We start from the raw sequence: 218024 nt of genomic DNA, 5'->3' as shown, positions 1-218024 counted from the left end.
TCACCGGTGACATATACAGGAGCTCTGTATATAGTGTCAGTGTACAGGTAATACAGGGATCATCAGTGACATTATGTACAGGTGCTGTGTATATAGTGTCTGTGTACAGGTAATACAATGATCACCAGTGGCAATATACACAGGAGCTCTGTATATAGTATATAGTGTCAGTGTACAGGTAACACACTGACTCACCGGTGACGTCGCTAGTTGAAGTCCTTCATCTTCGCTTTTCATCCTTATCCAGCGCACACCACCATCACTTCCAAGCAGGACTCAACTGTTATTTTTTGCAGAGATATCTAGAGCACATTATATACAGGAGCTCTGTATATAGTGTCAGTGTACAGGTAATACAGAGATCACCAGTGACAGGCACAGTAGATTTGTATATAGTGTTAGTGTACAGGTAGTACAGTGATTAGTGACATTATACATAGGAGCTCTGTATATAGTGTCAATGTACAGTTAATACAGCGATCACCTGTAACATACACAGGAGCTCTGTATATAGTGTACAGGTAATACAGTGAGCACCAGTGACATTATACACAGGAGCTCTGTATATAATGTGCAGGTAATAAAGTGATCACCGGTGACATACACAGGAGCTCTGTATATAGTGTCGGTGTACAGGTAATAGTGATCACCAGTGACATTATACACAGGAGCTCTGTTTATAGCGTCAGTGTACAGGTAATAGTGGTCACCAGTGACATTATACACAAACTCTATATAGCGGTGTACAGGTAATACAGGGATCACCAGTGATATACACATGAGCTTTGTATATAGTGTCAGTGTACAGGTAACACACTGACTCACCGGTGACGTCGCTAGTTGAAGTCCTTTATCTTTGCTTTTCATCATCCAGTGCACACCGCCATCACTTCTTCCAGGCAGGACTCATCTTTGCAAGAAATAACAGTTCTCTAGAGAAGATTCCCCAATTTTTCCCCAACCTCTACACTATGCTAGATGAAGAATAAAAAGCAACTGTCGCCCTGCACAGTAACAATACATCTCCCCCACACTGAAAACCGTATCCTCAAAAATATCCTTTAATTCGCCCCTACAGTAATAGTATCCCACATTCTGGACCCCATGTTTTCTCCCATTCTGCCTCATGTCTTAACATATTGCCCCCATAGTCATCCATTGCTTTTCAGCCATGCTTCCACAGAATTCTTTAAAAATAAAACTCATGAAATAGGCCTGGACAGAAATGATGGTACCCCTGAAAATAATGTGACAAAAGGGACATGTTAAATCAAGGTGTGTCCACTAATTAGCATCACAGGTGTCTACAATCTTGGAATCAGTGAGTGGGCCTGTATAGAGGGCTACAGATACTGTGCTGTTTGATGACATGGTGTGTATCACACTCAACATGGACCAGAGGAAGCAAAGGAAAGAGTTGTATCAGGAGATTGGAAAGAAAATTATAGACAAACAAGTTAAAAGTAAAAGTTATAAGACCATCTCCAAGCAGCTTGATGTTCCTGTGACTACAGTTGCACATATTCAGAAATTTAAGCTCCATGGGACTGTAGCCAACCTCCCTGGACGTGGCTGCAGGAGGAAAATTGATGACAAATCAGAGACGGATAATACGAATGGTAATAAAAGAGCCCAGAAAAACTTCTAAACAGATTAAAGGTGAACTTCAAGCTCAAGGAACATCAGTGTCAGATCGCACCATCCGTCGTTGTATGAGCCAAGGTGAACTTCATGGGAGTCGACCAAGGAGGACACCATTGAAAAAAAGTCATAAGCCAGACTAGAATTTGCCAAACTACATGTTGACAAGCCAAAAAGCTTCTGGGAGAATGACAGATGAGACAGAAATTGAACTTTTTGGCAAGGCACATCAGCTCTATGTTCACAGATAGAAAAGTGAAGCATATCAAGAAAAGAACACTGTCCCTAATGTGAAACATGGAGGAGGCTCTGTTATGCTTTGGGGCTGCTTTGCTGCATCTGACACAGGGTGTCTAGAATCTGTGCAGGGTACAATGAAATCTCAAGACTATCAAGGGATTCTAGAGAGAAATGTGCTGCCCAGTGTAAGAAAGCTTGGTCTCAGTCACAGGTCATGGGTCTTGCAACAGGATAATGACCCAAAACCCACAGCTAAGGCTAGGTTCACATTTGCAGTTGAGTCCACAGCGTATCGTCCGCAAACGCATGCAAAAACGCATGCATGCGGTTGCGGACAATAGGCAAGTGCTATTTTCCCGGCAAATTTTTGAATTTACACAAGCCACACCCATTGGTCGTGTCTTATGTAAATCCTTGTGTTCGCAAATGCAAAAAGTACGCATGTTGTTGCGTGCGCTTGCGTTTCCATAGCCAGTATGTGTTTTTTATGCACGTCATATTTGACGCCGCAAAAAATGCAACAAGATGCGTTCGGCGCGCCCCGCTGCATACCGCGAAAAGACACAACCGTACGGAAATGCACCCGAAGGCATACAAACGCATGTCCCTGCATACCCCATGCTGAAGATAGGTACGCAAATGCAGCGGACTAAACCGCAAATGTGAAACCGGCCTAAAAGCACCCAAGAATGGCTAAGTGGAAAACATTTGACTATTCTGAAGTGGCCTTCTATGAGCCCTGACCTAAATCCTGTTGATCTTTGGAAAGAGCTTGAGGAGTGGGCCAAAATACTTGTCGAGAGGTACAGAAGTCTCATTGGCAGTTACAGGAATCGTTTGATTGCACAACCTTTTGAGGCAATCGCTGCAACAAAATATTAAGTTAATGGTACCATCATTTCTGTCTAGGCCTAGTTTATGAGGTTTTTTTTTTTAAATTCTGTGGAAGCATGGTTGAAAAGCAATGTCTGACTTTCATTTGTTCATTTTCATAGATTTTTGATTTATTATTACTTTTGTCAGATTCAAGTTATTTCTGTGACTATTGTGGGTTTTTCTGTCATTAAACGAGGGGTGCCAACAATTTTGACCACGTGTGTAATGCACCCATAGAAGTATAATGCACCACATAGTATAATGCAGCAGCCCCATAGCACTATAATCGACCCTATAGTACTATAATGCAGCAGCCCCATAGCAGTATAATACATCCATAGTATAATGCAGCAGCCCCATAGCAGTATAATACACCCATAGTATAATTCAGCAACCCCATAGTATAATGCACCAACTGGAGTATAATGTACCCCATAGTATAATGCAGCAGCCCTATAGCTGTATAATACACCCATAGTGTAATGTAGCAGCCCCATAGTATAATGCATCCCCTTTTCCTTCCCCCATAGTAGTATAATGCCCCCCATACCGGTATAATATGCCCCATATGGCGGCTTTACAAAAAAAAAGTTTTTCCTTACCTGGCTGAGCTCCAGCGATGTCCTTACCTACGATTCGGCAGCATCGTTCTGGTGTATGACAGTGAAGTGGATTGTGGCCCTCACCAGCCTAAAAATAGCAGCCCGCAGCCTCCCCACAATTGGCACCAGTGACGTTATAGCGATATTGCTAGCGATATCGCTTAGTGTGACAGGCCCTTAACAGTGAGAGCAGGAGTGGCTGATAGTATTCATCACTCTAAATAAAAAAAAAAAACCATGGGTTCCTCTGTATTTTTGATAACCAGCCAGGTAAACCTCACAGCTCGGTGCTGCAACCCTCAGCTGTCAGCGTTAGCAAGGCAGGTTATAAATAAAATAATATAAAAAAAAAGTGTCCCATTTTTGACAACCAGCCTTGCTAAAGCAGACAGCTGGGGGCTGGTATTCTCAAGTTGGTTCACCGGTAGAATTTCACGGACGTGAATTTGAACTGCGGTGAACTCGCCTCTGCTCCTTGAAACTTTTTCTCAGCAGAGGGAGGTCAACGCAGCTCAGGAGCCTGGCTGGAAACAGTCTCAACGGCCAATGGTAACCTCGATGATGTCACTACTTCTGCGCTCGCATCAGTGGTTTTCAGCCTGGACGGTCGCATCCGGGTACCGTCCAGGTTGAAAACTATTAATCCTCAGACCTGGATTACGGCGTGGGACAAAACGACGGACGGGTGAGGGATATTGTATTTCATTTTTGTTTTACTACAGGAGATGAGGGATTCAAAGGAATGGGTATTAAGTGAGAATAACTGTATTTATTATTTTTAAATAAAAAAAGGAAAATTGTGGTTTGGTTTTATTTTGAATAAAATATTTTATTCTGGCTGTGTATTTATTTACAATATAACTGTAGGATTAGTATTTGATAGGCGTCTTATAAATGCCTCTCCATTACTAAGCTATGAGCTTGATGTCCCAAGACAATACAAAGGTGACATCAACCACACAAATATGAATCCCACTTGCCAGCGCTTCAGGACAAGTGGGAAGAGCCGAGCAAAGCACCAGAATTGGCACATTTAAAGGGAATCTGCCATCTACTTTTGACGGGCGATGAAAACTAGGTTGATCCAGTCCAATGGGCGGTGTTCCTGATGTGTGCCGCCTCCCCATCTTTGGTCACCGTCCGCAGTTTTTTGAGGAATAGGAGTAGGTCTCCACCATTTGTTGCGCGTGCGCTAAGCATTCTTGGCTAGCGCACGCGCAGTATGCTTTGCCCAACTGCGGGCAAAGCCGAAAAGCCTGACCGCATGCTTCGGTTAACTAAGCCCTGGAAGTATTTTGCTGTGTTCCGGGGAGTACTGTTCCCATTAACTGACGCCTGCTGCCGCTAATAAAGGTACTGTCACACTTAGCAATGCACCAGCGATCCCGACCAGCGATATGATGCTGTCAGGATCGCTGGTGCATCGCTAAGTGGTCGCTAGTGACATAGCAGGGGTCGGAGTTCGCTACTTACCTGTCAGACGAGGCGATCCTGACGTCCTCCCGCCCGTGTCCATGCGTCGCTCGTCTCCACAGCAGGAAGCTGACGACGAGAAACGGCCCAGGATGTTCTTGCGCGATCAGGGATAACCAGCGGGGGAGCGGTCAGAGGTAAGTATCGGACATAACGATATCGCTAGCAATATCGCTATAACCTCACAAAAACCAGTGACGTTACAGCGATATTGCTAGTGATATCACTTAGTGTGACAGGCCCTTTAGGGGAAATGTCAATCAAGGCCTTAAGATAATTCAGTTACAGTCCATTTTCACCAGAAGACATTCCCTCAAGAGATGAAAATTCCACAAGCCTCCTGGCACCTCCATAGTCAGTCCGGACAGTTCTGCTTTCAACTCTGAAGCATCAAGCCCTCCATATGATCGCATGCCTTTCGGGTGGTAGGATGGCTTTTCCCCTAAGATTCTGCTTCACCGCAGTTGAAGATGTCTCTTCGCTATCCTAGATAGAATTCTCCATGATCAAAACATCTTACTCTCACTAATAAGTCATTTTTCTTGTTCTGCCTCAAGGTCGGGTAAGGGAAATATACCCAGGTTTCTATTAAAGGAAACCTATCGCCTATAAAAAAAATGCTTTTCATCTGTATACGTAGTGGTAATTTGCAGGTAAATTACATTTAAATCGTGTATCAGGCATAACAGAAGCACGGCTACAGGGAGAAAATTAAGTTACATTCTCCCTGAAACCACTTGCTTCTTGTCATCAGGGTGGTGCAAGGTGCTGTTTGTCACTGCTCACTACACAGTGAGTGTACTATAATCACTCCCTTCAACATTGGTTGACAGCTTGTTTTGCGCGCACACCCAGAGCTGGTTGTCAATCAGTGTTCCGGGGAATTATTCCAGTGCGTTCATTGTATAGTGAGCAGCAGGCCTGATGACTGTCTGGAAGCGAGTTGCTGTAGTGAGAATACAACTTTACTTTTGCCTTGTAATCGCGCTTCAAGTAAAACTAGCAAACATGATTTACAGTAACCTCTTCAGGACCGCAGATGGTAAATATGCTTGGGCTTTGCATAGACCCATCGTAAATTTACAGTGGGCATTCATGCAGCGATCAGATAATGTATTCTGGTGCTAAACACTGCCTTGGACCAGAGACATCATTGGCATCTTAGTGGTGACGTTCTCACCATCCATGTCTGACCCTGTCTGTTTACCCCACTAAATACGGCAATAAATAGCATTCGCAGCATTAAGAAGGTAGTGAGTGGAAGTGGGCTGCCTATCACAAAATCGGCACTCCCGCGATCGTTGATAGTTGACATGGCAGCCTGATGTCAACTAATGACTTCCGGGTTTGCCAGCTGCAGTGGCCTGTTAGACAGTCTAATGGATTAAGCCAGTGACCAGCCAGATATAAGTTGAAATAAAAAAAAGTGTAAAAAAAAATGTTTCTTGACCTGCCGTTCAATTGTTCACTCTCTCCCAAAGATCGCAGTTCACATTTATCCTGCGCTCTACACTGGGCACTTACATTGAGGTTTCTGTGTAAATTTCTGAAATGTTATTTAGACAACACTCCAGATGAAGATCGAGACACTGTGGACGCCATTTGGCCTATGAGCTTGTGGTGTCCGTCTTTTCAGTGGTGCACAAAAGTGTGGGCAACCACAGTTTTGTGCACCTCTGAGATGACGTACACCACTGAACATAGGCCAAACAGTGTCCAGATTAATTCTGCTGCCTCATTATAGTGAATTAATCCATCGGGGTTTCATCTGAATCACGTATTCCAGAGCTGTAGATGAAAATCTGATGTAAGTGTTCAGCATAGAGCATGAGATAAATGTGAACCAAGCCTTAAGATTGATCCAAATACTCTCCTCCCCTTGCTAGCCGGTGCTCTGCTCCAGACACCTCTTCATCTTCTGGCTCTCTGCACTGTGACTGCTCAGGCATAGGGTGAACACTAATCACGTCATTGCTCCCTCTGATCTGAACGTCACAGTCAGAGGACAGAAGACTCCGCAGAGCAGGAACAGGGAGATGTGAGTATCGCAAGTACTGGTGCCTGGAGCAAGCGGGGGGGCACTCGTGGGCGCCGACACTGGGATAGGCAACCGGCCCCCATAGTGCACTGGTTTTCCCGATAACGAGAGAGACCCCTGACTGCTCAGGGCCCCAGCACTTGCCCAGGTGCTGATGCCGGCCCTGCCTGTGAGACAGAATTTTGATTTAAAAACGTCCACTACTTGCACTACTTCTCATACCCCTCACTTGGTCCCCATAAAATAATAATGCCTATGCTCACCTGCTGTACTGGTGCTGCTCCGTCTCCCGGGGCTCCCATGCTGTTGTGACACGTGACGCCAGCGCTCAATCAGCACTGCCTTCACTGTCCCTGCCTCCTGTCGAATTAGGCAGGAAGAGGAAGTCAGTGATCACCAGAAGCCTTGACTTCCTCATCATATTCGATTTGTCTGAAGGTGGAGACAGTGACACCGGCGCTGATTGGGCGCCGGCATCACAACAACTGCGCGCAATTACCGTGACCGCAAGAGCCGACACCGTGGGAACAGTGCTGGCACCGGAGAGGAGTATAGGCTTTATTATTCTTCGGTGCAAAACATTTTGGTCAAGAAGGGGTTGTCCTTGTAGTGGACAACCCCTTTAAATACTGCACACCTTTACATTGAGCCCTCTCTTATATTCATGGGGCCCCCATATATGCCTTTTATATCTATCTCTTAATTATAGCTTTTATTCTAAATCAGTTTGCCTTTTAGTCAAATCACCTATGTACATGGATGTTTTACTTGAAATACAGATTATCATACCAAGAGAGAAATGCAAAACTGTCATAGCGTGTGCATTTTTGCACAAATGTGGCTTGCAACAAAATTAACATGTTTTATTCTGGCATAAAAAACTCTTCCTTGAACTAAGTCAAAGATTACATGTAAGACACATTGAGGGGGAGAGGGGGCCACGAACGCAAAAAATCTTCGCTACAATATAAAGCTAGAGTGCTTTACCAGCCCCGCATCAAGGTATTTACGAAAGAGGCAGTTCCTTGAGTATAGATCTAAGGTTTGCTACTTTTCTACTGCTGTAGGCTGCTGTTGAAGGTAGCTACTATCTTCTCGCATCCTTTGGAATACTTTGAGTGCTGCCATCATGTGGGTGTAATCATGTTCTTTTACTGCATAGGCATGAGATGTCTTGTGATGTTTAGAGGTTTTCAACAAGACACTGTTGTTCATTTCCCAGACACTTGTCTCTGCTGGCAGAGAATCTGATTGTTGAGTCACCTCTACACCAAGCTGGTCAAAACAAGATTTCTCTTCATCAAATGATGATGACGCCAGGAACAAAGTCTGAAAAGTGCAGGAACAAAATGGGGGGGAAATTGATCAGTGACAATGTGAAAATCAAGTAAAGGGGTTTCCACCAATTATTCAAATCCCCAGACCTATATGCACAAGCAACATGCAGCCTGGTGATGTTGTGTTAAAATAGCTCCTGAGACACTGTAGGAATTGCTGTACAATGGTGGAATGAAGGCTAGAGTGGTCCAGCTTACCCCACGTTATGCCACACCATTATCCCGGGAGTAGGACTGATGTGATGATCGAGCACATCTGGGATGTAATTGGTCAGCAATTGCAAAAGTAGCTGGCAGCAGCGGATTTTGATGATTTGTGTGCCTAAGTGCGTTCAATGTGGCAGAACATTCCTTAGACAGCCAATAATGACATTATTGATAGCAGCCAAGATGTATAAGTGTGAGGTTTCTGCTCATGGCATTCATACTTCATATTGAATACAATGAAGTTTATTTTTTAATTATTTGCCATTATTTTTTCATTAACATGTCTATCAGTCCTGCAATTTTCATAATTTGAAGACTTTTCCTTCTTGGTAATGGGGTTTCAATAATGAGAAGTGTATATCAAACATAAATCTTCCCTTGAAGCAATGCTCACCTTGGTATTACACTATCAAGTAACTAATTTTTCCCGTGTTCTATACAAATCAAAATGTAATCCGAGAAATAGTAAACTACAGTTAGGTCCGTATATATTTGGACAGAGACAACATTTTTCTAATTTTGGTTCTAGACATTACCACAATGAATTTTAAACAAAACAATTCAGATGCAGTTGAAGTTCAGACTTTCAGCTTTCATTTGAGGGTATCCACATTAAAATTGGATTAAGGGTTTAGGTGTTTCAGCTCCTTAACATGTGCCACCCTGTTTTTAAAGGGACCAAAAGTAATTGGACAGATTAAATAATTGTAAATAAAATGTTAATTTCTAGCACTTGGTTGAAAACCCTTTGTAGGCAATGACTGCCTGAAGTCTTGAACTCATGGACATCACTAGACGCTGTGTTTCCGCTTTTTTTTTTTTAACCGTCTTTATTGAGTGTAATACAAAGTATACATATAATGTCCAATAACATAGCAGAAGAACATTTATGCAATATTATTAACATTAGATGGCATTTTTTCAACTATAACCCCCCCGCCCCTCCCCTTCCTCTCCCCCGGGCAAACTCCATAACTTCGTAACACAATTTCAATCCAGTCTAACAGGGATATTACCAGCAAGCTGCTCTCTTATATACCAGTTGGTGAGCTGGAAACAACTATGTATCTCCTGGAGTGTGGAAGATGTCTGAGTATTGATAAAAGAGGACCATGTGAAAAAAAAGCGTTCAGTGTCTTTTTCTTTATTAAGTAAGGCCTCTATCCAATCCGTTTTGAAGATATATGTTACTTTTGTAGTAATTAAGCTTAAAGAAGGTGTTACATCCTGTGCCCACAAATGGAGAATGCTTTTACGTGTGGCTGCCGCCCATTTGAACAAGATGCGGCGCTGCTGGACAGAAAGCCTCACCAACTGGTCTTGTGCGAGAATGTTAAATATGGCCCTCTCCGTAGAGAGATAGTTATAACAAAAGTGTTGATGAGATGTTGCAGAAGTGTATCCCACACCTCCCTTATTTTTGGGCAGTCCCAAAGGCAAAGGAAAATATCAGCTGGAGAGTGTAAGCATTTAGGGCACGGATAGCCCCCAGAGAGGGACATTTTAGACTTGACCTCCGGGGAGATGTATGCTCTATGAAATATCATAAGAGACATGGTTATGTAACTGTCATATGGTAATATAGAGTTAATACGCAGAGTGGCTTTCAAAAGGTCATTTACCCGACAGTTCGTTAATTGAGCAACCCATTGTCCAGGGCCTGGTGAAGAGTCAGACCAATGGATAGAAGGCTTTAATGATTTATATATAAGACTCATAGACTAAGTTCCCATTTGGGCTTTAATGGATATTAAATTTAGAGGGTGTGTTCTAGCATCATCCGGTATGTCTCGCAATATTGAGCTTACGTAGTGTCTAATTTGAGATAGTAAAATTGTCTTCTGTAAGGATTGGGAATTTGAAAACCATGTCCTCTAAGGTAAGAAGGCATTGATTATATGTTAACGTATCTCGGACCAGTCTACACCCATTGTTTCCAAGCACCTTGTAAATGGGAGGTGACTTGCCTTGTAGAAAAGAGGGGTTACCTTGAAAGGGAAGAAACATTGAGATGTGGGGGTCAAGACCGCTAACTCGTCTAGCTTGACGCCATCCCAAGATTACCGACCATAATAGAGGATTATCTCTAACCTCCACTGGAATTTCAGCATTTTGTAGGTGAAGCAATGCTGGGAGGCTGAAGGGTCTACACATGGCCTCATCTATTGGGGTATTAGTGAAGCAATTAAAGGCGTATATCCAATCAAGGGAATGGCGAAAAGCACCCGCTATACGGTAGAGGCGTAAATTTGGGAGATTAAGTCCACCCAAAGATTTGGTTTGCTGTAGCTTAAAAACACTAATGCTAGAGCCCCAAATAAATTGGCGGAAGGCTCGTGTCAGTAGCCTATCATCAGCTTTAGAAAGTAGAACCGTGAGCGTCTGTAAAGGAAAGAGTATTTTAGGGAAAGTGATCATTTTAATTAGATGGGCTTTAACTGCAAAGGATAATTTAAGGGATTTCCAGGACTTAATTTCTTGTATAACTACAGAAATAAGAGGCTGAACATTTAATTTATAGATATCATGAGGATTTGATGGTAGCTCCACGCCAAGAAAACGTAAAGAATTTCTCCCCCACTGAAAGGGAAAAAGGAACGGCCACCGTTTCTGAGCAATTTTAAAAATAGCTAAAGCATGAGATTTATTCAAGTTTGTACGAAATCCTGAAACTGCTCCAAATTCATTAAAGGCGTCCATTATAGAGGAAATGGATTCCTTAGGATTGGATATCATGAGTAAGATATCATCAGCAAATGCCAACGTTTTAAGTGTATGGTGACCGACCCCTATGCCCCCAAAGCAAGGGATCATCTCCAGATATCTTAGTAAGGGATCAAGGGCAATATTAAACAACAAATGTGACAGAGGACAGCCCTGCCTCGTGCCCCTGAAGATGGAAAAAGGGGTTGACTGGATACCATTAAGCCAAATCGATGATTGGGAGTTAGTGTAAATTGTGCTTATAAAATTAAAAAAGGTAAAGCCAAACAGTCTATACTTCAGAGTTCTGATAAGATGAGACTAGGACACACGGTCAAAAGCCTTATCAGCGTCGAGGCTGTCCAGTATATTCTGCTTGGCCTTAGCCTGATAGCTATGTGTGATGGCCGCTAACGCCGTCCTGATATTGTAAGTGATAGACCGACCATGGACAAAGCCTGTTTGAGATGAGGTAAGAATATCAGGAAGCATATACTGTAATCTATTAGCCATGATTTTGGTGAGCAATTTAAAATCAACATTTAAAGGGAAATCGGGCGGTACGAGGCAGGGAGAAGCGGATCTTTGCCCGGCTTTAGTAGTAACTAGCTGAAGAGCCCGGCGCTGCCCGGGCATAGTAGCTAACTGTGGTTAGTTATAGAAAATTATAATTATCCTCCATCCCATAGTCCCGTGCCCATATACATATCCGCCATCCCATAGTCCCGTGCCCATATACCCGTTATACATATCCTCCATCCCATAGTCCAGTGCCCATATACCCATCACACATCCTCCATCCCATAGTCCCGTGCCCATATACATATCCACCATCCCATAGTCCCGAGCCCATATAACCATCATACATATCCTCCATCCCATAGTCCCGTGCCCATATACATATCCTCCATCCCATAGTCCCATGCCCATATACCTGTCATACATATCCTCCATCCCATAGTCCGGTGCCCATATACTCATCACACATCCTCCAATCCATAGTCAACCATTATGATATCATAATGAGCGACGGCAGGGCTTGCAACCTTTGATGACATCAGCGTCGCCATGGCAACCATTGTGACATCATAATGAGGGGCGGGGCTTGATACACACACTGCTTCCCCAGTATGCAAATAGGGGCATTGTGACATCACAATGAGGGGTGGGGCTTGACGCGCACACACTTTTTCCCCCAGTATGTAGATGGGGAAACATTGTTTGGTGAATTGGAACGCGCGGGGTTAAAATTTCGCCTCACAACATAGCTTAGGACGCTCTCGGGGTCCAGACGTGTGGCTGTGCCAAATTTTGTGGCTGTAGTTGCGACGGTGCGGATGCCTATCCCAGACATACAAACAAACATACACACACACACATACATACACACTTTGAGCTTTATATATTAGATGACAGACAGGCTTCATTAAATCGATCCAGCAGAGAACCTGAGTCCAAAATATGGTTAAAAAGGTGAGGTGTGGAGTAATTAAGGGTTGTAACAGTGTAACAGTTTATAAAACTCTACCGAGAACCCATCCGGGCCAGGGGCTTTATGCAGTTTTGAAGATTTAATGACTGATCTTACCTCCTCAGAAGAAATTGGTTGGTTTAGGATTTTTCGCTGAGAGTCAGAAAGCCTTGGTGGACAAGCCTTGTGTAGGAATGCATATCCATCCTCCCGAGAGTCCAGAGATGGGCCATAAAGATCTGCATAAAAGTCTCTAAAAACCGCACAAATTTGGGTTGGGTCACGAGTGATAGAGCAATCGGGTAAGACAATATTGGGAACCCTAGTAGCCGCTTTGAATGGCTTCGTTAAAGATGCCAGGAGACGGCCTGGTTTGTTACCCCAATGGAAATAACGGTTACGTTGATGAACTAATTGGTTGTGTGCCTGTTCATGTAATAGGGTATTAAATTTTGTTTAGCTGTCAGGTAAGCCTCTCTGGAGGAGGGAGTATTATGTAATTTAAAGTCTGAGGAAGCCTACGCGAAACGCGTGTTGGGGTTGCTGTACACGTGGTACATTAAGACCTATTTGGGTAAGAGTTTCCCCTTTTTGTTTGTGCACTTTTATCATTTTTTGGTATATGTTACCTGGGGTTTTTGTTATTGGACTTTTTTATAGACCAATGGTACTTGTGCACATATTTCACTGAATTTGCACTTATTTTTAATACAGAAAAATTTTTTGGTGGTTATTTATTGTGTATTTGTGCACATTTTAGATTTTATATTTTATTTGCACTTATTTACACACAAAGAATTTTTTGGTGTTCACTTATTGTATATATTGGGCTTATGATGGACCCGGTCTTCTAATTGATATTCTGTACCATTTTATGTACCACTGTTTATTTCCTTTGCAACAATGTCCATTAAATAGTTTTAATGTGTATTTTATGGATAATAATTTTTATTGAATAAAATATCAATTTTCGGATACTTTGTAAACAGCTTTGCGTACTCTTTTCTTTTTTTTGGTTGCCGTTATAACAAAAGCAGTAGTCGCTGCTCAGCGCTGACCTCCGGAAGTTCATCTCAATAACTGGCTATGTAGCTGTAGTCAAATTTTCAGTTTTCATCCCTCGGGGTTATGATCAAGAGGATATGTAGTGTACAAACACCAAATAAAAATTTATAGTGTGTTTTCCTCTCTTGGCCACAAGATGCCGCCAAAGTTCCAGCTTGTGCTGGGGATTTTCCAGCTGTGTGTATCTGCCAGCACTCCCTGGCCTCCTGCCTCTCACCCCTCAGCGTTTATGGCCTCACTGGTTCTGCACTGCCCTGTCTCTCCCTAGTGCCTGCACATACCAGTCAAGTGCTGCTGTGGATCCACTGCCAGGCTGGGTGAGTCATATTCCCTCAGGATAGGTGGAGGGGAGGATGTTTCTAGTCCCATCTGCTGTAGGGTTCATCTGGTGGGATCATTGTCCAGGCTTTGTGCATCCAGTGGTGGGTTTGTGTGAGCTCACCCCGGGGGCTCCTTTCTACTGTCCAGCTTCTGTGGTGGCTGCAGGGATTCTGCTGTGGGTCAGCAATCACTTTTGGTCAGGCTCTCATCTGTCGGTGTAGGCCGCAGGCCTCACATCTGCTATGATGCCTTTCACTCCCCTGGGCAAGAATTTACAGTCCAGATCCCAATAAAATTGGCTTTCAGGGATCCTGAGTTTAGGTGTGTTCCAATTGTTGTTTGTGGGGGTCCTGATTGAGCTGGATGGAGTGGATTGATAAGTCCAGTCTTGGAGCTCCTCTATGTGTGTCTGTTCATGTCAGCAGCCATCTTGGATCTCCCTCTGTTTCCTCCTTTTTGATGCTCTGCCAGGCCTTCACTGCGGTGGTTTTCAGTTGCTGTTTGTGGGCCTTTCTGTCTGAAGTTTAGTCTTTAACAAGTGAAATGCATGCTCACTTGGGTTGGGATCAGGTGACTGACTTGGCCATTCAAGAATATTCCACTTCTTTGCTTTAATAAACTCCTGGGTTGCTTTGGCTTTATGTTTTGGGTCATTGTCCATCTGTAGTATGAAACGATGACCAATCAGTTTGGCTGCATTTGGCTGGATCTGAGCACACAGTGTGGCTCTGAATACCTCAGAATTCATTCGGCTGCTTCTGTCCTGTGTCACATCATCAATAAACACTAGTGACCCAGTGCCACTGGCAGCCATGCATGCCCAAGCCATCACACTGCCTCCACCGTGTTTTACAGATGATGTGGTATGCTTTGGATCATGAGCTGTACCATGCCTTCACCATACTTTTCTCTTCCATCATTCTGGTAGAGGTTGATCTTGGTTTCATCTGTCCAAAGAATGTTCTTCCAGAACTGTGCTGGCTTTTTTAGATGTTTTTTTTTAGCAAATCCAGTTTATTCTTGATGCTTATGAGTGGCTTGCACCGTGCAGTGAACCCTCTGTATTTACTTTCATGCAGTCTTCTCTTTATGGTAGATTTGGATATTGATACCTCCTGGAGAGTGTTGTTCACTTGGTTGGCTGTTGTGAAGGGGTTTCTCTTCACCATGGAGATTATTCTGCGATCATCCACCACTGTTGTCTTCCGTTGGCGCCCAGGTCTTTTTGTATTGATTAGTTCACCAGTGCTTTCTTTCTTTCTTTCTCAGGATGTACCAAACTGTAGATTTTGCCACTCCTAATGTTGTAGCAATTTCTCGGATGGGTTTTTCTGTTTTTGCAGCTTAAGGATGGCTTGTTTCACCTGCATGGAGAGCTCCTTTAACCGCATGTTTCCTTCACAGCAAAACCTTCCAAATGCAAGCACCACACCTCAAATCAACTCCAGGCCTTTTATCTGCTTAATTGAGAATGACATAACGAAGGGATTGCCCACACCTGTTCATGAAATAGCCTTGGAGTCAATTGTCCAATTACTTTTGGTCCCTTTAAAAACAGGATGACACATGTTAAGGAGCTGAAACTTCTAAACCCTTAATCCAATTTTAATGTGGATACCCTCAAATGAAAGCTGAAAGTCTGAATTTCAACTGCATCTGAATTGTTTGGTTTAAAATTCATTGTGGTAATGTCTAGAACCAAAATTAGAAAAATGTTGTCTGTCCAAATATATATGGACCTAACTGTACATTAGTGTGTCAGAGAATCTATAGGTGCGCTATACAACTCTTTAATAATGGAGCTGTAATATGAGGCCTGAATGTGTCTCTCCTTTCTTATTACTGATTTAATTATATCTCAATGACTTGTGTAAGAAGTAATGTATATGCAACTTGCTTTGTGCCTACCTTTCTGCTGGCTGCTTCATTGGTCTTGAAAATGTGGCTGTGTTTTGGATTCGGAATTTCTTGAATATACCGTTTCTTTGCTCTGGTAAAATTAAAGTGCAAGTATGACAACATTCCCAGCAAGTAACAGGCTTTGAATATTGCAGATATTGAGTTTATTATGACAATTCTGCTTTATGTGAGCCTTAACCTCATTGATTAAACAGTTGACATTGTAGCCATGGCATACGTACCTGTGAACTGTGTAAGCGAAGCCTCGGACTAGTAGGACAACGGTGATGACTAGTCCAGCACAAGTAACAATTACAATGATTCGTAATTCGGCTTCATCTGTTCAAAGAAAGAGAAAACAGAGGCGTCCAAGTATTTGGTCTGATTAGTGATCCAAATAAATGATGTGTTGAGCTACAATTATGGCTGGTAAACCTGGAGCTAACAGTGACCGTCGCTGACATTTAGTTTATATTAGATTATGGCCCGATGCTATCGCATCACACCTCTTGCCATGTTAACCCTCAACACACACTCCTCTCACCTTTCACCATCTCCACTCACTCTTTCACTCCACATGCGACCCCTTCTCTCACTCCGTCTCTCATACTCACGCCGTCATCGCCGCTGCTCCATGATCCCCGACATCTTCTTCCGCCGGCGCCATCCTGGATCCAGACGTTGTCCACGCCGGCGACATGTTCTTGCGGCGACGCCATCTTGAGTATCGTGAAATCCCGTGATACTCAAGATGGCGTCGCCGGAAGAACATGTCGCCGGCGTGGACGACGTCGGGATCCAAAATGGCGTCGGCGAAATCTCGCGAGTTTTCGCCGACGCCATTTTGGATCCCGACGTTGTCCTCGCCGGCGACATGTTCTTGCGGCGACGCCATCTTGAGTATCGCGGGATTTCACCGATCCAAAATAGCGTCGCCGCAGGAACATGTCGCCGGCGTGGATGCCGTCGGGATCCAAAATGGCGTCGGCGAAATCTCGCGAGATTTCGCCGACGCCATTTTGGATCCCGACGTCCTCCATGCCGGCGACATGTTCTTGCGGCGACGCCATCTTGACTATCGCGGGATTTCGCCGATCCAAAATGGCGTCGCCGCAAGAACATGTCGCCGGCGTGGAGGACGTCTGGATCCAGGATGGCGCCGGCGGAAGAAGATGTCGGGGATCGTGGATCAGCGGCGATGACGGCGTGAGTATGAGAGACGGAGTGAGAGAAAGGGTCTATGTGGAGTGAAGGAGTGAGTGGAGATGGTGAGAGGAGTGTGTGTGTTGAGGGTTAACATGGAAAGAGGTGTGCGGTGACGTCACCGGTTACAACTGGACGGAAGTTGTTACAACCGGAAGCTGCTTAGGGCATTTATTATTATAGATTGATTGATTTAAGTCACATGAGTAGTTGACAGAAACTGTCGAGAATGTGTAAAAAGAAAACTGTAAACTGGCAGTGGTGAAACTTGTGCAAAATCTTCAACAGAGCCTCCAATTATCACTAGTCTTTAATAGTATTGGCCTTCTCAGAGGGGGCCAGAAGGACCTTATGGGCCACCCTTGACTTAGGTGCGACTTGCACCCCAGGCCCTCACTAGAGTTATGTCCCTAAACTATGGTACTTTTCCATTATCCAGAGGCTGCTACTATTTCAGCTTAAATGGGTTGTCTGCCCTTCTAATAAATGTCTGCGGTCAGTGTATATGACTGAATCCTGACAGCGCAGGGAGCACACAGTGTCAGAATTCACTGGTATTGTAAGTGGAAACAGGCAGTCATGTCACCGCAAATATGTGACTTGCAGGCATGCAGTCACAGGCCGACTAGACGTGCTCATATTCTCTCAATTCACTTGAGTAGAGGGAAGCAAGGCACATCTAGTCTGAATGTGGCCGGAAGTATACAAATCGCATACTTGCAGTCATGCTCTCACCGGCAATACCAGTGGATCGTGACAGTGTGTGCACTCCAAGCTGTAAGGATTCAGAATTCGGCAGTCACAGAGTGATTGCAGACTTTTCAGAAGACCCGTTAATCTTCCATCGTACAGATTAACCATATGCCATTTTAGCCTAGCCTTATGTGATAAAAGGCTAAAGAATTACGTCTAGTTCACCAATGGCAGAACTGATACAAGGACTACCCAGAAGGATACAGGCTCACAGTTGCTTTCTTTATTGGCTGGAGATATGGATTGCTTTAATTCAGTTTGTATGTATTATAATATCTTTGAAAGAGCAGAAATTAAATATTCAATAATAGAAGACAAAATTTGAGTAATACCAGCCTAACGTCAGAGAGAGACTACATCTCTAATTGCTAAACTGAAATCACAAAATGATGAAACTTTTACATGATTCATGCAGCTTATTCCATTTTAGTAACACTAGAATAGTTGGGAAAAATGTTCTTTTCTGCAGTGATTGCACAATTAAGTCCGGCAAGAGTTCCAACTAAAAGCTGAACTCTTTACCTCTCTAAGCTTCACGAGTCCTATGTAAGGTAAAGCTCATTTCTACGGACGCATCTGTTAAATAATAAGTTATCCCATAGATTTGACTATTTGATAATGAAGAAATTGGCAATTGAGCAGACATGACTCCCAGTATCTACCAGTCTAAAAGGACACATTTAATTGAATATACAAATTTAAAGGGAACCTGACAGAAGTTTCATGCTGCCCAAACCATGGTCAGCATGAATCTGACACGTTTCTCCTTATACATTCACATAGGGAAGACCTGTCAGTCTAGGGGAGCAGAGAGGGGAAGTCTTCACACTAGTCATCTGAGATTCATGGTCCCCAGACGGCTTTACCAAGTATGTTTTCTCCGTTTCAGGGTAAAACATAGATGGCTGCAATTGCGTAGCCAGTGTCTGATTCATGCTACCTTGGTCCGGGAAACATGAGTCTCATGTCAGGTTCCCATTACTAAATATACCACAAATATTGTGAAATGACAGATTGCTCATACCATAGCTGAGAGTTTGGATGGTCTGAGGGGCACTGGGCGCTCCTGCACCTGTCACTGTCACTCCTGACACCGTCACCTCATATGTGTGCCCTCCTGTGAGCCCCTCAATCTGGTAATGTCTTTTGCTTGACGCATTCAGGAACGTATCTAGAAAGTAAACATGTTGGTGAATTAACTATCAGAGGTAAAAATAGCTATACGGAATTGAAGCTGAAAGCAATATAAAAACTGCATTAAAAAAAATTGGACATCTCCATCCCTGGATAAACAGGTTGGGAGAAACATGAAACCGCATATGATCACGTAGAGTTCTGGTGACAGTAATCACTGCAGGTGACCAAACGGGGACACTGCTGTCTGAAGACGCCACCCAACGTCATGAATTGTGGTTTCTTCTCTAATATGTTGATGTAAAGCATGTGAAACTAATGTGCTGGTGATTGCGGTTCTGCAATAGTGTGGGGAATGTCTTCTCTGTCTCTGAACAGCACAGATTACACCTATACTTATCCACTGACCGGATGATCCTTTTATGACTGCTGTTTGCCTGCACTTCATCCAGCTCTATGTCAGGACAGTTCTAGTAAATTAAATAGGAAGCTACCTTGTGTAAAATTGTGCATGTAGCTTTTTCCACTAGGGTTTTGGTGTAGACTACTCCTTGACTCGGATAGGGCCAAGTGTATTTGCACTGAAGAATATTTTCATTTTTTATTTATATTGAGGTGGGAGGAAAGGTAGGTTGTAAAGTAGCAGTGAGGTAATGGGGATAGACATTCACATAACAACAGGCATGAATTATACCCAATTTGTGAATCCTGACTGAAGATAGTGAGAGCTGAGCTAGAGTTAGAAACCAGGCCCAGAAGCCAAAGGATCCATTATATTCCGGTCTGTTACATACATACTTGAGCAGGGGCGTAACTAGAACTGATTGGGCCCCATAGCAAACTTTTAAACGGGGCACCCTCAAAGACACACCCCTCCAGGAACTACATTTCCCAGAGGTCCATGCGGCAGGCAGCTCTGCAGAGAGCTAATAGACAGCAAGGGCTCAGGGAAGGGGCGGGACTGAACTAGTTTGAAGCAATACACTCTGACTGGCTGCAGGCAGGGAGGCAGGCCCAATATGTGCTTCTCTCCGCACAGCAGGCACAGGAATGCAGCGTAGGCTGCAAAATCATAGTGTACATTTTTTTCCGCCGGGGCCCCGGATCCCATACACCAGTGGTCCCCAACCTTTTTTGCACCAGGGACCGGCTTCCAGCAAGACCATTCTTCCATGGCCCGGCAGGGCGGGGATGGAGGTGTGACAGGGGCGGGGCTATGGACACGGTTGTAGTTTAGCAGTGCATACTTCTCATTTAATTATAACATTTATAATGTGACTCAACTCACCATAGGTTTTGAATGAGTGGGAGCACCTGGCTTGTTTGTTTCTCTGTTTCAGTGGGAGCACCGGGCTACTTCTACTGATGACCGTCACTGCTAATGATGATTGGGACCTACAAGGAAATGGAGCATTGAGCACTTAAGAAAAATTGTACTGGAGTACTGTACATGCTGATTATTTTCTAATCATCAGAAAATGTATGTGTGGTTCCCACCGTCCTGTCCAGCTCTGTGTGGCTTCCCCTGTTGTATGCATGGCTCCCCTGTCCCATCCTTGTATACATGGCTCTGCTCCCACTCTCCCATCCTGTATACATGGCTCTGCTCCCACTCTCCCATCCTGTATACATGACTCTGCTCCCACTCTCCCATCCTGTATACATGGCTCTGCTCCCACTCTCCCGTCCTGTATACATGGCTCTGCTTCCACTCTCCCATCCTGTATACCTGGCTCTGCTCCCACTCTCCCATCCTGTATGCATGGCTCTGCTCCCACTCTCCCATCCTGCATACATGGCTCTGCTCCTACTCTCCCATCCTGTATACTTGGCTCTGCTCCCACTCTCCAGTCCTGTATACATGACTCTGCTCCCACTCTCCCATCCTGTATGCATGGCTCTGCTCCCACTCTCCCATCCTGTATACATGACTCTGCTCCCACTCTCCCGTCCTGTATACATGACTCTGCTCCCACTCTCCCATCCTGTATGCATGGGTCTGCTCCCACTCTCCCATCCTGTATACATGGCTCTGCTCCCACTCTCCCATCCTGTATACATGGCTCTGCTCCCACTCTCCCGTCCTGTATACATGACTCTGCTCCCACTCTCCCATCCTGTATACCTGGCTCTGCTCCCACTCTCCCATCCTGTATGCATGGCTCTGCTCCCACTCTCCCATCCTGCATACATGGCTCTGCTCCTACTCTCCCATCCTGTATACTTGGCTCTGCTCCCACCCTCCCATCCTGTATACATGGCTCCCCTGTCCCATCCTGTATGCATGGCTCCCCTGTCCCATCATGTATGCATGGCTCCGCTCTCACCCTCCCTCCCTTGTATATATGGCCCTGCTTCCACTCTCCCTCCCTTGTATATATGGCTCTGCTTCCACTCTCCCTCCCTTGTATATATGGCTCTGCTGCCACTGTCCCTCCCTTGTATTGTATATATGGCTCTGCTCCCACTCTCCCTCCCTTGTATATATGGCTCTGCTCCCACTCTCCCTCCCTTGTATATATGGCTCTGCTCCCACTCTCCCTCCCTTGTATATATGGCTCTGCTCCCACTCTCCCTCCCTTGTGTATATGGCTCTGCTCCCACTCTCCCTCCCTTGTGTATATGGCTCTGCTCCCACTCTCCCTCCCTTGTATAAATGGCTCCGCTTCCACTCTCCCTCCCTTGTATATATGGCTCTGCTCCCACTCTCCCTCCCTCGTATATATGGCTCTGCTTCCACTCTCCCTCCCTTGTATATATGGCTCCGCTCCCACTTTCCCTCCCTTGTATATATGGCTCTGCTTCTACTCTCCCGGCCTCCCTTGTATATATGAAAAATGAGGATGATTGACCTCATGGAGATCAACATCCAACACTGCGGAGACACCATCACGTGTTTCTCAACGCAGTGATTCTAGAGCACTGCCCACATCCCTTATGGGAAATATGCAGAAGCATGCAAAACAGAAGCCGCGGAGACACCATCACATGTTTCTCAACGCAAGCAATGACTAGCCAGGTCTTTCACCGGGAAGGAACAACCACGGGAAGGGCAGTCTCCAATGAAGGAAACCACCTATGCCAAAACATGGTATCCATCCACAGACAGCTGTTTCGGGGTATTTGCCCCTCATCAGTGTGTAGTAGGAAACTGGCTAGTAGGAGCAATGCCTAGTAGAAGACTATGAAAAATGAGAATGATTGACCTCATGGAGATCAACATCCAACACTGCGGAGACACCATCACGTGTTTCTCAACGCAGTGATTCTAGAGCACTGCCCCCATCCCTTATGGGAAATATGCAGAAGCATGCAAAGCAGAAGCCGCGGAGACACCATCACATATTTCTCAACGTAAGCAATGACTAGCCAGGTCTTTCACCGGGAAGGAACAACCACGGGAAGGGCAGTCTCCAATGAAGGAAACCACCTATGCCAAAACATGGTATCCATCCACAGACAGCTGTTTCGGGGTATTTGCCCCTCATCAGTGTGGAGTAGGAAACTGGCTAGTAGGAGCAAATACCCCTGATGAGGGGCAAATACCCCGAAACAGCTGTCTGTGGATGGATACCATGTTTTGGCATAGGTGGTTTCCTTCATTGGAGACTGCCCTTCCCGTGGTTGTTCCTTCCCGGTGAAAGACCTGGCTAGTCATTGCTTGCGTTGAGAAACATGTGATGGTGTCTCCGCGGCTTCTCCCTTGTATATAGGGCTCCGCTCCCACTCTCCCTCCCTTGTATATATGGCTCCGCTCGGCTCCCCCATCATACTTACCCTCACGTCGCTGAACTTCCCTCCCGTCGCTGAACTTTCCTCCCTGCATCTCGCGGCGCTTCAGCTTCTTCCTGTGCGGAGTGGTCGTTTGCTACCGCTCATTAAGGTGCATAAATATGGACGCCACGCCTATTGGAGAGGAGTGGCGTCCATATTCATGACCTTAAATCAGCGGTACACTTGACAGCTCAGCACTGGAATCTGGATGAAGCCGCCGCGCCGACAGGGACCGCTATGCAGGGTGAGTATCAGCTGCTACACAGCCGCCGGCTCCCCTTGTGTCTGCGGACCGGCAAGAGCACTGCAATGGCCCGGTGCTGGGCCGCGGACCGGTGGTTGGGGTAATTAAATTGCACTACCGGGTAGCGCCGATCGGAGCCAGGGACCCGGGCAGCGGGCCCCTATATGGGCCGGGCCCCAAAGCAACCGCTTCGGCTGCTACCCCGGTAGTTACGCCCCTGTACATGAGCAAAATTATTAGTATCCTGTTAAAGTAATAAAAATCCACAATGCTCACTGAAACAACTTGCAATGGTATGCTTCCACAGTCAGGATTTGCTGTGGATTGGATGCTGCGTACAGCCAAAGCGTCCAGATGTTACAGCACAGTGGAGGGGATTTTATGAAATTCCATCTCTACTATGTGTTCAAAGACGCAGGTGGCAGACCTGTGTATACGGACATGCGGTGCGTCTTTATAGACTGCAGCATGTCTATTTATCTTGCGGAGACTCATGGTCTCCGCAAGATAAATAGCAGTGTTCTATGGATAGGATGCGGGGATTCCAGATGTGTTCAATGAACACATACGGAATCGCCACGCGTACAACAGGGGGCGGCGCTTTGGGCAGAGCGGGTATCCACTGCGTCCAAAATGCAGCAATTCCTGAATGTGGAGACATACCCTAACACAAAAGTACTGTATATACTCATGTATAAGCTGAGTTTTGTGCTGAAAATGCCCCCCTTGGTTTACACACGAGTCAATTGTCCCAGAAAGTCTGCTAGGGAGGGGGAGCGGCCGGTGACAGAGGCAGGAGCCGGCCGGCTGTGGCTAAAGCCTGTGCCGCTGCTAGAGAATAAATGAATATTCATTTCTCTTACAGCGTGCACAGTGACACCTGCAGCCACCGGCTTCCAGAAGATATCCTACTCACCCTCCTGCACGCCCTTGCAGTATCTCATTGGTCTCGACACCCTCGCAGCATCTTGTTGGTCCCGGCGCTGGCAGCCCTTCCAAGTGATCATGTGGCCCCTCTCATTAAGGCACTTAAAAAAAAAACAACGAGATGCTGCGAGGGCGCCGGGACCAACGAGATTCTGTGAGGGCACGTGGAATGTGAGTAGGATGTTATTTTTTTATTTATTTATTTTTTTATAGGAACCATTCATACAAGGATAGGGGATAAGGAGTCATGCATACCAGGACAGGGATGAGGGGACAATGCATACCCGGCTTACACTCGAGTCAATAAGCTTACTCAGTTTTCTGTGGCAAAAATGAGTGATTCTGCTTATACTCGGGTCGGCTTATACTCGAGTATATACAGTACTTTGTTTTTCAGGTTATAAGATGCAAATGCAGCTTACCGGGGAGCGTGCCTTTGGTGGAGCAGGATCAGAGGAGGCAGGGTCGCTGCTGCAGGAAGCTGGTGTCCACAGTAGTGGTGCGACACTGCGGGGCCCGGGAAGAGGGGGTGTGTGGTGGAGTCTCATCACTTCCCATTGTTTTTACTGTGGTGAACTTTGGGAAAATGGCCACTGGACGTGGTGCATCGCTCCACTCCTGCCAACACTTCCTGCAGCAGTGAAGCTGCCTCCTGTGACCCACACCCGCCCACCCCCAGTAGGCTACTGTAAAATCAGACTTTAAGATGCACCACCATTTTGTTAACAAACATTGTTTTCCTATTTTCCTCCCCAAAATTTAGGGTGTGTCTTATGGTGCGGTGCGTCTTATAGTCCGCAAGATACAGTAATTTTCAATCTAAATGTACTCAATATTGACTAATGAAAATCATAGTTTCCTTTTATATTGCGGTTCTAAATAAAAATAATACAAAAATGCTAATAAAATATGGCCTGGACAGACATGATGATATTTCTATAAAATATTGAAAATAGTGGACCTTAGGGAGATGTTAAACTAAGGTGTGTCTTGTAATTAGCATAACAGGTGCCTACAAACTTGTAATCAGTCAGTTTGTGTATTTAAAGGGTTCAAAGTAGTCACTGTGCTGTTTGGTATCATAGTGTGTACCACACTGAAGATGGACCTAAAAAAGCTAAGAGAGTTGAAAATAATGTTAATGGTTAAGACGATAATATCATCTCCAAACTATATGTTCCTGTTAATATGTGCAACTAGTAAGTGTTTAAGCTATTGGTGAGCGAGTATACTCATTGCTCGGGTCTTCCTGAGCATGCTCAGGTGATCAAGTATTTAGTTGTGCTCGGAGATTTAGGTTGTGTCGACACAGCTGCATGATTTGCAGCTGCTAGACAGGCTGAATACATGGGGGGATTCCGTAACAAACAGGCATTCCACACAAGTATTCAGGCTGTCCAGCAGCCGCAAATCATGCAGCTGTGTCGACACAAACTAAATCTCGGAGAACGGCAAAATAGTCGGAGGACACCCGAGCAACGAGTATACGCGCTCATCACTATTTAAGACCTATGGGACTGTAGCCAACCTCCCTGGACATGGCTGCAAGAGGAAAATTGATGACAAATGGAAGAGACAGATAATACGAACGGTAACCAAAGAGCCAAGAACAACGTCTAAGGCGATAACAGGTGAACGCCAAGGAAAATCAGTGTCAGATCGCACCATCCATCACTGTCCTGGCCAAAATGAGTTGCTGGGAGAAGGGAAGTAGAGCTATAGACAATCCCCAAGGGCACTTGCTAACCTAATTTACATATCAATAAAAGTCAAGTTTCTAATTGTATGGACCAGTAATAAGCACCGTTTATAATATTTTACGCTGCCCTGTCCTGGACTAGGTCTGCCTGCGCAGGGTTGGTGTAACTGACCGGTTCCCTTCAAGTATGATGTACAATAAACAGTTATATTGTGGTCCTGTGTATACCAGATGAATGATTGTCTGACACTTATAATTCTGAATTTTCTTGGACTGGGCGTGTGACCTGGGTTATAAAGCCTCTTACCAATGTATCTGATGTTTAATCGAACTCTATCTTCAATCAAAATAGCCTGACATTTTGTATAAAGAGCAGCAAAATGTTCCTATGACAGACCACACCACGAATAAAGTGAAACATATATGGGAGCCTAGAATCTTCCACTGAGGATGCAGCCATTACTGCTGTTTTTTACTTTTCTGCCGCTTTAATGCTAGCTGTGCAGATGTTGTAGATGGCAGCTGATAAAGCGGAGAAAGAAATGTGTAACCGCAGTAAGGTATTTTTATTTAATCATTTCCTGTGCAGGGTCAGGTTTTCTGTTCTATAATGACATACAAAAGTGAATGTAATCCAGAGAAAAAGAGCAATTCTTGTGTTAGAGGAATCATATGAATCCACCTAGAGGAATTGCACAAAAACATTATAAAATGAATACTGGAGAGTTGTAAAGGGATCGGCCACTTCTTTACATGTCCCTTTCATGTGAACTGCCACAGATAAACACAGGGGCGTAAAGATTGTGGTCGCAGAGGGTGCGACCGAGCCCATGCAGGAGAGGGTCCGCCCACGCCAGCACCTACTTCAGCTGGATGTGCATCTGAGGACACACATTCAGCTGAAAGATATTGCAGGGCAGGAACCCTCTGGCTCCCTCCACTGCAATACACGCCGACGGCCAATCAGAAGCCAGCAGCTGACATCGGTTTGACAGTCACAAGTGGCGTATGAGGGTCATTATACCAAAATAGGGTCCAGGATAGAGATTATACAAGGAAGGGGCCCAGGATGGGGGTTATTCCACCAGGATGGGGGTCATTATACCAGAATGGGGTCCAGGATGGGGATCATTATACTAGGAAGTTGCCCAGGATGGGGGTCATTATACAAAGAAGTTGCCCAGGATGGGGGTCATTATACCAAGATGGAGGTCATTATAAAAGAATGGGGTCATTATACTTGAATGGGATCAAAGATGGGGGTCATTATACCAAGATGGTTCCCAAGTTGGGGTAGTCATTATACAAGAAAGAGGCCCAGGATGGGGGGCATTATGCCAGGAAGAAACCTAGGATGGGGGATATTGTTACAGGAAGGGCCCAGGATGGGGGATACTATCACAGGAAGGGGAATAGAATGAGAGACATTATTATAGGATGGGGGTCAGGACTGGAGAAATTCAGACTAGGAATGGGGACATTATTACAGAAAGAGGCCAGGACATTGGACGTTACAGAAAGGTTCTAGGACGGAACATTACAGAAAGGTGCCTTGAACTATTATTATGTCTATATAGGATCTAGAATAAAGGCCTTTACATTTGACCAGTATGGAAGTGGGGGCCCAGGCACATATTTTGCACTGGAGCCTAAGGGACTCTAGTTACACCATCACAGGATACGAACCTTACTAAATACTTTTCTTTCTCAAATCTTTCTATAATCTGATCACCTCTTCTGGTCACATGATCTCTGGCTGAGAATCCCCTGGCTTCCTCTGATGTCACGTCAAAATCTCCTTGAGATCCTGGCTCTGGAAACTGATTGATGGGCAAAGCTTGCTGCATGGGTGGGCAGGGCCCCATTGAGCAGAGCTCACACTGCTCCTGTGTAAGCTGCTGCAAAGACAGCTCTCCCTTGTATCTGTATCTATACAGAAGGGTATATCTGTATATTTATTTATACATGTACAGTAGGGGAAATAAGTATTTGATCCCTTGCTGATTTTGTAAACTTGCCCACTGATAGACATGAACAGTCTATAATTTTAAGGGTAGATTAATTTTAACATTGAGAGATATAATATCAAAAATAAAATCCAGGAAATCACATTGTCTAAATTCTATAAATTTATTTGCATTTTGCCATGAGAAATAAGTATTTGATCCCCTACCAACCATTGCTCCTACAGACCAGTTAGACGCTCCTAATCAACTCTACCTGCATTAAAGACAGCTGTCTTACATAGTCACCTTTATAAAAGACTCCTGTCTACAGACTCAATTAATCAGTCAGACTCTAACCTCTGCAACATGGGCAAGACCAAAGAGCTCTCTATAGATGTCAGGGACAAGATCATAGACCTGCACAAAACTGGAATGGGCTACAAAACCATAAGTAAGACGCTGGGTGAGAAGGAGACAACTGTTTGTGCAATAGTAGGAAAATGGAAGAAATACAAAATGAATGTCAATCGACATCGATCTGGGGCACCATGTAAAATCTCACCTTGTGGAGTATGGTTGATAATGAGGAAGGTGAGAGATCAGCCTACAACTAGATGGGGAACTTGTTAATGATCTCAAGGCAGCTGAGACCACAGTCACCAAGAAAACCACCTTTGCTCCGTAAAGGTTTAACCCCTTCATGACCCAGCCTATTTTGACCTTAATGACCTGGCCATTTTTTGCAATTCTGACCAATGTCCCTTTATGAGGTAATAACTCAGGAACGCTTCAACGCATCCTAGCGATTCTGAGATTGTTTTTTCGTGACATATTGGGCTTCATGATAGTGGTATATTTAGGTCAATAATTTTTGCGTTTATTTGTGAAAAAAATGGAAATTTGGCAAAAATTTTGAAAATTTTGCAATTTTCAAATTTTGAATTTTTATTCTGTTAAACCAGAGAGTTATGTGACACAAAATAGTTAATAAATAACATTTCCCACATGTCTACTTTACATCAGCACAATTTTGGAAACAACATTTTTTTTGCGTTAGGAAGTTATAAGGGTTAAAAGTTGACCAGCAATTTCTCATTTTTACAACAAAATTTACAAAACCATTTTTTTTAGGGACCACCTCACATTTGAAGTCACTTTGAGGGGTCTATATGGCAGAAAATACCCAAAATTGTCACCATTCTAAAAACTGCACCCCTCAAGCTACTCAAAACTATATTCAAGAAGATTATTAACCCTTCAGGTGCTTCACAGGAACTAAAGCAACATGGAATGAAAAAATGGACATTTTAATTTTTCCAACCAAAATTTTATTTTAGCATCAGTTTTTTCATTTTCACATGGGTAACAGGATAAAATGTATCCTAAAATTTGTTGGGCAATTTCTCCTGAGTACACTGATACCTCATATGTGGTCATAAACCACTGTTTGGGCGCACGGCAGGGCTCAGAAGGCAAGGAGCGCCATTTTACTTTTTGAATGTAAAATATGCTTGAATGTTTAGCGGTTGCCATGTCTTGTTTTAAGAGTACCTGTGTGCCTAAACATTGGAGCTCCCCCACAAGTGAGCCCATTTTGGAAACTAGACCCTCCAAAGAACTTATCTAGATGCATAGTATGCACTTTGAACCCCCAGGTGCTTCACAAATTGATCTGTAAAAAAAAAAAGTACTTTTTTTTTTCACAAAAATTTTATTTGGCCTCAGTTTTTTCATTTTCACATGGGCAACAGGATAAAATGGATCCTAAAATTTGTTGGGCAATTTCTCCTGAGTACATCAATATCTCATATGTGGTCATAAACCACTGTTTGGGCGCACCGCAAGGCCCGGAAGGGAAGGAGCGCCTTGTGACTTTTTGATTGGAAAATTAGCTCCAATCGTTAGCGGACACCATGTCGCATTTGGAGAGCCCCTGTGTGCCTAAACATTGGAGCTCCCCCACAAGTGACCCCATTTTGGAAACTAGACCCCCGAAGGAACTTATCTAGATGTGTGGTGAGCACTTTGAACCCCCAAGTGCTTCACAGAAGTTTATAACGCAGAGCAGTGAAAATAAAAAAATAATTTTTTTTCCTCAAAAATGATTTTTTAGCCTGCTATTTTTTATTTTCCCAAGGGTAACAGGATAAATTGGACCCCAAAAGTTGTTGTCCAGTTTGTCCTGAGTACACTGGTACCCCATATGTGGGGGAAAACCACTGTTTGAGCGCACGGCATGACTCAGAAGGGAAGGAGCGTCATTTGACTTTTTGAATGGAAAATTAGCTCCAATCGTTAGCGGACACCATGTTGTGTTTGCAGAGCCCCTGTGTGCGTAAACTTTGGAGCTCCCCCACAAATTACCCCATTTTGGAAACTAGACCCCCTAAGGAACTTATCTAGATGCATAGTGAGCACTTTGAACCCCCAGGTGCTACACAGAAGTTTATAACGCAGAGCCGTTAAAATAAAAATATTTTTTTTCCCACAAAAAATAAATTTTTAGCCTGCTATTTTTTATTTTCACAAAGGTAACAGGATAAATTGGACCCCAAAAGTTGTTGTCCAGCTTGTCCTGAGTACGCTGGTACCACATATGTGGGGGGGACCACTGTTTGGGCACACGTTGGGGCTCAGAAGGGAAGTAGTGACGTTTTGAAATGCCGACTTGATGGAATGGTCTGTGGGCGTCATGTTATGTTTGCAGAGCCCCTGATGTACCTAAACAGTGGAAACCCCCCACAAATGACCCCATTTTGGAAACTAGATCACCCAAGAAACTAATATAGATGTGTGGTGAGCACGTTGAACCCCCAAGTGCTTCACAGAAGTTTATAACGCATGGCCGTGAAAATAAAAAAATATTTTTTTTTTCCTCAAAAAATTATTTTAGTCCACTATTTTTTATTTTCACAAGGGTAACAGGATAAATTGGACCCCAAAAGTTGTTGTCCAGTGTGTCCTCAGTACGCTGGTACCCCATAAGTGTGGACCACTGTTTGGGCACACGTTGGGGCTCGGAAGGGAAGTAGTGACGCTTTGAAATGAAGACTTGATGGAATGGTCTGTGGGCGTCATGCTACATTTGCAGAGCCCCTGATGTACCTAAACAGTGGAAACCCCCACAAGTGACCCCATTTTGGAAACTATATCACCTAAGGAACTAATCTAGATGTGAGGTCAGCACTTTGAACCCCCAAGTGCTTCACAGAAGTTTATAACGCAGAGCTGTGAAAATAAAAAAATATTTTTTTTTCCTCAAAAAGTGATTTTTAGCCCACTATTTTTTATTTTCACAAGGGTAACAGGATAAATTGGACCCCAAAAGTTGTTGTCCAGGTTGTCCTGAGTACGCTGGTACCCCACATATGGGGGGGACCACTGTTTGGGCACACGTTGGGGCTCGGAAGGGAAGTAGTGACGCTTTGAAATGCCGACTTGATGGAATGGTCTGTGGGCGTCATGTTACGTTTGCAGAGCCCCTGATGTACCTAAACAGTGGAAACCCCCCACAAGTGACCCCATTTTGGAAACTAGACCCCCCAAGGAACTTATCTAGATGTGTGGTGAGCACGTTGAACCCCCAAGTGCTTCACAGAAGTTTATAACGCAGAGCTGTGAAAATAAAAAAATATTTTTTTTTCCTCAAAAAGTGATTTTTAGCCCACTATTTTTTATTTTCACAAGGGTAACAGGATAAATTGGACCCCAAAAGTTGTTGTCCAGTTTGTCCTGAGTACGCTGGTACCCCATATATGGGGGGGGACCACTGTTCGGGGACACGTTGGGGCTCGGAATGGAAGTAGTGACGTTTTGAAATGCCGACTTGATGGAATGGTCTGTGGGCGTCATGTTACGTTTGCAGAGCCCCTGATGTACCTAAACAGTGGAAACCCCCCACAAGTGACCCCATTTTGGAAACTAGACCCCCCAAGGAACTTATCTAGATGTGTGGTGAGCACGTTGAACCCCCAAGTGCTTCACAGAAGTTTATAACGCAGAACCGTGAAAATAAAAAATCTTTTTTTTCCACAAAAATAATTATTTTAGCCCCCATTTTTTTATTTTCCCAAGGGTAACAGGAGAAATTAGACCCCTAAAGTTGTTGTGCAATTTTTCCTGAGTACCCTGATACCCCATAAGTGGGGGTACACCACTGTTTGGGCACACGTCGGGGCTCGAAATGGAGGGAGCACCATTTGACATTTTGAACGCAAAATTGGCTGGAATAAATGGTGGCTCCATGTCGCGTTTGGAGAGCCCCTGATGTGCCTAAACAGTGGAAACCCCTCAATTCTATCTCCAACCCTAACGCCAACACACCCCTAACCCTAATCCCAACCCTAATCATAACCCTAACCACAACCCTAATCCCAACACACCCCTAACGAAATCCCAACTCTAACCCTAACCACAAGCCTAACCGTAATCCCAACCCCAACCCTAATCCCAATTCCAACCCTAACCCTAAATTCAACCCTAATCCTAAATTCAACCCTAACCCTTAGTCCAACCCTAACCCTTAGTCCAATCCTAACCCTTAGTCCAACCCTAACCCCTAGTCCAACCCTAACCCCTAGTCCAATCCTAACCCTTAGTCCAACCCTAACCCTAACCCTAGCCCTAACCCTAGCCCTAACCCTAGCCCTGGACCTAACCCTAATGGAAAAAAAAAATAAAAATATTTTATTATTTGTCCCTACCTATGGGGGTGATAAAGGGGGCGGTGATTTACTTTTTATTTATTTTGATCACTATGAAAGTTTATCATAGTGATCAAAATAAATGAATGAATCTGCAGCGTTGCAGATTCGATTCGGCGCACTGCGCATGCGCCCGCCATCTTGCAAGATGGCGGCGCCCATGACGCTGGACGGCAGGACACCGGGACGGATAGCGGGAGATCGGAGGCACAAAGGAGGGTGAGGGGGTGATCGGAGGGTGAGAGGGGATGATCGGAGGGCTGGGGGGGCGGAGAGAAGGCGGGGGGCAGATCATGACGGCGGCTGCCGATCGGTGCCGTCAGAAGGTGGCGGCAGCCGATCGGTGCCATCAGTCGGTGTGGGGGGGGTTGGGTCTCGGTGTCCAGCCATGTCCGATGCTATTTCAGCATCGGCCATGGCTGGATTGTAATATTTCACCAATTTTCATTGGTGAAATATTACAATCGCTCTGATTGGCAGTTTCACTTTTAACAGCCAATCAGAGCGATCGTAGGCACGTGGGGGCTAAGCCACACCCCCAGGTGTTAACTCTGAAGGGTCCTTTGTGTGCGGGTCGGGTGACCTTTCAGTGACCCCGGTCACCCGACCCGCAGGGGGGCTATTTATAGCATGACGCCTACGTAGGCGTCATAGGTCGTTTGGGCACTGCTTTTCATGACGCCTACGTAGGCGTCATAGGTCGTGAAGGGGTTAAAATCCTGCAGTGCCAGCAAGGTCCCCCTGATCAAGAAGGCACATGTGCAGGCCCATCTGAAGTTTTCCAATGAACACCTGGATGATTCTGAATTATTGGGAGAAAGTGGTGTGGTCAGATGAGACAAAAATTTAGGTCTTTAGCATTAACTCAACTCGCCGTGTTTGGAGGAAGAGAAATGCTGCCTATGACCAAAGAACACCTTCCCCACTGTCTAGCATGGAGGTGGAAACATTATGTTTTGGGGGTGTTTCTTTGCTAAGGGCACATGACTTCTTCACTGCATCAATGGGAGAATGTATGAATCCTGAGTGACAATCTCCTTCCCTCTGCCAGGACACTAAAAATGGGTCGTGGCTGGGTCTTCCAGCAAGACAATGACCCAAAACATACAGCCAAGGCAACAAAGGTGTGGCTCAAAAAGAAGCACATTAAGGTCATGGAGTGGCCTAACCAGTCTCCAGACCTTAATCCCATAGAAAACTTATGGAGGGAGTTGAAAATCCGAGTTGCCAAGCAACAGCCTCAAAATCTTAATTTACTGATCTGCAAAGAGGAGTGGACCAAAATTCCTCTTGACATGTGCGCAAACCTCATTATCAACTACAAAAAAGTCTGACTGCTGTGCTTGCCAACAAGGGTTTTGCCACCAAGTATTAAGTCTTGTTTGCCAGAGGGATCAAATACTTATTTCTCACTGCAAAATGCAAATAAATCTATATAAATTTATACAATGTGATTTTCTGGTTTTTATAGTGCTTTGAAGAAACCACTATATTGTAATCCGAACGCTGCTAACTTCTTCTGCTTCTTCTTCTTATTATTCAGTTGATTTCCGCAATTAATGCGGCCCGAACCGCTACACGCACATACTCCGTTGAGGTGTCGTTTCGAAGCCAGCGTCCACGAGAGGTGTGCTAAGTATTTTTCGTGTCAATCGGATTTGTAGCTTTCACGCAATTTGCGTTTGAAATTTTTTTTTCCCGTCATTGGAATGCACTGTCTCAATGCTTTTCAATGGGAAGGTAAAACATGCCCTGAGGCAATTCAAATAGCAGTTAAGCTCATTGATATGCGCAGGCAGACCCAGGAACTATGCCAACGCCTACGAACTTCACATGACGCCCCCAGGACACAGTTTCTGCCAGATAATATCAGCTCTTAAAGCGAAACCCACAGCACAAATGCAAATCTAGCTTCGTCACATGACGCATGCCCCTGAGAGAGAATGTGCGCCAAAGTGGATTTAGAAGCCCAGTGAGCCAAACTAGCTCTTAAAGGGCCAGCACACCAAAATGAGTCTAAAAGGGCCTGAGCGCCAAATCGAAAGCTGAGTGACCCCAGGCTCCAAATTGGAGGAGCCTCGCCCACCAAATCGGACCCTGAGGGACCCCGCCCACCAAATTGGACCCTGAGGGGCCCCACCCACAAAATCGGACCCTGAGGGGTCCCGCCCACCAAATCAGACCCAGAGTGGCCCCCGCCCACCAAATTGGACCCTGAGGGGCCCCACCCACCAAATCGGACCCTGAGGGGCCCCGCCCACCAAATCGGACCCTAATGGGCCCCGCCCACAAAATCAGACCCTGAGGGGCCCCACCCACAAAATTGGACCCTGAGGGGCCCCGCCCACCAAATCAGACCCAGAGTGGCCCCTGCCCACCAAATCAGACCCTGAGGGGACCCGCCCATCAAATCGGACCCAGAGGGGCTCCGCCCACAAAATCGGACCCTAAGGGGCCCCACTCACAAAATCAGACCGAGAGGCCCCGGCCACAAAATCTGACCCTGAGGGATCCCACCCACCATTTCAAGCCCTGAGGAGCCCAGGCCACCAAAACGGATCCTGAGGGGCCCCACCCACCAAATCGGACCCTGAGGGGCCCCACTCACCAAATCGGACCCTGAGGGTCCCGGTCCACCAAATCGGACCCTGAGGGGCTCAGCTCACCAAATCAGACCCTGAGGGGCCCCGCTCACAAGATCAAACCGTGAGGGGCCCCGCCCACCAAATCGGACCCAGAGGGGCCCCACCCACCAAATCGGACCCTGAGGGGCCCCGCCCACAAAATCAGACCGAGGGGCCCCGGCCACATAATCGGACCCTGAGGGATCCCGTCCACCAATTCAAGCCCTGAGGAGCCCAGGTCACCGAATCGGATCCTGAGGGGCCCCACCCACCAAATCAGACCCTGAGGGGCCCCACAGGCCAAAGTGGCCCCTGAGAGGCACCCACAGTTAAAACGGATCCTGAGCTGAAAGTCTTGCAGGGGCAGCAGGCAATTGTCTCTTAAAGGGGCAGCCCGGGCTCCATTTCAAAGCACTATCTGTATTTCCTTCAGGAAATACACATCTAGTTATAGTGGTTTGAAAAAAACACTATATTGTAATCCGAACGCTGCTAACTTATTCTTTTTCTTCTTCTTATTATTATTCAGTCGATTTTCCGCAATTAATGCGGCCAGAACCGCTACACAGACTCCGTTGAGGTGTCGTTTCGAAGCCAGAATCCACAAGTGGTGTGCTAAGTAATTTTTGTGTCGATCGAATTTGTAGTTTTTGCGCAATTTGAAAAAACATTTTCCTCAATGCTTTTCAATGGGAAAATGTTGCCACAGTCAAAACATGCCCTGAGGCGATTCAAATGGCAGTTAAGCTCATTGATATGCGCAGGCACAGCCAGTTATTATGCCAACGCCTACGAACTTCGCATGACGCCCCCAGGACACAGATTCTGCCAGATAATATCAGCTCTTGAAGCTAGATTTGCATTTGTGCTGTGGGTTTCGCTTTATCACATGACTCATGCCCCTGAGAGAGAATATGCGCCAAAGTGGATTTAGAAGCCCAGTGCGCCAAACTTGCTCTTAAACGGCCGATGCGCCTAAGTGATTCTTAAAGGGCCGACGCACCAAAATGAGTCTTAAAGGGCCGGCGCGCCAAATCGAAAGCTGAGTGACCCCCAGGCTCCAAATCGGAGGCAGATCGACCCTGGCCTACAAAAAGGAGGCTGAGCGACCCTGGCCTCCAAATCGGACCCAGAGTGGCCCCGCGCACCAAATCGGACCCAGAGTGGCCCTGCCCACCAAATCGGACCCAGTGTGGCCCACGCCCACCAAATCAGACCCTGAGGGGTCCCGTCCACCAAATCGGACCCTGAGGGGCCCCGCCCACCAAATCGGACCCTGAGGGGCCCCGCCCACCAAATCGGACCCTGAGGGGCCCCGCCCACCAAATCGGACCCTGAGGGGCCCCGCCCACCAAATCAAACCCTGAGGGGCCCGCCCACCAAATTGGACCCTGAGGGGCCCTGCCCACCAAATCGGACCCAGAGTGGCCTCGCCCACCAAATCAGACCCTGAGGGGCCCCGTCCACCAAATCGGACCCTGAGGGGCCCTGCCCACCAAATCGGACCCTGAGGGGCCCCACCCACCAAATTGGACCTTGAAGGGCCCGCCCACCAAATCGGACCCTGAGGGGCCCCACCCACCAAATCAGACTCTGAGAGGCCACGCCCACAAAATCGGACCCTGAGGGGCCCCGCCCACCAAATCAGACCCAGAGTGGCCCCCGCCCACCAAATCGGACCCTGAGGGGCCCCTCCCACCAAATCGGACCCTGAGGGGCCCCGCCCACCAAATCAGACCCAGAGTGGCCCCTGCCCACCAAATCAGACCCAGAGTGGGCCCCGCCCACCAAATCGGACACTGAGGGGCCCCGCCCACCAAATCAGACCCTGAGGGGCCCCGCTCACCAAATCGGACCCTGAGGGGACCCGCTCACCAAGTTGAACTGAGGGGCCCCGCTCACCAAATCGGACCCTGAGGGGACCCGCTCACCAAATTGAACTGAGGGGCCCCGCTCACCAAATCGGACCCTGAGGGGCCCCGCCCACCAAATCGGATTCTGAGGGGCCCCAACCACAAAATCGGACCCTGAGGGGCCCCGGACACAAAATCAGATCCTGAGGGGCCCCACCCACCATATCGGACCCTGAGGGGCTTCGCCCACAAAATCGGACCCTAAGGGGCCCCACTCACAAAATCGGACCGAGAGGCCCCGGCCACAAAATCTGACCCTGAGGGATCCCACCCACCATACAAGCCCTGAGGAGCCCAGGCAACCAAATCGGATCCTGAGGGGCCCCACCCACCAAATCGGACCCTGAGGGGCCCCACTCACCAAATCGGACCCTGAGGGGCTCAGCTCACCAAATCAGACCCTGAGGGGCCCCACTCACAAGATCAAACCCTGAGGGGCCCCGCCCACCAAATCGGACCCAGAGGGGCCCCACCCACAAAATCAGACTGAGGGGCCCCGGCCACATAATCGGGCCCTGAGGAGCCCAGGCCACCGAATCGGATCCTGAGGGGCCCCACCCACCAAATCAGACCCTGAGGGGCCCCACAGGCCAAAGTGGCCCCTGAGAGGCACCCACAGTTAAAACGGATCCTGAGCTGAAAGTCTTGCAGGGGCAGCAGGCAATTGTCTCTTAAAGGGGCAGCCCGGGCTCCATTTCAAAGCACTATCAGTACTTCCTTCAGGAAATACACATCTAGTTATAGTGGTTTGAAAAAAACACTATATTGTAATCCGAACGCTGCTAACTTATTCTTCTTTTTCTTCTTATTATTATTCAGTCGATTTTCCGCAATTAATGCGGCCAGAACCGCTACAAAGACTCCGTTGAGGTGTCGTTTCGAAGCCAGAATCCACAAGTGGTGTGCTAAGTAATTTTTGTGTCGATCGGATTTGTTGTTTTTGCGCAATTTGCGTTTGAAAAACATTTTCCTCAATGCTTTTCAATGGGAAAATGTTGCCACAGTCAAAACATGCCCTGAGGCGATTCAAATGGCAGTTAAGCTCATTGATATGCGCAGGCACAGCCAGTTATTATGCCAACGCCTACGAACTTCACATGACGCCCCCAGGACACAGATTCTGCCAGATAATATCAGCTCTTAAAGTGAAACCCACAGCACAAATGCAAATCTAGCTTCATCACATGACTAATGCCCCTGAGAGAGAATATGCGCCAAAGTGGATTTAGAAGCCCAGTGCGCCAAACTTGCTCTTAAACGGCCGATGCGCCTAAGTGATTCTTAAAGGGCCGACGCACCAAAATGAGTCTTAAAGGGCCGGCGCGCCAAATCGAAAGCTGAGTGACCCCCAGGCTCCAAATCGGAGGCAGATCGACCCTGGCCTGCAAAAAGGAGGCTGAGCGACCCTGGCCTCCAAATCAGACCCATAGTGGCCCTGCGCACCAAATCGGACCCAGAGTGGCCCTGCCCACCAAATCGGACCCAATGTGGCCCCGCCCACCAAATCGGACCCAGAGTGGCCCCGCCCACCAAATCGGACCCAGTGTGGCCCACGCCCACCAAATCAGACCCTGAGGGGCCCCGTCCACCAAATCGGACCCTGAGGGGCCCCGCCCACCAAATCAAACCCTGAGGGGCCCGCCTACCAAATCAAACCCTGAGGGTCCCGCCCACCAAATCGGACCCAAAGTGGCCTCGCCCACCAAATTGGACCCTGAGGGGCCCTGCCCACCAAATCGGACCCAGAGTGGCCTCGCCCACCAAATCAGACCCTGGGGGGCCCTGCCCACCAAATCGGACCCTGAGGGGCCCCGCCCACCAAATCGGACCTTGAAGGGCCCGCCCACCAAATCGGACCCTGAGAGGCCCCGTCCACCAAATCAGACTCTGAGAGGCCACGCCCACCAAATCAGACCCTGAGGGGCCCCGCCCACCAAATCGGACCTTGAGGGCCCCGCCCACCAAATCAAACCCTGAGGGGCCCCGCCCACCAAATCAGACTCTGAGGGGCCCCGCCCACCAAATCGGACCCTGAGGGGCCCCGCCTACCAAATCGGACCCTGAGGGGCCCCGCCCACCAAATCGGACCATGATGGGCCCCACTCAGCAATTCGAACTCTGAAGGGGCCCTGCCCACCAAATCAGACCCAGAGGGGCCCCACCCACCAAATCTGACCCTGAGGGGCCCCGCCCACCAATTTGGACCCTGAGGGGCCCCGCCCACCAATTTGGACCTTGAGGCGCCCCACCCACAAAATTGGACCCTGAGGGGCCCCACCCACAAAATCGGACCCTGAGTGATCCCGTCCACCAATTCAAGCCCTGAGGAGCCCAGGCCACCAAATCAGATCCTGAGGGGCCCACCCACCAAATCAGACCCTGAGGGGCCCCACAGGCCAAAGTGGCCCCTGAGAGGCACCCACAGTTAAAATGGATCCTGTGTTGAAAGTCTTGCACGGGCAGCAGGCAAGTCTCTCTTAAAGGGCAGCCCGGGCTCCATTTCAAAGCACTATCTGTACTTACTTCAGGAAATACACATCTAGTATTATTATTAAAATTTATTTTTTAAAAAACGCATACGTTTTTTGTGGGAAAATCTGAGGAATCCTTAGCTGATGCTAATGCACACACTAACATTTGACTGCGACGGAAAAATACCCTGATAAACGGGGTCTAAGTGACTTTTTCATCACAGATTTAATTTTAAGTGTGTGCATTAGGATCAGGGCACCCCCCAAAGGCTGACTGTGTAAAAAAATTACTTAAAAACATCCCCAAATCACTAGAATGGGGATGGGTAATGCGGGGGGGCGGGGTTAGCATGATTTGTAGTTTTTGCGCAATTTGCGTTTGAAATTTTTTTTTCCCATCATTGGAATGCATTGTCTCAATGCATTTCAATGGGAAAATTTTGCCATAGGAATACATGGGGCAATCGTGAGGTGATTCAAATTTGAGCAGCAGTTGCGGCAGTTAAGCTCGTTGATATGCGCAGGCAGACCCAGTTACTATGCCAAAGCCTACGAAATTTACATGACCCCACCAGGACACAGTTTCTGCCAGAAAATATCAGCTCTTAAAGCGAAACCCAAAGCACAAATGCAAATCTAGCTTCATCACATGACGCATACCCCTGAGAGAATGTCCGCCAAAATGGATTTAGAAGCCCAGTGCACCAAACTGGCTCTTAAAGGGCCGACGCGCCAAAGTGATTCTTAAACGGCCGGCGCACCAAAATGAGTCTTAAAGGGTCGGCGTGCCAAATCGAAAGCTGAGTGACTCCAGGCTCCAAATCGGAGGCTGATTGACCTCGCCCACCAAATCGGACCCAGAGTGGCCCCGCCCACCAAATTGGACCCAGAGTGGTCCCGCCCAACAAATCGGACCCAGAGTGGCCCCGCTCAGAAAATCGGACTCTGAGGGGCCCTGCCCACCAAATCGGACCCTGAGGGGCCCCACCCACCAAATTGGACCCAGAGGGGCTCCGCCCCAAAAATCAGACCCTAAGGGGCCCCACCCACAAAATTGGACCCTGAGGGGCCCCAGCCACAAAATCGGACCCTGAGAGATCCTATCCACCAATTCAAGCATCTTTATCAACGATTTAGATGAAGGAATTGAGTGTAAACTGATTAAATTTGCTGATGACACAAAGCTAGGAGGGATAGCTAATACTAGAGAAGAGAGAGAGAGGATTCAAAAAGATTTAAATAAACTGGAGAAGTGGGCAGCAACTAACAGAATGGTTTTTAACAGGGAGAAATGCAAAGTACTACATCTGGGCAATAAAAATGAAAAAAGCATATATAGAATGGGAGGAATAGGGCTAAGTGACAGCACATGTGAAAAAGACTTGGGTATACTAATAGATCACAGACTGAATATGAGTCAACAATGTGATGCAGCAGCAAAAAAGGCAAATGCAATTCTAGGATGTATTAACAGAAGCATACAGTCTAGATCACGTGAAGTAATTATTTCCCTCTACTCCTCTTTGGTCAGACCTCATCTGGAATATTGTGTCCAATTTTGGGCACCACATTTTAAAAAAGACATCAACAAACTGGAGCAAGTTCAGAAAAGAGCGACCAGAATGGTGACCGGTCTTCAAACCCTGTCTTATGAAGAAAGGTTGCAGGATTTGGGAATGTTTAGTTTGCAAAAGAGAAGACTGAGAGGAGACTTAATAGCTGTCTACAAATATCTAAAGGGCTGTCACATTGTAGAAGGATCAACTTTATTCTCATTTGCACAAGGAAAGACTAGAAGCAATGGGATGAAGCTGAATGGGAGGAGACACAGATTAGATATTAGAAAAAACTTTTTGACAGTTAGAGTGATCAATGAGTGGAACAGGCTGCCACGAGAAGTGGTGAGTTCTCCTTCAATGGAAGTCTTCAAACAGAGGCTGGACAGACATCTAACTGGGATGATTTAGCGAATCCTGCTTTGAGCAGGGGGTTGGACCAGATGGCCCAGGAGGTCCCTTCCAACTCTACGATTCTATGATTCTATGATTCTATGATTCTAAGCCCTGAGGGGCCCCGCCCACCGAATCGGACCCTGAGGGTCCCGCCCACAAAATCGGACCCTGAGGATCCACACCCACAAAATCGGACCCTGAGGGATCCCGACCACCAATTCAAGCCCTGAGCCCAGGCCACCGAATCCTGAGGCCAAAGTGGCCCCTGAGAGGCACCTACAGTTAAAACGGATCCTGAGTTGAAAGTCTTGCAGGGGCAGCAGGCAAGTCTCTCTTAAAGGGGCAGCCGGGGCACCATTTCAAAGCACTATCTGTACTTCCTTCAGGAAATACACATCTAGTTATTATTATTCATTTGATTTCTGCAATTAATGCGGCCCGAACCGCTACACGCACAGACTCCGTTGAGGCATCGTTTCGAAGCCAGCGTCCATGAGTGGTGTGCAAAATATTTTTCGTGTCATTCGGATTTGTAGTTTTTGCGCAATTTGCGTTTGAAAAAACATTTTCCCGTCATTGGAATGCATTGTCTCAATGCATTTCAATGGGAAAATTTTGCCATAGGGAAAACATGGGGCTGTCGTGAGGTGACAGTTAAGCTCATTGATATGCGCAGGCACACCCAGTTACTATGCCTACGCCTACGAACTTTACATGACCCCAGCAGGACAGCGTTTCTGACAGATAATATCAGCTTTTAAAATGAAACCCAAAGCACAAATGCAAATCTAATCGATCCTGGCCTACAAATCGGAGGCTGAGCCACCCAGGCCTCCAAATCAGACCCAGAGTGACCCGCCCACCAAATCGGACCCTGAGGAGCCCCGCCCACCAAATCAGACCCAGAGTGGCCCCGCCCACCAAATCGGACCCAGAGTGGCCGCGCCCACCAAATCGGACCCTGAGGGGCCCCGCCCACCAAATCAGAGTGTGACTTGGCTGTTGTTCTGTAGAGTCTCACCGGGAACAGAGGCAGATCCCCCTTTTATAATTCATAACTGTCCTTCCAGCAATCATCCACAGATCAGGGGGAAGGTGGGATGAGGTCAACTTTCATTGTTCGAGTATTCATTCAATTTGCATAGTTTATCCTTCAATGTTTGCAGGTCAACATATTAGCAAATATAATTTGTTCAATTACCCAGTGTCTCTGTCCTCAGAGGATAGCAACACAATCAATTCAAAAGTCAATGTTTAGGCTCATGTGAACAATGGCCTATGTATCTTAACCCACCGAAGAAAAACATATACATTCAAGAGTCATTGTTTAGGCTCATATGGACAATAGCCTATGTCTCTTGACTAGCTGAAGAAAGTCACATCAATTTAATCAACAGCAAGAGTCAATGTTCAGACTCTGTAACGGAGTCAGCTTTCGCTGAGTTGTTTTCTAGAGGACCCTCTGGGTCGTGGCACCCACCCACCGAGGGCGAGCTGACCTTGTGAGGAACCACCCCCTATACATGGAGTGTCAGGGTCAAGATCAAGGGGGTGAGCCACCATGACTGCTGGAACCAGACGGCCGGCTCAAGGAAGACACAATGTGTGAGTGTCTAAGGCCTGTTTCACACATCAGTTTTTCAGCTTCAGTCAAGATCCGCTGATTTGCAAAAAAACGGATCCACCATTTTTCTTGGTGGATCCGTTTTTTCCCCCATAGACTTGCATTATCAGCGGATCTTGTCGGATGGTCATCCGTTGGATCCGATATTTTGTGGATCCGCCAAGATTTTGGCGTCCGCTGACATCACTTGACGGACACTGCAACGTTTTTATCAACGTCAGATCCGCATTTTGGCTTTTCCAGGAGATTTAACCCTAAATCCCGGCAGAAGATTCATATTCTCTCTCTCTCTCATCCCACGATACCACTTGCCCGCTCCCAGGTCCCGCGATATCCACTTGCCCGCTCCCAGGTCCCGCGACATGCACATTCTCGACCCTGGATCCCGCGAGATGCAGCTGCCCACTCCCGGATACCGCGACATCGCCGGTATTATTTTTTTTCCTTTTCAGGTGTAGTTCCTTTAACATTACAATATCAGCGGATTCCACAGCACCAACGGTCCGGTGGCTCCCGTTGGTGTTTCGTCAGTCACAGATCCGTTTTCCGCCATTTTGGCGGATTTCAACTGACCTGAAAAACTGATGTGTGAAACAGGCCTAATGACAAGGGACATGCAGGAAACAAGACAAGACAAGGAGTGGTTTCAGGGTATCTTCATTAAAGCAAACTCAGGGTAACATCAGGTGCAAGACGTGATAACAGGGAAAACATAGCAAGGTGCGTGCGTGGGCACGCCAAGGTCCATGGCAAGGTACGTGCTAGGTGGCACGCCAGGATACAGGCATGGGCTCGATGGCATCGGACTCCGGACAGCTGGCAATGATCGACAGGATCAGGGCATCAGGCTGCGGACATCAGACCGCAGTTGTCAGGCTTAGTATCTCTGGCAGCGATCGGCAGGTACCGGGAATCCGGCAGGCAAACCAGGGTTCAGGCAAGGAGGCATGACAGAGCTCCAGACATGGTGCGTGTTAGGGAACATGCCAAGGTCCAAGGCAAAGTTCAAGGCAGGGTGCGTGCTAGGGGCACACCAGAGTCCAAGGCAAGGTGCAAGGCAAGGCATGTGCTTGGGACACGCCAGGGTCCAAGGCAAGGTGCAAAGCAGGGTTCAAGACACTAGGCATGGTGCATTTTTAGGGGACATGCCGGGGTTCAAGGTCCAAGGTCCTGGGCGCGCTAGTGAAGCCGCCAGGATACAAGGTTCAAGGTCCTGCGCGTGCTAGAGGCATGCCAAGGGCACGGTACAAAGAATGGTCCTGGCTGTGCTAGTGGGCACGCCAGGGTACATTGTTAACGGCAGGTCCCACACGTGCTAACGAACACGTCGGGCTTTGAGGTTCAGGACGAGGTCCTGCACGTGCCTAGGGGCAGGCCAAGGTAAGGGTTCTAGGTCCTGCGCGTGCCGAGGTACACGCCAGGGTCAGGGTTCAAGGCATAGAGCGGAACGTAGGCAGTAGCACAGAGACGGGTACATGAAAGAGAAGCGGAGGGTATGCTAGAGCCCAGAGCCGGGTACAGAAACTAGGTCATAGCACAGGACAAGACAGAGAGCCAAGGTTCAGGACAAAGCAAGGATAGCAAAAGACTTGTGCTAGAGTAGCAAGAAAACGCACAGTGCAAGCAACAGCATGAGAGCAAGGGAGCACGGAAAACACGACTGAGGCACCAGCAGGTGGTACCGGCAGAGGCACAGGCAGGCGGGCACGACTAGAGGCGGCACGGCTGAGGCACAGACAGGCGGAGAACACTAAAGCACTGACCAGCGGGCACGGCGGAGGCACAGACAGGCGGGAACGTATAGAGCGGCACGGCTGAGGCACAAACAGGCGGGCACAAGTACGACCAGGCGCATGCAAGGGGAACGCAGCCACAATGCAGGGCTAGGCAAAGGTACAGGACTAAGACGCGTGCAATACTGCACGGCGAAGCCTGGTACGAAAGGTGCAAGTGAGCACGAAAAAGCGGAACTAGACACAGAGTTCAAGACATGGGCCTGCGCGTGTAAAGGAACACGCCAGGGTAGGGTTCAAGGCAGAGAGATTATAGAGCTAGCAGTGGAACTTAGGCCGAAGCCCAGAGCCGGGTCAATGCAGGACCTTGAGACTAGCCAGGGAATGTGCTAGAGAGCACCATAGGACAGAGTAAGGAAAAACCAGGCAAAGACAGGGAACGTGGGAAGTACTACAAGGCAAAGAATAGCAAGGACAAGACATGGCATAACAGGCAAAGACAGAACATAGGAAGTACTACAAGGATAGCAGAGACAAAACATGGCACGGGACAAGAGGCAGAATACAAGCACAGAGCGTGTGCAGAGACGCACAACAAGGCAGAGTGCAGGGGCACAGAATACAGGGAGCGACCCAGCAGGACCAAACAGCCATGCAGGGAAGCAACACGATACTCAGGCCCTGACCATAGAAAAGGGCGGTCTGATATAGGGCATTAGCACCTGCACTTCCGGGTCAGGACCAGGAGAGGACTTCCGGGTCGAGTCCTCCAAGATCATAGAGAGGACCACATGGTAGAGTCCTCCAGGACCATAGAGAGGACCACAGCAGGCAGAGCAGAGACAGGCGCGCACACAGCAACGGCATGCAGCCATGAGGTGAGGTGCGCGTGCATACTACTCCGGGGATCAACAGTCATGAAGTGCGCATGCATACTGCTCCGGGGATCATGCAGCATAACAGTCAAGAGGTGCGTGTGCACACTGCTCCAGGGATCATGCAGCACAACAGTTATGACGTGCGTGTGCACACTACTCCAGGGATCACGCAGTATAACAGTCATGACGTGCGCGTGCACACTGCTCCAGGGGTCATGCAGCATAACAGACATGACGGGCATGACAGACTCATATCAACAATAATCTTTGTCTCCTGACCTACCGAAGAAAATTATGTCTGGCACATTAAGATTAAATGCTGCGTCGTCACACCTGTGTAACACCGGTGATCAAATAACACTGATGGGTTGGTAGTTTCACATTTCTAGTCACGCCCCTAAAGTTCTTATGGACTCATAATTCAGTGGAACTTTTCCGTCGTTTTTGACACTATTTAAAATGCCTGCATGTGCTAATAAAGCAAAAGTCCTGAGTACATCATACAAGGCTGTGCTGTAGTGATTCTGTGAGTGCTCCTTAAAGAAATCTTATTAATTTGGAGTTTGAAAAGGCATAGAAGAGAGTATATTTCACTCACAATATATATGTGTATTCTTCTCTATCCATCCTTCTATCCATTCATCCATTAGTTAAAGTAGTAGGAGAAAATCTTTATTGCCAGGACTGGTGATCTTGCACTTTGTGTATTACTTCTATTCCCTGTAACAGTGTCCTAGACAGGACATTATGCTGGTTCTGTGTGTGGCACTGGAGAGGTTTAGGCAGCGTTACAGGTCTGAGCTCACTGCTGGCTTGCAGCTCTGCACAAGGAATGACGGGAAATGCAATTGGACGAAAGCAGAGGATTCTGAAAAGGAAGTGATGGCTGTGACGGCAGAGCTGGTGCCAGGTCATAATAAATGAAGCAGAAATGCAGAAAATAGCATGATACTGGCAGAAAGGGTACAGTATATGGAATTATTTAGGTGCATTATCTTTAAGGATGTAGAACAAAAATAGTAACTCAGGGTGGTGGACAACCTCTTTAATGAAAAAACAGAGGATGGAAATCAATTCTGTAGACTCTCATCTTGACTTCTGTAAAGAATTTTGGCTTCAGAAGCTCCCTCCTTTTCTAAGAATATTTCTGGATAGTAAGGCTAGCAAACCAGTAGAGGTCCTTAAAGGGAATCTGTCACCCCTTTTTTGAGATATCATATAATGATATCATTCACTTGTGTGTCACATATGGATTCTCTTAGTACTTTTGCTTCCCCCTGACCCCGCACCTTTCATGCATAAATACCTTTTTTATATCGGTTCAGATGTATGTAAACTGCTGCTGTCCGGTCCGCTGGGCAGGGCTTATTCAACTGTTCCCCCCCTCCCTGTCTTGCTCTACGCATTTCTTCTTGTGTAGAGCAAGACAGGGAGGGGGGTGCAGTTGAATAAGCCCCGCCCATCGGACCGGACAGCAGCAGTTTACATACATCTGAACCGATATAAAAAAAGGTATTTATGCATGAAAGGTGCGGGGTCAGGGGGAAGCAAAAGTAAAAAAAGGGGTGACAGATTCCCTTTAAGATTGGTCCTTTTGACCAAAATGTTTAGACCAGCCAAAAGCAAATTGTGAGCCAGTCACTTATGTAATTGCTTTGCTATGTGTACAGAAAACAAAAAATGGGAGATCTGTTGGGAGACAGGAATAAATATTTAAAGGCTACGTACACCTTCACACAGAATTTGTTTTTACTGTTTATTTGCTTTTTAATTGCAAAGTTACTGAACTTTCAAATTGTCTTCATTAAATATTTTCTACAATTTTGCTGCTGCAGAGTGTCAGTAATATTTATTTAGATGGGTCAAGAATTGATGAATGAGTGTTACTTACTTTATTAAGATTATTAATCTAGCATCTTCATATTTCCAGAATTTTTTCTTGCTGCAGTTTTTTGCTTACTATCAGGGGCCAATGAACTTCAAAAGCAAGGCCTTCTAATTGGGTCAACTAGGACATAATTCAGAACCCGACTGTGGAGACATGAAGGCCAGTGGGTGCTCTCGTCTGCTGGCCCGAGAACACATGGACCAGGGCTCCTCTCACTGAAAGCCCACTCTCCTTTCACCATGGGCATAATACTACTCAGACAACACAGTGTGAGAGTAAAACAGTGTGGCACTACTTTGTTGAACCACCAAACAGACCATAACATATAGAACAAGTCTCACCCTCCCGCTGGTTCACCTGGATTAGAGCAGCTGCAACTTCGGGATGACTATTCTCTCCAGTGGCACCCCGCTGTCAGGAACACTGCACTGCACTTGCTCACTGAGCCAGTGCGCGTGTCCTGAGTACAAAAACTATGCACAAAGATACCTGTGGTGCAGGGCAGCAGTGGTGACAATGCGTGCTCCAGACTAACAGGACCTGAAGCACGTGACTGCTGAGGGCGTGGTCTAAACTCCAGAGAGCTAGGAGCTGAGGAAAACTCCTAAAAGGGTAACTACGGGACAATGTTACAAAGGGGTATAGACAGAGACGTAAACCAGATCAGGCCGGGGTCAAAGCACGAGATAGCATGACAGTACCAAAGGATTAGACAGAATGTTTAGTCAGGATGAAGCAATAGATCGGTAAACCAGAATGGGCAATAGACGGTACAATAGGGACAAATGGTAATGGAGTAACGATAGCCAAGCCAGGAGGTCAGAACCAGAGAAGACAATAGTACCAAAACATGAGACAGAGAACAGAGTGAGGGGACAGACCGGGTCATACACAGGAAGCAAACAAGCAATGCAGTATACACGCACACCAGGGGTCAGACACACAGCCAGAACAACAGTATAGCTGACAGGGAATCCTAGTCTGGAGTGGATATAAATACCCCTCCCAGATCCAAAGGGAGGCCAGCAAAAGTTAACCCTGCGAGAACAGGACATTAACCATGTCCTATACCATGACACCCGCTTTTGGCAGGCACCCACAGAGAGAAGGTAACAGTTAATTGAGGTACATGGCCAGGTGACCAGAGGGTCACAATCTGGTTTCTCTGAATGTCTCCATGCGGCCAGGTGACTGGAGGGTCCCAACCTGGCCTCTCTGAAGGTCTCTATAGGAGCAGGTGACTGGTGGGTCCCAATGCTAGCTTCCCCAAACGTATCCATAGGGCCAGGTGACCGAAGGGTCCCAATCATTGCTTCCCCAAATGTCTCAATGGGTTCAGTGATAGTCAATAGAGCAGATTTGTATTCTCCCAGCTACGGCCATGGTCCCATAAGCTGGTATCCTGTATGTCAAATCTGTGTTCCCCTTCATGGAGCCTTGACTGTTGTTCTGTAGACCTCTTTAATAAGCATATAGGTCTCTTTTTATATCCATATCTGTTATTCAGGCCATCATCCACATCTCGGGGGAAGGTGTGTTGAATTAAACTCATTGTTTGAGTATTCAATCAATCTGCATAGTTTGTCCTCCAATATTTTGCAGGCCAACAAGGCAACGTGAATGTATACAATGGTTAATCAACATATTAGAAAACATCGATTGTTCAATGACCCTGTGTCCCTGTCCTCCAAAGATAGTAACACAATAACTCTAGGAGATGATATAAGAGGTAAACAGCAGCCCTTCATCAATTTCAAGGGTCAACTTTAAGGCTTTTATGACAACAGTTTATGGTTCTTGACTCACCGAAAACCCCCCACATAAATTTAATAGTTGCCGTTCAGTGATGGTCGATGGAGCAGGTCTGCATTCCTTCAGTTGGAGCCATGATTACATTTTCCACAGGTTTGGGGGAAGGGAGAAGGAGGTAATTTCTCATTGCTCGTGTGTTCAAACAACATGCATAGTTTGTCCTTCATATTTGCAGAGCAGCAATGGGTAATTAACTTATTAACAAACATTTCTTGTTCAGATATCCTGTGCCTTTGTTTCCCAAGGATTGTAGAACAATACTACGACTGCAATACTAGGACAGATACAATAGCTAAACAGCAGCCATTCAATAAACATCAATTCAATTGACAATAAGAGTCATGAATGCTGTGTTGTCACACCATCAAATTTTGATTTTTGTTTAAAAATTTGCAATCAGTTGTACAGGGTAGAACATTGTTTTACAAGACCTACCTATTCTGCTGTTTCCTAAAATATCGTCAAAGGAAATTCTGTAGCCTAATAAAAATCCCTGGCAGTCATCTTCAGGGATCTCCCCCCACACAACAATAGCTGAGGTTTTGGTGACATTTTTCACAGTGACATTACGTGGACCTGTTCTTGGAACTGTGAAAAAGCGACCAAAAATGTCTGTTAGAAATTAGATAATGCACGTAAGAATGAAAACAATAAAAATGTTAAAAAGACCATTAGCAACATCTATATAATTAATTTGAGGTTAAGGGTCAAGTTATAGCTAGAGGTTGCTAGTAGTATTTATAGGGGATTTCCTGTCTAAACATACATTTCAGCAAGGTTAGAAATATCTGTTCATGGAATGGTTTTCCTTGTTCTTATTAGAATGTGCACCTTGAGGCTGAGTGCAGACGGAGTTTTGAGCCCTGCGGATTTTTCCGTGCAGAATGGAAGAAAACCGCAGGTCAAATGACCTGCATTTTTCCTGCGGATTTCTTCCATTTTTCACGCGGTTTTCATGCGGTTTTTGTGCGGTTTTCCATTGCGGTCTTCCCCCTGCGGATTTGGTAACAGGGGAGATAGAAAACCGCACAAAAGAAGTAACATGCTGCGGATTTTGTACCGCACGAAAACCGCGCGGAAAAATCCGCAGCGTCTGCACAGCGTTTTTTTTTTTTCATTCATTTTAAAGGTACTGTACATCACAATGCGGATATGAAACGTTTCTGCGCGGTAAAATCCGCTGCGGAAACGCTGCAAATCTGCATCGTGTGCACATGGCCTGAAGATTCAGACCGAAGGCAGCAAAACCTTTGCATTCACTCTGTGGTCCAACTTATCCCAAACTATCTCAATTGGGTTGAGGTTGCGTGATTGTGGAGGCCATGTCATTCGACACAACACTCCATCCCTCTCTTTCTTGGTCTTACCTAGCCTGGAGCTGTGTTTTGAGTTTTTGTCCTGTTGCGACACAAATGATTGTCCTTCTTGGTGCAAACCAGGTGGGGTGTCATAGCGGCAGAGTGCCGTGGTCGACATGCTGGGCAAGTGTGCCTTGAATTTTGAACAAATCAACATTGTCACGAGCAAAGCGCCCCAGCAACTTCATACCTACCCCTCCATACTTCATGGGGCAGTACATGAAGATATCATCCACTCGTTTTTTCTGCATCTCACAATGATATGGCAGCTGTACCAAAAATCTACAATTTTGACTCTTGAGACGACAGTACAGATTTCCACCGATCTAATGTCCAGTTTTTGTGTTGCTTGGCCTAAACAAGTGTCTTCCTGTTTGTGGTCTTCAGTAGTCACTTTTTTGCAGTAATTCGACCATAAATGCCTGCTTTTCAAAGTCTCCTCTGGACAGTTAATATTGACATACATTTGCTACTTTATGTTTGTGCATCATTTTTGAGTTTCTGAGGTTGATTACTCTGATGAACTTATCTTGCAGCAGAGAAAATTATTAGTTTTCTCAGTTTTACCACACCAATTGCTGGTTTTCATGACTGCATTTGAGCATATCTTCAAGGCTCTAGCAATTTTCCAAATTAACTGACCTCCATGTCTTAAAGTAATAATAGACTCTCATTTCTCTTTACTTAGTTGAGTGGTTCTTTCCATATTTTGGCTTAAAACAGTTATGGACTAGGGCTCACCACTGTATGGAACTGTGTACCAACACTGCCTCTGCAAAACAATCCTGATGATTGCAAGCACTTTCTGATGGCCGGTGATTCTACAAATGAACTGTTGACAAGGCATATTTGTTCAGTGGAAGCCATTCCTGGTAACTACTCAGAGAAGATGGTTTAGGGAATGCCAAGGGAGGATGTAAATCTGTGATGAGACTATGAGTGGGGGACTGGGGGTACTTTGAGGAATCTAAGGTTTAGCATATATTCTGATTTGTTTCACACATATTTATTTAGTTCTTGTTGCCACTATATATTCCATCATGGTTTTGATGTCATGAGTCTGAATCTACAATGTGAACATTCCAATAAGAAGGAAAACCATTATATGAAAAGTTGTGTCCAAAGTCTTGACTAGTACTGTGACTGCAGATTGCCAAATTCTGACAGCGTGAACCAGGACTCCCTCCATTTGCAGCTTGAGTAGGGGTCACTTGACTACAAGCATTGGAGGTCATGTGCCTATTAGCTTCTTTCAGTAGAATATTGAGAAACATAGATGAGAAGCGAGTCAGCCTGTGACTGAAAGTATGCAAATTATATACTTCCATATACTGCTGGAGCTTGAAATAGAGGAGATGTCTGACAATGTGCACTTTCCACACTGTCCCAATTCAGCAATCTGCAATGAAACAACAACTTCAGACAACACAACTCCAGGCCACATGATGCTTGTGCTACCGAGAGCGGCCTGTATTTATTTATTTTACTATCTTATATAGCACCATTAATTTTACACCACTTTACAGACATTATCGGCACTGTCCCCATTATGGCTCACAATCTACATTCCCTATCAGTATGTTTTTGGAGTGTGGAAACCGGAGTACCCGGAGGAAACCCACGCTAACACGGGGAGAACAAAGAAACGCCTTGCAGATGTTGTCATTGGTGGGCCTGTATGACCTAAATGTTCTACCAAGGCCTGCAGTGTCACCTCTGGGATGTCATTGATTTGTTATTGCAAAGGGAGCTGCCATCAACGGATCTTGATGATTTCCATGGTCAAGTGTATTCAGCATGGCAGAATATTCCTCATACGTCCATTAATAACCTCATTGATATCAGGCAAGGCCTATAAGCAGGGGCGGGCTGGGCCGGGTGGCAGGAGCGCATATGCCCCCCGGGCCGGTGCCTAAGGAGCTGCACAGGGCCGCTGGAGGACAGACAGGTCAGGGCTGGACTGAGCAATGTTCGTTGGGCATTTTTCTCAGTGTGTGTTTAGTGCCTCACTTCCGCCCTCACCCCTTCCCCACTTCCCTCCTGCACTATGAAGGCTCTCTGCCATATATCTGAATCACAGCATGACGTCATCTCCTGCAGCGGCGGCTTATTCAAACCACTGGCTTGCTGAGCCTGGCACCACCTGGATCTTCAGCAGCAGATGGCCGTCTGTCTCCCCTGCCTGGTGAGTGCTTGTGACGCCTCCTCCCCCTGTATTTGAGTTTTGCTATTCATTGCATTGCAGTCCTCATTTCTCCTTACACCTAGTTCCCTCCTGTTTGCCTTCATCTTCCATAATAATTGTTTGCTGCATTACATATTTTAGCCTGTGCTCTCCATTTTATTGCTGGCCTTTTTGTTGTCTTTTTTTCATTCTTACCTTTATTTACCCCTTCTGTTATATAATTATTATTTTATCATCCCCTGTTTTCTTTTTTTCCCCTCACTTTCTATACCTAGTCCCCTTCCTTGACTTTCTCACCTATGATTTCAGCTATGTGCACACGCTGCGGATTCACCTGCGGATTTTTCCGTGCGGATTTTGTAAAATCTGCAGGTCAAAAGACCTGCGGATTAGTCTGCGGTTTCGCCCAGCGGTTTCACACCTCTACAATGGAGAAGGTGTGAAACCGCTGTGGATTCCGCATAAAGAATTGACATGCTGCGGATTGTAACCCGCAGCAAATCCGCGCGGAAAAATCCGCAGCATGTGCACTGCGATTTTGGTTTTAACATTGCAAAGAATGGTACTGTACAACGCAGCAGAAACTGCTGAGGACCCGCATTGCCAGAAACGCTGCGGATCCGCAGCAGAATCCGCAAAGTGTGCACATAGCCTAAAGGTGAGGAGAAGATTTAGGCTATGTGCACACGCTGCGGATTCTGCTGCGGATCCGCAGACAGTGTACAGTACCATGTAAGTCTATGTGACTTACATTCCGCAGTGCACATGCTGCAGTTTTTTCACTGCAGAAAAGCTGCGGTTTTGAATCCGCAGAAAGAATTGACATGTCAGTTCTTTCTGCGGATTCCGCTGCAGTTTGCCACCTATTCCATTGTCTAGGTGTCAAACCGCAGGCCAATCCGCAGGTCATTTTAGCTGTGGTTTTACCTGTGGATCCGCACAGAAAAATACGCTGGTGAATCCGCAGCGTGTGCACATAGCCTTACTGACATTCCATGTTCATTGTAGTCCATATCTTATTTGTTCCCACCTCCAGGACATATTCCTGTTTTTTTTTTCCTTATCTTCTTTTTTTTCTGTATTTTTGGCTATGTGCCACATTGCAAAAATGCTGCGGAATTGTCCGCAGCATTCTGCAACCCCCCCCCCTGCAAAATACAAGCGTTTTTAGCTTGCAGAATGCTTGTGCTTTTCCAAGTGATTTGTAGCATTGCTTGGAAAAGTGATTGACAGGTTGGTCACACACAGCATAGCGCTTGACAAGTTTGACCAAATTTTACCATTGAGGCTGCCTATGCGGCATCAGTAGTAAAAGATAGAATTTAAAAAAATAAAATAATAATAAATATGGATATACGCCCTCATTCTCCTCAGTGGCACTCCTCAGCGGTGCTGCCGGCAAGTTCCGTTCCCAGTGATGCAGCATTGCGAGAATGACCTCTGATGACGTAGCAGTCACACAACCACGACATCACAAAGGTCATTTTGGCGCGAAGCACGCCTGGGAACAAAGCCGCCACGTGCACCGCTGAGGACTGGGAGGACTCTGGGGGCTGACAGAGGGTGAGTATATCTCTATTTTTTATTTTAATTCTACTTTTTACAGGGATATGGTACTCAGGGCATGGTGGAGAGTCTCCTGTCCTCCAGACCCTGAATACCATCCACACATGAAGCTCTCACTTCATGCATGGTGGGCATAGCCGCATGCGTAAAGTGAGCATTTCAATGCAATCCTATGGCGGCGGAATCGCCGCGATTCTGCCAAATTAATGGTCGTGCTGCGGATTTTTCCGCAATGCAATTCAGCAGTGGAAAAATCCGCAACATTGGCACAGCAACTGCTGAATCCCATTGGGATTGCATGGGATGTGCTTTAACTAGCATTTTTTAAGCATTTCCGCGGTGGCCTTGCCGCTGCGGAAACGCTTAAAAACCGCAACGTGGGCACACAGCATTTTACTTATTCTTTTTCTCTATTTCCATGTATTTACTGACCGTGCAGGACGCTTGGCATTTTCCACGAAACACCAGGATTGGCAAATTTGCCACTGGCGCCCTGTGCTCTTCACAGATGAAAGCAGGTTCACACTGAGCACATGTGACAGAGTCTGGAGACGCCGTGGAGAGTGATCTGCTGCCTGCAACATCCTTCAGCATGACCGGTTTGGCAGTGGGTCAGTAATGGTGTGGGGTGGCAATGGGGAGTGAGCACAACCCCCATCTGTGGACGTCGGGCCCTCAGAGCGTCCTCATGGAGTTGGTTTATAACAGTTTGTGCAGACACATACACACTTGTGGCCTGCTGGAGGTCATTTTGCAGGGCTCTGGCAGTGCTCCTCCTGTTCCTCCTTGCACAAAGGCTGAGGTAGTGGTCCTGCTTCTGGGTTGTTGCCATCCTACGGCCCCCTCCAGGTCTCTTGGTGTACTGGCCTGTCTCCTGGTATCGCCTCCAGCCTCTGGACACTACGCTGACAGACACAGCAAACCTTCTTGCCACAGCTCGCATTGATGTGCCATCCTGGATGAGCTGCACTACCTGAGCCACTTGTGTGGGTTGTAGACTCCGTCTCATGCTACCATGAGTGTGAAAGCACAACCAACATTCAAAAGTGACCAAAACATCAGCCAGAAAGCATTGGTACTGAGTTGTGGTCTGTGATTCCCATCTGCAGTACCACTCCTTTACTGAGGGTGTCTTGATAATTGCCAATAATTTCCATCTGTTGTCTATTCCATTTGCACAACAGCATGTGACATTGATTGTCAATCAGTGTTGCTTCCTAAGTGGACAGTTTGATTTCACATAAGTTTGATTTTGTTGGAGTTATATTCTGTTGTTTAAGTGGTTTAAGTGTTCCCTTTTTTTGTTGAGCAGTGTGTATATATATATATATATATATATATATATATTTTTTTTTTACAGACCAAAAGTTTGGACTGTGTAAGTTTGGCTGTGTATCCACCAGACTTCTGCACAACACACCTGATGGTCCCAACCCCATTTATAAAGCAAGAAATCCCGCTTATTAAACCTGACAGGGCACACCTGTGAAGTGAAAACCATTTCTGGTGACTACCTCTTGAAGCTCATCAAGAGAATGCCAAGAGTGTGCAAAGCAGTAATCAAAGCAAAAGGTGGCTACTTTGAAGAACCTAGAATATAAGACATATTTTCAGTTGTTTCATACTTTTTTGTTAATTATATAATTCCACATGTGTTAATTCATAGTTGTGATGCCTTCAGAGTGAATTTACAATTTTCATAGTCATGAAAACTCTTTGAATGAGAAGGTGTGTCCAAACTTTTGGTCTGTACTGTATATCATGATTGCGGCCACAAGACCACCTGTTCCCGGTGCCGGCACCAGAGTATCCTCACAGCGCACAGTATGCACGATGTGAGGATTCACACATAGTGACTGTAGACATGTAACTTAAAGGGATCCTGTCACCTGTTTTGGCCGGTATAACATGCGGCCACCGCCTTTCAGGGCTTATCTACAGCATTCTATAATGTTGTAGATAAGCCCCCGATACGACCTGAAAGATAAAGTAATAACGTTTTATTATACTCACCTGGGGGCCGGTCATATGCGGTTGAGTCCGATGGGTGTCGCGGTCCGGGTCCGACGCCACCCATCTTCATGCGATGTCGTCCTGCTTGCTTCGTGTCGCGCTCCTGCGCAGGTGTACTGATTTGCCCTGTTGAGGGCAGAGCAGATTCCTGCAGTGCACCGGCGCTGGGCCTCTCTGACCTTTCCCGGTGCCTGTGCACTGCAGTACTTTGCTCTACCCTCAACAGCAAGCAGGAGGACAGCATCACAAGAAGATGGGAGGCACTGGACCTGGACCTGCAGCACCCATCGGACCGTACCGCCCCCCTCGGGTGAGTATAATAAAACTTATTTTTCTTCTCTTGCAGGTTGGAGGGGGGCTTATTTACAGCATTATAGAATGCTGTAGATAAGCCCTGAAAGGCGGTGGCCGCATCTTATAGCGGCCCAAACTACTGAAAGGTTCGCTTTAAAATCCGACAACCCTTTTAAGGATGGGCCGCTACTCATGGGCCACTGCTGTGTGCTTGCCCCCAGGCTAAAATTTGCCAGCCAGCCCCTGCCTATAAGTGCGGTGATTTGTGCATTTGCTATTCATACTAAAAACAGAATAAATTGAGAGTTTTAGAAAATATTGTTTCTATATTTTCATCATTTGCATATCATTAATAAGTCTATCATTGTGCGATCATAACATTTCCTTCTTGGTGCTTCAATTTCATTGACGAGGAGTGGAATTTCTACAATGCAGTAAGGACTTTACAATTTTTTCAGCAATCACAACTTTATTTTTTTTATATTTTTAGTACTTAATTTTTGCATTGACTGAATAGTAGAGAAGACTATCAGGATTTACAGAATAGTCTTCACATAGGTATTCCACAGCAGCCAGATCAAGGACCTGTAAACTTCCTAGGCCGTCATTTCTATGCTAGCATCTAGGCACTTACACGGCCGTGTAACGTCATTGCATCTTTTTCTTGAAGTCATAGGGCCCGTGTAAATACCAGAGGAGCCCAGGATCTGGGCATTCAGGTGCCAACTGAGGAAGTTTGCAGGGCCCTGGTCTGACCGCCATGAAGTACTGATGTGGATCATGAACCAGGGTTCTGTACAACTTTGTGCTTATTACTAGTATCTATGAATGTAATATATAGCCCAGAAATAGGCTCAATTTCTCTGAGCCTGGTCTTACTGGAAAAAGGAACGTTTATGTTCCATGTACAGAATTTTTGGAAACATGTTGGGAAATCCCTTGAGTGTTTAGAACCATTGAAATAATTTTTGCATATCCTACTAAATGGGCTATTCTTGGCACAATCATTGTACCCGACAGTAGGGTCACCCCATGTCTTCTACCCTAGATTGTAATGTCCTCCTGGCCATATTTCAAGCTGATTTTTCACTTCTGTTCTTATTACGTTTGAGAACATGGCATTCTTTATGCTTTGAGTGATTTTAGGATGTCCATACCTCCTTCTTCTGTATATGTGTAAGTCAGTCCATAGGTTGTTTCTTCAGTTGAATCCTTACATTGACAAAGGTCATACAATACAATCATGACTGTGTAACGTTTCATTGCTACAAATGGCCCTGGAAATAAATAGAACACCAGAACTAGATTAATTAATATGGTGCATGTAATGTATAATAATTAGATCTGTCTCTTTAAGCAAGCCAGACTTATGGGACTTGGGGGGTGGAGACAAGAGGGATGAGAAGGGAAGTTTCAGTTTCACTTCTGGTAGCATGGGAATGCAAGTGTTATGCTGTGTGCTGGAGGACGAAGAATAAAACATATCTAAAGTTTAATACCTTGAATTCTTCATAACGTGTGGATATTACAACTGGCGACGAGGATGGGATATAATCACCTACTGCTGTGAGTACGGACTCTATTTTACCGCTTCACACGCCAGCACCACTGAGAGACTCTATCATGGCTGACTACTTGCACACATTCCCACAGTTTGATATGACTGATGTCATTAATCTCTCCCATAACTGGAGAAAATGGCTAAACAGATTTGAGAATTTCCTAGAAGCCATGGACATAAAGGAGGAGAAAAGAAAGAGAGCTTTGCTCCTGCATTGTGCAAGCACAGGAGTCTATACCGGACTCAAGTTAGTCTGCAGTTAGCTATTAGTTATTAGTTAGCTATTCGATTTTCATGTATGATGAGTTATTCATAGAGTGGATGGGTTAAATTATTATTCATAGAGTGGATGGGTAAAATTTTGTTCGGGACTGTGAGATGTTGGTCCTGGGTTATTCACGTAAATCACTTATTTATGTTGCGCAACCTACTCAATCGTACATAAGTTCAATTTGAATAGAGGTACCCTGGACCACTAGTACTCAAAATGACCAGCTCAATGTCCTGAATAATGTTTGCCAAAAAAATGATCAACTCTATGTGTAGTTCAGAAGTTATTCCCGTAAATCGCTAATGTCGCGAATAAACAAACGCACTCAATCGTACATAAGTTCAATTTGAAAAGAGGTACCCTGGACCACTAGTACTCAAAATGACCAGCTCAATGTCCTGAATAATGTTTGCCAAAAAAATGATCAACTCTATGTGTAGTTCAGAAGTTATTCACGTAAATCGCTAATGTCGCGAATAAACAAACGCACTCAATCGTACATAAGTTCAATTTGAAAAGAGGTACCCTGGACCACTAGTACTCAAAATGACCAGCTCAATGACCTGAATAATGTTTGCCAAAAAAATGATCAACTCTATGTGTAGTTCAGAAGTTATTCATGTAAATCGCTAATGTCGCGAATAAACAAACGCACTCAATCGTACATAAGTTCAATTTGAAAAGAGGTACCCTGGACTACTAGTACTCAAAATGACCAGCTCAATGACCTGAATAATATCTGCCAAAAAAATGATCAACTCTATGTGTAGTTCAGAAGTTATTCACGTAAATCGCTAATGTCGCAAATAATCAAACGCACTGAATCATACATAAGATTAATTTGAAAAGAGGTACCCTGGACCACTAGTACTCAAAATGACCAGCTCAATGTCCTGAATAATGTTTGCCAAAAAAATGATCAACTCTATGTGTAGTTCAGAAGTTATTCACGTAAATCGCTAATGTTGCGAATAAACAAACGCACTCAATCGTACATAAGTTCAATTTGAAAAGAGGTACCCTGGACCACTAGTACTCAAAATGACCAGCTCAATGTCCTGAATAATGTTTGCCAAAAAAATAATCAACTCTATGTGTAGTTCAGAAGTTATTCACGTAAATCGCTAATGTCGCGAATAATCAAACGCACTCAATCTAACCAATTTTGCCCAAAAAATTCACAACTCTATGTATAGTTGAAGAATTATACAAAATATACTAACTCCACATGTGAAACATTTTATAGGTACCTCACTGTTTGCTATCACAACTTACTTGAAGTTTCCATAAGGGCTTAACCCACTAATCTATGTTTAATTCAAGAGTTGTTGAACTGATGTTAAGTTTGTGTGTGAAATTACACTTAATAAAGTTTTATGTCATCAAATTATTTATATGTAATTGTAACATCATTATTAACCTTTATTTTAACTTTACATAGTGGTTCTTGTGTAGACACGGGGGTCAGTGGGTGCTCTCGTCCGCTTGCCCAGCCGCCTTTACAAAGACAGCATGGACCATGGCTGATCTCAACTGATCGCCCGACCTCCTTAACAGTGGGTGGCACACTACTCAGACAACACAGGGTGAGTGAATCACAATATTAGGACTTTCTTGGATCCCCAAACAATTAATGGCATATATCACACAACCAACAAAACACAAAATGTAACAGCAAACAGTTTATCACCCTTCCACTGGCTCACCAGGGATTATAATATCCGTTCCTCAGAGCTTCCAGGGCTACTTACTCCAAGCCAGCAGCACCCCGCTTTCGGTGTGCACCCACCGAGAAAGGAATAATGCCAGATTTAGGAAGCTGACTGACTACCGCAAATTCTGTAGTCAGGTGACTGGATTGTCCCAAGCTGGATACCATCCTTATGTAGTCTTTGATATCTCAGCCGAATCCTTGCATTTGATGCTGAAGTCCATGTAGTCTTATAATCCATGTGGGGTTATGGCCTGCCAATCGGATCCGCAGATCCAAAATTGGTACCATGCAGCAAGAGAGACTTGGTCACTGGACAGTCCTCCTTCTATACCCCTGAGCTCTCAATTCAGACCCTTGGGGCTTCATGATTGGTGGAATAAGAGTGTGCTAGATTCCAAGCCGCATACATAATATCCATAGTAGTAGAGTTGAGCGAAACGGGTCGAAAAATTTCAAAAGTTGCCGACTTTTGGTAAAGTCGGGTTTCATGAAATGAAACCCGACCCTAGGGTGAGGTCGGCCACGAGCTCAGCGACTTTAGCGCCAAAGTCGCGTTTCAAAAGTTTGTTTTCCGCCCTTTTTCAGCCAATCAGGATCCATGGACACTGTGGGCAACGTGATGACATAGGCAGGGGTCACCACCATCTTTGAGAAGGGCATGCAAGTGATTGACTTGCTTTGGGGGGCGTCACAGGGGGTATAAAAGGGCGTGCACGCCGACCGCCATGTTACTCCTGCTGATCTCAGAATAGGGAGAGCTGCTGCTGCTGATGATTCTGTAGGGAGAGCATTAGGCAGGGAAGAAGATACCAAAAACTGACTCTGCTGCTAACGATTTTGCCTGTATAACACACCAGTCACTGTGTGTGCAGTGCAAGTGGAGGCTATATTTTGCTGGATCAGCTGTGTTGGTTGTTAGGCTGCCTTATAAGGCTTCCTGATAGCTGCATTGCTGTTTTCCCACTGCTCTGCAAACTGCTTTTTTAAAAGCAACCCAAATTTTTTTTCTTGTCCTGGTGAGGTACTGAGCGTGCATTTTTTCACACCATACAGCGGTGTACGCTCCTCACACAGTACCGTGTAACGGCTGTTATCACGGCCACAGTGAAGCTATCTGTGTGTGACTCTGTAAGAATAAGTCGAGGACATGTTCCGTTCTTACAGACCTCCACCTTCTAGTTTTGTCTGGTTTTCAAACAGTTAAGTATATTTGCTGTTTGATCACATTCAAAACTATAGAGAGACAGCGTGTGTCAGTCCGTATACTTAAAAAACACGGAGCTTGACAATTTTACGGACACCGGACAGAGGTGTACGTGCACGCTCCTCTCTCAGTACCATATAACGGCTGTTATCATGGCCACAGTGAAGCTATCTGTGTGTGACTCTGTAAGAATAAGTCGAGGACATGTTCCGTTCTTACAGACCTACACTCTAGGGAGATTCCTATTCTGCCCAATTCTATATACACCTTGTAGTTTGTCATACACTAGCCAATTTCTGCTTGTGACATAGCAGTGTGATATTCACTGGGCCTCACACAATCCAAGAGTGTCCACAAGTGTGTTCAGAAATTCTACATCTCCCCTGTCCTATAGTGACATTTTTCACACCTACGACATTGAGCCTGTGACATAGCGGTGTGATATTCACTGGGCCTCACACAATCCAACAGTGTCCACAAGTGTGTTCAGAAATTCTACATCTCCCCTGTCCTATAGTGACATTTTTCACACCTGCGACATTGAGCCTGTGACATAGCGGTGTGATATTCACTGGGCCTCACACAATCCAACAGTGTCCACAAGTGTGTTCAGATATTCTACATCTCCCCTGTCTTATATACACCTTGTACCTTGTTTTACATTACTATATAGTTTGTGGGATTTTGTGTACATTTTTACCAAAAATGAGGAAGGCTGGTGGAAGAGGTCGTGGAATTGGGCGGGGGTTGCCAGCTGGTAATGATGGTGTTGGTGGTGGATCTGATGGTAGTGGCAAAAGCAAAATAGGACCGAATGCAGGAGGTGTTGAGCCTGCGTCATCGTCTGGCTCCACAAGGCCTCGAAGGCTTAGTTTTCTAGGAGTTGGCAAACCGCTTTTAAAGCCCGAGCTTCAGGAAAAAGTTTTGGCTTACATTGCTGACTCATCCTTCAGCTCTATCGCCTCCTCTTCTGAAGTTGTAAAAAATAAAAGCACTGAGTCGTCATTGGAGGCTCATGTTCATGAACCACACCTTTCCTTGTGTCCTTCACCCCAACCAAGATTGAAGGATGACGCAGGTCATACAACTGATTACTCCATGGAGCTGTTTTCACATACCATGCCTGGGTTATCAAGTGAAATGGTGAATTACCCAAGCTAAGATGAATCTGACATGGAGCGCACTGATGCACAGCCACTGATAGATGATTCTGCTGGTACATTCACTCAGAGCACTACATTGTCCTCGCAGTGTAATGAGCCAGATTCTGACCCTGATGAGACTCAGGTGCCCCTTCCTGCATACTATACCACCTTACACGGTGACACACAGGAAGGTGCACATGACATTGAAGAGGAGGTGATGGATGACCCAGTTGTTGACCCAGATTGGCATCCATTGGGGGAAGAGGGTGCTGCTTCCAATAGCTCAGATGAGGAGGAGGAGCATCCACAGCAGACATCGACATTGCAACAGCTGTTATCTGTCAGGTCCGGAGCACTCCAAAGACAGGTTCCAAAAATCAAAAGAGTTGCTGGACAGCTTGTCCAGACGGTCAAAATAGCACAGCGTGCTAGGCCGCAAAATGTCTTCCAAAGTAGGAAGAGTGCAGTGTGGCAGTTTTTTGAACAAAATCCTCATGATCAGGCCAAGGTTATCTGTAAGAAGTGCGCAAAGACCTTTAGCCGAGGGAAAAATCTGAAAAATTTGAATACCAGTTGCATGCTTAGACATTTAACCAGCATGCACTTGCAAGCGTGGACACAACACCAAACCTCAAGTACCACATGTGCAACTGATCATAAAGAAGGTAGTCAGCAATGCTACATTGTTTCCCCCACTGTAATCCCACCAGTTAGCACAGCAGCAAATGTTGAGGTGTCGTTGCAAGGCCAAAGCAGTCAGGGAATCCCACTGTTATATCAACGAAAGACTGAATCTAGGCCATCAGAAACAACACCAACTCCATCACCATCATCAACTCTCTCTCAGTCCGCCCTGACCTCCGCTAGTTCCACCATATGCAGCTCTCAAGTCCAGCTCACCCTCCCAGAGATTATGAGTAGGTCAAGAAAGTACTCAGTCTCTCATCCGCGTACACTGGGTTTGAACGCCCACATTGCCAAACTAATCTCGTTAGAGATGATGCCCCATCGGTTGGTGGAAAGCGCAGCTTTCCGCGAACTCATGGCCTATGCAGTACCACGCTATGACCTACCCAGTCGCCACTTCTTCTCTCGCAAAGCCATCCCAGCCCTCCACCATCATGTGAAAGACCGCATTGTCCATGCACTCAAGCAGTCAGTGACTGGAAAGGTGCACCTCACAACAGATGCATGGCCAGGGCCGTTACGTGTCCATCACTGCGCACTGGGTTAATGTGGTGGATGCAGGGTCCACAGGGGACAGCGGTGGTGGGACAGTGCTGCCTAGCCCACGGTATAGGAAACAGTTGGCTGTCGGCGTTCGACCCTCTTCCTCCTCCTCCTCCAGAAGCGAAAGCTCGTCCACAGAGCGCAGTCGTACGAGCACTCCATCTGCAGCTGCCACTGTTGCACACGAGGTGTCCCCCTATCGAGCAGCTAGTGGAAAGCGTCAGCAGGCTGTGTTGCAGATGATGTGTTTGGGCGACCTACACACCACGGAGGTGCTGGCCGAGTACTTTCAGCGACAAACTGAGTCATGGCTGGGCAGTATACATCTTGAGGCAGGCAAGGTAGTTAGTGATAACGGCCGTAATTTTGTGGCAGCCATAGCCCTTTCAAAACTCAGCCACATACCTTGCTTGGCTCACACCTTGAACCTGGTGGTGCAGTGCTTCCTCAACAATTATCCGGAGTTAACAACCCTGCTCCAGAAGGTGTGAAGACTGTGCGCGCACATCCGCCGGTCGCCTGTACACTCCATTCGTATGCAGAAGCTGCAGCGATTGCTCCACCTTCCCAACCACCGCCTCATTATCGACATTGCAACAAGGTGGAACTCCACCCTGCACATGGTTGAGCGGCTGTGCGAACAGAGGCAGGCCATAATGCATTTGTGGGAGCATACACAGCCAGGCACTTTGAGAGCAGACATGGAGTTGACAGGTGTGCAGTTGTCGAAGCTGAAAGACCTCTGTAAAGTCCTTCAGTGTTTTGAGGAATGCACACGGCTGGTAAGCGCAGACGACGCCATCCTAAGCATGAGCATCCCACTTAAGCGTCTGCTCATGCAAACTTTGACGCACCTTAAGGAGCAGGCGTCTGCAGCCAGTGTTGACGAGGAGGAAGAGGAGGAGGGAATCCTTGATGACATTCAGCCATTGGCTGCTCAGGGACCTCTCCTGGACCAGGTGGAGGAAGAAGAGGAGGAGGAGGATGATGATGGGGATGATTACTTAGGGGAGGAGGATGCATCTCGTGGGGCAAGTGAAAATGTTGGCGTGGCAAGGTCTGGTATAGGGTTTGTGCGTGACTGGAGGGATGTGGATTTGCCAGAAAGTGCTCCTCCAACCAGCACTCGCAGTGCATCATTGACTCCGGGAACATTGGCCCACATGTCAGATTATGCCTTGCAGATCCTAAAAAGGGACCCCCGCATTGCCAAAATGATCGATGACGACTACTGGTTGGCCAGCATCCTGGATCCACGCTATAAAGGCAAATTACAAAACATCATGCCACACGAGAACCTTGACCTAATATTGGCTAATAAACAAGCAACTCTGGTAAACCGGTTGGTTGAGGCATTCCCAGTACACAGCAGCGGTGATGGTTCTCACACGAGCCGTACGGGCCGGGGGCAGCTTGGCAGAGGTGTTCGTGGTGCACACAGCAGAAGTGGCGTTGGAGACAGGGGTTTCATGACAATGTTGTGGACTGATTTTTCAAGTACCGCTCACACAACTGGTAATACAGCATCGATGGAAAGTGACAGGAGACAGCAGTTGTCAACTATGGTTACAAACTACTTTTCCTCCCATATCGATGTTCTCCCGCACCGCATAGGTCATTCCCCTTTGACTATTGGGCCGCTAAACTGGACACCTGGCCTGAATTGGCACAATATGCCTTACAGGAGCTCGCTTGCCCAGCTGCAAGTGTGCTATCGGAAAGAGTCTTCAGTGCAGCTGGATCAATCCTGACAGAAAAAAGGACCCGTCTGTCAACCCAAAATGTGGATGATCTAACCTTCATTAAAATGAACCATGCATGGGTTTCCAAGGATTTTGTCCCACCTTCCCTTGATGACACATAGGTTTCCAGAAAAATGGCTTGCTTTGGTCCTCCTCCTATTCCGCGAACTTGACCTATTTCGCCTTTTGCAGCAGCTGAATGTCCCACATCAACATATGCCACTTTGTAAACCGCCCTAACTGGGCTGCCCCCCCCCATGGCCGGGGTCACCACCTAGCGCACGAAACCGTGCGAGTGCTGTTGCCCTGGACAGGTGGGTAGGCCGACTCTTGGGCGTGGGCACTGGCACAGGGTCCCTCATAGTGCAATCAAGTGTCTCTGACGGTGGTGGTGCACACCCACCGTCAGACACACCGCCGTACTATGAGGGGCCCAGTGCCAGTACTGACGCCCACGAGTGTGCCCCCCTTGCTTGGGCAGGGCCCCAGCATTTTCAATGTTTACCTCTCCCTGCTCCTCCGCTGTGTAGTCTGGGCTGTCAAATCCTTCACTGGGAGTGCCACTACAAATTGATTGAACTGAATGATGATGGTTAAGATGTAGCTATGCCCTGTCCTGCTGGCCGGGCTCTAGCTCCAGATGATCAATGGCTTCCATTTCTTATGGACGTCGACTCACAATGACATGCAGTGGTGGTTTATCATCAGCTTTCACAGTTTTCCTACTCACAAACGTGTGACATTCCGGCGCACATTTTAAAATGTGGCCTCTCATGCCAGTCAAATAGAATCGCCTACGGCCTGTGGCTTCTGTCTTTTGCACTCCAAAGTTACGTGACAGATCATGATAGCCAGTGAGCACCATGTTTACATCGCTCCCTGTGATAAAAATTGGATTGAGATGAGTAACAGTGATGGAATCAACGGAAGTGCGTTACAGCAAGACTTTATTCACAAAAAAATGTTTTCACTGTCTCAACACACAAATTAATTGAGGGTCAGCATCGCCTATGAGAATTGTGATGGAAGTTTTTCCCGTGAATAGTAATTCCTAGATTTCTGCAATCACTAGCCTTTATGTCAGAAATTGTATGCATCTCATTTCCTATTGCGGAGAGGCTGGACTGTATTACTGAGACAGAAATATATCTGAAGATTTAAAAATAACACCAAAAGTATATAGTTGTGTACGCCTCAAATGCATTTCCTTTTTTCCACTTTTTAGATTGCTGTGTAATCCATACTGAGAACACGGAGATTTTACATGTTTAAACTATGCTATATATACCTGCTATCCAGAGATAAAGTACCCTTTCTCAACTTTGTACAATCTGGTCAAATCCATACTGGGCCTGAGAACATCTGAGTCTGCCTCCTGATCTATAGACATATATTTTTAATGTGTAAACTAGGCTACATATATACTTGTTATCCGGTGAAACTGTACCCTTTATCAACTTTCTACAATGTTGTTGAATCCATACTGGGCCTGAGAACGGCTGCCGAGCTGTTAAGCAAGCTACAGCACCTATGGTTTGGACACGTAATTTTTTCAGGAATGACGGTTAGGCCTAACTCCGGAATTGCGGTTGACATGAACTTACTGGGAAATCATCGTTCGCGGGGAATAATCTGAATCCCAGATCCCCATCACTAACGGAGTTCAGCAGGTTATCTGCACCTGTAAGCGACAAAAGCTGGTCCTTTCAGTGTAGCGTGCATTCAGCCCTGGACATGTACGGGAATGCTATACCTGTTATTGCTCGATCTCACGTGCCGGAGCTTCGCTTATCCCTCTAGTAAGCTTGACGCGTACTGCGGTGGCATGCAGGAGTCTTGGTTGCTAACGGAATAAAGCTGAGAAATCGCTAGCACAACTACAAACACACATACCACACCACACACAAAATCGACAAAGCTTTCAAAGTGTGCATCTTTTCTTTAGGTGGCATGGTTGTGGTTTCCCGGGTGGAGTCCAATTAAGCCACAGGCTCCACTCCTGGTGGTGCCCTTTTGGACATTCCTTTAAGGTTCAACTTTGCAATCATACTGCCCCCGGAAACCAAAAACTTTGCCTTCATGGACGCTGTTTGGAGGTTCGTGGGAATACCGCTGCCCGATCAGCAGTCGGCATATGGGTCGCCCTCCCAGGGCTGTGGGATACTCGGTACCAGGCCGGTGTCAGTGGGATGTGTCACAGCAGCGGTGACCCGGACGGTGGCCCTGGGCGCCCATGTAAATGGCATGGTATAATGGTAAGGAGTTTATATAGATAGTTTGACGCCACCTGTGGTGTTCGGCAACATAGATGTTAGACCGACGCTGCATGCAGATCCTCTGGGACTGATGGTGTTGTGCAGCAAAGATGGTGAAGCTCCCCACAGGTGGAGCTGGAGTCCCAGAGAAGTGTAGATGTAGTGATGGGGGAAAGGCACAGGCGGTGTAGGTGCTGGTACCCAGATGTAGCGGTGCTGGAATAACTGTAGGACAAAAGAGCGTGCAGTTCCAAAGCTTTACTCACAGTCTGCAGGTTACACAGATGCCTGCCTCCGTGCTGTGTCCTCCGGGTCAGGACCTCAGCCAACCTCCAGGACCAAAATGGAAAGCTCCCTTCCAACACTCCGCCAACATGTACCTTCCTGAACGTCTCCTTTCTAGCGCTTGTGGGGGAAGCACTCACAGGACCGTGGTTCACTGAAGCGCCTCCTGTCTAACAGATGTTCCACAGACTTTACTTGTATGGCAGACAGCTGTAGCCTTTTCCTTCTGGCTCCCACACGTCAATGCTGGGGCCTCCGAGCCTTAGTTGGGTACAGAGCATTTATAGCTGCTACTTCCCCCGGTTTCTGCTGCAGGAACGTCAGTGTCCCTACAAACTCGGAGACCGGAATTGGGACCATGCGCTCCAGCTAGGAGTGAGCCTTAACTCTGCTCATCCTCCAGCTCCCCTTCTCACGTCCACACACTTCCCCTTCCCTGCACAGAGTGCCCTAACTTACCTCCTCCTGACCACAGAGAGCAGCTCCTCAGCAGTCAGGTTCAGAGGTCTCCCTGCTAGCCTGGAGTGGGAAATGTGTTGTGTGTTGGTTTCACTGCTAGAGAGATCCTTCGTTACTCCCAAGCTTGACAACACACTCCCTAGGAGGAAGGTAATGCCACAGTGGCGACCGTACTCTTGGGGAAGCCACAAGTGCACTGAGGCCCAGCCACTGCTGGATGATGCTGCTGGTACATTGACCTAGACCACTACATTCCCTGTTATGATTGAGTCACCGTAGGAGGCAGACACAAAAATAGAAGCTACGTCCAGAAAACCAGAGAAGTTGGCAACTATCAGATTGCAGACCCCTGAACCTATCAACACAACTAGCAGTAGCCGTGGGGGTTCCTACGATGCCCTAGACCCCTCGATCACAGCCAGAGCGCTAAATAGCCTAAAGACAGAAAAGGAAATCTAAACTGCCCCAGAGCAGACCCCAAAGCAAAAGGCAGCCCCCAACATATAATGACGGTGAAGCAAGATGAAAAAACACTCACACAGATAGAAAGATAGGCTGAGCAAACGATGGGGCCCAAGCTAGCTAAACAGAACAGGAAAGGAAGGTTGCTGTCTGCAATCTGCCAAAACCCTATCAAAGACATAAGCCAACAAGCTGATATAAAAAAGATCCTGAAGCAGCTAGGCTTCAAAAACTAAATCAGCACTCAGGTATTTTCAGAAGACAGAGCTAAAGGAATTCAGCACACCCCAGCAGGGAATGGCAGAAATCCAGAAAAACAAAGCAAAACAAAGTCTAAGCACAAATGCAAAAAGCCGAGCAGAAAACTTGGCTTTAGAGGAGCAGGAATTCAGACTGGTCTCCAAGGATCCCACAGAGAAATCACCCGCAGGGCAGAAGGGCGTCGGCAGCCTTATATCCAGTCAGTGACTCCACTCAGCCAGTCATCATCATCAGACTCAGGTGTTTGATAATCAGGCTCACTACCTTTCTTTACCAGAAGAGGGAGTTCCTCGGGCCTCAGTAGTTAAGGGGAAAATGAACTCACAACAATTCCCCTCGCATTCTACACTGCCAGAATCTGACCCAGAGGAAACTCAGGTTCCCCTTCCCACATACTATACCACCTTACACGGTGACAAAGAGGAAGGTGCAGATGAAAGTGCAGGTTCCTTGAGCAGGTGGGGGGGGCATACTCATGGGCGATGGCACTGGCACAGGGCACCGCATAGTACGCAAAAGTGTCTCTGCCGGTGGGAGGGCCTAAACAGCCAAGTGCAGTGAGATGGAAGATGAGGACGACAAGGAGTTCAGAGTAGTGCAGGGATTCCCTAGCAAGGAGACTTATGTAATTGTTTTCAATGTTGGGACAGCAATTTGTGGGGAGCACTATACTCTGGTGAATGATATATGGGGCCCACAATACACTGGAGCATTCCAAAGGTGGACATCAGACACTGGAGCAGCATTTACAGGGCCCGTTATACACTAGAGTAGTAGAAATGGGCCCATTATATATGGAGCATTATTTGGGCCCATAAGACAGTGGAGCTTCATCCATTGGGACCAACATATACTATAGCATTATGTGGAGCTCATCATATACGGTTTGAAACATTATATGGGATCAATGATTCCATATGGAGAAATATATGGGCCTCATTACTCTGTATAGCGCACTAAGCGCTGGCCATAATACTGTATGGAGTTATATACTGTCCATTTTTGGAGGTATTGGAGAATTTAAAATGGATATCAGTCATGAGATGTAAGAAGTGAAGTATTTTTCATTGTACTATACTGCTATTTCTCTGCCATATCGGAGCATCATGAGTTGTGGTATGTGTTAAAGGGGCGCTCTTTGACCCTGGGCCCACGAAAACCTGGAGCCAGCCCTACCCCCCCACAACTGTAGCCAAATAACCCCCATTTTTCAGTGCGTAACTTGTATTATCAAGTAAATTAAAGTTGACAAGCTTAAGTAATAAGAATTGATGCTTTTGGCATTCAAATGGGCACTGTAGGTGTGTTTCCTGTCCTCCTCTCACTGCCGACTTTAATTTCCCATTGACTTACATTGGGTTTCGTATTTCGGGATGACCCCGACTTTTCCCTATAGTCGGCCGATTTTGCTCGACCCGACTTTTGGAAAAGTCGGGTTTCATGAAACGAAACTCGACCCTAAAAAACCAAAAGTCGCTCAACTCTACATAGTAGTAATGGTGTCTAAAGGCCCCGTCACACTAAGCGACTTACCAGTGATCCCGACACCGATATCAAGGTGTCAGGATTGCTAGTAAGTCGCTATGTGATCGCTGGTGAGCTGTCACACAGACAGCTTCACCAGCGATCAGCACAGCGATGCCGAGCGCCCGGCATCGCTGGCCATCGCTGTAAAAAATAGAATTAAAATATTAAAATAAAAAATATAGTTATTCTCACCTTCCGACGTCCCGTTCAGCCATCCTGCCTCTCTCCACGCTCCGGTCCCAGTGATCCTTTGCACGAATGACCACGAGATGTCACGGTCTCGAGGGATAACAAAGTCTCGCGGTCATTCGTGCATAGGATCACTGGGACCGGAGCGTGGAGAGAGGCAGGATGGCTGAACAGGACATCGGAAGGTGAGAATAACTATATTTTTAATTTTTTTTATTATTTTTTACACCTGATCGCTGTTCTCCCGCCTGTCACACGCAGCGTTGCGTGCTGGCCAGCGGGAGACCAGCGACCAAAGAAATGTCCAGAGGTTTCTTCCAGCGATCAGCGATACCGGCAGGGGGGCCGCTCGCTGATCGCTGTCACACATAGCGATCTCGCTGGTGAGATCGCTGTTACGTCACAAAAGTTGTGACTCAGCAGCGATCTCGCTACCGAGAACGCTTGGTGAGACGGGGCCTTAACAGAGATGAGGAAGAGTCAGCTAATTTACATAGAATGGAGCAATACAATGAAAGGTTAGCATAATTGATTTGTCTGAGTCTGTGACCTTCCCTGGCAAAGGTAATTACATGAGTCAACAGTAACTGTAAACCTAGACTCCTTAAGGCCCCGTCAAACTAAGCGACTTACTAGCGATCCCGACACCGATCTCAAGGTGTCAGGATCGCTAGTAAGTCGCTATGTGATCGCTGGTGAGCTGTCACACAGACAGCTTCACCAGCGATCAGCACAGCGATGCCGAGCGCCCGGCATCGCTTGCCGTCCCTGTAAAAAATAGAATTAAAATAAAAAATATTGTTATTCTCACCCTCCGATGTCCCGCGCAGTCTTCCGGCCTCTCTCCACGCTCCGGTCCCAGTGATCCTTTGCGAGAATGACAGCGAGAATGTCACGGTCTCGCGGCAGCGACGTCTCGCGGTCATTCGTGCAAAGGATCACTGGGACCGGAGCGTGGAGAGAGGCAGGATGGCTGAACGCGACGTCGGAAGGTGAGAATAACTATATTTTTTATTTTTTTATTATTTTTTACACCTGATCGCTGGTCTCTCGCCTGTCACACACAGCGATGCGTGCTGGCCAGCGGGAGACCAGCGACCAAAGTAATGTCCAGAGATTTCTTGCAGTCATCAGCGATACCGGCAGGGGGGCCGCTCGCTGATCGCTGTCACACACAGCGATCTCGCTGGTGAGATCGCTGTTACGTCACAAAAGTTGTGACTCAGCAGCGATCTCGCTACCGAGATTGCTTAGTGAGACGGGGCCTTTAGAGTCTTGTAGAAACAATGAGGGGCTTATCACATGGTAATAAACAGAATACCTTCATGTGTGACCAAATTTTAAGAAACTCAACCCATGCTAGACATTGAAAGAGTCCATGTCATCACAGTTCTGGTCTGAAGTGATACACTCACTTGGAAGCCATTGAAGTATTCCATCCAGTGGCCCTACTTGGAGGATTGTCTGTTAACGTCATCTGTCCATGGTAAGGATTTGTGTTGAATTGGCATACTTGAGTTAACTTACACTGTAACCTCAAGTCTGAATTTCAGTGTTGTTGTGTTTGTCCTGTTTGAAAGCTATATTTATATTTGGGTATATAAAATATCTAATATGTTTAAGAATAAAAGTTAATGATGAGATCATTCTCAACATTTTAATTAAAAATTTACTTGCTTAATGTAAATTTTTTGAATGTTTTTGTTTTGATATCTCAAAAAGATTAGATGTTGGAGGTCTTGCTATAAATTTTTTGTCTTCATACGAAACTGCTCCAGTGTATGTATAAATATTGTTGACAAGTATCATTTTGTCAACTAGTGTGCAAGGAAGTCGTGCATCAAATAGATATTCATACTCTATGTATTATAGGCACAAATTATGTGAAATTAAATTAATTGATAATAATATTAGAAAGTTTACATATTATAAATGCTTATTATATTCATGTCACTGACAATAATTTCTAAATATGTGGATTATTAAGTTTTATGTACCTGATCAAGGTTGTTGATTTAGTAGTATGGTTTTAGTAAACTATGATAATTAGACATAAATTTTTGTTGCTACCAATCCTTGTAATATCTATGAAATGAAATTCGATTGAGTGCGTTTGATTATTTCCGACATTAGGGATTTACGTGAATACCTTCTGAACTACACATAGAGTTGATCATTTTTTTGGCAAACATTATTCAGGACATTGAGCTGGTCATTTTGAGTACTAGTGGTCCAGGGTACCTCTTTTCAAATTAATCTTATGTACGATTGAGTGCGTTTGATTATTCGCGACATTAGCGATTTACGTGAATAACTTCCGAACAACACATAGAGTTGATCAGTTTTTTGGCAAACATTATTCAGGACATTGAGCTGGTCATTTTGAGTACTAGTGGTCCAGGGTACCTCTTTTCAAATTAATCTTATGTACGATTGAGTGCGTTTGTTTATTCGCGACATTAGCGATTTACGGGAATAACTTCTGAACTACACATAGAGATGATCAGTTTTTTGGCAAACATTATTCAGGACATTGAGCTGGTCATTTTGAGTACTAGTGGTCCAGGGTACCTCTTTTCAAATTAATCTTATGTACGATTGAGTGCGTTTGTTTATTCGCGACATTAGCGATTTACGGGAATAACTTCTGAACTACACATAGAGATGATCAGTTTTTTGGCAAACATTATTCAGGACATTGAGCTGGTCATTTTGAGTACTAGTGGTCCAGGGTACCTCTTTTCAAATTAATCTTATGTACGATTGAGTGCGTTTGTTTATTCGCGACATTAGCGATTTACGTGAATAAATTCCGAACTACACATAGAGTTGATCATTTTTTTGGAAAACATTATTCAGGACATTGAGCTGGTCATTTTGAGTTCTAGTGGTCCAGGGTACCTCTTTTCAAATTGAACTTATGTACGATTGAGTGCGTTTGTTTATTCGCGACATTAGCGATTTACGGGAATAACTTCTGAACTACACATAGAGTTGATCATTTTTTTGGCAAACATTATTCAGGACATTGAGCTGGTCATTTTGAGTACTAGTGGTCCAGGGTACCTCTTTTCTAATCAATCTTATGTACGATTGAGTGCGTTTGTTTATTCGCGACATTAGCGATTTACGTGAATAACTTCTGAACTACACATAGAGTTGATCATTTTTTTGGCAAATATTATTCAGGTCATTGAGCTGGTCATTTTGAGTACTAGTGGTCCAGGGTACCTCTTTTCAAATTGAACTTATGTACGATTGAGTGCGTTTGTTTATTCGCGACATTAGCGATTTACGGGAATAACTTCTGAACTACACATAGAGATGATCAGTTTTTTGGCAAATATTATTCAGGTCATTGAGCTGGTCATTTTGAGTACTAGTGGTCCAGGGTACCTCTTTTCAAATTAATCTTATGTACGATTGAGTGCGATTGTTTATTCGCGACATTAGCGATTTACGTGAATAAATTCCGAACTACACATAGAGTTGATCATTTTTTTGCCAAACATTATTCAGGACATTGAGCTGGTCATTTTGAGTTCTAGTGGTCCAGGGTACCTCTTTTCTAATTAATCTTATGTACGATTGAGTGCGTTTGTTTATTCGTGACATTAGCGATTTACGTGAATAACTTCTGAACTACACATAGAGTTGATCATTTTTTTGGAAAACATTATTCAGGACATTGAGCTGGTCATTTTGAGTACTAGTGGTCCAGGGTACCTCTTTTCAAATTGAACTTATGTACGATTGAGTGCGTTTGTTTATTCGCGACATTAGCGATTTACGGGAATAACTTCTGAACTACACATAGAGTTGATCATTTTTTTGGCAAATATTTTTCAGGTCATTGAGCTGGTCATTTTGAGTACTAGTGGTCCAGGGTACCTCTTTTCAAATTGAACTTATGTACGATTGAGTGCGTTTGTTTATTCGCGACATTAGCGATTTACGGGAATAACTTCTGAACTACACATAGAGTTGATCATTTTTTTGGCAAACATTATTCAGGACATTGAGCTGGTCATTTTGAGTACTAGTGGTCCAGGGTACCTCTTTTCAAATTGAACTTATGTACGATTGAGTGCGTTTGTTTATTCGCGACATTAGCGATTTACGGGAATAACTTCTGAACTACACATAGAGGTGATCATTTTTTTGGCAAACATTATTCAGGACATTGAGCTGGTCATTTTGAGTACTAGTGGTCCAGGGTACCTCTTTTCTAATTGAACTTATGTACGATTGAGTGCGTTTGTTTATTCGCGACATTAGCGATTTACGTGAATAACTTCTGAACTACACATAGAGTTGATCATTTTTTTGGCAAATATTATTCAGGACATTGAGCTGGTCATTTTGAGTACTAGTGGTCCAGGGTACCTCTTTTCAAATTGAACTTATGTACGATTGAGTGCGTTTGTTTATTCGCGACATTAGCGATTTACAGGAATAACTTCTGAACTACACATAGAGTTGATCATTTTTTTGGCAAACATTATTCAGGACATTGAGCTGGTCATTTTGAGTACTAGTGGTCCAGGGTACCTCTTTTCTAATTAATCTTATGTACGATTGAGTGCGTTTGTTTATTCGCGACATTAGCGATTTACGGGAATAACTTCTTAACTACACATAGAGTTGATCATTTTTTTGGCAAACATTATTCAGGACATTGAGCTGGTCATTTTGAGTACTAGTGGTCCAGGGTACCTCTTTTCTAATTAATCTTATGTACGATTGAGTGCGTTTGATTATTCGCGACATTAGCGATTTACGTGAATAACTTCTGAACTACACATAGAGTTGATCAGTTTTTTGGCAAATATTATTCAGGACATTGAGCTGGTCATTTTGAGTACTAGTGGTCCAGGGTACCTCTTTTCTAATTAATCTTATGTACGATTGAGTGCGTTTGTTTATTCGCGACATTAGCGATTTATGTGAATAACTTCTGAACTACACATAGAGTTGATCATTTTTTTGGCAAACATTATTCACGACATTGAGCTGGTCATTTTGAGTACTAGTGGTCCAGGGTACCTCTTTTCAAATTGAACTTATGTACGATTGAGTGCGTTTGTTTATTCGCGACATTAGCGATTTACGGGAATAACTTCTGAACTACACATAGAGTTGATCATTTTTTTGGCAAACATTATTCAGGACATTGAGCTGGTCATTTTGAGTACTAGTGGTCCAGGGTACCTCTTTTCAAATTAATCTTATGTACGATTGAGTGCGTTTGATTATTCGCGACATTAGCGATTCACGTGAATAACTTCTGAACTACACATAGAGTTAATCATTTCTTTGGCAAATATTATTCAGGACATTGAGCTGGTCATTTTGAGTACTAGTGGTCCAGGGTTCCTCTTTTCAAATTAATCTTATGTACGATTGAGTGCGTTTGATTATTTGCGACATTAGCGATTTACGTGAATAACTTCCGAACTACACATAGAGTTGATCAGTTTTTTGCCAAACATTATTCAGGACATTGAGCTGGTCATTTTGAGTACTAGCGGTCCAGGGTACCTCTTTTCAAATTAATCTTATGTACGATTGAGTGCGTTTGATTATTCGCGACATTAGCGATTTACGTGAATAACTTCCGAACTACACATAGAGTTGATCATTTTTTTGGCAAATATTATTCAGGTCATTGAGCTGGTCATTTTGAGTACTAGTGGTCCAGGGTACCTCTTTTCAAATTGAACTTATGTACGATTGAGTGCGTTTGTTTATTCGCGACATTAGCGATTTCCGTGAATAACTTCTGAACTACACATAGAGTTGATCATTTTTTTGGCAAATATTATTCAGGACATTGAGCTGGTCATTTTGAGTACTAGTGGTCCAGGGTACCTCTTTTCAAATTAAACTTATGTGCGATTGAGTGCGTTTGTTTATTCGCGACATTAGCGATTTCCGTGAATAACTTCTGAACTACACATAGAGTTGATCATTTTTTTGCCAAACATTATTCAGGACATTGAGCTGGTCATTTTGAGTACTAGTGGTCCAGGGTACCTCTTTTCTAATTAATCTTATGTACGATTGAGTGCGTTTGTTTATTCGCGAAATTAGCGATTTACGTGAATAACTTCTGAACTACACATAGAGTTGATCATTTTTTTGGCAAATATTATTCAGGACATTGAGCTGGTCATTTTGAGTACTAGTGGTCCAGGGTACCTCTTTTCAAATTGAACTTATGTACGATTGAGTGCGTTTGTTTATTCGCGACATTAGCGATTTACGGGAATAACTTCTGAACTACACATAGAGTTGATCATTTTTTTGGCAAATATTATTCAGGACATTGAGCTGGTCATTTTGAGTACTAGTGGTCCAGGGTACCTCTTTTCAAATTAATCTTATGTACGATTGAGTGCGTTTGATTATTCGCGACATTAGCGATTTACGTGAATAACTTCCGAACTACACATAGAGTTGATCATTTTTTTGGCAAACATTATTCAGGACATTGAGCTGGTCATTTTGAGTACTAGTGGTCCAGGGTACCTCTTTTCTAATCAATCTTATGTACGATTGAGTGCGTTTGTTTATTCGCGACATTAGCGATTTACGGGAATAACTTCTGAACTACACATAGAGTTGATCATTTTTTTGGCAAATATTATTCAGGTCATTGAGCTGGTCATTTTGAGTACTAGTGGTCCAGGGTACCTCTTTTCAAATTGAACTTATGTACGATTGAGTGCGTTTGTTTATTCGCGACATTAGCGATTTACGGGAATAACTTCTGAACTACACATAGAGATGATCAGTTTTTTAGCAAACATTATTCAGGACATTGAGCTGGTCATTTTGAGTACTAGTGGTCCAGGGTACCTCTTTTCAAATTAATCTTATGTACGATTGAGTGCGTTTGTTTATTCGCGACATTAGCGATTTACGTGAATAAATTCCGAACTACACATAGAGTTGATCATTTTTTTGCCAAACATTATTCAGGACATTGAGCTGGTCATTTTGAGTTCTAGTGGTCCAGGGTACCTGTGATGTACAATGCCCGAAGATATGTTTTCTGTTGCAATGTGCTAACAAATCCTCCATCCTAGGACATTGTAAACTGTCAGTAGTAGGAATTCCTTCCCCCCAGGTTTTATCAACCCTGCCACTTCCTCTGGAAGAGCAGGAATGTTAATTAGCTAGACCATCTTCCTCACACCATTTGGCTTCTCTCAGCTGAAAGAGAAAAAAGTGCGGGAACTAAACTTCTTTGTTTGAAACGAATAAAACTATGAGAGACTATACCATAAGAACCAAATACCCTAGAGATATGAAAATCATATTTTTGTAACCTGAGCGGTCCCAGCTTCGAGACCGCGTATGTTTCGAAGTTCTACCCTGTCCAGAACATGAGATATGATTTGCGCCCAAATGGATGGTCATATCGCATAGATGTTTGATGTTTTCTTGATAGGCTCATTACGCTGGGAAACATGAAACCACTGATGAGTCCATACCAGCTTCTCCCATAAAGTTATAGCTAATCTAAGTTTTGTAGCCAAAACATAACTTGGATAAGAGAGGTGGGATCAACCCAGAATGCACCTCTGTGATGTCACATAGGAAAGTCTATAAGGCATTCCCTGGCAGAACCAGCTCAGAACAGCTGCAGAATCCGTGCTGACAAGAACTCAGATGAGCGGAGAAGTGCAGCTCCGCCTCCACCCACCATAGCCGCATGGTCTGCCTAAGGAACAATATGGAACTGTGAGTGTAATCTCTTTGTTTTCTCCACTTTTATTTTATACCTGTACTGTACATATTTTATGTCTCAATTTTATAGCAACTTTTATCTGTAATCACTGTCCTCTTTCGGAAAATAAATGAAATAATTATTCAGATCTGTCTCTATGCTCTAAGACTCGAACTATACGCCTTTGATAGATAATCGCTACTAATTCAAGGGGTTTGCCACGGACCCTCTTAATTTAACACTGTGAATTAAGTAACCGTGACTGGTGGCAGCGCGTTGTGTACGGCTATTATGGCTTGCTGGCAGTACAGAAGGGTCTTATATTGCTGAATAAGGGTCTGCGGCCACAGCATTGATAATTCCCTTACTGCAGAAGCCTAATTGCCGGTTCACAACAGGCAGCCCGTCCGGCGACCAATTATCCTAGGTGCAGTTCCCTGACTGACCTGAGGGTAAGGGGGGCGCCGGAGAGCTGCGAGTTCCAAGGTGGAACTGAGAAAGTGGGATATACACAAATCCCCGCAGTACTTGGAAGATTGATAGCAGTGGTGGGGCATCCAAATTAAACTCCCCCTGCGGCAAATTGTAGAGCGAGATTAGCTTGCTGGATATTTTTGTCACATGGTGCCAGTGGTGGGATAACTAAGATAAGCCCCACTGCGCCTGTGATAGCCGTGTGCCGGCATTGTGTCACGTCCCTCCGTCCGCTGATACACCGGTGTCAGTGGTGGGATTGTGACATAGTGGTGACACAGGGTCCGCTGTCCGTCGCGTTTTGGTGGAAGCGGGACCCCCGTTAGTCGTCGCCCGTAAGTGGACGAACGGCCGTGGGCTGTTCGTCACATATTGGTGGCAGAGCGGTGGGATAATCCTAGAGCATTAGTGATTTGGTTTGAGCAATCATTCCTCTCACTAAAGACCTGCACGGTTCCTGCGGGAATCCTGCATCATAGGTTTTGGAGAACAGACTCAGTGGTTACTAGTCCTGAGACATTAGTGTGTACTTGCAAGTATCCCCCTCCCGTTTCTTCGTTTTTCTTTTTCTATCTTTTATTTGGCAACCATGGCGGCGATGACAGTGGAGTGGTATCAGAAGCAGAAAAAGGACACCCTTGCTGGGTTATGCATGTACCGAGGCATAGACGCCGCAGGCGGAACCAAAGATCAAATGATCGCGGCTCTAGTGCAGCTGGACAACGACCAGAATCCAGCGAGCGCAGAAGTTGGCCCAAGTTGCCATGGGGCTGCAGCAGAGGCTCCACTCCTGAGCGCTGGCCCCACATTCAACCAGAACGGGGTGGACCCCTATCTGCAAATGGCCTTGGACGCACTCCCCGCCGAAGACAGGGATGGGCGGGTGAGGCTGATCCAGCAATATCGGCAGGAGGCCCAAGCCGAACGTGAGCGCCAAGCTGAGGCTGAGAGAGCCGAGCGCCAGGCGCAGAGGGCCCATGAACTGGAGGTACTCCAGCGGGGTGGGAATGCCCCCACAGCCCGAAGCAGTGAGCCCAGCAGCATCCAGACTCCTAAACCCCGGCCAGAGCATTTTCCCGTGATGGAAAAGGATGGGGACTTGGACACATTTCTGCGAGCCTTTGAGAAAGCCTGCAGACAGTACCAGCTGCCTAGAGACCAATGGGCAAGGTACTTGACCCCAGGGCTAAAAGGCAAAGCCCTGGAGGCATTTGCTTCTCTTCCGCCAGAAGCCGATGACGACTATGACGCCATAAAGCAGGCGCTGATCGCCAAATACCGGCTGACACCTGAGGTATACCGAAAGAAGTTCCGGCACCTCCAACATGGCCCACATGATAGCTACAGTGATGTGGTGCAAGGACTCAGGACCCACTTTGACCAGTGGATCCATGGACTGTCCGTTGAAACCTTTGAGCAGCTACGGGACCTGATGATCAAAGACCAGTTCCTGCATCTCTGCCCAGCTGAGGTCCGACAGTTCATCCTGGACCGCGAACCAACGAACGCGGACAAAGCGGCGCAGATCGCCGACAACCACGAGGCCAACCGGAAGCCCGAGACGCGGAGGCCAGTCGCCACCAGCTGGAAAGGGGGTAAGCCAGCAACCAACCCCAATGCCCCAGCTAGCCGTCCCTCCGGAGGCCCTGTCCCTGTTGCCAACAGCAGGCCGGCTACTGACAGTCGCCTGTGTCACCACTGCAAGCGGCCTGGTCACTTCTCTTACACCTGTCCGGATAGGCCGAAGAACCCCCCAGCCAAGGCCCCCGGGCCCAACGCCTCTGTTCTTTTGGTGGGAGGTGTGGTTGGGAGGGCTGACGACAACGTTCAACCTGTTCAGGTGGGGGCCCGTCTTGCTACAGGCCTCAAGGACACCGGGGCTGAACGAACCCTCATCCGTCCTGGACTGGCGGCCCCTGAAGAGTTTGTTGAGGGGAAAACCTTGACTGTCATCGGGATTGGAGGCACCCGTTGTCCCTTGCCAGTGGCACGAGTTTTTCTTGATTGGGGTGCCGGGAGCGGGTTGAGGGAGGTGGGAGTGTCTGAAAATTTGCCCACTGATGTTTTATTGGGGACTGACTTGGGGAGGATGGTTGCATACTATGTCCCTGACACCCTTCCCCAAACTGATAATAAGGGTAACGTTAACCCTGATGATGATGATGATGACGGGAAACTGAATGTGTTACCTGCTAATGCCTTGATGAGTAATGATGCAACTAACAACCATTCTTTCCCCAGGTACGATGCTGATGCTGATGTGAATGTACCAAAGCAAACTGATAACCATTCTTCTCCTAGGAAGGATGATGATGATGTTGATGTATCTGTGCCGACTGAACCCGTTAACCCTTTCTTTGAAGCGGTAGATGTGTCCACAGGTACCGAAGTGCTCAGCCCCATCACTCTGCGGAGTGAGACGGCTGAGGAACCCCTGGCAGGAGCAAGCAACGGTGCTCAAGAGAATGGGGAGGTGCATGGGGACCATGAGGAAGGTAATGCCATGCAGCTGACCAGTGCCACCGAGGAAGGTAACTGGCCCATAAGTAGCACTGCTCCTGAAGTGTTGGGGGTGGATGGGGAGGTAGAGCCCAGGGCAGCACCAGCTGGTGGGTCTGTAGAAATCCCCAGGGAGACAGCATACATAGCAGCTGTCACACGCAGTCAGAGTGCCCAGATCGCAGGTAACGCACTGTCTTCTGGACCCTCTGCTGCTACAAGAGAGACTGAACCAGAGGTGAACCCAGAGCCGGTTCCAGAGGGTCCCAGTAAAGAGGGGACCCTGACGTCACTTCTGGCAGCCTCCAGCATGGAGTTCCAGGCTGCACTGCACTCAGATGCCAGCCTGGAGAAATTGAGAGGTCTCGCCGAGACGCCCACCTCCAAGTCTGATAAGGAGAGGGTGTTCTGGGAACGAGGAAGGTTGTACCGGGAGACAGTACCCGGAGATCCTAAAAAGGAGTGGTTGAGGGAAAGACAGCTGGTCGTCCCCTATCAGTTCAGAACCGAGTTGTTGCGGATTGCCCATGAGATTCCACTCGCTGGACACTTGGGGATCAGCAAAACAAAGGCACGGCTGTCTCAACACTTCTATTGGCCCAAGATGGGGACAGATGTAACACACTACTGCCGCTCCTGTGCCACCTGTCAAAAAGTGGGTAAGGCGGGGCCTGCTCTTAAGGCTCCCCTTATTCCTTTGCCGGTGATAGAGGAGCCTTTCCAGAGAATCGCGGTGGACATTGTAGGACCGCTGTCCGTCCCCAGCAGCTCCGGAAAGCGATACATTCTCACCGTGGTAGACTACGCTACCCGGTACCCAGAGGCAGTAGCTCTGTCTTCAACCAGGGCAGATAAGGTGGCTGACGCACTGGTGACCATCTTTTCAAGGGTAGGATTTCCCAGGGAGATGCTTACCGATCAAGGGCCCCAATTCATGTCTCGCCTAATGGAGGCGCTCTGTGAGAAAATGCAGGTGACGCAGCTGGTATCAAGTCCGTATCACCCACAGACTAATGGTTTGTGTGAACGCTTCAACGGTACCCTCAAACAGATGCTCCGCATACTGGTTGAGACCCAAGGGCGCGACTGGGAGCGGTACCTCCCACACCTGCTGTTCGCTTACAGAGAAGTTCCGCAGGCCTCGACCGGGTTCTCCCCCTTCGAGCTCCTGTATGGCAGGCGAGTCCGGGGACCCCTTGGGTTGATAAGAGAATCCTGGGAAGATGAGCCAAACCCCACAGAAGTGCCCATCGTGGATTATGTCATGCGCTTCCGTGACAAGATGCAGACCTTGACGCAGTTGGTGCATGACAACATGACGCAGGCTCAGGCTGACCAGAAGCACTGGTACGACCAGAACGCCCGGGAGCGGACCTACCAGGTGGGTTAAAAGGTGTGGGTGTTGGTCCCTGTATCAACGGATAAGCTTCAGGCAGCCTGGGAAGGCCCGTACGTCGTCCACCAACAGCTCAACCCGGTCACCTACGTGGTCACGCTTGACCATGCTCGGGGTAGGCGCAAGGCCTTTCACGTCAACATGCTGAAGGCGCACTACGAACGTGAAGCTTGCGTCCTGCCGGTCTGCAATCTGCCAGAGGATGGGGAGGAAGATCCCCTCCTGGACATGCTGGCCCAGGCCAAGGCCGATGGGTCCATTGAGGACATGGAGATAAGTGGTTCGCTCACCGTGTCCCAGCGGTTGCAGTTGATGGCCACCCTGGAACTCTTCCGGCCCGTGTTCACCAACCGTCCTGGGAGGACGGAGTTAGCGGTTCATGAGGTGGACACCGGGAATCACGCCCCATTACGGCGAACACCCTATCGGATCTCTGAGACGGTGCAACAAGTCATGCGCCAAGAGGTCGATGAGATGTTAAGGCTGGGAGTGATTCGACGGTCAAAAGGTGCGTGGGCTTCACCTGTAGTCCTCGTGCCTAAAAAGGATCGAACCACCCGGTTCTGCGTGGACTACAGGGGGCTCAACGCCATCACAACCTCTGATGCCCACCCAATGCCGCGCATCGAGGATCTGCTCGAGCGGTTGACAAACGCCAACTACATATCCATCATGGATTTGAGTCGGGGATACTGGCACATTCCCCTGAGCCCTGAGGCGCAGGAGAAATCCGCCTTTATCACCCCCTTTGGACTGTACGAGTCCACGGTCATGCCCTTCGGCATGAAGAATGCCCCTGCCACTTTCCAGCGGATGGTCAACCACCTGCTTCGGGGACTGGAGGAGTACGCGGTGGCGTACTTAGACGATATTGCCGTCTTCAGTTCCACCTGGGAGGAACACCTTCAGCACCTCCAGGAGGTGCTCAAGCGTCTTCACCAGGCAGGCCTGACCATCAAGCCGGGGAAGTGCCAGATAGGCATGCGCAAGGTCCACTACCTGGGGCACCGGGTAGGCGGGGGTTCCATGAGTCCGGAGCCAGGAAAAGTGGACGCAATCGTGTCCTGGCCCACCCCCAGGACCAAGAAACAGGTGAAGTCCTTCTTGGGCACTGCAGGGTACTATAGGCGGTTCGTACAGGACTATAGCGCCCTTGCCAAACCCTTGACTGACCTCACCAAGCAGAGGCTACCCCAAACAGTCAACTGGACAGATGACTGTGAGGCGGCTTTCCAAGCTTTGAAAGCAGCCCTGTGCAACTCTCCAGTGTTGAGAGCAGTCGACAGCAGTCGCCCGTTTCTGGTACAGACCGACGCCAGCGAGTTTGGCCTCGGTGCTGTGCTTAGCCAGGTCGACTCGGGGGACCAAGAGCACCCCGTGTTGTACCTGAGCCGGAAACTTTTGCCGAGGGAAGTGGCATACTCGACCATCGAGAAGGAGTGTCTGGCCATGGTGTGGGCACTGCAGCGTTTGCAGCCCTACCTGTACGGGCGCGCCTTCACGGTGGTAACTGACCACAACCCTCTGAGCTGGTTGCACACAGTGTCCGGAACCAATGGAAGATTGCTCCGCTGGAGCCTTGCCCTTCAACAGTACGATTTTACTGTAAAACACAGGAAGGGCAGTGAAAACGGCAATGCCGATGGGTTGTCCCGCCGGGGCGAACCCGCTGAGGTGCGCATGGCAGATTACCGAGAGGTAATGCCTCCTTAGCGCCCTCTTAAGGGGGGAGGTGTGATGTACAATGCCCGAAGATATGTTTTCTGTTGCAATGTGCTAACAAATCCTCCATCCTAGGACATTGTAAACTGTCAGTAGTAGGAATTCCTTCCCCCCAGGTTTTATCAACCCTGCCACTTCCTCTGGAAGAGCAGGAATGTTAATTAGCTAGACCATCTTCCTCACACCATTTGGCTTCTCTCAGCTGAAAGAGAAAAAAGTGCGGGAACTAAACTTCTTTGTTTGAAACGAATAAAACTATGAGAGACTATACCATAAGAACCAAATACCCTAGAGATATGAAAATCATATTTTTGTAACCTGAGCGGTCCCAGCTTCGAGACCGCGTATGTTTCGAAGTTCTACCCTGTCCAGAACATGAGATATGATTTGCGCCCAAATGGATGGTCATATCGCATAGATGTTTGATGTTTTCTTGATAGGCTCATTACGCTGGGAAACATGAAACCACTGATGAGTCCATACCAGCTTCTCCCATAAAGTTATAGCTAATCTAAGTTTTGTAGCCAAAACATAACTTGGATAAGAGAGGTGGGATCAACCCAGAATGCACCTCTGTGATGTCACATAGGAAAGTCTATAAGGCATTCCCTGGCAGAACCAGCTCAGAACAGCTGCAGAATCCGTGCTGACAAGAACTCAGATGAGCGGAGAAGTGCAGCTCCGCCTCCACCCACCATAGCCGCATGGTCTGCCTAAGGAACAATATGGAACTGTGAGTGTAATCTCTTTGTTTTCTCCACTTTTATTTTATACCTGTACTGTACATATTTTATGTCTCAATTTTATAGCAACTTTTATCTGTAATCACTGTCCTCTTTCGGAAAATAAATGAAATAATTATTCAGATCTGTCTCTATGCTCTAAGACTCGAACTATACGCCTTTGATAGATAATCGCTACTAATTCAAGGGGTTTGCCACGGACCCTCTTAATTTAACACTGTGAATTAAGTAACCGTGACTGGTGGCAGCGCGTTGTGTACGGCTATTATGGCTTGCTGGCAGTACAGAAGGGTCTTATATTGCTGAATAAGGGTCTGCGGCCACAGCATTGATAATTCCCTTACTGCAGAAGCCTAATTGCCGGTTCACAACAGGCAGCCCGTCCGGCGACCAATTATCCTAGGTGCAGTTCCCTGACTGACCTGAGGGTAAGGGGGGCGCCGGAGAGCTGCGAGTTCCAAGGTGGAACTGAGAAAGTGGGATATACACAAATCCCCGCAGTACTTGGAAGATTGATAGCAGTGGTGGGGCATCCAAATTAAACTCCCCCTGCGGCAAATTGTAGAGCGAGATTAGCTTGCTGGATATTTTTGTCACATGGTGCCAGTGGTGGGATAACTAAGATAAGCCCCACTGCGCCTGTGATAGCCGTGTTCCGGCATTGTGTCACGTCCCTCCGTCCGCTGATACACCGGTGTCAGTGGTGGGATTGTGACATAGTGGTGACACAGGGTCCGCTGTCCGTCGCGTTTTGGTGGAAGCGGGACCCCCGTTAGTCGTCGCCCGTAAGTGGACGAACGGCCGTGGGCTGTTCGTCACAGTACCTCTTTTCTAATTAATCTTATGTACGATTGAGTGCGTTTGTTTATTCGTGACATTAGCGATTTACGTGAATAAATTCCGAACTACACATAGAGTTGATCATTTTTTTGGCAAACATTATTCAGGACATTGAGCTGGTCATTTTGAGTACTAGTGGTCCAGGGTACCTCTTTTCAAATTGAACTTATGTACGATTGAGTGCGTTTGTTTATTCGCGACATTAGCGATTTACGGGAATAACTTCTGAACTACACATAGAGTTGATCATTTTTTTGGCAAATATTTTTCAGGTCATTGAGCTGGTCATTTTGAGTACTAGTGGTCCAGGGTACCTCTTTTCAAATTGAACTTATGTACGATTGAGTGCGTTTGTTTATTCGCGACATTAGCGATTTACGGGAATAACTTCTGAACTACACATAGAGTTGATCATTTTTTTGGCAAACATTATTCAGGACATTGAGCTGGTCATTTTGAGTACTAGTGGTCCAGGGTACCTCTTTTCAAATTGAACTTATGTACGATTGAGTGCGTTTGTTTATTCGCGACATTAGCGATTTACAGGAATAACTTCTGAACTACACATAGAGTTGATCATTTTTTTGGCAAACATTATTCAGGACATTGAGCTGGTCATTTTGAGTACTAGTGGTCCAGGGTACCTCTTTTCTAATTAATCTTATGTACGATTGAGTGCGTTTGTTTATTCGCGACATTAGCGATTTACGGGAATAACTTCTGAACTACACATAGAGTTGATCATTTTTTTGGCAAACATTATTCAGGACATTGAGCTGGTCATTTTGAGTACTAGTGGTCCAGGGTACCTCTTTTCTAATTAATCTTATGTACGATTCAGTGCGTTTGATTATTCGCGACATTATCGATTTATGTGAATAACTTCTGAACTACACATAGAGTTGATCAGTTTTTTGGCAAATATTATTCAGGACATTGAGCTGGTCATTTTGAGTACTAGTGGTCCAGGGTACCTCTTTTCTAATTAATCTTATGTACGATTCAGTGCGTTTGATTATTCGCGACATTAGCGATTTACGTGAATAACTTCTGAACTACACATAGAGTTGATCATTTTTTTGGCAAATATTATTCAGGTCATTGAGCTGGTCATTTTGAGTACTAGTGGTCCAGGGTACCTCTTTTCAAATTGAACTTATGTACGATTGAGTGCGTTTGTTTATTCGCGACATTAGCGATTTACGGGAATAACTTCTGAACTACACATAGAGTTGATCATTTTTTTGGCAAACATTATTCACGACATTGAGCTGGTCATTTTGAGTACTAGTGGTCCAGGGTACCTCTTTTCTAATTAATCTTATGTACGATTGAGTGCGTTTGTTTATTCGCGACATTAGCGATTTACGTGAATAACTTCTGAACTACACATAGAGTTGATCATTTTTGTGGCAAACATTATTCAGGACATTGAGCTGGTCATTTTGAGTACTAGTGGTCCAGGGTACCTCTTTTCAAATTAATCTTATGTACGATTGAGTGCGTTTGATTATTCGCGACATTAGCGATTCACGTGAATAACTTCTGAACTACACATAGAGTTGATCAGTTTTTTGGCAAATATTATTCAGGTCATTGAGCTGGTCATTTTGAGTACTAGTGGTCCAGGGTACCTCTTTTCAAATTAATCTTATGTACGATTGAGTGCGTTTGTTTATTCGCGACATTAGCGATTTACGGGAATAACTTCTGAACTACACATAGAGTTGATCATTTCTTTGGCAAATATTATTCAGGACATTGAGCTGGTCATTTTGAGTACTAGTGGTCCAGGGTTCCTCTTTTCAAATTAATCTTATGTACGATTGAGTGCGTTTGATTATTTGCGACATTAGCGATTTACGTGAATAACTTCCGAACTACACATAGAGTTGATCAGTTTTTTGCCAAACATTATTCAGGACATTGAGCAGCTGGTCATTTTGAGTACTAGTGGTCCAGGGTACCTCTTTTCAAATTGAACTTATGTACGATTGAGTGCGTTTGTTTATTCGCGACATTAGCGATTTACGGGAATAACTTCTGAACTACACATAGAGTTGATCATTTTTTTGGCAAATATTATTCAGGACATTGAGCTGGTCATTTTGAGTACTAGTGGTCCAGGGTACCTCTTTTCAAATTAATCTTATGTACGATTGAGTGCGTTTGATTGTTCGTGACATTAGCGATTTACGTGAATAACTTCCGAACTATACATAGAGTTGATCATTTTTTTGGCAAATATTATTCAGGACATTGAGCTGGTCATTTTGAGTACTAGCGGTCCAGGGTACCTCTTTTCAAATTAATCTTATGTACGATTGAGTGCGTTTGATTATTCGCGACATTAGCGATTTACGTGAATAACTTCCGAACTACACATAGAGTTGATCAGTTTTTTGGCAAATATTATTCAGGACATTGAGCTGGTCATTTTGAGTACTAGTGGTCCAGGGTACGTCTTTTCTAATTAATCTTATGTACGATTGAGTGCATTTGTTTATTCGCGACATTAGCGATTTACGTGAATAACTTCCGAACTACACATAGAGTTGATCAGTTTTTTGGCAAATATTATTCAGGACATTGAGCTGGTCATTTTGAGTACTAGTGGTCCAGGGTACCTCTTTTCTAATTAATCTTATGTACGATTCAGTGCATTTGTTTATTCGCGACATTAGCGATTTACGTGAATAACTTCCGAACTACACATAGAGTTGATCAGTTTTTTGCCAAACATTATTCAGGACAATGAGCTGGTCATTTTGAGTACTAGTGGTCCAGGGTACCTCTTTTCAAATTGAACTTATGTACGATTGAGTGCGTTTGTTTATTCGCGACATTAGCGATTTACGGTAATAACTTCTGAACTACACATAGAGTTGATCATTTTTTTGGCAAATATTTTTCAGGTCATTGAGCTGGTCATTTTGAGTACTAGTGGTCCAGGGTACCTCTTTTCAAATTGAACTTATGTACGATTTAGTGCGTTTGTTTATTCGCGATATTAGTGATTTACGGGAATAACTTCTGAACTACACATAGAGTTGATCATTTTTTTGGCAAACATTATTCAGGACATTGAGCTGGTCATTTTGAGTACTAGTGGTCCAGGGTACCTCTTTTCAAATTGAACTTATGTACGATTTAGTGCGTTTGTTTATTCGCGACATTAGCGATTTACGGGAATAACTTCTGAACTACACATAGAGTTGATCATTTTTTTGGCAAACATTATTCAGGACATTGAGCTGGTCATTTTGAGTACTAGTGGTCCAGGGTACCTCTTTTCAAATTAATCTTATGTACGATTGAGTGCGTTTGTTTATTCGCGACATTAGCGATTTACGTGAATAACTTCTGAACTACACATAGAGTTGATCATTTTTTTGGCAAACATTATTCAGGACATTGAGCTGGTCATTTTGAGTACTAGTGGTCCAGGGTACCTCTTTTCAAATTGAACTTATGTACGATTGAGTGCGTTTGTTTATTCGCGACATTAGCGATTTCCGTGAATAACTTCTGAACTACACATAGAGTTGATCATTTTTTTGGCAGATATTATTCAGGACATTGAGCTGGTCATTTTGAGTACTAGTGGTCCAGGGTACCTCTTTTCAAATTAAACTTATGTACGATTGAGTGCGTTTGTTTATTCGCGACATTAGCGATTTACGGGAATAACTTCTGAACTACACATAGAGTTGATCATTTTTTTGGCAAATATTATTCAGGTCATTGAGCTGGTCATTTTGAGTACTAGTGGTCCAGGGTACCTCTTTTCAAATTAAACTTATGTGCGATTGAGTGCGTTTGATTATTCGCGACATTAGCGATTTACGGGAATAACTTCTGAACTACACATAGAGTTGATCATTTTTTGGCAAACATTATTCAGGACATTGAGCTGGTCATTTTGAGTACTAGTGGTCCAGGGTACCTCTTTTCTAATTAATCTTATGTACGATTGAGTGCGTTTGTTTATTCGCGACATTAGCGATTTACGTGAATAACTTCTGAACTACACATAGAGTTGATCATTTTTTTGGAAAAAATTATTCAGGACATTGAGCTGGTCATTTTGAGTACTAGTGGTCCAGGGTACCTCTTTTCAAATTGAACTTATGTACGATTGAGTGCGTTTGTTTATTCGCGACATTAGCGATTTATGTGAATAACTTCTGAACTACACATAGAGTTGATCATTTTTTTGGCAAACATTATTCAGGACATTGAGCTGGTCATTTTGAGTACTAGCGGTCCAGGGTACCTCTTTTCAAATTAATCTTATGTACGATTGAGTGCGTTTGATTATTCGCGACATTAGCGATTTACGGGAATAACTTCTGAACTACACATAGAGTTGATCATTTTTTTGGCAAATATTATTCAGGTCATTGAGCTGGTCATTTTGAGTACTAGTGGTCCAGGGTACCTCTTTTCAAATTGAACTTATGTACGATTGAGTGCGTTTGTTTATTCGCGACATTAGCGATTTACGGGAATAACTTCTGAACTACACATAGAGTTGATCTTTTTTTGGCAAATATTATTCAGGTCATTGAGCTGGTCATTTTGAGTACTAGTGGTCCAGGGTACCTCTTTTCTAATTAATCTTATGTACGATTGAGTGCGTTTGATTATTCGCGACATTAGCGATTTACGGGAATAACTTCTGAACTACACATAGAGTTGATCATTTTTTTGGCAAATATTATTCAGGTCATTGAGCTGGTCATTTTGAGTACTAGTGGTCCAGGGTACCTCTTTTCAAATTGAACTTATGTACGATTGAGTGCGTTTGTTTATTCGCGACATTAGCGATTTACGTGAATAACTTCCGAACTACACATAGAGTTGATCATTTTTTTGCCAAACATTATTCAGGACATTGAGCTGGTCATTTTGAGTTCTAGTGGTCCAGGGTACCTCTTTTCTAATTAATCTTATGTACGATTGAGTGCGTTTGTTTATTCGTGACATTAGCGATTTACGTGAATAACTTCTGAACTACACATAGAGTTGATCATTTTTTTGCCAAACATTATTCAGGACATTGAGCTGGTCATTTTGAGTACTAGTGGTCCAGGGTACCTCTTTTCTAATTAATCTTATGTACGATTGAGTGCGTTTGTTTATTCGCGACATTAGCGATTTACGTGAATAACTTCTGAACTACACATAGAGTTGATCATTTTTTTGGAAAAAATTATTCAGGACATTGAGCTGGTGATTTTGAGTACTAGTGGTCCAGGGTACCTCTTTTCTAATTAATCTTATGTACGATTGAGTGCGTTTGTTTATTCGCGACATTAGCGATTTATGTGAATAACTTCTGAACTACACATAGAGTTGATCATTTTTTTGGCAAACATTATTCAGGACATTGAGCTGGTCATTTTGAGTACTAGTGGTCCAGGGTACCTCTTTTCAAATTAATCTTATGTACGATTCAGTGCGTTTGATTATTCGCGACATTAGCGATTTACGTGAATAACTTCCGAACTACACATAGAGTTGATCATTTTTTTGGCAAATATTATTCAGGTCATTGAGCTGGTCATTTTGAGTACTAGTGGTCCAGGGTACCTCTTTTCAAATTGAACTTATGTACGATTGAGTGCGTTTGTTTATTCGCGACATTAGCGATTTCCGTGAATAACTTCTGAACTACACATAGAGTTGATCATTTTTTTGGCAAACATTATTCAGGACATTGAGCTGGTCATTTTGAGTACTAGTGGTCCAGGGTACCTCTTTTCAAATTAAACTTATGTGCGATTGAGTGCGTTTGTTTATTCGCGACATTAGCGATTTACGTGAATAACTTCTGAACTACACATAGAGTTGATCATTTTTTTGGCAAACATTATTCAGGACATTGAGCTGGTCATTTTGAGTACTAGTGGTCCAGGGTACCTCTTTTCAAATTAAACTTATGTACGATTGAGTGCGTTTGTTTATTCGCGACATTAGCGATTTACGGGAATAACTTCTGAACTACACATAGAGTTGATCATTTTTTTGGCAAATATTATTCAGGTCATTGAGCTGGTCATTTTGAGTACTAGTGGTCCAGGGTACCTCTTTTCAAATTAAACTTATGTGCGATTAAGTGCGTTTGTTTATTCGCGACATTAGCGATTTACGTGAATAACTTCCGAACTACACATAGAGTTGATCATTTTTTTGCCAAACATTATTCAGGACATTGAGCTGGTCATTTTGAGTTCTAGTGGTCCAGGGTACCTCTTTTCAAATTGAACTTATGTACGATTGAGTGCGTTTGTTTATTCGCGACATTAGCGATTTACGGGAATAACTTCTGAACTACACATAGAGTTGATCATTTTTTTGGCAAATATTATTCAGGACATTGAGCTGGTCATTTTGAGTACTAGTGGTCCAGGGTACCTCTTTTCAAATTAATCTTATGTACGATTGAGTGCGTTTGATTATTCGCGACATTAGCGATTTACGGGAATAACTTCTGAACTACACATAGAGTTGATCATTTTTTTGGCAAACATTATTCAGGACATTGAGCTGGTCATTTTGAATACTAGTGGTCCAGGGTACCTCTTTTCAAATTGAACTTATGTACGATTGAGTGCGTTTGTTTATTCGCGACATTAGCGATTTACAGGAATAACTTCTGAACTACACATAGAGTTGATCATTTTTTTGGCAAACATTATTCAGGACATTGAGCTGGTCATTTTGAGTACTAGTGGTCCAGGGTACCTCTTTTCTAATTAATCTTATGTACGATTGAGTGCGTTTGTTTATTCGCGACATTAGCGATTTACGTGAATAACTTCTGAACTACACATAGAGTTGATCATTTTTTTGGCAAACATTATTCAGGACATTGAGCTGGTCATTTTGAGTACTAGTGGTCCAGGGTACCTCTTTTCAAATTGAACTTATGTACGATTGAGTGCGTTTGTTTATTCGCGACATTAGCGATTTATGTGAATAACTTCTGAACTACACATAGAGTTGATCATTTTTTTGGCAAACATTATTCAGGACATTGAGCTGGTCATTTTGAGTACTAGCGGTCCAGGGTACCTCTTTTCAAATTAATCTTATGTACGATTGAGTGCGTTTGATTATTCGCGACATTAGCGATTTACGGGAATAACTTCTGAACTACACATAGAGTTGATCATTTTTTTGGCAAATATTATTCAGGTCATTGAGCTGGTCATTTTGAGTACTAGTGGTCCAGGGTACCTCTTTTCAAATTGAACTTATGTACGATTGAGTGCGTTTGTTTATTCGCGACATTAGCGATTTACGGGAATAACTTCTGAACTACACATAGAGTTGATCTTTTTTTGGCAAATATTATTCAGGTCATTGAGCTGGTCATTTTGAGTACTAGTGGTCCAGGGTACCTCTTTTCTAATTAATCTTATGTACGATTGAGTGCGTTTGATTATTCGCGACATTAGCGATTTACGGGAATAACTTCTGAACTACACATAGAGTTGATCATTTTTTTGGCAAATATTATTCAGGTCATTGAGCTGGTCATTTTGAGTACTAGTGGTCCAGGGTACCTCTTTTCAAATTGAACTTATGTACGATTGAGTGCGTTTGTTTATTCGCGACATTAGCGATTTACGTGAATAACTTCCGAACTACACATAGAGTTGATCATTTTTTTGCCAAACATTATTCAGGACATTGAGCTGGTCATTTTGAGTTCTAGTGGTCCAGGGTACCTCTTTTCTAATTAATCTTATGTACGATTGAGTGCGTTTGTTTATTCGTGACATTAGCGATTTACGTGAATAACTTCTGAACTACACATAGAGTTGATCATTTTTTTGCCAAACATTATTCAGGACATTGAGCTGGTCATTTTGAGTACTAGTGGTCCAGGGTACCTCTTTTCTAATTAATCTTATGTACGATTGAGTGCGTTTGTTTATTCGCGACATTAGCGATTTACGTGAATAACTTCTGAACTACACATAGAGTTGATCATTTTTTTGGAAAAAATTATTCAGGACATTGAGCTGGTGATTTTGAGTACTAGTGGTCCAGGGTACCTCTTTTCTAATTAATCTTATGTACGATTGAGTGCGTTTGTTTATTCGCGACATTAGCGATTTATGTGAATAACTTCTGAACTACACATAGAGTTGATCATTTTTTTGGCAAACATTATTCAGGACATTGAGCTGGTCATTTTGAGTACTAGTGGTCCAGGGTACCTCTTTTCAAATTAATCTTATGTACGATTCAGTGCGTTTGATTATTCGCGACATTAGCGATTTACGTGAATAACTTCCGAACTACACATAGAGTTGATCATTTTTTTGGCAAATATTATTCAGGTCATTGAGCTGGTCATTTTGAGTACTAGTGGTCCAGGGTACCTCTTTTCAAATTGAACTTATGTACGATTGAGTGCGTTTGTTTATTCGCGACATTAGCGATTTCCGTGAATAACTTCTGAACTACACATAGAGTTGATCATTTTTTTGGCAAACATTATTCAGGACATTGAGCTGGTCATTTTGAGTACTAGTGGTCCAGGGTACCTCTTTTCAAATTAAACTTATGTGCGATTGAGTGCGTTTGTTTATTCGCGACATTAGCGATTTACGTGAATAACTTCTGAACTACACATAGAGTTGATCATTTTTTTGGCAAACATTATTCAGGACATTGAGCTGGTCATTTTGAGTACTAGTGGTCCAGGGTACCTCTTTTCAAATTAAACTTATGTACGATTGAGTGCGTTTGTTTATTCGCGACATTAGCGATTTACGGGAATAACTTCTGAACTACACATAGAGTTGATCATTTTTTTGGCAAATATTATTCAGGTCATTGAGCTGGTCATTTTGAGTACTAGTGGTCCAGGGTACCTCTTTTCAAATTAAACTTATGTGCGATTAAGTGCGTTTGTTTATTCGCGACATTAGCGATTTACGTGAATAACTTCCGAACTACACATAGAGTTGATCATTTTTTTGCCAAACATTATTCAGGACATTGAGCTGGTCATTTTGAGTTCTAGTGGTCCAGGGTACCTCTTTTCAAATTGAACTTATGTACGATTGAGTGCGTTTGTTTATTCGCGACATTAGCGATTTACGGGAATAACTTCTGAACTACACATAGAGTTGATCATTTTTTTGGCAAATATTATTCAGGACATTGAGCTGGTCATTTTGAGTACTAGTGGTCCAGGGTACCTCTTTTCAAATTAATCTTATGTACGATTGAGTGCGTTTGATTATTCGCGACATTAGCGATTTACGGGAATAACTTCTGAACTACACATAGAGTTGATCATTTTTTTGGCAAACATTATTCAGGACATTGAGCTGGTCATTTTGAATACTAGTGGTCCAGGGTACCTCTTTTCAAATTGAACTTATGTACGATTGAGTGCGTTTGTTTATTCGCGACATTAGCGATTTACAGGAATAACTTCTGAACTACACATAGAGTTGATCATTTTTTTGGCAAACATTATTCAGGACATTGAGCTGGTCATTTTGAGTACTAGTGGTCCAGGGTACCTCTTTTCTAATTAATCTTATGTACGATTGAGTGCGTTTGATTATTCGCGACATTAGCGATTTACGTGAATAACTTCTGAACTACACATAGAGTTGATCAGTTTTTTGGCAAACATTATTCAGGACATTGAGCTGGTCATTTTGAGTACTAGTGGTCCAGGGTACCTCTTTTCTAATTAATCTTATGTACGATTCAGTGCGTTTGATTATTCGCGACATTAGCGATTTATGTGAATAACTTCTGAACTACACATAGAGTTGATCATTTTTTTGGCAAATATTATTCAGGACATTGAGCTGGTCATTTTGAGTACTAGTAGTCCAGGGTACCTCTTTTCAAATTGAACTTATGTACGATTGAGTGCGTTTGTTTATTCGCGACATTAGCGATTTACGGGAATAACTTCTGAACTACACATAGAGTTGATCATTTTTGTGGCAAACATTATTCAGGACATTGAGCTGGTCATTTTGAGTACTAGTGGTCCAGGGTACCTCTTTTCAAATTAATCTTATGTACGATTGAGTGCGTTTGATTATTCGCGACATTAGCGATTCACGTGAATAACTTCTGAACTACACATAGAGTTGATCAGTTTTTTGGCAAATATTATTCAGGACATTGAGCTGGTCATTTTGAGTACTAGTGGTCCAGGGTACCTCTTTTCTAATTAATCTTATGTACGATTGAGTGCGTTTGTTTATTCGCGACATTAGCGATTTATGTGAATAACTTCTGAACTACACATAGAGTTGATCATTTTTTTGGAAAAAATTATTCAGGACATTGAGCTGGTCATTTTGAGTACTAGTGGTCCAGGGTACCTCTTTTCTAATTAATCTTATGTACGATTGAGTGCGTTTGTTTATTCGTGACATTAGCGATTTACGGGAATAACTTCTGAACTACACATAGAGTTGATCATTTTTTTGGCAAACATTATTCAGGACATTGAGCTGGTCATTTTGAGTACTAGTGGTCCAGGGTACCTCTTTTCTAATTAATCTTATGTACGATTGAGTGCGTTTGTTTATTCGTGACATTAGCGATTTACGGGAATAACTTCTGAACTACACATAGAGTTGATCATTTTTTTGGCAAACATTATTCAGGACATTGAGCTGGTCATTTTGAGTACTAGTGGTCCAGGGTACCTCTTTTCAAATTGAACTTATGTACGATTGAGTGCGTTTGTTTATTCGCGACATTAGCGATTTACGGGAATAACTTCCGAACTACACATAGAGTTGATCATTTTTTTGCCAAACATTATTCAGGACATTGAGCTGGTCATTTTGAGTTCTAGTGGTCCAGGGTATCTCTTTTCTAATTAATCTTATGTACGATTGAGTGCGTTTGTTTATTCGTGACATTAGCGATTTACGTGAATAACTTCTGAACTACACATAGAGTTGATCATTTTTTTGGAAAACATTATTCAGGACATTGAGCTGGTCATTTTGAGTACTAGTGGTCCAGGGTACCTCTTTTCTAATTAATCTTATGTACGATTGAGTGCGTTTGTTTATTCGCGACATTAGCGATTTACGTGAATAACTTCTGAACTACACATAGAGTTGATCATTTTTTTGGAAAAAATTATTCAGGACATTGAGCTGGTCATTTTGAGTACTAGCGGTCCAGGGTACCTCTTTTCAAATTAATCTTATGTACGATTGAGTGCGTTTGTTTATTCGCGACATTAGCGATTTACGTGAATAACTTCTGAACTACACATAGAGTTGATCATTTTTTTGGAAAAAATTATTCAGGACATTGAGCTGGTCATTTTGAGTACTAGCGGTCCAGGGTACCTCTTTTCTAATTAATCTTATGTACGATTGAGTGCGTTTGTTTATTCGCGACATTAGCGATTTATGTGAATAACTTCTGAACTACACATAGAGTTGATCATTTTTTTGGAAAAAATTATTCAGGACATTGAGCTGGTCATTTTGAGTACTAGCGGTCCAGGGTACCTCTTTTCAAATTAATCTTATGTACGATTGAGTGCGTTTGTTTATTCGTGACATTAGCGATTTACGTGAATAACTTCTGAACTACACATAGAGTTGATCATTTTTTTGGAAAAAATTATTCAGGACATTGAGCTGGTCATTTTGAGTACTAGTGGTCCAGGGTACCTCTTTTCAAATTAATCTTATGTACGATTGAGTGCGTTTGTTTATTCGCGACATTAGCGATTTACGTGAATAACTTCCGAACTACACATAGAGTTGATCATTTTTTTGGCAAACATTATTCAGGACATTGAGCTGGTCATTTTGAGTACTAGTGGTCCAGGGTACCTCTTTTCTAATTAATCTTATGTACGATTGAGTGCGTTTGTTTATTCGCGACATTAGCGATTTACGGGAATAACTTCTGAACTACACATAGAGTTGATCAGTTTTTTGCCAAACATTATTCAGGACATTGAGCCGGTCATTTTGAGTACTAGTGGTCCAGGGTACCTCTTTTCAAATTGAACTTATGTACGATTGAGTGCGTTTGTTTATTCGCGACATTAGCGATTTACGGGAATAACTTCTGAACTACACATAGAGTTGATCATTTTTTTGGCAAATATTATTCAGGACATTGTGCTGGTCATTTTGAGTACTAGTGGTCCAGGGTACCTCTTTTCTAATTAATCTTATGTACGATTGAGTGCGTTTGATTATTCGCGACATTAGCGATTTACGTGAATAACTTCCGAACTACACATAGAGTTGATCATTTTTTTGGCAAACATTATTCAGGACATTGAGCTGGTCATTTTGAGTACTAGTGGTCCAGGGTACCTCTTTTCAAATTAATCTTATGTACGATTGAGTGCGTTTGTTTATTCGCGACATTAGCGATTTACGGGAATAACTTCTGAACTACACATAGAGTTGATCATTTTTTTGGCAAACATTATTCAGGACATTGAGCTGGTCATTTTGAGTACTAGTGGTCCAGGGTACCTCTTTTCTAATCAATCTTATGTACGATTGAGTGCGTTTGTTTATTCGCGACATTAGCGATTTACGGGAATAACTTCTGAACTACACATAGAGTTGATCATTTTTTTGGCAAATATTATTCAGGTCATTGAGCTGGTCATTTTGAGTACTAGTGGTCCAGGGTACCTCTTTTCAAATTGAACTTATGTACGATTGAGTGCGTTTGTTTATTCGCGACATTAGCGATTTACGTGAATAACTTCCGAACTACACATAGAGTTGATCATTTTTTTGCCAAACATTATTCAGGACATTGAGCTGGTCATTTTGAGTTCTAGTGGTCCAGGGTACCTCTTTTCTAATTAATCTTATGTACGATTGAGTGCGTTTGTTTATTCGTGACATTAGCGATTTACGTGAATAACTTCTGAACTACACATAGAGTTGATCATTTTTTTGGAAAACATTATTCAGGACATTGAGCTGGTCATTTTGAGTACTAGTGGTCCAGGGTACCTCTTTTCAAATTGAACTTATGTACGATTGAGTGCGTTTGTTTATTCGCGACATTAGCGATTTATGTGAATAACTTCTGAACTACACATAGAGTTGATAATTTTTTTGGCAAATATTATTCAGGTCATTGAGCTGGTCATTTTGAGTACTAGTGGTCCAGGGTACCTCTTTTCAAATTGAACTTATGTACGATTGAGTGCGTTTGTTTATTCGTGACATTAGCGATTTACGTGAATAACTTCTGAACTACACATAGAGTTGATCATTTTTTTGGAAAAAATTATTCAGGACATTGAGCTGGTCATTTTGAGTACTAGTGGTCCAGGGTACCTCTTTTCTAATTAATCTTATGTACGATTGAGTGCGTTTGTTTATTCGCGACATTAGCGATTTACGGGAATAACTTCTGAACTACACATAGAGTTGATCAGTTTTTTGCCAAACATTATTCAGGACATTGAGCTGGTCATTTTGAGTACTAGTGGTCCAGGGTACCTCTTTTCAAATTAATCTTATGTACGATTGAGTGCGTTTGTTTATTCGCGACATTAGCGATTTACGTGAATAACTTCTGAACTACACATAGAGTTGATCATTTTTTTGGAAAAAATTATTCAAGACATTGAGCTGGTCATTTTGAGTACTAGTGGTCCAGGGTACCTCTTTTCTAATTAATCTTATGTACGATTCAGTGCATTTGTTTATTCGTGACATTAGCGATTTACGGGAATAACTTCTGAACTACACAGAGCTAATCATTTTTTTTGGCAAACATTATTCAGGACATTGAGCTGGTCATTTTGAGTACTAGTGGTCCAGGGTACCTCTTTTCAAATTAATCTTATGTACGATTGAGTGCGTTTGTTTATTCGTGACTGTGATGTACAATGTTTGCAAGATATGTTTTCTGTTGCAATGTGCTAACAAATCCTCCATCCTAGGACATTGTAAACTGTCAGTAGTAGGAACTCCTTCCCCCCAGGTTTTATCAACCCTGCCACTTCCTCTGGAAGAGCTGGAATGTTAATTAGCTAGACCATCTTCCTCACACCATTTGGCTTCTCTCAGCTGAAAGAGAAAATGCGGGAAAGAGGTCTTTGTTTGAAATAAAACTTTAAGAGCCTGCCCTGCGAAAACCGTACCAAGTAGAGATATGAAAATCATATTTTTGTAACCTGAGCGGTCCCAGCTTCGAGACCGCGTATGTTTCGAAGTTCTACCCTGTCCAGAACATGAGATAGGATTTGCGCCCAAATGGATGGTCATATCGCATAGATGTTTGATGTTTTCTTGATAGGCTCATTACGCTGGGAAACATGATACCACTGATGAGTCCATACCAGCTTCTCCCATAAAGTTATAGCTAATCTAAGTTTTGTAGCCAAAACATAACTTGGATAAGAGAGGTGGGATCAACCCAGAATGCACCTCTCTGTGATGTCACATAGGAAAGTCTATAAGGCATTTCCTGGGCAAACCAGCTCAGAACAGCTCAAGTCGTCGTGCTAGAAAGATCCAGATGAGCGGAGAAGTGCAGCTCCGCCTCCACCCACCTTAGCCGCATGGTCTGCCTAAGGAACAATATGGAACTGTGAGCGTAATCTCTTTGTTTTCTCCACTATTATTTTATACCTGTACTGTACATATTTTATGTCTCAATTTTATAGCAACTTTTATCTGTAATCACTGTCCTCTTTCGGAAAATAAATGAAATAATTATTTAGATCTGTCTCTATGCTCTAAGACTCGAACTATACGCCTTTGATAGATAATCGCTACTAATTCAAGGGGTTTGCCACGGACCCTCTTAATTTAACACTGTGAATTAAGTAACCGTGACTGGTGGCAGCGCGTTGTGTACGGCTATTACGGCTTGCTGGCAGTACAGAAGGGTCTTATATTGCTGAATAAGGGTCTGCGGCCACAGCATTGATAATTCCCTTACTGCAGAAGCCTAATTGCCGGTTCACAACAGGCAGCCCGTCCGGCGACCAATTATCCTAGGTGCAGTTCCCTGACTGACCTGAGGGTAAGGGGGGCGCCGGAGAGCTGCGAGTTCCAAGGTGGAACTGAGAAAGTGGGATATACACAAATCCCCGCAGTACTTGGAAGATTGATAGCAGTGGTGGGGCATCCAAATTAAACTCCCCCTGCGGCAAATTGTAGAGCGAGATTAGCTTGCTGGATATTTTTGTCACATGGTGCCAGTGGTGGGATAACTAAGATAAGCCCCACTGCGCCTGTGATAGCCATGTGCCGGCATTGTGTCACGTCCCTCCGTCCGCTGATACACCGGTGTCAGTGGTGGGATTGTGACATAGTGGTGACACAGGGTCCGCTGTCCGTCGCGTTTTGGTGGCAGCGGGACCCCCGTTAGTGTCGCCCGTAAGTAGACGAACGGCGGTGGGCTGTTCGTCACATATTGGTGGCAGAGCGGTGGGATAATCCTAGAGCATTAGTGATTTGGTTTGAGCAATCATTCCTCTCACTAAAGACCTGCACGGTTCCTGCGGGAATCCTGCATCATAGGTTTTGGAGAACAGACTCAGTGGTTACTAGTCCTGAGACATTAGTGTGTACTTGCAAGTATCCCCCTCCCGTTTCTTCGTTTTTCTTTTTCTATCTTTTATTTGGCAACCATGGCGGCGATGACAGTGGAGTGGTATCAGAAGCAGAAAAAGGACACCCTTGCTGGGTTATGCACGTACCGAGGCATAGACGCCGCAGGCGGAACCAAAGATCAAATGATCGCGGCTCTAGTGCAGCTGGACACCGACCAGAATCCAGCGAGCGCAGAAGTTGGCCCAAGTTGCCATGGGGCTGCAGCAGAGGCTCCACTCCTGAGCGCTGGCCCCACATTCAACCGGAACGGGGTGGACCCCTATCTGCAAATGGCCTTGGACGAACTCCCCGCCGAAGACAAGGATGGGCGGGTGAGGCTGATCCAGCAATATCGGCAGGAGGCCCAAGCCGAACGTGAGTGCCAAGCTGAGGCTGAGAGAGCCGAGCGCCAGGCGCAGAGGGCCCATGAACTGGAGGTACTCCAGCGGGGTGGGAATGCCCCCACAGCCCGAAGCAGTGAGCCCAGCAGCGTCCAGACTCCTAAACCCCGGCCAGAGCATTTTCCCGTGATGGAAAAGGATGGGGACTTGGACACATTTCTGCGAGCCTTTGAGAAAGCCTGCAGACAGTACCAGCTGCCTAGAGACCAATGGGCAAGGTACTTGACCCCAGGGCTAAAAGGCAAAGCCCTGGAGGCATTTGCTTCTCTTCCGCCAGAAGCCGATGACGACTATGACGCCATAAAGCAGGCGCTGATCGCCAAATACCGGCTGACACCTGAGGTATACCGAAAGAAGTTCCGGCACCTCCAACGTGGCCCACATGATAGCTACAGTGATGTGGTGCAAGGACTCAGGACCCACTTTGACCAGTGGATCCATGGACTGTCCGTTGAAACCTTTGAGCAGCTACGGGACCTGATGATCAAAGACCAGTTCCTGCATCTCTGCCCAGCTGAGGTCCGACAGTTCATCCTGGACCGCGAACCAACGAACGCGGACAAAGCGGCGCAGATCGCCGACAACCACGAGGCCAACCGGAAGCCCGAGACGCGGAGGCCAGTCGCCACCAGCTGGAAAGGGGGTAAGCCAGCAACCAACCCCAATGCCCCAGCTAGCCATCCCTCCGGAGGCCCTGTCCCTGTTGCCAACAACAGGCCGGCTACTGACAGTCGCCTGTGTCACCACTGCAAGCGGCCTGGTCACTTCTCTTACACCTGTCCGGATAGGCCGAAGAACCCCCCAGCCAAGGCCCCCGGGCCCAACGCCTCTGTTCTTTTGGTGGGAGGTGTGGTTGGGAGGGCTGACGACAACGTTCAACCTGTTCAGGTGGGGGCCCGTCTTGCTACAGGCCTCAAGGACACCGGGGCTGAACGAACCCTCATCCGTCCTGGACTGGCGGCCCCTGAAGAGTTTGTTGAGGGGAAAACCCTGACTGTCACCGGGATTGGAGGCACCCGTTGTCCCTTGCCAGTGGCACGAGTTTTTCTTGATTGGGGTGCTGGGAGCGGGTTGAGGGAGGTGGGAGTGTCTGAAAATTTGCCCACTGATGTTTTATTGGGGACTGACTTGGGGAGGATGGTTGCATACTATGTCCCTGACACCCTTCCCCAAACTGATAATAAGGGTAACGTTAACCCTGATGATGTTGATGATGGGAAACTGAATGTGTTACCTGCTAATGCCTTGATGAGTAATGATGCAACTAACAACCATTCTTTCCCAAGGTATGATGCTGATGCTGATGTGAATGTACCAAAGCAAACTGATAACCATTCTTTTCCTAGGAATGATGATGTTGATGTATCTGTGCCGACTGAACCCGTTAACCCTTTCTTTGAAACGGTAGATGTGTCCACAGGTACCGAGGTGCTCAGCCCCGTCACTCTGCGGAGTGAGACGGCTGAGGAACCCCTGGCAGGAGCAAGCAACGGTGCTCAAGAGAATGGGGAGGTGCATGGGGACCATGAGGAAGGTAATGCCATGCAGCTGACCAGTGCCACCGAGGAAGGTAACTGGCCCATAAGTAGCACTGCTCCTGAAGTGTTGGGGGTGGATGGGGAGGTAGAGCCCAGGGCAGCACCAGCTGGTGGGTCTGAAGAAATCCCCAGGGAGACAGCATACATAGCAGCTGTCACACGCAGTCAGAGTGCCCAGATCGCAGGTAACGCACTGTCTTCTGGACCCTCTGCTGCTACAAGAGAGACTGAACCAGAGGTGAACCCAGAGCCGGTTCCAGAGGGTCCCAGTAAAGAGGGGACCCTGACGTCACTTCTGGCAGCCTCCAGCATGGAGTTCCAGGCTGCTCTGCACTCAGATGCCAGCCTGGAGAAATTGAGAGGTCTCGCCGAGACGCCCACCTCCAAGTCTGATAAGGAGAGGGTGTTCTGGGAACGAGGAAGGTTGTACCGGGAGACAGTACCCGGAGATCCTAAAAAGGAGTGGTTGAGGGAAAGACAGCTGGTCGTCCCCTATCAGTTCAGAACTGAGTTGTTGCGGATTGCCCATGAGATTCCACTCGCTGGACACTTGGGGATCAGTAAAACAAAGGCACGGCTGTCTCAACACTTCTATTGGCCCAAGATGGGGACAGATGTAACACACTACTGCCGCTCCTGTGCCACCTGTCAAAAAGTGGGTAAGGCGGGGCCTGCTCTTAAGGCTCCCCTTATTCCTTTGCCGGTGATAGAGGAGCCTTTCCAGAGAATCGCGGTGGACATTGTAGGACCGCTGTCCGTCCCCAGCAGCTCCGGAAAGCGATACATTCTCACCGTGGTAGACTACGCTACCCGGTACCCAGAGGCAGTAGCTCTGTCTTCAACCAGGGCAGATAAGGTGGCTGACGCACTGGTGACCATCTTTTCAAGGGTAGGATTTCCCAGGGAGATGCTTACCGATCAAGGGCCCCAATTCATGTCTCGCCTAATGGAGGCTCTCTGTGAGAAAATGCAGGTGACGCACCTGGTATCGAGTCCGTATCACCCACAGACTAATGGTTTGTGTGAACGCTTCAACGGTACCCTCAAACAGATGCTCCGCATACTGGTTGAGACCCAAGGGCGCGACTGGGAGCGGTACCTCCCACACCTGCTGTTCGCTTACAGAGAAGTTCCGCAGGCCTCGACCGGGTTCTCCCCCTTCGAGCTCCTGTATGGCAGGCGAGTCCGGGGACCCCTTGGGTTGATAAGAGAATCCTGGGAAGATGAGCCAAACCCCACAGAAGTGTCCATCGTGGATTATGTCATGCGCTTCCGTGACAAGATGCAGACCTTGACGCAGTTGGTGCATGACAACATGACGCAGGCTCAGGCTGACCAGAAGCACTGGTACGACCAGAACGCCCGGGAGCGGACCTACCAGGTGGGTCAAAAGGTATGGGTGTTGGTCCCTGTACCAACGGATAAGCTTCAGGCAGCCTGGGAAGGCCCATACGTCGTCCACCAACAGCTCAACCCGGTAACCTACGTGGTCACGCTTGACCATGCTCGGGGTAGGCGCAAGGCCTTTCACGTCAACATGCTGAAGGCGCACTACGAACGTGAAGCTTGCATCCTACCGGTCTGCAATCTGCCAGAGGATGGGGAGGAAGATTCCCTCCTGGACATGCTGGCCCAGGCCAAGGCCAATGGGTCCATTGAGGACATGGAGATAAGTGGATCGCTCACCGTGTCCCAGCGGTTGCAGTTGATGGCCACCCTGGAACTCTTCCGGCCCGTGTTCACCAACCGTCCTGGGAGGACGGAGTTAGCGGTTCATGAGGTGGACACCGGGAATCATGCCCTGTGACGAACAGCCCACGGCCGTTCGTCCACTTACGGGCGACGACTAACGGGGGTCCCGCTGCCACCAAAACGCGACGGACAGCGGACCCTGTGTCACCACTATGTCACAATCCCACCACTGACACCGGTGTATCAGCGGACGGAGGGACGTGACACAATGCCGGCACACGGCTATCACAGGCGCAGTGGGGCTTATCTTAGTTATCCCACCACTGGCACCATGTGACAAAAATATCCAGCAAGCTAATCTCGCTCTACAATTTGCCGCAGGGGGAGTTTAATTTGGATGCCCCACCACTGCTATCAATCTTCCAAGTACTGCGGGGATTTGTGTATATCCCACTTTCTCAGTTCCACCTTGGAACTCGCAGCTCTCCGGCGCCCCCCTTACCCTCAGGTCAGTCAGGGAACTGCACCTAGGATAATTGGTCGCCGGACGGGCTGCCTGTTGTGAACCGGCAATTAGGCTTCTGCAGTAAGGGAATTATCAATGCTGTGGCCGCAGACCCTTATTCAGCAATATAAGACCCTTCTGTACTGCCAGCAAGCCGTAATAGCCGTACACAACGCGCTGCCACCAGTCACGGTTACTTAATTCACAGTGTTAAATTAAGAGGGTCCGTGGCAAACCCCTTGAATTAGTAGCGATTATCTATCAAAGGCGTATAGTTCGATTCTTAGAGCATGGAGACAGATCTAAATAATTTCATTTATTTTCCGAAAGAGGACAGTGATTACAGATAAAAGTTGCTATAAAATTGAGACATAAAATATGTACAGTACAGGTATAAAATAAAAGTGGAGAAAACAAAGAGATTACACTCACAGTTCCATATTGTTCCTTAGGCAGACCATGCGGCTAAGGTGGGTGGAGGCGGAGCTGCACTTCTCCGCTCATTGGGGTCCTTCTAGCACGACGACTTGAGCTGTTCTGAGCTGGTTCTGCCAGGGAATGCCTTATAGACTTTCCTATGTGACATCACAGAGAGGTGCATTCTGGGTTGATCCCACCTCTCTTATCCAAGTTATGTTTTGGCTACAAAACTTAGATTAGCTATAACTTTATGGGAGAAGCTGGTATGGACTCATCAGTGGTATCATGTTTCCCAGCGTAATGAGCCCATCAAGAAAACATCAAACATCTATGCGATATGACCGTCCATTTGGGCGCAAATCATATCTCAGGTTCTGGACATCCGAGAGTTTTGCAACAGGCACCACAGCGAAGCTGGGTCTGCTCGGATCGCAGAAATATGATTTTTATATTTCTGCTGGGTATGGTTTTCGCGGGACAATCCCTTATTGTTTTATTCAAACTCCTGGTTTCAAACAAAGAGTTTAGTTCCCGCACTTTTTTTTCTCTTTCAGCTGAGAGAAGCCAAATGGTGTGAGGAAGATGGTCTAGCTAATTAACATTCCTGCTCTTCCAGAGGAAGTGGCAGGGTTGGTAAAACCTGGGGGGAAGGAATTCCTACTACTGACAGTTTACAATGTCCTAGGATGGAGGATTTGTTAGCACATTGCAACAGAAAACATATCTTGCAGATATTATACATCACACCTCCCCCCTTAAGAGGGCGCTAAGGAGGCATTACCTCTCGGTAATCGGCCATGCGCACCTCAGCGGGTTCTCCCCGGCGGGACAACCCATCGGCATTGCCGTTTTCACTGCCCTTCCTGTGTTTTACAGTAAAATCGTACTGTTGAAGGGCAAGGCTCCAGCGGAGCAATCTTCCATTGGTTCCGGACACTGTGTGCAACCAGCTCAGAGGGTTGTGGTCAGTTACCACCGTGAAGGCGGGCCCGTACAGGTAGGGCTGCAAACGCTGCAGTGCCCACACCATGGCCAGACACTCCTTCTCGATGGTCGAGTATGCCACTTCCCTCGGCAAAAGTTTCCGGCTCAGGTACAACACGGGGTGCTCTTGGTCCCCCGAGTCGACCTGGCTAAGCACAGCACCGAGGCCAAACTCGCTGGTGTCGGTCTGTACCAGAAACGGGCGACTGCTGTCGACTGCTCTCAACACTGGAGAGTTGCACAGGGCTGCTTTCAAAGCTTGGAAAGCCGCCTCACAGTCATCTGTCCAGTTGACTGTTTGGGGTAGCCTCTGCTTGGTGAGGTCAGTCAAGGGTTTGGCAAGGGCGCTATAGTCCTGTACGAACCGCCTATAGTACCCTGCAGTGCCCAAGAAGGACTTCACCTGTTTCTTGGTCCTGGGGGTGGGCCAGGACACGATTGCGTCCACTTTTTCTGGCTCCGGGCTCATGGAACCCCCGCCTACCCGGTGCCCCAGGTAGTGGACCTCGCGCATGCCTATCTGGCACTTCCCCGGCTTGATGGTCAGGCCTGCCTGGTGAAGACGCTTGAGCACCTCCTGGAGGTGCTGAAGGTGTTCCTCCCAGGTGGAACTGAAGACGGCAATATCGTCTAAGTACGCCACCGCGTACTCCTCCAGTCCCCGAAGCAGGTGGTTGACCATCCGCTGGAAAGTGGCAGGGGCATTCTTCATGCCGAAGGGCATGACCGTGGACTCGTACAGTCCAAAGGGGGTGATAAAGGCGGATTTCTCCTGCGCCTCAGGGGAATCTGCCAGTATCCCCGACTCAAATCCATGATGGATATGTAGTTGGCGTTTGTCAACCGCTCGAGCAGATCCTCGATGCGCGGCATTGGGTGGGCATCAGAGGTTGTGATGGCGTTAAGCCCCCTGTAGTCCACGCAGAACCGGGTGGTTCGATCCTTTTTAGGCACGAGGACTACAGGTGAAGCCCACGCACCTTTTGACCGTCGAATCACTCCCAGCCTTAACATCTCATCGACCTCTTGGCGCATGACTTGTTGCACCGTTTCAGAGATCCGATAAGGTGTTCGCCGTAATGGGGCATGATTCCCGGTGTCCACCTCATGAACCGCTAACTCCGTCCTCCCAGGACGGTTGGTGAACACGGGCCGGAAGAGTTCCAGGGTGGCCATCAACTGCAACCGCTGGGACACGGTGAGCGAACCACTTATCTCCATGTCCTCAATGGACCCATTGGCCTTGGCCTGGGCCAGCATGTCCAGGAGGGAATCTTCCTCCCCATCCTCTGGCAGATTGCAGACCGGTAGGATGCAAGCTTCACGTTCGTAGTGCGCCTTCAGCATGTTGACGTGAAAGGCCTTGCGCCTACCCCGAGCATGGTCAAGCGTGACCACGTAGGTGACCGGGTTGAGCTGTTGGTGGACGACGTACGGGCCTTCCCAGGCTGCCTGAAGCTTATCCGTTGGTACAGGGACCAGCGCCCACACCTTTTGACCCACCTGGTAGGTCCGCTCCCGGGCGTTCTGGTCGTACCAGTGCTTCTGGTCAGCCTGAGCCTGCGTCATGTTGTCATGCACCAACTGCGTCAAGGTCTGCATCTTGTCACGGAAGCGCATGACATAATCCACGATGGACACTCCTGTGGGGTTTGGCTCATCTTCCCAGGATTCTCTTATCAACCCAAGGGGTCCCCGGACTCGCCTGCCATACAGGAGCTCGAAGGGGGAGAACCCGGTCGAGGCCTGCGGAACTTCTCTGTAAGCGAACAGCAGGTGTGGGAGGTACCGCTCCCAGTCGCGCCCTTGGGTCTCAACCAGTATGCGGAGCATCTGTTTGAGGGTACCGTTGAAACGTTCACACAAACCATTAGTCTGTGGGTGATACGGACTCGATACCAGCTGCGTCACCTGCATTTTCTCACAGAGAGCCTCCATTAGGCGAGACATGAATTGGGGCCCTTGATCGGTAAGCATCTCCCTGGGAAATCCTACCCTTGAAAAGATGGTCACCAGTGCGTCAGCCACCTTATCTGCCCTGGTTGAAGACAGAGCTACTGCCTCTGGGTACCGGGTAGCGTAGTCTACCACGGTGAGAATGTATCGCTTTCCGGAGCTGCTGGGGACGGACAGCGGTCCTACAATGTCCACCGCGATTCTCTGGAAAGGCTCCTCTATCACCGGCAAAGGAATAAGGGGAGCCTTAAGAGCAGGCCCCGCCTTACCCACTTTTTGACAGGTGGTGCAGGAGCGGCAGTAGTGTGTTACATCTGTCCCCATCTTGGGCCAATAGAAGTGTTGAGACAGCCGTGCCTTTGTTTTGCTGATCCCCAAGTGTCCAGCGAGTGGAATCTCATGGGCAATCCGCAACAACTCAGTTCTGAACTGATAGGGGACGACCAGCTGTCTTTCCCTCAACCACTCCTTTTTAGGATCTCCGGGTACTGTCTCCCGGTACAACCTTCCTCGTTCCCAGAACACCCTCTCCTTATCAGACTTGGAGGTGGGCGTCTCGGCGAGACCTCTCAATTTCTCCAGGCTGGCATCTGAGTGCAGAGCAGCCTGGAACTCCATGCTGGAGGCTGCCAGAAGTGACGTCAGGGTCCCCTCTTTACTGGGACCCTCTGGAACCGGCTCTGGGTTCACCTCTGGTTCAGTCTCTCCTGTAGCAGCAGAGGGTCCAGAAGACAGTGCGTTACCTGCGATCTGGGCACTCTGACTGCGTGTGACAGCTGCTATGTATGCTGTCTCCCTGGGGATTTCTACAGACCCACCAGCCGGTGCTGCCCTGGGCTCTCCCTCCCCATCCACCCCCAACACTTTAGGAGCAGTGCTACTTATGGGCCAGTTACCTTCCTCGGTGGCACTGGTCAGCTGCATGGCATTACCTTCCTCATGGTCCCCATGCACCTCCCCATTCTCTTGAGCACCGTTGCTTGCTCCTGCCAGGGGTTCCTCAGCCGTCTCACTCCGCAGAGTGACGGGGCTGAGCACCTCGGTACCTGTGGACACATGTACCGTTTCAAAGAAAGGGTTAACGGGTTCAGTCGGCACAGATACATCAACATCATCATTCCTAGGAAAAGAATGGTTACACTGGTCAACAGCATTTTTGGTGCCAAAGATATTTCATCGAATTTAGGGTATTTTTGGGGTGCTGATTCTGAATATGTCATCAGTTTTGCCAGATTGGCTCAAGTTTTTGAGATTTTTGGTATCTTATTTATAGCACTTGTTGGTAAATGCGACGCATCATCTCATTAATTTCTTTGGATTAGTACTTGAACTGAGCAGTTCTCAATATAGTTTTGTGTTAATTAGTGTTCTAAAAGTTTGTTCATAGCTTGATTTTTGCACTAACTTTATGTTGTTGTCTGTTTTCCAGTGAAAAGCATGAACTCATCATGAAGAAGTTGTCTTAACGATCCAGACTCATTCTGTTACATTTGTGGTGAATATACACTGCCAAAACATAGAAGAAACATAACAGACTTCGTAAAAAAAGTGTATTTTGCCTATTTTGGGGTTATGCTTGGGGACCAAGACAAGTTTTGGGCACCACACATAGTGTGCAAAGCATGTATCGAATTATTACGAAAATGGAGCAAAGGACAAAGAAAAAGCTTCAAATTTGGTGTTCCAATGGTGTGGAGAGAGCCAAAAAATCATCATGATGACTGTTATTTATGGTAAACACAGGTACAGGCACATCTTCACAATGAGGGACAGGCCTTCTTGCAGATTCCATGTTACTCCCATTTTCGTTTCTTATGCTTATTGAATCCTTGCACTTGCACTGCACAGAAATAACAGTCATCATGATGATTTTTTGGCTCTCTCCACACCATTGGAACACCAAATTTGAAGCTTTTTCTTTGTCCTTTGCTCCATTTTCGTAATAATTCGATACATGCTTTGCACACTATGTGTGGTGCCCAAAACTTGTCTTGGTCCCCAAGCATAACCCCAAAATAGGCAAAATACACTTTTTTTACGAAGTCTGTTATGTTTCTTCTATGTTTTGGCAGTGTATATTCACCACAAATGTAACAGAATGAGTCTGGATCGTTAAGACAACTTCTTCATGATGAGTTCATGCTTTTCACTGGAAAACAGACAACAACATAAAGTTAGTGCAAAAATCAAGCTATGAACAAACTTTTAGAACACTAATTAACACAAAACTATATTGAGAACTGCTCAGTTCAAGTACTAATCCAAAGAAATTAATGAGATGATGCGTCGCATTTACCAACAAGTGCTATAAATAAGATACCAAAAATCTCAAAAACTTGAGCCAATCTGGCAAAACTGATGACATATTCAGAATCAGCACCCCAAAAATACCCCAAATTCATTAAAATATTTTGGACACCAGAAAAAAAAATTTTTTTCGTTGACCTGTGTTATCAGTTTGCTTTGGTACATTCACATCAGCATCAGCATCATACCTTGGGAAAGAATGGTTGTTAGTTGCATCATTACTCATCAAGGCATTAGCAGGTAACACATTCAGTTTCCCATCATCAACATCATCAGGGTTAACGTTACCCTTATTATCAGTTTGGGGAAGGGTGTCAGGGACATAGTATGCAACCATCCTCCCCAAGTCAGTCCCCAATAAAACATCAGTGGGCAGGTTTTCAGACACTCCCACCTCCCTCAACCCGCTCCCGGCACCCCAATCAAGAAAAACTCGTGCCACTGGCAAGGGACAACGGGTGCCTCCAATCCCGGTGACAGTCAAGGTTTTCCCCTCAACAAACTCTTCAGGGGCCGCCAGTCCAGGACGGATGAGGGTTCGTTCAGCCCCGGTGTCCTTGAGGCCTGTAGCAAGACGGGCCCCCACCTGAACAGGTTGAACGTTGTCATCAGCCCTCCCAACCACACCTCCCACCAAAAGAACAGAGGCGTTGGGCCCGGGGGCCTTGGCTGGGGGGTTCTTCGGCCTATCCGGACAGGTGTAAGAGAAGTGACCAGGCCGCTTGCAGTGGTGACACAGGCGACTGTCAGTAGCCGGCCTGTTGTTGGCAACAGGGACAGGGCCTCCGGAGGGACGGCTAGCTGGGGCATTGGGGTTGGTTGCTGGCTTACCCCCTTTCCAGTTGGTGGCGACTGGCCTCCGCGTCTCAGGCTTCCGGTTGGCCTCGTGGTTGTCGGCGATCTGCGCCGCTTTGTCCACGTTCGTTGGTTCGCGGTCCAGGATGAACTGTCGGACCTCAGCTGGGCAGAGATGCAGGAACTGGTCTTTGATCATCAGGTCCCGTAGCTGCTCAAAGGTTTCAACGGACAGTCCATGGATCCACTGGTCAAAGTGGGTCCTGAGTCCTTGCACCACATCACTGTAGCTATCATGTGGGCCACGTTGGAGGTGCCGGAACTTCTTTCGGTATACCTCAGGTGTCAGCCGGTATTTGGCGATCAGCGCCTGCTTTATGGCGTCATAGTCGTCATCGGCTTCTGGCGGAAGAGAAGCAAATGCCTCCAGGGCTTTGCCTTTTAGCCCTGGGGTCAAGTACCTTGCCCATTGGTCTCTAGGCAGCTGGTACTGTCTGCAGGCTTTCTCAAAGGCTCGCAGAAATGTGTCCAAGTCCCCATCCTTTTCCATCACGGGAAAATGCTCTGGCCGGGGTTTAGGAGTCTGGACGCTGCTGGGCTCACTGCTTCGGGCTGTGGGGGCATTCCCACCCCGCTGGAGTACCTCCAGTTCATGGGCCCTCTGCGCCTGGCGCTCGGCTCTCTCAGCCTCAGCTTGGCGCTCACGTTCGGCTTGGGCCTCCTGCCGATATTGCTGGATCAGCCTCACCCGCCCATCCCTGTCTTCGGCGGGGAGTGCGTCCAAGGCCATTTGCAGATAGGGGTCCACCCCGTTCTGGTTGAATGTGGGGCCAGCGCTCAGGAGTGGAGCCTCTGCTGCAGCCCCATGGCAACTTGGGCCAACTTCTGCGCTCGCTGGATTCTGGTCGTTGTCCAGCTGCACTAGAGCCGCGATCATTTGATCTTTGGTTCCGCCTGCGGCGTCTATGCCTCGGTACGTGCATAACCCAGCAAGGGTGTCCTTTTTCTGCTTCTGATACCACTCCACTGTCATCGCCGCCATGGTTGCCAAATAAAAGATAGAAAAAGAAAAACGAAGAAACGGGAGGGGGATACTTGCAAGTACACACTAATGTCTCAGGACTAGTAACCACTGAGTCTGTTCTCCAAAACCTATGATGCAGGATTCCCGCAGGAACCGTGCAGGTTTTTAGTGAGAGGAATGATTGCTCAAACCAAATCACTAATGCTCTAGGATTATCCCACCGCTCTGCCACCAATATGTGACGAACAGCCCACGGCCGTTCGTCCACTTACGGGCGACGACTAACGGGGGTCCCGCTGCCACCAAAACGCGACGGACAGCGGACCCTGTGTCACCACTATGTCACAATCCCACCACTGACACCGGTGTATCAGCGGACGGAGGGACGTGACACAATGCCGGCACACGGCTATCACAGGCGCAGTGGGGCTTATCTTAGTTATCCCACCACTGGCACCATGTGACAAAAATATCCAGCAAGCTAATCTCGCTCTACAATTTGCCGCAGGGGGAGTTTAATTTGGATGCCCCACCACTGCTATCAATCTTCCAAGTACTGCGGGGATTTGTGTATATCCCACTTTCTCAGTTCCACCTTGGAACTCGCAGCTCTCCGGCGCCCCCCTTACCCTCAGGTCAGTCAGGGAACTGCACCTAGGATAATTGGTCGCCGGACGGGCTGCCTGTTGTGAACCGGCAATTAGGCTTCTGCAGTAAGGGAATTATCAATGCTGTGGCCGCAGACCCTTATTCAGCAATATAAGACCCTTCTGTACTGCCAGCAAGCCGTAATAGCCGTACACAACGCGCTGCCACCAGTCACGGTTACTTAATTCACAGTGTTAAATTAAGAGGGTCCGTGGCAAACCCCTTGAATTAGTAGCGATTATCTTTCAAAGGCGTATAGTTCGATTCTTAGAGCATGGAGACAGATCTAAATAATTTCATTTATTTTCCGAAAGAGGACAGTGATTACAGATAAAAGTTGCTATAAAATTGAGACATAAAATATGTACAGTACAGGTATAAAATAAAAGTGGAGAAAACAAAGAGATTACACTCACAGTTCCATATTGTTCCTTAGGCAGACCATGCGGCTAAGGTGGGTGGAGGCGGAGCTGCACTTCTCCGCTCTTTGGGGTCCTTCTAGCACGACGACTTGAGCTGTTCTGAGCTGGTTCTGCCAGGGAATGCCTTATAGACTTTCCTATGTGACATCACAGAGAGGTGCATTCTGGGTTGATCCCACCTCTCTTATCCAAGTTATGTTTTGGCTACAAAACTTAGATTAGCTATAACTTTATGGGAGAAGCTGGTATGGACTCATCAGTGGTATCATGTTTCCCAGCGTAATGAGCCCATCAAGAAAACATCAAACATCTATGCGATATGACCGTCCATTTGGGCGCAAATCATATCTCAGGTTCTGGACATCCGAGAGTTTTGCAACAGGCACCACAGCGAAGCTGGGTCTGCTCGGATCGCAGAAATATGATTTTTATATTTCTGCTGGGTATGGTTTTCGCGGGACAATCCCTTATTGTTTTATTCAAACTCCTGGTTTCAAACAAAGAGTTTAGTTCCCGCACTTTTTTTTCTCTTTCAGCTGAGAGAAGCCAAATGGTGTGAGGAAGATGGTCTAGCTAATTAACATTCCTGCTCTTCCAGAGGAAGTGGCAGGGTTGGTAAAACCTGGGGGGAAGGAATTCCTACTACTGACAGTTTACAATGTCCTAGGATGGAGGATTTGTTAGCACATTGCAACAGAAAACATATCTTGCAGATATTATACATCACACCTCCCCCCTTAAGAGGGCGCTAAGGAGGCATTACCTCTCGGTAATCGGCCATGCGCACCTCAGCGGGTTCTCCCCGGCGGGACAACCCATCGGCATTGCCGTTTTCACTGCCCTTCCTGTGTTTTACAGTAAAATCGTACTGTTGAAGGGCAAGGCTCCAGCGGAGCAATCTTCCATTGGTTCCGGACACTGTGTGCAACCAGCTCAGAGGGTTGTGGTCAGTTACCACCGTGAAGGCGGGCCCGTACAGGTAGGGCTGCAAACGCTGCAGTGCCCACACCATGGCCAGACACTCCTTCTCGATGGTCGAGTATGCCACTTCCCTCGGCAAAAGTTTCCGGCTCAGGTACAACACGGGGTGCTCTTGGTCCCCCGAGTCGACCTGGCTAAGCACAGCACCGAGGCCAAACTCGCTGGCGTCGGTCTGTACCAGAAACGGGCGACTGCTGTCGACTGCTCTCAACACTGGAGAGTTGCACAGGGCTGCTTTCAAAGCTTGGAAAGCCGCCTCACAGTCATCTGTCCAGTTGACTGTTTGGGGTAGCCTCTGCTTGGTGAGGTCAGTCAAGGGTTTGGCAAGGGCGCTATAGTCCTGTACGAACCGCCTATAGTACCCTGCAGTGCCCAAGAAGGACTTCACCTGTTTCTTGGTCCTGGGGGTGGGCCAGGACACGATTGCGTCCACTTTTTCTGGCTCCGGGCTCATGGAACCCCCGCCTACCCGGTGCCCCAGGTAGTGGACCTCGCGCATGCCTATCTGGCACTTCCCCGGCTTGATGGTCAGGCCTGCCTGGTGAAGACGCTTGAGCACCTCCTGGAGGTGCTGAAGGTGTTCCTCCCAGGTGGAACTGAAGACGGCAATATCGTCTAAGTACGCCACCGCGTACTCCTCCAGTCCCCGAAGCAGGTGGTTGACCATCCGCTGGAAAGTGGCAGGGGCATTCTTCATGCCGAAGGGCATGACCGTGGACTCGTACAGTCCAAAGGGGGTGATAAAGGCGGATTTCTCCTGCGCCTCAGGGGAATCTGCCAGTATCCCCGACTCAAATCCATGATGGATATGTAGTTGGCGTTTGTCAACCGCTCGAGCAGATCCTCGATGCGCGGCATTGGGTGGGCATCAGAGGTTGTGATGGCGTTAAGCCCCCTGTAGTCCACGCAGAACCGGGTGGTTCGATCCTTTTTAGGCACGAGGACTACAGGTGAAGCCCACGCACCTTTTGACCGTCGAATCACTCCCAGCCTTAACATCTCATCGACCTCTTGGCGCATGACTTGTTGCACCGTTTCAGAGATCCGATAAGGTGTTCGCCGTAATGGGGCATGATTCCCGGTGTCCACCTCATGAACCGCTAACTCCGTCCTCCCAGGACGGTTGGTGAACACGGGCCGGAAGAGTTCCAGGGTGGCCATCAACTGCAACCGCTGGGACACGGTGAGCGAACCACTTATCTCCATGTCCTCAATGGACCCATTGGCCTTGGCCTGGGCCAGCATGTCCAGGAGGGAATCTTCCTCCCCATCCTCTGGCAGATTGCAGACCGGTAGGATGCAAGCTTCACGTTCGTAGTGCGCCTTCAGCATGTTGACGTGAAAGGCCTTGCGCCTACCCCGAGCATGGTCAAGCGTGACCACGTAGGTGACCGGGTTGAGCTGTTGGTGGACGACGTACGGGCCTTCCCAGGCTGCCTGAAGCTTATCCGTTGGTACAGGGACCAGCGCCCACACCTTTTGACCCACCTGGTAGGTCCGCTCCCGGGCGTTCTGGTCGTACCAGTGCTTCTGGTCAGCCTGAGCCTGCGTCATGTTGTCATGCACCAACTGCGTCAAGGTCTGCATCTTGTCACGGAAGCGCATGACATAATCCACGATGGACACTCCTGTGGGGTTTGGCTCATCTTCCCAGGATTCTCTTATCAACCCAAGGGGTCCCCGGACTCGCCTGCCATACAGGAGCTCGAAGGGGGAGAACCCGGTCGAGGCCTGCGGAACTTCTCTGTAAGCGAACAGCAGGTGTGGGAGGTACCGCTCCCAGTCGCGCCCTTGGGTCTCAACCAGTATGCGGAGCATCTGTTTGAGGGTACCGTTGAAACGTTCACACAAACCATTAGTCTGTGGGTGATACGGACTCGATACCAGCTGCGTCACCTGCATTTTCTCACAGAGAGCCTCCATTAGGCGAGACATGAATTGGGGCCCTTGATCGGTAAGCATCTCCCTGGGAAATCCTACCCTTGAAAAGATGGTCACCAGTGCGTCAGCCACCTTATCTGCCCTGGTTGAAGACAGAGCTACTGCCTCTGGGTACCGGGTAGCGTAGTCTACCACGGTGAGAATGTATCGCTTTCCGGAGCTGCTGGGGACGGACAGCGGTCCTACAATGTCCACCGCGATTCTCTGGAAAGGCTCCTCTATCACCGGCAAAGGAATAAGGGGAGCCTTAAGAGCAGGCCCCGCCTTACCCACTTTTTGACAGGTGGTGCAGGAGCGGCAGTAGTGTGTTACATCTGTCCCCATCTTGGGCCAATAGAAGTGTTGAGACAGCCGTGCCTTTGTTTTGCTGATCCCCAAGTGTCCAGCGAGTGGAATCTCATGGGCAATCCGCAACAACTCAGTTCTGAACTGATAGGGGACGACCAGCTGTCTTTCCCTCAACCACTCCTTTTTAGGATCTCCGGGTACTGTCTCCCGGTACAACCTTCCTCGTTCCCAGAACACCCTCTCCTTATCAGACTTGGAGGTGGGCGTCTCGGCGAGACCTCTCAATTTCTCCAGGCTGGCATCTGAGTGCAGAGCAGCCTGGAACTCCATGCTGGAGGCTGCCAGAAGTGACGTCAGGGTCCCCTCTTTACTGGGACCCTCTGGAACCGGCTCTGGGTTCACCTCTGGTTCAGTCTCTCCTGTAGCAGCAGAGGGTCCAGAAGACAGTGCGTTACCTGCGATCTGGGCACTCTGACTGCGTGTGACAGCTGCTATGTATGCTGTCTCCCTGGGGATTTCTACAGACCCACCAGCCGGTGCTGCCCTGGGCTCTCCCTCCCCATCCACCCCCAACACTTTAGGAGCAGTGCTACTTATGGGCCAGTTACCTTCCTCGGTGGCACTGGTCAGCTGCATGGCATTACCTTCCTCATGGTCCCCATGCACCTCCCCATTCTCTTGAGCACCGTTGCTTGCTCCTGCCAGGGGTTCCTCAGCCGTCTCACTCCGCAGAGTGACGGGGCTGAGCACCTCGGTACCTGTGGACACATCTACCGTTTCAAAGAAAGGGTTAACGGGTTCAGTCGGCACAGATACATCAACATCATCATTCCTAGGAAAAGAATGGTTATCAGTTTGCTTTGGTACATTCACATCAGCATCAGCATCATACCTTGGGAAAGAATGGTTGTTAGTTGCATCATTACTCATCAAGGCATTAGCAGGTAACACATTCAGTTTCCCATCATCAACATCATCAGGGTTAACGTTACCCTTATTATCAGTTTGGGGAAGGGTGTCAGGGACATAGTATGCAACCATCCTCCCCAAGTCAGTCCCCAATAAAACATCAGTGGGCAGGTTTTCAGACACTCCCACCTCCCTCAACCCGCTCCCGGCACCCCAATCAAGAAAAACTCGTGCCACTGGCAAGGGACAACGGGTGCCTCCAATCCCGGTGACAGTCAAGGTTTTCCCCTCAACAAACTCTTCAGGGGCCGCCAGTCCAGGACGGATGAGGGTTCGTTCAGCCCCGGTGTCCTTGAGGCCTGTAGCAAGACGGGCCCCCACCTGAACAGGTTGAACGTTGTCATCAGCCCTCCCAACCACACCTCCCACCAAAAGAACAGAGGCGTTGGGCCCGGGGGCCTTGGCTGGGGGGTTCTTCGGCCTATCCGGACAGGTGTAAGAGAAGTGACCAGGCCGCTTGCAGTGGTGACACAGGCGACTGTCAGTAGCCGGCCTGTTGTTGGCAACAGGGACAGGGCCTCCGGAGGGACGGCTAGCTGGGGCATTGGGGTTGGTTGCTGGCTTACCCCCTTTCCAGTTGGTGGCGACTGGCCTCCGCGTCTCAGGCTTCCGGTTGGCCTCGTGGTTGTCGGCGATCTGCGCCGCTTTGTCCACGTTCGTTGGTTCGCGGTCCAGGATGAACTGTCGGACCTCAGCTGGGCAGAGATGCAGGAACTGGTCTTTGATCATCAGGTCCCGTAGCTGCTCAAAGGTTTCAACGGACAGTCCATGGATCCACTGGTCAAAGTGGGTCCTGAGTCCTTGCACCACATCACTGTAGCTATCATGTGGGCCACGTTGGAGGTGCCGGAACTTCTTTCGGTATACCTCAGGTGTCAGCCGGTATTTGGCGATCAGCGCCTGCTTTATGGCGTCATAGTCGTCATCGGCTTCTGGCGGAAGAGAAGCAAATGCCTCCAGGGCTTTGCCTTTTAGCCCTGGGGTCAAGTACCTTGCCCATTGGTCTCTAGGCAGCTGGTACTGTCTGCAGGCTTTCTCAAAGGCTCGCAGAAATGTGTCCAAGTCCCCATCCTTTTCCATCACGGGAAAATGCTCTGGCCGGGGTTTAGGAGTCTGGACGCTGCTGGGCTCACTGCTTCGGGCTGTGGGGGCATTCCCACCCCGCTGGAGTACCTCCAGTTCATGGGCCCTCTGCGCCTGGCGCTCGGCTCTCTCAGCCTCAGCTTGGCGCTCACGTTCGGCTTGGGCCTCCTGCCGATATTGCTGGATCAGCCTCACCCGCCCATCCCTGTCTTCGGCGGGGAGTGCGTCCAAGGCCATTTGCAGATAGGGGTCCACCCCGTTCTGGTTGAATGTGGGGCCAGCGCTCAGGAGTGGAGCCTCTGCTGCAGCCCCATGGCAACTTGGGCCAACTTCTGCGCTCGCTGGATTCTGGTCGTTGTCCAGCTGCACTAGAGCCGCGATCATTTGATCTTTGGTTCCGCCTGCGGCGTCTATGCCTCGGTACGTGCATAACCCAGCAAGGGTGTCCTTTTTCTGCTTCTGATACCACTCCACTGTCATCGCCGCCATGGTTGCCAAATAAAAGATAGAAAAAGAAAAACGAAGAAACGGGAGGGGGATACTTGCAAGTACACACTAATGTCTCAGGACTAGTAACCACTGAGTCTGTTCTCCAAAACCTATGATGCAGGATTCCCGCAGGAACCGTGCAGGTTTTTAGTGAGAGGAATGATTGCTCAAACCAAATCACTAATGCTCTAGGATTATCCCACCGCTCTGCCACCAATATGTGACGAACAGCCCACGGCCGTTCGTCCACTTACGGGCGACGACTAACGGGGGTCCCGCTGCCACCAAAACGCGACGGACAGCGGACCCTGTGTCACCACTATGTCACAATCCCACCACTGACACCGGTGTATCAGCGGACGGAGGGACGTGACACAATGCCGGCACACGGCTATCACAGGCGCAGTGGGGCTTATCTTAGTTATCCCACCACTGGCACCATGTGACAAAAATATCCAGCAAGCTAATCTCGCTCTACAATTTGCCGCAGGGGGAGTTTAATTTGGATGCCCCACCACTGCTATCAATCTTCCAAGTACTGCGGGGATTTGTGTATATCCCACTTTCTCAGTTCCACCTTGGAACTCGCAGCTCTCCGGCGCCCCCCTTACCCTCAGGTCAGTCAGGGAACTGCACCTAGGATAATTGGTCGCCGGACGGGCTGCCTGTTGTGAACCGGCAATTAGGCTTCTGCAGTAAGGGAATTATCAATGCTGTGGCCGCAGACCCTTATTCAGCAATATAAGACCCTTCTGTACTGCCAGCAAGCCGTAATAGCCGTACACAACGCGCTGCCACCAGTCACGGTTACTTAATTCACAGTGTTAAATTAAGAGGGTCCGTGGCAAACCCCTTGAATTAGTAGCGATTATCTTTCAAAGGCGTATAGTTCGATTCTTAGAGCATGGAGACAGATCTAAATAATTTCATTTATTTTCCGAAAGAGGACAGTGATTACAGATAAAAGTTGCTATAAAATTGAGACATAAAATATGTACAGTACAGGTATAAAATAAAAGTGGAGAAAACAAAGAGATTACACTCACAGTTCCATATTGTTCCTTAGGCAGACCATGCGGCTAAGGTGGGTGGAGGCGGAGCTGCACTTCTCCGCTCTTTGGGGTCCTTCTAGCACGACGACTTGAGCTGTTCTGAGCTGGTTCTGCCAGGGAATGCCTTATAGACTTTCCTATGTGACATCACAGAGAGGTGCATTCTGGGTTGATCCCACCTCTCTTATCCAAGTTATGTTTTGGCTACAAAACTTAGATTAGCTATAACTTTATGGGAGAAGCTGGTATGGACTCATCAGTGGTATCATGTTTCCCAGCGTAATGAGCCCATCAAGAAAACATCAAACATCTATGCGATATGACCGTCCATTTGGGCGCAAATCATATCTCAGGTTCTGGACATCCGAGAGTTTTGCAACAGGCACCACAGCGAAGCTGGGTCTGCTCGGATCGCAGAAATATGATTTTTATATTTCTGCTGGGTATGGTTTTCGCGGGACAATCCCTTATTGTTTTATTCAAACTCCTGGTTTCAAACAAAGAGTTTAGTTCCCGCACTTTTTTTTCTCTTTCAGCTGAGAGAAGCCAAATGGTGTGAGGAAGATGGTCTAGCTAATTAACATTCCTGCTCTTCCAGAGGAAGTGGCAGGGTTGGTAAAACCTGGGGGGAAGGAATTCCTACTACTGACAGTTTACAATGTCCTAGGATGGAGGATTTGTTAGCACATTGCAACAGAAAACATATCTTGCAGATATTATACATCACATGCCCCATTACGGCGAACACCTTATCGGATCTCTGAAACGGTGCAACAAGTCATGCGCCGAGAGGTTGATGAGATGTTAAGGCTGGGAGTGATTCGGCGGTCAAAAGGTGCGTGGGCTTCACCTGTAGTCCTCGTTCCTAAAAAGGATCGAACCACCCGGTTCTGCGTGGACTACAGGGGGCTCAACGCCATCACAACCTCTGATGCCCACCCAATGCCGCGCATCAAGGATCTGCTCGAGCGGTTGACAAACGCCAACTACATATCCATCATGGATTTGAGTCGGGGATACTGGCAGATTCCCCTGAGCCCTGAGGCGCAGGAGAAATCCGCCTTTATCACCCCCTTTGGACTGTACGAGTCCACGGTCATGCCCTTCGGCATGAAGAATGCCCCTGCCACTTTCCAGCGGATGGTCAACCACCTGCTTCGGGGACTGGAGGAGTACGCAGTGGCGTACTTAGACGATATTGCCGTCTTCAGTTCCACCTGGGAGGAACACCTTCAGCGCCTCCAGGAGGTGCTCAAGCGTCTTCACCAGGCAGGCCTGACCATCAAGCCGGGGAAGTGCCAGATAGGCATGCGCAAGGTCCACTACCTGGGGCACCGGGTAGGCGGGGGTTCCATGAGTCCGGAGCCAGAAAAAGTGGACGCAATCGTGTCCTGGCCCACCCCCAGGACCAAGAAACAGGTGAAGTCCTTCTTGGGCACTGCAGGGTACTATAGGCGGTTCGTACAGGACTATAGCGCCCTTGCCAAACCCTTGACTGACCTCACCAAGCAGAGACTACCCCAAACAGTCAACTGGACAGATGACTGTGAGGCGGCTTTCCAAGCTTTGAAAGCAGCCCTGTGCAACTCTCCAGTGTTGAGAGCAGTCGACAGCAGTCGCCCGTTTCTGGTACAGACCGACGCCAGCGAGTTTGGCCTCGGTGCTGTGCTTAGCCAGGTCGACTCGGGGGACCAAGAGCACCCCGTGTTGTACCTGAGCCGGAAACTTTTGCCGAGGGAAGTGGCATACTCGACCATCGAGAAGGAGTGTCTGGCCATGGTGTGGGCACTGCAGCGTTTGCAGCCCTACCTGTACGGGCGCGCCTTCACGGTGGTAACTGACCACAACCCTCTGAGCTGGTTGCACACAGTGTCGGGAACCAATGGAAGATTGCTCCGCTGGAGCATTGCCCTTCAACAGTACGATTTTACTGTAAAACACAGGAAGGGCAGTGAAAACGGCAATGCCGATGGGTTGTCCCGCCGGGGCGAACCCGCTGAGGTGCGCATGGCCGATTACCGAGAGGTAATGCCTCCTTAGCGCCCTCTTAAGGGGGGAGGTGTGATGTACAATGTTTGCAAGATATGTTTTCTGTTGCAATGTGCTAACAAATCCTCCATCCTAGGACATTGTAAACTGTCAGTAGTAGGAACTCCTTCCCCCCAGGTTTTATCAACCCTGCCACTTCCTCTGGAAGAGCAGGAATGTTAATTAGCTAGACCATCTTCCTCACACCATTTGGCTTCTCTCAGCTGAAAGAGAAAATGCGGGAAAGAGGTCTTTGTTTGAAATAAAACTTTAAGAGCCTGCCCTGCGAAAACCGTACCAAGTAGAGATATGAAAATCATATTTTTGTAACTTGAGCGTTCCCAGCTTCGAGACCGCGTATGTTTCGAAGTTCTACCCTGTCCAGAACATGAGATAGGATTTGCGCCCAAATGGATGGTCATATCGCATAGATGTTTGATGTTTTCTTGATAGGCTCATTACGCTGGGAAACATGATACCACTGATGAGTCCATACCAGCTTCTCCCATAAAGTTATAGCTAATCTAAGTTTTGTAGCCAAAACATAACTTGGATAAGAGAGGTGGGATCAACCCAGAATGCACCTCTCTGTGATGTCACATAGGAAAGTCTATAAGGCATTTCCTGGGCAAACCAGCTCAGAACAGCTCAAGTCGTCGTGCTAGAAAGATCCAGATGAGCGGAGAAGTGCAGCTCCGCCTCCACCCACCTTAGCCGCATGGTCTGCCTAAGGAACAATATGGAACTGTGAGCGTAATCTCTTTGTTTTCTCCACTATTATTTTATACCTGTACTGTACATATTTTATGTCTCAATTTTATAGCAACTTTTATCTGTAATCACTGTCCTCTTTCGGAAAATAAATGAAATAATTATTTAGATCTGTCTCTATGCTCTAAGACTCGAACTATACGCCTTTGATAGATAATCGCTACTAATTCAAGGGGTTTGCCACGGACCCTCTTAATTTAACACTGTGAATTAAGTAACCGTGACTGGTGGCAGCGCGTTGTGTACGGCTATTACGGCTTGCTGGCAGTACAGAAGGGTCTTATATTGCTGAATAAGGGTCTGCGGCCACAGCATTGATAATTCCCTTACTGCAGAAGCCTAATTGCCGGTTCACAACAGGCAGCCCGTCCGGCGACCAATTATCCTAGGTGCAGTTCCCTGACTGACCTGAGGGTAAGGGGGGCGCCGGAGAGCTGCGAGTTCCAAGGTGGAACTGAGAAAGTGGGATATACACAAATCCCCGCAGTACTTGGAAGATTGATAGCAGTGGTGGGGCATCCAAATTAAACTCCCCCTGCGGCAAATTGTAGAGCGAGATTAGCTTGCTGGATATTTTTGTCACATGGTGCCAGTGGTGGGATAACTAAGATAAGCCCCACTGCGCCTGTGATAGCCGTGTGCCGGCATTGTGTCACGTCCCTCCGTCCGCTGATACACCGGTGTCAGTGGTGGGATTGTGACATAGTGGTGACACAGGGTCCGCTGTCCGTCGCGTTTTGGTGGCAGCGGGACCCCCGTTAGTGTCGCCCGTAAGTAGACGAACGGCGGTGGGCTGTTCGTCACAGTGACATTAGCGATTTACGTGAATAACTTCTGAACTACACATAGAGTTGATCATTTTTTTGGAAAAAATTATTCAGGACATTGAGCTGGTCATTTTGAGTACTAGTGGTCCAGGGTACCTCTTTTCTAATTAATCTTATGTACGATTCAGTGCATTTGTTTATTCGCGACATTAGCGATTTACGTGAATAACTTCCGAACTACACATAGAGTTGATCAGTTTTTTGCCAAACATTATTCAGGACATTGAGCTGGTCATTTTGAGTACTAGTGGTCCAGGGTACCTCTTTTCTAATTAATCTTATGTACGATTGAGTGCGTTTGATTATTCGCGACATTAGCGATTTACGGGAATAACTTCCGAACTACACATAGAGTTGATCATTTTTTTGCCAAACATTATTCAGGACATTGAGCTGGTCATTTTGAGTTCTAGTGGTCCAGGGTACCTCTTTTCTAATTAATCTTATGTACGATTGAGTGCGTTTGTTTATTTGTGACATTAGCGATTTACGTGAATAACTTCTGAACTACACATAGAGTTGATCATTTTTTTGGAAAAAATTATTCAGGACATTGAGCTGGTCATTTTGAGTACTAGTGGTCCAGGGTACCTCTTTTCAAATTGAACTTATGTACGATTGAGTGCATTTGTTTATTCGTGAAATTAGCGATTTAAGTGAATAACTTCTGAACTACACAGAGAGCTGATCAGTTTTTTGGCAAATATTATTCAGGTCATTGAGCTGGTCATTTTGAGTACTAGTGGTCCAGGGTACCTCTTTTTAAATTGAACTTATGTATGATTGAGTGCGTTTGTTTATTCGTGAAATTAGCGATTTAAGTGAATAACTTCTGAACTACACAGAGAGCTGATCAGTTTTTTGGCAAATATTATTCAGGTCATTAAGCTGGTCATTTTGAGTACTAGTGGTCCAGGGTACCTCTTTTCAAATTGAACTTATGTATGATTGAGTGCGTTTGTTTATTCGCGACATTAGCGATTTACGTGAATAACTTCTGAACTACACATAGAGTTGATCATTTTTTTGGCAAACATTATTCAGGACATTGAGCTGGTCATTTTGAGTACTAGTGGTCCAGGGTACCTCTTTTCTAATTAATCTTATGTACGATTGAGTGCGTTTGTTTATTCGCGACATTAGCGATTTACGGGAATAACTTCTGAACTACACATAGAGTTGATCATTTTTTTGGCAAATATTATTCAGGTCATTGAGCTGGTCATTTTGAGTACTAGTGGTCCAGGGTACCTCTTTTCAAATTGAACTTATGTATGATTGAGTGCGTTTGTTTATTCGCGACATTAGCGATTTACGTGAATAACTTCTGAACTACACATAGAGTTGATCATTTTTTTGGCAAACATTATTCAGGACAGTGAGCTGGTCATTTTGAGTACTAGTGGTCCAGGGTACCTCTTTTCTAATTAATCTTATGTACGATTGAGTGCGTTTGTTTATTCGCGACATTAGCGATTTACGGGAATAACTTCTGAACTACACATAGAGTTGATCATTTTTTTGGCAAATATTATTCAGGTCATTGAGCTGGTCATTTTGAGTACTAGTGGTCCAGGGTACCTCTTTTCAAATTGAACTTATGTACGATTGAGTGCGTTTGATTATTCGCGACATTAGCGATTTACGTGAATAACTTCCGAACTACACATAGAGTTGATCATTTTTTTGGCAAATATTATTCAGGTCATTGAGCTGGTCATTTTGAGTACTAGTGGTCCAGGGTACCTCTTTTCAAATTAATCTTATGTACGATTGAGTGCGTTTGATTATTCGCGACATTAGCGATTTACGTGAATAACTTCCGAACTACACATAGAGTTGATCATTTTTTTGGCAAATATTATTCAGGACATTGAGCTGGTCATTTTGAGTACTAGTGGTCCAGGGTACCTCTTTTCTAATTAATCTTATGTACGATTGAGTGCGTTTGTTTATTCGCGACATTAGCGATTTACGGGAATAACTTCTGAACTACACATAGAGTTGATCATTTTTTTGGCAAATATTATTCAGGTCATTGAGCTGGTCATTTTGAGTACTAGTGGTCCAGGGTACCTCTTTTCAAATTGAACTTATGTACGATTGAGTGCGTTTGATTATTCGCGACATTAGCGATTTACGTGAATAACTTCCGAACTACACATAGAGTTGATCATTTTTTTGGCAAATATTATTCAGGTCATTGAGCTGGTCATTTTGAGTACTAGTGGTCCAGGGTACCTCTTTTCAAATTAATCTTATGTACGATTGAGTGCGTTTGATTATTCGCGACATTAGCGATTTACGGGAATAACTTCTGAACTACACATAGAGTTGATCATTTTTTTGGCAAATATTATTCAGGTCATTGAGCTGGTCATTTTGAGTACTAGTGGTCCAGGGTACCTCTTTTCTAATTAATCTTATGTACGATTGAGTGCGTTTGTTTATTCGCGACATTAGCGATTTACGGGAATAACTTCTGAACTACACATAGAGTTGATCATTTTTTTGGCAAATATTATTCAGGTCATTGAGCTGGTCATTTTGAGTACTAGTGGTCCAGGGTACCTCTTTTCAAATTGAACTTATGAACGATTGAGTGCGTTTGATTATTCGCGACATTAGCGATTTACGTGAATAACTTCCGAACTACACATAGAGTTGATCATTTTTTTGGCAAATATTATTCAGGACATTGAGCTGGTCATTTTGAGTACTAGTGGTCCAGGGTACCTCTTTTCTAATTAATCTTATGTACGATTGAGTGCGTTTGTTTATTCGCGACATTAGCGATTTACGGGAATAACTTCTGAACTACACATAGAGTTGATCATTTTTTTGGCAAATATTATTCAGGTCATTGAGCTGGTCATTTTGAGTACTAGTGGTCCAGGGTACCTCTTTTCAAATTGAACTTATGTACGATTGAGTGCGTTTGATTATTCGCGACATTAGCGATTTACGTGAATAACTTCCGAACTACACATAGAGTTGATCATTTTTTTGGCAAATATTATTCAGGTCATTGAGCTGGTCATTTTGAGTACTAGTGGTCCAGGGTACCTCTTTTCAAATTAATCTTATGTACGATTGAGTGCGTTTGATTATTCGCGACATTAGCGATTTACGGGAATAACTTCTGAACTACACATAGAGTTGATCATTTTTTTGGCAAATATTATTCAGGTCATTGAGCTGGTCATTTTGAGTACTAGTGGTCCAGGGTACCTCTTTTCTAATTAATCTTATGTACGATTGAGTGCGTTTGTTTATTCGCGACATTAGCGATTTACGGGAATAACTTCTGAACTACACATAGAGTTGATCATTTTTTTGGCAAATATTATTCAGGTCATTGAGCTGGTCATTTTGAGTACTAGTGGTCCAGGGTACCTCTTTTCAAATTGAACTTATGAACGATTGAGTGCGTTTGATTATTCGCGACATTAGCGATTTACGTGAATAACTTCCGAACTACACATAGAGTTGATCATTTTTTTGGCAAATATTATTCAGGACATTGATATGTTCATTTTGAGTACTAGTGGTCCAGGGTACCTCTTTTCAAATTAATCTTATGTACGATTGAGTGCGTTTGATTATTCGCGACATTAGCGATTTACGTGAATAACTTCTGAACTACACATAGAGTTGATCATTTTTTTGGCAAATATTATTCAGGTCATTGAGCTGGTCATTTTGAGTACTAGTGGTCCAGGGTACCTCTTTTCAAATTAATCTTATGTACGATTGAGTGCGTTTGTTTATTCGCGACATTAGCGATTTACGTGAATAACTTCTGAACTACACATAGAGGTGATCATTTTTTTGGCAAACATTATTCAGGACATTGAGCTGGTCATTTTGAGTACTAGTGGTCCAGGGTACCTCTTTTCTAATCAATCTTATGTACGATTGAGTGCGTTTGTTTTTTCGCGACATTAGCGATTTACGGGAATAACTTCTGAACTACACATAGAGTTGATCATTTTTTTGGCAGATATTATTCAGGTCATTGAGCTGGTCATTTTCAGTACTAGTGGTCCAGGGTACGTCTTTTCTAATTGAACTCATGTACGATTGAGTGCGTTTGATTATTCGCGACATTAGCGATTTACGGGAATAACTTCTGAACTACACATAGAGTTGATCAGTTTTTTGGCAGATATTATTCAGGACATTGAGCTGGTCATTTTCAGTACTAGTGGTCCAGGGTACGTCTTTTCTAATTGAACTCATGTACGATTGAGTGCGTTTGATTATTCGCGACATTAGCGATTTACGGGAATAACTTCTGAACTACACATAGAGTTGATCAGTTTTTTGGCAAACATTATTCAGGACATTGAGCTGGTCATTTTCAGTACTAGTGGTCCAGGGTACGTCTTTTCTAATTGAACTCATGTACGATTGAGTGCGTTTGATTATTCGCGACATTAGCGATTTACGGGAATAACTTCTGAACTACACATAGAGTTGATCAGTTTTTTGGCAAACATTATTCAGGACATTGAGCTGGTCATTTTGAGTACTAGTGGTCCAGGGTACCTCTTTTCAAATTGAACTTATGTACGATTGAGTGCGTTTGTTTATTCGCGACATTAGCGATTTACGGGAATAACTTCTGAACTACACATAGAGTTGATCAGTTTTTTTGGCAAATATTATTCAGGACATTGAGCTGGTCATTTTGAGTACTAGTGGTCCAGGGTACCTCTTTTCAAATTAAACTTATGTGCGATTGAGTGCGTTTGATTATTCGCGACATTAGCGATTTACGGGAATAACTTCTGAACTACACATAGAGTTGATCATTTTTTTGGCAAACATTATTCAGGTCATTGAGCTGGTCATTTTGAGTACTAGTGGTCCAGGGTACCTCTTTTCAAATTAATCTTATGTACGATTGAGTGCGTTTGATTATTCGCGACATTAGCGATTTACGGGAATAACTTCCGAACTACACATAGAGTTGATCATTTTTTTGGCAAATATTATTCAGGACATTGAGCTGGTCATTTTGAGTACTAGTGGTCCAGGGTACCTCTTTTCAAATTAAACTTATGTGCGATTGAGTGCGTTTGATTATTCGCGACATTAGCGATTTACGGGAATAACTTCTGAACTACACATAGAGTTGATCATTTTTTTGGCAAACATTATTCAGGTCATTGAGCTGGTCATTTTGAGTACTAGTGGTCCAGGGTACCTCTTTTCAAATTAATCTTATGTACGATTGAGTGCGTTTGATTATTCGCGACATTAGCGATTTACGGGAATAACTTCTGAACTACACATAGAGTTGATCATTTTTTTGGCAAATATTATTCAGGACATTGAGCTGGTCATTTTGAGTACTAGTGGTCCAGGGTACCTCTTTTCTAATTAATCTTATGTACGATTGAGTGCGTTTGTTTATTCGCGACATTAGCGATTTACGTGAATAACTTCTGAACTACACATAGAGTTGATCATTTTTTTGGCAAACATTATTCAGGACATTGAGCTGGTCATTTTCAGTACTAGTGGTCCAGGGTACGTCTTTTCTAATTGAACTCATGTACGATTGAGTGCGTTTGATTATTCGCGACATTAGCGATTTACGGGAATAACTTCTGAACTACACATAGAGTTGATCAGTTTTTTGGCAAACATTATTCAGGACATTGAGCTGGTCATTTTCAGTACTAGTGGTCCAGGGTACCTCTTTTCAAATTAATCTTATGTACGATTGAGTGCGTTTGATTATTCGCGACATTAGCGATTTACGGGAATAACTTCTGAACTACACATAGAGTTGATCAGTTTTTTGGCAAACATTATTCAGGACATTGAGCTGGTCATTTTCAGTACTAGTGGTCCAGGGTACCTCTTTTCTAATTGAACTCATGTACGATTGAGTGCGTTTGATTATTCGCGACATTAGCGATTTACGGGAATAACTTATGAACTACACATAGAGTTGATCAGTTTTTTGGCAAATATTATTCAGGACATTGAGCTGGTCATTTTGAGTACTAGTGGTCCAGGGTACCTCTTTTCAAATTGAACTTATGTACGATTGAGTGCGTTTGTTTATTCGCGACATTAGCGATTTACGTGAATAACTTCTGAACTACACATAGAGTTGATCATTTTTTTGGCAAATATTATTCAGGTCATTGAGCTGGTCATTTTGAGTACTAGTGGTCCAGGGTACCTCTTTTCAAATTAATCTTATGTACGATTGAGTGCGTTTGATTATTCGCGACATTAGCGATTTACGGGAATAACTTCCGAACTACACATAGAGTTGATCATTTTTTTGGCAAATATTATTCAGGTCATTGAGCTGGTCATTTTGAGTACTAGTGGTCCAGGGTACCTCTTTTCAAATTAAACTTATGTGCGATTGAGTGCGTTTGATTATTCGCGACATTAGCGATTTACGGGAATAACTTCCGAACTACACATAGAGTTGATCATTTTTTTGGCAAATATTATTCAGGACATTGAGCTGGTCATTTTGAGTACTAGTGGTCCAGGGTACCTCTTTTCAAATTAAACTTATGTGCGATTGAGTGCGTTTGATTATTCGCGACATTAGCGATTTACGGGAATAACTTCTGAACTACACATAGAGTTGATCATTTTTTTGGCAAACATATTTCAGGTCATTGAGCTGGTCATTTTGAGTACTAGTGGTCCAGGGTACCTCTTTTCAAATTAATCTTATGTACGATTGAGTGCGTTTGATTATTCGCGACATTAGCGATTTACGGGAATAACTTCCGAACTACACATAGAGTTGATCATTTTTTTGGCAAATATTATTCAGGTCATTGAGCTGGTCATTTTGAGTACTAGTGGTCCAGGGTACCTCTTTTCTAATTAATCTTATGTACGATTGAGTGCGTTTGTTTATTCGCGACATTAGCGATTTACGGGAATAACTTCTGAACTACACATAGAGTTGATCATTTTTTTGGCAAATATTATTCAGGTCATTGAGCTGGTCATTTTGAGTACTAGTGGTCCAGGATACCTGTTTTCAAATTGAACTTATGTACGATTGAGTGCGTTTGTTTATTCGCGACATTAGCGATTTACGTGAATAACTTCTGAACTACACATAGAGTTGATCATTTTTTTGGCAAATATTATTCAGGACATTGAGCTGGTCATTTTGAGTACTAGTGGTCCAGGGTACCTCTTTTCAAATTGAACTTATGTACGATTGAGTGCGTTTGTTTATTCGCGACATTAGCGATTTACGTGAATAACTTCTGAACTACACATAGAGTTGATCATTTTTTTGGCAAATATTATTCAGGACATTGAGCTGGTCATTTTGAGTACTAGTGGTCCAGGGTACCTCTTTTCTAATTAATCTTATGTACGATTGAGTGCGTTTGTTTATTCGCGACATTAGCGATTTACGGGAATAACTTCTGAACTACACATAGAGTTGATCATTTTTTTGGCAAATATTATTCAGGTCATTGAGCTGGTCATTTTGAGTACTAGTGGTCCAGGGTACCTCTTTTCAAATTAATCTTATGTACGATTGAGTGCGTTTGTTTATTCGCGACATTAGCGATTTACGTGAATAACTTCCGAACTACACATAGAGTTGATCAGTTTTTTGCCAAACATTATTCAGGACATTGAGCTGGTCATTTTGAGTACTAGTGGTCCAGGGTACCTCTTTTCTAATTAATCTTATGTACGATTGAGTGCGTTTGTTTATTCGCGACATTAGCGATTTACGTGAATAACTTGTGAACTACACATAGAGTTGATCATTTTTTTGGCAAACATTATTCAGGACATTGAGCTGGTCATTTTGAGTACTAGTGGTCCAGGGTACCTCTTTTCAAATTGAACTTATGTACGATTGAGTGCGTTTGTTTATTCGCGACATTAACGATTTACGGGAATAACTTCTGAACTACACATAGAGTTGATCATTTTTTTGGCAAATATTATTCAGGTCATTGAGCTGGTCATTTTGAGTACTAGTGGTCCAGGGTACCTCTTTTCTAATCAATCTTATGTACGATTGAGTGCGTTTGTTTATTCGCGACATTAGCGATTTACGTGAATAACTTCTGAACTACACATAGAGTTGATCATTTCTTTGGCAAATATTATTCAGGACATTGAGCTGGTCATTTTGAGTACTAGTGGTCCAGGGTACCTCTTTTCAAATTAATCTTATGTACGATTGAGTGCGTTTGTTTATTCGCGACATTAGCGATTTACGGGAATAACTTCTGAACTACACATAGAGTTGATCATTTCTTTGGCAAATATTATTCAGGACATTGAGCTGGTCATTTTGAGTACTAGTGGTCCAGGGTACCTCTTTTCTAATTAATCTTATGTACGATTGAGTGCGTTTGTTTATTCGCGACATTAGCGATTTACGGGAATAACTTCTGAACTACACATAGAGTTGATCATTTCTTTGGCAAATATTATTCAGGACATTGAGCTGGTCATTTTGAGTACTAGTGGTCCAGGGTACCTCTTTTCAAATTAATCTTATGTACGATTGAGTGCGTTTGATTATTCGCGACATTAGTGATTTATGTGAATAACTTCTGAACTACACATAGAGTTGATCATTTTTTTGGCAAACATTATTCAGGACATTGAGCTGGTCATTTTGAGTACTAGTGGTCCAGGGTACCTCTTTTCAAATTGAACTTATGTACGATTGAGTACGTTTGTTTGATCGCGACATTAGCGATTTACGTGAATAACTTCCGAACTACACATAGAGTTGATCAGTTTTTTGGCAAATATTATTCAGGTCATTGAGCTGGTCATTTTGAGTACTAGTGGTCCAGGGTACCTCTTTTCAAATTGAACTTATGTACGATTGAGTGCGTTTGTTTATTCGCGACATTAGCGATTTACGTGATTAACTTCTGAACTACACATAGAGTTGATCAGTTTTTTGGCAAATATTATTCAGGACATTGAGCTGGTCATTTTGAGTACTAGTGGTCCAGGGTACCTCTTTTCAAATTGAACTTATGTACGATTGAGTGCGTTTATTCGCGACATTAGCGATTTACGGGAATAACTTCTGAACTACACATAGAGTTGATCAGTTTTTTGGCAAACATTATTCAGGACATTGAGCTGGTCATTTTGAGTACTAGTGGTCCAGGGTACCTCTTTTCTAATTAATCTTATGTACGATTGAGTGCGTTTGTTTATTCGCGACATTAGCGATTTACGGGAATAACTTCTGAACTACACATAGAGTTGATCATTTTTTTGCCAAACATTATTCAGGACATTGAGCTGGTCATTTTGAGTACTAGTGGTCCAGGGTACCTCTTTTCAAATTGAACTTATGTACGATTGAGTGCGTTTGTTTATTCGCGACATTAGCGATTTCCGTGAATAACTTCTGAACTACACATAGAGTTGATCAGTTTTTTGGCGAACATTATTCAGGACATTGAGCTGGTCATTTTGAGTACTAGTGGTCCAGGGTACCTCTTTTCTAATTAATCTTATGTACGATTCAGTGCGTTTGATTATTCGCGACATTAGTGATTTATGTGAATAACTTCTGAACTACACATAGAGTTGATCATTTTTTTGGCAAACATTATTCAGGACATTGAGCTGGTCATTTTGAGTACTAGTGGTCCAGGGTACCTCTTTTCAAATTGAACTTATGTACGATTGAGTGCGTTTATTCGCGACATTAGCGATTTACGGGAATAACTTCTGAACTACACATAGAGTTGATCAGTTTTTTGGCAAACATTATTCAGGACATTGAGCTGGTCATTTTGAGTACTAGTGGTCCAGGGTACCTCTTTTCTAATTAATCTTATGTACGATTGAGTGCGTTTGTTTATTCGCGACATTAGCGATTTACGGGAATAACTTCTGAACTACACATAGAGTTGATCATTTTTTTGCCAAACATTATTCAGGACATTGAGCTGGTCATTTTGAGTACTAGTGGTCCAGGGTACCTCTTTTCAAATTGAACTTATGTACGATTCAGTGCGTTTGTTTATTCGCGACATTAGCGATTTACGTGATTAACTTCTGAACTACACATAGAGTTGATTATTTTTTTGGCAAACATTATTCAGGACATTGAGCTGGTCATTTTGAGTACTAGTGGTCCAGGGTACCTCTTTTCAAATTGAACTTATGTACGATTGAGTGCGTTTGTTTATTCGCGACATTAGCGATTTACGGGAATAACTTCTGAACTACACATAGAGTTGATCATTTTTTTGGCAAATATTTTTCAGGACATTGAGCTGGTCATTTTGAGTACTAGTGGTCCAGGGTACCTCTTTTCAAATTGAACTTATGTACGATTGAGTGCGTTTGTTTATTCGCGATATTAGTGATTTACGGGAATAACTTCTGAACTACACATAGAGTTGATCATTTTTTTGGCAAACATTATTCAGGACATTGAGCTGGTCATTTTGAGTACTAGTGGTCCAGGGTACCTCTTTTCAAATTGAACTTATGTACGATTGAGTGCGTTTGTTTATTCGCGACAATAGCGATTTACGTGAATAACTTCTGAACTACACATAGAGTTGATCATTTTTTTGGAAAACATTATTCAGGACATTGAGCTGGTCATTTTGAGTACTAGTGGTCCAGGGTACCTCTTTTCTAATTGAACTTATGTACGATTTAGTGCGTTTGTTTATTCGCGACATTAGCGATTTACGGGAATAACTTCTGAACTACACATAGAGTTGATCATTTTTTTGGCAAACATTATTCAGGACATTGAGCTGGTCATTTTGAGTACTAGTGGTCCAGGGTACCTCTTTTCTAATTGAACTTATGTACGATTTAGTGCGTTTGTTTATTCGCGACATTAGCGATTTACGGGAATAACTTCTGAACTACACATAGAGTTGATCATTTTTTTGGCAAACATTATTCAGGACATTGAGCTGGTCATTTTGAGTACTAGTGGTCCAGGGTACCTCTTTTCAAATTATTCTTATGTACGATTGAGTGCGTTTGTTTATTCGCGACATTAGCGATTTACGTGAATAACTTCTGAACTACACATAGAGTTGATCATTTTTTTGGCAAACATTATTCAGGACATTGAGCTGGTCATTTTGAGTACTAGTGGTCCAGGGTACCTCTTTTCAAATTGAACTTATGTACGATTGAGTGCGTTTGTTTATTCGCGACATTAGCGATTTACGGGAATAACTTCTGAACTACACATAGAGTTGATCATTTTTTTGGCAAATATTTTTCAGGTCATTGAGCTGGTCATTTTGAGTACTAGTGGTCCAGGGTACCTCTTTTCAAATTGAACTTATGTACGATTTAGTGCGTTTGTTTATTCGCGATATTAGTGATTTACGGGAATAACTTCTGAACTACACATAGAGTTGATCATTTTTTTGGCAAACATTATTCAGGACATTGAGCTGGTCATTTTGAGTACTAGTGGTCCAGGGTACCTCTTTTCAAATTGAACTTATGTACGATTTAGTGCGTTTGTTTATTCGCGACATTAGCGATTTACGGGAATAACTTCTGAACTACACATAGAGTTGATCATTTTTTTGGCAAACATTATTCAGGACATTGAGCTGGTCATTTTGAGTACTAGTGGTCCAGGGTACCTCTTTTCAAATTAATCTTATGTACGATTGAGTGCGTTTGTTTATTCGTGACATTAGCGATTTACGTGAATAACTTCTGAACTACACATAGAGTTGATCATTTTTTTGGCAAACATTATTCAGGACATTGAGCTGGTCATTTTGAGTACTAGTGGTCCAGGGTACCTCTTTTCAAATTGAACTTATGTACGATTGAGTGCGTTTGTTTATTCGCGACATTAGCGATTTACGTGAATAACTTCTGAACTACACATAGAGTTGATCATTTTTTTGGCAAATATTATTCAGGTCATTGAGCTGGTCATTTTGAGTACTAGTGGTCCAGGGTACCTCTTTTCAAATTGAACTTATGTACGATTGAGTGCGTTTGTTTATTCGCGACATTAGCGATTTACGGGAATAACTTCTGAACTACACATAGAGTTGATCATTTTTTTGGCAAATATTTTTCAGGTCATTGAGCTGGTCATTTTGAGTACTAGTGGTCCAGGGTACCTCTTTTCAAATTGAACTTATGTACGATTTAGTGCGTTTGTTTATTCGCGACATTAGCGATTTACGGGAATAACTTCTGAACTACACATAGAGTTGATCATTTTTTTGGCAAACATTATTCAGGACATTGAGCTGGTCATTTTGAGTACTAGTGGTCCAGGGTACCTCTTTTCAAATTAATCTTATGTACGATTGAGTGCGTTTGTTTATTCGCGACATTAGCGATTTACGTGAATAACTTCTGAACTACACATAGAGTTGATCATTTTTTTGGCAAACATTATTCAGGACATTGAGCTGGTCATTTTGAGTACTAGTGGTCCAGGGTACCTCTTTTCAAATTGAACTTATGTACGATTGAGTGCGTTTGTTTATTCGCGACATTAGCGATTTACGTGAATAACTTCTGAACTACACATAGAGTTGATCATTTTTTTGGCAAATATTATTCAGGTCATTGAGCTGGTCATTTTGAGTACTAGTGGTCCAGGGTACCTCTTTTCAAATTGAACTTATGTACGATTGAGTGCGTTTGTTTATTCGCGACATTAGCGATTTACGGGAATAACTTCTGAACTACACATAGAGTTGATCATTTTTTTGGCAAACATTATTCAGGACATTGAGCTGGTCATTTTGAGTACTAGTGGTCCAGGGTACCTCTTTTCAAATTGAACTTATGTACGATTTAGTGCGTTTGTTTATTCGCGACATTAGCGATTTACGGGAATAACTTCTGAACTACACATAGAGTTGATCATTTTTTTGGCAAACATTATTCAGGACATTGAGCTGGTCATTTTGAGTACTAGTGGTCCAGGGTACCTCTTTTCAAATTAATCTTATGTACGATTGAGTGCGTTTGTTTATTCGCGACATTAGCGATTTACGTGAATAACTTCTGAACTACACATAGAGTTGATCATTTTTTTGGCAAACATTATTCAGGACATTGAGCTGGTCATTTTGAGTACTAGTGGTCCAGGGTACCTCTTTTCAAATTGAACTTATGTACGATTGAGTGCGTTTGTTTATTCGCGACATTAGCGATTTACGTGAATAACTTCTGAACTACACATAGAGTTGATCATTTTTTTGGCAAATATTATTCAGGTCATTGAGCTGGTCATTTTGAGTACTAGTGGTCCAGGGTACCTCTTTTCAAATTGAACTTATGTACGATTGAGTGCGTTTGTTTATTCGCGACATTAGCGATTTACGTGAATAACTTCTGAACTACACATAGAGTAGATCATTTTTTTGGCAAATATTTTTCAGGTCATTGAGCTGGTCATTTTGAGTACTAGTGGTCCAGGGTACCTCTTTTCAAATTGAACTTATGTACGATTTAGTGCGTTTGTTTATTCGCGACATTAGCGATTTACGGGAATAACTTCTGAACTACACATAGAGTTGATCATTTTTTTGGCAAACATTATTCAGGACATTGAGCTGGTCATTTTGAGTACTAGTGGTCCAGGGTACCTCTTTTCAAATTGAACTTATGTACGATTGAGTGCGTTTGTTTATTCGCGACATTAGCGATTTACGTGAATAACTTCTGAACTACACATAGAGTTGATCATTTTTTTGGCAAATATTATTCAGGTCATTGAGCTGGTCATTTTGAGTACTAGTGGTCCAGGGTACCTCTTTTCAAATTGAACTTATGTACGATTGAGTGCGTTTGTTTATTCGCGACATTAGCGATTTACGGGAATAACTTCTGAACTACACATAGAGTTGATCATTTTTTTGGCAAATATTTTTCAGGTCATTGAGCTGGTCATTTTGAGTACTAGTGGTCCAGGGTACCTCTTTTCAAATTGAACTTATGTACGATTTAGTGCGTTTGTTTATTCGCGATATTAGCGATTTACGGGAATAACTTCTGAACTACACATAGAGTTGATCATTTTTTTGGCAAACATTATTCAGGACATTGAGCTGGTCATTTTGAGTACTAGTGGTCCAGGGTACCTCTTTTCAAATTAATCTTATGTACGATTGAGTGCGTTTGTTTATTCGCGACATTAGCGATTTACGTGAATAACTTCTGAACTACACATAGAGTTGATCATTTTTTTGGCAAATATTATTCAGGTCATTGAGCTGGTCATTTTGAGTACTAGTGGTCCAGGGTACCTCTTTTCAAATTGAACTTATGTACGATTGAGTGCGTTTGTTTATTCGCGACATTAGCGATTTACGTGAATAACTTCTGAACTACACAGAGAGCTGATCATTTTTTTGGCAAACATTATTCAGGACATTGCATTTTGAGTACATGAGTAATTCATCATACATGAAAATCGAATAGCTAACTAATAACTAAAATCGAATAGCTAACTAATAACTAATAGCTAACTGCAGACTAACTTGAGTCCGGTGGAGTCTATGACATATACAGTACGTTACCTGCAGCAGAAACAGACACATACAGCAACTGCACTAAAGCTCTCACTGGCTACTTCAACCCCAAACAGAACATCAGATATGAAAGATATAAATTCAGGATTGCCAAGCAGCTTCCAGAAGAGTCCATAGACACTTATGTCACACGGCTGAAAGAGTTAGCACATGGATGTGCCTTTACAGATGTAGATGATGAAATTCTAACTCAAATAATTGTCACCTGCTCGTCTAATAACCTAAGGCGTAAGGCTCTGCAGCAGGATATCTCTCTACATGATTTGCTCAAAATGGCCCTTGCTATAGAAATAGCAGATCATCAGGCTACTGTAATGGAGAATGGGGATAAATTACATGTGCATAATCTCAAACAGAAAAATTTACCAGACAAACAAGCCCAGAAACAGAAGAAATGTTATAGATGTGGACAGGATTTCCCTCACCACCAGAACAAATGTCCAGCTATGGGACAAACCTGCAGTAAATGTGGAAAAGGGAATCATTTTGCAGCTGTTTGCAAATCAGCGCACTACAAGCCTCCGCTGCCTATGACAAAATCTGCAGATGTAAAAGTGATAAATCAGGACACAGAAGAAATGTCTGCGACTGAGAACTATGTGTTCACTACCTCTGTCACTGGTTCAGTACAGTCTCCCTGTGTTACACTCTCAATCTGCAACACTGACATTACCTTTACAATAGATACAGGAGCTTCAGTGGATATCATAGATGGCACTACATATGAACAATTGAAAACAAGGCCAGTCTTACAACAAGTGCAGACTAAAATCTTTCCTTATGGATCTAAAACACCTCTAGCTATAATGGGACAATTTGATGCTGAAATTAGATATAAAGAAAACAGGCAGAAAACCACTTTCCACACATTACAAGGATCGGGAGGATGTCTTCTCAGCTATCACACTGCCTTGGAGCTAGGGCTCATCCAGATTATTCATACCATAACTGACCCTGCGGATATGGATGTACAAACTATGGTGAACAACTTTCCCTCCCTATTTAGTGGTTTGGGAAAACTAAAGGACTCTCAAGTACACCTTCATGTGGATGACAATGTTCGTCCAGTAGCCCAGCCTCACAGGCGTATTCCATTTCACCTGAGACAGAAGGTAGAAAAGGAACTCCAATTGCTCATGGATGAGGACGTTATTGAAACTGTTACTGGTCCCACTCCGTGGGTCTCTCCACTTGTGGTAGTTCCAAAACCAAAGACTCCTGATCAAGTGAGACTGTGTGTTGACATGCGCCTGCCCAACACCGCTATCCAGAGGGAAAGACATATCTCACCTACGATTGATGACATTATTCATTTATTAAATGGAGCCACCGTCTTTTCAAAGCTCGACCTCAATAAGGGATATCATCAATTAGAACTGAGTCCAGAGTCCCGATATTTGACCACATTTTCCACCCATGTGGGCCTCAGAAGATACAAAAGATTGACTTTTGGAGTCTGCTCAGCAGCAGAAATTTTTCAGGACGCAATAAGGAGTGTCATTCAACACATCCCAAATGCCTTTAATTACAGTGATGACATATTGGTTTTTGGTAAAACTCAAGCTGAGCATAATCGTGCTCTATATGCTATCTTTGAATGCCTGCTTTCTGCTGGACTCACTTTAAACAAAGAGAAGTGCGAGTTTGACAAGGGTTCATTAGAATTCTATGGTCACATCTTCTCGGCAAAAGGAGTACAACCCGACCCCAAGAAAGTGGAAGCTATCAGAACAGCCTCAATTCCACAGGATGCTAGTGAAGTGCGTTCTTTCCTTGGAATGGCAAGTTACTGTGCTAGATATATTCCGAATTTTTCAACAATCAGCAATCCACTACGGGAACTTACAAAACAAAGTTGTATTTTTCAATGGTCTCAAGGCTGTCAGGCCTCTTTTGAAACAATTAAAAATGAACTCTGCTCGACAACCACTATGGCTTATTTTGATCCAGCTCTTCGAACTGAACTGATTGTGGACACCAGTCCCGTGGGACTGGGTGCTATTCTAGCGCAATACAAGGATAACAATCAAAATCCTCACATCATTTCTTATGCAAGTAAGAGCTTAACAAACACTGAAAGAAAATATTCTCAACCTGAAAAAGAAAGCTTGGCAGTTGTCTGGGGATGTGAACACTTTCACTTATTTCTCTATGGAGCTCCCTTCACCATTGTCACAGATCATCAAGCACTTCTTACAATTTTTGGAAATCCCAGAGCTAAAATGCCTGCACGAATTGAACGATGGGGCCTACGTCTACAGGACTACAACTATAAAATTGTTCACAAACCTGGAAAATACAGCAATCCGGCTGATTATCTTTCAAGACATCCTACTAATGATGATATACCTGTGCATTCCTCCATTGAAGAATACCTACGTTTTGTTACAGATCATGCCGTGCCAAAAGCACTTTCTCTTGATCAATTTATAAATGAAACAACAAAAGACAAGACACTCTGTGCCCTAATACAAATCATCCAAAATCGAAGGTGGCATGAAATTCAAAAAGAAAAATTTCCTGATTCTGAGATTAATCTGAAAGAGTTAAAACTATTCTCAAACGTACGTGAGGAATTATCAGTCACTGAAGAACACCTCATTCTTCGAGGTACCAAACTAGTTGTACCTAAGACTGCGTAACTTAGTCATACAGATAGCACATGAAGGTCATTTAGGAATTGTTGGCACAAAGAAGTTACTCAGAGAAAAAGTGTGGTTCCCAAATATGGATCACTTGGTGGAAGAAAAGATTAGACGCTGTTCTACTTGTCAATTAATCACTCCATCATCAAACTTAGAGCCATTACAAATGTCTCCGTTACCCACTGCTGTCTGGGAGGAAGTGGCAGTCGATATATATGGACCATTGCCAAATGGCCAATACATTCTCGTAACAATTGATGAATATTCTCGATACCCTGTCATTTCATTTATCTCTTCAACATCTGCTAATAATGTCATACCAGAGCTGGACGACATTTTCTCGGCATATGGTATTCCAAAAGTGGTCAAAACAGACAATGGACCTCCATTCAATGGACATGTGTTTACACAATTTTCTGAATACTTGGGATTCAATCACAGGAAAATCACACCTTGCTGGCCGCAAGCCAATGGAATTGTGGAACGTTTTATGCGCACTCTGGGGAAACGTATCAAGGCAGCGAGTCTGGAGCACATCCCACTGAAACAGTCATTATACAAATTCATGCGTAATTACCGCAATACGCCACACTCCACTACTAATGCTGCTCCAGCTCATTTAATGTTCAGCAGAACCCTGCGTATACGTCTCCCTGATGTGACCAGCCATCCCGACCGAGTGACTCCTCAGTGAGATCCACAGATTTCTCCAACAAACAAGCCATGAAACGTTATGCAGACAGAAGGCGAAGGACACAGTCAAGTCCCATCGAAAGAGGGGATGTCGTGGTGGTACGTCAAAGACCATCCAACAAGACCTCACCTGTATATGGTCCTGCAAAATATTATGTTACCAAAAGGAAAGGCAGCATGATCACAGCTGAACGAGATGGACACTCCATAACGCGAAATTCTTCATATTTTAAAGTCATACCGCAGAATGATGACAATGAACTCTCTTTGGTGGAAGATTTGGTATCCGATGGTTGAGAGGACCAACAAGAGGTAGCTGGTCCATCAACAATGAACTCTCTCAATGAGCCCAGACGTTATCCTACACGAGAGAGAAGAGCTCCATCGAGGCTTATTGAAGAAGTGTAACTACAGTTTTGTTTGGTTTTTTTTTTGTTGTTTGTTTCTCTGGTTTTAGAATTGAACAAATAAGACAAAACGGACATATGATTTCTTTGGACGTTTTCATGTTGTTGCATTTATCAGTAATATAGATTATTTATAAAAAAAAAAAAAGGGGATGATGTAATGTATAATAATTAGATCTGTCTCTTTAAGCAAGCCAGACTTATGGGACTTGGAGGGTGGAGACAAGAGGGATGAGAAGGGAAGTTTCAGTTTCACTTCTGGTAGCATGGGAATGCAAGTGTTATGCTGTGTGCTGGAGGACGAAGAATAAAACATATCTAAAGTTTAATACCTTGAATTCTTCATAACGTGTGGATATTACAGTGCATATTTTTAAAGGAATCTGTCAGCAGGTTTTTGCTATGTTATCTGAAAACAGCATAATGTAGAGGCAGAGACCCTAATTCCAGTGATGTGTCACTTACTTTCTGTTCTGCCGATCTAGCAGTTCTCTAAGTGCTGAGCTCTGTATAACCCCGCCCACCCCACTGATTGGTGGCTTAGTATGTAAATTGTACTCTGACGGAAAGTTGGTGGGGGCAGGTTACACAGAGCAGCATTACTACATGGCACAAGGCAACTTGTCCTATAGTGATAATATCCTGCTCATAAAACACTGATTTTAATGAAACAATGCAGTCCATTGAGTGATACATCACTGTAATCAGGGTGTCTGCCCCTACATCATGCTGCTGTCAGATTAAAGAAGCACTTCCATCTATATTTTTTATTAAATGTGTGTATAGATGCATGTTGTTAGGCGTCAGGTTTCTGCGTCTGCTCTGCAGGAATCCAGAGCCTCACATTCTGCGGTCTCCTGCTGTCTATCTACTGCAGAGATTACTTTGCAGCAGACCGCTCCAGAGACTAAGTTCCTCTGTGCTCCTACTGAGCATGCTCACGAGATGATCTCCCATTGGAGATTGGGAGTCATGTGCTCAGGTCCTGCTCCAGATCTCATTGGTCCATCTCAGAGATCTGGAAGGTCCCGCATGGCTATAAAAAGCGCGCATGACCGTTCAGCCATGCGCTAGTATAGACTTTTCAAGCTTTATGTGTGAATGGTGACAGATGTATGACTCTGGTGACTGACTCATTTGAAACCCCTTCCCTCTGATATTACACATGTGGATAGGGAATTAGTTTAGCAGTCAGCGCCAGTCAGTGGCAAGCCTTAGGCCACTGTGCACACCGCACCTCTACTCTAGCGTCCGACATTGCGCCTGCCTCCTAGCTTTGTCGACTAGCGGCCGTGCCGTACGCCGCGCTGCAGTTGTAGCCCTCCTAGGCGTTCGCAGTAGCGACGCCGCACACACGGTAGGTCTAGACGGACCGCAGCTCCTCTGCCTTGGGTCCTGCTCCTGTGACCAGATACCGTGTGTGCATTTCCGTGTGGTCTGTGACACTGACAGGCTCAGCATTTTTGTATGTTTATGTTGCGGCGCCTCTGTGTGTGAACAGATCCCGCTTTGCACACTTCGGGTGAAGTTGAACCTGTGTGCATTATACCGCCATATTGCTCGTCTGTCATTACCTAGCAGCGGTGTAACACCTACTGCACGGTGGACCCCGAGCGGCGAACGCACTTTATTATTTATTTTTAATTAAGTGCGTTCCGCCGTTCCTAACACATGTAATGTAGTGAGTGTATTATTATACTCACCTATTGCTACTTTCTCAGGTGTCCAGCACCGTTCTTCTTTGCTTGTCAGCGTGCAATTTTGGCTACCCGGCTCACTCTGTGCTCTATGTGTGAGCCAGAAGTCTTTTTTTAACAATGAAAGTCCGTGAAATTTTGTTCTGACGCTCCATAGGCTTACAATGTAACATCCACGTCACAGAGAAGCAGAGCAGTGCGACACTGGAGAAATCAGCGGTAGGCGAGTATATTAATACTCTCCCACTACAATACATGCACATGTCATAAAAAAGATAGGAGTGCTCCTTTAAATAGTCATAACCTACAGACACACTTTAGGTCAACTATGCTTGTCAAATAAGAACAATGAAAAAACTCTGATATACCGTATATGCTTTTTATGCATCAAAGGAGTTATCAACTTCCAAGAAAGTGGACCCCTAATTCTAAAATGCCCCAGATCACTCAGAAGGTACTCACTCTCCCTGGGTCCAGTACTGGCTCCCTGCTGCTGCTCCAGTTTCAGTGTTTTCGCTGCAGTGGTGACTTCACATCAACAACGCGCGTCAACGCTCTAGCTAATCAATGAGCTCAACGACAGGCCCAGTTGATGGCAGTGATTGTCTAGAGCGGTGTTGTGCACTGTTGTCATCACTGCAGCAAAAACACTGAAACCAAAGCAGCGGTAGGGAGCTGCCAGTAGACACATGGAGAGAGAGTACTTGCTGCTGCTGAGTTTGTTGTTTTGGATATTTTAGAGTTTAAAACTCACTTTCTTGAAAGTAGACAACCCATTTAAGCTCATTAGCGCCCTCTATTGGTGTCTGCAGGAAGCCGGATTTTCTGATTTCATGCTCCCTGATTTGATATTCCGTCTCACAGTCGCCATTTCATTCCAGTGATCTCTGGCTGTTTCATGGACAAGATCTCTACCAAACTGTCATTGATGGCATATTGTAATGCTGCTGCAGTGCAGTATAGCGCAACCTCCACCAGGGGGAGCTGGTGAGGGAGGAGAGACTGCACTTACAGCGTAGCACCACAGTGCGGCAGCACAGGAGCCACTATGGGGCGAGAGAGTGGTCAGATGAGCCGGGTCAGCAACAGTCAGGAAACATTACCAGAGGGAAACACATTACGTGTGGTCAAGTAAAAGCCACAGAAGTCAGAACCAGCCGGGAGCAGAGATATCAGAAACGTAAGGCAGTCAGACAGGTCAAAGGACAAGCCAGGCCACATACCAAGAAGTCAAAGCACGGCGAGCAAACACTAAGACAAGCGGGGTAGCAGGAGTAAACAAGCAGAGGACAAACCAGGGTGTAACGGGGTCAGCTGCTCAAGCCTGGGGCAGGAACTATAACTGACGCTGCCTGCCAGCCGCAGCGGATTGAAATAGCAACACAGATCCCAAAATGAGGCTGTAAGGTTCTCAGTCTCTTTGGACATGTTTTTGAAACTTAGGTTTTTCCGTTGGCCATTTTGCTTTCTGTCCTGCTGCAGCTATCTTGCCCTCAGTTAGTATGGAGTTTCCAGCTTTTATGTTCCCACCCTGATTCTCTCCCTCTTGCCTTTTAAGCAGCTTCAGCTGATCAATCTGTGCTTCAGAATCAAGTCTGCTGTTAGCCTGTGACCTGTCTCCTGGAAGCATTGGACTTGGAACTCCAGCCATCTCCTGCTGATGAACTTGGGAACACTTGTGGACACTGAAAACTTGCTGCCTGTTAAATCCACAGTTACAAGGGAAGTAAGAGAGACCCTGAACCTGTTGTGGAAGTTCTGCTGTGCTAAAAGTTCACTCTGGCCTGCTGTGTCTCCTGCCTTGTATCTGCAAACTGTGTGAACCCTTTTGCTTACTTGTATGAAGTAATACAAGTCCTTCCTAATCACACCTGTGTCTCCTGTGTTTTCCTCGCAACCAAGCACAAGATGCTATATGAACTGTACGTTATACATCACAGAGGCAGAGAAAGTTAACCCTTGCATGACCAGACTGGGGAGAGAATAACAAGAAACAAACCCCAGCCAGGATCATGACACATATCCAAGCGATATATTACTAATACAACATTTATCCCGAGACTACACCCTGAACAGATTAGGAAATTAAACTCTGATTTTCATCATATTTAGAAAAAAAACAAACAAAATGGATTTTAAAGGCTAACACTCATGCTGAACGTATATTTTGGACAATATCATTTAATTGTTTTTTTCCACATAGAAAATCAATGGCTGATAAACCCATTAATATTTCCTATATATATATAGGACATTGTGGTGCATACAAAGCTCATGTTTTCTAAATGTCAGCATAGGTTGGTAACATTGATTGAGACAAAGTACTCAGGGAAAAAAAAAAGGAAGAAAAACAGGTATTACCTGGAATGGAATAATTTTCTATTTTGTCCATGATGATTTTTGATTCCATTTGCAAGTAGCTTGTGCCCCAGTTTATAACAACAAAATCACATTCAAACAATGGACTCCAACTGAGGAATATCGTATTGTTTTCATAAGTAGCAATTATCTTCCCCGGGAACTCTACAAGAACAAAGCATCTGAAAAGTAAGCATCCAGTATAATGTACGGTCATATTATCACTGCATTGTTCATCACGACACCAAGAATACAAGATGCAAATATGGGTCTATAATGGACTGATTAATGGGCCATATTGGTGATTTCTAGTCAATCATTTGTCTTGTGAGAGGAGCAAGAGTCAAGAAACCCATAGTCTTTCCTGGCTCTGTGTAGATCCTTGTCTACTTGTGCCATGAATCTCACAGAACTGGAAGAATTTTTCAAGGAAGAATGGATGAAAATCCCTCAAAACAAAAATTGAAAGACTCTTGGCTGGCTTCAAAAAGTATTTACAAAGTGTGATACTTGCAAAAGGGGGTGCTGCTAGGTACTAACCATAACCATGCAGGATGCCAAAACTTTTGCATCAGCCCATTTCCATTTTTGCAATTCAAATGAATATACAGTGGGTACAGAAAGAATTCAGACCCCTTTAAATTTTGCACTCTTTCATTGCAGCCTTTTGGTAAATTCAAAACAGTTAATTTTTTTTCTCGTTAATGTACACTCTGCACCCCATCTTGACTAAAAAAATGTAAAAATTTTTGCAAATTTATTAAAAAAAGAAAAATTGAAATATCACATGGTCAGAAGTATTCAGACCCTTTGCTCAGTATTGAGTAGAAGCACCCCTTTGAGCTAGTACAGCCATGAGTCTTCTTGGGAACAAGTTCTTCACACCTGGATTTGGGGATCCTCTGCCATTCTTCCTTGCAGATCCTCTCCAGTCCCGTCAGGTTGAACGGTGAACATTGGTGGACAGCCATTTTCAGGTTTCTCCAGAGATGCTCAATTGGGTTCAGGTCAGGGCTCTGGCTGGGCCAGTTAAGAATGGTCACAAAGTTGTTCTGAAGGCACTCCTTCGTTACTTCAGCTGTGTGCTTAGGGTCAATTGTAACCAGTCGTCCTGTCCATGCAGCTGAAAAATACCCCATAGCATGATGCTGCCACCATCATATTTCACTGTTGGGATTGTATTGGGCAAGTGATGAGCAGTGCCTGTTTTTTTCCACACATACAGCTTATAATTATCACCAAAAAGTTCTATCTTCGTCTCATCAGACCAGAGAATCTTATTTCTAAATAGTCTGGGAGTCCTTCATGTGTTTTTTTTTTTAGCAAACTCTATGCCGACTTTCATATGTCCAAGTGTACGGCTGCCCCCAACGGATACATTCAGATTAGGGTGCGTGCTTCCTGGGAAAAGTCATGGAAGAACTACACCGTCTGTAAGATATCGATAAATCCCAGACCACTCCGTACCACCCACAAGGGAATGGGGACTGCTAACGATTTACACACCCTGGAGAGCGACCGGAAGGCCCGCTGGCCTGAGTACATCCCTGAACTGGTGTGGGTTTATAACAACCGGGTACAACGAGTCACCGGTTACATACCTTACTCACTGCTATTTGGCCGGGACGGCAAGGGGATCATGGACGTGCACTTAATGGAGGTGGACTTAAATCCGGAAGAGCAACAACCGTGGACAGGGGTCTCGTCATGGGTCCGGAACCACCGGCATCAGCTACAAACCCTGCACCGAATCGTCCACACAAAACTCCATGACCTGGAACATCTAGGGGGGACTCTGCCTCAACCCATCGACCTCTGGGCAGGGTATCAGGTACTCGTACGAGATCAGCACCCTCAGAACAAGCTGGAACCCCGCTGGGAAGAGAGTGCATATCGAGTGCTGCGCCGAGTAAGCCCTGATGGGCCAGTGTACGAAATACAACCTGAGAAAGACAGGGATCTCCCTACCTGTACTGTGCACCGTAATATGTTACGGCCCTGTACTTCCACCGACCCCACACGACCCGAGACCACACCTCAGGTCTCAGAACCTCTGCCAGCAGTATGGGATGAGGACGACTAGGAAGACCTCCCAGCAGTACAAACTGACACTTCAAGGAATAATATCCCAGCAGACCCTGTCGACCCACCAGGCCCGACCGACCCGCAGAGACTTCTAGAAAGGTTGGGGGAGGAGCTACTATAAAAGGGGCTGAGGACGCCAGCAGGAGTCAGTCGACGCAGCAGGAGAGGAGAAGCGAGGAAGCTAGAGGGCGCAAGAGAGCCAGAGCGAGAGCCAGAACCAGAGCAAAGAGAGCAGAGCAGCGATGGGAGAGACTGAAGGGAGACTCACCGCTAACAGAAGGGAGACGGCACCAAGCCGTCCAACGGAGAGACTCTTCCCGACTCCACCCTGCGGGTGCGGCCCGACAGCTCCCGCCCGCGGCAGCCGGCGCACGACTCCACCCTGCGGGTGCGGCCCATCCGCTCCCGCCCACGACAGACGCCGCCCGACTCCACCCCACAGGTGCGGCCCGTCCGCGGCCGCCGCTTCACTCCAGCCCACAGTTGCGGCCTGTCTGCTGTCGTCTGCGGCACCCGCAGCTCGGCTCCGGCCCGCGGCTGCGGCCTACGCCGCCCGGACCCCGGGCAACGCCATCCCACCTCCGCCGGGAGGTGCGACACAGAGGAACTCTTCGGGGGCCTGCTGTGCCCCCACTTCACTGGGACGTAGGAATGCCTGAAGTCTCCGCCAAATCCTCGTCAGCTGGTCCCAGCGGCTGATACGCCGAAGCATCATCAACCATCACTCTGCCGGACGTCGGGGAGGATAGTTGTACTTAACATTCTGGACCCGTAGTCGGCCATACCGCGGCACTATAGTGACCGGTCTTTGCTGGGTTAGTCGTGTTTGTGTCACCAGAGTATTCTTGTTTTGATCCCTGCGAGGATAACTGCTGTTAGCTTGTTTGGTTGCTCGAGATAGCCCCTATAGGCATCTATATTTATATAAAAGTTACATCTTAAAGTTCATCCCGTCTCACGTCTCGTCACTGCTTCCCGTGTACCTGCGATTACTACACATTATGTTCAAAGAAAGCTGACAATTTATAGTGTGAGTGGGGTTATACAGAGCTCAGCACTGAGAGGAATACCACAGATGCAGCAGGTAAAACAGTGATAATATCAAAACTACACCAAGTAGCCTAGACAGATGACCCAGCGCTGGAATCAAGTTAAAGGAAATGTAATTTTTAATAAATTGCAAAATACTTTTTATTGGAAAGACCAGCTTTTTTGTTGAGAGATGTAATCACTATATAATTAAAATGGCCACTGTTTTGTTACACAGACAGCAACCTGTCCTAGAATGTTAATAGGAAAAAAAACGTGCAGTGAGCCCGTGCTATAGGAAGCTCTACTCCTTTGACCTGGTCGTAATCTATACTATGTACTGTCAAGTTATTTGTAGGTCAGTCACAGTAACTTCTTAGTTATACAGAGCTCAGCACTGAGAGGAATACCACAGATGCAGCAGGTAAAACAGTGATAATATCAAAACTACACCAAGTAGCCTAGACAGATGACCCAGCGCTGGAATTGGGTACAGTTCCTTTCTGCTCTCATATGAGGTAGCATGACCAAAAATAAAAAAAGAAAGTTAAAGGAAATGTAATTTTTAATAAATTGCAAAATACTTTTTATTGGAAGGACCAGCTTTTTTGTTGAGAGATGTAATCACTATATAATTAAAATGGCCACTGTTTTGTTACACAGACAGCAACCTGTCCTAGAATGTTAATAGGAAAAAAAACGTGCAGTGAGCCCGTGCTATAGGAAGCTCTACTCCTTTGACCTGGTCATAATCTATACTATGTACTGTCAAGTTATTTGTAGGTCAGTCACAGTAACTTCTTAGTTATACAGAGCTCAGCACTGAGAGGAATACCACAGATGCAGCAGGTAAAACAGTGATAATATCAAAACTACACCAAGTAGCCTAGACAGATGACCCAGCGCTGGAATCGGGTACAGTTCCTTTCTGCTCTCATATAGGTAGCATGACCAAAAATAAAAAAAAGAAAGTTAAAGGAAATGTAATTTTTAATAAATTGCAAAATACTTTTTATTGGAAGGACCAGCTTTTTTGTTGAGAGATGTAATCACTATATAATTAAAATGGCCACTGTTTTGTTACACAGACAGCAACCTGTCCTAGAATGTTAATAGGAAAAAAAAGTGCAGTGAGCCCGTGCTATAGGAAGCTCTACTCCTTTGACCTGGTCGTAATCTATACTATGTACTGTCAAGTTATTTGTAGGTCAGTCACAGTAATTTCTTAGCATTCAGAAAAACAGGGTGGACAGCAGTGTGAGCAGCCTCTTCTTACCTCAGCACTCCTGGTATTTCCAGTACTAGATCATATAGACAGGATAGATGGCAGTATGAGCAGTCTCTTCTCACCTCATTACCCCTTGTATTTCCAGTATCAGATTAGATATAGAGGATGGATAGCAGTATGAGCAGGCTCTTCTTACCTCAGCACCCTTGGTATTTCCAGTATTAGACCAGATAGGGTGACCAGCAGTGTGAGCAGCCTCTACTCACCTCAGCACCCCTGATATTTCCAGTACTAGATCATATAGACAGGGTGGATCGCAGTATGAGCAGCCTCTTCTTACCTCAGCACTCCTGGTATTTCCAGTATTAGATCAAATATACAGGGTGGACAGCAGTGTGAACAGCTTCTTTTTACCTCAGCACTCCTGGTATTTCCAGTATGAGATCATATAGACAGGATGAACAGCAGTGTGAGCAGCCTTTACTCACCTCAGCACCCCTGACTAGAGTTGAGCGACTTTGGTCGGATCGGGTTTCATGAAACAAAATTTGTTTCAGATGAAATTGGTCCGACTAGGGCAAAAAAAGCCGGAGTTTCGTCCGAAACCTGACCCCAATGCAAGTCAATGGGGAATATACTGTATGTCGGCATTGAGTGGATGAATGTCATCCGCTCAATGCCGACTTTTATTTCCCATTGACTTGCATTGGGGTCGGGTTTCGGACGAAACTCCGGATTTTTTTGCCCTAGTCGGACCAGTTTCATCTGAAACAAATTTTGTTTCATGAAACCCGATCCGACCAAAGTCGCTCAACTCTACCCCTGATATTTCTATTACTAGATCATATAGACAGGGTGGATCGCAGTATGAGCAGCCTCTTTTTACCTCAGCACTCCTGGTATCTCAAGTGTTTAAAATATTCACTGGAAGCAAATCTACTTACACATTAAGGCAGGGAATGGATCGCCATACTGAACATGCTCACAGCCTCTTGTTTTCTTAACATTCTAGGACAGGTTTCTTTTGTTGTGACAATGTCTGCCCCCTGACCATTTTAATTCTATAAAGATTACTTTAGTAGATAAAAGGATTGTGATTTGATAATTTGGAAGTTTATTTATAATGACATTACTTTTATTTATTTTTTACTTTTCTACTCTCAGATAACTTCTTTAAAGAATGAAAACAAGTGATCCCCTGGACTCTGCCAAGCCTGAAAGCTCGCTTTGAGCTGATAGATTATGGCAGTGCAATTTCCCATCCGTATCTTCCACCTGGGGTCTCCATTTTCAAGTTCCCTCGAACACTTTCCAGAAAAAAAAGGATTAAGGATTAAGCCCTCTTAGGGTGAAACGCGTAGGAAATTGCTCCCCTCCATACGCCTCTTTATGTCGTTTTTACCTGATGGTATGAAGATTTTATATTCTCAATAAAGCAATTATTATTTTATCTCCTGGAGACGCTGGAAAAATCCTTCTTTATGTTGTGCAAAAATGTTTTAACCCCTAAAAAAATAATAAAAGGGTTATATCTGTTCTTTACTCGGAACTGATGCTTCTCTGTCCTTACTGCTAAATAGAAGAAATCTAAAAAATGTGCATGATTATTCCCATACCTAACGCTGAGGTGGATACCGACAGGCTTCATGGACTAGGGTTGAAAGAGTTGGAACAGACATCGGTCCCTAGACCATGTGTTGATTCTACTGTCAAAAAAAATCATGTATCACCAAAATGATTACACCTTTATAATTAACTCTTTCTACTGGAGCTAATAACGCCTCCTTTCACCCAGTATGAGACCAGGTATCAAGAAAATGCCCCCGCAGGTGTTTAATAGTAATATGGGATCTGCCATAGTTTGCCCCAATATCTGGGAACTTACTGGTTTCATAAAGAAATAAGATGTTTGGATATAGCACATTATCTGTATCTGGATATCTACCTCTACACCGTCCTCCTATTATAATAATTCTTGTTAATGGCCTCTGAGGTTATTTAGCAATGTGTTGTAGTGTAGCCATTCCGGTAACAGATCGGTTAGATTTTTACATATATATTTAATTACGTCACAAATTACACAGACAATATAACTGCTGGTGAAACGTTACCTGGTGCATCCAAAGGAGGAACCACGGTGCTCGCGGACCTGGACCTCCCGGCTTTATTGTGAGCCATTACTGAGACATTGAAGAAAGACACAGAAAGGTTTAGACGTTCCCTAGTATTTGTGGTGTTAAAGGCGATGGTGTAACGGCAGCTGTCTGGGAGCCGCTGTATCACGACTAAGTATCCATCCACATAGTTGTGACCGGCGTACTGCCAAAGAGAAAAAGAACAGTGTGAACCCAAAGCTAAACAGGCGTGGACCATGGTTTCATTATGACCTTATACCAGGTCGGCAAATTTGTTTTCTGTTAGGGGCGCGTGCCCACGATCAGGAATAGTAGCGTCTTGGACCCTGCATTCTACCTTACAAGCACAGTGGATGGGATTTATAGAAATTCCATCCACTGTCCTCCTATTTACCGCTACGTAAACTCACCTGTGGTAACACAGAGGTAAAAATGCATTTGAATCATGGTCATGGGAAAACCTGCTATATAAGTTGTTAAGGGGTCCTTTTAAAATTATATTGCACTATAGGGTTTTAGAGATCTAACATAATAAACGCCTCTGGTCCAGCACTGCTCCTCCTCTGCTGCTGCGGTCCATACTGATTGTGATGGAGACGTCACGTCAACAGCGCACATGACTGCTATAGGTCTTAGAGGCTTGTGCAGACTATATTGGCAGAACAGCTGAGGTCAAGGATTGGCTGCAGTGGTTGTGTGCACTGTTGATATGACATTAACGCTGCATTTGATCAACAAAGATCAGAGTGAGATTAGCATAACTGAAGAAAGCGGATAGGCACATACCGTCCCGCGCTACAAAATCCTTTATTGTGGCAGCATCATACCAACAGCAGGCAGATAAAACAATGGAGCAAATACAGACGACGATCGTTTCGCGCTTCTATAGGTCACCTGCCACAATAAAGGATTTTGTTGCACGGGACAGTATGTGCCTATCCGCTTTCTTCTCTATGGACATACAGGATCTTTTCCTTTGGAAGTGGCACCCATAATCCCTGGTGTTTGTGCAGCTTCATTATCCCAAGGTCATACAGCTGTGCTGATGTCCCGCCTCTCCCCCATGGTACGTGATTAGCATAATTAAACCGATTGTCTTTTGATAAGAGAATATTCGCTCGTATGACCCTAGCCTAATTCACATTTGTCAGTGTCTCTGGCTCTCTATAGGCTATCAAATATGTAAGAAAACATAGAAACCAGTGAACTCTACCTTCCACTCAATAGTAAGTCTTTGTTTTCCTGGTGATAACTTTTCAATGGTGACAGTGATATCCGGGGCTCCTAATAATTCTGCAATGAATGAAAACAAACAAGTACCGTAATAAAGCAATGCTAATTGTAAAGTGAAGTTCATTTTCACATAAAAAGATCTTAATGCCCCATACACATTAAATGAACAGCGGTAAGCGCAGCTGATGTTGGACTATCCGACCATCTAATGAACATTATCATCACCAAATTCCTAACATGAAGGGAAAGAAGGATCAGGCATGCTGGAGTACAACATGCCCAATCTTTTATTTTGGAGAGTGTTGTGAATTCTCTTGCTCGGAGTTCTGAGCCGAAGCTCCCTCTGCTCCCTCTGGTGGTTGCTGAGAGTAGTGGAGCTGGTCAGGTGGATGGAAGTTCCCCACCTGACGACGATAATTGGAAACCTGGGATTACTGGCTGGGAGCTTATAATTGAGCTGGCTGCTCTTGGAGGTTGCTGGTGATTCCCTCAGTGTGCATTTGGAGCTCTTTTGTCCCCTGCCTGATCTGCATGGTTCAGCTAAGTGATTCTTGGGCGTATCATCTCCCATCCCTGTAGACTGTGAGCCCTCGCAGGCAGGGTCCCCTCTCCTTATGTACTTGTGTGTCCCTTGTCTTACACATGTTTATTATACTTGTCTATATTTCCCCTTTTCACATGTAAAGCGCCATGGAATAAATGCGCTATATAGATGCATAATAATAATAATAATAATAATCCTTTGCATCTAATCTGGATGTGTTTTTTTTTGCTTTCTGTTTTGCTGCTAGGGTTCAGCGTGCTCCCTGCTGGGGGCAGCGCTGGGCCCTGCTTCATATGTTGCAGCTTGTTCAGTCCCCTGTTATGTTAGTATCTTTTTGTTTTACTGCCAGTTTATGCCAGAGTGCCGATCTAGCCGGGGTGAGATCGTGTGATCTCAGGTTTTTTTGTATATCAGTAGTGTTGGACTTTTTCAGGGTTTTGTGCGTGATTGCAGACAGTGTCTTTTCTGTCCTGTCCTGTCTAGACAGCTTGGGCCCCACCGTTTGCTCAGTCTGTTCTCTGCCTGTGTTTGTGTCTCATCTTGTCTCACCGACAATATATGTTTGGGGGCTGTCTATTCCTTTGGGAATCTGCACCGGGGCACTTTAGATTTCATCTTTCTGTCTTTAGGCTTAGTTGGTCCTCCGGCTGTGACAAAGTGTCTAGGGCATCGTAGGAACACTCCACGGCTACTGCTAGTTGTGTGGATAGGATCAGGGGTCTGCAATCCGCTTAGTTACCAACGTCTTTGGTCTTCTGGTCGCTTAGCCTGTTCCTGCCATCCTCCTCGGTGACCCATTCATAACAGGAGAGTGAAAACAAGTGTCTGGCAATTACACTCCAGTCTCTCCACTGAAAATAACATCTGTTTGGTGACGCTAGATGTTAATGTAGTACATTATACAGTAAGTCCCGTGGTAAAGGTTAGAGGCAGCGCAGGTGCAAAATAATGATAAAACCACTTGCACACCTACCAATTATGAGTGGGTGGTTGTCCTGTGTGACTGATGCCCTAGACAAGTCTTACCATGTGCATTTATAAAACTAGGCAACCCCCATGGGAGGTGGTTGTTTTATCAGCACTTGTCCAGCCTTTTATAGTAGGGCCTGCTACATCCTGCAGTGCGTTAGTGCTGTGACCAGGTATTGGTATGCATGGCTTCCTTTTTTCTGTAAAGATTTGCAATTCCACCCATACCGACTGGTACAGTTTTCTAAAAAAAATGCTAAACAAACATGCTTGACCTGTTTTTCCTAAACTCATTACTTCTTATATATGACCCCTTGATAATGGAGCTATCTTAAGAGTGCAGTTGAAACAACCCTATATGTAGAGAGGATGACAAAGTCCTTACCATGTGGAACGATGGTCTCACTTTCCCATTTGCAATGAAAACAGAATTCCTTGAAACATCTTTGCTGCATGATGTATGTCTCTTGTAATAGTGCTTCCGGTAATGATATATTGGCCTCCAGGTGTGTTACATTAATCTGTTGGCAGGAAAAGTTATTTTGAATCATTATTCATTAGTGTCGCTAATAATTATAGTAAATAAACATGGCCCTGGACACGTTTATTATGGACCTGTCACAGGACTACAACTTCATTTAATTCATTTTGTCCAGATCCTATGCATTAGCTCTTGGGGCAACAGGTGACAATGATGTGAGCTGTCTTCAGCACCCACTGCCTGAGAACAGCGCAACTGTGCCGGATTTTCTCAGACGCGGGTACATGTGATACTGATGCAACACATGGGAAGCACACAGTTTCCACACGTATGAAACACACGAACACATATCTCCGACACAGGTTTTTCCAGTAGTGGAAATATCAGGACGTATGAAGGAGGCCTAACACAGCTTTAGATAAATTTGTGATCAATATTTGAGAGAAAAAGGCCTTTCGTGTACATAGAAAAAGTATTAGATCTTTGAGTTCAGGTCATGAAAAATGGGAACAAAAACAAGTGTTTATATTTTTGTTCAGTGTACAGTGTGGTCAGCCACTAATTGTGCAAGTTCTCCTACTTGAAAAGATGAGAGAGGCCTGTAATTGACATCATAGGTAGACCACAACTATGAGAGTCAAAATGAGAAAACAAATCCAGAAAATCACCTTGTCTGATTAGGCAAGATTTATTTTGCAAATTATGGTCGAACATAAGTATTTGGTCACCTAAAAACATGCAAGATTTCTGGATCTCACAGACTTGTAACTTCTTCTTTAAGAGGCTCTTCTGTCCTCCACTCATTACCTGTAGTAATGACACCTGTTTGAACTTGTTATCAGTATAAAAGACACCTGTCCACAACCCCAAACAGTCACACTCCAAACTCCACTATGGTGAAGGCCAAAGAGCTGTCGAAGGACACCAGAAACAAAATTGTAGCCCTGCACCAGGCTGGGAAGACTGAATCTGCAATAGGCAAGCAGCTTGGTGTGATGAAATCAACTGTGGGAGCAATACTAAGAAAATGGAAGACATACAAGACCACTAATAATCTCCCTCGATCTGGGGCTCCACGCAAGATCTCACCCCATGGGGTCAAAATGATTACAAGAGAAAGCAAAAATCCCAGACCAACACGGGGGGACCTATTGAATGACCTGCATAGAGCTGGGACCACGTAACAAAGGCTACCATCAGTAACACACTACGCCACCAGGGTCTCAGTCATTATTGCCCTCTACTCCTCTTTGGTCAGACCTCATCTGGAATACTGTGTCCAGTTTTGGGCACCACATTTTAAAAAAACATCAACAAACTGGAGCAAGTTTAGAGAAGAGCGATCAGAATGGTGACCGTTCTGCAAACCATGTCCTATGAGCGGTTGCAGGATTTGGGAATGTTTAGCTTGCAAAAGAGAAGATTGAGAGGAGACTTAATAGCTGTCTACAAATATCTGAAGGGCTGTCACATTGTAGAAGGATCATCTTTATTCTCATTTGCACAAGGAAAGACTAGAAGCAATGGGATGAAACTGAACGGGAGGAGACAGATTAGATGTTAGAAAAAAACTTTTTGACAGTTAGGGTGATCAATGAGTGGAACAGGCTGCCACAAGAGGTGGTGAGTTGTCCTTCAATAGAAGTCTTCAAACAGAGGCTGGACAGACATCTGTCTGGGATGATTTAGTGAATCCTGCTTTGAGCAGGTGGTTGGACCAGATGGCCCAGGAGGTCCCTTAGAACTCTACCATTCTATGATTCTATGATAAAGCTGCAGGATATCTATCTATCTAGTCCATCAAAAAAGAATGCAGCACACCATAGTAGTTTTCAATAAAGTGCTTTTTTTAATAGCCCATATGGCTATGTGCCCATGCAGCAATGTTTCGGTTCAATGGGTGTGAACCTTTTGGAGGAGTCTTTCAGTAAGGTACATGTTGGCGGAGTGTGTAAGGGAGAATCCTATCCTGCCTGGAGGTTGGCTGGAGCTCTGACCTGGAGAACACAGTACGGAGGCCGGCAGTGGTGTGAACTGCAAACAGTGAGTAAAGCTTTGGAGCCGCATGCTCTGGTGTCCTCCAGTTATTCCAGCACCGCTACATCTGGGTAACATCATCCATACCATTCTGCGCCTCTCCTCATCCATTGCACCTACACTGCCCTGGGACTACAGCTCCGCCTGTGGGGAGCTATACCATCTCTGCTGCAACACACCATCAGTCCCAGCGGATCTGTATGCAGCGTTGGCTTACCATCTTACTTGCCAAACACCATGGGTGGCGTCACGAACTACCTAATAAACTTTAACACCATTAACATCACCGCCATTGATATTGGGCGCCCAGGGCCACGGACCGGGTCACCGCTGCTGTGACACATTCCCGCCTTGACACCGGCCCGGTACCGAGTACCCCCGCTGCCCTGGGTGTGCGAGGGCGACCCAATTTTGGCATCACGAACAGGATGACGAGACCCGATGCCATCGGGTTCTGTGTGCCTTGGATTTACAACTTTTGAAAATGTGCAGAAGACCAAATTTAATAGACTGTAAAATGGATATTAGAAATGGCCGCTGGCGCGGAGAAGAAGGGCGTGAAGAGATGGGAGGTCCTAAAAAAAGACCGCAAAGAGTCTTGGGCCGTCCCTGCCTGAATTACTATGTGACCGATGCATGGCCCACCCCCTGAGGGGTTCGTATACTGGCTTGGTATGGAGGCGTTGGAAGAAGACGCCGTCCCCGGAAGGAGGGGCAGAGAAAGCCAGTGGCGAGCAGAAGGGCAGAGCAAGAAGAAGAATGCCAGAACGCCATGATGAAAGCAGATCAGAAGAACAAGGGGGGGGAAGCCACTCACCTCTAGGCCGCCTCTGCGGAGGCTGCGACCGCTGATTCATCCTCAGCTGCGTCCGCCACCACCTCACAACAGATATTGTCATTGGGTGAAGATACATGAGGGCTGTGGAACAGAATGGAGGACCGGGACTGCGTCTCCGCCTGGACCGGGCGCGGTGGCACCGGCCTCCACCGTCAACCCCAGCTGAGACCGGCCTGGTCCCGGCACGGATCCAACTGCGGCCTACTCCACCAGTCACTCCGGGAGTTACGGCTGCTGCCATCTACCACCAGGAACCGGAGCCGGAACCGCGGCTGGAAACGCCAGGTATGATCGCTACCCCCGGTCTGACCCTTTGGGAGCGGAACCCACAGATAGGAACGGGCCCACTGACCTTCGCCGACGATCCCCGGCTGCAGTGCCTATGGAGGGGGATGATCAAGTTGTTCCCGGCTGGCGGCCTCAGGCTGCGGCACCATCCCCTGAACTCCCTATGGAATTGGAGGGACCCATATCCCCGCAGACAGTAGAAATCTCCATGGCCCTTTCCCTGGGCCCCACCAGTCCCTATCCCTCTCTATGGGAGACTGAGTATATGCGGCTAGCAAGTAGTCAACGGGACGATGATACCACCTCTGAGAACAGTTCCAGTTCAACTTCCAGAACCCCAGGAGGGGATCACCAGTAGAAGAATTACAATTTTCCAAATTTCGTTACCCAGGAGGGTTTGTTGCACGAGTTGTGCCTTTGCTTTTTGTTCATCATGTTGCCCAGTTTATGATTGGCAGCGTTGTTTTTGAAATGGACCTGTGGAGATCATGAACTGTGTGATCCAAAACTTTCTTGTAAATAGTTTGCACCCCTTTGGGTGCTCTCTCTTGGTTTTACGTATAAAGAGACTCTTTGCGAAGATAATGTTTTTGCATGGACACTTTTCGAAGAATGATGTCTACCTCAAGGGACACTGCAAGAAATCCCGGCTGGGAGCGGTGTTCAGCACCTTACAAGAATTTTGAATGTTTTATGAAAAAGTATTTGATAATGTTGTGTCTTGTGAAAAGTAAATGTCTTTTATAGAATATTTGATAGAGAATTAGAAAAGTTTTTAGATAGACTGTGAGAATTGAATAAAGACTGAAGAATTGAAAGTGACAGGTGACAGGCCAAGAGTAGATGGTCAGTGTCTTGCGTCCAGTAGAAGAAAGAAAGAAAAAGAGAATAATTGATAGAAAATGTACTAAAGAAAATGTGTTGAGTATAGCACTTTGAATTTGCACTTAAGTAAATTTTTGATACTAAGATAGGAAGTTAACCTGTTTGTAACGTTTAAGAAATGTGCCTCCTACATTAGGAAGATTAGATAAGTATTGTTGAAAAGCATTTAAAAATGTTTGTGTGTTCCTGTATTGTACCTTTTGTTGTCTTACAGCCCGCGGATGTGCTGTTTAACGGGGGGGGTATGTGGCACCCCTGAGGCTTCAGTCACCACAGAGGTACTGCACCTTCTCCTAAGGTGTAGTGCCCCACCATCCAGGTAGGGTGGGAACTCCTTTCCGCATTCCAACACCTGCACCCCACACACAGGATAGTTCAGCAGGGACCCATCCATGCTTTATGCTGGAAAGGTCATAGGGTGCCTTTTGTGGTCCCTGGCTTTGTAACACGAGAGGTGCTGGGGAGGCGAGTGGAGTTAGATATAAAAGAGTGGGAAGAGTGAAAGTTAGTGGTTAGTTGGTTAGAGGAGAGAGATGAGAGAAGATGGGTGTCTGAGGGAGGTGCTGCAGCAGGTCCCAGTGATCTGGGCTGCTGGCACAAGAAAGACCAGAGAAAGAGGCTGATAAGATTGATAACCTAACCCTTTTTGGCTGAAGTTGATAACACCCCCTGATAGAACGATTGATCAGCTACGTTGCTTCGTCTCGTCCCACCCCGAACCCCGAAATATTAATGTATTTTGGGATGCTCTTAAAGCCCATTTACGGGGTTGTTTATCCTCTACAATTTCTCACATTAAGTGAGTGACATCGGAGGAGGATGGCGAGATGGAGCGACGTCTGAAAGACTCGGAGGCAGCCTATATATCAGATCAATCTAACAGTAATAGGATAGAATGGCTGACCGCTCAAAGGTTATATGCTCAATACACGGACACCAAGACGAAACGTAAATTATTTTTTGCCCGGCAGTCTTATTTTGAGATGGGGAATCAGGCGAGTAAGTTTCTGGCCTACTTAGTACGACAGCACAATGCAACCAAGACAATTCTACAGATCCGTGATTCAGATGGTACATTGGTCTCCTCAACTGAGGAGATACTAAAGTGCTTTTCTGACTATTATGGCTTATTGTACAATTCTAAGACAGATGTGGATGGTCCAGAGTATTTGGACTATTTGTTAGATATAGAGTTTCCCATGCTAAGTCCTTCCCAACAGGCCTATATGGATGCTGAGTTTACTCTGGAGGAGGTAGAGGATGCCATACAAGGCATGGCCTCCGGGAAGGCCCCTGGGCCGGATGGATTTCCTGTGGAGTTATATAGAAAATATCAGGATATACTGGCGCCTCTTTTGTTGACAGTGTTTCGTGGGATTTGGGAGGGGGGATGCATGCCGGAGTCTTTTTATGAGGCCAATATAATAGTTCTAAAAAAGGAGGGGAAGGACCCTTTGGATTGTGGATCGTACAGGCCTATATCACTAGTAAATGTGGATTATAAAATTTTTACTAAAATTTTAGCCAAAAGAGTAAATACCGTTATATTGGATCTTGTACACCCTGATCAGACGGGTTTTATGCCGGGTAAGAGCACATCCACAAATATCAGATGTGTCCAGTCAGTGGCCCAATATAGTTCTCTGGTACCGGATAATAAATGGGCATTGGCATCACTAGATGCGGCCAAGGCCTTTGACTCACTTGAATGGCCTTTTCTCCGTGCATGTTTGCAGAGATATGGATTTGGCGAAAGATTCCAAAACTGGGTCAATGTCTTATACATGAAGCCCAAGGTCCGGGTCATCGTAAATAGCTCCATATCTGAATCATTTTCATTGCATAGGGGAACCCGTCAGGGGTGTCCTCTTTCCCCGGCCCTTTTTGCTCTCGCTATTGAGGCGCTGGCAATTCGTATAAGATTATCCCCTGATATCGCTGGTGTAGAGATAGTGGGTTGGACGGATACCATAGGCCTATACGCTGATGATATGGTGATATTTATGGACAAAGCAGAGGAAACCCTGACAAGAGTGATTACTACCATAAATAAATTTAGTAAATATTCTGGCCTTTACATAAATTGGGATAAATCTGCTTTGATGCCTCTTTCCCATGCTCCAATGCCACGACTTGAGACTCTCTCCCTGCTGCCCATCGTGACTAGTTTCAAATATTTGGGGGTTCATATCTCTAAGGGCAGTAAATTTGATCTACAACTCAATATACAACCACTGCTGGAGACGGTTAGGGGTAAATTTGCGATCTGGGGTAAGCTTCCATTGTCTGTAGCCGGACGTATTAATTTAATTAAAATGATATTACTCCCCAAGCTTAACTACTTTCTTCAACATAGTGCGGTGGTGGTGCCCAAATCCTTTTTTGCTCATTTAAATTCCCAAACCACATCCTTTATTTGGGGGAAAGCCAGGCCTAAACTAAAGTTGACCACTCTACAGAGGCCCAAGAGGGGAGGGGGAGCAGCATTACCCAATTTCTTTTTATATTATCTAGCTGGACAGGCCAAGGCCTTAAGTGCATGGATGCCTGGAGGCCACCTCCCGAATTCTGAGAGTCATCTTCATGCTGCAGGGACTGGTTGCCCACTAGGTATTTTAGAAATGAGGAAAATAAATGTCCTGAGACTGCTGCCTCTGCTCCATCTAGCACGATCAATATGGAGACAGATTAAGGGGGTGGTTGGATTTGGCGATGTTATAGCTGAAATGCCCCTGTGGAATAATGACTACCTCCCGGTGCTGCGTGAACATCCGTCTGCCGAGTTCTGGGTTCAGTACGGTGTCTCTACGATAGGTGATCTATACGATCATGGTACTTTAATATCCTTTGAGCAATTACAAGTCAATCGCGGTGTCCCGAGATCCCAGTTTTTCCGTTATCTACAACTAAGGTCAGCTTTTCAATCGCATATGAGAAATTTAGATATGAGTGATGCCATTTCGTCTCTGCCCTTGATAGGGATCCTCAAGTCACAGGGCCCTCAAGGTCTCATCTCCTCTCTATATACATATACACTCACTGGCCACTTTATTAGGTACACCTGTCCAACTGTGTGTTAAGACTTAATTTCTAATCAGCCAATCACATGGCGGCAACTCAGTGCATTTAGGCATGTAGACATGGTCAAGACAATCTCCTGCAGTTCAAACCGAGCATCAGTATGGGGAAGAAAGGTGATTTGAGTGCCTTTGAACGTGGCATGATTGTTGGTGCCAGAAGGGCTGGTCTGAGAATTTCAGAAACTGCTGATCTACTGAGATTTTCACGCACAACCATCTCTAGGGTTTACAGAGAATGGTCCGAAAAAGAAAAAAAATCCAGTGAGCGGCAGTTCTGTGGCCGGAAATGCCATGTTGATGCCAGAGGTCAGAGGAGAATGGGCAGACTGGTTCGAGCTGATAGAAAGGCAACAGTGACTCAAATTGCCACCCGTTACAACCAAGGTAGGCAGAAGAGCATCTCTGAACGCACAGTGCGTCGAACTTTGAGGCAGATGGGCTACAGCAGCAGAAGACCACACTGGGTACCACTCCTCTCAGCTAAGAACAGGAAACTGAGGCTACAATTTGCACAAGCTCATCGAAATTGGACAGTAGAAGATTGGAAAAACGTTGCCTGGTCTGATGAGTCTCGATTTCTGCTGCGACATTCGGATGGTAGGGTCAGAATTTGGCGTAAACAACATGAAAGCATGGATCCATCCTGCCTTGTATCAACGGTTCAGGCTGGTGGTGGTGGTGTCATGGTGTGGGGAATTTTTTCTGGGCACTCTTTGGGCCCCTTGGTACCAATTGAGCATCGTTGCAACGCCACAGCCTACCTGAGTATTGTTGCTGACCATGTCCATCCCTTTATGACCACAATGTACCCAACATCTGATGGCTACTTTCAGCAGGATAATGCGCCATGTCATAAAGCTCGAATCATCTCAGATTGGTTTCTTGAACATGACAATGAGTTTACTGTACTCAAATGGCCTCCTCAGTCACCAGATCTCAATCCAATAGAGCATCTTTGGGATGTGGTGGAACGGGAGATTCGCATCAGGGATGTGCAGCCGACAAATCTGCGCCAACTGTGTGATGCCATCATGTCAATATGGTCCAAAATCTCTGAGGAATGCTTCCAGCACCTTGTTGAATCTCTGCCACGAAGAATTGAGGCAGTTCTGAAGGCAAAAGGGGGTCCAACCCCTTACTAGCATGGTGTACCTAATAAAGTGGCCAGTGAGTGTATGTTGTCAGTGGGGACAGAATGCACCATAGACTCCGTTAAGAAGAAATGGGAGAGGCTCATTCCTGATACACGGGATGAGGAATGGGAAGAAATTCTGGAGTCACCAATCTGGGTGTCTCCGTCTGCCAACAACAGGATGATACAATTGTACATTATTAATCAATCATATTTGACCACAATTCGACTCTTTAAGATGGGCCGATATCCGTCATCGGAATGTTTGAGATGTCATTCAATGGATGCAGACTTTATTCATATGATTTGGTGCTGTCCTGTTGTTGTGCAATTCTGGAGAGGGGTGACGTCGTTATTAACATCCTTGGTACAGACGCCTGTTCCCCTCGAACCGCTGATATGTTTGTTTGGAGTGTGGGATGAGGAGACGTGGGGTCATTATGTTGGGATTTTTTTACGGGAGACACTGTTCATGGCACGAAAGATACTGGCACTACGATGGATGGGGAATTCACCTCCTTCTCTTGGGTCCTGGATCACTCTCGTAAATTCGATTATCCCATATGAAAGGACACTGTATCAGAATAGAGGGTGCCCAGGTAAATTTAAAAAGATTTGGGAGAGATGGAACTCCTCTCACTTTACCTTGCAGAGCGGAGATGTCGCACAATAAACTGCTTGCTATATAGAAGTAGGCTGCAGAATAGTTAATGTTTTAGTAGATGTCGGTAGAGTTTAGAAGCCAGGCAGGTTTTATTACTGGTACAATAACATAACACCATTGTGATTCAATTGATATTATGTCTGCTTTATTTACATACAGTTGATGCACATATTATGCCTCATGTCTTCATGCTAATTGTACATATCTATTTTGTACTAGGCTTAACATTTTGCACTGAATGTATGTATTGTAAAACTGCTTATGGTTTAATAAACGAATTTAAAAAAAAGATTGATAACCTAACCTTCCATAAGAGAGATAGAACAGATCGGAACGAAGGAGAACAGAAGGACGGTGGGAAGCAGGTTGAGAAAGAGAGAGAACCCTTCCAGTCCAGAGAGTGCAAAGGCCGGGGCCCAGTCCCTGAGGTTGATTGGATCTTTATGTCCGGCAACAGACACCGGAGGAGTAGTGAGCCGCTAACGTCTTGCTCCCATCATAGACTTGGGACACAACAGCAACTGAATAGAGAGCCGGGATGCAGTGAGGAGTCCCCGCAGCAGGCTACAGCTGTCTGTCATACAAGTAAAGACTAGGAACACCTAGAGAGAGGCATTCCAGGGTAACTAAGTATTGGAGTGCTTCGCACCTAAAGGCGCATTGGAGGAGTCGTTCAGTAAGGTACATGTTGGCAGAGTGTGGAAGGGACAATCCTATCCTGCCTGGAGGCTGGCTGGAGCCCTGACCTGGAAAACACAGTACGGAGGCCGGCAGTGGTGTGAACTGCAAACAGTGAGTAAAGCTTTGGAACCGCATACTCTGCTCTCCAGTTATTCCAGCACCGCTACATCTGGGTAACATCATCCATACCATTCTGCGCCTCTCCTCATCCATTGCACCTACACTGCTCTGGGACTACAGCTCCGCCTGTGGAGAGCTATACCATCTCTTCTGCAACACACCATCAGTCCCAGCGGATCTGTATGCAGCGTTGGCTTACCATCTTACTTGCCAAACACCACGAGTGGCGTCACGAACTACCTAATAAACTTTAACACCATTAACATCACCGCCATTGATATTGGGCGCCCAGGGCCACGGACCGGGTCACCGCTGCTGTGACACATTCCCGCCTTGACACCGGCCCGGTACCGAGTACCCCCCGCTGCCCTGGGTGTGCGAGGGCGACCCATATACACAATCCCACAAGTTCAGTCAGTTAAAGCTGTACGTTTTTCTCACAGCACGCCAGCTTCCTGCAGACTCCCAGTTCAGAACACTCACAGGAAAAACAGCCCCTCCCCTCTCATAGCTGACAGAACAAACCAAAACAGTCTTATTGCAGGGAGAGCCGAAGGTCCCATTGCTCTAGCCAAGGGGGTTCTGTCTTTAAAGTGGCAGTTTTTCTCTACTGTCCATAGCAATGCCATCGCCTTACATATTTACGATCGTTCTGTGCACATGAAATTGAGACCATATCCTGTTTTACCAGGTTATTAAGCTAATGCCGATCGGCCTCACATAACAGATCAGTGGTCCTTTAAAAGCTGTAACTGACAAATGTAAATGCACATTATATCTAAGTACCTGATCCCACGATGACTTCTCACAGCCACAGCTCGTCTCGGCAGGCTTTTATCTTCTCCGGTCTTCTGCAGCACATCTCGAACAGTGCCCTTAAAAATACCAGTATCATTATAATGTTCCTGAATAAGAATAACCACCCACACTGTGCCCTAAATAAGTCCTATGTTGTGTGCCTAAATAATACCCCACATTGTGCTCCCTATGCAAAAAAAATTATCCCACACTATCTCACTTAAGATGCATGGTCTCCACACTAACTTCTCCTATAAAATATTCCCACCACACTGTCTACCATTGTGAAAAATGTCAGTCACAGCACCCCATCATAAACATAAACCATCAAACTGGCCTTTCAATTATGAATTATACTCAACAAGCCTTTCTCACTTATGAACTATAATTTGTACATTGGCCTCACTCCATACAGCCCCCTCTTTACTGCCCCCTTAATGTTGTCCTCACTCCATACCCAGCTCTCCCCCTCATGTTCTCCATACCGAGCCCCCTCATGTTCTCCATACTGACTACCCCCTCATGTTCTCCATACCGAGTACCCCCATCATGTTCTCCATACCATACACCATCCTCATGTTCTCTGTACCGTGCTCCCCCCTCATGTTTTGCAAATCATGCTTCCACCCTCATGTTCTCAATACTGTGCTTCCCCCTCATGTTCTCCATACTGTGCATCTCTCCCCTCATGTTTTTCATACCACGCATCGCCCTCCTCATGTTCTCCATTCCATCCACCCCATCTCATTTTCTCCATACTGAGTACCCCATCATATTCTCCATACAAAGTCCCTCTCCCGATCATGCTCTCGATACCATGCTCTCCCTTCATGTTCTCCATACCATGCTCCCACTTTCATGTTCTCCATACCGTGTATCTCTCCCCTCATGTTCTTCATGCCTTGCATTTCCCTCATGTTCTTTGAAGAAGAGAACATGAGGATGGTGTATGGTATGGAGAACATGATGGGCGGAGAAAGTGGCCTCTCACACTGTCTGCCCTACTGCATTGACACTGTTTGAGTGTGGCTGAACTCAAGCAATGCCATATGCAAGCGCAGACATGCGGTCTAAGTCCAGGAAGCTCTTGCTCTGGGCATGTGAGCTCTGTCAATCAAAAGTAGGAGAAGGCCTCAAAGTGCAAATTTAGTGTGTGCAATAGTTAAAGCCACCAGCCATTCGGCGCATGTAGCCGGCGTATGATGTCATTGTCATTTGACGGCGAGTGCGCACCTGAAACGCCTAGAGATCATCGCCACAGGAGAGCGGCCAGGTAAGGAAAAAGTTTTTTTTATTGATAGCGGCAAGCTGCAATATGTTTCACCAGCAGGATGGGGACACATGGACCATGTGTCTCCATCTTGCCCGGGGCAGAATGGAGACACGGGGGCAGGATGAGAGATATGGGGCAGAATGGGAGACAAGGGGCAAAATGGAGACAGGGGGCAGGATTGGAGACACGGGGGCAGGATTGGAGACACGGGGGCAGAATGGAGACACGGGGCAGGATGGGAGACACGGGGCAAGATGGGAGACACGGGGCAGGATGGGAGACACGGGGCAGGATGGAGACACGGAGGCAGGATGGAGACACGGAGGCAGGATGGAGACACGGAGGCAGGATGGAGACACAGAGGCAGGATGGACACAAGGGGCAGAATGGAGACAAGGAGGCAGGATTGGAGACATGGGGGCAGGATGTAGACAAGGGACAGAATGGAGCCAGGGCAGAATGGAGACACAGGGGCAGGATGGGAGACGGGGCAGGAATGTGGGGCAGGATGGAGACAGATGGTGCAGGATCATGGGGCAGGATGGAGACAGATGGGGCAGGATGGAGACACATGGTGCAGGATCATGGAGCAGGATGGAGACACCTGGTGCAGGATCACGGGGCAGGATGGAGACAGATGGTGCAGGATCATGGGGCAGGATGGATACGATGGAGACAAATGAGGCAGAATCATGGGACAGATGGGGCAGGATCATGGGACAGATGGGGCAAGATCATGGCACAGTTGGGGCAGGATGGGGAGATCATATGGGGCAGGATAGGACATCATATGGGGCAGGATAGGAGAGCATATGGCTGGAGCAAGGAATGAGACAAGGATGGGGGATATTATTACCATAGGGGCTAATTAAGGGATATATCATTACTGCAGTGATGTACCGTATTTATTTTATTTTTTGAGGGTACTGTTTTAAATGGGGGAGGCAGCCCTGTTACTGTGCAGAGCAACACTGTTTCCTTTTTTCTTCATCTGGTGTAGTTTAGAATTTGGGAAAAAAAATAAGTCATGTGTTCTGCAAGCGGTGCTCTAGATAACTGTGTTATTTCCTGCAGAGACGAACCCTGGATGGAATAAATGATGGCTGTCTGTGCTGGAAGAAGATAAGTGAAGATGAAGGACTTCACCTAAAGACGTCACTGGTGAGTCTGTGTGTTACCTGTACACTGACACTATAGACTGTATACTATATACAGCGGTCCTGTGCACAATGTCACCAGTGATCACTGTATTACCTTTACACTATACACTATATACAGAGATCCTGTGTATAATGTCACTGGTGATCCCTGTATTACCTGTACACTGACACTGCATACTAAGTAAAGATCTCCTGTGCATAATGGCACTTATGGTGATATTAGTATTGTGTTTTTTTATTACTGATCAGTATTGTGGTATTCAGTCACTATGTGGTGGTAATATGTTGTCTGGCCATGGTGTGGCGGTATTTGTTCCTTGTATGTGCTATTATTTGGTCACTATGTGATGGTAATATGTGGTCTGGTCATGGTGTGGTAGTACTTGTTCCTTGTATGTGGTATTATAGGTCACTATTTGGTGGTAATATGGTGTCTGCTCATGGTGTGGCGGTATTTGTTCCTTGTATGTGGTATTATAGGTCACTATGTGGTGGTAATATGGTGTCTGGTCATGGTGCAGTGGTATTTGTCCCCTGTATGTGATATTATTGGTCATTTTAAAAATTGAAAAATAAATTAAAATATACCTAAACTGTATTGGATATTTTAACAATTGTTTAATAGGTTAGAGTAGAGTAGGGCCCGGCCAAAAGAGTGTACCTTGTCATGGTGGCGGCTTAAAAAATCTTTTGACTGTGGACAGTTCGAGGGGTGGAGGCGGGGCTGGTGTGGAGCCTGGGCAGAGTCTCAAGGGGGCCCCAAAAATTCCTAGTGGCAGCCCTGAGTGTGATAAACACTATGTCACCAAACAGCACAGTGAGTATCTGTAGCCTTCTATACAGGCCCACTCACTGATTCCAAGATTGTAGAAACCGGTGATGCTAATTAGTGGACACACCTTGATTTAACATGTCCCTTTTGTCACATTATTTTCAGGGGTACCATCATTTCTGTCCAGGCCTATTTCATGAGTTTTATTTTTTTTAAAATTCTGTGGAAGCATGGTTGAAAAGCAATGTCTCATTTTCATTTGTTCATTTTCATAGATTTTTGATTTATTATTACTTTTGTTAAAGTCAAGTTTTTTCTGTGACCATTGTGGGTTTTTCGGTCATTAAACAAGGGTTACCAACAATTTTGACCACGTGTGTATTCTGACCTCAAGGATTATATTGCAAATTATTTTTACTACATCATCACCACTATTAAAACAAAACAATAACAAATAAAGCAAACTGCTTTTTTCCCCATCATTTCACCATACTTGGGATTTTTTTCCGTTTTTTATAAAAAGGAATTAATGTCCTTTAAATTTACAACTCACCCTTCCAAAAAAATGTACCCTCATAACCTGAGCAGACTGAAAAATAAGTAGGCAGAAATTTACGGCTCTACAAAGAAAGGGAAAAAAATTTGAAAGAGCAAAGCGAAAATCAAGAGGTAGCACAGTTATGAACGGGTATAGGAGCTGAACAAAACATCTGGACCTGTTCAAAAGAAAAGTATTTTTTCTTCGAATCTCTAAATGTCATAAAATTTATTTTATTGGGACCTGGAAAATGTCAGCTGACATATCTCTCAGTTCCAGAATTTCACTGATTTTTGATGCTCCCAAATATGACAATGACTGTTCCCATCACTTACTATGTGCCACTGAGCTGACGTGATTTCTCGATATCTCACTTGTGCTATCATATCAATATCCAGCTGAATTCGTAACCGTAAGAAATTTCCCGAGTGAACTGCATGTAGAATGTTGGGAGACTGACAATTCTCTAGAATAAAAAAATATGTATAAAAAATAAATAACCATACATGGACTGTGCTTCTAATTCTCACATTATAGATAAACGAGCCTCTGCTCACTAATCACAATGACCAAATAGCAAACATTTAAAAAAATCGGTGAGCTGCGAATACTGACAATCAATAAATCAAATATATGCGGAGACATACATAATTGCTAATGTAGGAATACACATGCTCAACATCTGCTCCTTTCAAACTCCTCTTAATTGCGATCATACAATGAGGAGTATGTACCCCAATTAGACAATTATCTCCTATCTTGTGAATAGGTCATAAATTTCATGTGTAAGAAACCATTGAAATTTGACATAATTTGGCAAATTACTGTAATTGTCAAAACCGCAATACACTGTAAGGCCAGGCAACCGTACTAAAATTTAGGCCACTCATGTCTGCAAATTGCAGACATGACTGGTTCTGTGTGGAGCAATGTGTGCTCGACCGCATAGGGGACAAGTGTAGTGACTTTGTGGAGTCTATAACTAACCATGAATAAGACCCGCTGAGGTTGAAAAGCGTTGGTTATACCACCTGAGATACCATCTACTGTCATGTCCGTTTATTAATTTTTCATATATGTATTTTGAAGTACAGTCTTAATTTTTTAAAAAAGAATTTTTTCAATAAATGTTTGTATTTTAATATTAATCCAGCACTGGAGATTCTCTTTCCTTGTGGTTTGCTTCGACAACGCCGTAATTCAGGCAGCTCCATGCGCTTGGAAGATATGGATACATATTGAAGATCGGGTGAGCTGACCTTTTCCCCTACCTTTTTCTCCTGTTATTTCTACTTACATACACTAGTCTGTTTCGTAAACTAGACCAGAATAGTGCATGCTAATATTTTCCCAACACAGGCCATTGGTCCATATGAAAATCAGCCATGAACATCGGCACACAGTTGTGGTAGGGGCTGGGCTTGGGGGGTGGACCACTGCTTACCAGACGAGGCACAGATGAGACGGAGAAAGGATTCAGGTGTAACAGTTCCAGGTTTATTTCGTCGTCCTCCTGACGACCACTGCCACGCACCGCAGCCGCCTGTACAATTCTCTGTTTCTAGGCCCGGGTACCTTTTCACCTGTCTTTTAGTCGTGTTGGCGTCCCTCGCGGATCCTTCGCTGGAGCTGTCCTAGACCCATCTACCGCCAGCGCTTCACCTGCCCGAGGTCGCCGTCCAGTCGGTACTCCCGGGGCCTCACTTGTCCTGCGGTACGTCACCTCACCTGTCCTGCGGTACGACGTGTCAGGGCCACCCCCCTGACTATCCTCTCTGTCAGTCCCCTGGCCGAGCTTTCTCCGTTCTCCGTCTTCTCTGCTAAGCTCCTCCCAGGAATGAACACAACTCGAGCCCCGCCTACTTCTATTTATCCCCTCTCTCACAGGGGAATTCCCCTCCCGGGCTCCTATCTCCCCGCCCCCCATGACTAAGCATATCCTGAAACATAAGCTGATGTATAGTCCTGCACTACTCTCCCCTGCCATCTTGTGGTCACTTCTCAGTACTACACCCTCCTATCCTGCCTTTCCTAGCTGTCACCCTTCTATCCTGTCAGTCTCCATCTCTGGTGTACAAACCGTCCCCTCCTACTGCCAGTCACGTCTGTCCCTCAAGTCACCTTCCCTACACAGTCAATAATGCATTTGCGTGTGGTCTGTGGTGCACACAGACAACACATACATATAATATACTTGCCTGAATGACCTCTTAAAGTGAACCTGTCATCAGGATTTTGCTAAGTAAACTACAGGCATTGTAATGTTGGCGTTGTTACAATGATTAAAATGATACCTGGTATGATTAAATCCGTCTTGTGGTTCTTGTGTAATCAGTGCTAGAAGTTTTCAGTTAATGAGATGCTCGTGTTCTGGGGCGGGACTGTAGGCAGGAAACCAAAAAAAGACCTGCCCACAGATCCGTCCTGAAGCACAAACAGTCTGTCTCTCTCAGTCTCTATGATGTGGAACATGTTTGTGCTTTGGGGTGGGCCTGTGGGCAGGTCTCTTTTTGGTTTCTCTGACCTAGAGCACCAAGATAAGAAACGCCTCGGTAAACAGTCCCGGCATCCACATCATTCGGTTGTTTATTAATCTCAGCTATATATTTACTTTTGCCAATGATGACGACAGCGCCCCCCTTGTCAGCGGGTTTTATCACAATGTCGTCGTCATGGGTAAGTTCCTTCAGAGCTAAAAACTCATCCCTCGTAATGTTTGAGCATTTAAAACTCCCCATAGTACTGTCTTTCAAATTATCTACCTCCATTTTCACGGCTTTAATAAATGCATCTATAGCCACAGAATTAGTTGGAGTAATAAAATTACTCCCAAATCTTAATCCCACACTATTCAAGTTAACTCACTTAATTTAATTTTTCTGGAAACCTCAGTATTATGGAACCATTCCTTGAGTTTAATAGCCCTAAAAAAAGTTCTAAATCCACTTGCAGTTTAAACCAATCCGTGGGTGTACACGGGCTAAAGGATAATCCTTTACTCAAAATTGAAATTTGCGGTTCAGACAATACCTTTTAAGATATATTTATCACCAATTCTGTTCCTGCTTCCTTAATGTTGCCTGTCTCTGGGGCTGAGACCTGTTCTTTTCTTGTTAGAAAAGAACAGGTCTCAATCAGAAAATACATCATTCATAAAGTTTTGAAATACTGCTGGTGTATTGGTTAACACAAAAGGCATGACAAGTTTTTCGAATAGACCTCTGACGTTAAAAACACTGTTTTACAATCATCATCACCCTTTCCGGATGTGTATTAAATTGTAAGCTTCTCTAAGATCAAGTTTAGAAAACCATTTAGCCAACGAAAGCTGATTATTAAGGTCGAGGATGAGTGGAAGTGAATATGTATTTTTACCGTGATCTTGTTCAGTTCTACAGACCTAACGCGAGCAAACTACCTGCTCCAGGGAAGAATACAAAGCTGTCAGAGATTTCGACAGACCTCTATGAAATGGACACCTAAGGGTTGCATCATTCCACTGAACCTCAGTGGACCACTGTCGAATTCAAGACAGTAGTCCTCAGCGGGGCTAGTGCCATGTTCATGATCCTAAAGCATCATAAAAGGGATGAACTGAAGACCATTCTGGGGTTTGTGGGGACAAAGAAAATGGCTGAGGGCCCCCTCACAATAGGAACATAAAAATTCCCACCCGCTGGGACTCATTCCCTGAAGACTGGGGTTGTAAGGTAAAGAATAGCTTACAACTCTCCCTGAACACTGTAAACAGGTTTTTTATCAGGGAGGGCCACTACTGGCTCAGGGGAGACTAAAGCCCCCGACACACATAACGATGTCCCAGCAATCCCACCAACGATCCGACATGGATGGGATCGCTGGGACATCGTTAGACAGCCTCAGCGATCAGGACCAGCGACGCTGGACGCTGGTTTCTAATGTAAACGTCAGGTATCCAGGAGCCGCCGGCAGCCACCACTGTACCGCTCCGGTCCGCAGCAGGGGCCGAGCCTCTGCTGGCCGCGGACTCCCCGTCGCAGCCGATTGCTGCGCAGGTGGTCTGTGATTCGCCACCCTACATCGCTGCCGCTTGCCCCAGTCCAGGGACTGTGGTCCATCCGTCCAAGGACTCCGCCGGGGCCGGTGGGGCTCCAGTGTCATCAGCGCGCCGGAGCATGCGAAGACTTCGCCAACGCCTCAGCAACTGAGCCCAGCAACTACTACGCCAAAAGACCACCATCCCGAACGGCGAGGGACGTCTGGACAGCTAAGTTGACTATATATTTACGGACCGGTAGTCGGCCATACCGTGGCCCTATAGTGACTGGCGGATACCGCGTTCAGCCCTGCACACCTGCAACCTGCTTATACATGCCTCATATGGGCCTTTGGCTACCGGTCTCAATACAAACATCTCCCACAGGCAAACTGCTTCAACAATTCAGTGAAAACCCCCCTTTTTTGCCCTATGGAACATATTGTTTCCAATTGATTTACCAGCACAGCACCCTGAAAGGAGAGCTGGAAGCTCACCATACACCTGCACCATATTTTGAAGCAGGTATTCACTAAAAATACTTTATTCGTGGACATACGTTGGTTCATTCCACCATGATAGCAGTCGGACTGACGAAGGCCAATGTAGGCCGAAACGTCTTTTGTAGGACTGCACACAAATAAAAACTTCATTTATAAAGGATCATTCAGTTGAGTGCCAAGTTACTTTATTATTTGCTTGGGTCTGGGTAACCTACTTGTGCACCTTGTGGTAGTGCCACGCTATACTTGACACTGGTGAGAGCAGGGCGGCTGCGGGTAGCGGGGAACATGCCGCAGCCGCGGGCTGGAGCGAGACGGCAGCGGCCACGGGCGACCGCGGGTAGGCCGCAGCCGCGGGCTGGAGCAAGATGGCAGCGGCGGCGGGCGGCCGTGGGTAGGCCGCAGCCGCGGGCTGGAGCGGGGCAGCAAATCTCGGATGATCGCCCTGGCGCCGTCCCTCTGGAGTCCTCAGTCGGCGTCTTCCCTGGCACTGGTAGGTCGCTCTATCTTGCAGTCGCTCCCACGGTCTCCTGCTGCCTCTGTCCCGGTCTGCTGACTCATCGTCTTGGGGATTCCCCGCCTCCTTTATACTGGTCCCTCCCCCAGCCCATCTGTCTGTCACAATGGTCCATCCTCGAACTCTGTCCCCCAGGGACAGTTTCCCCCGGAACCCAGAAGACGACTCCCTTGGTTCTGGCCCGGACACTCGACGGGGGCCATTCCTCCCACACTCCCCCACCCTGTATGCTCGCCAGTCCTCGGGCAAGGGTTTTCGTAGACTCGGGTTAGTTTTTTGGGACGACAGTCCTTGTCGCCATATGAACTGTTCCTGTTCGTAACGTTCAGGGGGTTTGCCAGCTGTTGACCGCTCGGAGCGTCGAAGCTCGGGTGTAGTGGAGTCTTCTGGGGTGGTGGAGGGTGGTCGCATAGTTGGTTCTGGTGGAATTCCCGGGTCTAATGTCGTGCCACTACTGGGGCGACCCACAGCTGCGACGGGGAAGTCCTCTTCGTCATCCAGGTCCCAGACCGTGGGCGGGGGGTCGGGGACCTGGAGGATCGGTTCGAGCCGTGGGGGATCGGCAGACTACAAGGCCGTAACATGTTACGGTGCACAACCCGAGTGAGGGGCGCGTTGCTTCCTTCAGATTGTATTTCATACACAGGCCCGTCGGGGCTTATTCGGCGCAACACTCGGTACGGGTTCACCTCCCACCGTGGTTCTAACTTGTTTTGGGGACGTTGATCAAGTACGAGTACCCGATCCCCAGTATGAAAGTCAATGGGCGGGGGCAGTGCTCCCCCTTGGTGTTCTGGATCCTGGAGCTTCGTATGGACGATACGGTGGAGGATCTGCAGCCGGTGCCGGTTGCGGACCCACGAGGATACCCCAGTCCAGGGTTGGGGCTCCTCCGGGTTCAATTCCACTTTCGTAATTCCTTTGCTTTCCCGGCCGAACAGCAGTGAGTAGGGGGTGTAACCAGTCACTCGATGCACCCGATTGTTATATATCCACACCAGCTCAGGGACATATTAAGGCCAGCGGGCCTTGCGGTCGCTCTCCAGGGTGCGTAGCATTTGGATTAGCGTGCGCTTGAATCATTCGCAGGCTCCGTTTCCCAGCGGGTGGTACAGCGTGGTCCGCGATTTATCGATACCGTAAAGATGGTGTAGCTCTTCCATGACTTTTCCTAGGAAGCACGCTCCTTGGTCCGAATGTATTCGCTGTGGACAGCCATACACTTAATTAAAGTTCTTACAAATCGCATAGGCAGCCAACTCCGCTGTTTGGTCTCGAGTGGGGGTGACCACGGTGAACTTGGTGAAATGGTCCACCATAACGAGACAATGTTCATATCCCTGATAGGCAGGACCTATGGTCAGATAATCCACCGTAAGAAGCTCCAGAGGGGCTGATGTTACGATAGTTTGCACAGGGGCTCGTTGCGCGGGGGGTTTAGCGAGCTCGCACGAGTGGCAGGTTCGGCAAACTTCTTCTACAGCAGCGTGCAAGCGTGGGTGGTATGCTATCTGCTGCAACCATTGTAAAGTCTTTTGAGCCTCAAAATGAGCCCCCTTCTCATGGGCTTCCCGGGCCAGTTGGTTGAGATGGGCTCCCGGCACGATCACCTGCCATATCGTAGCTGACGTGGTTCGTGACATGGCTTTTCGATATAAAAGTCCCTTTTTGATGATTAGTTTTTCCCATTGGTGCAACATTAGCAACATACAGTGGGGCAAAAAAGTATTTAGTCAGTCAGCAATAGTGCAAGTTCCACCACTTAAAAAGATGAGAGGCGTCTGTAATTTACATCATAGGTAGACCTCAACTATGGGAGACAAACTGAGAAAAAAAAAATCCAGAAAATCACATTGTCTGTTTTTTTTCATTTTATTTGCATATTATGGTGGAAAATAAGTATTTGGTCAGAAACAAGCAATCAAGATTTCTGGCTCTCACAGACCTGTAACTTCTTCTTTAAGAGTCTCCTCTTTCCTCCACTCATTACCTGTAGTAATGGCACCTGTTTAAACTTGTTATCAGTATAAAAAGACACCTGTGCACACCCTCAAACAGTCTGACTCCAAACTCCACTATGGTGAAGACCAAAGAGCTGTCAAAGGACACCAGAAACAAAATTGTAGCCCTGCACCAGGCTGGGAAGACTGAATCTGCAATAGCCAACCAGCTTGGAGTGAAGAAATCAACTGTGGGAGCAATAATTAGAGAATGGAAGACATACAAGACCACTGATAATCTCCCTCGATCTGGTGCTCTACGCAAAATCCCACCCCGTGGGGTCAGAATGATCACAAGAACGGTGAGCAAAAATCCCAGAACCATGCGGGGGGACCTAGTGAATGAACTGCAGAGAGCTGGGACCAATGTAACAAGGCCTACCATAAGTAACACACTACGCCACCATGGACTCAGATCCTGCAGTGCCAGACGTGTCCCACTGCTTAAGCCTGTACATGTCCGGGCCCGTCTGAAGTTTGCTAGAGAGCATTTGGATGATCCAGAGGAGTTTTGGGAGAATGTCCTATGGTCTGATGAAACCAAACTGGAACTGTTTGGTAGAAACACAACTTGTCGTGTTTGGAGGAAAAAGAATACTGAGTTGCATCCATCAAACACCATACCTACTGTAAAGCATGGTGGTGGAAACATCATGCTTTGGGGCTGTTTCTCTGCAAAGGGGCCAGGACGACTGATCCGGGTACATGAAAGAATGAATGGGGCCATGTATCGTGAGATTTTGAGTGCAAACCTCCTTCCATCAGCAAGGGCATTGCAGATGAAACGTGGCTGGGTCTTTCAACATGACAATGATCCAAAGCACACCTCCAGGGCAACGAAGGAGTGGCTTCGTAAGAAGCATTTCAAGGTCCTGGAGTGGCCTAGCCAGTCTCCAGATCTCAACCCTATAGAAAGCCTTTGGAGGGAGTTGAAAGTCCGTGTTGCCAAGCGAAAAGCCAAAAACATCACTGCTCTAGAGGAGATCTGCATGGAGGAATGGGCCAACATACCAACAACAGTGTGTGGCAACCTTGTGAAGACTTACAGAAAATGTTTGACCTCTGTCATTGCCAACAAAGGATATATCACAAAGTATTGAGATGAAATTTTTTTTCTGACCAAATACTTATTTTCCACCATAATATGCAAATAAAATGAAAAAAAAACAGACAATGTGATTTTCTGGATTTTTTTTTCTCAGTTTGTCTCCCATAGTTGAGCTCTACCTATGATGTAAATTACAGATGCCTCTCATCTTTTTAAGTGGTGGAACTTGCACTATTGCTGACTGACTAAATACTTTTTTGCCCCACTGTATCTTGGGTCAAAGCCTGTCTCTGTGAGTCCGTGGGCAATTTACTGGTGGCCACCCATCGGCGCCGGAGTCCAACTTCTGTATCTTCCTGTTGCAGCTGAATCCATTTGTCACGGAGCTGTTCCAGCATCCCTCCTAGGAGCCCCGGATGAGGCACTTCCTGCATGTTGACTGTAGGCACGGCGGTGGTGAGGGCGAACGGCGTCTCGTCTGCTTCTAATTCGTCGTCTCGACGTCTTCCTGGCGTGGTGTGTCGGATTCTGGAGAGCGCGTCGGCGTGCATGTTTTCAGCACCCCGTTTGTAGATGATCTTATACTTGAATTTGGCCATCCGAGCCACCCAACGCTGCTCTAGGGCCCCCAGTTTGGCATTCTCCAATGGGCTAACGGGTTGTTATCGGTCCGCACTACTACTTCGGAGCCCGCCAGGTACTCTGCAAATTGCTCCGTCATTGCCCACACTACCGCGAATAGCTCGAGCTTAAAGGAGCTGTAATTGTCCGAGTTACGTTCTGAGTCGTGCAGCAACCGGCTACCGTAGGCGATCACTTTCTCCCGGCCTTCCTGCACCTGTGACAACACAGCTCCTAGTCCCTGGAGGCACCCGTCGGTATGCAGGATGAACGGTTGCGAGAAATCCACATACGCCAATATCGGGGCGTCCGAGAGAGCAGATTTGAGATCTTGAAACGCATCCTCTTGCAGTTGCTGCCACTGGATCTTCCGTCCATTCGCCCCGGCGGGAGCCCCCTTCAGCAGGTCTTGCAGGGCTCGAGCTCTGCATGCAAAATTCTTCACGAATCGACCATAGTAGCCGGCCAACCCCAAGAAGGCCCACACGTCCTTTACCGTTTCGGGGGTAGGCCACCCCTGGATGGCAGCGACCTTTTCCAGGGATGGTCGGACGCCCTCTGCCGAGACGGTGTGCCCCAGGTATTCAATCTGGGTGCGGAACAGGTGGCATTTCTGGGGCTTTACCTTTAACCCGTACTTCTGCAGCCGGCCGAGCACCTGCCCCAACCGCTTCAGGTGGTCCTCGAACGTGGCGGAATAGATGATAATGCCATCCAGGTATATCAACGTGGCTTCAAAGTTGAGGTATCTTAGACACCGCTCCATGAACTGCTGAAAAGTTCCTGGGGCGTTGGCCAGCCCAAACGGCATCTGATTGAACTCGAACAGTCCCATGGGAAGGATGAATGCCGTCTTGGCTCTGTCTTACTCCGACATCGGCACCTGCCAGTACCCACTGGCCAGGTCTAGGGTTGAGAAGTATGTCGCGTTCCCCAGGGCGGACAGAGACTCTTCTATGCGAGGCAATGGATACGAATCCTTGATGGTGCAGGCGTTCAACTTCCGATAATCCACGCAAAAACGCAGAGTGCCATCTTTTTTCCGAACCAGGACAATAGGGGCCGCCGAAGGGCTCGGGCTTTCTCGTATGAACCCCTTCCGGAGCATTTGGGCTAATAGAGTCTTCACTTCCTGGTATAGCTGTGGTGGTATTTGCCGATATCGCTCCCGGATGGGGGCCGCTCCTGCCATGGAGATCCCATGCGTGATGGCCGTGGTACATCCAAAGTCGTCCTCGTGGCTGGCGAAGACACTGTAAAATTGTCCAAGAAGTGTCTCTACCTGGAGAAGTTGGGCTGGCGCTAGGCCAGAAAGTTCGGCCCGCATTCTCTCCAGGATGCCTCGACCTTTCTCCTGGGTCGAGGATATGGCAGTCTGTTGGGTTCGTACCGTTACTGCCCAAGGATCTTCGGGCTGTACCTTCTACTGGACTGCGGGGTTCGGCAGCATCTCCTCCAAAGGCCTCACTAGTTTGGCCATTTCAGCCTGGGGCTTCAAGGCGATATCTTGGTCTTCCAGGTTGACACAACGCACCAGGACGGTCCCCTCCCGCACCGTGGTCAGGGAGCGGGCTACCAGTATGCCAGGGTGCAGGCGCTCCGAGTAACATGGTTCCACCTGTACCTCCACGCCCTCCAGTGGCATCGTGGTGCGGATCAGCAGAACTACCACCGTCTGCCCTGGAGGAAGTACGAGCGGGGGAGCCGCCGGTGCGATGACCTTGCCCAGCGCCTCACCCTCCTGGCACTCCTGGAGCACTCACGCCTCCCGCACCAACCGCTGCAAGACCTGCCCTTGGGCCGTGCGAGAACCCCAGTGGCGCAGAGTCACTTGTGTGGGTTCATTGAGGAGGAGGTTGCCGAACTCTTGTAGTATGTTCATACCCAGAATAACCGGATGTTTGCTGTTTATGTCTCCCTGGGTCAGGACCACTCCCCGGCGGCCGAGTGATTTGTCGCTTATCAAAATCTGCATCCAGGCTACTCCGACAACAGGAACTGGTAGCTGGTTGGCGGCTACCAACTTTATCACTGTCCCCCACTGAGGTGTCACTGCTTCGGGAAAATGCTGCCGAAAATAAGTCTCTGGCATGGTCGTAATTTGCGATCCCGTATCTACTAGGCATCGCACGGCACGGCCTTCGATCTCTGCCCGTACCACTGGGCACCACGCGACCAGGTCTTCGTGACTTCCTCCACCCCATGTGATGAGCTCCAGCTCCGGGCGGCGTCCGCACGGCTCAGGGTCCTCTGCTTCTCTTGGCCAATGGGGCAGGTTTCCTCTGGAACGTGGGCACTCTCGGGTGGAGCGTCCCAATTCTCCACAATCGTAACAGGCAAATGGTCATGGGGACCGACTTGGGTGAGGGCCGCGATGGTTCATGCCTCCTTTACCCGGCCCTGGCCGACTCCTTGTGGCCGCTTTCTTGGCTTCGGCCAGTTCACCCTTAATACTCTGTATCTCTTGCTTCACCTCTTGTACCCAGTGGGGTTCGCTCAGGGCGCTTACGGATGCTTCGATACTCTGAGCCATCCCCACGGGGACCGTCACCTCTTGCTCCTGCTCCCGAACCCGTGCCTCCTTCCCTATCTCTGAAAAGGTCAGATGTGAGTCCACTCGCACCCACTCTCGCAAAGCCTGTCTTGTCAGGGTGTCTCGTAACCCGGTCACTAACAGGTCATGTAATGTTACGTCCACGGTCCACACGCCGACTCCATCCTTCCTTTCAATGGCTAAAAACAGTTCCTGCAAAACATTCATATACTGGGTCACTGTTTCCCCCTATTTCTGCATGCGTCTAAACATCTGGGTTCTCAGTTCCCCCACATCGGTCGGGTCCCCATAGGCCTCTTCTAAGACCTGTAACACCCTGACAAAGGTGTTTCGCTGCCCCCGGGACCTCAACATTACGGTATCCCGGGCTTCCCCGTCCAATGCCATCAGGGCCACTTCTGCCTCTAGGTCAGGGGTAAGTGGATGCATCCTGAATAACCCACGCATTCGCTCCATCCAATTCCACAGCATAGTATTGCTGCAGGAGAACCTGGGTAGATTGCTTAGTATGGCCCCCAAAGAAATGCTGGGCCGGGTGGGCCTTGTTCTCCGCGCTCGGAGACTGCATCCTGCCGACTACGCCAAATGTGGTAATTGCAGGTACGCAGGATGCAGTGACGAGTCGCGAGACAATTAGGTGCTTTCTATAATAACGTTTATAAGACTAGAGGGAACTTTCCTCAGTCACGGCTTTATCACCAAAAGGGGTAACACAGGTTGCCCTCGCAGGGGCTCTAAAACAAGCAAACACAAACGGGTAGAACATGACTACTTCCGGCAATAGCCGGTTACTATAGGGCCGCGATATGGCCGACTACGGGTCCGTAAATATATAGTCAACTTAGCCGTCCAGACGTCCCTCGCCGTTCGGGATGGTGGTCTTTTGGCGTAGTAGTTGCTGGGCCCAGTTGCTGAGGCGTTGGCGAAGTCTTCACGCGCACCGGCACGATGACACTGGAGCCCCACCTGCCCCGGCGGAGTCCTTGGTCGGATGGGCCGCAGTCCCCGGACTGGGGCAAGCGGCAGCGGACGCCCAAGCGGACGCCCTCTGGAGTCCTCAGTCGGCGTCTTCCCTGGCACTGATAGAGCGACCTATCTTGCAGTCGCTCCCACGGTCTCCTGCTGCCTCTGTCCCGGTCTGCTGACTCATCGTCCCGGGGATTCCCCGCCTCCTTTATACTGGTCCCTCCCCCAGCCCATCTGTCTGTCACAACGGTCCGTCCTCGAACTCTGTCCCCCAGGGACAGTTTCCCCCGGAACCCAGATGACGGCTCCCTTGGTTCCGGCCCGGACACTCGACGGGGGCCGTTCCTCCCACACAGGAGCATAAATAAATATTGACATTGGAGTGATGACTATCAAATATCTATATTCGCCTTATCTAGTGTGGTGTTCTTCTACGCCAAGGAACGTCACTTTATGTCTGAACTGTTTAGGGATAGGGGCTCACAGCAGAGGAATAGAAAAAAAACCTAATCCAAATGTGCTCTACAACTTCAGTGGTGAGGAAGCACATTGAAAATAGTGATAGTCTCAGTCTGTGAATACTAATCCAAAAATTCAATTGATATATTGGGAACTGCTGTAGCTGTATAGTCACTCAGTTTGACTGAATTGATTGATTTGACATATATTGTAGCAACTGCACCTTAATAGATGCATTTTTTATTCTTCCCTCACTGCAAAAAATGAGGGTAGTATTGAACCCCTCAGTACTAATTTTGCACACCACTGAAATACTGCTGATGGTTACCTCTGGTTACCATTCGTTTTCTCCTTGTCAGGCAGGTTGAGGTGTCTTGGACGTTACTAAGGTTGTATTTGCTGTGAAGAGCTCAAAACGAATTCAATACAGTTCTAGGAGACCTCAATGTGTTATACACTGCTTTGAGATTAATTAGGGACTTTTCAGTATCGCAAATCAAAATTTGGGGGAAAATTCTGTTAAAAGATCTGCCCAACTCTTATAATAAAATATATAATAAATAAATGTCACATCATGTATATAATTTAAATGGTAATGCCACTGTACAGGTATAAAAACATTGCTCTGACTGTTTAGTAGGGATGGGTGGACGGGTGGAAGTTTGGTTTCTGGTACCTGACCCAACTTTTTAAAAAGTTTGGTTCGAATACCAGAACAGTACCCAAATTTCCACCAGAACTAAAACCCCATTGAATTTATAGTCGCCCAAACTTGTAACTCTCTCTATCTTTATCTCTCCTCCCACTCCACCACGGACTTTTCAAACTTCAGCATAAAGTCTGTGTTCAGCATTCAGGTCCGAATAGTCACTGTCCCGTACGAACGCTGAACATTTCTGTTTGCGTTCGCTCAGCTCTACTGTTTAAGTAAATGATAAGGACACCAGAGCACAGAGGAAATAACAAATGTGGCAGCTCAGGGATGGCCACAGATGTCGTAGGGCAGGGATGATGCCCACAATAATGCCATGGTGCATAATTGTATACAGCTTAGCATCATTTACTTTGTACATGATAATACATAACATGGAAGTATTATTGCAACAAGTGTTATCATAAATTTGAAATAATGTAGACAGAAAAATAATAATGGTATAGTAGATATAATGGCTAATATTCACTGTGATGTCATAGTATAAAGATAATAACAGATAATATTCCCCTATGGGGCAGAATGGTGCAGGTCCCAGGTTTGACCACATATACCTTTGGTGCAGCTTGTGCACCCGAACAGGGGCTCACGAAATAAGGGGGCCAACCCCACTTCTGAAGCAGGTGGAATTATATATTATGATGAGCTATTGAACTGTAAAGGGCCCGCATGCTGTTTGTGGACAGGGGTCCCTCTTCCCTCCATGTCCACCCTTGGCATCACTACCAGTTATGTCCCCATCTCAAGACTAGAGATTTGTTACTATCAGATGTACACTCACTGGCCACTTTATTAGGTACACCATGCTAGTAAGGGGTTGGACCCCCTTTTGCCTTCAGAACTGCCTCAATTCTTCGTGGCAGAGATTCAACAAGGTGCTGGAAGCATTCCTCAGAGATTTTGGACCATATTGACATGATGGCATCACACAGTTGGCGCAGATTTGTCGGCTGCACATCCCTGATGCGAATCTCCCGTTCCACCACATCCCAAAGATGCTCTATTGGATTGAGATCTGGTGACTGAGGAGGCCATTTGAGTACAGTAAACTCATTGTCATGTTCAAGAAACCAATCTGAGATGATTCGAGCTTTATGACATGGCGCATTATCCTGCTGAAAGTAGCCATCAGATGTTGGGTACATTGTGGTCATAAAGGGATGGACATGGTCAGCAACAATACTCAGGTAGGCTGTGGCGTTGCAACGATGCTCAATTGGTACCAAGGGGCCCAAAGAGTGCCCAGAAAAAATTCCCCACACCATGACACCACCACCACCAGCCTGAACCGTTGATACAAGGCAGGATGGATCCATGCTTTCATGTTGTTTACGCCAAATTCTGACCCTACCATCCGAATGTCGCAGCAGAAATCGAGACTCATCAGACCAGGCAACGTTTTTCCAATCTTCTACTGTCCAATTTCGATGAGCTTGTGCAAATTGTAGCCTCAGTTTCCTGTTCTTAGCTGAGAGGAGTGGTACCCAGTGTGGTCTTCTGCTGCTGTAGCCCATCTGCCTCAAAGTTCGACGCACTGTGCGTTCAGAGATGCTCTTCTGCCTACCTTGGTTGTAACGGGTGGCAATTTGAGTCACTGTTGCCTTTCTATCAGCTCGAACCAGTCTGCCCATTCTCCTCTGACCTCTGGCATCAACATGGCATTTCCGGCCACAGAACTGCCGCTCACTGGATTTTTTTTCTTTTTCGGACCATTCTCTGTAAACCCTAGAGATGGTTGTGCGTGAAAATCCCAGTAGATCAGCAGTTTCTGAAATTCTCAGACCAGCCCTTCTGGCACCAACAATCATGCCACGTTCAAAGGCACTCAAATCACCTTTCTTCCCCATACTGATGCTCGGTTTGAACTGCAGGAGATTGTCTTGACCATGTCTACATGCCTAAATGCACTGAGTTGCCGCCATGTGATTGGCTGATTAGAAATTAAGTCTTAACACACAGTTGGACAGGTGTACCTAATAAAGTGGCCAGTGAGTGTAACTCTGTACATTTTTAGATTTATTTGGAAACAATATTTTTTTTTTTGCAAAATCTTATAGACTAACCTTTGGGTAAAATTGAGAAATTATTTGTTTTCACGCACGCCTCACTGGAAATCTCATATGACACCCAAATAGTTGTCACTTGGTCAATTTCAAGATGTCTCTTTCCGAGGATTATAGAGGTGTCGCTTGTATCAATCACACAGTCATCGTGCTTAAGCCTTGGAATATGAAAAAGATGTATTAGACAAAGATAAAAAGATAAGAATGTACTGTCAGTATCATTAATAAGGAAATTTAAATGTGAGTCTCACCCCTTTCACACCTTTCATATAGGACTCAAAGTCTGGTCATCAACACCTAAGGAAGCTGCAGTTAGCCAGACATCTCCCTTCTCCTGTAGCTGCCAATGAGTATTACATAGAGGCTACTGAGATTGATTCTACATTGTGACGCTGAAGGGAACTCCGGTGGGAACCCATCTCAAGGAAGCCTGTGTGACGTTGGCTCGAGCGGCCGTGGGAAATTTTCCCACAGTGCTCGCACTGACGTCAGAAAGGTGAAGCGAGTTTACTGGCTGTGAACTCCCGGGACCTGTCTGATGGCATCGAGAGTAGGAGAACATTCTCATGCTTGCGGTGCCCTCATACAGGGAATAGCACTTCACAGAAAGACACTGAGCACACGGTGCACAGTATCTCCACTGGATGACAGGCTGCATGGTTGCACCATTCAGCCTGCCATCTAAATGTAGCAGAGCTGGACCCGTCATGGGACTAATGGATTAAAAGCATCTCTGCGGAAAGGTGAAGAATTTTGTTGTTTGTTTTTTTATCTCTTTTGCAGATGATGAGGGCATCGGGGGGAATAGGCGAGGCCAAAAGTATATAATTAAGAATATTAAAGAAGTCTGTGTCTTTCAATTAAATGACTTTTTTCTGTGTGTCTGTGTTTTCTTACAATGTGACCATGGGGCTAGTAATGGGGGTGTCTTATTGACGCCTCTCCATTACTAACCTCGGGGCTTGATGTCACATGACAATACAAAGGTGACATCAACCCCCCCCAACTATTACCTCACTTGCCACCGCTACAGGGCAAGTGGGAAGAGCAAGGCTAAGTGCCAGAATTGGCACATCTTAGAGATGCGCCTTTTCTGGGGTGGCTGAGAGCTGGTGCTTTTAGCCTGGGGGGCAGTATCCATGGCCCCTTCCTATGCTATTAATATTAGCCCGCAGCTGTCTGCATAGCCTTTGTTGGTTATTAATTATAGGGGGACCCCATGTCATTTTTTTTAGGGGGGTCCCCCATTTTAATAGCCAGTAAAGGATATGTATACAGTTGTGAGCTGATATTAGTAGCCTGGGAAGCTCCATGGGTATTACCCCTTTCCTAGGCTATAAACAACTGCTTCCAGCCATCGGATTTCCCTCTGCTGGTAATGAAAATTACTTGGGAGCCCTCGCCATTTTTTACCGTAATCTTTTATTAATTAAATACATGTACAGTAATTTGTACACACTGTACTAATTGTATTTGTCACTGGTACCTATATATCTACCTATTCTATTTGTATTTACTGTATGTAATCCATCTCCTCTATCCTGTCAGCTCCTACAGTAATTTTACAGAACATGGCAGATGAATTACCGGCTTTTCTTCTATGTATCTGTGTAATATAAATACATTATATATTGTGGTGTAGTGACCACTGTGTCCGCTAGGGGGCGCTGTGTGGGTGTCCTAGGATGGACGGATAGCCATGTCCAGAGTGGTAACAGGAGCAGGGTGCTAAAGGATCGTTATGTATCCCAAGGTGCGTGGCCTTGGGATGAAGGCTTGATTATGTGCTGATCAGCAGAGCTGATCTTTCGTGCCAATGTATTAGGGAGAAGCCTTCAGGTGATTGGTGAGATCAATCACCTACAAACCCACCTAGAATGCCATAGTAAAGTATATGTGTGTGAATGATTGAAGGACCTGGGATGAGGTCATAACCATGTGATCCGGTGGGCGTGGCTTCGGACCATATAAGGTGGCCAGGGTAGGTTACATGAGTGAATGCTTGGACACGATTGGTCCGTATGGAAGGTCTCGTGCAGGGAGATGTGTCTGTCTTCCTAACAGCACGTTTGGACGCTATATTTAATGGCTGCAAGTGCCTGAGAGTTCCCAGGGGAGGGAATGGACGTCTGCAGTGTGGTGAAGCAACAGTGAGTTAACCTGGCCACAGGGTGAGATAACTGTGAGGCTAGAGAGCCTGCGTATTGGACAATGCATAACCTGTGAGACTACAGGGTTAACAGAGCGGAGCTCTGTCATGTACGCTATGCTGATCTGATATGAACTTTCTGTTGCTGTTCATGGTTTATGATGCTTAATAAATCGCATGGACTATTGGAGTTATATGAGAAACCCGTGCCGGACCTCTTTATTTGGCTGCCTAGCGAGTGTTCCTTACATGAATAACACGCGCTACCTTACTATATATATATGTATTTGTACATATTGTAAGGCAGCAATCACTGAGTGCATTGGGCAACCCCCGCTTGGCAGCGCTATAACATACAGGAAGATTCAATTTCCTTAAAAGTTCTCCTGAGTTTATTGATCCATATCACCAGCAGCACAAACACAGAGTAGTCAGCCTTGAGGTCCGGCAAAATAATAATGTCCATAAACAGGGCTTTGCTCCCTCAGACCCTGTTCACACACAGGCCAGGGCAATGTCCGTTAAACACCCAGTTCCATAGGACAGTACAGTCTCTGATCTGAGTGCCGCTCACGGTTGTCCGACCGTCCACTCTGGAGGTATCTCACAGACCTCGTTCCTCTGGTTCAGGAAAGCCAGCACTGCTTCCCCAGGCTGTGCGATATCCAGCAAGCAGGGTTGGCCTGGAGCCTCGCACACTTCTACCTCCCAGGTTACAAATGTAAGGGGGTGAAGTACAGAAGGAGCCGAGGGAGGGTTGCCTTCTCTGCTCCATGCCCGGAACCATTAAGCAGAGCAGCAGGTTCTCCGGGGGACACTTTAGCAGCCTGTTCAGCAGCCAGGAACAGGAAGGGAGGAGAGCTGAGAGCGGGAAAACAGCTTACTCTTTCCTCAGAGCAGCGCAGACATCAGAAAGAGAAGGACGCTGACGCAGGCGGGAGAAAACTCTGGTACAGCCACCAGAGTCAGAGAGACTGCGGACAAAGACTGCAGACCGTGAGTACGTGAAGCCTGGGACTTCAGTGTCATGAAGGTTGCGCACTCTCCCCTGTGATAAGCTGCTGCCCCGCAGAGAGACTGTGTTCTGTGACAAGACGCTCCCCCGCAGAGAGACTATGTTATGTGGCAAGACACTTCCCTGAAAAGAGGCTGCATTCAGTAACAGAGCTGTGACCTGTTTAGAGAGACTGAGCCACGTACAAGGTTGCGGTGACTTATGTGTTAATGCAGAGCCCCTGATTCCAGTGAAAGAGCACCGCTGCAGAGTAAAAGAGAATAACTTGGAGCAAAGGGGATATCGTCAGTCTCATACCCCTCTGGCTCCCGCGTTAACCTCTCGTACCCCAGCTGGACAACGTTAAAGGCCCAGGACACAGAGGACTACAAGCGCCGCTGGTGATTTGGCGCCAACGTTGGAGAAGAGTGACCCCTTCAATCAAGACCCCCTGCAGACTGATAATTTTTCACCATAGGAAAATAACTCTTATTACCGTTGAATTCTGTTTATGCTTTTCGGCTGTTTGCTAAACCCATTCACATTATATTCATTTCTATACTGTTAACTTTACCAGTATTATTCCCTGTAAATAAACCTCCCCTTTAACTGTTGGTCCGTCTGCTCCGTGGTTACATACCTATTCCTGCACGCTTCTTACACAGATAACTCTGTAGTGTCCCACCTGGACACATGGAAGTCTGTGCACAATCCAGACTCCCAACACTCTCTCATGTGCTAAACACACCTTCATTATGTAGGCTGTAACCCCACCCCCAGGTGAGGTATGGATCACCTGGCTGGTCACCTGGTCATGACCGCACGGCAGGTCCCGAATATACCTGCAGCTTCTGAAGGAAAACAGGGGTACAGCCAGCACCCTCACCCAAAGATGAGGTCATATGGGTAGCCTGACCCTCCCATCTCTCATAGCTACCCGCAACCCGGACCCAAGAGGACTAACAGTTATCTTAGTGCTCACGTGCACTAATAATAAAACACTCCGGGTTGCATCTCAGGGAGCATCCATCCCTGTGACATATATCGGCCATTCACAACCCTGCTAGTCACTGTTTCTGCATCACCACAGAGGGAACGCCTGTATGCATGACCTGGGGAGCCCACATAGCGCCCCCTAGCTGTCACAGGGGTTACTGCATTACATTATCTATTCTATCTATTCTATTATAACCTGTTAGTGTGATTATACTGTACATCGCACATGAATTGCCGGTTTTTCAAAGGACACCGGTGTGTAAACAACAGATAGCACTCGCATGGCCCGAGTGCTGTGCGATTTTTTTTTCTCGCACCCATAGGCTTGTATTGGCGAGTCTCGGCCGAGTCTTGGTGATAATCGCAGTATGCTGCAATTTTACATGCACACTGAATATGCCTGAGAAAATAAACGGTGATGTGAGCTGCCCCATAGATTAACATTGGTCCGAGTGCTATGTGATGTTTACTCGCATAGCACTCGGCCATATTCTACAGTAGTGTGACTCTGGCCTAATGGTCACTCTCACCCCTTACCTGTCATGGTCAATAGTGACTATGGCATCTTAATGATGTCATGAATGATATGAACTTGTACTCCATTGCCTTCACCCAAGATGAGATTGGTGGGTGCCAATGGAGTTGTAATGGGCGCAATCAAACTTTCGCATTTTCAATAAAATGAAAAAGTTTGCATTTAAAAAAAAATTACAAAATGTAACAAAACAGAAAGGAAAAAATGACAAATAGCATTGCGGTGTCTGTGAAAAGTTCAGACTATTTACTGTATATACTAGAGTATAAGCCTACCCGAGTATAAGCCGAGGCACCTAATTTTACCACAAAAAACTGGAAAAACGTATTGACTCGAGTATAAGCCTAGGGTGGGAAATGCATCCATATAATGCTCCATAAAGTTGATGATGGCCCCCATAACATGCTCCATACAAAATACGCCCAATATAATGCTTCATAAAGTTCATGATGGGCCCCATAAGATGCTCATATAATGCTCAATGCAGTTTATACTGATCCCCATACACCGTATATTGCTGCTGCTGCAAAAATGAAATACTCACCTCTCGTCGCTGACCGTTACTCCCCAGCTTCGCTCTCTTTCTGCACTGACTGTTCAGGCAGAGGGCACACACTAACCATGTCATTGCGCCCCTTGACCTGAACGTCACAGCCAGAGGATGCGGAAGACACCCCGCAGCGGTGCAACAGGGAGAGGTGAATATCGCAAGTATCGGGGGCCTGAGCAAGTGGTGGCACAGGTACCTGGCCTCCATAGCGCACCGGTGTCCCTGCCTCGGTCCTGTCAGCAGTCACCGGAACACTCACAGAGGTTACAGGTTCACGCATGTGAGCGGGAGAGACCGGGGAACACCCACACTGCAGCAGAGAACAAGTAAGTGGGACCATGACTCATGTATGACCTGAGGGGAGTCTTTTTCGGCAAAAAAAATGTGCTGACAAACTCGGCTCATACACGAGTATATAGTAAATGTTTAAAATATGTGAATAAAAAAATGTTAATAGCTATTATTGTGTCTGTGAAAGCCCAAACTATTTACATATTATGTTATTTTATCTGGGTCGCCCCCGCTGGCTTCACCCAGGGCCGCTGGGGTACTCGGTACCGGGCCGGTGTCAGGGGGATGATGTGTCACAGCAGCGGTGACCTGGTCCGTTGCCCTGGGCCCCAATATCAATGGCGGTGATGTTTGTTGTTTGTAATGTAAAGTTCGTGACGCCACCCGTGGTATTTGGCAAGTAATATGGTAAGCCAATGCTGCTTGCAGATCCACTGGGACTGATGGTGTGATGCAGCTAAGATGGTATAGCTCCACGCAGGTGGAGCTGTAGTCCCAGGGCAGTGTATAGGTGCGATGGAGGAGTAGGGGCACAGAATGGTGTAGATGTTGATACCCAGATGTAGCGGTGCTGATGCGGGAATGAATGGAGGACACCAGGGCTTGCAGTTTCAAAGCTTTACTCACAGTTTGTAGTGCACACCGGTGCCCGCTTCGGTACCGTGTCCTCCGGTACAGAGGCCCAGCCAACCTCCAGGCAAGATAGGGCTCTCCCCGCCAGCACCCCTCCAACATGTGCCTTTGCTGAATGACTCCTCTATTGCGCCTATTGGTGTGAAGAGCTCCAGTACCGTGGTTCTCTGAAGTTCCTCCTGTCAGATGTTCCTAACAACTCTCTCACTTGTATGACAGACAGCTGTAGCCTGCTTCGGGGACTCCCTTCTCCTGAATCCCGGCTCTCTATCCGTTTCGCTGTTGTGTCCCAAGTCTTGGTTGGGAGCAGTGCATTTACAGCCAACTACTCCACTGGTGTCTGCTGCAGAACCATAAGTGTCCGTACAACCTCGGGGACCGGGCCCCGGCCTTGTGCTGAGAACCTATAGGCAGGGTTCCTATCCAACCCACTCCTCCTCTCTGTTCTCTCTCCACTTCGTTCCGTACTTGTCTTTCTCTCTCTTATGGAAATGCAGGTTACAGTTCTACGTCTCTCTCTCTCTCCCTTTCCCGTGCCAGCTGGCTCAGGTCAGGTGTTGGAGTGTGGCAAGGAGTTCCCACCTTACCTGGATGGTGGGGCACTACACCTTAGGAGAAGGTGCAGTACCTCTGTGGCGACCGAGCCTCAGGGGCGCCACATATCCATCCAGTATGAAAAAAATAAATAAATTTGCGATTGTTTGATCATCTCTCTTCCTTCCAAAACAATTTAATAAAAAGCCATTATGAAGATTGTGCATGTCATAGAGGGTTACCAATAAAAACTACAGTTCGTCTTTCAAAAAAAGCAAGTAATCACTGAGCTCCATGGCTTCAAAGAAGAAAAATGCTATGGGTTTCAAAAAATTACAGCAAAGCAAATTTTTATTTTTGACTTTTTTTAAGTTGTAAAAACATATATATATACACATTTGGAAATGCTGTGATAGCACTAATCTGCGCAATAAAGATAACATGCAATTTTTCCCACAGATTGAATGTTCAAGCCCAATAAACAATGGCAGAATTGATGATTTCTTTCCCATTCCACCTTACAAAAAATGGTAAATGAAATGATGATTGCAAAAATACATTTAATCCTACAATAACAATCAATGACTCATTGTTAGGCACCAGTTTTTGCCAAAGTACAGGATAGATCCCAAGCATTGCCTGGCACTGTGGTCTCCCATTTAGGTCGAGCCACTGCAAGGGATGCTCAGCACAGACGTCAGACCCAGCGTCTTGCTCAGGCTCGAGGTGTAAGCTCGGTTACTGCTGGCTCTCAAGTCAAGGTCATGGTAACCAGGGATATTATTATTATTTATTTATATAGCGCCATTAATTCCATGGTGCTGAAAATGAGAAGGGTGGTTACATACAAAGTTATAGATATCGTTAACAGTAAACAAATTTACAATGAAAGACTGGTACAGAGAGGTGAGGACCCTGTCCTTGCGGACTTACATTCTATGGGATAGCGGGGAAGAGACAGAAGGTCGGGGTGCAGCAGCTCTGGTGGTTTTGAGACGGCAGCTCGGGCAGTGGTGAGGCGGCAGAATGGTTATTGCAGGCTGTAAGCTTTCCTGAAAAGATGGGTTTTCAGGTTCTGTTTGAAGGATCCGAGGGTGGTGGATAATCGGACGTGTTGAGGCATGGAATTCCAGAGGATATGGGATATTCGGGAGAAATCTTGGAGGCGGTTGTGTGAGGAACGAATAAGTGTGGAGGAGAGTAGGAAATCTTGGGAGGATCGAAGATTACGTGAGGGAAGATATTGGGAGATTAGTTCAGAGATATAGGGAGGGGATAGGTTGTGGATGGCTTTGTAGGTCAGTGTTAGTAGTTTGAACTGGATGTGTTGGTGAATTGGGACCCAGTGGAGGGATTTGCAGAGGGGAGAGACAGGGGAGTAGCGAGGAGAGAGGTGGATTAGTTGGGCAGCAGAGCTGAGGACAGACTGGAGTGGTGCAAGAGAGTTAGCAGGGAGGCCACAGAGGAGAGTGTTGCAATAATCAAGGAAGGAGATAATGAGGGCATGTACAAGAGTTTTAGTAGATTGAGGGCTGAGGAAGGGACGTATTCTGGAAATATTTTTGAGTTGGAGGCGACAGGAGGTGGCAAGAGTTTGGATGTGTGGTTTGGAGGACAGGGCAGAGTCAAGAGTTACTCCGAGGCAGCGGATTTCAGGTGCGGGAGAGAGCGTGATTCTGTTTACCATAATAGATAGATCGGGTAGGGAAGATACGCAGGATGGAGGAAAGATAATGAGTTCAGTTTTGTCTACATTGAGTTTTAGGAAGCGAGAGGTGAAAAAGGAGGATTTGGCTGATAGACACTTCGGGATTCTGGACAGCAGAGAGGTGACATCTGGGCCAGAGAGGAAGAACTGAGTGTCGTCTGCGTACAGGTGGTACTGGAAGCTATGGGACTTTATGAGTTGTCCTAGGCCAAGAGTATAGATGGAAAAAAGTATGGGGCCCAGGACAGAGCCTTTGGGGACTCCAACAGATAGAGGGCGGGATGAGGAGGTAGTGTGGGAGTGGGAAACGCTAAATGTGCGGTCAGAAAGGTTTGAGGCAATCTAGGACAGGGCAAGGTCTTTGATGCCAAGGGAAGAAAGAATTTGTAGCAGTAGGCAGTGGTCGACTGTGTTGAAGGCAGAGGACAGGTCAAGAAGGAGGAGGATGGAGAACTGTCTGTTAGCTTTGGCTGTGAGTAAGTCATTAGTAATTTTGGTCAGGGCAGTTTCAGTGGAATGGTGGGGGTGGAAGCCAGATTGGAGGATGTCAAGGAGGGAGCTAGATGAGAGGTGGGAGGAAAGTTGAGCATGGACATGCTGTTCAAGGAGTTTGGAAGCAAATGGGAGCTGTGATATGGGGCGATAGCTGGACATAGCAGTTGGGTCAAGGTTTGATTTTTTGAGGATGGGTGTTATGGTGGCATGTTTGAAGGCAGAGGGGAAGGTACCAGAAGATAGTGATAGGTTTAAGAGATGGGTTAGGGCTGGATTGATCATTTTAGTGAGGTTGGGGAGCAGGTGGGAAGGGATGGGGTCAAGTGCACAGGTGGTGAGGTGTGATTTGGAAAGGAGATGAGTAAGCTTTCCTTCAGTAATGTTGGAGAGGGAGGTTATTAGGGAAGGGCAGAGGTCTGGTATGTGGAGTGGTTGGGGTGGTGGAACAGTAAAGGTTTGCCTTGTTTGGTCGACCTTGTTTTTGAAGTAGGTGGCAAAGTCCTCAGCAGAGATGAGTGGAGTTGGAGGTGGCAGTGGTGGGCGGAGGAGAAAGTTAAATGTGCTGAACAGTTGTTTTGGGTTGTGGGATAATGAAGATGCAAGGTTTGTGAAATAGGTCTGTTTAGCAGAGGTGAGGGCTGATTTGAAGGCAAGTGTAGCTTGTTTGAAAGCAGTGAAGTCGTCTGGCAGGCGTGTTTTCTTCCAACGCCGCTCCGCGACCCTGGATGCTTGTCGAAGTTTTTTGGTGAGGTTGTTGTGCCAGGGTTGCCTATTGATTTGTTGCACTTTGCCATGCATGAGAGGGGTGACTGAGTCTATGGCTGATGTGAAGGTGGCATTGTAGACAGCGGTGGCACTGTCCATGTTGGGGAGTGAAGATATGGAGGACAGAGGTAGAAGAGAGTCTGTGAGTGTCTAGGTGTGCGAGGTTTCTGCGAGGATGTGCCAGTGGCTGGATGCAGGTACTGCCTTGCGCTCTGGATTCTAAGCCCAGAAATCACGGACGCCAGCTGCTCTGGTGATGTGGCAACTCTGGGTTGGCCCGCGGGCAATGTCACAGCCGGCTGGGTTTGAGTGTTTGGGGCGGAGCCTAGGGTTTATATGCTCCCAGTGGCGCATGTGGGCATGCTAGTATCATCTTAAGATTGTGTGTGTGAATGGATACGTTTGCATGTGTGTGTGTATGTGTGTGTGTGCACGCCGCTCTTATATCAGGTTGTGTGTCTAGGCAGGCAGTGTAGGGTGGGAAACTTCCGCTTGGCTTAGCATCTGTTTCCGTCGTGTGTGCGGTTAGCACAGCTGAGTTACAGAGCAAGTCCAGCCATTAGCCTAGACTTCCCTGGGAGAGCGATAGGGTTCCACACCTAGCGTCATTTATGCTTCTACCCCTGTGATATTTAACAGGGTTTAGTACATTACTTACTTTACGGAGTACCACTCTGTGAAGTAACTGAGCTAGATACTCTGAGTTCTGTTCACACTGTGTGGCGTTAACACAGTGTGTTTAAGTGATCCCCGCTGTTTAGCTCTGTCATTGCTCACACTAGCAGCAGGTTCTATCTCTTGTGGTTATAAAACAAAACTTTACGAGGAAAAAACAATTACATGGTTGTTAATCTGAAAGTTCATATCAAAGTCTGTCAACACCTATGCCTTAAAGGAGTGTAGATAGGGGTTTAGACAAGTGATAATTGCTAGATAGATGAGGTTCTCTCCAATAAGACTCCCAGCAATCAACAGAATGCCAAAAGAAGCTAAATGAAGTGTAAGTGCCATTGGGGTTGAATAAAGCAGCATGGCGCACGTGTAACTAGCCACTCCATCTAATTGCTCCTGGCTGTGGCCTTGCAGCCATGGGAGAGCAACAGGCACAAGTTCCCATTTCTAGCGATTGGTGGGGGTGTTGGTGACCCCCATTGTGATTTAACAATTTTCAGCTATCCAGTGTATAGGTAATGACTTTTTTTAGACTGGGATTCTCCTTTAAATTTGCAAAGAAATATCACAAAGTTCAAGAACAGCGTTGATTAAATGGTTACTAGTAAACTACCATTAGACCAAATGGTAGGGGTGAGTAGATCTTAATTTTTGACCACCAGGACGTTCAACTACAGAAAACTGCATTCTCGTAGGTTCATGTTTCAGAGACTGTCAACTTAATCTTTTCTAATGAAATGCTCGTTGATGAATCATGTTGGGATTGATGAGTCTCCTCCACTTGAGGTTTCACTCCCTGACATGAACACCAACACAGAGAAAGAAGGCAGAGGGTACAATCAGGTATGACGAAGGCATGGCTATGGAATACATGCAATAAATATCTTATAGTAGCTACTATTGCTGTCATAGGGGCACTGAGGCATCTGAAAAACTGTCAGGATTTATTTTTTTTGCAGCAGAATCGTCAATGCACCACATTTTACTGCTTTTGAATCCCCAGCAAATCCTCCTTTGTTTTAGAAGGTCCATTAGTGTAATATTCAAAGTTCAAGAACAGCGTTGATTAAATGGTTACTAGTAAACTACCATTAGACCAAATGGTAGGGGTGAGTAGATCTTAATTTTTGACCACCAGGACGTTCAACTACAGAAAACTGCATTCTCGTAGGTTCATGTTTCAGAGACTGTCAACTTAATCTTTTCTAATGAAATGCTCGTTGATGAATCATGTTGGGATTGATGAGTCTCCTCCACTTGTGGTTTCACTCCCTGACATGAACTCCAACACAGAGAAAGAAGGCAGAGGGTACAATCAGGTATGACGAAGGCATGGCTATGGAATACATGCAATAAATAACTTATAGTAGCTACTATTGCTGTCATAGGGGCACTGAGGCATCTGAAAAACTGTCAGGATTTATTTTTTTTGCAGCAGAATCGTCAATGCACCACATTTTACTGCTTTTGAATCCCCAGCAAATCCTCCTTTGTTTTAGAAGGTCCCATTAGTGTAATATTCAATGAACTTACCATACCAGATGTAGCTTGTATCTTGTGGTTTGCGATGATAGAGAAGACACATATGGTAGCCAAGAACAATTGACGCATATTAGATGTCCCTTTGCGCTGAAAACGGAGTGACAGAAGATCCCATCGTTCCAGTCGGTATCTACGAGAAGAAGTTCCTCTTACAACTAATACACAACATTTACAGTGGGTACAGAAAGTATTCAGACCCCTTTAAATTTTTCACTCTTTGTTTCATTGCAGCTATTTGGTAAATTCAAAAAAGGTTCATTTTTTTCTCATTAATGTACACTCTGCACCCCATCTTGACTGAAAAAAAAAACAGAAATGTAGAAATTATGCAAATGTATTAAAAAAGAAAAGCTGAAATATCACATGGTTATAAGTATTCAGACCCTTTTCTCGGTATTGAGTAGAAGCACCCTTTTGAGCTAGTATAGCCATGAGTCTTCTTGGGAATGATGCAACAAGTTTTTCACACCTGGATTTGGGGATCCTCTGCCATTCTTCCTTGCAGATCCTCTCCAGTTCCGTCAGGATGGATGGTGAACATTGGTGGACAGCCATTTTCAGGTCTCTCCAGAGATGCTCAATTGGGTTCAGGTCAGGGCTCTGGCTGGGCCAGTCAAAAATGGTCACAGAGTTGTTCTGAAGCCTGAGGTCCAGAGCACTCTGGACGAGGTTTTCATCCATGTTTCCTACAATGGCAACCAGTCATCCTGCCCCTGCAGCTGAAAAACACCCCCATAGCTTGATGCTGCCACCACCATGTTTCACTGTTGGGATTGTATTGGGCAGGTGATGAGCAGTGTTTGATTTTCTCCCACATACTGCTTAGAATTATCACCAAAAAGGTCTATCTTTGTCTCATCAGCCCAGAGAATCTTATTTCTCATAGTCTGGGAGCCTTCATGTGTTATGTGGAAAACTCTATGCAGGCTTTCATATGTCTTGCACTGAGGAGAGGCTTCAATCGGGCCACTCTGCCATAAAGGCCTGACTGGTGTAGGGCTGCAGTGATAGTTGACTTTCTCCAATCTCCCTACTGAATCTCTGGAGCTCAGCCACAGTGATCTTGGGGTTCTTCTTTACCTCTCTCATCAAGGCTCTTCTCCCACAATTGTGTAAAACAGCGACAGGGTTGTAATCATGTCAACACAATCCATACTCACTGTGCCAGCCGCTGCTTCTTTCCTGCTGTGTCCCCGTTCTTCCTTGCATTCAAAAGACAGGAGGCAGAGTCCAAAGTAACTTTAAACAAAATGCATTTATTTTCTTCAGGATAAAGCACATCCATAACACCTCCAGCACATTTGTCACAGTACCAGCAATGCATTTACTACGTATTTCCCTAACTTCTTCTGCTTCACAGGAATAGGCCACAAAGATATAACAGGACAAGGAGCCCAGTGAAAATGCAACTTCAATATATCTCTCTAAAACTGACTTCAGCCCAGACACGGAAATACTATCTACTGGGTTGTCCACCCTCTTATGGTTATCCTGCCCGCGCACTTTCACGGTGGCCCACTGTTACTTCTTCTGTATCCAAACTTCTTCTGTAACTTTGTCACTACGTTGCTGCATTTACTGTGCTCTTAACTCTTCATTCTTAATACTCCCACTCCTTTCCTTGAATGGCTGGGCTTCTGCTTCTATTGTTACGTGATAGCTGGGCAGCCCAGGCTAGAGGCCACCTGAGCAAACACAGGGGTCTGCCCCTGACTGACTCTATCCAGGAAGTCTCACTACCTTATTCCCCAGCTGTCCCTCCTAGTATTAACCTTTAAGTGTCCTACAACTAAACCATAACATGAAGTGCACTCAGTGCCCCCACCTAATGGCTCTTTTCCTAACTGCACTGTCCCTAGCTTACATATAGTACAAAACAGCAATAAACACATGAAAGCACGTCACAATGAAATATAAAGCAGTTATGTACAGTACAGATCAATATAAATAGCAGCATGAACATTTAAAGAGGCTAAGCCCTGACCCCCTTACAATTGCTCAGTTTGGCTGGACGGCCAGGTCGAGGAAGACTTCTGGTGGTCCCAAACTTCTCCCATTTAAGGATTATGGAGGCCACTGTGCTCTTAGGAACCTTGAGTACTGCAGAAATTCTTCTGTAACCTTTGCCAGATGTGTGCCTTGCCACAGTCCTGTCTCTGAGCTCCTTGGCCAGTTCCTTTGACCTCATGATTCTCATTTGGTCTGACATGCACAGTGAGCTGTGAGGTCTTAAGGGCCTGTCACACTAAGCGATATCTCTAGCAATATCACTATAACTTGTGACGTTATAGCGATATTGCTAGCGATATCTGTTATGAATGAGTCACCGGAGGAGGAGAAAACAAAAATACAAGCTAAGTCCAGAAAACTGGAGAGGTTGGTAGCTATTGGATTGCAGACCCCTGATCCTATACACCACAACTAACAGTAGCCGTGGGGGGTTCCTACGGTGCCCTAGACCCCTCGTCACAGCCGGAGAACTACATAAGACTAAAGAAGGAAAGGGGAAATCTAAACTGCCCCAGAGCAGACCCCAAAGCAATAGACAGCCCCCAACATGTATTGTCGGTGAAAAACAGATGAAAACACAAACACAGACAGAAAGACAGGCTGAGCAAACGATGGGGCCCAACTAACTAGATAGGACAGGACAGAAAAGATGCTGGCTGCAATCCACAAAAACCCTACCAAAAATGTCCCAACCCTCTGATAGGGAAAAAGGCCCTGAAGTCGCTAGACTTCAAAATCACTATATCAGCACTCAGGTATATTCTGAAAACAGAGCAAAAGAGATCAACTGATCAGAGACAAAAATGGAATTCAGCCAGTCCCAACCAGGACTGGCTGAATACAAACACTAAGAAAACCAGACAAAATCTCATGGAATAATAGCAGGGCAAAAAACTTAGCTTTTAGTAGACAGGAACTAAACTGGATGCAAGAGCTCAGAGCAGAAAGGATCACCAGCAGCCCTGCAGGGCGTCGGCTGCCTTATATCCACGCAGAAATTCCAGATGTCCAATCACACTCCGCCTATTCAGATGACAGGTTCTTCCCATCCCAATCAATTTCACTACCTCTCTTCACCAGCAGAGGGAGTTCATCAGACATCAAAGGTGAAGGGGAGAATGAACTCACAACAGATATCGCTGTGTCTGATACCTACTACCGGCTCTCCCGCTGCTTATCGCTGATCGCGCGAGAACAGGCTGGACTGTTTCTCGTCGTCAGCTTCCTGCGGCGCTTCCTGTGGAGAGACGAGCGTGGAGCCGGGCGGGAGGACGCAGGATCGCCTAGTGTGACAGGTAAGTAGCGACCCCCGTCCCCAGCGATGTCGCTGGTGAGATCTGCCTGTGTGGCAGCTCACTAGCAACCACTTAGCGATGCACCAGCGATCCTGACAGCGTCACATCGCTGGTCGGGATCGCTGGTGCATCGCTAAGTGTGACAGTACCTTTATATAGACAGGTGTGTGCCTTTACAGATCCAGTCCTATCAGTTTAATTAAACAGCTGGACTCCAATGAAGGAGTAGAGCCATCTAAAGGAGGACAGCATGTGACTTAAATATGAGTGTCTGCGCAAAGGGTCTGAATACTTATGACCATGTGATATTTCAGTTTTTCTTTTATAATAAATTTGCAAAAATGTCTATATTTCTGTTTTTTTCCGGTCAAGATGGGGTGCAGAGTGTACATTAATGAGAAAAGAAATGAACTTTTTTGAATTTTTCCAAATGGCTGCAATGAAACAAAGAGTGAAAAATTTAAAGGGGTCTGAATACTTTCTGTACCCACTGTATGTTTTATACACGATTGTTGTCAACGTGTGCCTTTCACATGAACAATTTCAATGAAAATTAATCATCCCCCTGTTGTAAATTAGGTTTATTAGCAAAATGTATGAACTTTCTGCCGTTTACAACACAACAATGAAGCAAGAACAATCTAAATATGACAAGGCGGTTTCTTCATATTCAAATCAAAATGTCAATTTACTGTACTGCAGTCTCCGAATTATATACACCCTTGATGATAAGCATCTTTAGTACTTAGTACTTTAGCTGTTATAACCTGCTGTAAAGGTGATGCATACGTAAACACCAGTTTCTATGAGCTCATGAGGAATCTTAGCCCATTCCTCATGAGCAATGGACTCCAGTTCTATACACCCTATTTGGACATTTTAGGGGCATTGCCCCATTTTGAGCCATAGCAGAGAGCGTCTGATGGACTTGTGCCCAATATGTATAACTATTCTTCTAATACTACATGCATAGCCAGATGATTATTCCTTAGTCAAAATCAACTTTTCGCTGGGGGTCTCAAGCGTGACTCTCTGCTTAAAGAGGCTGTAAGAGGATGACAAGACAACACTTATTTTTACTATGTAAGCGCTGCTTAAGGCTGGATTCACAAATCTGTGTGTGGCGATCCCATCACTGTCCGCTATGCATTGACCGGCTGTGTGTCTGAGCTCGGACCACGGATCTGTGAATCCAGCCTACGCAGGAGATTAGATGACTTTACTACTACGGGAATGTACCCTAGTTATATTTCGCATTAGCAGATCGTTTGACCTAAACAATTCTTACAGTGTGTTCGGCCTCATCCCTTCTTGGTAGGGTGGCAAATATATTCTCATAAGAAGAAAATTATTGTCACGATCCTGTTAAGGTCGGCGTGCAGCCACCGCTGAGCAAGGACTCACCCACACTGCAGAGGGGCCCGGGGTCAGACACGACCGGATAGTTCAGGCAAACAGGACCTGGAGAAGCTAAAGTCAGTGAGCAGTGAAGGACCTACGGTCATGTGACCGCAAGGGGGCAGGGCTTAGCATCCTGCTGTCAGAGATAGGCAGAACACTAATACAGGAATTCTCAAAGTCAGACAAACTAGGTCATACACAGAGATAACAGTAAAGTACCAGGGATGAGACAGAACGGAGAGTCGGGGCCAGGCAGTGGTCAAAGTCAAACAGACTTAGAAGGTACCAAGCAGAATCCAACAAGCAGTATCCAGAGAACAGACAGAGTCGTACACAGAGTATCAGATAAACAAGAACACAGCACAAACACTCAGGGGTCACCACACTATGCCAAGGGCGAAAGTATAACTGACGGGGATAGGAGCTTCCTGAGGCCATAAGAAGCCTTCTCAGAACCAGGGAGAGGTCACAATAATGAGCCCCAGGTGTGCAGGTAAGCCTGCACTGGGATCACAACCTTTAACCCCAGAAATGCCAGTCATCAGCACTGGTTCCAGACATTAAGCCCACATGTGCGAGTCAAACCCGCACTGAGATCATGACAGTTATCATGTAAGTCAGTGTTCCCAAACTCCAGAACTCAAGAGCCACCAACAGGTCATGTTTTCAGGATTTCCATTAAAATTGCACAGGTTAGATCTGCTCACCTGCACAGGCAATAATTCCATCACCTGGGCAATACTAAGGAAATCCTTAAAACCTGACCTGTTGGTGGCTCTTGAGGACTGGATTTGGAGAACACTGCTTTAAGTAATCCAGACTCTACACATACTTGTGCCTACAGATCTGCGTATACAGGAAAGTCATTCAGCCTATTGGTTTAATTCATGTTTTTTCTTTTGTGATTTGGATTATTATCTTGTTACTATTTATAATGTAACTAACCAGACATCGTAGACATCTGTATCACCTTATTTCCCAGTGACAGACCAATGAAGAAAATAACAGAGCAATTATTGCTTTCTTGAAAGTGAGACTGTGAATCTGAGACTTGTGGGTGTTTAGATTTCCATTTCTCACTATATCTTTGGTAAAACAAAGATGTGCTGTCTCTATCAGATCATGTACACACCGGGTTGAGAAGTGACATTTGCTGGGAGAGTTGTGAACTATAATTGGCTCTTTTTTTTTGGAAAAAGGCCATATGTACATGATACAAGGTGGGATAAAGGTTTACTTCACTTCTTTTATAATGATGACCTATCCCAAGGATAGATCATCAATATCAGTTTGGTGGGGGTTTGGATGTTAGCAGTTGTAGAGTTGAACAGCACAGCCTTCATCAACTGTGTAGTGGCCGCTGCCGGGTACTGCAGATCCACTGTCTCCTATTCACTTGATTACGGGAGGATGTGTAGTCCTTAGCAGTGATATCAGCTAATCAGTGGGGGGTGCTCGATGTGTCTGACCCACACCTATGTGATATTTCTGACCTATCTTTGGGATAGGTCATCAATGTAAAAGTAGAGGATCAACTTTTTAAGCATACTAGTTCCCAACAATGTACACATAGGCCCCAATGCTATGCAATGATGATGTGGCAGTAATTTATGGGGTGTACATAGGAGCTAGTTGTAAGTGTGTCTGAGCTGCTGGTGCTTGAAACCCAATAGACTGGCAATCAGGATGACAACAAGTAGTAATAATAGTATACAGACATTCCCCTCATGAATAGTAAGCTGTGAGTAGATGTTCAGCAATATGTTACATATGTGTATAGTTGCCAACTGTCCCAGAATTCCCAGGACTCCTTACCCAAAAGGGGTGTTGTTTATTTAAGCCTTTCTAAAAATTGTTATTTCATGATGGGTCAGGGTCATTTCTAGGATGGGTGGATTAATAGTGGGAGGTCACCTCCTCCTGGTATGCTGCCATCCACCTAGTGACCTAATAATACAAAATCTATTACATTCCCACTGGTTGTCTGGTATAGTGCTTTACCTTCTGATTATCTAATCATTTAGTGTCTTGCCCTATTATGGGTCTACAGCTTCATAACGACTGTGCAACGCTTCTCCCACCAAAATGATGCTTGTGTGCCCCTAACACAGGATAATGGCATCTACTATCTAATATAGACTGTGGACTTACCTTTATGCAGTCAGGAAGAAAGGGGAGATTGGCTAAGGGGTCTCTTTGGTTAATATTGTTTTTATGAGGAGCAATACTAAGAAGGTGTTTGTGCCCAACCTTACTAGTAAGGGTCAACTGTACTCCGATTAGAACTAACTAAGACGATTCTGTACACCAGGACGACTTTAGATCACATCCCATCACATACGCCATATTAGCTAAAACACGACCTTCTACTACAGTGAGTCTTATCTCTTGTCCCTCCAGCAGGATTTGAGGGTGAAGGAAGATTGGACAACGACTGACAACCATGTCACCTGTGCAGTTCAAATGTGGCTGTCTGCTTTGCATAATTCCTACTTGTTAGAAGGGGTCTTTTGATAATAATATGACCTAATAATATCTCCATTCCTGGACTGCCAGTGATCAGCTGTAATTTGTGAGGGAAGCAGCAAGATTTCAGCTTCTCTACCGCTCCACCAAAGGGGAAAGTAAGCATTACGCAATGTCTATGCAAAGCCAAAAGTTGGCCGTGTAATACAGGATAGAACTGATCAACCATAACGGAAGATGGTTGCTTTTCCCATTCCGTGCAGCAAAGGCCCACTTTCTTAACTCAGAATCATTCAAAATTTTATGACTCTATATACAGTGTATATAAATATATAAATGCAGGTTGGTTTTCCCGTAGGGGAATCCTAAAAATTAGACATATTTAAAGCCCAGATTTGAGGAACATTTGAGAACCTTGCTCTACTACTTAATAGGTACTTAAAAAAGAAAAATGTATTGCTTTAAATAGGTAAAAATAATGTATCAGGACTAGTGTTGAGCATTCCGATACCGCAAGTATCGGGTATCGGCCGATACTTGCTGTATCGGAATTCCGATACCGACTTCCGATATTTTTTCAATATCGGAATTCGGCATCGGAATTGGAAGTTCAAAGTTGATTGACGGCCTGACGTCATCATGATGCGCGGTGTGTGTGCATCATGATGCGCCGTCATTTCGGGCCTTCCGGGGGTCTCTGCCGGCCTGCCGGGGGGCTGTGTGGACTGCCCGGGGTCGGTACCGGCCTGCCGGGGGGCTGTGCCGGCCTGCCGGTGGTCTGTGCACCCTGTGGGGCTCTGTACCGGCCTGCCGGGGGGCTGTGCCGGCCTGCCGGTGGTCTGTGCACCCTGTGGGGGTCTGTACCGGCCTGCCGGGGGGCTGTGCCGGCCTGCCGGTGGTCTGTGCACCCTGTGGGGGTCTGTGCCGGCCTGCCGGGGGGCTGTGCTGATGTCCGGGGGTCTGTGCAAGCATCGTCCGATGGGACTACAAGTCCCATCTGGCGATGCCTGCTACCATGACAGTGATTGACACATTAGCCAATGATGGGACAGTAGTAGTCCCATCATCCGGCTAATGTGTTAAATGTTAAAAAAAAAATAAAAAAAAAAATACTACATACATACTACATACATACTACATGCTACATACATACTACATATATACTACATGCATGCTACATACATACTACATGCTACATACATACTACATATATACTACATGCATGCTACATACATACTACATGCTACATACATACTACATATATACTACATACATACTACATACATGCTACATACATGTTACATACATACTGCATGCTACATACATACTACATACATACTACATACATACTACATACATACTACATGCATGCTACATACATACTACATACATACATACTACATGCATGCTACATACATACTACATGCATGCTACATGCATGCTACATACATACTACATGCTACATACATACCACATACATACTACATACATGCTACATGCTACATACATACTACATACATACATACATACTACATGCATGCTACATACATACTACATACATACTACATGCATGCTACATACATACTACATGCATGCTACATACATACTACATGCATGCTACATGCATGCTACATACATACTACATGCTACATACATACCACATACATACTACATACATGCTACATGCTACATACATACTACATACATACTACATATATACTACATGCATGCTACATACATACTACATACATACTACATGCATGCTACATACATACTACATGCATGCTACATACATACTACATGCATGCTACATGCATGCTACATACATACTACATGCTACATACATACCACATACATACTACATACATGCTACATGCTACATACATACTACATGCATGCTACATACATACTACATACATACTACATGCATGCTACATACATACTACATGCATGCTACATACATACTACATGCATGCTACATGCATGCTACATACATACTACATGCTACATACATACCACATACATACTACATGCTACATACATACTACATATATACTACATGCATGCTACATACATACTACATGCTACATACATACCACATACATACTACATACATACTGCATACATACTACATACATACTACATGCTACATACATACCACATATATACTACATACATACAATACATCCATACAATACATACATAGACATACAGTACATATAACATAGAGTAACATACTTACCAATACTTGTCACATTGTTCCCCGAAGCCATTGTCTTTTCCGGAATAAATATTAACATAACAAACCACAAAAATACTCACCCACGATCCGAAGCAGTCCACGAGTGTGTCCCACGACGATCTTGGGTAGAGAACTGCAGCATCAGATGATGCTGCCGTTCTCTACGGGCTGCAGGAATCCAATGACGGAAGGTAGGTATCCTTCCGCACTGTATTCCTCCGCCACTTAAAAAAAAAAAAAAAGTCCCTAGTCTCACTTTATGCCATTGCTGCGTGGGAATTTCCCACACAGCAATGGCATAAAGTGAGACTAGGGACTTTTTTTTTTAAGTGGCGGAGGAATACAGTGCGGAAGGATACCTACCTTCCGTCATTGGATTCCTGCAGCCCGTAGAGAACGGCAGCAACAGCTGATGCTGCAGTTCTCTACCCAAGATCGTCGTGGGACACACTCGTGGACTGCTTCGGATCGTGGGTGAGTATTTTTGTGGTTTGTTATGTTAATATTTATTCCGGAAAAGACAATGGCTTCGGGGAACAATGTGACAAGTATTGGTAAGTATGTTACTCTATGTTATATGTACTGTATGTCTATGTATGTATTGTATGAATGTATTGTATGTATGTAGTATATATGTGGTATGTATGTAGCATGTAGTATGTATGTAGTATGCATGTAGCATGCAGTATGTATGTAGCATGCATGTAGTATATATGTAGTATGTATGTAGCATGTAGCATGTATGTAGTATGTATGTGGTATGTATGTAGCATGTAGTATGTATGTAGCATGCATGTATTATATATGTAGTATGTATGTAGCATGTAGTATGTATGTAGTATGTATGTGGTATGTATGTAGCATGTAGTATGTATATAGCATGCATGTAGTATGTATGTAGTATGTATGTAGTATGTATGTAGTATGTATGTAGCATGCATGTAGTATGTATGTAGTATGTATGTAGTATGTATGTGGTATGTATGTAGTATGTATGTGGTATGTATGTAGCATGTAGTATGTATGTAGCATGCATGTAGCATGCATGTAGTATGTATGTAGTATGTATGTAGTATGTATGTAGCATGCAGTATGTATGTAGCATGCATGTAGCATGCATGTAGTATGTATGTAGCATGTAGTATGTATGTAGCATGTAGTATGTATGTAGCATGCATGTAGTATGTATGTAGTATTTTTTTTTTTTTTTTTTAACATTTAACACATTAGCCGGATGATGGGACTACTACTGTCCCATCATTGGCTAATGTGTCAATCACTGTCATGGTAGCAGGCATCGCCCGATGGGACTTGTAGTCCCATCGGACGATGCCTGCACAGACCCCCGAAGCCTGCACAGACCACCGGCAGGCCGGCACAGCCCCCCGGCAGGCCGGCACAGCCCCCCGGAGCCTGCACAGACCACCGGCAGGCCAGCACAGCCCCCCGGCAGGCCGGCACAGCCCACCGGAGCCTGCACAGACCACCGGCAGGCCGGCACAGCCCCCCGGCAGGCCGGCACAGACCACCGGAGCCTGCACAGACCCCCTGGCAGGCCGGCACAGCCCCCCGAAAGGCCCGTACAGACCCCAGAGAGGCTGTACAAGGCAAAAACAGGGTTTTTCTTATTCCGATACCGGAAGTCCCATAGACTTGAATGGGACTTCCGGTATTGGAATCGGCGATACCGATACTTTTTTTAAAGATCGGCCGATCCATTCCGATCCGATACTTTGAAGTATCGGACGGTATCGCTCAACTCTAATCAGGACATGTTACCATGCATCACAGTCAGCATTGACAATACAGAACACATAATTGACATTCATTAAATTACAGCATAACTTACCTGGAGACACATCACAATCTAAGATATCACCACAGCTTTCTGTGATTCCTGTAAGAATAAGGGCACTGTCATTATTATAAGAGAGCATGTCACCTGGTCAAAACTATCCAGTTTTCTGAAACATTTACTTTTCGATTACTCCTGTGTTTAACTATTTCCCTGCTGAAGAAACTAAACTGTATTCCTGTGATAAACTATTTCTCTGCTGGAACACACTCATTTACTATTTGCCACTGTTCCTGTGTGTGTTAACATACCTGGCTCTGCTTCATCTGTAATTCACTTGTTTGTCTGTTGTCCTGCCTACTCTGCTGTCCTGGGTCTCACAGATCCAAGTGTCATGACCAAGTCCGCTACACCATCGCCTCTGGTCTGTGTTGCTCACTCTGACATATGACTTAGAGAATCTCCCTTCCCTATTGCTAGGCTCACTAATCTGCAGGTCAGAGTGGATACACAGACCCAGTTATTTCTCACAGCAGGCTGTAAGGTATGTGGCATTTGGCAAATAGCAATGACGTCGACAACAACCTATAATAATAATACATTTTATTTCTATAGCGCCGACATATTCCGCAGCACTTTACATTTCAGAGGGGACTTGTACAGACAATATACTTTACAGCATAACAATAATCACATAGATCATAACAGATACCAAGAGGAATGAGGGCCCTGCTCGCAAGCTTACAGTCTATGAGGAAAAAAGGGGAGACACGAAGGGTGGAGGGTAACAGTTGCCCTGATTGTATGGACCAGCCATAATGTTAAGTGTGTAACAGTACAGATGCAGAGGGCTAATGGATGCATAAAGCATGTGGGAACATGATGCGGGGAACCTGGTTATGGTAAAAAACTTTTGGCTGTGCCACATAGGGATAGATTAGGTTAATGTGTTGAGGCGGTAGGCCAGTCTGAATAAATGAGTTTTCAGGGCACGCTTAAAATTGTGGGGATTGGGGACTAATCGTATTGACCTGGGAAGTGCATTCCAAAGAATTGGCGCAGCACGTGTATAGTCTTGAAGATGGGAGTGGGAGGTTCTGATTATTGAGGATGCTAACCTCAGGTCATCAGCAGAACGGAGTGCGTGGGTAGGATGGTATACTGAAACAAGGGAGGAGATGTAGGGTGGTGCTGAGCCATGAAGAGCTTTGTGGGTGAGGGTGATAAGTTTGTACTGGTTTCTGGAGTGGATGGGTAGCCAGTGTAATGACTGGCACAAGGTAGAGGCATCAGTGTAACGATTGGCGAGGAATATGATCCTGGCAGCAGCATTCAAGACAGATTGGAGGGGGGAGAGTTTGGTAAGAGGGAGACCGATTAGAAGGGAGTTACAATAGTCGAGACGAGAATGAATAAGAGAAACAGTCAGAGTTTTTGCGGAGTCAAAAGTAAGAAAAGGTCGAATTCTAGAAATGTTTTTGAGGTGCAGATAACAAGAGCGAGCCAGTGATCGGATGTGGGGGACAAAGGAAAGCTCGGAGTCAAGTATGACCCCAAGACAGCGGGCCTGTTGCTGGGGAGTAATAGTAGAGCCACACACGGAAATGGCAATGTCGGGTATAGGTACATTAGTAGCGGGAGGAAACACAAGGAGTTCAGTCTTTGACAGGTTCAGTTTCAGATATAGTGAGGACATGATGTTAGACACAACGTTTAGACAATTGCCGGTGTTTTCTAGAAAGGCTGGAGTGATGTCAGGAGAAGAAGCGTATAATTGGGTGTCGTCAGCATAGAGATGGTACTGGAAACCAAATCTACTGATTGTTTGACCAATAGGGGCAGTATACAAAGAGAAGAGGAGGGGGTCTAGGACTGAACCTATGACGTTTGGCAGACAAGCAAGTGAGGCAGGACACACAGGAAGCCCCAAAATAAGAAGAGCAGATTGTATTGTGCATTGCAAATCAATCTATGACCACAGAGACACTGGCATTGTGGAGCATTATTGTAAAATAGAAGAAATGGTACCTGTTGGTGTAAGGGCAATGTTTAGGTGCACATTCACATTGTTGTGATTAACAGACAGAATCTAGGTTAAAATAAATGAGCAAATACCCTGCAGTAAGTAAATATGCCAATTAGAAGGTCCCCAGTACCAACAGAAGATGTTGAGGTGGGGGCAGGTCGGGCAGAACGGAGTCAAGGACTGATAATTCACTGGACAAAGAGAACATCATCCGCAGAGGACTCTGTCTCATGCTGCGTGCCGCAACTGCATCAATCCGAATTGCACAGTAAAACAACCTGTTGAACCGGACCTAAGGTCTGTAGCTGTAACCGGTCCCCTGGATGGGGAAATAACAAGGACTTCCGATCAACAAGTGAGTAAGAAAACACCTCATAGCACATCACACTCAACTCAACTTTGATTACTGTTTAGAAGAGGGGGTTTCAGGGCAAAGAGAACTCAGTTCCAGCCCTATGCCCCCCCTTTCATACCCAATCATGATAGCCCCTAATTCTAGTAGATTACCTCGCTATGTGCCAGCAAGCCTCAAAATAGACAGGGGCAGAGCAGGACCCATACCCAACCTGAGTCAAGTACCATCCTGATTGGATCACCTTGTCGCAGTGGGATGGCTTTTACACTGTATTGATCAAAATAATGTCAACTACGTAACCTGTGCTATTTAGATATAATATTACTATTTATTTACTTACTGCAAGGTATTTACTTGTTTTTATCCTAGGTTCTGGAGCATTGTGCAGGGTACATCATGCTATGAATAGAGGTGGCTGTGTCTGGATTAATATTGTGCATGGCACATCAGAGTATCTGTGATTGTAGAAACACTGGCACTGTCATACAATTCTTAACCATCTTTGATACAGCAAGACATTTTGTTTGGTATTTATCTCGCTGTCCTGAGAGATTGGTGCAGGGCTGCCACCAGGAATTTTAGGGCCCCATACGCCATTAGGGGCAGTACTGCTCTGATGGCAACCCTGGGTTGGTGGTATGTTCAGTTTTCAATCGAATGTGCATCCAGTTTCAGCTCTCTGCTCCACCATCAAGACTCTCTACGGCTTAGAGCAGGAGGCACAATTGCAACACTAGAAACTGCCTGGAGCATTGAGTCTCACACAACATTAAGCGGCACATACCTCTTAAGAGAAACAGCACCACTCTTGTTCATAGACTGTGGTAGTAGTGCAGCTCAGCCTCAATGACTTGAATGTAGCCCGAACTGTTCTATAATGTCTGTGATCAAGAATGGAGCTGTTTCTACAAAAACGCATACTTTTTTCTAATTTCAGACAAATCCTTTAAGTAATGATTGTAACACTTTATTGCAAACTTTATTATATCTATATTTTAGACAAAAATGCAAAAAAAATTTAATTACTGCACACGTGTCAAAATGTGACACAGCATAATCATTGTAAATTCTAAATGATCAATTTATCATAGGGTGGAACACATACACTAACATCTTACCTATCGCAAGGTGCACGGCGAACAGTAGCCCCAAAATGTGTTTCATCATTTTCCTGAAAGTAAGATGCAAGAGGTAATATAATTTACCATCATAGTATATACAGTCATAGCCAAAAGTGTTGGCACCCTTGAAATTGTTACAGAAAATGAAGTATTTCTCCCATAGAATTATTGCAATTACACGTTTTGTTATACGCATGTTTATTTCCTTTGTGTGCATTGGAACAACGCAAAAAAACAGAGGGAAAAAAAGGCAAATTTGACATAATTTCATAATAAACCTCCAAAGTGGGCAGGACAAAATTGTCGGCACCCTCATCTTAATATTTGGTTGCAAACCTTTTAGAATAAATAACTGCAATCAGTCACTTCCTATAACCATCAACAACCTCCTTACACCTTTCATCTGGAATTTTGGACCTCTCTTCTTTTGCAAACTGCTCCAGGTCTCTCATTTTTGAAAGCGCCTTCTCCCAACAGCAATTTCAAGATCTTTTCACAGGTGATCAATGGGATTTAGAGCCAGACTCATTGCTGGCCACTTCCTCCTGTGGCCAGTGGGTAACAAGGTGGCTCGGGGTGGTAGTCGTGGGTGAGTCTATTAAGCAACAGTCAGTGAACACCCCAGCACCTTGCGCATGGAGAGATGGGTACGCACTGTGTTTGCTGAAATTTTGGTCCCATGAAGAACCACAGAGTTGCAGTCTTTGTTCCAATGGTAAAACTTTACTACATGGCAGGATTTTCATTACATGCAGGGGTACAAGTCACACAGATCAGCATTTCCTTCCATCTCTATTGACCATTCGGGTCCCATCAGTTCATTAGGCATCATCAGCTCCCATCCTCATCTCAGGCCCTGAACTCTTCCTGGGGATGATTCCTTGGAGCTTATGCCCATTCTCACTGCTCTCCAGTCTAGAGCCACTTTATCCCCCATGACCGGGGAACCCTCTGTTCTGGCTGAGGTGCATGTCCTGCCCTGGGCAAGCCTGCCCAGGCTTCTGCTGCTACAAAGGAAGTGCTTCTCCTATATCCCTGTGTCTCTGCACTGTGCCACTCTAACTCCTTCCTGAGCTAAATATGTACAAATAAATTCACATTAGAATTCATCACGTTACAATGACATTACAGTAATAAAACATTAATAAAACATCAGGGTGCTGCATGGGACACGGGTGAACAGTGTTCAGGAGAGAGAAGGCTCACAATGGTCCACACCACCTCCTTAAAAGTGCTTAAAGGATCGTTGCAAAAAAAAAAATCAAGTTAATTTGCTAATCGCTGAAGACTGACCACTGGGACCCCCAATAATTCTGAGGCTGGGATCTAACTGGACTAACTCATTCTGAGATCTAACTGGAACCCCTGAAAATTAGGTTCTGCAGCCCCATCTTGTGTGGAGTGGAGGTGCGCAGGCGCAACCTATGTTCCACCCATCCTCCATTCATTGTCTATGGGATTGCCTATTTAAGGCATGTGCCCCACTGATCCATCAGGATGGACTGCAAAGTCATGTTCATGAAGTTCCAAAACCCTGATCTCTGGATGCTGGGGGACCCAGTGGCGGGATCCACACAGATCAATAACTTTTCCCCTATACTACGGAAAGGAGAAACATGACTTTTTGAAATAACCCTATGATATGATTATCTCATCGAGACATGAATGACTCAGGTAACGATTTTCTGGTTGCCTGTAATTTTTCAGACATATTATTGTGTTTTGCCGAGACTTATAAAACGTATTTTTAAGGTCAGGATAAAAAACAAATGTCAACATTGTTTTAAAAGATGTAATAAGAAACTATAGCCTACACCCCATTAATATTTAAAGAGATGTTCCATAAATGACTATTTTTGAGTTCAAGAATCCATCCGGCATTTGTTGCAAAAAGGCAAAGAGTTGTCTGTGCATACTTTTATCTCTCGTGATTATAGTCTATGTGAGACTTGTGCAATTGACCAAACAAGTGCACTCAGCTTCTGTAACATAGACTATAATAGGGAAAAATGTATGCAGACCAGACCAACACTTCTTTTTTTTTCTTGCTCCCCTAAAGGGAAATTACAGGACTATCAGTATCAAAATAGTGTAAAGCTCCAGCTATACATTATTGATGGTATATACCAGCCATATTCCTTTAAGGATAAAAAAAATATTTTAAAACTTAAAATTTAGATTTAAAAATGAAGGATTTAAAATGTAAAGTTTATTTTGTTTTTGTATGTTTTAAAAGTTATTATTTAATTGACAATAACTCGAGTTGAGCGACTTTGGTCGGATCGGGTTTCACGAAACAAAATTTGAGTTGGATGAAGCTGGTCCGACTAGGGCAAAAAAAGTCGGAGTTTCGTCCGAAACTCGACCCCAATGCAAGTCAATGGGAAATAAAAGTCGGCATTGAGTGGATGAATGTCATGAAACCCGATCCGACCAAAGTCGCTCAACTCTAACAATAACATCATCTTATCTTAATATATATAGTAAATAGACACTAAGCTATATAATCTATACAAATCCCCACTTACCTTTTGCCACACGTCAGCCACACGTTTATGTACTTATTGGGGAGCCGAATTCTCCAGATTTCAGCTGGTTTTGCATAGTTTAATACGTAAGATCTGCTATGTGATAGCAATCTGCTTGTATAAGGTATATGTGTTCTGATATCCATCTGTATCAAACAAAAAGTCCGTTTCTGCTTCCCCAGAGTAGATATGACAGTGACAGGGTACGTCCCACGTAGTATATCACGCTCCCAGTGACTGGTCTTTTCTTTAATATTTCCGTTCATAAGGCTCTATAAATAAAATGCAATGTGATATATTACAAAAGGCACAGGAAACACACGTCCATAACCGAGCTTGCCATACTGCAATATAGGAGGCAATATAGCACTATCTCTCTGTGGAATGAGACGGTGCCACTGTAAGTAATGGGCTCGTTATATAGGGCCATCAATGAGGACTATAGAGTGTCCGCTAACTCTTACCGTTCCCGTGTGAGGAGTGCGGTTGCTTCCTCACTACCTAATGGTATGTAACATCATTGCATCCCTGCAAACCACTACCGGCTATCTTGGTGCACTCACTATATACAATCCATCAATTTTCCCTCTTAGGCTTTATTGCCCTAGCACTGAGTATATCATATGGGTATGTGCCTTTCCATTTCATGATTATTCTTGATCTCTGGTATTGTTTGGAATCTGTAGATTGCAAAATATGCCATTAGCTATACTGTGAATGATGTTTCTTGACATACTATATCTGAAATATATCCTGTACCCAGATTCAATTTTTGTATATACTTTGTTCCATATATTTATATTATTTTCAGTACATTGATGAAGGTCACACAGACCGAAATGTTTATACTGTATGTACTATTCTGTATTAAATCACAATTTTGCATTGGATTCTGTTCGTGTGTGCCAAGTTAATGTATAGAAGGTTACGGATTGGGATCCTACTTGTGCACCACTATTACAGAGTTGTGCCAACGGTTTTGCTCACACGTTTTATAGCAGGGGTCCAAAACTTTGACTAACCTGCATCCATGTGCTTTTTATCTAACATATTCTCATCTGCGGAAAGAAATAATGAGGTTGGGAATCGTGAGTTACATGCTGTTAAATTGGCTTTTGAGGAATGGAGGCATTTTTTTTGGAGGGGACAGTTCATCAAGTTACTGGGGTCACTGATCCCAGGAATCTAGCTTACATTGAATCAGCTAAACTGCCAACTTGTTTTTCGCAAGGTTTAATTTCTCTATTATGTTCAGGCCGGAGTCTAAGAATGTGAAAGCTTACGCATTATCTTGCAGTTTCGTTTCAGTTTCTGCTCCAGAACCTCCATATTGCAGTCTTCCTAAGAGTTTTGTACTTTCCATGGTAACCTCAGAGATGGAAGAGGAAATTTGTAAAGTCCAGTCAATGTCTTCTTCCGTTACTCCAGGGTCCAAATTATTTGTGCCTGTATATCTAAGATTGGATCTGTAACAGGAGTTTCATGATTCCGTCTTGAGTGGTCATCTTGGGGTCAAAGCTATGTGAAAAGCTATTACAAGACTTTTTGGGTGGCTATCCATGCATAATGATATTAAAGATATTGTATCGGCTTATGAAGTCTGCGCATGTACTAAACCACTAGCCTGGGAATTGGCTCCACTACCAATTCCAGAAAGACGATGGACTCATCTGTTCATGGATTTGATCACAGATTTGTCTCTGGTGGGAAAACTGTGATCTCGGTGGTGGTTGACTGATTCAACAAACAGCCTAATTTTGTTCCTTTGTCAGGATTACCTAATGCAGAGACTCTACGTGTTTAAGATTAGTTCTGAATTTCTTGGGGTGAAGGTCACCGTACAGAAACTTGGGAAGGTTCAAAAGAATATTGGGACCACTCAGATTTACCATAAGTGGAAGGCTGATAGAAAATGTTTGGTGGGTCCCATCTTTAAAATTGTGGATAGGGTTTGGTTGTCATATAGAAATATTAAACTTAAAGTGATGTTGACAAAGTTGAATCCAAAGTTTACTGGTCTGTATGAGATCCTGGAGGTGGTCAATCCTATGATGTTCAGATTAAAGCTGCCTTTATCCCTTTGTATCCCTAATATTTTCTTCAAGTC

General features: G+C 45.5%; 1 protein-coding gene across 6 annotated transcripts; it reads right to left on the bottom strand.

Annotated features, from left to right (window-relative positions):
* Window positions 1–7613: 7613 nt before the first annotated feature.
* LOC141097159 (interleukin-31 receptor subunit alpha-like) lies at window positions 7614–190675 on the bottom strand. Of its 6 annotated transcripts, none has more exons than XM_073584208.1 (13): window positions 190598–190675; window positions 186815–186972; window positions 171692–171822; window positions 156995–157130; window positions 155077–155156; window positions 153840–154047; window positions 147390–147551; window positions 57725–57844; window positions 49587–49739; window positions 18854–19000; window positions 16116–16212; window positions 15883–15964; window positions 7614–8199 (listed from the first exon to the last, which is right to left on the bottom strand). In XM_073584208.1, the coding sequence occupies exons 3-13, from the start codon at window positions 171740–171742 to the stop codon at window positions 7918–7920; spliced, it is 1518 nt and encodes a 505-aa protein (XP_073440309.1). In that variant the 5' UTR covers window positions 171743–171822; window positions 186815–186972; window positions 190598–190675; the 3' UTR covers window positions 7614–7917. The 6 variants fall into 6 exon arrangements, with proteins under 6 accessions (XP_073440309.1, XP_073440313.1, XP_073440310.1 ...); XM_073584212.1 differs by lacking the exons at window positions 186815–186972; window positions 190598–190675 and adding exons at window positions 167602–167690; window positions 171372–171438 and having other exon boundaries at window positions 171692–171816; XM_073584209.1 differs by lacking the exon at window positions 171692–171822.
* Between the last annotated feature and the right edge of the window lie 27349 nt (window positions 190676–218024).

This window comes from Dendrobates tinctorius, unplaced genomic scaffold (assembly GCF_039654945.1).
Source record: "Dendrobates tinctorius isolate UK_male_01 unplaced genomic scaffold, ASM3965494v1 ptg000083l, whole genome shotgun sequence".
Taxonomy (NCBI): domain Eukaryota; kingdom Metazoa; phylum Chordata; class Amphibia; order Anura; family Dendrobatidae; genus Dendrobates; species Dendrobates tinctorius.
Note: the sequence above shows the minus strand (reverse complement) of the source record. Positions and strands in the feature narration are given on the sequence as shown.

Bases quoted from the DNA above. Each gene is read 5' to 3' on its own strand.
- LOC141097159 (XM_073584207.1), bottom strand. From the start codon at position 190,652: ATGTGTCCAGGTGGGACACTACAGAGTTATCTGTGTAAGAAGCGTGCA. The intron at 154,048-155,076 runs GTAGAGTTCACT...TCTCTTTGGCAG, and splicing joins GACTTACTATTGAGTGGAAG to TACGCCGGTCACAACTATGT. The intron at 8,200-15,882 runs GTAGGCACAAAG...TGCACTTTTCAG, and splicing joins ATGAAGCAGCCAGCAGAAAG to ACTTTGTTCCTGGCGTCATC.